This window comes from Pipistrellus kuhlii, unplaced genomic scaffold, assembly GCF_014108245.1.
Source record: "Pipistrellus kuhlii isolate mPipKuh1 unplaced genomic scaffold, mPipKuh1.p scaffold_m20_p_20, whole genome shotgun sequence".
Lineage (NCBI taxonomy): Eukaryota > Metazoa > Chordata > Mammalia > Chiroptera > Vespertilionidae > Pipistrellus > Pipistrellus kuhlii.
In genome coordinates, this window is record NW_023425516.1 from 7,501 (window position 1) to 210,000 (window position 202,500).

The window sequence follows — 202,500 nt, forward strand, 5'->3', positions numbered from 1 at the left end:
CACTCTCCGGAGGAACCCCGCCTTTCCTCTCCCCCACTCTCCGGAGGAACCCCCGCCTCTCCCTCTCCTCCCCCACTCTCCGGAGGACCACCCCGCCTCTCCCTCTCCCCCACTCTCCGGAGAAACCCCGCCTCTCCCTCCCCCACCCTCCGGAGGAACCCCGCCTTTCCTCTCCCCCCCCCCTCTCCGGAGGAACCCCGCCTTTCCCTCTCCCCCCACTCTCGGAGGAACCCCGCCTTTCCCTCTCCCCCACTCTCCGGAGGAACCCGCCTTTCCCTCCCCCCCACTCTCTCCGGAGGAACCCCGCCTTTCCCTCTCTCCCCCCCACTCTCCAGAGGAAACCCCGCCTTTCCCTCCCCCCACTCTCCGGAGGAACCCCGCCTTTCCCTCTCCCCCACTCTCCGGAGGAACCCCGCCTTTCCCTCCCCCCACTCTCCGGAGGAACCCCGCCTCCGGACTCAGGGTTCTGGGCTCAGGTGTGACCCACAGAACCTGGGCCGGGCCTGAGGCACCGAATCTCAGGATTCAGGCCGGGAGCTGGGCTCAGACGCCTCTGCCCTCAGCGCTGTGGTCACAGACCCACCTCCCAGGGCCTGGAGCCCGAACAGAGCGTCTGAGGGCCAGGACCCGAGCTCCCGGTCACCGGGCTCCGTGCACCTCAAATCCTGACTGTGAAATGCAGGACACCCGAGTCCACCCCTTCACTCCTCATTCACTCCCTCCCTCATTCACTCCCTCCCTCATTCACTCCCTCCCTCATTCACCCACTCCCTCATTCACTCACTCCCTCATTCACTCCCTCCCTCATTCACTCACTCACTCCCTCATTCACTCCCTCACTCATTCACTCCCTCATTCACTCCCTCACTCACTCCTCATTCACTCACTCCCTCATTCATTCACTCCCTCATTCACCCACTCATTCACTCCCTCACTCCCTCACTCATTCACTCACTCCTCATTCACTCACTCCCTCATTCACCCACTCCCTCATTCACCCATTCCCTCATTCACCCACTCATTCACTCCCTCACTCATTCACTCCCTCACTCACTCCTCATTCACTCACTCCCTCATTCATTCACTCCCTCATTCACTCACTCCCTCATTCATTCACTCCCTCACTCATTCACTCACTCCCTCCCTCACTCACTCCCTCATTCACTCACTCCCTCACTCACTCACTCCCTCATTCACTCACTCACTCATTCATTCACTCCCTCATTCACTCCCTCCCTCATTCACCCACTCATTCACTCCTTCATTCACTCACTCATTCACTCACTCATTCATTCACTCACTCATTCACTCCCTCACTCATTCATTCACTCACTCATTCACTCACTCATTCATTCACACACTCATTCCCTCACTCCCCCATTCACTCATTCATCTATTCCCTCATTCATTCACTCACTCACTCATTCATTCACTCACTCCCTCATTCACTCACTCCTCCCTCCCTTATTCATTCCCTCACTCATTCCCTCACTCCCTCATTCATTCCCTCACTCATTCACTCACTTATTCACTCATCATTCACTCACTCCCTCATTCACGCACTCCCTCCCTCCCTCATTCATTCCCTCACTCATTCACTCACTTATTCACTCATCATTCACTCACTCCCTCATTCATTCCCTCACTCATTCCCTCACTCCCTCATTCATTCCCTCACTCATTCACTCATTCACTCACCATTCCCTCATTCATTCACTCACTCCTCCCTCCCTCATTCATTCACTCACTCATTCATTCATTCAGCAATCAGCAGGTTTCTAGGTGCACACTGACACAGAGCCAGTGTGAAGCCCTCGGAGGTGGGAAGTGAAGGCGCCCCCTCCCTGCCCATCTCGGTAATAGATGTCCCGGCAGGGGGGTGGGAAGAGAGGGGCACCCCCCCCCCCCGCCCACCTCGGTAGTAGATGTCCCGGGAGGGGGGTGGGAAGTGGGGTCCCCCACCCACCTCGGTAGTAGATGTCCCGGGAGGGGGGTGGGAAGAGAGGGGCGCCCCCCGGGGTCCCCCCACTCGGTAGTAGATGTCCCGGGAGGGGGGTGGGAAGAGAGGGGCGCCCCCCGGGGTCTCCCCCACCTCGGTAGTAGATGTCCCGGGAGGGGGGTGGGAAGTGGGGTCCCCCACCCACCTCGGTAGTAGATGTGCCGGGAGGTGGGTGGGAAGAGAGGGGCGCCCCCCGGGGTCCCCCCACCTCGGGAGGGGGTGGGAAGTGGGGTGCCCCGCCCACCTCGGTAGTAGATGTCCCGGAAGGGCGAGTTGACGAACTCGCGCGTGTTGCCGGTGCGCGCGGCGATGTCCAGCAGCAGCGGGATGGTGTCGTTGCGGCCGTTGCTGAGGTTCAGCAGGGCCTTGGGCAGGCAGGTCTTCCCCGTGGAGGGCTCTGGGGGACGGGCAGGAATGAGGGGTCCCCCGGCCCGGCTGCTGGGCAGGAGGGGCCCGGGCCCGCCTCGCCTCCTCTCGGGGCCTGTTCCCTCCCCGCTCCCCGCCGAGCTGAGGGGCCTTAAAACGTGAGAAGCCGCCGCCTGTGGAGAGGCTGGTGTTTGGAAAGCAGGTCGGGAGGGAACTTTACAAGGCAAATAGGCGGGGGTGCGGGTTCAGGACTTCTCAGAGCCTTTCGCCTGCTGATGAGGCCGAAGCCTCCAAACCAGACCCAGCAGCCTCCGCCCGCCCGCTGGACACACGGGGTCCTCGCACCTGTGCCCCGGAGGGCGGAGGAGGGCAGGCTCCCAGCGCTGGGCTGCCCCGTGGGTGTGTGGGGCACGGAACTGGGCCCTGGATTTGGGCTTCCACGCCCCAGACCTGGGGCTGGGGGCTGCCAGCCAGGTCCTGGGGGAAGATGCCAAGAGCAGTGCCTTCCCAGAAACGCAGTTCCAGGATTGACCACCAGGTGGCGAAGTGACCGCCCGCCCGGCTGCTGGAGCGGGCCCTGCAGCGGGAGGCGCTGGTGGGAGGGGGCGGTCACAGTGACCTCCTGAGCCTCCGGCTGGAACAACACGCAGGGCGGCCCCGGGGGCTCGGTGGGGCCCGAGACTCAACAACCTGGGGGTCTTGTTGATGAAAACACACACAGCAGGTGGCTGCCTGGTGGCGGGGCTCACAGACCACCTGCCTGCATCCAGGGAAGGCCGGCAGCAGAGGCAGCTGGGCCCCGGGGTGTTTTGAGCCTGGACACGGCTGGAGGGCGAGCTCCCGGGCTGGGGGTTTGGGGTGGGGTGGGGGGGGGAGGCTGGGGCAGTGGAGACGGGAGGGACGCTGGGAAGCTGGGGGGTACGAGGCGGGGGGGGGGGGGAGGGGAGAGACAGTGTCTGGGAGCACAAGCGGACCAGACCTGGTGCCCTGCCCCAGCCCAGCAGGCAGGACTGCCAGAATCCCAGGGGCCTGAGCTGAGGCCGGGCCCTGCCTCCCCCTCCCAGCTCACGGGTGAGACACCGGGTCAGGAGGCCACACTCGGCTCCGCGGTGGAGGCGGTCTGCCCCGGAGGGTGGACTCTGCTGGCCTGCCCTTGCTCAGGGAAGGCTGGACGATGAGCAGACAGAGCCAGCGGAGGCCCAGAGAGGGTAAGCCACATAGCCAAAGACACCCAGGGCCGGACTCCCTGCCCAGGCTCCTTCAGCCAGTGCAGCCTCCGGACCAGGGAGGAGGCGGGGGCACAGGAGCCCCCGTGCCTCCCGCTCTGGCTGGCCTGCCCGCCACCCCAGCCCCCCGGAGGCTCACCCCGGAACTCCTCGTCCGTCAGGCGCTTCTTGTGGGTGAGCAGGTAGGGGAGCAGCCCGTCCAGGCCCGCCGTGGAGCCCCGGGACACGATGTCGAACAGGATGGGCCGGTTGAAGACCTTGAGGACGGGGGGCGGCTGGGGCGCCGGAGCCTTGGGGCTCTGCGGCTGCTTCCTGCGGGGGGGGGGGGGGGGCAGTGACCAGAGGGTTCGTCCCCTGCCCACCCCCAGCCCCGGGGTCAGCCAGAGCCCGGGGACAGGCCAGACGGAGGGGGCAGGGTCAGCTGTTTTATCCAACGCACTGCACCCAGGACTCCTGTGTTTGTGTGGAGAGACAGCCAGATGGAAACAAACACACAGCCCGCACCTCTGTCCGTCCGTCCGTCCCTCCCGTCTGTCGTTTACTGAACACGCACTAAGCAGAGGCTGAGGAGGCAGGCAGTGAGAGCACGGAGGAGGAACGCCGGGCTGAAAGGCGAAGAACTCATTCATTTATTCGACGCTCATCACGAGCCCTCGTTCACAAACGGCCAGTGAGGCCCCGCACAGTGAACGGGAGCAGAGACGGGTATTCAGCGCCTACTGTGTGCCGGGTGCACACTGAGGTCGGAAAGACAGGCAGGGGCGCGAGGGAGGGGAGGGGGGCGCGGGCTGTGCCATGCCAGCGGAGGTGGGCAGAGGGGGAGACGAGGCCGGGGCGGGCTGTGGCAGTGGCCAGGGGGCAGCAGAGCCCTGGCCAGGGACGGGGAAGAGGTGGAACACAGCCTGGAACTGCCCCTCCTGGCCCTGCACAGCCCGTTCTATCTATCTGCTCCTGGACTTTGACCTTTGAGCCAACATATGAAATGAAAAGAACACCCTCGACCCCAGACCTCACTGAGGCGGCCTTCGGGGTCTGAGGACAGCGGCCCAGCCACCCCCCAGCTCTCTAAGGGCTGGAAGGAGGGCCTGAGGGGGGAGACACGGGGCCCCCGCTTCCAGCAGGCCTCAGGGGAGGGGGCGCAGGCTCGCTGCCCTGGGTGCTCGCTCCTCTGAGCAGAGGCTGAGCAGACGCCTGGAGCCCAGCTCCCTAGACCGGCAGGGCGCCCAGCGCTGCCCTCGCCCCTGCGCTGCCCTCCACCTGGACACACCGTGCGGCTGCCCTTCCTCACCCCAGCTCTGGGCCTGAATGTCAGCTCCTCCAGGAAGCCCTCCCGGCGCCTTTCCTGTATCAGCTCTGGTCTCCGCCCTCAGCCCTCCGCCACCTCCATCCATGCGTTCACTGACGTGCTTACTGCCTGCCTCGCCCTCCACAGGGAAGGGCCACCTGAGTGGGGGTGCATCCGGTCTAGCTCAGCCCGGACCCCCGGGCCCGCCCCACGGCCTGGCCCATGGCCGGGCTTGAGAAACAGTAACTGAGTGAATCAGTGACCACAGGCCGCATCCAGGGTGTAAATGAGCCTGATCAGCGAGGAGGACAGAGGACACCTCCGCCTTCACCTGTCCTCCGGGACACACCGGCCGGAGAGGGGTGTCTAGGGGTTGTCATGGGGAGAAGCTGGACCAATAGATGACAGGACCAATAGACGTACAGATAGATATTCAAAGGAGTGATGATGGATGGGTGGGTGGACGGACAGACGGTGGATGGACAGGTGGACAGGTGGGTAGTTGGGGAATAGGTGAGTAGCTGATGAAGGGAAAGTCGAGGAAAGAAACGGCTGGTGTCCAAGTCTGGGCCATCGGGCATGTGAGGGGCACCGGGGTCGGGACCTGGACGGGGTCACAAACGGCGCTGGCTCTGCAGGCGCAGAGGCTGGGGGAGGGGACGGCAGGGAGGGGCTGCAGCAAGGGGCTGGAGCCAGGCCTGGCAGGGAATGCAGCATTGGGATGGCCGTGCGTTAACCCACCCAGGGCTTCTCTCCCCTCTCCTCTCCTTCAGCCAGGCTTCCTTCATGGAGAGAAAGGGTTAACACTTTAGCGTCTGACCTCTCCCCAGGAGGTGCCCAGGAATGAGGGTGGCACTTGGAGGAGACCCAGGAGGGGCTGCTGGGATTGTGTCAACAGAAGATGGGTGGATGAATGGATGAGAAAATGAACAAAAATATAAATGAGTCAGTGACTGAGCAAATGAATGAACAAGTGGATGGACAGATAGGTGGATGAATGAATTGGTGGAAGGAAGGAAGGAAGGGAGGGGTGGGTGGGAAGAGGGAGGGGGAGAAAATTAGAAATGGAATGAATGAATGATGAATATAGTTTAATGGGTAGCTGACTGGTTGGATGAATAGAAACAGTGGGTAAGTAAAGGAATGAATAGGTGGGTGAGTAAGTGGTGGATGAATGGAAGGTTGACATGAGTGGAGGGCTGGACAAGTAGATGACAGATAAATAGATGGGTTCATAGATATTTGAATGATGATGGACAGATGGATTGGACAAGTGGATTGACAGGTGGAAAGACAGATAGCTGGGTGAATGAATGAGTAGAGGATAGATGGATGAGTGGATGGATGGGTGGGTGAACAAACAAGTGTATGGAAGGATGGACAGGTGGGTGGATGAATGGAAGGATAAATGGATGGATGGATGGATGGATGGACGGACGGACAGGTGGGTGGATGGATGGAAGAATAGCTGAGTGGGTGGATGGATGGGTAGATGGATAAATGGAAGGATGGGCAGGTGGATGGATGGATGAACAGGTGGGTGGGTGGATGGGTGGACAGGTAGGTGGATGGATAAATGGAAGGATAGACAGGTAGGTGGATGGATGGATGGGTGGGTGGGTGGGTGGATGGGTGGATGGATGGACAGGTAGGTGGATGGATGGACAGTTGGGTAGATGGATAAATAGATGGATGGACAGGTGGGTGGACGGATGGGTGGATGGATAAATGGATGGACAGGTGGGGGGACAGATGGGTGGATGGATAAATGGAAGGATGGACAGGTGGATGAATGGATGGGTGGATGGATGGACAGGTAGATGGATGGATAAATGGAAGGATGGACAGGGGGATGGATTGGTGGATGGATTAATGGATGGATGGACAGGTGAGTGGATGGATGGATGGATGGACATGTGGGTGGACGGATGGGTGGATGGATAAATGGAAGGATAGACAGGTAGGTGGATGGATGGATGGGTGAGTGGGTGTATGGATGGATGGATGGATGGACAGGTAGGTGGATGGATGGACAGTTGGGTAGATGGATAAATAGATGGATGGACAGGTGGGTGGATGGATGGGTGGATGGATAAATGGACAGGTGGATGAATGGATGGGTGGATGGATGGACGTAGATGGATGGATAAATGGAAGGATGGATGGGGGGATGGATGGGTGGATGGATTAATGGATGGATGGACAGGTGAGTGGATGGATGGATGGATGGATGGACATGTGGGTGGGTGGATGAGTGGACAGGTAGGTGGATGGATAAATGGAAGGATAGACAGGTGGGTGGATGGATGGATGGATGGGTGAGTGGGTGTATGGATGGATGGATGGATGGACAGGTAGGTGGATGGATGGACAGTTGGGTAGATGGATAAATAAATGGATGGACAGGTGGATGAATGGATGGATGGATGGATGGACAGGTAGATGGATGGATAAATGGAAGGATGGACAGGGGGTGGATGGGTGGATGGATTAATGGGTGGATGGACAGGTGAGTGGATGGACGGATGGATGGATGGATGGACAGGTGGGTGGGTGGATGAGTGGAAGGAAGGACAGGTGGATGAATGGATGGGTGGATGGATGGACAGGCGGTGGGTGGATGGATGGATGGACATGTGGGTGGGTGGATGAGTGACAGGTAGGTGAGTGGATGGACAGATGGATGGATGGTTGGATGGATGGACAGGTGGGTGGGTGGGTGAGTACAGGTAGGTCAGTGGATGGACAGATGGATGGATGGATGGATGGGTGGATGGACAGGTGGGTGGGTGGGTGAGTACAGGTAGGCGGGTGGGCAAATGGAAGGAAGGGCAGGTGGATGAATGGATGGGTGGATGGATGGACAGGTAGATGGATGAATAAATGGAAGGAAGGGCAGGTGGTGGGTGGGCGGTACAGAGCTGAGACCACGCCCGGAGCCAGCAATACTCACTCGAGCGCCCTCCTCCTCCAGCGCTTGTTGTCGCTGGGGTGGTGGCGGTAGGTGCCGTAGTCGAAGAGCGAGTCCATGGGCGCCTTCTTGGGCCCGGGCGCCACCGCGGACTCGTACAGCGTGGACTCCAGCAGGTCGATGGGGTTGGGCACCCCCTTGCGGAAGGCGCCCTGGAACTTCATGCGCAGGTTTGGCCGCCCGTCCCCGGTGCCCGCCGGGCGCGCGGCCGCGGGCGGCGAGGGCGACGGCGAGCCCTCCTCGCCCTCGAACAGGTTGGCCAGCGAGGACAGCGGGAAGGCCTCGTCCCCGGGGGGCTCGGCCGCCTCCCCCGGCCCCGCCCGGGGGCCCTCGCCGGGCTCCGCCATGTGGCCCGGCGTCCTCGCCTCCGCGCCGGCCTGCAAGGGAGCGGGCGTGGGCTCAGGAAGGACCCTCCCACGTGGGCAAACAGCCGCCGCCGCGGCCTCAGAGCCTCCGCTGTAACGACAGGGTGCGGCTCCCCAGCCCCGGCCCAGCCGCCCGGAGCCTCCAGGGCCCGGGACCCACACGGCTGGCTCTGGCTCGGGGCCGCTCCCCGGCGGAGCCGCAGGAGGAAGGGCTCAGACGCCCCGGACCCCACACCTGGGGCCGAGGCTCCCTCCCCCCCAGCCCGCCAGCCGCGGAGCCGCAGGAGCAGGCTCAGAGCCGGCCGGCCGTGCTGACCGGGCAGGGCCACATGGCACTCCACGCCGGGCTGTCACCGGCCACCGGGGTGTCCCAGGGCAGGGCCCTGCCTCCCCGCGCCGGCACCAGGCCAGGAGCCCGCGGGAGCCGCGGGAGCCGCGGGAGCCGCGGGAGCCGTGGCCCGTTTCCTCCCAGCACCACCGCTCTGGCCCATTTTCCAGAATCAGAAAGAAATCGAGGTTCCCGGCTGTGGCTGGCCTCCCCAGGCACAAACTCTGCTCCTGTGCAGCATATCCCTCTTTGCCTGGTACCCCCACCCCCCTCCCCTCCCCCCTCCCCCTCCACTCCCCCTCCCCCCTCCATTCCCCCCATCCTCCTCCACTCCCCCCATCCCCTCCCCCCATCCCCCTCCACTCCCCCATCCCCCTCCACAACCCCCATCCCCCTCCACTCCCCCCATCCTCCACCCCCCCATCCTCCTCCACTTCCCCTCATCCCCCCCCGCTGTGCCCCAGCCCGACTGCCCCTTCCCCTGGGACGCCCTCCCTGCGAACAGACGGCCTGTGAGAAGGTGTCCTGGTCCCATGTCTCAGGTGAGGAGGGCTCCGAGGGGCAGGCACAGGCATCAGTGCAGAGAGCACGTCCGGCCCCCGTGGAGGCGGCGGGCGGGGGTGCAGAGGCGGGGGAGGGGGGTGAGGCGCACGGCGCAGGCGGTGATCAGGGCGGGTGGGGACAGGCTATCCCGGCCGCGTTGGGCGATGCCCAGGCAGTGCGCTGCGCTGCCGAACAGCACAGACTGTGCGGTGTCAGTGGCACTAGTTCCACCAGGCGGCCACGCCGTACGTTACATAAATGTCTGTCCCTGGGCTGTACAGTGGAAAGTAATATATTTGCCAACGGAAATCAAAACTAGCCCAGCCGGTCTGGCTCAGTGGAGAGTGTCCGCCTGCAGGCCAGAGCGCTTCAGTTCCGGTTGCAGGCACATCCCCAGTGGGGGGCGTGCAGGAGGCAGCGGATGGATGTTTCTCTCACTGATGTTTCTGACTCTCTATCCCTCTCCCTTCCTCTCTGTAAGAAATCAATAAAATATATATTTTTTAAAACAGCCCTAGCCCAGTGGTTGGCAAACTCATTAGTTGACAGAGTCAAATATCAACAGTACAACTGAAATTTATTTTGAAAGTTGAAAACTGTCTTCTGCGCATGGGCCATAACGTTTCAATCACACTGTGTGCGCACTCTGCACATGGTATTTTGTGGAAGAGCCACACTCCAGGGGCCAAAGAGCCGCGTGTGGCTCGCGAGCCGCAGTTTGCCGGCCACGGCCCTCGCCGGGTTGGCTCCGGGTCGGCCTGCAGACCAAAGGGTCCCGGCGTCTATTCCGGTCGAGGGCATGGACCTCGGCTGCAGGCTCTGCCCGGCCCAGGCCCTGGTCAGGGCACACGCAGGAGGCAACCAATCGATGAGTTTCTCTCACATGGATGTTTCTCTCTGTCTTTCCCTCTTTCTCTAAAAACCAATGGAAAAACATCCTGAGGATTAACAAAAAATAATAAATTAGTATTTTAATATTAAAAAAAATAAAAGTGAACAGCAGGGGCCGTCAGCGCCGGGAGGGAGATGAGCTGGACTTGCACCCGCGTCTCTGGCTCCCGCCCACGCTGCACGGGGGCCAGGCTGGCACCGAGGCCGGTTTCCTGGAACTCCCACGCCCGCCCAGCAACGGGGAGACGAACAGTCCTCCTCTGTCCGCCCGCCCAGCACCAGCAGAGGAGCAACGGACTGGTCCCCACCTTGTTTGCTCTGCGGCTGCGAGAGGTGGGGACGGCAAGAGGCCTCTCTTAAAAAAAAAAAAAAAAAAAAAAATTAATTTCAGAAAGGGAGAGAAACATCAACAATGAGAGAGAATCACTGATCGGCTGCCTCCTACACGCCCCACACTGGGGATCAACCCCGCAACCCAGCTATGTGCCCATGACCTAAATGAAACCCAGGACCCTTCAGTTCACAGGCAGACACTCTATCCACTGAGCCACACCAGCCAGGGCTCAAGAGAGCTCTCTTGGCAGGCGCAGGGGGCACAGATGCCAGCACTCCTGCCGGGACTGGCCCCGCTCCCCATCCTCCCCCAGCCCCAGGCTCCACGGCGGAAGGAGCCCGGACTGTAGAGTCACTCAGGCCTGGGCTGCAGCCGGCTCCGCGGCCCCTGCACCGAGCACCGCAGCCTCCCTCCTCGCCTGGGAAGTGGGTTCAGTGCAGGAGCTTTGCCGTGGGTTTGCAGGAAGAGCTCGGTGAGACCAGGCAGGTGCAGGGCCAGCTACAGTGAGAGGAGGGAGGGCGAGGAGCACGGTTCTGACAGCAGATACAGTGGCTCCTGGCCCGGCCCTGTGACTAGCGGCTGTGATCCTGGCAAATCCCTTCCTCTCGGTTTCCCCACCTGTGAAACGGCACCACTCCTCCTCGGCCAGTGACCTCAGGAATGTGAAGCGCCCACTCAGTGCTGGCACCTAGTAGGACCTCAGCAGACAGCAGTTCCCGTCCCACAGCCAGGGGGGCGCCGGAGACTTGGGTCCGTGTCCCCCAGCAGCTGCCACATGGCTTCCGGCTTCGCTCTGTGGGGACAGATGCCAATGCTGAGGCAGGAAGGAGTGTCTGCTGGGGGTACCCGCATTGAGGGGAGAAATTAAACACCCCAGAAGCATCCCTGTCCCCTCACTGGGGCCCCCAAAGTCAGGAAGAGAAGAGGCATTGGGTACATGACCACACTCCTTTCCAAGATTCCTTTCCCTCATGGACACCCCCTCAGGGAGCCCCCAGGGACAGAGGTGGCTGGGAGGGCCCCTTCAGACCCCCCGCCATGATGCCACCCTCCTCTCAGGAACCCGACCCCGACAGCACCAGGGTTCTCGGGCGCCACAGCTGTGTGTGGAGTCAGCAGCCCGGGGCCCAGCCCCTGCGGCCGCTCACTGGCCTTGGGCGAGGCACAGCGATCAGATGAGCGTTTAATGATGACGAGATCGTAATCATGAGCCAACCCTCCCTCACTCTCAGCGTTCTGCTGCTCTCACCCAGGCCCGGGTCGGCCTCTGCCTCCCCACGCGCACGCTCACCGGTCCTCACCGCACCCCGAGCCCAGCGGCTCCCCGTCTGTCCCCCGGGCCCCGGGCGAGATCGGGGACACAAGGTACGGCAGAGAGGCCACCGGCGGCTCAACAGCCCAAGGACAGTCCCGAACCAGGAGGTCTGCAGGGCCGAGGCTGCAGAGCCCTGTCCTGCAGGCAGGCGCCACCGTAGCTCCCATTTCACAGAGGAGGAAACTGAGGCTCAGAGAGGTTATGGGCCTGCAACCACAGAGCAGGTCCACAAGGGCCAGGAATCGCAGAGCCCGGGCCGCCCTGACCGTGTCTGTGCGAGCTGCAAGGCGCCCAGGAGGGTCCCTGCCACAGCCCAGCCGTCTGAGCCCGGTTTCCGGCCGGTACGACGTGGCTGTGACCGCAGCGTCTACCCAGGCAGCTGGGACCGGGGCTGGTCGGTGTCTCCGGCCCTTACTAATCATCTGAAACACGCTTTAGCTCTAGCTGGTTGGCTCAGTGGACAGAGCGTCGGCCGGGGACTGAAGGGTCCCGGGTTCAGTTCCCGTGAAGGGCACACACCTTGGTACAGGCACATCCCCCGCCCCATGTGTGCGGGAGGCAACCAGTGTCTCTCATCGATGTTTCTCTCTCCATCTCTCCTCTCCCTTCCACTCCCTCTAAAAACCAACGGGGAAATCTCCTTGGTGGGGATTAAGGAAGAAAACAGCCCCATCACCATTAGGACGGCCCCGTAGACTGTCCTCCCCTCCCCCGCCCCCAGCACACAGACTGGCATTCGCCGCCCTGTGAGTCCCGGAGCCGGCGCAGAGCGGCCGCTGCTCCGTTAGAGCTGAGGAAACTGAGGCTCCGAGAGGCCGGCAGCGAACCTAACCCTGAATCCTAACCCTGGATTCCCTCCACACCGCACCGCCCAGGCGTGTACACACCGACGCTCGCACACACACACACACACACACACACACGCACACACGCACGTACACAGACACACACGCACAAACACGCCTGCTCTGCTGCTCTGGCAGGGCCCTCCCCCAACACTAGCCTGTTCTCTGCGGTCAGGACAGGGCTCCCTCCCTGTTCTCATTTGCCCTGAAGCCTGTGATTACACATTCCAGGCCCGTGCCAGCCGCTGGGGGGTGGCGGGGGGCAGTCCTAGTGGGGTTCCTCCAGGAACAGCCTGGCTAACTCGTGGCACCAGGCAGGCATCTGGGGCTCCACCGAGGACCGAGTGAGGGCAAAGGGGTACGGCCAGCCCAGCACCCCGAGGGGATGGTACTGAGCGCACCCGGCCCCGCCACCGTCACTCACGGCCTGTCAGACGGCCAATGTGTTTGTTGTCGGCGTCCAAACCCTTTGTTTGAACATAAACACTAGCTTGTCGTCCACACACGGGGAGGGGGGGGCTGGCGGCGGGCGGGAGGAGCGGAAGCAGATCTGAACCGAGGAGCCGAGGAGCAGGCCTAGGAGCCATTGACCTGTTCCTTCCTTCATGGTTCACTCAGCAAACACTGACTGAGCGCCTACTGTGCGCCTACTGTGCGCCTACTGAGCGCCTACTGAGCGCCAGGTGCCAGGACACAGCTGTGAGGGAGACAGAGCCCTGCCCTCCGGGCTGCTGGCAGACGGGGCAGAGCTCCCGGGAGCGCAGAGCAGGCCCTGCCTGCCCTGGGGCTGTGCAGGCAGACGGGCAGAGCCTTCCTCTCCGCCCGGGCAGAGCCCAGGCTCGGCACAGAGCCACCGGGAAGGCCACCCAGCCTGCTCTGCCGGCCCCGAGGGCTCACCGGGCAGCCACATCCACCCCTCACCTGGGGGAGCCGTGGGGCATGGAAAGCGCGTGTGACGTCAGACCGAGGGGTGCTCCCGGCCCCCCCACCAGCTGGGCGAGCCTGCACACGCTCCCCTGAGCCTCCCCTTCACCCGCCGGGACCTCGCCCGCCGGGACCTCACCCGCCGGGCCCCAGCCGGCTGCCAGCAGAATGGCGCGAGCTGAGCCAAAGCCCCACAGAGAAAGCCCCCCTCCCCCCAGCAGCCACGTCCGTCTCCCTGGGAGCCCTGGGTGCGTGGGGAGGTGGGGGCCTGTTCGGCCCAGCCCCACGCGGCCCCTGGCTCTGCCCGGTCGCCGGCAGCCCTGGCACGCGCTCGCCAAATCCCGTCCTCCTGACGGCTGACGTGGGGGAAAGCCGCTTAGGTCCGAGGCGAGTTGGGACACGCGGCTGCCACACCCCGGGGAGTTCGGGAGCTGCTCCCGCCCCGCCCTCCTGGGCCAGGTGGCCGGCCGCCTGTGAGTGCCCCGTGTGCAGGCATCCCGGGGAGCACAACCCGAGAGTCTAGGAGGAGCCTAGCCGGTGTGGCTCAGTGGATAGAGCATCGGCCTGTGGACCGAAAGGCCCCGGGTGTGATTCTGGTCCAGGGCCCGTCCCTCAGCTGCAGGCTCCATCCGTGGCCCGTGTGCAGGAGGCAGCCCATTGACGTGTCTCTCACATGGATGTTTCTCTGTACGTGTCTCTCCCCGTCTCCTCCACTTTCTCAAAATCAACGGGAAATATCCTCAGGTGAGGACTAACAAAAAATAAAAGTTGATCTTTCCTTTAAAAATAAAAAGAATCGCCCTGACCAGTTTTGGCTCAGCGGATAGAGCGTCAGCCTGCGGACTGAAAGGTCCCAGGTTTGATTCCAGTCAAGGGCATGTACCTTGGTTGCAGGCACATCCCCAGTAGCGGGTGTGCAGGAGGCAGCTGATCGGTGTTTCTCTCTCATCGATGTTTCTAACTCTCTATCCCCCTCCCTTCCTCTCTGTAAAAAAATCAATAAAATATATTAAAAATTAAAAATAAATATTTTTTAAAGCATCGAGGAGGGAAGGCAGATAGTGTCCCCTCCAGACTGTCTGGCTGTCCCTGCCGTGGCTTCCTGCACCCGCCGGCTCTCTCCTCGGGTCTCGTGCTCAGCGGCACTGCCTCCCGGAGCCCTCCTGACCCGGCACTGCCTCCCGAAGCCCCATCACTGCCTCCCGGAGCCCCATCACTGCCTCCCGGAGCCCCCCTGGCCATCACTGCCTCCCGGAGCCCTCCCGGCCCATCACTGCCTCCCGGAGCCCCATCACTGCCTCCCGGAGCCCCATCACTGCCTCCCGGAGCCCTCCCGGCCCATCACTGCCTCCCGGAGCCCCATCACTGCCTCCCGGAGCCCTCCCGGCTCATCACTGCCTCCCGGAGCCCCATCACTGCCTCCCGGAGCCCCATCACTGCCTCCCGGAGCCCTCCTGACCATCACTGCCTCCCGGCCCATCACTGCCTCCCGGAGCCCCATCACTGCCTCCCGGAGCCCCCCTGGCCATCACTGCCTCCCGGAGCCCCATCACTGCCTCCCGGAGCCCCCCTGGCCATCACTGCCTCCCGGAGCCCCATCACTGCCTCCCGGAGCCCCATCACTGCCTCCCGGAGCCCCATCACTGCCTCCCGGAGCCCCATCACTGCCTCCCGGAGCCCTCCTGGCCCGTTGGAAGCTCATTCACAGCAGCCTGGGCCCTGCATGCACTTCCCTGGTTTCTCTGTAAATGCACATGTGCTGCTCTCCACCCATCTCCTCTTCCAGCTCTGCCCGGAAGCAGGGCTGTGTGCCCGCGGCCCCAGCATGGAGCTGTGCGGGGGCAGAGGCCTTCAGCACCCACTTTCCTCTGAGACCCGGGCCTGGGTCCGGCTGCGGGGAGGGGCGTGGGCCGGGCTCTGCAGCATGGACGGTGCAGGGCAGAGGTCAGGGAGCAGGAGAGCGCAGGGCTCCGAGGACGGGCGGTGAGGCCTGGGGTGAAGGCAGGGAGGAAAGGTGAGGGAGGGGGTAGGAGGCAGGCAGACCAGGGGGAGGTCTGGGGTCCCCACACAGACCCAGGGCGGCATACACCCTCCTGCCCCATCCTGGGCTCCTTGTCCCACTCCCCGTGGTGCCCGCGTCCCTTGGTGCCTGGAATGCGCAGACTGGGAGCACTGGGAGGCGGTGCGGATGGGGAAGGACCCGCACAGGACCCAGGTCTGAGCACCCAGGTCTGCTGGTTCTGGAGAGAAGACCCAGCCGCCCAGCCCCCAGCCTCCAGGCCAGGAGCGGAGGCTCAGAGGGCAGCCTGCCCAGCGCCCAGGGGGGCAGGGTTAGCCCGTGGCCCGGCCCGGTGCCTGTGGACACCAGCGAAGGCTGGGAGGAGGGGGAGGCGTGGGGGGCTGGGTGACCCGGGACAGGTCCGCTGGAGCTGTGTCCTGTGCTGTCTGTGAGGATGGATGACCCATGCCTGAGGACCACGGAGGCCTGGCCCCCAGGGCGGGCGGAGTGGCTGGCCCGGAGCCCGGAGCGGCGGCCGCCTCAGAGCAGCCGCCGCTGGGCCCTCGGCCCCTGGGCCAAACGAAACCTCCTGCTTGCCAGGCTGCCAGGCTGCCGGGCGGGGGGGGGGGGGGGGGGGGGCACCCCGCCTCGCTGGGCACCTTCCCGCCGCCTGTATTTACCCAGCGGCCCAGCCCGCTTCCTGCCTGCCGCACAGTGGCCGCCTGTCCCGCAGACAGAGCCCCAGTGTCCTCAGCCCCACCGGGCGGGCCCCTGGCCTCACACCCTGCGGGCAGCGCTGTGACTCACGGCCGCCGCGGGCCTGTGGGGTGGCCACGCACAGACCCGGTCCCTCCCCGGCCCTGCTTTCCTGGTCCCCGGCCGTCCCAGGGCCCCCGCGAGGGCGGCGGGAGGCAGGGGGCGGGGCTGAGGGCACCCACCTCGCAGCCGGCGCCACGTGTGCCAGGCCTGCACCGGGGAACGGGCGGGGTCCCGCCAGGGGCTGGGAGGGCAGTGACGCCGAGGGCGGGGGTCCCTCGGGGACGAGGCGCGCACAGACCAGGGCGCCACCCTCCGGCCTACGGGAACCAGCCCTCAGCCCGCCGAGGCCGTGAGCTTGGACAACGGGCTCCGTCCCCCCGGACATACAGGGCCTCCAGGCCCCGCTGCCCCTCCTCGGGCGCCCGCTCCGGGCAGGAGCCGCCCTCGCAGACCCGGCCCGCCTGCTCCGCGGTGCTGCCGGCTCAGCCCGAGGAGGGCGGTCAGGAGCCTGCACGCCCCTCGGCAGCCCCTCCCCCGAGAGGACTGTGTGGCCTCAGAGCCATGAGCCCGCCCGGTCCTCGTCTCCTCCTGGGCCTCCGTTTCCTCATCTGTGAAGTGGGGGACACGGCCACCGGGAGGGGGTCCGTGTCTGCTCCGGACTGCAGAGCTGTGCCCTTCGTTAAAGATGCAGGACAGCCCCTCCGTGCGGGCTGCTGTGGGCAGTGTGTGGTCACGGGAGCTCAGGATGGAGCCGGGGCGCAGGGAGGGCCCAGCACACGCAGCTGTTCTCACTGCTGTTAACGGTGCCCTGCTTCCAGCGGGGAGACCAGCCCGGAGACCAGCCCGGAGCCGGGAGACCAGCCCGGAGCCCGGAGCCGGGCCCAGAGCCGGGAGACCAGCCCGGAGCCCAGACACCAGCCCGGAGCCCGGACACCAGCCCGGAGCCCGGACACCAGCCCGGAGCCCGGACACCAGCCCGGAGCCCGGAGACCAGCCCGGAGCCGGGAGACCAGCCCGGAGCCCGGACACCAGCCCGGAGCCGGGAGACCAGCCCGGAGCCGGGAGACCAGCCCGGAGCCCGGAGCCCAGCCCGGAGCCCGGAGCCCAGCCCGGAGCCGGGAGCCCAGCCCGGAGCCGGGAGACCAGCCCGGAGCCCGGACACCAGCCCGGAGCCCAGCCCGGAGCGGGGAGTCCAGCCCGGAGCCGGCGGACAGCAGTGCTGGGAGGAGGTGCTCTCACCTTCTCGCCTCCACCTCACCGCCTGTGGGAAGCTCCCAGCACAGGCACTGGCCCTTTCCCACCTAAGACTGAGGCCAGAGGGGAGAGACGCCCACCCCAACACACACCCCCCTCCCCGCATCGCACCCCAACACACACCCCTCACCGCATCGCACCCCACACACCCCCCTCACCACATCGCACCCCAACACACCCCCCTCACCGCATCGCACCCCAACACACACCCCTCCCCGCATCGCACCCCAACACACACCCCCCTCCCCGCATCGCACCCCAACACACCCCCCTCCCCGCATCGCACCCCACACACACACCCCTCCCCGCATCGCACCCCAACACACACCCCCCTCACCGCATCGCACCCCACACACACACCCTCACCGCATGGCACCCCACACACACCCTCACCGCATCGCACCCCACACACACCCCCTCACCGCATGGCACACCCGAGGAGAGCAGGACTGCGGGGGCGCGGGGGAGGGAGCCGGGTGGGGTGCGCCCTCGCCAGCAGCGGGCCGCAGGGTGCACCGCACAGCACCTGTCCCCGTCCGTCCCCAGTAACTTGGGGAGCTGGACTTTCCCGTCTTCACTCCCGATGACAGGCGAAGCCCCAGAAGAGTGCGGTTGCGGCCGGCATTTGCCCAGCCGTGCCCTCTGAGGTAGGCATTGCTATTCCCCCGTTTCACAGATGAGCAAACTGAGGCCTGGCGAGACCAGGAGACCCAGCCGAGGTCACAACTCAGCAGGAAGGGGATGTGCCTGGGGTCCGACCACCTGCTTTTAAACCCAGTGGAGCCCCGGCTGGGCAGCTCAGTTGGCTAGTGTCACCCTGATAAGGCCAAGGTTGTGGGTTCGATTCCCAGTCAGGGCACATACAAGAAGCAGCCAAAGAATGCAACAAATCAATGTCTCCCTCCCCACCCCCACCCCCCGCCTCTCTCTCCCCCTTCTCTGTGTCTCTCTCTAGTAAACAAATATTTTTTAAAAAGAGCTAGGAATTAAATAAATAAACCCATCTGAGTTGGCGCTTCCGGCCCATGAAGGGCCGGGGCCACCTGCGAGGGGCCGCCCTGGGGATTCACGGATGGCGGGAGGAGCGAGGACACGGATCACGTGAGGAGGGAGGACACAGACGGACGGACGGGAGTCCCGTCTGCCGCTGCGCGGGGTGCGGCCCCTGGGGGTGTCGGCCGCCAGGAGCTCCGGGAGGACAGGCCCCTCTGCTCTGGTCACCGCCGAGGCCGGGCCCGGACAGGCCTGCTCACAGCGGCCCCGGCAGACAGCCCTGGGCGGAACCCGGACCGGCACCAGCTCCCCCACAGGCCCGGCTGAGCGCCCCGGAGCCAGCCCTGAGGGCGAGGGCTCTCAAGGCCCCCTGGCCGCTGGGAGAGCCGAGGCCCGGCAGCCGGGACACCCAGGCTCCCGGTCAGGAGCCCGGGCCTGGCGTGAGCGGGCGTGTTTCTGAGCCTGCGTGTGGGTCTGCCCGTTCCCTCCGCCCCTTCCTCCGTTCGTTCATCGCTCGTTTCACACCTCTCGTCTGCGCCGAGGAGGGCAGAGTGAGCCGCCACGGCCCCCTGAGGCCCCGGCCGTGCCCGGGGGTGCCCCTGGTCTCCTCTGCGGTGTATGTTGGAAGTGCAAGCACATGCGCACACGCACACGCATGTACACATATATACGCATACACACGCACACACTCACGCATACAAACGCATACACACATACACGCATACACACACACGTGCACACACACACGCACACGGAGCTGTCCCCGCAGTGGGCAGCCTCCTGGACAGCGGAGTGTGGCCCAGGCCGCTCCGCCCTCAGGAAAAGCAGGCGCCCGGGGAGACTGAGCGCCCTTTGTGCACGGCGGGCGGTGGCGGGCGGCCGTTACTCACCGGAGGAAAGGAGGAGCACCCTGCTGGCCCGCCCGTCGCCCGCTCCGGGCCCCACCTCTCTGTGGCTTTTCCTGTCCCCTGAGCTCATCGGGAGCAGACTGGGAGGCCCCCGGGCCCCAGCGTGTGCTCTGCGACCCGCCCTCACCCCGGGGAGACCTGCTCAGAGGTGGGCACCTTCCCGGGCCACGCCGAGGCCGGGCGGGCAGAGAAGCGGGACCAGGAAGGGCTCCGAGGCGGAAGGAAGTCGGAGTCGCAATGACCATGAGGCCTGGCCTCCCATCCTTGTGCCCACCCGTCTGGGTGCCAGCTCATGGGACCCAACACCAGGGCAGGGGGCGCCCTGGGCAGGGGGCGCCCTGGGCGGGGCAGGGTGGCGGCTGGAATACCCCGAATCCCCGCACTCTGGCAGGGCTCTGACTTCCAGCAACCCCCAGGCGGCAGCCCAAGAAACAGAGAGGTGAAGCCACTTCCTGAGGTCACACAGCAGTGAGTGGCGGAGCTGAGAGTGAGCCGAGGTGGCGCAGACCCCAAAGGGGTCCAGGTGGCTTTCCGGAAGGACGCTAGGCCGGTCCCTGGGCCTTCGGGGACCAGGGGACCGTCACTCGGTTCTGGCTTCCATTCCAGCTCTGCCAGCAGCCAGCAGGGCATCCTGGCCAACTGCTTCTGAGTCTGTCTTCTCGGCTGTAAAATGGAAGCCCACCTTCCTGCCCCCACCCCCACCCCTGCCTTCCTGTTCTCCCCCCCCTCACCCCTGCCTTCCTGTGCCCCTTCCCTACCTCCCCCCCCCCCCCCCCCGCCACCTCCAGGAGGCGGGGTACGACACCGCGAAGTTAACATCGCGCGCGAGGCATTGGTTATAGATTAAACAGTCACTGGTGTGTTGAGGACAGTCCACAACCGCCCCCCAAGCAGGCACTACCAACACCCCATTTTACCGATGAGGAAACCGAGGCCCCAGGAGGGGGGATTTGCTGAGAGCGGACCGGAACCCGGTGGCCGGGCTCCGGCCCCGGTTTACGCATTAAATCAGGAAAGCGGGGAGGGCAGCTTTGGCACGGAGCTGATGCTCGTAAATATTTCACGGGTGAGAGGCATCATCCTTTGTCCAAACACAAGTCTAGATTTGCCCCTGCTCCCTCCCCCCGCCCGGCTGGCTCCCAGGGGCTCCCAGGGGGGCACCCCGGAACGGCCGGGCAGGAGGAGGAAGGAGGTGGCATGGGAGAGCCCCGCTGTGTGCCCTGTCCGTCCTGGCGAAGGGGGAGCTGGGAGCCCATTTGACAGGAGAGGAAACTGAGGCTGGGAGGTCAGGTGACCGGCCTGAGCTCCCCTGGTGAGGGCGGAGCAGCCCAGGGCTGAGCCCACGTCTGTCTGAGCCGTTCCGGTGTCTCTATGCTACATCTCACCACCTGGACCCAGGCAGACGGACGGGCCTCCCTGGGGCCGGAGGGCGTGGATTTTGAAATCAGACGCATGGAGTTCCGATCCCAGCCTGCCCCTTCCCAGCCGAGAGATCCTGAGCACACAACACCGCTGCTCAGTCCTGTTCCTCCCCCTCAAAACCGGGTGCGATCCCCGTGCTGCGCTCAGAGGGCTAGCACCCTGGCCTCGCACCGCGCACAGTGAGTGCTCAGTGGATGCCTCTCTCATCGTCATGACGACAGCCAGCCAGGCAGAACCTGTACCCCGAGCTCAGAGCCGGTCAGAGGTATCTCAAGAGATCTGAATTAATCGTTAACAGGTGAATTCCTCTCCCAGCGAGCGATGCGGAGCGGTCCGGAGGCCCAGGTCCTGGGACAGGGCGCGGAGCTGGTCCCTGGGCCCCTGGGACTGGGGAGGCACCTGGAGCGTCTTTCCCAGAATCACACGGGGCGCCTGGAGGCAGCAGGCCAGGGGCCGGGGAGGGGAGAGATGCCCATGTCACATGGACCTCCCTCCAGGAACAGACAACGGAGCTTAAAAGACTCCCCGTCTCAGCCGAAACCAGTTTGGCTCGGATAGAGGACTGGGGACTGAAAGGTCCCGGGTTCGATTCCGGTCAAGGGTATGTACCTTGGTTGCGGGCACATCCCCAGTAGGGGGTGTGCAAGAGGCAGCCGATCAATGACTCTCTCATCGATGTTTCTAGCTCTCTATCTCTCTCCCTTCCTCTCTGTACAAAATCAATAAAGAACATATTTAAAAGAAAGACTCCCCGTCTCAGAGTGATGTGCTCAGTCGCTCAGCTAGGCCACAGAGCACCTACTGTGCACCAGGCCCAGGGCGGCAGCCTTGTGCACTTCTCCTCCTGCGTCTCCTTCCAGGCACCTCCCCGTTCCCACCGGCCTCACACCTCTCCCTGGACCATCTCCGGACCGGCCTCCCTGCCTGGCCCCCTTTCCAGACCACACACCCAGCATGCCCCCTCCGCACCCCCTCACCCCAGCCTGGACACCGGGGCTTGGGTGGGACCTGGGTGGGACCTGGGCCTGCCTCTCTGACCCCTCCCCCTTCCTGTTTACATCACACTCCACACAAACGGAACAATTTCCTGACTCTACAAGCCCAAAGTTTACTCACCTTACTCCATTTCTCTCTCTCTCTCTTTTAATATATAAATGTTTAGTGATTTTGTAGAGGAAGGGAGAGGGAGAGATAGAGACATCTATGACGAAAGAGAATCATAGCCGAAACCGGTTTAGCTCAGTGGATAGAGTGTCGGCCTGAGGACCAAAAGGTCCCGGGTTCGATTTCGGTCAAGGGCATGGACCTTGGTTGCGGGCACATCCCCAGTAGGGGGTGTGCAGGAGGCAGCTGATCGATGTTTCTCTCACATGGATGTTTCTAACTCTCTATCCGTCTCTCTTCCTCTCTGTAAAAAATCAATAAAATATATTAAAAAAAAGAAAGAAAGAGAGAAAGAAAGAAAGAAAGAGAAAGAGAGGATCATAGATCGGATGCCTCCTGCACGCCCCACACTGGGGATGGAGCCGAACCCGGGCCTGTGCCCTGACCGGACCGAACCGTGACCTCCTGGTTCACAGGTGGGCGCTGAGCCCGCTGGCCGGGCACTTACTCCGTCGCACGATGGCCACCTGGCTTTACACGTGAACTGGACGGCCATGGGTGCCACTTGGCACCTGTCTGGGAGCCCCCCCACCCCCAGTTCACCAGTGAAGGCGGGAAAGAGGGTCCCCCGCCTCTCTGGCTCCCACTGTTACTCCGACAGAAAGAACGGCAGGAACGCGGAACGGGTCCACCCTTCCTCACCCCTTTTCGTTCTGGCGTTTGTGGCAGCACCACCAGCAGACACCACGGCCAGCGCCGGGCTCTGAGCGCCAGGCTGCCCGGCCCGCACCGGCCGCCCGCCCTCACCCCGCCCTGGGTGGCCTCATGCCGCCCCCGTTTCACAGGGGACACGGGGGCCAAGCTCAAGGTCACCCAGCAGAGGGGAGCAGGGAGGCCACCTCCTCAGAGGCAGCCGCTGCGCTGGCGCCTGTCCGCCTGTCCGCCTGTCCGCCTGGCGCCTGTCCGCCGAGCTCCATGCAAACCTGAGGTCCCCGCAGCGCCCAGCCCAGGGCAGCCCTCAGGCCCGGGGCCAGGCTCAGGGTGCCAGGCTCAGGGTGCCAGGCTCAGGGTGGTGCCAGGGCTCAGGGTGCCAGGCTCAGGGTGCCAGGCTCAGGGCGGCAGGGATCAGGCGGCAGCCCCGAGGAGCCACGGCCCGCCCGCCCCTTCCAGGCCCCCCTGGGCGCGGGGCAGGAGGCTTGGGAGCCGGACGGTCCACTCAGCCACGTCCTGGCCTGACCCTCAGTTTCCCGGTCTCCAGAATGGGCCCCAGGGTGGGTGGCGGAGGTCCCCCCGGACCCGGACCCGGACCCGGACCCGGACCCGGGCGAGCTCCGCGGGGAGACCGGCTCTGCCCGCGAACAAAGTGGCTTTGCGGTTCCGGGCTCCGTCCCCCGCCCGCGCCTCCTCCGCGTCGCCCTGGGTGCTGGTGGGGGGGGCTTCCTCGGACCCGGGCTCCCCCAAGAGTGAAGGACGGACCCCGGGGAAGGTCCCGGACCCGGAGAACCGGGGCGCCCGCGCGACGCCCCAGCAGGAGGCGAGGGGCCCTGACGGCGCGACCCTCCCGGTCCTGCCCCGAGGGCGCCACTCACCTCCGGACCGCGCGGCGCCCGCAGCCGGGAGAGCCGCTTCCGAGTCCCCGGCGCCCGGCCCGGCCCGGCCCCTCCCCGCGCCCCTCCTCCCGGCACCGCCCCCCCCCCGGCGCCCCTCCTTTCTCCCCCTCCCCCCGCCCCTCCTCCCCGGCGCTCCTCCCAAACCCCTCCTCCGTGCGCCCCGTCTCCGTGCGCCCCTCCTCCGTGCGCCCCTCCTCCGTGCGCTCAGGTTACGGCCGCGCCGCCCCCCATCTCACCCCCCACCCCACGCGGGCCCGGCGGGTGGAGGGCGCCCCGCACCCGGGCCGTGGGCCCCCCTCTCTGCCGGGGCGGGGCGGAGCCTCAGTCTCCTCGCCCAGAGGATGGGCTGGGCCCGGGGCAGAAGGCAGCGGTCCTCGGAGCCGCCCTGGCACCGCCTCTCCTCTGTCCCAGAGCCCCGTCCGCCCTTCACCCGTCCACCGGCGAGGCCGGCGGGTCTGGGGGGTCCCCCGGCTGCCAAACCGGGCGCCTTGCCTCCGCCTTTCACAGCGCTGAGCACTGTGAAAGGGCTCCTCCGTGTCGGGTTGGCTGGTGTCGGGTTGGCTGGTGTGGGATTGGCGGCGGTGCAGCATCTTCACCCTGGCTGCTTGGTTACTCCCTAGCGCAGGCAGCTCACTCCCGCCCCGACCTCAGTCCATAGCCAGCCCTTTGTCTCCATTGGTTTTGTTGTTATTTTATTTTTATTGATTTCAAAGAGGGAGGGAGAGATAACAACAGTAATTATAAGAGAGAATCGTCCATCGGCCGCCTTGTATAAGCCCCACACTGGGATCAAGCCCACAACCCAGGTGCTCGCCCTGGCCAGGAATTGAACCGTGACCTCCTGGTTCATAGGTCGTCAACCACTGAACCACACCGGCCTGGCATCTCCATTGCTTGTATTCCATTGAGCTGACAGCCCCCTGGGTAAGACAGTGGACTTTCAAAACTGTTGGAAAGAGAGAACCAGAACGAAAGTGGTTTGTTCAAACCAGTCCCGAGGGGGAGACATTTACCTTGACAATGAAGTCACAGAGCGTGCGGGGAGAGGGGTCCAGTCAGCCGTCCTCCCACCCAGCTGGGAGGTGGGCTGCCGGGTCCCTCACAGATGGAGACGGGGCTGGAGAGGATGTGGGAAGAGAATCCTTTTCCCTCCCACCCAGGAGGGTAAACAGCAGCCCAGCTACCCAGCGTGAGGAATGTAAACAGAGGGCCCGCTGGCCTCCCTCCTGACCTCAGGGACGGCCCATGTGCCCGAGGCCTGCCGGGCCGGCCGGCCGGGCCGGGCTGGGCAGGCGGGTCAGGGTGGGAAGCAGAGGAGGAATGGGCAGGACTGGTCTGGAGCCCTTTCTAATATATTTTATTGATTTTGTACTGAGAGGAAGGGAGAGAGATGGAGAGTTAGAAACATCGATGAGAGAGTCATCCATCAGCCGCCTCTTGCATACCCCCTACTGGGGATGTGCCCGCAACCGGAATCAAACGGTACCTGCCCTTGACAGGAATCAAACCCGGGACCTTTCAGTCCCCAAGCCGACGCTCTATCCAGGAGCCCTTTCTGTCTCAAATGAAAAGACAATGACAATGTGATCCCCACCGGCAGGAGGCGATGGCGGACAGGGGGCCGATGGTGGGCAGGGGGCCGATGGCGGACAGGGGGCCGATGGCGGGCAGGAGGCCAACGACGGCGGGCAGGGGGCCGATGGCGGGCAGGAGGAGGTGGCTAGGTGATGCTCATTCTCCGAGGTCAGGGAGATGGGTGGGAGCCTCAGTCACCGCAGCTAACCCAGTCCTTCCCGACCCCCATTTCACAGACCGGCGGCTCAGACCCCGTGGAGGGTGTGCCTCCTCCCGGCCCAGGGCCTCGTTCCTGACGCCAGGTCAGGACTGCCCACCACTGAGGAGGCGGGAGCCCCTCCCTCTCAGAGCCTCAGTCTCCTCGTCTGGAAAACGGGTACAGTTTCCAAGAAGCAAGGACCATAACTGCCTAGTGTGCAGCTACAGGACCAGCGCCTGGCACTTAGTAGGTGTTTTAAAACCCCGGCTGGTTGAGGGAGACGGAGAGGGGAGTAGAAAGCTATTGCCTGGTGGGCACACAGTTTGTTTTGCCAAATGAGAGCATTAGGGAGGTGGGTGGTGATGTTTGCACAACATGAATGTACTTAATGCCGCTGAACTGTACACTTGAAAACGGTTCCCGATGGCCAATTCTGATATGTGTGTTTTCCCACAATTAAAAAAATGGGGGAAATACTGGTTGAAAGCGGGCAGAGGTGAGCCGGAGGAGGCTGTGAGGGGTCAGCCACCCAGCAGCCCCTCGCTGCTGCCGCTGAAGGCGAGCGAGGGCTGCGAGAGGGCTGCCTTCACTTCCCGCTCCTCACTGGTGACACTCTGCCACGCTGGGAGGGAGGGGAGCGGAGGGGAGGGGAGCGGAGGGGAGCGGAGGGGAGGGGAAGGGAGGGGAGGGGAGGGGAGCGGAGGGAGGAGGGGAGGGGAGGGAGGGGAGGGGAGGGGAGAGGAGGGGAGGGGAGGGGAGGAGAGGGGAGGCGAGGGGAGGGGAGGGGAGGGGAGGGGAGGGGAGGGAGGGGAAGGGAGGGGAGGGGAGGGGAGGGGAGTGGAGGGGAGAGGAGAGGAGGGGAGGGGAGAGGAGGGGAGGGAGGGGAGCGGAGGGGAGCGGAGAGGAGGGGAGGGGAGGGGAGGGGAGGGGAGAGGAGAGGAGAGGAGGGGAGGGGAGGGGAAGGGAGGGGAGGGGAGGGGAGCAGAGGGACTCCACGGAACCCTCCTCTGAGGGGAGGGGAGTTCAGTGCAGCCCACCGGTCCCAGAGCCAGGGGCGCAGCTATTCCACCCCAGGGGCTCCTGGCTGCCCCTGGAGCCTGCACTTAGCCAGCACCTACTGTATACCGGACAGCACCAGGCGCTGGGGAGAGACGTGAGCCAGAGGGTGAGCCTGTCAGGGACCTGACACCCATCACCCCGTGACACAAACAGGACATGGCACTTGGCACAGCCCTGATGCTGCCGGGGAGGGCGAGGGCTCTGGGGCTGGCTGGAGGAAGGACCTGCAGCAGGGCCACTGGAGCCGGGCCGCAGCCTCAGTGTGACCGCCAGGCGGAGTCTGAAGGCAGAGGGCAGCACGGAAGTGGAGAGCCGGAGAGCCGGCCCTCTGACGCTGCTGGCGGGACGGGGAGGGAACGATCTGGCAGCTCCTCCCCATGTTAAATACAGTCCCGCGGAGCCCACCCGTGCCCGGGACACAGCCAGAGGAGTGGAAACCGGCAGGTGAACGCTCCCAGCAGCCACTCACCGCGGCCGGACAGGAGCGGCTGCAGGGCGAATGGTCCGGGCACGGAGTGGGCCAGCTGTGAGGAGGATGGGGCTGGCTCACGCTATGACAGGGACGCGCCTGCAGACCATGCTGAGAGCCGCCGGCCGCGGCCACGCGCTGTGCGGTCCATGGACGTGACATCCGGGGAAAGCCAGGCCGTGGAGACAGCAGGCAGAGGACGGCTGCGGGGCGGGGGCGGGGCGGGAGGGCGGGAGGTGACAGTTAAAGGGCTTGGGCTCCTCTTTAAGGAGATGAAATGTCCTAAAACTCACAGTGGTGGTCACGGCACGTATCTGTGAGTATACGAAAATCCGCTGAATGGTACACTTTAAGTGGGTGAATTGTGTGTGTGAATTATCGGACATAATAAAAACCTAATATGCTAAGTGTCCAGTCAGCCATTCAGCCAATCAAAGTGTAATATGCTAATGATATGCTAAGGCCACTCAACCACTCACTGTGACATGCACTGACCACCAGGGGACAGATGCTCCTACTGGTAGTAGGTTAGTATGCTGCTGGGGTCCAGCTGATCTGGACAGAGCAAGGTGAACCGGACACGCCCTGGAGCCCTCTCCCGTCCCTCCCCAGCTGGCCAGCCTCCTGTATCCCTCCCCAGCCCCGATCATGCATCCTCTCACGATCTGGGACCCCCTCAGGGCATGTCAGAGAGCTGGTTTCGGCCGATCCCACAGGCCAGGCCGAGGGACCCCATTGGTGCATGAATTCATGCCCTGGGCCTCTAGTATTTCAATAAAGCTATTACCAAATACATACTTTTTATTTTTTATTTTTTTTAATATATTTTATTGATTTTGTACAGAGAGGAAGGGAGAGAGATAGAGAGTTAGAAACATTTCTGAGAGAGAGTCATTGATCAGCTGCCTCTTGCACACCCCCTACTGGGGATATGCCCGCAACCAAGGTACATGCCCTTGACCGGAATCGAACCCGGGACCCTTCAGTCCCCAAGCCAACGCTCTATCCATTGAGCCAAACCGGTTTCGGCCAAATACATACTTTTTAAAGGATAGTCTCAAATCAAAACGATACGGGTGTGGCCTTGGGCAGGTGACTGGGCTTCTCTGAGCCTCATTTTTCTTTTGTTGATCCTCACCTGAGGGTATTTCCCATTGATTTTAGACGGCGTGCGGGGGGGGGGGGGGGGGGGTGGAGAGAGAACCGGGATGTGAGAGAGACATTGACTGGTTGCATCCAGTAGGTGCTCAATCTGACCGGGCTGAGTCGAAGGTGCAAAGCAGATGCATGACCTTGACTGGGAATGGAGCCCAGGCCCTGCAGGGCCCAGGCCGACGTTCTCACCACGGAGCGTGCGGCCAGGGGGCTGAGCTCACCCCTGCGTCTCTGCAAGGGGCTACCCGCCGGCCTCGCTCGGTGCGGGGATCGCACACGCAGCGCCGCCGCCTGGTCCCTGTGCAGTCACCACCCCGCCCCGCCCCGCGCTCCCACCTGCGCCCACGTGACAGCGTCCCTGCCCAGGCATCTCAGGAGGCGGGCATTCCTGTCCCCTTCTCATCGTCCCCGTTTTACAGATGAGAACTGTGAGTCCCGAAGACAGCGCCCCCGCACCCCGGCAGCTTTCTGCCTCTGCTCTCAGCCCCTCTCTCTCCCCCAGGGGCACCCCGCAGTCCGGCTGGCGGCCTCACAGCCCCAGAACGTGGCTTAGGCCAAGAATGGGTGGCCAGGTCGCTGGGGCCTGGAGCGGGTCTTTGAGTTGTGGATGCAGCCAAGCTTCTCAGCCCGTCGCCTCCCGGTATGGCAGCCTCTCCTCCCACAGCCCTCAGGGGTGGTCTCCTCCAGCCCCTTTTGCAGATGGACAAACTGAGGTTCTGCAGGTGAAAGCCCTTTGCCAGAGGTACCTGCTGGTGGTGCAGGCAGGATTTGAACCCAGGGCCATCTGAGTTCAGTGAGGCCCTCCAGCCCCTAAAGCAGCCGCCTGGCACCGCCTCTGTGCCCTCGCCTCTGACTCAGGACGCCCTGCGGACACCCCGGGTGGCCTCGGGGTGGGGGGTTCTGGTCACCTTTGTTCTTGCTCGGGTGCTGCCACAGGTCCCGCTGCAAAGAACACACAGAGACCACACGGCGGAGACCACACGGCGGAGACCACACGGCGGAGACCACGGGGAGGCGGGGTGCCGGCAGCAGGTGTGCCAGGCGCGGCGGGCACCGTCCTCCACGTTCCTCCAGCCTCGGAGAGGAAGCCCCGGGAGGTGGGCACCTCCCTCGGGCACAGCGTCCAGCGGGCCGGGGCCTGACGGCCTTCCTCCAGGCCCTGCGCCGGGGACAGCGGCCCCTGAGCCACATCGCCCACCCTGACCAGGAAGCCACGGAGACAGGGCGCAGGGTGGAGCCCCCGCTGTGTCACACCTCGGTCCTTACACCGCCCCCTCGCCAGGGGCTGGGCCCGCCCTGCAGGGACCTTCCGTGAGGCTCCGGGATTCCGGGGCAGAACCTGAGGCCCTTCCCCACGGAGGCCTGCAGCCCGGGCACAGCCGCTCCCTCTGCTCGGCCGCTGGCTGGGGCTCCAGCCTTCTGGGCTGCAGGCCTGGTGGCCCCTGGGCGTGGCCGGGCCAGAGCCGGCCACGGGCATTTCAAAGCCAGCCTTCCTCTGAAGCTGTGGTATAGGGACGGGGCGGGGGGAATCTGGGCCTTGGGGCCAGCGGGTCCCAGGAATTCAGGGCTTCCTGGGTGGGCTGTGGGGTCCATGGAAGCCCCTAGAATGGTGAGTGGGACGTATAGGGGTCAGGATGGAGACAGCCCTTTTCTGAGTCCAAAACCCCAGCTGCCGGCTTACTGACCTGTGAACTGACCTTGTCCCTCGCCCCACTGAGGCTGGGACCCCTGATCTAACTCAGACTGCTCAGCCTCTCTGATCCTCGCTGTCCTCCCGGCCTGGTCTCCAGGCTCCATCCTCGTCGGCCTCTCTGCCCCAGGACCTGCTGCTTTCTTTGCTGCCTCAGGCCCGTGGCTCTGGCTGCAGCCAGCTTCCTTCTCTCCGCCCGGCCTCAGCTCCGATGTCACCTCCGCAGAGAGGCCCGCTGGCCTGTCCTCTCCCATGGTCCTAAGCCCTTGGAGACCGGACCTTCCCTGCCTTAGCCTGCAGGGACGTGGGTCTAGCCCACGGCCTGCACATAGCAGGTACCCGGAAAACAGGAGAGAGCTCCTCACCTTCCAGGTGGCCCTCTCTGGGTGAGAGCGAGGCGTGGGGAGCGTTAGTCTTCATAACTGCCCCGTCGGACACTGTCCGGCTCCAGGCCCTGCACTGGGCCTGTGCACACGTGACCCCGTCAAATGTCTCAAAGGGGATGGAGTGCTGACCTCGGTGGAATTCTGAAAGTCAGTCAGAGGCTGGTGGCAGTGACACGGGTGCCTCTTGTGGATTGTCAGAGCTGGGAGGGAGCTTCCAACTGGCCACGCCCCTGATTTAATGGATGAGAAAACGGAGGCCGAGGGGAGAGGGGGCTGGCCCAGTCACATGGCAGAGAGGACCTTTCCCAGCTGCTCCAGCTAACACGCTGACATGGCCCGCCATCTCTTTTTTAAAAATATATTTAATTGGCCGAAACCGGTTTGGCTCAGTGGATAGAGCATCGGACTACGGACTGAAAGGTCCCAGGTTCGATTCCGGTCAAGGGCATGTACCTTGGTTGCGGGCACATCCCCAGTAGGGGGTGTGCAAGAGGCAGCTGGTCGATGTTTCTCTCCCATCGATGTTTCTAACTCTCTATCCCTCTCCCTTCCTCTCTGAAATCAATGAAATATATATATATTTAAATATATATATATATATTATTGACTTTTTACAGAGAGGGAGAGGGAGAGAGAGAAAACCATCAGTGATGAGAGAGAATCATTGATCAGCTGCCTCTTGCATGCCCCACTGGGGATCAAGCCTGCAACCTGGACATGTGCCCTTGACCGGAATTAAATCCAGGACCTTTCTGTCCACAGACTGATGCTCTATCCACTGAGCCAAACCAGCTAGGCTAGGGCCCGTATCTTTAAGCACAGTGAGCATGCTGTGGCTTAACCACATTGGGGCTGGGTGGCCCCTTTAGGAGCCCCTGGCAGGCCATAACATCATAATAAGTAAAAATATTAATAAAAGCCAATTATCGAACATCTATATACCAGGCATTTTACACACATTATTTTATGGAACCCTGCAAAGTAGAGGTGGTCCTGGCCCATTTTACAGGTGTGGAAACTGAGGCTCAGAGTAGTCAATTGACCTGCCCTGGAACACACAGCTACAAAGTTCTAGAACCTGCACTTTAACCCAGAAATTGTTAAGAGATGCTGGTGATGGCAGCAGTGCTAGTGGTAGCAATAGTCACAGCCACAGCCACAGCCACAGCCATGGTCACAGCCACACAGTCACAGTCACAGCTACAGCCACAGCCACAGCCACAGCCATGGTCACAGCCACACAGTCACAGTCACAGCTACAGTCACAGCCACAACCACAGTCACAGCTACAGTCACAGCCACAGCTACAGTCACAGCCACAACCACAGTCACAGCTACAGTCACAGCCACAGTCAGTCACACAGCCACAGTCACAGTCACACAGCCACAGCCACAGCCACAGTCATAGTCACAGTCACAGCCACAGCTACAGTCACAGCCACAGTCAGTCACAGTCACACAGTCACAGCCACAGCTACAGTCACAGCCACAACCACAGTCACAGCTACAGTCACAGCCACAGCTACAGCCACAGCCACAGCTACAGTCACAGCCACAGTCACAGCCACAGTCAGTCACACAGCCACAGTCACAGTCACACAGCCACAGTCACAGCCACACAGCCAGTCATAGCCACAGCCACAGTCATAGTCACACAGTCACAGTCACAGTCACAGCTACAGTCACAGCCACAGCTACAGTCACAGCCACAGTCACAGCCACAGTCAGTCACACAGCCAGTCACAGTCACACAGCCACAGTCACAGCCACACAGCCACAGCCACAGTCACAGCCACAGTCACAGCCACACAGTCACAGTCACAGTCACAGCTACAGTCACAGCCACAACCACAGTCACAGTCACAGCTACAGTCACAGCCACAACCACAGTCACAGTCACAGCCACAGTCACACAGTCACAGCTATAGTCACAGCCACAACCACAGTCACAAAGTCACAGTCACAGCCACAACCACAGTCACCGCCACAGCCACAGCCACAGTCACAGTCATTAATGGTAAAACAGGACACACCTGTCCTCTCCACACAGCCTGCCTGAAGTCAGAACTGCGGACACCCTTTTGAGAAGCTCCCGGGGCTCCCAGCAGTGCTCAGTGGCCCTCCCTTTGCCCTGAGGGTGGGTAACCCCCTCCCCCAGCACACACACCCTTTAGGAGCCGCAGGAGGCTGGGAGGGGCTGCCTCCCCCAGCGCAGTGCCATCAGCGCCACCTACTGGGCCCTGCAGAAGCTGCAGGTGGTCAGCGAGCAGGCGGGGCAATGGAATTAGAAATGCTGAAACAGGGCTGAGTGAAGGCAGGGCCCTGGGAAAATCCTGCCATTCCCAGTCTCCTTCGTGTCACACATACAGAGAAAGGCTGTTTGTGAAAGGGAGATGCAGAATTCCCTTACCTATTTATTTTTATATACTTTAATTGACTCCAGAGAGGAAGGGGTGGAGAAACAAAATGAGAGAGAACCATCGATCAACTGCCTTCCACACACTCCCCACAGGAGATCGAGCCCACAATGCGGGCATGTGCCCTGACCCAGAATCGAACCGTGATCTCCTGGTTCGTGGGTCAACACTCAACTACTGAGCAACACTGGCCAGGCCCAAGTGCTTTTAATTGGTTGGCAGAATTTTATATTTCTAGGAAACCCTAAGGGGGGGGGGGAAAAAAACCCAAAAAACTAAAGAGCAGCCCTAGCCAGTTTGGCTCAGTGGATAGAGCGTCAGCCTGTGCACTGAAGGGTCCCAGGTTCAATTCCAGCCAAGGGCACATGCCCAGGTTGCAGGTTCGATCCCCAGTGGAGGACGTGCAGGAGGCAGCTGATCAATGATTCTCTCATTATTGATGTTTCTCTCCCTCTCCCCTCCTCTCTGAAATCAATAAAAACATATTAAAACACACACACACACCTAAAGAGCAGGTGAACTTAGAAAGATGAGAATTCCTACCACCAGCAATGTTAGAAGACATTACACCAGAGACAGTAGAAACAGTTCAAATGCCCATCCCCTGGCCATAACAGAGGGAGCCTTCCAAAATGGGTGTTCGCTTGAATTGTGCACAAGACCCTTGAAGGTGTTCCATAATTTTCAAGTTCAAGTTCAAATCCCTTGATAGCATATCAGACAGACAGACACACACACACACACACACACACACACACACACACCCTGCTCTAGGCCAGGCCACCAGGCCTTTACCTTTGCCCTTTCTCCTCCATCGCCAGCTCCCTAGCCCCTTCCATCAAGGCCAGCTCCCCAGGCTGCACTCCAGGGTGTGGCCTCAGCAGTGTCCCCAGGCCCCTCAGGCACTGGCTGCTCTATAGCGTCCCTGTTGATGCCCTGGGCCATCTTGCCACTAGACTACCAGCTCTGTGAGAGCGGGAATTCAGTAAAACGAACATGCCCCCTCCATTTAACCCCAGTATCAGTAAGAAGCACCGACCCATATAGAGTGCAATTACAACTGGTCATGGGATTGGGGACGCAACAGGGATTGGTGGGGACTGAGGGAAAGTGGAGAATACATCGCCCACTTATCCTGTCCAGGCAGAACAAACACTAGGAAAAGGTCCCTGGTTGGTCCCCCGTGGTAACCTGTAACCCAGGAAGAAAAAGACTCAGGAACTAACACAGCACATATTATAGATGTGATTCCAAAATAGAGATTTATTCATTAAGAATTATTTAATGTTTGCATAAAAATCACCAATTGTTCCTCATTGGGTTTTTAACACACATGAATTCTTTGGGGTCCCTCTATTCGCCCCAACAGCTCTTGTGAGTGCCAGGAGGGACGGTTAAGGCAGCGAGGTGTTTCCTGGTCTCGGCATCGGGGGCTCGTGGTCTCCCCCTGAGAGGGCACACATGATAAGCAGTTTCGTAGGCGGGCAGCTGTCCCTGAAGGAAATACTTATGCAGAAGAATGCAGATTCAGTCATCTGTGGTCAGTCACTCATGCCTCATAGCTTTAAAATAAAGTCCCCTTGGTCAAGGTCATCAAGGGCTTGCTGGTTGTTTTCAACTATAAAAAACTGTCTGGAAAAGGTCAGTGGGAAAGGGAGGGGTTTATGCTGACAGCGCTGTGAGGCTGGGCACAGGGCACACAGCGGTCTGCGCTAAAAAATCCCGTGATTTCCAATCAGACTCCTCATGGTCCTCACATGATCCGAAACATCACTGCACCAGATGCTCGTTTTTAAAATGAGGCGTATGACAGGGCTCCCCAGGGTCACGTACCACACGGGGGGAACGGGGATGGGAAACCCTAGGACTTGACGTATTAGCAACATTAACTGGTTTTTATCACACTGAAATGGAGGCAGCCGGTCTTGCTGCCTGGAATTAGAGGTGATTCAGAAGTAGGGTGGTTATTGCTCTGTTAGGATAGACCCCAAAAATGACTTTTCAGAAACCAGGGCCGTCCCCCGCAGCCCCAGCCGGACCGCGGGCCGCTGGGGGACGCAGCCAGGGCGGCCTCGGCCGTTCACAGTGGTCTGGCTCTGCTGGGAGCGCCGGCCGGGCCGCCTACACCTTGTAGTTGAGGTCGGCGTTCATCTTGGTGTACATCTCGTAGATGACGTCGATGGTGGCCGTGTAGTTGACCAGGAAGAGGCGCACCTTCTCCAGGCACTCCTCCTCCGTCACGTTCTGGCCCTTGGAGAGTGCCTTCAGGAAGTCGGACTTGTAGGGCGCGGCGTAGAGCGCAGCCTGGGCGAGAGGACAGGGCAGGTTAGGGGCGACCCCCAGGGCTCCCTGCTGGCGGGCTCCGTGCTGACTGTGGACTGAAAGGGACAGGTCTACCCCCGCGAGGGACGGCAGGACGGACTCCGGCTCTGGGGACAGACAGACCCGGGTTCAAACTCCAGCTTGTGCTGAGAGAACCTTGAGCAAGTTACTTAGCCGCTCTGGGCCTCCGGCTCATCATCTGTAAATGGGTGGCCGGGCCCCCATCCGACTGGGTGGCTTGGGGAGGATGAGGGAAGGGGTGCGAAGTGCTCAGCACGGCGCCGGCACACGGGAGCGCTCAGCTCAGGGGAGCCTGCTCCGGACAACGTGAGCTGCTTCTCTGGAAAACCCTCTTCCGGCGCCAATCAGCGGCCTCTTTTGTCCGTTAGGAGGCGACACTTGCCTCAATTTCAGGGCCTCCTGACCCTTGGAAAGATGTCAGAGAACCAGGAATTTACAGAATTTCCGAGCCAGGGGGGAAAGTATGCTACCAGACAGAAGGGCTACGAGTTTGATGGGGAGAGGAAATTACAAACAATAACGGTCATTATGAAAAGAAATAGTAACACCTGCGTGGCCACGGAGCATCTGGCGTGAGACCTGCGTGGCCACGGAGCATCTGGCGTGAGACCTGCGTGGCCACGGAGCATCTGGCGTGACACCTGCGTGGCCACGGAGCATCTGGCGTGAGACCTGCGTGGCCACGGAGCATCTGGCGTGACACCTGCGTGGCCACGGAGCATCTGGCGTGACATGTGCATGGCCACGGAGCATCTGGCATGACACCTGCGTGGCCACGGAGCATCTAGCGTGACACCTGCGTGGCCACGGAGCATCTGGCGTGACACCTGCATGGCCACGGAGCATCTGGCGTGACACCTGCGTGGCCACGGAGCATCTGGTGTGACACCTGCGTGGCCATGGAGGGGCTCTGAGGCGGAGCCGCTCACAGTGCCTGAGGGAGACCCTCAGCGCAGCGGCCCCCTAGGCAGGAGCCTGCCCTGAGTCCCGGGACGGACACAGGCTCCGAGGGCCACAGCGCAGGCAGGAAGGCGTGGCGTGGCGTGGCGAGGGTGGGCCCCCAGCCGGGAGCCTCCGGGGCGGACGAGGCGGGCTCCGGCTCACCTGGAAGATCTTCTGCACGATCCAGCCGTGGTACTTCTTGAGCGCCATCTCGTAGGCCTTGGTGGCGTTGACGCGGATGAGGTTGGGGTGGCTCTCGTCCCGCTCCCCGTCGCAGATGCTCTGCAGGAAGACCTGGATGAAGCGGAGGCCCCTGCGCCCAGGAAGGAGACACAGCCGTCAGGACGCCCGCTCCAGGCACGGCAGGCCGACTGCGCTGAGCGAAGCACCTGCTGTGAGCGGAGTGTGTGCACACGGAAGCATTTTATCTTTACACCGTCTCCCAAGCACCTTGTCCACACCAGGCCCGGCTGTGGCTGCCTGCTGGGAGGTGGGCTCTGGGCCTGCCTTGTCCGTTTCCTCGCGGAGCTGCAGACATGCCAGCCTCTCCCGCCTCGGCCTAGCCCGCTCTGCCTGGGACCTCCCATCACCCCAGGGAGCCTCCCTGACCTCCGCTCCAGCTCTGACACCCTGCGTCAGGATCACCCACCAGACCGCGACCCTAAGAGGCCCGTCCTCATTCCATCGGCCTCCTGCTCGCGGCACCGTGGGCAGCACACGCAGATGCCCCTCCGCAGCCCGGCTCTGCCCACGCCCGTGCACACGCCCCCTCCCGGCCTCAGCAGCACCCTCTGCTTCGTCCTGAGAAACCCGGGGCCTGCAGTGGAGGGTGGGCCGAGGGCATTCCTCCTCCAGGACTGACACCGACGGCGAGTGGCTCGATGGAGCAGCTCCTCACACAGCCGCCTGCCCCATGGCCACACGCCACCCCCTCCCGGAAGCAGACCCTCGTGCTCCATTTTACCAAAGCAGCGCATCCGCGGGGGAAGAGGAGCTGGCTGTGGGGTCTGGGCAGAGGCGGGGAGGCGCACCCCTGGCTCCAGGCCCAGAGAGAAGCAGCTCTGGGACCCCTGCAGGGCAGGGAGGGCCCCGCTTCACGGCGCTGCGGGCTCTGGTGCTGGCACAGCTCACCGGGAATTCTGTGGCCGGTGGAGAGCAGCACAAGCTGCCTGGCCTCTCTCAGCCTCAGTGGCCTCGTCTTAGAATAGGAACAACTAGCCGGGACCGGTTTGGCTCAGTGTATAGAGCACATGTGTCAAACACAAGGCCCGCGGGCCAAATCCGTCCCGCCAGGCCTTGCAATGTGGCCCGCACCGCGCTGTCATCACTGCACTCCGCTGCGTTTCCATCACAATGACAGTTTATGACTGTTCAGTAAACCATTCGGCCTGCGATTTAGGCTGGATTTTAGATTTTGGCCCCTTCTCTGATTGAGTTCGACACCCCTAGGATAGAGCATTGGCCTGCAGACTGAAAGGTCCCGGGTTCGATTCCGGGCAGGGGCATGTACCTTGGCTGCGGGCACATCCCCAGTAGGAAGTGTGCAAGAGGCAGCTGATCAATGATTCTCTCTCATCGATGTTTCTAGCTCTCTAACCCTCTCTCTTCCTCTCTGTGAAAAATCAATAAAATATAAAAAAACAAAACAAAACAAACTTCTCCATATCTATTAAAAAAAAAATAGGAACAACTATATATGGCTTCAAGTATTTGATAAGGGGACAAGATGTGTAGTGGCTGTGAGCACCGTCAACTCTGCGGTAAGATCATCTAAGTTCAGATGCCTCATCAGGATACCCTGTTCCCGAGACCAGTGGTCAGCAAACTCATTAGTCAACAGAGCCGCAGTTTCCCGACCACTGCCCCAGACCACAGGACGAATTTGTGCAAATTGGATAGTTCCTTCTCCCTGAGATGCTGTATTCCTGTCAAGAAGCTGTCATCGTCCACAATCTACCACGTGACCCGCCCTGAGAGGCCGTCTCCCACTCGGTCCCAGAAGCCCCCGTGGCCTCCTCGGTGAGCTGGGGTCACACCACTCCTGACGCTCAGCACCTGACGTGCGGCCTGGCCCAACGAGCTCAGCACCACGCCCGCCGGCGCGGCTCCGTGGTTGAGCATCAACCCAGGAACCAGGAGGTTCAGTTCTCGGTGAGGGCGCTTGCCCGGGTTGCAGGCTCGATCCCCAGCAGGGGGCGTGCAGGAGGCAGCCATCAATGATTCTCTCATCATTGATCTATCTCTCTCCCTCCCCCTTCCTCTCCGAAATCAATAAAAATATAAAAAAAAAAAAAAAAAAAAGGGGGGTTCAGCACAACGCCCAGCGGTGTGCGGCCTGCTCTGCCTCTAACCTAGGGGTGTCGAACTCAATCAGAGAAGGGGCCAAAATCTAAAGTCCAGCCTAAATCGCGGGCCGAATGGTTTACTGAACAGTCATAAACTGTCATTGTGATGGAAACGCAGCGGAGTGCAGTGATGACAGCGCGGTGCGGGCCACATTGCAAGGCCTGGCGGGACGGATTTGGCCCGCGGGCCTTGTGTTTGACACGTGTGCTCTAAGGTCTGGGACGGGAGCGATGCCCCAAGGCGCCCTCAGCCCGGGCGCTTGTTCTCAGCCACGAGCCAGCATGGGCACGGGTGAAGGAAACGAGTGACTCCTTCCGGCCAGGGCGGCCCACGGGCCGCGGCAGAGTGGTGGCTGTCCGGGGCAGGGTGGGCCCAGGACTCAGCCGCACAGCCCACCACCCCGGCTCCTCACCTTTTCAGCCACATCAGCGCCAGCGTAGCCCCCACTTTGGGCCACTCGGCTCCGTACATCTCCTTCTCCGCCTCCAGGATGTTCTGCAGGGTGCGGAACTTGGCCGGGTCGGTGTTGTACACAGCCTTGATTTTCTGAAAGGGAGCACACGGGGTTTCTCCTTGGAAAAGCTGTCCCCGCAGACGAGCGGCCGGCACGCTGTGGGGGGCGGGGGGGAGCACCCACGGGGCCTCGCTCTCCTTCCCACCAGGGCCAAGAACGGCGATGGGGCTTGTGCAACAGGAACCCCAGACTCCCCATTTCCTGAGCCTCCTCCCCATCCCCCCACCCCCAGCACTGCTTCTTTGATGCTCACAGCAAGCCTCATGTGGTGCTGTCATTACCCCACATTGCAGATGGGGAAACTGAGGCTCAGAGGTGCCCAAGGTGACACAGCGGGTTCCTGTCTGCCTGGCATTGCAGGGGGGCCTGCATAGGCTGGCACCAGAGGCCACATTCTCCAACCACAGTGGACAGCCCTCAGACACCAAGTGTGTGAAGTTTCACTGTGGACAAGCGGAATATGCTCTTAGGGTTCAGACATGTCCGGAAACAAGGCTCTGAGTGGGTCTGAATCACACCTCTGCCATGTCCTTGCTGTGTGACCTCAGCTGAGTCCCTCAACCTCTCTGAGCTTCCTCATTGGTAAAATGGGGATGACCACAGAGCCAGCCCCAAAGGCTGCTGGGATGAAGAGATGAGATAGTGCAGGCCCTGGAAGACCCTCAGTGCCCTGAACTCCTGGCACCACAGACTTCTGCGTTTGGTTATTTGGTGGAGCGGACATAGGGACCAGTAGGTCCCGCCTCAGGGGGTTCCGCCTGTGGTCCCATTCGGGCTGGGTCTAGGGGGCAGGACTGCACAAGAGCCTGAGTCCCACTCCGAGGAGCCAGGGCCACGCCAGGCCTGCAGGTCTCCTTCCCGCCTCAGGCTGGGAGCCTGCGGCAGGGAGCGGCCGAGACGGGCAGGTTTAGATTCCGGAGGGGGGACCATGGCTGCAGCTGCCCGCCCAACACCTACCGTGATGTTACCGCTGATGTCCGCCTTGATGGGCGTGAACACTGGGGACCCGAGGCAATCTGGGGAGAAAACGAGAAGAGAGGTTAGATTCCTAGGGGCGAGGAGGCCTGCGGACAGGAGGGGCGGCACAGGACGGGTGATGTGTGAAGGGAGAGGCAGAGCTGATTCAGGTGTTAAAAAGGCTCCTAGGCTCCTAGGCAGGTAATCTGGCGTGCTGGGCTCCAGGTGAGGCCACTTTCCTGCTGCAGGACTTGTCAGAGCCTTTAAAACGCAACCCCTTCTGTCCACAGCACCCTCCTCACCACAACGGCGTCTCCCACAGACCCTGCAACGGTGGGCCCACACGCGCGGCCACTGAGCGCCGGAAATGTGTACCTCTCACTCCTCTGAATGTAATAGCCACCTGTGGCCGTGACGATCGCGTTGGACAGCAACCATCTTGGCCAACAAGGCGGGTCACCACTAATTAACCAGGAGGCCAGGAGGCAGACCGGGGAATCATGAGGTGGGAGGAGCGGGACCAGGCTTGTCAAAGTCCTTCTCACTCGCCTGCTTATAAGGAAAAACGGGGCTCCACGTTATGAGACTCTGCATAAAAGCCCAGGAGAACGCGCCAGCAGCGGCACCAGTCACGTAACAGACCGTGAACGTGGCCTTGACCCTACGCTGCACGCTCTGGCGTGGGTGTGCATCCCGTTCCCTCCGAGCCTCAACTTTCCCATCTAGCAAACGGAGCCACAGAACCGAGGCGCTCCGTGGGTGACTTAAACCAGTCCACCTCCAAGACAGTTTGTTCCCTTTGGAGCCAGAAGATGCTCTTAACTGGAGGCATCTGTCATTCCTTGGCATCCTAAAACAGACGAGTTACTAAGATGAAGGCCTGGAAACCGGCCCTGCCTGGAACTCCAGCTCCCCGTGAAATGTGAGCAGCCTGTGGCCCGCCTGCTCCTTCCCTCCTTTGTGACCCACTTGGCAGGCTGGCCCGGGGATCAGAGACACCCCCCCATGCCCAGGTCAGAGCTACCTGCTGCAGGCTTGGCACGGAGGACCCAGACGGGGAATGGCCGGCTCTCCGCTGGGCAGCTCAGTGTGGACTCACCCGCAGAGCCTCCGCACACCGGCCCATGCGGAGCCCACAGCCCAGGGGACAGAGGTGCCGGGCAGGCCCCAGTGGGTACCAGACCCACAGGAGGAAAACACCGGTGCCCAGGTCCCCTCGCCCCGGGCCGGACAAGGCCTGGGTGGGCACACCAACTGACTGCATGGGAGCAGAGGGATGGCGGGGGGACGTCTGCAGGCCAAACTCCATCCAAGGTGAATGCACACCTGGCCGGCCATCTGGAACATTCTGGAACATCCACACCAAATGGAAGGAGGGTGGGTTAGGGGTCCAAACACACTAAGCTTGACTGCTGGCCCTACCACTCCCCACAGAGCCGTCTCCTCGCCTGCGAGCTCGGCTTCCTCACAGGGCGGACGGGGCAGTCATCGCACTCACTTCACAGGCTTGTGTTGGAAGTAAAAACCGTGCGGGGAATTGCTCAGCGGAGTGCCAGGGCGTGCACACCAATGAACGGACTTTGACCATTCGGTGACTTTGGGTTGTAACCAGGTCTGTCCCACGGGCCAGCAAATGCCACAGGCGTCACCCGCTCCCACCTCACACTCGGCCTCGCCCCGAACACCTCTCCTCTGCTCCCTCCTGAGCCCATCAGGCCGGGCTCTTGGCGCAGAGCCCTCAGGCTGAGGGTGAGCCCTCTCCCCTCAGCAGCCGGGCATCTCTGGGGCCTGTGGGAGCAGACACGCCGTCGCTGGCGCCTGCCCAGACGGCAGGAGGAGCTGCCCCGAGGTGCTGGGCTGCGGGGGGCTGAGCATCTCTCCCGGCACGCTGGCCCCCGAGCCCGGCCTGCCACATGCTGCCGTGAGGGAGCCAGCGACTCTGCCCTTGGATCTCGCCCGACGTGCCCCGGCCTCATCCCTCAGAGGCCACCCTGGGAGGGTGCGGCCCGCTGGGCCGGGAACGTGTCCTGACGCTCACTGCTGCTCCCACAGGACAGCGCGCCTGGCCGGAGGGCCTGAGGAGGCGCGTCGGCCTCTGAGCCAGGAGGTCACAGGGACGGTTCCATTCCCAGTCAGAGCACAGGCCCGGGGAGCAGGCGCGATCCCCGGAAGGGGCCGTGCAGGAGGCAGCCAGCCAATGATTCTCTCTCATCATCGATGTTTCTCTCCCTTCCTCTCTGGAGTCAATAAGAAACGTAAACAATCACGCAAGGGAGCCAGGACGGTGCAGCTGGGGACTGGGCCAACCCTCCAGAGGGCGCTGCTCTCCGCTCCAGCCGATGGCATCACATCTCCCCTCTGAAGCGCAGGGTCCTGACAGCAGGCGGGCAGGCGGATGGGGAGTAAGATAGTTATGGCAGAATCCAGGCAGCAGGTGTAGGAGTCTTCACTGTAAAACTCTTTCAACTTTGGTTGTATGTTAAAAAGGTTTATATGAAATATCAGAAAAGGTATCAGGGTTGTTTCCTGCTCATTCAAGTCATACTTCTTCCTTCTGCGTTTTCTCCGGGTCCACAGGGTGTCACGGCAATGGCAGTCACACGTGTAGCTGCTTGCGGGCCATGCGTCCCATGGACTTGTGCTGTGAGAGGGCGGGGACCGGGTCACCTTGGTGCCCGCTGCATCCCAGGTGCTGGCACCGAGCTGGACCCCAGTGGGTGCTTAGCTGGCATCTGTGGCAGGAATGGCGAGTAGATGGTGGAAAACAGGAATCTAGGGGCGTAGCTCTTGCCAGGCAGTTTCTGGCAGTTCAGGCTGACCCGAAGCACTGGTTCCCAGCACCCTTGCAATCAAGGCGGCCGAGGCAATGGCGGGGGGGGGGGGGGGGGGGGGGGGGTGGCGCTTGGCCCTCTGCCGCCCTGTCTGTGATGAGCACACAGTGGGGCTCCTCGGGGGCTGCTGCGAGGGGAGTGGGGGTGGGGGGCCGCCACCTGTACATGGTCAGTGCTCAGGCCCGGCCATGACCATGACTGCTACCTGCTGATTTGCTTTCTTTCTTTCTTTCACTATGTTTTTATTGATTTCAGAGAGGAAGGGAGAGGGAGAGAGAGAGAAACATCAATGATGAGAGTGAATTATGGATCAGTTGCCTCTTGCACACCCAGTACTGGGGATCGAGCCCACAAGCTGGGTACATATTGAACCCGGGACCATTCAGTCCGCAGGCTCTATCCACTGAGCCAAACCAAACTGGCTGGGCAAGGCGTTTGGTTTTGTTCTCCTGGCAGCGTGCTGCGAGGCCCAGGACGTACCGGGTCCGCAGGAGCCGCCGGCCAGTGGCTGCTACTGTGCCGCGGCCACACACAGGACACAGCTTCTGCTCCGGTGTGTGGGGGATGTGGGGACTGACTGTGTTTCCGGAGCTGGGAGGGGAGCAGGACGGGGTGGGTAGGGGGTAGGGGGAAGGGGAGGGCAGGGAAATACCCGGAATTCACCTCCATGTGGTGAAGTCGCCCACAGGGAGGCACCTCTCCGTCCACATACATGTGCACGTGACGTCAGCTGGGAGCATTGGCACATGAGCCATGTGACTGGGGGAAGTGGTGCAGAGCACCACAGTCGGCCGGTTCTGGGTTCGAATCTCAGCTCTGATGTGACTGGACAGGGTCGTAACCACGATGGGCTCAGCCCTCTCGCCACAGCCCAGAGGTGCTGTGCACACGGGAGGTGCTCCGAGCAGCTGGGCTCAGCCTGTCTCAGCACGGCCCGCCGAAGGTTCTGGTCCTGTGCTTGCCTTTGGCGCCACGAGGCTGCCGAGCCCGGGACGCATGGCCTGCCCGTCACCCCGCAGGGGCTGAGGCCAGCCCTGCTCCCTGGGCTCTCTTCCCAGTGCTCCCTCCGTGAGGTCAGCAAGGGGGGCGGGCGGCTCTGCCAGGAAGCCGGAGACGATGCTCATCCCAATAGTGTGACCGGCGGTGTGGACAGAGTGTGACCCCAGCGCAGCCCCAGCAAATTGCCCACTTCCCTCCCACAGAGCGGCCCGGCCCCAGTGGCCGTTCTTGTTTTACCAGTTCTACGGTTGGTTTCCCCAGACCTGTTTTTTTTATTGTCAGCAAAACAGGCCTTTAAAATGCCACCCAGAGCCGCCCAGAGCCGCCCAGAGCTGGCTGGAAGGAGGAGGGAGAGAGGGGAGGAGGGGGCTGGGCTTGGAGGGTTTCCTAATCCTCCTCTTACCCCCAGGAAGGAGGAAGATGTGTCAAAGAGAAACAGAGTAAAGACAGAAAACAAAAGAAAAACCAGATAGGATGCGTCATCTCCACAGAACCGCGCTCAGAGGCCGGGTTCTCCGGAGCGTGTCTGTGGGGCAGTTTCTCTGAGGCCGCCTCGCCACCAGAGGCAGAAAGAGACCAGGAATCTGGTTAGGAACCCAGACTGTCCTGTGGAGAAGCCCATCACCAGGCAAAGCCAAACGGCACCCCGATGGCCAGGGGCTGGCGGGTGACAAGCCTCGCAGGCCACGACCCATCCCTGGTGCCGTGAAGAGCTCGAACCCAGTAAGAACTCCAGGCATCGGACAGAAAGGCCATTCACAGAGCAAATGGAGACCCAGTCTCAATGCTAAATAAAACCAAAACCACTCTCTCCCACCTACCAATCTACGCCCCCATCGCCTTCTCTATGCAGCCCATCGGAATGGAACAGGAGTCCCTGCTTTGGTGCCGGAGGGCCTGTGGGTGTCTAACCGGGCCACGGCGAACGGCGAACACGCGGCCACGGCGAACGGCAAACACACGGCCACGGCGAACAGGCGGCCACGGCGAACGGAGAACACATGGCCACGGCGAACGGCGAACGCACGGCGAACGGCGAACACACGGCCACGGCGAACACAGAGCCCCCGATAAAGGCGTGGCCCGGCGATGTCACTGCATGGCTTCACATGGCACGGCTTCAGGTTCTTAGTAGAGCTTTGCATCATTTTTAAATTATATTTGTACTGATTTCAGAGAGGAAGGGGGAGAGAGAGAGAGAAACATCAATCATGAGAGAGAATGACTGATCGGCTGCCTGCCTCCTGCACGCCCGGGAAGCACTGGGGATGGAGCCCGCGGCCGGGCACGTGCCTGACTGGGATGGAGCCCGCGGCCCGGCATGTGCTGACTGGGAATCGAGCTGACTCCTGGTCCATAGGTCAGTGCTCAGCCCCTGAGTCACACCGGACAGGCTGCATCATTTTTAAAAACTCCTCCTTAGAAACGTACACTTGAAACCTACATGCTCCTATTAACCAACGTCACCCAGAAATTTAATAAAAAATAAAGTAAAGCCTCCTCTGACAGGTGGTGGGCCTGCCTCCTGCTTGGATTCTGCTAGAGACTGGTAAAACGAGTAACTGTCACCTGCCAATAAGGCAGCAGCGAGCATCTGGGACGACCTCTGACAGCTCCGACCTCTGCCAGCCCCGCTGGACAGGGGCCACCGGCTTCCTGCTCGGGTCTCTGCTGCCGTCCGGGTGGCGCGACTGCCCGGCGCGGAATTCCCCGTGAGCGGGCAGTCACCACCCGCCACACAGTCACTCGTTTCCTCTTTCTGGCTGCGCTGGCGCGGGAAGCACCGGCCATCACGCTCTGAGCCGGGCCGCACACATCTGGAAGCCCCCACGCCGGCCCCTCAGACGGCGTCTCCACAGCGGGAGGGTGGGCGGGCCTGACCCGGGCAGCCCTCCCCCTGCATCTCAGGACATTTCCACTTCCAAACACAGAGCGGCTGCTTTTAACGCACGCAGCTTCCCGGTCAGCCGGGGAAGCCCACCCCCGGGACTCGTGCACAAGGGCCCGGGTGCTGGGCACACAGACAGGGAGGCTCCATTTCAAATTCAACGTTTATTTCTCAACAGCTGCTCACAGGTTCCAGTGAGACATGGGGCCGGGGGCAGGTTATCTCCACAGGCCTGGGTTACAGGGATCACACTGGCAGGCACTCAGATTACAGCTGGTGGAGGTGAATCATTTATGACCTGCGGGTGTGGGGGTGCTGTGGGCGGGGTGCCACGTGTGCGTGTGCGTGTGCGTGCGGGCACGTGGCACCTCGTGGCTCCATTCGCAATAAGGCTTACTGCGAAGGACAAGAGCCCTGAGGATGCCCGCATTCCTTTAAATCCCACTGTCTAAGGAGGAAGGCGTGTTCACAAAACGGTCTGAAATGCTGCTTTCAAAAACTGCCTCCAGCCCTGGCCAATCTGGCTCAGTGGATAGAACGACGGCCTGTGGCCTGAAGGGTCCCGGGTTCCATTCCGGTCAAGGGCACATGCCTGGGCTGCGGGCTTGATCCCCAGTGGGAGGTGTGCAGGAGGCAGTCGATAGATGATTCTCTCTTATCATTGATGTTTCTCCCTCTCTCCCTCTCTCTCTCTCTCTCTCTCTCTCTCCCTCTCCCCCTCCCTCTCCCTCTCCCTCTCCCTCTCCCTTTCTCTCTGAAGTCAATAAAGATATATTGTTTTTTCTTTAAAATCGCCTCCATGACATGCCAACTCCCTTTGTCCAGTCGCCCCTTTTGGCAAACACCAGCCTTGAGTGGGGAGGGCGGTGGAAAATGCCTTCTCTGCCTGCTGTGGCCTGGGAGAAACCATCCTCCCGCGTCCTCTTTGCAGAAAGGTTAAACCGGGCCCACCGTGCAGGACGGTGTTACCAGAGCACAGATTAAGGGCCACGCAGTTTCTGGCCTCTAAGATGTCCAAGTAAAAAGAAGGGATTCGTTATGCTTGTTGTGGTTATTATTGTCGTAAGTTATATCATCGTTTTCATCTTTCTCAACAGTCTTTTCTTTAGAGCACATGTGTCAAACACAAGGCCCGCGGGCCAAATCCGTCCCGCCAGGCCTTGCAATGTGGCCCGCACCGCGCTGTCATCACTGCACTCCGCTGCGTTTCCATCACAATGACAGTTTATGACTGTTCAGTAAACCATTCGGCCCGCGATTTAGGCTGGATTTTAGATTTTGGCCCCTTCTCTGATTGAGTTCGACACCCCTACTTTAGAGGAAATCTAGAGAAGTATGATTCCAGGGATTAAGAAAAAGAGCGGGCGGGAGGGCAGAGCGAGAAAGAGGCGCTGGCTGATGGGTCGGTCTGAGTAGAATGAGCAGGAGGGGGAGTGGGGGAGAGTGGACCGGAAGCCTGGGGGCCGGAAGCAGGAAGTGATGCTTTCTCAGCGCAGGAGCCTGACCGGCTGCCTGACCGCAGAGCAGAGCGGGCTTATGGGCTGATCCGCTGTAACGACTTTTAAAAGCTCGGGTACAGTTAACACCGTAACAACTAAAAGGGAGTTAAAAAGGCTGATACAGCCGAAACCGGTTTGGCTCAGTGGTAGAGCGTCGGTCTGTGGACTGAAAGGTCCCAGGTTCGATTCCGGTCAAGGGCATGTACATTGGTTGCGGGCACATCCCCAGTAGGGGGTGTACAAGAGGCAGCTGGTTGATGTTTCTCTCTCATCGACGTTTCTAGCTCTCTATCTCTCTCCCTTCCTCTCTGTAAAAAATCAATAAAATATATTAAAAAAAAATAAAAAATAAAAAGGCCGATACAAGTAGCACTGGAAGAAGGTAACAAAAGGAGTTAACAGGCCCAGGCTGGTTTTAAACTGAAATAATGAAAGCCAAGGCCAGAGCCTTCCGTTCCACCCAGCTCACTGGTAAGCCCTGTCCCCCGGCGTGTGCGGCTCCCCGGCTGCAGGGCCGGCGGCTTCCAGGCCGGGCCACGTCCCAGCTGTGTGACCTGTGACCCCTCACCCCTCTGAACCTCAGCTCCTTCGTCTACAGGATGGTGCCAGTTCCTCCTAAGAGGCCAGTATCAGGGCTGGAAAGGCAGTGTCGGCCGGTTCCATGTTTGACACACGGAACTGCTCCAAACAGGGACTGCACGGCTAGGGCAGGAGTCACGCCCGTCTCTACAAGCCCCTGGCCGGCATTCTTCCCGTTCCATTCAGCGTGGCCCTGGCTCTCCCCTCTGCTCTGCCAGGCGCATGGCTGTGCCCAAGCCCCAGCCTCTGCCTCTGAGGGACCCACAGGGGAGGACAGAGGCAGGGGCTGAGGTCAGGGGCTGAGCTAGCAGGTGGCTTCTCTCCTGCTTCTCCATCCAGAAGCAGCGTGGACCTCAGCCCCTCACAGCCCCTGACCTCAGCCCCTCATAGCCCCTGACCTCAGCCCCGGACCTCAGCCCCTCACAGCCCCTGACCTCAGCCCCTCACAACCCCTGACCTTAGCCCTGGACCTCAGCCCCTCACAGCCCCTCACAGACCCTGACCTCAGCCCCGGACCTCAGCCCCTCACAGCCCCTGACCTCAGCCCCTCACAGCCCCTGACCTCAGCCCCTCACAGCCCCTGACCTCAGCCCCCTCACAGCCCCTGACCTTAGCCCTGGACCTTAGCCCCTCACAGCCCCTCACAGACCCTGACCTCAGCCCCGGACCTCAGCCCCTCACAGCCCCTGACCTCAGCCCTTCACAGCCCCTGACCTCAGCCCCGGACCTCAGCCCCTCACAGCCCCTGACCTCAGCCTCTGACCTCAGCCCCTCACAGCCCCTGACCTCAGCCTCTGACCTCAGCCCTCACAGCCCCAGACCTCAGCCCTCACAGCCCCTGACCTCAGCCCCTCACAGCCCCTGACCTCAGCCTCTGACCTCAGCCCCTCACAGCCCCTGACCTCAGCCCCGGACCTCAGCCCCTCACAGCCCCTGACCTCAGCCCCTCACAGCCCCTCACAGCCCCTCACAGCCCCGGACCTCAGCCCCTCACAGCCCCTGACCTCAGCCTCTGACCTCAGCCCCTCACAGCCCCGGACCTCAGCCCCTCACAGCCCCGGACCTCAGCCCCTCACAGCCCCGGACCTCAGCCCCTCACAGCCCCGGACCTCAGCCCCTCACAGCCCCTGACCTCAGCCTCTGACCTCAGCCCTGGCCTCAGCACCAGGCTCTCCCAGCCGAGGGTCACGGAGACGGTGCAGACGCTGCCACTGGCTGTGCCAGAGGAGAGCGGGCCCTCAGACTCCAGCAGCCGGCAGCTCAGCGGGCAGCTGGTCACAGACCCAGAGGCCGCCTCCTGCAAGCTGCTTCCCCGGGGCTGTGTGGCAAGGGGCTGTCTAACACGGAGGTCTGTCCCCCCCAAGCTCAAATGGAGCGGTCCTGGGCACCGAGCGCCAACATCACTCCGGAGGTCCCGTCCATCCCCTGGGGAGGCCCTGCTTCCGGAGGCTGGGAGCGGAGGAGGGCGTGGACACACAGCTCCGGCCCCACGGGACCAGGACCTGTTTGGCTCGGCTTCATGCCCACACCCACGTTTCTCTCCGTTCATCTCAGGTGCTGGAGCACGGACCGCACCGGACAACAGACCAGGTTCAAGCGACTTCTCCCACTGAGACTCAACCCAGCCCACCACGGCGGTTCCCCCACCGGCCAGGCGGGCAGGGGGGCCGGCCAGGCGAGCACAGGGGGCCGGCCAGGCAGGCACAGGGGGCCGGCCAGGAGAGCACAGGGGGCCGGCCAGGCGAGCACAGGGGGCCGGCCAGGCAGGCACAGGGGGCCGGCCAGGAGAGCACGGGGGGCCGGCCAGGCGAGCACCGGGGCCGCTGCAGCCGTCTCCTCTGCTGCCGCTCAGTCTGAGCGTGGAGCACCACGTGGCATTGGGCACACAGCAGGTGCTCCCAGCGGCCAGCGAACCTCACTCACTGCCAAGTGCACCTCCGGCTGATGGCAGCAAGCTGCCAGCTCCAGCATCACCAAAGCGCGCTTGGCGTCTTCACCCAGCACGACTCCACTGTTCTCCCACAGCCTCCATCCCAGGAGTGGTCTGTCCCCGCTCCCGGCCGTCTGTCCCCGCTCCCGGCCGTCTGTCCCCGCTCCCGGCGGTCTGTCCCCGCTCCCGGCGGTCTGTCCCCGCTCCCGGCCGTCTGTCCCCGCTCCCGGCCGTCCGTCCCCGCTCCCGGCCGTCTGTCCCCGCTCCCGGCCGTCTGTCCCCGCTCCCGGCCGTCTGTCCCCGCTCCCGGGGGTCCGTCCCCGCTCCCGGCCGTCCGTCCCCGCTCCCGGGGGTCTGTCCCCGCTCCCGGGGGTCTGTCCCCGCTCCCGGGGGTCTGTCCCCGCTCCCGGCCGTCTGTCCCCGCTCCCGGCCGGCCGTCCCCGCTCCCGGCCGTCTGTCCGCGCTCCCGGCCGTCTGTCCCCGCTCCCAGCCGTTTGTCCCCTCTCCCGGCCGTCCGTCCCCCCTCCCGGCCGTCCGTCCCCGCTCCCGGCCGTCCGTCCCCGCTCACGGCCGTCCGTCCCCGCTCACGGCCGTCCGTCCCCGCTCCCGGCCGTCCGTCCCCGCTCCCGGCCGTCCGTCCCCGCTCCCGGCCGTCCGTCCCCGCTCCCGGCCGTCTGTCCCCGCTCCCGGCCGTCTGTCCCCGCTCCCGGCGGTCCGTCCCCGCTCCCAGCCTCCAGCTCTCAACAAACACCAACCGAAATGACGACTGGCCTGCTCTAGAGAGAGGGCTAATGTCCTCTGGTTTCTCTTCCCCAGGATATTCTATATACAATGAGCAGACATTTGTATAAATTTAAAAACAAAGCATGGCACAGATGTCACTGGAAGGTGCTTGTTAAAATGGAGCTTGGGAATGTCTTCCTTTTCTTTTGTTAATCCTCACCCAGGGATATGTTCCCATTGATTATTTCAGAGGGAGTAGAAGGGAGGAGGAGAGGCAGAGAGAGAGAAGCATCGATGGGAGAGAGACACATCCATTGGTTGCGGCCCGCACGCACCCTGACCAGAGTTGGGATGGAGCCTGCAACCGAGGTATGTACTTGACTGGAATCGAACCTAGGACCCTTCAGGCCATGGGGCGGCGCTCTATCCATTAGCCAAACCGGCCAGGGCAGGCAGGGGGAACTTCTTACCCACAGACAAGGGGTGCGGCTGGGTGGTTCCCAGGGGCTAACGCAACGTGCCAATTAAAGGAAATGTGGTTTGTTCAGCCCACGCACTGATGACTCCACACCCAGGTACTGCCATCGGAATTCCAATCAGCAGGAGAGGGGCCAGCTCCCAGGCCAATTATGAAGCACACGCCTCAGGAAACCTGCATGTCTGGTCTGTGCTCCCAGCATGTTGGACAAGTCATAGTGGTGACAAGTGTTCAGTCACCAAGCTGGCTGGCTCCACGGGGTCTCCTCCTCTGCCAGACGGAAGCCAGGGCAGCAGGCAGGCACAGGGCACAGCACTCACAGGAGTCCAGAGGCCGGGGGTCTGGTCTGCCTCTGCGGTCACTCACAGCTGTGTGACCCTGGGCAAGTCCCCTAACCTCTCTGGCCTCTGTTTCTTGACTGTAAGGTAAGATGATGGTGTGCTTTTGGGCTGCCATTGGTCCCCCTAAACCACATGTGTCAAACACAAGGCCCGCGGGCCAAATCCGTCCCGCCAGGCCTTGCAATGTGGCCCGCACCACGCTGTCATCACTGCACTCCGCTGCGTTTCCATCACAATGACAGTTTATGACTGTTCAGTAAACCATTCGGCTCACGATTTAGGCTGGATTTTAGATTTTTGGCCCCTTCTCTGATTGAGTTCGACAACCCTACCCTAAACAAAGCAAGCACTGAACCAAAGGGATGGAAAACCATTCTTTTGGGGATTATTCTAGGACTAATTGGTTGCCAGATACCTGGACTGACCAATTCAATGGGAATCCATTTAATTAAGCCCAGAGGCCTGAATGAAGGAAAAACGCTCCTGCAATTCCGATCTCAAAAACTGAGAGGTCAAACACATCACCTTCAGCTCCTGCATCTCCGGTTTCTCCCTGAACAGTGGGAGCTAACAGGTGTCCTCGCATGCATCAACTCTAATGGCCTATGAACCAGGTCACGGTTTGATTCCTGGTCAGGGCACACGCCCAGGTCATGGGCGGGGGGGGGGGGGGGGGGCGTGCAGGAGGAAGCCGATCATTAATTCTCTTTCATCATTGATGTTTCTATCTCTCTCTCCCTCTCCCTTCCTCTCTGAAATCAATAAAAATATATTAAAAAAAAAAAAAAAAAAAAAAAGTAAGAAATCTGTATCTGGACTTGAAGGGGAAAACTGTACTGTGATTGATTAATAATGTCTGCCGTAGGTCTAGGCTATGGATGATGTATTATAATTTGGTCATGTATTAGCATTTAGAAAGGGAAAAGCAAAACACTTTTAGGAAGAACCCAGGAAAAAACGGCAGTGGAACGAAAGGCCTTTGCTCGGAAACCAGGCACTGAAATAGCTCCAACTCTCTGCACGTGTCAGCGCCTGGGAGGCTGGGCTTCGGGAGGACTCCCTGGGGGAGGGCCCCAGCTGAGGGCTGAGGATGAGGGGACCCAGCCAGGCAAACGCAGGCGGCGGGCTGGAGATGCGGTGCGCCAGGCTCCATCAACGGATGGCCTTGACCATTGGTGGGGAATGGCTGCAACAGGTTTCAAGTAGGGGCAATAGGGAGCCATTGAGGCTTCTAGCCAGAGGGTAGCAAGACTAAATGGCATCTAAGTCTCTCACTTCCTCTCTCCCCTTCCTCCGCCCGCCAATGGGCAGTGCCCTGGAACAGCTGGAAAACTGACCTAAAAGAGGAGCCTCACGGAAGTCAGGTGCAAGCTGATCGTCCGCGATGAGATTCAATTACGGGGTCAAGGAGGAGAAAGATGGACAAACTGGCGGGAGCGATTCAGCCTGGAGATAAGGAGGAAGGGCTGGCCTGAGACGCTCTAAGTCACTCTGACCTGTGCCCAGAGGACCGGCATCCGCCCACCAGCCCCATCACCGGCTGCACCCACGGAGCTTAAGAAATATGGCTGCTCTGGGGACTTCACTTCTGAAAATCAGAAATGATTCCAACAGCAGGGGGCTGGTGGAATGAACTGTGGCCACAGTCAGAGGAGGGAACGCTCGGCCGCCATGAAAAAGATGAATGACTGGAAAGATGGCCACGCTGCAGTGTTAGTGGAGAAGCAGCTGGTGCATTCTCCCCTGGAGATCGACAAACAATGGGACTGGGGGGAAACCAAACACTCTGAAATGTCGGCAGAGATTCTCTCCTTAAAAAGCCCTCCTCACAGGGCCGCACGAGGACTGAGGGAACCGCTCCGCCCGGAATGCTGAGCACATAGCAGGTGCTCAATAAAAGACAGGGCGCGTCCCGCTGACCATTTTTGCTGGCTCAGTTTTCCTTCGAGAAACAGATCTCCCTTGCAAAATTAGGTACTTTTTAGAAACACAGCTTTCAGCCCAAAGCTAGATCGATATCGAGAGCAATGGCTCTCACCCAGGGGCGGTTCTGGCTCCTCACAGGTATTTCTGGTTGTCACGACTCAGGTAGAGGTACTACCGGCATTGAGTAGCCGAGGTCAGGGCCCCAGCTGACACCTTACAAAGCCAGGAGCCACATCACAGCCCCGATCAGCAGCGCCGCACACAGACACCCCGGCTGGGAGGGAGCGGCCACAGCCTTCTGCCTTCCTGCCTTCTGGCGTCCATCCCCCAGACCACCTCCGTCCGGAGACACCCACCACCCAGACTGCCTGGGGACCAGACGCTGCCACGGTCCAGACAAAGCCCCTGAGTCAGAACCGACCGCGGTCTGCCTCGACCCCGGAGCCTAGAGAAAGGCCGCCGTGGGAGCACCTCTCCAACTTGAACCTCAGGAGAAGTCCTCCCCAGAAGAGGGAGGGCTCACAGCGGACCGGCACTCTTTGGATGCTGAGCATTCTCCGAGGCCGGCCCCCGGCGTCTGTGTAAATGGCGCTCTGTCCACAGACGGGATGCACGGCACGTGACTCGCAGCCAAGACAAGGGTCCTTTGAGACTGGGGGGTGGGGGGTGCTCTTCAGGCCTGGCAGCAGCTCCCTGCTGGCTCAGACTGCCACCACCCGCCCCTTCCCTCTGGAACCAGCCGGGAAATCGCACCCACGGCGGGGACCCCCGCGCAGACTGAGGGGCGGCCTCGCAGAGGGAAGGGGGGAGCGGCCTCAGGGGCTCCCCGGCACGGCCACCACGGGGGCCGGAGCAGGTGGGAACCATGAGCTTCAGCGGGTGCTGGGTCCTGTCCAGGCGGCTGCTGCCTGCGAATGGCCACAGAGCCAGGTGGGGGTCGTCCCAAGAACTAAGTCATCTCCTGAACCTCGGCCAGGAGACGCGGGGCTCCGGAAGCCGCGGGTGCTGACAGGAAGAGAGCGAGCTCCAGCGGAGCACCTGCCATGTGCCAGGCACGGTCCTGACACGGGGGAGGCAGCGATGGACACGGGTCTGGGGGCCACACAAACCGGGCCATTAGCCTGGTTCAAACATTGATTGATCACCTCCTTACTATATAAACTGGATCCAGGGACTTAAATAATAACACCCCACCCACCCAGCTAAGATCTCCTTGGCACCAAGGCCACACACCTTACATGTACCATTTCATCTACTGCCACTCCCCCTGGAGGTCAGCACCCCCATTTCACAGATGGGGACACTGAGGCCCCGGAGGTGAAGGACACAACTCCAGGCAACCACAACCACCCCAGAGCTCACGCCACTGTGGGAACTGCTGCCCCCAGTGAGCCCTGGTCCCCACCCAGAGCCAAATCTCCGCAGTCTCAGTGCTAAGGCTCTGTCGGTTGTCGGGTTCAGTGGACTCTGCCCTGGGCACTGGTGTCCTCCCAGGCCACCAAGTGACCTCCCAGGTCAGGGCCCAGGGCAGGTCCGGAGGGAGAGAAGAAAGCCGGGCTCGGGTTACACCCTGTGCCAGGACCTGACCGCAAAGGGCACTGTCTTCTGTTTCCCATTTTCCATCCAGGCCTGGGCTGGGCTGCGGGAGGAGGAAGGAGCCTGGCCCTGGCTTAGGGACTGCCTCCCAGCGCTGAGACCTTCCTGGGTGGACAGCTGGGGGAGGGGTCTCTCTTACAGCCCACCGAGCACCCAGTGTCTGACATCACCCCACAAGGCAGCCCTCACCCCCAGTCCCGACCTCTGTTCTGAATGAGAAAAAACTTCAGGCGGTTCCCCTGGAAAGGGGGCTTCCAGTTTTGTGACTCGTTTTCAAAATGCCCCTCCTCACCCTGCCCAGCCAGCCTCCTGCCTTGGAGTGTGTGTGTGTGTGTGTGTGTGTGTGTGTGTGTGTGTAGGGGGAGGAAGGGGGAGAGGGGAGAGGAGAAGGGGAAGAGGGGTGGGGGTCTTTGGTCTGGAATGGAGCAAGCTGAGGGATGAGGGTTCACAGGTCCCCGCGGGAGAGGCTGGGAGAAGTTAAGGAAAAGGGAGGGAATGACGGGGTGGGGGTAGAGGAATGGGAGGGAGAAGCGGTGGGAGGCTTCCGGGAGATGGAGGGCTGCGGAATCCGGGTCTGGAGGAGAGAAGGGTGTTCGGGGAAGTGGGGAGTGGAGCATGTGGTCCCCCGGTGGGTACGGCGGACTGTGAGGTGTCCGGGAGAGACAGGGGTGTGGGGGGGAGATGGAGGGTTGGGGACCCCCGGGGAGAGCGGGGAGGGTGCGGCATGAGGGAGAGAAGGTGAGCGGCCGGACAGGGCGCATGGGGCGCGTGGAGAAAGGGGTCCTGGCCCGGGATCAGGACCCGGCAGGGCGGTGGGGATCCTCGGAGGAGGAGGACTCACCGAAGAAGGGCGGCAGGTGGGACACCGCCTCCAGGAAGGGCCCGGTCTCGATCTGCTTGTCCGCGGGCAGCGGCTTCAGCAGGTGCTCGGCCAGCAGCGCCATTTCGGGGTCGAGGCCGGCGGTGATGCCCCAGCCGGCGCCGCGGGCGTCCACGCCGCCCCCCCGGCCGCCGCCGTCCGCGCCGGGGCCGTCACTGCCGCCGGCGCCGGGGCCGTCACTGCCGCCCGCCGCCGCCTCCTGGGACGCCAGCGTCGCCACTTCCGCCCGCCGCGCAGCCCGCGGAGCCGAGCGCCGAGCGCCGCCCGCCGGCCGGGGACTAAGGTGCCCGCCGCGCCGCCCCGCCCCGGCCGCCCGCGCCCAATCCGCGCCGGCCGCCGCTCCCGCCTGCCCAATGGGCGCCCGCCTCAGCGGGCCTCCGCGCCCCCATTGGCCGGGGGGCGGGACCGGCCAGCCCCCGCGCGGAAGCGCGCGAACCGGTGGGGCCAGGTACGCCAGGTGAGCTTGTGCTCCTCCAGGCGTGTCCCCGCCGCCCCCGGGGCTGGGTCCCCGCGGCTGGATCACTCTCCGCCCACAGCACCCAAGCTACCGCCGACCCAGCCGCACCCTGGGGTCCCGCACAGCCTGTCCTACAGCCGAGGGCCTGCAGGGCTCATGGGGTCACATCCTTTTTTAAGGTGACCAGGCGTCCCGCTTTGGGCGTGACACTCCCGATTTTTAAACAATTTGTCCCGCGTCCCGCGGCGTTTTAAAAAAGTCCCAAATTGTTAAAAATCGGGATGTCTGGACACTTTATATTAGCTACAACCCGCGGGGAAACGGAGCTTCTCCGAAAAGGATCCCCCCCCACCCCCCACCTCCCGGCTCCGGTCCCAGGCCACAGAGCCGTGCCCAACCACGACCCCTGAGTCCTGACTCTGGGTCCATCTGACCTCCACAGCCCAGTGCGTGATCCAGCACAACACCACCGGCAGGCACCGGTGTCCCCAAACCTACCCTGACACCAACCTCCCAGGATGCAAGGAGCACCAAGCACTCAGCCACACCCACCCAGGGGCTTGTGTCCTAACCCCATGCCCATCCCCTCCAGTAATCCAGCCCTAAACCCCACGCCCACCCCCTCCAGCAATCCACCGGGCACCTGGCTGCGAAGAGCTTCGCATGGCTCCCGGGTCAACAGCCACCACCTCAGCGGGGACGCAGCATCCCCGCTCACATGGAGCTGCCTGTCTAGGTGGGGAGACAATGGCGGACACCGACCAGTGTAAATGAAGAAGTAGACAGTGAAGTGACAGTGGATGAGCAGGGTACGGCTGAGACAGGATGTGGGGTTTGGGGCAGAAAGAGCCTTTGAGGAGGTGACTGCATTTCACTGAGACCTGAGTGGGAGGCAGCCAGTGGCTGGAGCCTGTGCAGAACTTAAGGTCGAGAAGGGCTTGGTGGTGCTCGCAGCCAGGGGCCCAGGGGGGAGACGTCAGTTGAGCCAGCCTGTGGAGCAGGGGCTGGGTGTGCTGGACTCAGCAGGGGGTAAGGCTTGGATTTATTCTGGGGGCGACGAGAAATGTTGGAAAACTCACGGCCAAACCTTATTAGATACTAGAGGCTCGGTGCACAAAATTCGTGCAGAAATAGGCCTGCCTTCCCCTGGGTGCTGCCCCAGCTTCCCTCTGGCACCTGGGACCCGGGCTTCTGTCTGGAAGGTCATCAGGAAGGACATCCGGTCTAATTAGCATATTACCCTTTTATTATTATAGATTTTCAATGCAATCTTTCAAGAGGCAGATGAGAGAAGTTTTCCAAATCGAGGACTGAGCCAGTCCAGTGAGGAGGGGAGGACTGGGGAGACAACGCTGTCACCTCCTCCTGCTCAAACCCAGTGCTGACTGACGCGCCTCATCAAGCAGCTTCCCACCGACAGGCCAGGTCATCACCAGCTCGTTCCCACCACACCCGCTCGCCCCCTCAGGCACCTGCGATACCATCTCAGCCTCCCCCACCCGACCGGGGCGGACGCCCCGCCTTTCAGACACCCCATCAGCCCCAGGATCCCGGCCCATACAGGCCTCCTGCACCAGGCAACACCCCGATTGCTCAACACCCGTCCCCACCACACAGGGGATGAAGAAACTCAGGCCTAGAAGAATTGCCGCGTCACAGAGCATAATTAGATATTCTGAGATAGGTCATTGCTCTGGGTTAATGAAGTGCCTTTGAAATGTGTCCATTATGGCTTTCCCATGGTTTAGGACAGGGATTGAACTGGGACCAGGGGTCAAGCTGGTAGAATGAATGGATGCTGTGAGCTGGGGTTACACCGTGAGGAGTGGTGGGAATCGCGGAGTACTCGGGATCACATGGCATATCTGAAGGGCACCGTGGCCTGGCCGGTGTGGCTCAGTGGTTGAGCACCAACGCATGAACTAGGAGGTCACAGTTCAATTCCCAGTCTGGGCACACGCCAGGTTTCGGACCATCGGGGGGCTTGCAGGAGGCAGCCAATCAATGATTCTCTGTTATCATTGATGTTTCTCTCTCTCCTTCTCCCTTCCTCTCTTTGAAATAAATAAAAACAGGAAAAAACAAACACAAATAAATACAGGGCACCGTAGCTGTTCACTTGGCCATTCCTGACTCAGAGTTGTGAGCATTTCAGATTTCTCGGGACACAGAAGAAACCTAGATTTGAGGGTAAAGTCGCATGATTTTTAGATGTTGACAATTAATTCAAATTTAAAAAAAAAAAAGAAGAAACAATACTAAGTAAGCCACACAAAGCATTTATTTCCTTTTCTTTTGATACAATTTACAGAGAAATTATGAGGACAATTCAAAGAACTTTTTCTTCCTGAACCATTCAGGCCTAAGTTGCTGACACAATGTGTATCTTATGTGCTTCTTGCCATTGGGGTCACTGCCTAGACCCTCTCAGTGGGCAGAATCACAAGTGTGTGTGCACACACAGTGCACACTTACACCTCCATGTGGAATCTGTTTCCATAGTCACCTACCTGCACGGAAACCAAGTTTACCCCACAGACCCAACTCCAGTCCAAGCACAGGGTTCATGCTAGCCTTTCTCCCTTTCCATAACAATAACCCCCTCCGCTGGCCTGGCCATGGGGAGCCTGGCATTCCCACTGATTAATCTGCTCATTCATTCATGATTAACCTCCCCCCACCCCCGTTTGTCATCCAACAAGACGCCCTCACACCCACTCGGGCTCTGCCCCACCCGGGCTGCCTGCCCCTGAGGTGCCGTCCTCACTCCGCGAGCCTGACACTCAGCCTAGGTCCCCTGCACGGTGCTCCGCCCCCATTGGGATACCATTTGGGCTCTGACTCCCTCTGTGGGCCAGCATGTATCTCCCCCACCACCTCCCACTGCTGGTGCTTACCTTGCTGGGGCCCCTCTAGGGGGTTTGGGGTTGAAACTTTGTTTTTGTTTGTTTGTTTTTTGGGTTTTTTTTTTTAATAAATCTTTATTGTTCATATTATTACAAATGTTCCTCATTTTTTCCCCCTCCATTGCTCCCCTCCACCAGGTTCCCACCCCTCCCTCTGCTCTTTCCCCACCCCCCACTGTCCTCATCCGTAGGTGCACAGTTTATGTTCAGTCTCTTCCCACACCCCCACTCCCCTTTTCCCTGAGAATCATCAGTCCACTCCCCTTCCATACCTCTGATTCTATCATATTCACCAGTTAATATTGTTCATCAGATTTTTTTTTAAATTCCCTTGGTTTTTAGATTCACTCGTTGATAGTTACATATTTGTTGTTCATAATTTTTATCTTTATTTTCTTCCTCTTCCTAAAGAACCCCCTTCAGCAATTCATATAATTCTGGTTTGGTGGTGATGAACTCCTTTAGCTTTTTTTTTTTTTATTAGTGAAGCTCTTTATCTGGCCTTCGATTCTGAGTGATAGCTTTGCTGGGTAGATTATCTTTGGCTGTAGGTTGTTGCTATTCATCACCTTAAATATTTCTTGCCATTCCCTTCTGGTCTGCATGGTTTCTGTTGAGAAATCAGCTGACAATCATATAGGTGCTCCTTTATAGGTAACTACCTGCTTTGCTCTTGCTGCTTTTAATATTCTCTCTCTGTCTTTTGCTCTTGGGATTTTAATTATGATATGTCTTGGTGTGGCCCTCTTTGGATTCCTTTTGTTTGGAGTTCTGTGAGCTTCCTGGACTTGTAAGTCTAATTCCTTCACCAAGTGGGGGAAGTTTTCTGTCACTATTTCTTTCAGTATGTTTTCGATATCTTGCTCTCTCTCTTCTTCTGGGACCCCCATAATGCTTTTTTTTGTTGTTAATCCTCGTCCAGGATATTTTTTGCATTATTTTTAGAGAGAGTGGAAGGGAGGGAGGGAAATAGAAGGGGGGGACATCAATGTGAGAAACATTGGCTGGCTGCTTGCTGACGTGTGGAACCTGCAACCCGAGCATGTGCCCTTGACCAGGCAGCCAACCTGACCCTTCAATGTGCAGGCGATGCTCTCACCACTAGACACATGGGCCAGGGCTGAATTTTCCAGTTGTTCAAGAGTAGAAAGGAAGGCAAGGGAAGGGAGGGAAGAGAGGGAAGAGGAGGGAAAATAGAAAAGGGAAGGGGAAGGAAGAGAAGGGAAGGGGAGACACAACCTTTGGCAAGCTGGCTTTAGCTAGGGGCCATCAGGTCCTACCTTTATCTACTGCAGTGAGGCAGACATTCACACATCCAACTAGTATCTTTTTTAATATATTTTTATTGATTTCAGAGAGGAAGGGAGAGGGGGAGAGAGATAGAAACATTTATGATGAGAGAGAATCATTGATCAGCTGCTTCCTGCACGCCCCACCCTGGGGATTGAACCCGTAACCCAGGCATGTGGCCTTGACTGGAATTGAACCTGAGATCCTTCAGTCTGCAGGCTGACGCTCTATCCACTGAGCCAAACTGGCTAGGGCTCAACTGACATCTATTGAGTGTTTACTCCGGACCGAAGAGGACAGGAGAAGTAAAATGTGGGGACCCTGCCCGGCCCAGCGGCCGCCTCCCTTTGGCTGCTGGGCGGGCAGCTCGCCCCACCGGGTTCGGCCCGGAAGCCGTGGGGACCAGCCTGGCCAGTCGGGCGAATTCTGGTGGAGCTGACTCACGGGAGGCGTTGGCCCACCAGATTGCGTCATCTCCCTGACCCGCCTCCATCCCCTTCACAGCTTCTTCACGAGCTGAGTCACAGGCCCTGGTTCCACAGCCTCTCCCGCAGTGCCTGCACCGGCAGAGGCCGCCTGACCCGGGCACTGACCCCCGCGAGCACGGGGCGGCGGCCCACGGCCCCCCACCGGCACTGACCCCCCGCGGGCACGGGGCGGCGGCCCACAGCCCCCCACGGGCACTGACCCCCGCGGGCACGGGGCGGCGGCCCACAGCCCCCCACGGGCACTGACCCCCGCGGGCACGGGGCGGCGGGGGGCACGGGGCAGGGGGCACGGGGCGGCGGGGGGCACGGGGCGGCGGGGGCTCGGGGCGGCGGGGGGCACGGTGAGGCGGGGGGCACGGGGCGGGGGCACGGGGCGGTGGGCACGGGGCGGGGGCAACGGGGCGGCGGGGGCACGGGGCGGCGGTGGGCTCCGGCGGCGGGGGGCACGGGGCGGGGGGCACGGGGCGGGGGGCACGGGGCGGCGGGGGGCACGGGGCGGGGGGCTCGGGGCGGCGGGGGGCTCGGGGCGGGGGGCACGGGGCGGCGGGGGGCACGGGGCGGCGGGGGGCACGGGGCGGCGGGGGGCACGGGGCGGCGGGGGGCTCGGGGCGGGGGGCACGGGGCGGCGGGGGGCACGGGGCGGCGGGGGCACGGGCGGCGGGGGCTCGGGGCGGGGGGCTCGGGGCGGCGGGGGCTCGGGGCGGTGGGCACGGGGCAGGGGGCTCCGGCGGGGGGGGCACGGGGCGGGGGGCTCCGGGCGGGGGGGGCACGGGGCGGGGGGCACGGGGCGGGCGGGGGGCTCGGGGCGGGGGGGCTCGGGGCGGGGGCGGGGGCTCGGGGCGGGGGCACGGGGCAGGGGGGCTCGGCGGGGTGGGGGGCACGGTGGGTGGGGTCAGGGCGGGGGGGGCAAGGGGCGGGGTGGCACGGGGCGGGGGGGGCACGGGCGGGGGGGGCACGGGGCGGGGGGCTCGGGGGCGGGGGGCAAGGGGCGGGGGGCACGGGGCGGGGGGGGCGGGACGGGGGCTCGGGGCGGCGGGGGGCTCCGGGCGGCGGGGGCACGGCGGCGGGGGGGGCTCCGGGCGGCGGGGGGCAGGGGGCGGGGGGCACGGGCGGCGGGGGGCTCCGGGCGGCGGGGGGCACGGGGCGGCGGCGGGGGGCTCCGGGCGGCGGGGGGCACGGGGCGGGGGGCACGGGGCGGCGGGGGCTCGGGGCGGCGGGGGGCACGGGGCGGCGGGGGGCACGGGGGCGGCGGGGGCACGGGGCGGCGGTGGGCTCCGGGCGGCGGGGGGCACGGGGTGGGGGGCTCGGGGCGGTGGGCACGGGGCGGTGGGCTCCGGGCGGCGGGGGCACGGGGCGGGGGGCAGGGGGCGGGGGGCTCGGGGCGGCGGGGCACGGGGCGGGGGGCTCGGGGCGGCGGGGCACGGGTGGGGGGCTCGGGGCGGTGGGCACGGGGCGGCGGTGGGCTCCGGGCGGGGGGGCACGGGGCGGGGGGGGGCACGGGGCGGGGGGCTCGGGGCGGCGGGAGGCACGGGCGGCGGGGGCACGGGGCGGGGGGCTCGGGGCGGCAGCTCCGGGCGGCGGGGGCACGGGGCGGCGGGGGGCACGGGGCGGGGGGCTCGGGGCGGCGGGGGGCAGGGGGCGGGGGGCTCGGGGCGGCGGGGGGCAGGGGGCGGGGGGCTCGGGGCGGCGGGGGCACGGGGCGGGGGGCTCGGGGCGGGGGGCTCGGGGCGGCGGGGGCAGGGGGCGGGGGGCTCGGGCGGCGGGGGCAGGGGGCGGGGGGCTCGGGGCGGCGGGGGCAGGGCGGGGGCTCGGGCGGCGGGGCAGGGGGCGGGGGGCTCGGGGCGGCGGGGGGCAGGGGGCGGGGGGCTCGGGGCGGCGGGGGCACGGGGCGGGGGGCTCGGGGCGGCGGCTCGGGGCGGCGGGCCACAGCAGGGCATTCCGGAGCGGACTGTGTGCCTCCACCGCCGGCTGCCCGCGGGCGCTCCGGCCGGGGACCCGGGCCTCGGCTGACGGTGGACACGGCGGACGGTGTCCCCGCCCTGGAGGCGGCCGGCCAGCCGTCCGGTCGGCCTCACAGGGGCGGACCCAGGTGCCCGCGGGGCCGCGCCCGCCGGGAAGCTCCGGGGAAACCCCGCGGCTCCTCTGCTGCGGCTGCAGGTGCTCCGGCGCCTGGCCGGTCACTCAGTCTCTGCACCGTCCGCACGGGCCTCCGTGTGTGTGTGTGTGTGTGTGTGTGTGTGTGTGTGTGTGATTGTGTATGTGTGTGTGTGATTGTGTGTGTGTGTGTGTGTGAGTGTGTATGTGTGTGTGTGATTGTGTATGTGTCTGTGAGTGTATGATTGTGTATGTGTGTGTGTGAGTGTGTGTGATTGTGTCTGTGTGTGTGTGTGAGTGTGATTGTGTGTGTGTGATTGTGTGTGTGTGTGTGATTGTGTCTGTGTGTGTGTGTGTGAGTGTGATTGTGTGTGTGTGTGATTGTGTGTGTGTGTGATTGTGTATGTGTGTGTGTGTGTGATTGTGTGTGTGTGTGAGTGTGTGTGAGTGTGTATGTGTGTGTGTGATTGTGTATGTGTCTGTGTGTCTGTGAGTGTATGATTGTGTATGTGTGTGTGTGAGTGTGTGTGATTGTGTCTGTGTGTGTGTGTGAGTGTGATTGTGTGTGTGTGATTGTGTGTGTGTGTGATTGTGTATGTGTGTGTGTGATTGTGTGTGTGTGTGTGTGAGTGTGAGTCCCATTGTGGCCCCTGGGACAGGACAGCCTCCCATCAGCCTCCTTGCTCCTCCACACCCGCAAAGACCCTTTTCCGAGCCGGGTCCCTGAGAGGCTCCGGGACGAGGACTGCCCTGGGGGCGCCCCCGGCCTGGGCTCCTCTGCGGGGAGGACGGTGATGCCCCGCTGCGGGCTCGGGGCTGTGAGCCAGGCCGTGGCGGGCGGGCGGGCGGGCAGCAGCCCTCGGGGTCGGTGTGGTGGTTGTGAGTCGGTTCCTGAGTCATTTCTGCCGGCAGCGGGGGGACTGGTTCCAACGCCGCCCTCTCCCCGAGGCCAGGCCGTCAGCGGAGGGCAGGCCCCAGTGGGCGCTGCGAGCCCACCCCTCTGGGGGGCAGCGCCTGCCAGCCGCTGGTCCTCCCCAGGCCACCGGTCCTCCCCAGGCCGCCGGCTCCTCCCCAGGCCGCCGGCTCCTCCCCAGGCCGCCGGCTCCTCCCCAGGCCGCCGGCTCCTCCCCAGGCGGCCGGGCTTCTCCCCAGGCCGCCGGCTCCTCCCCAGGCCGCTGGCTTCTCCTCCCCAGGCCGCCGGCTTCTCCCCAGGCCGCCAGCTTCTCCCCAGGCCGCTGGCTTCTCCTCCCCAGGCCGCCGGCTTCTCCCCAGGCCGCCAGCTTCTCCCCAGGCCGCTGGCTTCTCCCCAGGCGGCCGGGCTTCTCCCCAGGCCGCCAGCTTCTCCCCAGGCCGCCGGCTTCTCTCCAGGCCGCTGGTTTCTCTCCAGGCCACCGGCTTCTCCCCCCAAGGCTGCTGCAGGCCCCGGAAGCTGGAGCGGCCCACTGCCTCGGACTTGGGGCTTTCTCAGTCTCCGGGTGAAGCAGTGTTGGGCACGGAAGCAGGGCAGAGTGAGACGAGGGAGACACTCCCTCCACCGTGTGCCCAGGGCGGCCAGGGGCGCTCTGAGACCCAGCCGCCTGCCTGGGCCACAGCCAGCTCCCCTGAGCACATCCGGGACACAAAGCCCACAGGGCCCGGCTGCCCTGGCTCAGGGGGTGAGCGTCGGCCTATGAACCAGGAGGTCAGGGCCCAGGCCCAGGCTGTGGGCGCAGTCCCAGTGTGGGGCGTGCAGGAGGCAGCCGATCAATGATTCTCTCTCATCACTGATGCTTCTATCCCTCTCTCCCTCTCCCTTCCCCTCTGAAACCAATAAAAATGTTTTTAAAAACACTAAGAGTGGAAAGATGGCTTTCTTTATTCCGTTCGGGTCCACGGTCACTTCCTGAGACTTGGCGAGGCCGTGGGGCTCGCAGACTCCGCGTCATTCCTTCCCTTTTACTCCACTTCCTGAGAGAGGGGTGCTGTTCCACTGGCTGGTTCCTGACTGGAGACCGAACTGCAGCCTTGGCGATGGGGACGCGCTCTGGCCACTGAGCCACCGGCAGGCAGGCCTGGCCTTGGTAACAGGGATGAATCATATACAGAATCGGAGCACCCAAACCCAGGCTTTACCGAGCCACACCGGCCTCGCGAAGACTGGTGCGGATGCTCATTTTTAAAAGCCAGTGCTTTAGGGGGGATAAGGCACATAGGTAACACCTTAATCACAAAGGGGAAAAGCCATGGCTTTAGCTCAGCAATGAATCCTGTGGAGAAAAACCAGTGTGTCCTGAGGTCAGATCACGGAGGGCTTCTCGGAGGAAGGGGCGTTTACACCAAGGCCTGAAGGAGGGGAGCTAGCAGGGGACGGAGCCTCCGGCAGAGGGGACAGTATGGTGGAAACACTGGCCAGTGTGGTAGGCCTGCCGACCAGGCGCCGATGGCTCGCTCATCCAGTGGGCTTTGTGCGGAGGGAAATGGGGGCTGAGGAGGGCTCGGGGTTAAGCAGAGAAGGGAGCTGCTTTGACACCGTCTCCCAGTCACCTTGAACTTGGGAGCTTAGGAAGTGGAGGTGCTCTGCCATCCAGGGGTGTTCGTGTCCAGGAAGACATGGGAAATGGAGAGGGGGGGGGGGGGGGAGAGGGACATCGGTGTGAGCGGCTCTGTTCCTTATGAGAGAGAGAGAGAGAGAGAGAGAGAGAGAGAGAGAGAGAGAGAGAGGAACATCGATGTGAGCGGCTCCATGCCTTATCTGCAGACCGTACCCGTACGGGCACCTTCGTCTCACCAGGCTGCCTTGGAAATAACCTGAATCCCTGCAGAGTCAGGGCCATTCCCTCCGGTACAGGAGGCTGAGCCACCGGAGGCTCTGAGCCGAAGGTTCTAGAACAGAATTCCGTTTCCAGCTTCCTCTGCGGAGAGGAGCTGGGGGGAGGACAGGGCTGATGAGCCCCGGGGTTTCGGAGAGGGCTGACGGGGGGCAGTGTGGGTTGCCCAGGGGCGGCTCAGGGGCGGGTCTGTCCGGACAGCGGCCTGGAGCTGGGGGCGGAGGTGAGCGCCGCCCGCGGCCGGAGAGTTCGGAGGGAGCCGTGGCCTCCGGGTGGAAAAAGCTGAACCGAAGGACAACAGCGACCCTCCCTCCGTGCGTGACCACCTTCCGTCCGGGGCGGAGTCCCTGCCGCTGCCGCCTCCACTCACAGCGTGTGAGAAGCGGCTTTTCTGAAAGGGACCCCAGCACAGCTCCTTGGTTTTCCAATAACAATGTGAAAGAGAAAATAAATGACAATAAGGAACAGTTAACGGTGACGCAGGCATGCCCTCCCTCCGGTGGCAGGTGGATTGGATAGTGACACCGATGATGCCCGTGTCCAGTCCCAAACCCGTGAACAAAAACATGGCAAAAGGGACTTGGCAGATGTGGTTAAGGTCCAAAACCTGGAGATGGGGAGGTCACCCCGAAACCCCCAGCTGAACCTGAACTGTGGAGAAGCTGCCCAGCGGGGCCCGAAGGGGGCCGGGAGGCGCGGCAGCGGGAGCCAGGCTGCTGCTTGGCGGACGGGGAGGGGCCCGGAGCCAGGACTGTGGCAGATTCTAGAAGCCCCAAAGGCCAGGACCTCTCATCCCCCCCTGACTCCCCTGCAAAGGAGCGCAGCCCGCTGACACGGGACCTTCCCCCCGTGAGAGGAGGAGCAGGAGGCCAGTCACAGCGGACACGGCCGAAGCCGAGGGAGGCTCTGTGCCCCCTGGGCACTTTTCCTGTGAATCCAAACGCCATTCTGAAATGAAAGCTGCTTTACAAAGACCGAGGCCAGGCCCCGCCCTGGAATGTCCGTCAGGACTCTGTCCCAGGGGTAGGCACAGGGGTTCGGGTCTCTCCGGTGCCCCCGCCCCACCCAGGGCCGGCCGCCCCCGGGACCCGGGACGCACAGAGCGCGATGGGGAGGCAGAGCTTCCCCATCGGGACACAGGGACCCACGGCCTCCGTGCGATTGGGCATCCGGAGGAACTGGAACAAAACCGCCGTCCGCCGTCCCAGGGAGAACGGCTGTTCTGGTGAGCGGCCTCTCAGTTCCCCCACGAGACACCTGCACTTACGAGCACTCGCCGTTACTGCTATAAACCCACACCGGCTCTGAGGGCAGCCTGGCCGGGCCTCTGCCTCCCCCCTCCGGCCCCTCCCTCTGCCGGGAGGACCGAGCCCCTCCCGGGAGCAGCCCGAGGCTGGTGTTGAAATGCTGGACCCGGCAGACAGGTGTGCCTGGGCGATCCACCTGCTGATTGGGGGCCCGAGGCCTCCAGGTCAGCTAACGAGGAGCCACCTGTGTCACCCCCACCCAGCCACCTGTCACCCCACCCGTTTTTCTCTCCCATGCCAGGACCCCAGACCCCAGACCCCCCTCACAGCTGGCCCCGGCGGTGTGTGCAGCGTCCACCTGGGTTCCCTCTCAGCCCCTGAGCCACAGTCCTCCCCTGTCACTGAACATGGACTGTCATGACCTCTCTGTGACCCCGTGGGTTCGCACCTGGCGGCCTCTTTTATTTATTTGTTTGTTTTTTTAAAATAAATTTTATTGATTTTTTTACAGAGAGGAAGCAGGAGAGTTAGAAACATTAACGAGAGAAAAACATCGACCAGCTGCCTCCTGCACACCCCCACCAGGGATATGCCCGCAACCAAGACACATGCCCTTGACCCGAATGGAACCTGGGACCTTTCAGTCCACAGACCGACGCTCTATCCACTGAGCCACACCGGTTTCGGCGTTGGCCTCTTTAAGAGCTGCACCTGCGGGCTGCGCCCTGGAGCAGCAGGAGGAGGAGATTCCCGGGTTCGCAGTTGGGGGTAGACCCTGCTCTCCTGGTCCTCAGTGTGACCTCAAGAGCACTGCCTGGCCGCTCACAATCTCCTTTGCAAAACGGAGGGCAGGCAACTCACCGTTTGGAAGAAGGTTTATTTATTTTTTAATTTATTTAACTTTATTTTTTTTTAATATATTTTATTGATTTTGTACAGAGAGGAAGGGAGAGAGATAGTTAGAAACATCGATGAGAGATAGTCATCGATCAGCTGTCTCTTGCACACCCCCTACTGGGGATATGCTCGCAACCAAGGTACATGCCCTTGACTGGAATCGAACCCAGGACCCTTCAGTCCCCAAGCTGACGCTCTATCCGTTGAGCCAAACCAGTCTCGGCTAATTTATTTAACTTTAGAGAGAGAGAAAGGGAGAAGCAAAGAAACATCGATTTGTTGTTCCTTTTATGGATGCATCTGTTGTTGATTCTTGTGTGTGCCCTGACTGGGGATCCGCCCTGCAACCTTCTAACCCAATGAGCTACCTGCCAGGAGACCACTATGCGTCCAGGAAAAGAGATACATTGGTAGGGGGATGGGGAAGTTAAAGGGGAGAAACAATGGAGAGAATGGGGAAATGAAAGAGAGCGAATTTGTGGATATTTTTCATTACCTTTTAAGTGGAATAAATAATATGTATACACATGTGAGTCATAAAAAATATTAGTAGAGTGAACCTACAACCCGTCTAAGACAGTAGAAAGTTACCGTAACAGAGACATATGTAAAAATAACTCAAAATCAAAGGCCAGTTAAAGAGCTTCACAAATAAAAAAAGCTAAAGGAGTTCATCACTGCCAAACCAGAATTATATGAATTGCTGAAGGGGGTTCTTTAGGAAGAGGAAGAAAATAAAGATAAAAATTATGAACAACAAATACGTAACTATCAACAAGTGAATCTGAAAACCAAGGGAATTAAAAAATCTCTTGAACAGCCGAAACCAGTTTGGCTCAGTGGATAGAGCGTCGGTGTGTGGACTGAAGGTTCCCGGGTTCGATTCTGGTCAGGGGCATGTACCTTGGTTGTGGGCACACCCCTGGTGGTGGGGTGTGCAGGAGGCAGTTGGGCAATGTTTCTCTCTCATCGATGTTTCTAACTCTCTATCCCTCTCATTTCCTCTCTGTAAAAAAGTCAATAAAATATATATTTTTTAAAATCTCATGAACAAGGAGAGAAGCCAAGATGGCGGTGTGGGTGGGCAGCTGGTCTGCTGCTCCCACAACAATTTGGGAATTGAAACTGATATGAAGGACATCTACTATCCAGAGCCGCGGGAAGGAGGTACTTGTTACGCCCAGACTTCGTGATCCCCAAGGACCACCAAGGAGCCGAGTCGGATGCAATAAACAAAAGAGCCTTCTCCATGCTAGCATGGGCTCCTCCCACTCACGCCGGCAGTGTGGCGGAAGAGAGAGCGAATTTCGCCCAGTCCAGGGGTTTTACTCTGGTCGGTGGTGATGTCACTGCCTCGGCTAACCCTGATTGGTTGGGTGAGGGCTAGGGATAACTCCGCCTTGTGGGGCAGAGTTGGGAGCTCATCCTCGCCCCGCCCTGCCCTTTCAGTACTGGGTAGTTAATAGTCAACAATTAGCATGATAATGGGAGCAATGAGGGACCCATGGGGCTCTTAAAATGTGACCAGCTGGAGAGATGGAAGAATAGCAGGCCCTGAGCAGCAGCATCCAGACCCAGAGCATCCAGGCCGGGAGCGTTGTGGGGTCAAACCCTAAGTTCAAAATGAAAGGAAAGAAGGAGCAATGCAGCCAATTTGGGTACCAGAGTGTTATGTCCATCATCACAATGGACTCAGAGACACTCCTGTGTCCCTTCACCCAAAAGGACTGAGAGTTGCCCAGACGACAGCAAAGTGGGAGAAGAAAACTGAAGGCTACGCAAGGGACTGAGGTGCCAGCATGGAGTCATCTGAAGAAATTAGAGATTGAAGTGGAAGCTACTTCTTTAATCATGTTCCTGCTCATGCTAGCATCTGTTAGCTTCCAGTCTTCTGCAAAGTCTTGTGCAGCAAGTCCAAGGACTCTGAGTAAATCTACACCAGCAACAAAAGAGACTCATTTAGTAACTAAAAATATTAATATGTCCATAGTTCTGATTTCTCATTTTGTTGTTTTGCATTGGCATTGTTGTTATTATTTAATAGCCAGAGTTTTGCTCTTGACATTCAAGTTTTGAAAATAATATGTATGTAATTTAGTTTTTGCATTGGCATTGTTTGCAATTGTTTTTAATTTTAGAGCCCTATTATTGATGTTTAAATTTTATTTTAATTAGTAAAAATGGGTGAGATGTAGAGAGCCGCCTGAGAAGGCACATGGACATTCTTTTAATTCTGATCAGCTGAGCCCCAGGGCACTGGCAGAATCCTCTTATCAGTGCTGATTTCTTAATCCACGTGCTTGGAATGAGGAACATATAGGACCTTGACTCACCCAGGTCTCGATATGCTAAATCTTGTACAAAAAAATAAGGAGCTTACCCAGATTTTGATGAATAGGATCTGGGCACACCCGAAACTCCTTTTGACCTTAAACTCCCCTTTGAAAGCCAATAAAAAATTAATTAATTAATTAAAAAAATAAAATAAAAACCAAAGGAGTTAAAAAACCTGATGAACAATATTAACTGTTGACTATAATAGAATCAGAGGTACAGAAGGGGAGTGGACTGATGATTCTCGGGGAAAAGAGGAGTGGGGGGTGCGGGAAGAGACTGAACATAAACTGTGCACTTATGGATGAGGACAATGGAGGGTGGGGAAAGGGCAGAAGGAGGGTTGGGAACCTGGTGGAGGGGAGCAATGGAGGGGGAAAAAATGAGGAACATTTGTAATAATATGAACAATAAAGATTTATTTAAAAAAAAAAAAAGTTACTGCCGGGCCGGTTTGGCTCAGTGGTGGAGCGTCGGTCTGCGGGCTGAAGGGTCCCAGGTTCGATTCCGGTCAAGGGCATGTGCATTGGTTGCGGGCACATCCCCGGTGTGGGGTGTGCAGGAGGCAGCTGGTTGATGTTTCTCTCTCATCGACGTTTCTGGCTCTTTATCTCTCGCCCTTCCTCTCTGTAAAAAATCAATAAAATATATTTAAAAAAAAGAAAAAGAAAAAGAGAGAGTGGAAGAGAGAGGGAGAGATAGAAACATCAATGTGAGAGAGACACATGGATTGGTTGCCACCTGCACATGCCCGGACCAGGGGAAGGATGGAACCTGCAGCTGAGGTACAGAATCCAACTCGGGACCCTTCAGTCCGTGGGCTGACGCTCTATCTCCTGAGCAAACCAGCCAGGGCTGGGGCATCTGCATTTTTAAAATCTCCCTGATCAGGGAGAACCACTGATCAGGGAGGTGCAATCAGGCCTGAGAAGCACTAACTTACCTTCTCTTCCCTCCTTTACCTCAGATGTCCCCACCCTCCCCTTCGTCTCCGGGTAACCACCATCCTCCCTTCTTCCTTCCTGGTTCCCAGGACCAGCGCCGTTTGCGATGAACCGCCCGCCCACCACCAGGCGGCGCCAGAGAAAACACGGCCCTGGCGGCCGGATCGCGCTGGAAGCTGCTTGGCCCTCGCGGGCCCCCGTCGCCGGCGCGTCGCCCGAGCAACAAGCGGGGAAACGGCCGGCGGGGAGGCGCGGCCGGGACGCTGGCAGCCAGTTAGTCGGGGCCTGCGGGAGCTCGGACCCGGGACCCTTGGGGAACTGCGGGCGCGGAGAAACGTAAGTCGGGGCGTGGGCTCGGCCGGGGGCGGCGTAGGGGCAGGACTGCCGGGGCCGAGCGCGCGGCCCCGCGCCGGCGGGAACCCCGCGGGCATCCGACCGCGAGCGCGGGGCGCCCGCACCCGGCCGCCCTGCTCCCGCGCCCGCACCCGGCACCCCCGCTCCCGCGCCCGCCGCGCCCTCACCCGGCACCCCCGCTCCCGCCGCACTCGCACCCGCACCTGGCCTCCCTGCTCCCGCGCCCGCACCCGACACCCTCGCTCCCGCTCCCGCCGCGCCCGCACCCGGCCTCCCTGCTCCCGCCCCCGCCGCGCCCGCACCTGGCACCCCAGGACGGAGGAAGCTGGGGCTGCTGGTCTCAGACCCACAGGATTTAGTCCTTCCATGTCCTCTCTTGCTTGGTGATCTCTCTGAACTTAAGGTTCCTCCCCTGCTACATGATGGGGGACAGTAATGAAAGAGGCTATGTACCCAGGGCTGGGCACGGAGGCTGTTCCGGAAGTTACAGCTCCTTTATGCAGAGTGCCGGTGTGCCTGGCCCGGCACTGCCAGGACTGGCGCCCTGTGCGCGGTGCCCGGGGATGTCTGCACCGCGCTGGGTCAGTGCAGCTTATTTAAACCACGAGGACAGATGGTTAACACTGCTGAGGCCGGGCCCACACGGAGACTTGGGTTTAATTGGTTTGGAGGGGGCCTGGGCTCCATCTCATGATTCCTGTGTGCAGCCAAAGGGTGAGGACCCCTCACTGAGGATGAGGCCAAGCTGAGAGGGCTCCTGGGCTGGCAGTAAGCTCACTCCGCTGCCCTGCTGTTCCCAGATGGCACTGCCCACGCTGCCCTCCTCCTGGTGCAGCTGGAGGTTCCTGGACCAGCAGGTAGCCCGGCAGCAGCACCGAGAGCAGGAGGCCCGGCTGCGGCAGCAGTGGGATGAGAACAGCCGCTACTTCAGGATCTCCTCCGTCTGCAGCGCCAAGCTGGCCGAGTGGAGCTCCCAGGCCTCCTACCAGCGGAGGTAACTGCGATGGGATCCGAGGGAGGCGGCCACTTGCCGGCCAGGGATGGCGCCTTAACCTGGGAGAATATGGCCGGGTCGCATGTTTTCTCCATGGAGCTGCTGGACAGCACAGATTGCCTGCCTGGCGATTTTTCCCAATTGGAAAAAAGATAATCAGTGAGGCAATATATCTGCACTGAAAATAAATGACAGGTGTATGTAGAGCCTGGCTGGTGTGGCTCAGTGGTTGAGCATCGACCTTTGAACCAGGAGGTCACAGGCTCGATGCCCAGGAGAGGGTGTGCAGGAGGCAGCTCATTGATGATTCTGTCTCATCATTGATGTTTTTCTTTCTCTCCCTCTCCCTTTCTGAAATCAATAAGAAATGTATACAAAAAATTTAAAAAGGGAAAGAAATCTATGTAGAATCTGGAAGTCTCCTTTAACCCCATGTCCCCAGCCTGATTACATATCCTCCCATACTTTTTCCCATTAGTGTTTGTGTATAAATATATGCACACATGCACCTATTTTTGTAAAATACTAGAGACCGGTGCACGGATTCATGCACTGGTGGGGTCCCTTGGGCTGGCCTCTGGGTCCGGTGCAGGTGGAGCAGGTCCAGCAGCAACCTAACCCATGGCTGATTCTGCGCAGAATCAGGCTCCCTCCTCCACTGCAGGGTCTGCCCCCTGGAGGTCATTGTGCATCATAGCTACCAGCCAAACGGTCAGACAGTTGCTTAGGCTTTTTTGTATGTATTAATAGATGTGTAAAAATATGGAAGTTAAAAGCAGAGGCTTCGGAGTCCGACAGACCTAGATAGAAATCCTGTGTCTTGCTGCTTGAGTGAACCTCAGTTTTCCCGTCAGTGAAGTGGGGCTGAAATGCTGTAGGACGTATGTGATGAACCACCATGGTTTATCTGGTACGTGGTAACTGCTCAAGTAATATTGGCCAGTACCGTTACCATGTGCACATGTGAGCGTATCACATTTCCTCATTGCAAGCACGGGTGCCGTTAGGCCTGGTATGCTGTGACCTCTGTCAACTGGCAGGAGGGCCCCTCCCATGCCCCCCTGTTAGCGCCTCCTCACCAGCAGCAGTGACAGCGGCTGCTTACGGCTCCTCCTCCCCCAGCATGCACGCCTACCAGCGCGAGAAGATGAAGGAGGAGCAGCAGAGGCAGCTGGTGGCCAGGCGGGAGAGACTCCAGCAGCTCCTGCTGGAGGAGCAGGACCTGCTGGCCAGGGAACTGGAGGAGCTGAGGCTGAGCATGACCCTGAGGGAGCAGAGAATTCGGGAGCAGCACAGGACTCTGAAGTCAGCCCGGGAAGAGCAGAGGAAGCTGGTGAGTTTTCGTTGCCTCGGCGAGTGCCTGCGGTCACCCTGGGCGCTCGGGACAGACGCGATGGCCGGGAAAGGGCTTACTCCGCGCTGCTTTCACTCGTGTGTTTTGCGTGAGTCATCTTTGTCCTCCTGGCCCTTTAAATCATCCCCTCTTAGTTTTTTGTCTTTATTCCAGTTCCGTGGCCACGAGGCCTGGGACTGTCTGTGTTCTCTCCCGGAGTAGCTGAGGGAGGGTGAGCCGGCTGGGGGGTAAGCTGTGTGTGCTGTGAAGCGGACCTGCAGCATCCAGGACCCTCCCGTAACGTCAGGTCTGACACCCCCATCAGTGCCCTACGGGTGCACTCGGTGTCCGGCTCCGGAGGCAGTCTGAGGCGGTGCGGTGACAGCGCCCTCCAGGGCGTGTTATCGGAAACGTGTGGTCTGAAAGCCACACCGGCTTCCCTCTGTGTTTCCCTGACAGATTGCGGAGCGGCTTTTGTATGAACACTGGAGGAAGAATGACCCCAAACTCCGAGAGGTGAGACCACGGGAGCCTAAGCAGCTGACCCGCGGGTCTGGCTTGTTCTAGATGCGTCTGTGTGGGGTTGAGGCAGGAGGGAGCACTCAGCCGGGAGGAGCCAGCAGATCTGGTTCAGTTGCTGGCTGAACCCGTTGTTGCCCACCTGTTGTGATGTCACCTGTGCAGGCGAGAGGTGGCCCCCGCTCCCCGGGGAGCCCTGGGCAGCCCGCTCCAGTGCAGGGAGTGGGAGCTGGCGTCGGCAGTGCCCGCTCGGGGGGTCAGGCGGGCGTCCCAGCGGAGCCGCTGGTGGAGGCGCTAGAAGGACACGGTGTTAACTTGCTGGTGCAGAGAGGAAGAGAGGGTTCTGGATTGAGGCCACTGTGTGAATGAGGCCTGAGTGCCGAGAGCAGGGCGAGGCCAGTGCTGGGCTGGGGCAGGCGCGGGGGAGCCCCAAGAGCTGAGGCTGGTGAGGCAGGTGGCCAGACCTGGGCAGCCTTGTGTGCTTCCCCTGGAAGCATGGGGAGCCCTGGGTGGTGGTAAGCGGGGTGCAGTGCGATCAGCTGCATTTGGGGAGCAGTAGCTCAGGCAGCAGTGTCTGGGGTGGGAGGAGGTGATGCAGTTGGGGCCTAGGTGAGTGCTGTGAAGGCCTAGACCAGGGGGACAGAGGACAGATCTGGGCTCTGGAGGCGGAGGGGGCAGCCGTCCAGCAGAGATGGCTTCCGCTCTCGCTGGCAGCTGTGCGTGTGGTGTCATGTCTGGTCACAGCACACGGGGAAGCTGCCAGTCACCGGAGGGGAGCCTCAGGCTTTGGAATGTGCTGTTAGCGCCCCAGGGGAGTCACTGCTCCGCCGCTGTCGCCTTCCTGGCCTGCCAAAGCCATTTGCTCAGAAAAGCTTATTCAGGACATTTAGGTGTAAATGTCCATATTTGTAAGCTGAGAAAGAACATTTAAATTTTTAAAAACAGTTTCCCAAATAACGCTTTTGGACAGAGGGCTGTAATTCATTTTCTGATCCAAACGACTCTGTAAACCGAATCTCTGCCTAACCACGCAGACAGTGCATGTGCCGCCTGCATCCACAGCGGCGGCTCTCAGAGGCCCTCACCTGCTCCCGCTGCCTGGTCTGGGGCTTCAGACCAAACAAGTGGCCTCGAGAGGGTGTTTCCATTCCAGCAGGTGCTGGCCTGGCCTGCTGGCTCCAGAGACCTGGGAGAGAAGTTCTGTTATTTTGTTCCAATCTTGAAATTAGTTCAGAACCCTGGCCCTTTGGTTTTCTTTCTTTCTCTTTTTTTCTTTATATATATTTTTTTATTGATTTCAGAGAGAAAGGGAGAGGGCGTATAGATAGAAACATCAATGATGAGAGAGAATCATTGGTCAGCTGCCTCCTGCATGCCCCCCTCGGGGGTCAAGCCTGCAACCTGGGCCTGTGCTCCATCGACACCGAGCCACACCCGGCGGGCTGGTCTCCAATTGGCTGCGTTGGGGGCGTCCTGTGCTCCCTCACCAGACCCCGGGGCCGCCCACGTCCCCACCAAAGGCAGGCACGGGCACGTTTCGGGCTGGCCCCGGCTCCGGGAACGTCTGCTGGTGACCCGAGAGGAAGCTGACCATCTGCTCTTCTCCTCAGGTCGAGTCGGACCTTCACAAGCAGCACGTGATCGCCTCCTGGGAGACACAGAAAGAAGAGAGAAAGCAGGTGGGGTCTGGACTCCGGAACGTCCCCCGGGCGACAGTGGAGACGGTCTCTGTGTCTTAGAGTGTTTTGTGGAGGCCTCACCACCCCCATCCCCGCTGCGGTGCCCAGCACTGCACCACATGCTTCCCCAGCCTCGCCCCTCGGAAACAGGAGTCGGTCCGCGGCCCGGGAGCACGCGCGCAGGGCCACTCAGCTGAGGGGCGCCTCTCCGGTGGGGGCGCGTGGGGAGGGGGACCCCGGCCCGCTGCCGGCTGCACGCTGCCGGGGACTGATCCCGATTCGTTTGGCCCCATGCAGCAAGAAGCCGTGGAGGAGGAAGAGAACAAGCGGTATGAGAATGAATATGAGACGGCCCGCAGGGAGGCCCTGGGACGGATGAAAGCAGAGGAGGAGCGGAGGCAGCTGGAGGACAAGCTGCAGGCGGAGGCGCTGCTGCAGCAGATGGAGGAGCTGAAGGTGCAGGAGCAGGAGGTGAGGGCACCCATGGCCGCCCTCGGCTGCTGGACAGAGGTCACCTGGGGGATTCTCAGACATGCAGAGTGTTTACAGCTATCTGCGTTCTCACTCCTACGTCGGATTGTGTGCGCATCCTCGAAGGTTCGCCGTGTGGCGATGGCTGTTCTCCGCTGTGCTTCGGCCCGCTGTCTGAGCCTTAGAGCTCGGCGCTCCCGGCACCCAGTGAGCCTGGCTCAGTGGGACGCCCTGGCCCACGCTCCCTGGCTGGCAGGCTTTGGCTCTCCAGGCACAAATTGAGGGTCTGTGGTCCGAGAGGCTGTTTGAGAAAGGTGTGCACTTCCCTGAGGGGGTGGGACCGTCTCACCAGAGGAGGGGAGACCCCTTCCCCAGGCCTGAAAGGGGGGAGAACCGGATCTTAGCGCCCACGAATCACTCTGGTGCCGAACACTGGGCTGGTGCTGGAGACACAGCTGTGAGCGGCCCCAGACCTGGGCTCCTGGCGGGTCCGGGGAGGTGGCAGGTGGTGAGCTGCCTGAGGCGTGGGCAGTAGAGGGAGAGGGTCCCGTGGAGCTCAGAGCAGGGGCTGCCAACGGCTCCCATAAGAGTGGCTGCTCTGAGGGGTGCTGAGTGAGCTGAGCTGCAGCAGGGCTCGGGTGGGAGGGCTAGATCGCCAGGCGGCCGGCCGGCCCTCAGTGCAGAGTCTGCTGGGGACGCAGAGGAGGAAGCTGCGTCCCCTGACCTTCCCGGAGTGCTGTCATGTGACCACAGGCCGCCAAACTGAAGACGGAGCGGGAGAACCTGCTGAGGCAGCGGTGGGAGCTGGAGCGGCTGGCGGAGGAGCGGGAGCGGACAGCGGCCCTGCGGCAGAAGGCGGAGCTGGGGTGCGTGGGGAGGGTGCGCCCGCCGCCTCCCTCCCTCCCTCTCTCTCTCTCTCTCTCTCTCTCTCTCTCTATATCTCTCTATCTCTATCTCTATCTCTATCTCTTTTTCTTTCTCGCTTGGAAACGGGAAGGATGCACCCTTTGGCTAGTACCTGTCTAACTTCGTTTAATTCTTGTTAAGACACTGAAGGCAACCTGTATTTTGTTCTCTTTTAGACGTTTTTTGAGACATCAATATAACGTGCAGCTCAACAGACGAGCACAGCAGATCCAAGAGGAACTGGTGAGTCTGGAGAGACAGCCGGCGTTTCTCTCGCCTCTGAGAGCCGTTTCCGTGACTCAGTAAGAAGTAAAGGTAGTGAGAGCCCGGCCTGCCCCACAGGGCGCTGCCTGGCGTGTGCCCTCGGAGCTGTATCTACACTCGGGCACACGGAGGCGGTGGGTTAAAAGCTGCGCTCCTCGCTGTTCACTGACCACCTGACGGCAGCGCTCCCGCTCTCTGATCAGTGTGCTTGGGCGGAGCGTGTTCTGTGTCCCTGTCGCCCGGGTCCCAGCCGCCCCGGGTCCCTGCCGCCCGGGTCCCAGCCGCCCGGGTCCCTGTCTCCCCGGGTCCCTGTCGCCCGGGTCCCTGTCTCCCCGGGTCCCTGTCGCCCGGGTCCCTGTCTCCCCGGGTCCCTGTCTCCCCGGTTCCCAGCCGCCCGGGTCCCTGTCGCCCGGGTCCCTGTCTCCCCGGGTCCCTGTCTCCCCGGGTCCCTGTCTCCCCGGGTCCCTGTCTCCCGGGTCCCTGTCGCCCGGTCCCTGTCTCCCGGGTCCCTGTCTCCCCGGGTCCCTGTCCCCCGGTCCCTGTCGCCCGGGTCCCTGTCTCCCCGGGTCCCTGTCGCCCGGGTCCCTGTTGCCCGGGTCCCTGTCGAGGATTCTGATGGGCCGCCTCCCTATGAGGGACGGGCGCTGGCTCCCACCCGCCTGCCGTGTCCCTGGCAGCACCCTCCGGCTTCCCGCTGAGGGCTTTCCCGTCTCCGGGCCTCCAGTCCTCCTCCTCCACACCCTTCCACGTGTGGGTGACATAACAGCTCCCTCCTCCGGGGGCCGGCGTTTCCGGTTTTCCCTCCTCGTGAGGCTGCGTGAGCCTCCGCACGGGTGCGTCTGTGGTCTGTTGTTAGGACCGGGACAGCTGCCAGTGTGTGTCCTCAGGCTGAGTGTGTGCCCGAAGGGGGGCCTGCCGGTGGTGGCAGAGGCTCTCCCTGGAGGCCGAGAACAGCTCCTGGGCCTCTGGCGTCGGCTTCAGCCCTCCCAGCCTCTCCCACCCGCTGTGGACAGTGTGGCAGCATCTGCTTCCAGTGCCGGGCCAGACAGGAGAGGGGCTCCACCCGCGCCCACAGGCCTCCTCCCTCCTCCCCTCCAGGAGGCGGACAAGCGCATCCTGCAGGCGCTCCTGGAGGAGGAGGAGGAGACCCAGCGGGAGCACTCGGCGCGGCGGGAGCAGGCCCTGGCGGACGCGGCGTGGATGCAGCGGGTCCTGGAGCAGCAGCTGCAGCGGGAGCGGGAGCAGGAGGCGGAGCTGCAGACGCTGCTGAGGTGAGGCGGCGGCTGGGGGCGGACCCGCTCGGCCTGGTCCACGGGGGTCTGTCCTGGGTAAGGCCCTCGCTTGTGAGGGTGTTTCCTTCAGGTCAGGACAGTGGTCAGCAAACCGAAGCTCAAGAGCCACATGCAGCTCTTTGGCCCCTTGAGTGTGGCTCTTCCACAAAACACCACGGCCTGGGCGAGTCGATTTTGAAGAAGTGGCGTTAGGAGAAGTTTTAAGTTTAAGAAATTTGGTTCTCCAAAGAAATTTCAATTGTTGTAGTGTTGATATTTGGCTCTGTTGACAAATGAGTTTGCTGACCACTGAGTTAGGAGGAAAATCATTAGCATTTAAAGTAAGGATCTGCTCATCTGAAACTCGCATTTGGAAGGAAATTGTTCTCCTGAGGAGATGTTGCACGCCAAAAACGAGCCTAGTGGATTGAAACGAACAACCGGCAGCAGCTCTTGAGCATGTGGGTGCCAGGCCCCCGCCCAGCGGCAGGTCCTCGAGGCCGGAGACTGGAGGAAGCCCCTCATTGGCACCAGGCCCCGGCCCAGCTCAGGCTCAGCAGTTCCATGGGCATCAGCGAGGACGTGGCCAGGAGCCTTTAGAACGAGATGGCGTATTGAGAAGGCTACTGCGAGGTCTTGCTGCAGGGACACTGCCTGTGCACGGCCCTTACTGTTAAACGTGTGTGAGGAGAGGCTGATTTGTGCTGCCCGAGGCTTCGGAGCCCTGTTTGTCCGTCCGTCCGTCCGCCCGTCCGTCCGCCGCCTCGGTGGGTAAGGAGCTGCTGCCATGTCTTGTGTTTCCCCAGGGAGGAAGCCAAGGAGATGTGGGAGAAGAGAGAGGCCCAGTGGGCCCGAGAGAGGAGCGCCCGGGACAGGCTGATGGCCGAGGTAATCCGCTGAGGGTGTGGCTGGCGGGGGATTAGGGGCCGAGCCTGCCAGATACTCCGGGACAGTCCTCTCTGGCCATTGAAGAAGGTAACACACGCTTGTTAGAAAAAACATCAGCACAGAAAAATGGTCACCAGACCTGCCATCTCCAGAGCCACTGCTCCTGCTCCTCCCACACGCACACGGCACGCTTCCCTGCAGCCTCTGCTCACGCTGTGCGACCTGGCTTCGCGCGTCCTTGCCTGCTGTTCATCTTTGTATATACAATTGTTTTAATGTGGGTTTAAAAATATATATTTTTATTGGTTTCAGAGAGGAAGTAAGAGGGAGGGAGAGAGAGAGAAACATTGATGAGAGAGAATCATTGATTGGCTGCCTTCTGCACACCCCCAATTGGGGATCAAGCCCACAACTCAGGCATGTGCTCTCAACCGGAATTGAACCCGGGCCCTTCGGCCTGCAGGCTGACGCTCTAGCCACTGAGCCAACCGGCTGGGGCTGTAAACATCATTTTGATGGCTGCGTAGTATATCCTCACATGGCTATACCACAGTTTGCCTTTCCATTCTCCGGTAGTGGGTTTCCATTCTTTTCCCAATTTTGAGCCACTGTAGGAAGCACAGCAGTGAACATCAGTCTGTGGAGCTTGTCCGTACCTAGCATTGTTTTTCTTGGGTGCGGAATCAGAAGTGGACTAAAGAAAGGGTTTCACTTGCCAGTATTTAAATACTGTGTCTTAGACACACACCAGCTAAAAGGAATCCTTTGGGGAAAGGCTTCATGTCCCTGTGTTGTTACTTTAAAGTGGAACCTGGACCGGCTCTCGTCTGGGCTTGCCTTTGGCGAGTCAGGCTCAGCTGGGTCTTGGCACGGGCACCAGCTGCCCACAGCCTGCAGAACAGGTGTCTGCTCAGAGGCTCCCCAACCTCCCTCCCTTCCCGCGGGCCAGGTCCTGGCAGGGAGACAGCAGCAGATACAGGAAAAGATTGAACAGAACCGACGGGCGCAGGAGGAATCCCTCAGACACAGGGAGCAGCTTATTCAGAACCTGGAGGAGGCCAGAGAGTCAGCTCGGCGAGAGAAAGAGGAGAGTGAAGAACTGAAATCGGCCAGGAAGCAGGAGCTGGAAGCCCAGGTGGGGCCCTCACGCAGGAGCCCCTCAGCGAGGGTGGGAGCTGCGGCCACAGGGCCTGCGTGGGCCACAGGACTGGGGGCCTTGGCTTGTTTCCCCGCCCGGCACCGCTCCCCTCAGAAGCCCTAGTCATCCATCTCCTGCTGGTGCAGGGCGCGCTCCGCTGCAGGCTCCTCCCTGTGGAGCAGACGGCCCACGTCTCACTCCTGTCTGCATCCGCAGACACTCGGCCCTGGGCCACAGCCCTCCGTTCACTCGGTGACTAGTGGGTAACAAAATCATGGCCCAGCGTGCCGCCCCAGAGCTGCTTACAGGGGACACACCACCACGCACGTGGCCTCTGCACGCCCTGCCCACGCTGGCACTTCCCGTCCCTTACTCTGCCCTGGCTCTCCCGGGGCTGGGCCCACAGCTTCCGTCTGACCGGGGCAGGGCTCTCCGGCGCCGGCCTCGGTGACTTACCTGTGTGTCCAGGTGGCGGAGCGCCAGCTGCAGGCCCAGGAGGCGGGCCAGCGGGAGGCAGAGGAAGAGGAGGCGGCGAGGCGGGCAGAGCAGCTCACCAGCGCCCGGCTGCAGCAGGAGGCGAGGACGATGGCCGAGCAGGGGTACCGGCCCAAGGTAGGAGCCGCAGGCGACGGCACCGCTGCCAGCCCCGCGGCCGGGCCTGCTCCCAGGCTGCGCGCAGGCTGTGCGGCTCTGCTCCGGCCGCAGGGCCTGCCCTCTCTCCTCTGCGCTTCTCCTTCCTCTGCAGTGGTCACTGACAGGCCTGTTTCGGTCTCTGGCGGGCCTCACACAGCCCTTGGGTGATTTTGCTTTGGCTCCTCTCGCTGCAGCCCAAGGAGGGAGGTCCTGATGCTAAGCTGTCCTGTGGACACTTAGCCATCTTAGTGCTGGCCACAGCTCGAGAGAGGAGAAGGCAGTGGTTTAGGCCCTCACCAAGCAGACATCAGAACCCGCCCGTCTTCCCTGCCACTGCAGGGCGCCAGTGACCTGCTCTGAGGGCCCTCGCTGAGCCCGGCAGGCTGGCCGCTGCCCTCCCCCTTCCTCTGGGCCCCAGGTGCTGAGCTCCTTGGTGCCAAACGCTGGGAAGCCGGTGAGACCTTCAGCAGGCACTGCCCCCACTGCCCCCCATTACTGTCCTCACAGGCTGGCTCTGGAGGTGCAGGGGCCGTGGTCAGTGAGTGCCTCGGTCAGGGTGCCCCAGCGCCCTGACATGTTACTTAGAGCCGGCACTTTAAAACACGCCATCAGGGCTGCCCTGCGGGGAGGGCCGTAGCTGCTTTGGCTGTGTGTCCTGTGCTTTCAGCTTTTACTGAACGTGGATCGTTCCCATTGCTTCAGAGAACGCCCCTCTGATCTGGGTTTCCTTCCTGTCTCCAGCCTTACGGACATCGCAGGATTGCTTGGAACTGACGCCCTGGGCTCGGGGAGCTGAGCTGAGGCGTGAGGCCGTGACGTGCTGCCAGCCGACGGCGTGACCGGCCTGGCTGGTGCTGGGCCGCTGGCGGAGCTCCGCGCGGTGCGGTCAGGTTAAGAGGACGGAGGGCTGGACAGACGGACGCCGGCGGAGGCCTCCCCTGCCTGTCCTGGGAGGAAAGGCCACGGCCACGGCCCGTCCGCTCCGAGTGACGTAGGCTCCGAGTCCACGAGGGGTTACGAGCTGTGTCCACAGCGGGACCCAGCGTCTCCTGCCGTCTCGCCCTCGTGGTCAGCTCCAGGGACGCCTCCAGCCAGAGAGAGGAGGGAAGGTGCCTAATTTTTTAAATTGCAATTTAAATGTATCCTATTGAAGACAAGCGTGTGGCCCCAGAAGGATCGCATCTTGTTTTCTGAGAACTGTGAACCCTGAGACGGTCTGACGTGGTCCAGGGGTGCTTTCTGGAACGGGGCAAGAAGTGCGTCTTTCGGGGGCATTTTGGTGGGATTTCCAATGACACTGTGTGGGGAGGGGTGGGATCAGTCACTGAGCCTCAAAGGGCGCGCGCGCGGATGGCTGAGCTCTTGAAATGACACTTTGGACCTTTAGTGCCGTAGGAAGGTCTCGGCTCCGCACAGTCTCCGGAGATTTAAGCGCCAGAGGAAGGAGGGGGCACTGACCTGAGGAAATGAGGTCAGACTCACCATAGACTCCTCTTCCCACGGTACCTCAGTGGGACAGTTCTAGACTAACCTGCACTTAGCTACAAGAAGTTCCTTGCAGCACGTTTTATGACTTGCATTTTTTGTATCCTTCTATCAAGTTTGTTTTCATTATATTGTGTTCAAGAATCCATGTCAGTAAATTATAGCTGATTACTGTTCCGCGTTGTTAAACCAGAGTTTATTTAAAACCCTGAGTCAGAGGGCTGCCTCACCTTTCACTGCCGTGGTGCTACAGAAACAGTGAAGCTGCTCAATCTGTCATTTTCTTGTCTTGGCTTTCTTTGGATCTGTCCGACCCCTTCCCTGTGTGCTCACGTTTACCCCGTCCAGACGGCCATTCCCTGGCTGCCAGGCTTCGGGATTCCTGTTGCCTTTTTTTTATTTTTTTATTTTTTTTTATTGCTTTTAGAGAGGAAGGGGGAGGGAGAGTGTTCCTGTTGCTTTCATTGGGTGCTGCACAGCAGTTGTGTAGGAGGAGAGGTTTTACTCACCTCCTCCAGCTCCGCAGGTTTGGGCATTCTCGGTGACGGTTCGCCTTTCTGGGTGATGTTCATTTTCCTGGTCCAGCGGCGTCGCCTCCCCTCCCATATCCACTGGAGCCTCTTCTCCACGGGAATCGGCAATACTGTCCGAGCCCCGTCCAGTATAGAACTGATGTGGGTAGAATGCCTGGAAAACCGGCCCTCAAAAATTTCCTAAAAAGTCAGTTTCTTCAAATTTCTTGTTTTTGAAGCCTACTGGTAAGCTCCCTATTAGCATTAGAAGCTGTCACACTGCCTCTACCTGATATATTTAAATGCCCTCCCTCTAAAACATGCCTCCAGTCCTGGCCCGCGGGAATTGGCCTGGGGACTAAAGGTTCTGGTTCAGTTCTGGTCAAGGGCACATGCCCGGGCTGTGAGCTCTGACCCAGTCTGGGGCGTGCAGGAGGCAGCCAATGGTCCTCTCTCATCATTGATGTTTCTATCTCTCCCTCTTCCTCTCTGAAACCAACACAAATATATATTAAAAATGTTTCCAGATTCAGAGCATCTACTGTCTTACGTTATTACTCTTATCCAACAGCTCTCCACCTTTCTAATGCCGCGACCCTTTAATGCAGCTCCTCATGTTGTGGTGACCCCCAACCATAAAAGTATTTTCGTTACTACTTCATAACTAATTTTGCTACTGTTATGAATTGTAATGTAAATATCTGTGTTTTCCGATGGTCTTAGGCTCTACAGCAGCGGTTCTCAACCTGTGGGTGGTGACCCACCGATTGAAAGCCGCTGGCAGGGCCTCCTGGGAAACGGAGGTCTGACTGTGACGCACAGTCCTTGCTCCCGCTGGGGTGACGATGCCAATGGTTTGGGCACTTTTGCAGTGACTTCAGCCTTTGCCAGGGTCTGACCTCATGGGGCCTGGCGTCTAGCTTGGTGTCTGGCTGGTCAAGATGGGGACCACACAGCCTTCCCAGCCTGGAGTCTGGGCCACAGGGACTTGCTCCTGGAGAGCCTTGCACACCAGCCTGCTGGGCAGCGGGTCACCCTTAGATGGCCACTGAACCGTCCCTGTGGTGAGGTCACCCCCGCGCAGCCCCATGGATGGGGAAGTGCTGCTCCAGGTGCTTGGGCACTAACGCTGTAGGGCTCCCAGCGCCTGGGCTGAAGGATGGCACCACCTCCACTCCAGGCCACAAGCAGACTGCCCGTCTATCCAGTGAAGCCCTGTGCTCGTCACCCACCGCCCCTTCTGCTCTAGAGACACCCCCCCCAAAGGGCCATGTTCTCTGAGCCGCCTCGTCACAGGCTCCAAGGGTGAAGCTCACGTGGCCAGTCAAGACCAACGACTAACAGCGACTCACATGCTCCCCTCTTCCCCACGAGGGACGTCACTGGACGTGAGTGCCCTCAGCTGCGCTCCTGCCCACGGGGTTGTGGTGAGGATTAAAGGAGCTGATCCTGTGGTCGGCAAACTGTGGCTCGCGAGCCACATGCGGCTCTTTGGCCTCTTGAGTGTGGCTCTTCCACAAAATACCACGGCCTGGGCGAGTCTATTTTGAAGAAGTGGTGTTAGAAAAAGTTTAAAAAATTTGGCTCTCAAAAGAAATTTCAGGGAGAGGATCCAAGATGGCTGCTCGGGTAGACATCTAACCGCAGCAGCACACAACAATTTCAATGGAATACAACTAAAATGTAGAGTGGACATTGCCCAGAGCTACAGGTAGTCGACTGACTGAAAATTCTACAATAGGAAGGAGGGAGAAAACCAGAAGGAAAATCAGAGGAGCTGAAAAAAAGCCTAAGGTATGGAGACATGCTGTGCGCCCGCACACGCGCGCGGAGAAGACGCAGCCGGAGAGGAGGAGAGGGCTGGGTGCTGCCTGGCGTTCCCTAGCAGGAAAAAAATAGAACCCCCAGCTTGGGCTGAACCCCCGAACTGGCAGCGCTGAGCCCCAGTTATGGGCCAGACCCTGGGGACCCAAGCTCAAGCAGAGGGAGACGGGGCTGTGAGGTGGAGTCCAGGGAGAGCAGCGAAAGGCAGAGCCCCCGGAGTCGCGCACACTGCACGCAGAGGACAGTCTGTTGCCTCTGATCCTGGACTCCCCTAGCGGGAGGGAGAAAGAAAGCTCCAGACTGGAGGAACGCGACGAGGAGCAGGAGCCCCTGCTGGACACCGGCCAGCCGGGCACCAGCAAGGAGCCAGGCGATGGGGCCCCCAGGGGGTGGGGTGCCCCTGAGCCTTCGACCGCTGAGCTCGGGCAACGGAGCCAAGGACGGGGGCTGCTTCCTGCGTGGCGTCGACCCCGGCAACAGGCTGAAGCAGCGCAGGAGCCCGCGGAGAACAAAGGGGTGCCACAGGCCAACCTGCTGAGCTCCCAGGACAAGGAGGAAGAAACCAAAGAAGTTCTCAATGTGAAGAAATCAAGTGAGAGCAAAAGATAGTAAAATTACTTAAGAAAGAATACAAAGAAGATCTTGAAAAATCAAAGATTAAGTCAGAACTCAACTCACCAGCCAACACTGCAACATAAATGCGTTTTTTTAAAAAAAAGAAAAAAAAGATAAAGGGATAGAATGTTGGAACAGCGGCGACCAGGCCTAGAGTGGCCAGGCACAAGGCAGTGGCAGCCGGGCCCAGAGCAGCAGCGGCCAGAACCAGAGCAGCAGCAGCCAGAACCAGAGCATCAACGGCCAGCACTGGAGCAGCCAGACCTGGGGCAGTGGCAGCCAAGCCCAGGGTGGCCAGTCCAGGAACACCCAGAACCAGAGTGGCCGGGCCCAGAGAAGCCAGGCCCAGAGCAGCCGGGTTGGGAGCAGCCAGGCCCAGGACAGCAGTAGCCAAGCCCAGAGCAGCCAGGCCGGGAGCGGCCAGGCTCGGAGCGGCCGGGCCCAGAGCAGCCGGGTCGGGTGCGGCCAGGTCCGGAGCAGCGGCTGCCAGGCTGGGAGTGGGCAGGCCCGGAGCAGCGGCTGCCAGGCTGGGAGCGGCTAGGCCCGGAGCAGCGGCTGCCAGGCTGGGAGCGGCCAGGCCCGGAGCGGCCGGGCCCGGAGCAACCGGGCCCAGAACAGCTGGGTGCGGCCAGGCCCAGAGCAGCAACAGCCAAGTCCAGAGCAACTATAATAGGTCGGGAGCGGCAGTGACCAGACCCGGAGCAGCTGGTGTGGAACGAACCAGAGCAACAGAGGCCAGGCCCGGAGCAGCCAGGCCCAGAACAGCTTGCTCCTCACCTGCCCTTGCCCCACGGCTGCCTCTCAGACATGGCTAGAAACTTTTTCGGGAACTTGAGGGTCTGCTGAATCAAGTGTTGATGGCTCAGATCTGGATGTGTTGAGTTAGTATAGTGCTGGGGTGTTGATCTGTGAGTGCCTTGGGTGGGGCCTGGATGAGGCTGGTTGACCTATTTGGAAATGTCTTTTGTGTGAAGTGTATCATTGGGCATGTGGAGGTATTATTGATATGAGAAAATGCTAAGTAACTGATTTACTATCTGAAAAGAGATTTACTATCGGGGAAAGGGAGGGAGGAAGAGACTGAACATAAACTGTGCACCTATGGATGAGGACAATGGGGGATGGGGAGGGGGCAGAGGGTGGGGTGGGAACCTGGTGGAGGGGGGAAGAAATGAGGAACTTTTGTAATAATATGAACAATAAAGACTGATTAAAAAAATAAAATAAATAAATTTCAGTAGTGTTGATATTTGGCTCTGTTGACTAATGAGTTTGCTGACCACTGCCTAATCCACCTCAAGAACCCGGCACTGTGTCTGGCGCAAAGTAGTTGATAAATGTAATTAGAATTATTACAAAAACGTATTGAAAAGTAGAAATGCAAGGAGCTGCTGGTGGGGGGGCAGCCCTGAAGCGGGTGGACAGCAGTGCTGAGAGCGGGCCCTCCCCACCGCTCTGGGCCTGATGCTGGAGGGTGTCAGCGAGCCCTCCCGGGGCAGGGGCCTGGCTCGTTCCAAAAGCCTGCCCTCCGAGGAGTTCTGGGTGGGCGCTGCCGGCCTGACCAGCTGGCTCTGGGGCCTCAGACAAGCGGATCCCTGAGGACTCCATCTTCCGTGCAAGGCTCGCCCAGAAAGGCGCCTGTGTGAGTCCTGCCCACCCCTTCCATGCCTTCCATGTGGGAGAGGAGCCGAGTCACCTCTCCAGAGGACGACTGTTGGGACAGGGTGAACCGGGTGTAAATCTGCTCGTCCCCCCGGTGAGCCCGCACGGGGGCCTTGCTCTGAAAGTTAAAGACCAAACAAGCCCACGACCAGCTGGCCTGGGAGGAGGGGGGGAGGGAGCCGTGCCTGGCCAGCCCTGCCTGGGTTTAACAAACAGCTCGTCCTGAGAAGACGCTGGGGCTGATACCCCAGGCGGGCTTCCCAGCCAAGCGAGCTGCTAGGACAGAGCAGGAGAAAGGGCAGCAGCCCGTACACCGCGCCGGGCGAAGCACCCTCTCTCAGTGCTGCCTCGGGACGGGGGGTGGGCTGAGGTGAGTATTTGATGGGAAACACAGGATTACCACAGAGACAGTTACAGAGCCTGTTTATTGCGTAACTAGCAGGCACAACTTCCAAAACAATTTTACAATGCTTACAGGGTTGTACAATAATTACGGGAATAGAACGTACAATAAAAACGAGAAGTGCGGAAGGAAGGGTGACATCGGTAACACGTTTCCATAAAAGGCATCTCAGTATTCCTATGCAGCATTTTCTTTTGTAAAAACAGGGTGACCTTCACCCGGGACAGAAGGAAGATGCTGTGTGGGGAGCTCGCAGCTGCTGTGGGACCACAGGCAGCCTCACCCGGCTCCCAGCCCAGAGGCCTGTGGGCCCGACTGCTCTTTGGCAAATCAGAACCATTTGCATTGAGGCAGGGTGCCTTCAGTTCCAGAGCGCCGGTGGAGCTGCCGCCCCAGCCAAGTGCCCGCTGTGTGAGGGCACCTGACCTACGGGCTCTGGGGGAGGGGGACTGACAACAGGGAGAACACGACATTAGGACAGACATTAGTGCAAGGCTGTGGGACCCATGTGCAAAAAGCGGTGAGCGTCGTGCAGACACGGTGCCGTCCGCCCAGGACAGCCTGCTGGGCCTCCTGAGGCTGAGGCTGAGGAACGGGGTGCAGAGGAGGAAGCTGGTGGCCTCCTAGCACCGTGCGTCTCGCCACCTGGAACTTCTTCCCGGATCCTGGCATCGCTGCCCACGGCGAACCCCGCGGTGTTCTTACAACCGCGCTCGGATCTGCGCGTGCCGGCCTTCCTCGGGCCGAGCAGCCCTTCACCGCAGGTCGTGTCTTCGCCCACCGCAGATGACGGTCGGAAACGGTCCTCCGGGCCCGGTCACCAGCTCCAGATCGCTGCCGGCCCTTCCTGAGGACCACGCACCCGTGGAGGCGGGCGTTGGCGAGAAGAGGCCAGCTCGGCCTGCAGCAGGCAGAGGCGGCTTTCCCGCGGGGCGGGGGCTGGTCAGGAGCACCCCTGGGCATCGGCGAGCTGGCACTTAGGGTGGCGATCAGCACGTGGACGAGTCTTCTGGAGAACGGACCCTTTCCCCAACGACGGTGACGTGAGCCCGGCAGGAGCGTCCACACAGTGACTCCGTCCAGCAAACACCCTCAAGGCGCTCCTTTCGTGACAGTTTACGGACAGGCTACAAAGCCGATTGTGAGTCCAACAGCTCTGACAGGGCAGGCTTGTTCAGCATGCACTGAGGCCACTGGATAGCTGTGACCTCCTCACGTGTGAGGGAGCACTACGGGGCTGAATATTTGGGCAAAGGGAGGAAGGGGTGGCCCAGCACGGGCATGGCTCAGAGGCTAACCCAGGTGGGACCAGGGAAGCCCGCCTCGCACCAGTTTGCCGCGTGAGGCCAGCACTCGCCCACACGTGCTGTGAAATGTCTGAGTCGTCACCAGCATTATAAACAGAGATGGCACAAAAACACCCAGACTCCTGGAGTCCTTTGAGAAATAAATGCTCTGGCAGCCCGGACCCACTTTACACCTGGCAGCCCGAGTGGAGCTGGGGGCTGCTGTGCCCGCCGTGGGTGTGCCCGGGCCCCCGCTGCCCGTGTCCACGGCGCACCCGCTCACCCCGCTCACCTCACTACGGCCCGGGCTCCGGGCCGGGTAGGAGCTGAGCCCACAGCGGCGGTCAGCGGGCACGGGATGTGCTCAGCACGCAGGTCAAGGGAGGTCTCTAGCTGCGGAGGAAACACCTGACCGTGCCCCAGAGCTGACACCTGTGCTTCCGTAGCTTTGGGGCAGCTGCTAGTCAGCAGAACACTCTCTAAGGAATTCTTGAAAGCTAAGGTCGAACTTTTAAAAACCAGCAATGTAGTGAAAAAGAAATAAAACCAGACGACTGTATAAGCTTACCTCACAAGAAGTCCTTAAAGGGGACGAGCTATGCGAAGCAGGTCTCGAGAAGGCTTTCCGTGGTCAGAGGAGTAACCGAGTTCTGGATGAGAGAGAGGTGCCTACAAGGCCGGGAGCAGAGGGTCTCTCTCCCAGGGCAGGGCCGGGCGGGAAGGGTGCGAAGGAGGAGCAATGGCCGGGGGCGCTGCTCCTGCCGCTGCCCTGGGAAGGAAAGTCTGGTTCCTGTGATAAGGCAGAGCAGGAGGCCACGTGTGATAACATGGCCATGCCCCTACTAGCATGTGGCCAAGTGACACATACGTGGAGGATGAGTGCTTATCTGATGCCACAGAGACTTCAGGATGATAGTAAAATAGAAGATCAAGATAGAAAAAGAACATCTCATGATAGAACAGTGAAAAGAAATGGAGCAATTCATTGTTTCCTTCCAAGAGAAATCGTTATACTATTTTTAGAAAGTGGCAAAGTCCTCTTCATACATGCTTGGAGATACTCCAAACTTAAGAGATTTTTGCAACAAGTTAGAAAATTCACTTATATTGCACAATGCTTGGTAGGGAACAGATAATGTTGATTTGTGTTTTTTTTTTTTACCCAACTCTCTCAAGAAAATGTTTTACTAAAAAATCTCATTTAGAGTTTTAACACAGGCGGGGGTTTAAGGGCTGGATAAATGCTAATGAACTTGCAACAACAAAGCTATGCTTTTGGATGTCCATGATCATGAACTCAACAGTCACTGACCGCACAACAGAGTATCAGAAAAACTGGCGAACAGTCACAAAATAAGGCAAGTGGGTTAAATTAATAATTGAAAATTTGTTAGAAAACATGCAAAAATAATACTGAGGTTTTTTTCCAAAAAAGTTTTAAGCTTTCATTAAATGTTTGTTTCTGATAAAAATTGCGAGTTCCACATCTAAATTTGTAACGGGACTTTGAAAAGCCCAGAAAATAACTCAGTTGTTGTTCTCTTTGGTGGTGATGGTGACCAGCTGTTTGGCGGCCTTGGCGATGTCGTAGGCACACTGGATGACCTGCTGCGTGACCAGCTGGATGTCCGAGGGCGGGCTGCAGTCCCCCGGAAGGGCCTTCTTGCATTCTAACTGCAGGCGGTAGGCACTGGATGTCAGCAAGTGGAGGGAAGTCTTCACAGTGTCAGACTTGGGTTTCTAAACAGAAAACACAGCCCGTTGGCCATGAGGTGCAGGTGGACATCCAAGAGTGGAACAAACATCTGAAAACGTCAGCTGCTCCCGGGGAGAGCAGTTTTTCATGCACCTTTCCTCGGGGTGCTCAGAGCACTGCACGCTTTGCAACCCCCGGTGGCTGTGAGATGCCAAAGTGCTCTCACTCAAAGGTCAAAGTGCATGCAATATCATTTTAGTAGGATGTGCTATCCTGAGGTAGCATCTGAAAAATATTCCACTTGGGTAAAATATTCCAGATTTGATTTTATTAATTTTGTTCTATTAATGCTTTGTTTTTATTCTATTAATGCATTGCTTTTCAGCACTGGGTTCAGACATTCTTGTCTTATTAAAACCAGTGTTCATGTAGAACAAAAATATTTCAATACTGTATCTGTTTACAGATGTGACTCTTTGTGACACAAAAAGAATAATGTATTATTATCAAGATAATGAAGAAATTTCTTGCAGTTTTTTAAAAGGATCTGAACCAAGTAAGTAGGAAGTGACTTACTTTGGGAAATAACGCTGCCATTTCTGTAACAGCCAGGTGTATCCTCTCTGAGCAGGGACTATAACTGTAAGAATATTGAAAAGGTTATTCGAAGACAGGAGAATAATTCAGAGACAGAAGCACTCTGGGGCCGGCACAGTTCCATGGATGTTCCCTAAAGAAGGGGCGGAGGCCGAGGCCAGCCGCTGTGGGGCCCACACAGCAGAAGGCACCTGGTTACAGACAGTCCCCTCTCCTTTCCTGAAAGTCCATCCCATCTGACAAGACAGTCTCCGGGTGTGAAGCACAGGCAACTTGCACCACTGGCCAGGGGAGGCCACAAACAGTCTGCACAGATATTCACACCCCGCAAGCTGGCCATTTACTTCTCATCTTCCCAATTTCTTGGAAACAAAATAAGGATTTCCATGCAAAAGGCCACAGAAGTTAAAAATAAAGTATTAAAAAAATACTTTAGAATTGGAGCCTGCACCTCAACACTTAAAAACTAACAGACAGCTCAGCTGACTTGGCTCAGTTGTTGAGCATCGACCTATGAACCAGGAGGTCATGGTTCAATTCTCAGTCAGGGCACATACCCAGCGGGAGGTAGCCGATCAATGACGATCTCTCATCACTGATATTTCTATCTCTCCCTCTCCCATCCTCTTTGAAATTAATATATATATATATTTTAAATATATATTTTATTGATTTTACACAGAGAGGAAGAGAGAGGGATAGAGAGTTATAAACGTCGATGAGAGAGAAACATCGACCAGCTGCCTCTTGCACCCCCCCCCACTGGGGATGTGCCCGCAACCAAGGTACGTGCTCTTGACCTGAATCGAACCCGGGACCTTTCAGTCCGCAGGCCGACGCTCTATCCACTGAGCCAAACTGGTTTCGGCTATAAATATATTTTTAAAAAGCAAAAACCTACAGATATTTCTAAATTCGTTTCATTCAATGCATCTGAACTGTTGGGACGTCTAAAGCTTTACTTTGGACAAAGAGGAGGCACTGAGATCAGCATCATCTACTTGCTCAATGACTTATTCACTTCATCATAACGCTACCAGGACTTAGTAATAAAATGCTACGGCCCTAGCCAGTTTGGCTCAGCAGACAGAGCATCAGCCTGTGGACCAAAAGGTCCTGGGTTCGATTCCGGTCAGGAGCACATAGCTTGGTTGCAGGCTCCTCCCAGCCCAGGCCTTGGTCAGAGAAACACAACGAATTGATGCGTTTCTCTCACATCGATGTTTCTCTGTCTCTCCCTCTCTCTTCCGCTCTCCCAAAAAACCAATGGGGAAATATCCTCAGATGAGGATTAACAACAACAACAAAAGCTATGAGCACAGCCAGCTCTTTGTTTGTGGACAAGCTCAAAGACAACGAAGTGCATTAAATCTGCCATCCCCCGCCGTTCGTTCAAGGCTCCGTTCTCAGGGCTTTGCAAAGACTCATGCCATCCCTCCAATAGCCCTACGAGGTGCTGCTACCACACCCGTTGTTTAAAGTAGGGCGCAGAGTCCTGGAGAGGAGGAGACCTTGTCCAAGGTCCTCAGCCCGGCCCCCCAGCCTCCACGCCCAGGCCTCTCCTGCACGAGGCAATGAATTCACACTTTTTTTTTTCTCTAAACAGCAAGCCCCTTTTCACTGATGACTGGTGATTCTGACTTCTTAGGTGATGAGAATTGGAATATCTGAGACTGGTTTCATTTATGGTTCTTACTATTGGCATTATGACAAGCAACATATGGGGTTAGTTTCCTGCACCTTAAAAATGTTCTATTTCTGCCGAAACCGGTTTGGCTCAGTGGTAGAGCATCGGTCTGCGGACTGAAAGGTCCCAGGTTCGATACCGGTCAAGGGCATGTACCTTGGTTGTGGGCACATCCCCGGTAGGGGGTGTGCAAGAGGCAGCTGGTCGATGTTTCTCTCTCTTGAAATGTGATGGTTTCATTAAAATGTAAGCTGTCTAGCTCTCTATCTCTCTCCTTTCCTCTCTGTAAAAAATCAATAAAAATATGTTTAAAAAAGAAAGAGAAAAGAAATGAGATTATTTAAAAGAAAAACAAAATGTTCTATTTCTGCCCTGAGTACATGTCAAAAGGTGCAGAGACAGCCAGGACCGGTTTGGCTCAGTGGATAGAGCGTCGGCCTGCGGACTGAAAGGTCCCAGGTTCGATTCCGGGCAAGGGCATGTACCTTGGTTGCAGGCACGTCCCCGGTGGAGGGTGTGCGGGAGGCAGCTGATCGATGATTCTCTCTCATTGATGTTTCTGGCTCTCTATATCTCTCTCTTCCTCTCTGTGAAAAATCAATAAAATATATTTATTAAAAAAAATTCTTTAAAAAAAAAGGTGCAGAGACAGAGACAAACAGAACATGGTGTTACGTGACAGCTCTTTGGTACCTCACTGCCCCCACGTCTAGAAATGACTGCAGGCCCAGGAGGGAGATGGACATGGGGAAAGCACTTTAGGAGCCGTTTCCGGCATGCTGGGAAATAGGGTGTGAATACAAAGGTTTGGCCTTACACAAGAACCCACATGGCTGTGTTTTAAAATTTCCCTCCTAAGACACAAAGCCAAATGTCTTCAACATCCATCCTAGCACTCAACACCTTCAAGAAACATTCTTTCCCCATTTTTTAACTCATGAAGTTGGCTTCTGCTTACAAATTGTAATCAGCAACCTCTGTACTTCATCTTTGTAAGAAATCTAGTATCAAAGCTATTTTAATAAAGAATCCCTACATTTAAAATGGTGCCAGGTGGGGGATTACTTTGTAAATTATATAAATGTCTAACCACTAAGCTATAAACAGAAAACTAATATAAAATATTACTGAAAGTCAACTGTAATTGGGAAAAAAAAACTTATTAAAAAAAAAAAGACTGCTTACATTTTAATGAAACCATCACATTTCAAGAAAATGGTTTGTATTATTTCATAATGCCTTCGAATGGGAAATCCTCACTTTTAACTTTGTGAGCAGTTAGCACCACACAACCATGTAATAGCAAAATGCCAGCGCATAAGAAGTTACTTAACTTGCCAATTTCAAGGGGCAACAATCCATCTGGTCACACAGACACTCAGAGGAAAAGGCAATGTCCCCAGCAACCCCTGTGTCAGACATAACGTTTCTTGCACTAGTGTGCCCACTAATATCACATTTACTGAGAACACATCTATTTTGAGTTGTATGTTATCCATATGCGTTTTACTGGTTAGGGTTTTCATGTTGATCCAAAAATATAATTCACCCTTTTCCCTTACTACACAAAGAAGATATTTTTTCTAAGGTCATCTCTCAAAAATTCATTCATTATAAGACATTTGAGAAAAGTCCTGAATAAGCGGCAAAAGAAAGCACACACAGATCAATGAAGTCCTCCTCCATTATCAGAGGGTGTTCTTCAAATTATCTTTTCCCAAAAAGGCTTTTGTGCATAATATGTAGTAATCCTGAATTGTGTAATTTCCTGTGCATGTGAGTGCGGGAGAGAGATGCAGGCAGGGGATAGAACCAGGCTGAGGGACGGTCAGGGGCTTAGACCAGGGGACCAGGACCAAGCCTGAATGTGCCCACATAGGCTATTGGTCTACTTAAGATAACACAAGCAATGGGTCAACAGGAGGAAAAGGCGTGGGTTTAATGTGTACAATACAAAGTTGTGAATAAAAGCGTCTTGAATATGTAAGTAACCAGAAATTTTAATAGAACATCAAACAAGATGTACAATAAAATATAAATTCTCTATACCAGTTCTGGTTTAAAGCAAAAGAATGAGCTAATGATTAAAATCTTTCCATCATTCTCTCGTGGTTTTTTTTTTTTTTAAACCTCACCAGAGGATATTTTTTCCATTGATTTTTAGAGAGAGTGGAAGGGAGGGAGGATGGGGAGAGCGAGAGAAACACTGATGTGAGGAAGACACAGCAATTGGCTGCCTTTTCTACACACGGTTGAAGCAGGGGATCAAACCTGCAACCGAAAAAAAGAAAACACAAATAAGATGAAAAACAAACAAAAAAGAACCTGCAACAGAGGCAGGTGCCCTTAGCTGGGAATCAAACCCGAGACCCTTCATTCCACACCAGCCAGGGCTCTCATGGTCTTAAAAAAGAAATCAGATCATGACATTTATTGAATAAATCTGTACATTAAAAAGTAAAAAATTTCCAAATTGTACCAAGCACCATACTGCGATCTTTAAAGCAGAAATGGCCGTAGGGCAGGTAATTGTATTTTTTACAATTACCGAAGAGAACGATGCAATGTAAGCAACATGAAACTAGGATGCCACCCAGACAGTTAGCTGAAAGGAAGTTCTCAGAGAAAAGAATGCATCAGAACAAGAGCCAGTCCCTTCCTATGCTAAGAACTGGCTCTGCTCAATATGGTTCTGCTCAGAGCGAGAACAGTTATGTGAATGGTGATTCGAGCAATTTTATTGGTAAACCACGTGTCTTAGACGTTTCATACACACATAAGCACAGGCACATGCGGGAGACATGAGAAGTCAGGGTCATGGCAGGATATCTTTACGTCACAAACTGGCTAGCGAAGGCAATCCCAGGGAGCAGTGGTGCCGGGAAGAATCAAGGGCAAGTTCTCAGGAGCTTCCCTCCCTTCTCTTCCTAGAACAGATATCACTGTCCCAACTTCACCGCGATTCTATTCCTAGAGACATTTATATTCATACTTCCTAAGAAGAATGAAAAACTGAAAACATGTAAAAAAACAAACCTAAATTTACAAATTTGTTCTTAAACCTGTTATGTGAACCTGAAATTTTAAAAACCCTTTGATATTAGGACATTGACGAAACCCCATTCCTGACTTGAGTGCACCTGAGCATGGGCAGCCCTCCCAGGAGGGAAGCCCTACCTGTCATGTTTGTTTTCCTGGGCTGCTCGCAGGAGTTCCTGGATGTTTTTGGTGATCTGCTCAGTTTTCCGGATGACGTCTTCGGTGCTGGGGAGGCTGGGGCTTGGGGCCATGGAGGGCTCTGCCATGTCCGGTATTGAGCCATCGCCTTGCCACACCATACTCCTCTGCCTCCCCTTCCTGCTTGACCTGGGACATCACAGAAGAGGCTAAATGCAGCAGGTGCTTATCTGTGTCTGCACTAGGAGCCCCGTGTGCATTTGCTGGACACAGAGTAGGCTGCTTTTGCGGTTTCCTCTATCCTGTCTGGCAGGAGACTCATGGTAAGGCTGTTCACCCACAGGCACATGGAGGCTCTTCCATTCACTAGGGGACTGGGAATGATGACTCTTGCAGAAAGGGGGAAGATGAGGAAAGGCAGGAATAACGAACAGGGAGGGAGTGTGATTAGAAAGCCATCCCTAACTGAGCCAGTCCCATGGGGTAAAAATGCAGAATATAACCTAACAGTGACTTAAAGGGAAGGACTGATTTGAAGCACATTTCAGAGACATGGAGACATAAAATGTGCTGGTAAAGGAAAATAAGACCTTGTGGCAATGATGTGTGATGAAAAGAGGTGTTGACCTATGAACTATTGCCTCAATATTTGAAGACTTTTGGGAACAGAGAAAAGGGGTGCAGGTGATGAACTACGGCTCCTGGCACGGCTGGCTAGTGTATCTGGTTTCTGAGCCCAAGCCCGGCACGCCCCCTGCAGTGTACCCCATGTCATCTGCATCCGTGTCGTTGGGAGTGTTGTCATAGTCACTTTCAGGTGTGCTGTTCTGCTTCTCCAGCCTGGACGCCTGCAAGAGAGAAAAGGGGCCCATTAGTTCCGAGCATCAGACACCACTGAGGAGCCCCTTCTCCAGGAATCACCACTGCATGGCCCGCCCCTCACCTGGGACGGAGCCAACCCTCTACTGAAAACCTAGTGAAAGAGGAGCAGTGGGTACAGAAATACTCTTTTCTCTGTGCGCCATTCTCAGCTCAGTGGCTACTCCATAAGCAGATCCTTGGTACAAACTAATGCACATACACAAGGCAACACACCCACGTCTCATTCTCTAAGGGGCATGAGTTTAACTACGATACAGTGAGTCCCACTGAACAGCAAAACGCCTGCACTCAGACACCACTGACCTTCAGCACTGGAAGCTGCCTGCACATTATCTATCTAACACCAGGTGAGAAGTGACACACCCAAGGCCGCAGACTCGGCAGAAAACAGGACCTAGAGCCCGGGCCCCTGCCACCTCCAGCATCCCAGGCCTGGGCGCTGAGGCTCTCGGATCTCCTCCGAGGGGGTTATCGGAGCAGAAAACTAGTACTGATTGATTGCCACATGTTGTTTGTGAATCAAAATAGATTAAACTGGTGTATACTTGATTTCCAACCATTTTTATCTGTTTCCCAAAGCACCTAACCCTCAAAATATAAAGATTTGATGCAACTGTGGAAATTAAAAAACAGGAGGCAGATTTAAAAGAGGAATATAAAAACGTGTTGAGCAAATGGCAGCACTGCTAAGTACAGGGCCTTTCAAGGTGACAAACTTGAAGGAGACCACATCCCTTGAATCATTTAGTCAACATGGGTTTCCCTCAGTATGTATTTCATCCATAATGCTTTAGAACGTCTTCATCTAGAATAGAAATCAGTGGAAACTGATTTAAAACCTAAACTGATTACTTAGCAAAATACAAATCTAAGCTATTTCCAGCTCTCACCTTGAATTTAATCCAAGTTAATAAAAACATGTGACTTAAGGAATGATACTAATGCTGCAATAAAATGTGGCTAAAAATAGTTATACAGGTGTTCCTTAAAGAATACAGGAATGGCCCGGCAGGAGTGGCTCAGTGGTTGAGCACTGACTCATGCACCAAGAAGTCAGTGTGGTGGATTCCTGGTTAGGCACACACCTGGACTGCTGGCTTGATCCCCAGTAGAGGGTATGCAGGAGGCAGCAGATCGATGTTTCTATTTAACTCTGTCCCTTCCTCTTTCTCTAAAACCAATTTAAAAATACATATTTTAAAAAAAAATACAGGATTGATTTTTCTGAGAAATAGAAACACTGATTAGTTGTTCCATTTACTATGCGTTCATTGGTTGATTCTTGCATGTGCCCTGACCGGGGATCAAACTCGCAATCTTGGCCTATCAGAAGGATGTAACTGAGCTACTTGGCCAAGGCTAAAACATTTTTTCAATTGACCTGCACAGTTCAATTGACACACGCAGTTCAAACCCACATTGTTCAAGGTTCAACTGGTGGCTGGACATCTGCATGTACAAAGGACCAACTTAAGTTATAATCAGATTTTTGACTGCAGGGGCTGTTGGTGTCCCCAACCCCCATGTTGTTTGAGGGTCAACTGTAAATTAAGAGCCTTATTTAAACATCTGGAGACCCAACAGTGTCATCCAAAAGAGTGGCTACTGTAGAGTAAGTCAATTTAAGAAAAATCTACATAAAATTTAATTATTTGCTCCTTATTTGTAATGCTGCCTGGTCCTCTGAAGGCCCTTATGTAGACAGGCAGGCAGCCAGCCCCCAGGGGAAGGCTCCTAATGCACATCACAGTTTGCTTACTATCCTCATGGCTTCTCTTTCCTCTCCCAGAGAAAACGCCCTTTCTCTGTCCGCTGAGGTCTTTCACGGTCCCCCAAATGCTCTATTTGGTCTTAGCCACTTCAATAGAAGACACTTGTGCTGGCTCCTAAAATTCATACTTTATCCACTCAAATTCATCTGCCAAATGATTAGAAGTGTAAGCTTAGAGCAGTGGTCGGTAAACTGTGGCTCGCGAGCCACATGCGGCCCTTTCACAAAATACCACAATCTGGGCAAGTCTATTTTGAAGAAGTGGCGTTAGAAGAAGTTTAAGTTTAAAAAATTTGGCTCTCAAAAGAAATTTCAATTGTTGTGCTGTTGATATTTGACTGATGTGTGGCTTGAGAGGCGCAGTTTGCCGACCATGGGCTTAGAGGGTTTAAGTTCTGTAAATTGACTTTTAAGATCCCTTCGTTTGTATCTCCTACAAGAAAGCCACTTCTGCTTCACTTGCTGCCCATTTTGATCTGGCGTCTCGATCACCCCGTGAGTCACTGGCTGCTGGAAGTCTAGATGGCAGACCAAAGGCAGGCCCATGTCCAGTGCAGGGCACAGCGAAAGCAGCTCTTAACAGGTGACCTCAAAACAGAACAAACACCCATCTTACCTTTCACAGGAATGTTTGACCGATCTTTACATTTCTTTTCCTTCAGTTTACACACACACACACACACACACACACACACACAAATGTAATAGAAAGACTTGCATTTAAATAATTATTCTGGAAAATTCATCCAGAGCTGCTCCAGTGGACAATTCTAGAAAATAGAATTATACCCAGAAAATCTCACTTTTATAATGGACCTTTTTGCCTTCCTTAATATAAATTTGATAATTACAAATAGAATGAACTACCACCACAATGATCAAAAGTATCAAGTTTCATTTAGACATTTTAGAAGAGTAATAACTGATATATCTAATAAAAGTACTCAGGAAATATTTCTCCAGTACTGAAAATAATGTTTGGCAGGAAATCAGTTACTTACGAATTAAGTTCTTCATTATTGTCAACAAAAACATATATATGATTTCAAGTTAGCCAGCATTTAATTTTGTGAAAAATTATTGTGAACATGCAGAGGTAAGAACCATTAGTTAAAAGTGCTGCTCTTTCAAAGCTGTTAATAGAAAAGTTACTGAGTAGCTGGTGCTGGTTCAGTTTATTCTATAGATTTGCAATTTTTAAAAAATATAGACATCCCATATGAACCTAAACTCATGATAAAGCTTCCAGGAATATTCAGGATTACCAGTTTAAATGACTTAATTGTTAATCTTGTATAAAACTCCATTTCAAAAAGCAGTCCTTGCCAAAGCTGGTTTTGCTCAGTGGATAGTGTTGGCCTGCGGACTGAGGAGTCCCAGGTTCGATCCGGTCACGGGCATGTACCTTGGATACGGGCATATCCCCAGTGGGGGGTGTGCAGGAGGCAGCTGATCGATGTTTCTCCTTCATTGATGTTTCTAGCTCTCTATCTCTCTCCCTTCCTCTCTGTAAAAAAATCAATAAAACATATTAAAAAAAAAAAAAAAAAGCGGTCCTTGCAATTATTCTCAAAACTACTGGGGGGAGGGGGAAGTTTTTGGTTTTTGTGTGTGTGTGTTTTTTTTAAAATATATTTTATTGATTTTTTACAGAGAGGAAGGGAGAGAAATAGAGAGCTAGAAACGTCGATGAGAGAGAAACATCGACCAGCTGCCTCTTGCACACCCCCTACCGGGGACGTGCCCGCAACCAATGTACATGCCCTTGGCCGGAATCGAACCCGGGACCCTTCAGTCTGCAGACCGACACTCTACCGCTGAGCCAAACCAGTTTCAGCAAAAGTTTTGTTTTTTTAATTTCAAAGTGGACAAAAGTTCACTTAAAAGTTCATGAGATATTTCATTTCTATTAACTGTCCCTTAGTTTAACTGAAATATTGTAATAAAAAACATTGCAGTTCCTTATACAACTGCTCAGAAGGCTTGGAGATTCCCTCAAGTGTCTAGTATTCTTTTCAGTAGACTGCTTCAAAGCTGTGGGAAAGAACCCCTGAAGGGCCCGCCGTGCCAAGCGGGCACTGGCAGTGGGAGAGAACAACTCACCATCCCTCTGTGTGTGCAGGGCATGAAAAAGGCCAGGTGCAGATCCCACTGTGTCCGAAAAGGTGGCCCCGCCCCCACAGCTCCCGCTCCTCCTCTCACAGCTCCACTCCCCTGGGATAGAAAGAGTGAGCGGGGACCTGACTGCAGGTCTTCAAGACTTTCGTTCTTTCCAGGGTGTCTCAGCTTGCCATGTGCTCTTCATGCATGAGACTATTTTGTAAATGGCAGTGCCTTTGGGAGCCGGGATGATATCTCAATCCCTAGGACCTTTTCACTGACAAACCAAAAAGCCAGGTATGACCCTGGTTGGTGTGACCCAGTTGGTTAGAGCATTGTCTTGTGCACCAAAAGGTGGTGGTTCGATCCCCACCACCACTCTCTTCCTCACTTCCTGTCTCTGAAATCAACTAAAAAAAAAAAGGCTGCAAATGAAGGAGTTGGACTCAACTTAAAAAATACTAGGTATAGCTATTCTAAATGGAGTTTGCCTGAATTGTATACTGTTTCTGGGAATGCAAGTTATACATCAGAAAGTGAACTTGCTCTGGCCTCAGTGGTTAAGTGGTTGAATGTTGGCCCGTCCCTCAAAGGGTCCAGATTCTATCCCTAGCCCTGGTTGGGGAGCGAGCAAGAAGCAACCAATTGATTTGTCTCTCTCACACTGATTTAAAAAAAAAATTCTCTCTAAAAACATTAATGGAATCCGGCCAGTGTGGCTCAGTGGTTGTGTCAAGCTATGAACCAGGAGGTCATGGTTCGATTCTCGACCAGGGCACATGCCTGAGTTGCAGGCTCAGGAGGCATGCAGGAGGTACCAATCAATGATTCTCTCTCCTCATTGATATTTCTATTTCTTCCTCTCCCTTCCTCTCTGAAATCAATAATTTTTTAAAAAATTAATTGAGCCCTACCCAGTTTGGATCAGTGGATAGAGCATCAGCTTGTGGACCAAAGGGTCCCGGTTCTATTCCAGTCAAGGGCACGTACCTCAGTTGCAGGTTCCTTCCTGGCCTGAGCCCTGATGGGGCTCACGCAGGAGGTAACCAATAGATGTATTTCTCTCACATCAATGTTTCTTTCTGTCTTTCCCTCTCTCTTCTATTTTCCCTAAAAATCAATGGAAAAATATCCTCAAGTGAAGATTAAAACAACAACAAAAAAGGAAGTTGGACTCAACTAATAAAGTGAACAGTTTCATACCAACAGCTGCCGAGATCTCTAATTCTGCTATGTATTGCAATGCTTACATGAGACGCATGGACGGCAAAACCTTGGTTTGTCAAGTATGGTGCTGACAAATTATGTGAAGAGGTTAAAAGAAATAAAAAAGCATGATGTCTTGGTGTTTCAGTTAGTCCAAATATACTAGTTTTAATGTGATAACTGAAGCTCTGAACTAATCTGACAGATGTGCCCTACTACAATATTTCACCAGCAGCCAGCTAATATTCTGATTGTTTAAAATGACAGTAAGCTCAGAATAAATGTTATAGGGTAAATTGTGAACTTGATTAAATAGTACGTGAAACAGAGCAATGTGGAGTTAGACAAATGGGTGGCTGTCTCCCACAGACATGTGCGTGTGTCCATGCATGCTGCTAAGAGCTGCCTCATGCAGGACAGAGGGCAATCAGCAGAAGGACAGGAGGGCCAGAAACACACAGTGCCCAGGAGTTGCCCCTCCTCCAGAGCGCCAGCCATTCAGAGTGTACTTAACCCTTCGGGTGCTTTCGTCCCTGGACCAGGAAAGTGTGGAGGGGAAGGAAGGCAGAGATGAAGAGGAGGTCACAAGTGCACTCCTCCCGATCTAAAAGGGGAAAAAGAAACACACTCGGGAAAATACATACAACAAAAGCCCTACCACCTACCCAGTTTCCCAGGAAGAGTCCTAAAAAGCTACTCAATCCTCGAGATCAGTGCTGAAGTTTCTGTGACCAGCAGCTGACAGCCACACTAGCCGATGACAAATGCCCAGACATGTTCAATCCCTTAGTGAAATACCTTCCAGAAATTACTAGGAATTTTCTTCAATATAAAGGAGAAGATAATATCTAGCATAATTTATCAAATTTGCCGATAATTAAAAAAAAATAGCCTTACACAAATATTTTTAATTAAGACAGATAATATGAAATGAGAAAACTATATGAATGATTAAAAGTTGGTATGTTATCAATCTATTTTTTAGTAGATATAAATCTTTTACAATAATAAAGTAATGACATTCTTACATTCCAAGTGTTTCTAAAATAAAAATATATACTATGAAAACTAACAAAGTTTGCTTTTCTTAAATTTTGTTTTCAGTTATACAAAAACGAGTTTTTTAATTTAGTTCAATGACATTCCTTTACACCAAAAGTATCAAATCAACTACTTTAGAATGTTTAGCCCAAACAACTTAAAAAGTTGAATATACTCCCATACAATATAACACAGTAATTTTTACCACACTAAAGCTGGACAAAATTAAACTAGGGATCAATTTACCAGACCATACACATTCTTTACTTTGAATTTTCTCTAAGAATTTTTTGGAAACTCTTACAAAATTGACTGAAAAAAATAACAACTGACATTCAAAAAGATAAAAATTATTCTCTAAAATTATCACATAAGTTCACAACATCTGTGACATTTGGTCAAAACAGATTTTTAAAATAAATCAATCTGGAAGAAATATATTATTTCACAACACAATTATTATCCCATTGTAAAATAAGATGTTAGCAGCCTGTTACAAAACACAATCTTTGGAATACAACACTTGTAAAATCGATGTAGAGTGTTTACACCTCATTCTTGTGAAAGGACAAAGCAGTGCATTCTCCAGAGTGGGGCGGCAGGGGATGCAGAGGCAAAGCAGGCGCGCTGACCACACGTGCAGAAGCTGTGGAGCCCAGGAGCTGTGTGTGTCCCCACCACAGATGCCACCTGCTCAGCATTCTAGGGCTCTAGCTCATAAAGGGGCATGCACCCGTCTTAACCACCTCAAAGAAGATGGCACTTACTTCTAGTGGCGACCTTAACAATTTGTTTTTGTTTTTGGAAATGGGGGAGAAAGTTGGTTATAAGAAAATACAATTCCCACAGGGAGAGAAAGGGGAGGGGAGAACTTTTGGCCAAAGACTCTGTTGCTTGTGGTGCTCCCACAGCATCTGTCAACATGTTAAAACACAAACACAACTCGCATAGCCCAATGTGGCGAAGTAGAGACACGGGCATCTCCAGGTTCAGAGGAGGGAATGCAGGAGGCAGGCTGCAGAGAGGGGCCGGGGAAGCGCCAGTGGTGGTACTTACGTGTGCAGGGAACGGCTGCAGCCTCGTCCTGCTCTCTTCGGGGTGGTTCGCTTCCCCCACTGGGAGATACGCCTTCTGACCTGATCCCGTCTCGTACATGGACATGGGTCTACTGCCCCGGGCAGACGGACGCCGCTTTAAGGAAGAGTGGCTGGAAGTATCTGGGTACTCAGAACCCGTTTGCACCTGATATATTTTGGTTGAGGCCTGTTTCCTGAGGTTCGAATTTTCACTCTGCAGTGTTTGAAGCTGAAAGAAATGTTTGGCAGTGGGACTGTGTTTTTCTACAGCAAGCAGAAAAAGCAAACACCAAATAAATGCATACAACTACCAGCTTTAAACAATAAAAACAATAGCAGCTAGCTGGGTCGAAAGTAAAAGGCAACTGTAAATGAGAACTCTATCTTCTAGAATGAATAAAACGCAATCAACTCACTTCATCACTGAAGCACGATAAACAGCTTAATTTCTAAATATAGAAAAGTTGCAGATTAGATTTTTTAAAACAAATGTCTAACAACTTAAAATTTGGTCATGGCAGACCTGAGAAATGTTTGCAGGCAAGCACTCTGGATTTTCCTAAGGCTGTTGCTAGCAGGAGCTTGAGGTCATTAAGACATCGCATAGGTAACTTGCTTTTCAAATGAGCCCTGAGCAATTTGCCAAAATGCCAGCGGACACCATGGAAGCAGCACAAAAGTTACTGGAGTTGCAGTGCAAAGCAAGAAAGACAGTGAAGTTCAGCTCATGAAAAATCAGGTCAGCTACTTCCCAGAAAGCCAACAGGAAAAATTATAATCAACAAGCTTTTATTACATAATATTCTTGATGTTCCAAACAATGTAGCACATGTTAAAAAAGAGAGGGAACGAATCATGGTACGCTTGCTATATTAACATGTTACACAGAAAACTGAAGACCTGTTCTGTTAGCATCTTCATCTGAATGCTCCACGTAGCACGCTCGCTTCCCTTTGGCGACTGGTTAGCTTTCAGCCAGAGCTGGAATATGTGGACTCTCTCTCCTTTGGTTTTGTCACCCAAAATCACAACCATGATGGTGTCAGCTTTAAACACTCTAATCTGCCTGGCACCACCCTGTTTTAGTTAGAGGCTGTCACTTGGAGACCCTGAATGCTCTTTCCATTCCTCACATGCAGGCTGCTTCATGGTGTCTGATGAATTCGAGTTAAGGGATCAGCAAGGAATCATGTTACTCGTTGGCGTCTGGCATTTTAAACACAATTAACTGAGTCCAGTCTGCAATGTCCTTCCCCTCTGGTGCTCCTTCATCTTCCGTGACACTGTCTAAGCTGGGTGTGGTGTGAGTTCAGCTGTCTACTCTTTGACAGTGATTGTAAAATCTGACCAAACTGCCCACCAGGGCCAAGGCTCAGGTCCGCAAGCAACTGTATCTGCACCAGAAGATCATTACTTTTTCGATAGCAAACCATTCAGTGTTAGGAGTTACTTTCAATTTTTATTTATAAAGCACCGATCTGTGAAAATGCACCAATAGTGGCTGCTCCTCTTCATTAATTAGCATCTTTTCCAAGCAACTGTTAAAATGTGAAAGATCAAATAGAAATCACGCTACTTTGTCAACTCAATATATTTATATATTAAAAAACTTTACCTAACTTTGAAATAAAATCAATACATCTTTGTTAAATAAACATATCTCACATACTTTATATTAATAGTGCCAAACTTCTGGAAAAGCCTGGCGTACTGCCTCTGTCAGAGAAATACCCTCATCTTCCGTTTTCTCGAAGAGTGACCCACTAAGGACTGCTCCTACACCACACAGGCTTTCAGGACCTCACATATCTGCAACTCCCTTCCCAAAGAAGGAACCACAGCTGCAAAGTGACAAGCAGCCATGGAAAATCCCGGCATTCCAGGACACAGACAGGCGTAAGGTGCCTGTCAAAACTATGTACCAGGGGCCGGGACCGGTTTAGCTCAATGGATAGAGCGTCGGCTTGGGGAATGAAGGGACCCGGGTTCGATTCCGGTCAGGGGCATGTACCTTGGTTGCGGGCATATCCCCGGTGGGGGGTGTGCAGGAGGCGACTGATCGATGACTCTCTCTCATCGATGTTTCTAGCTCTCTGTCTCTCTCCCTTCCTCTCTGTACAAAAATCAATAAAATATATTAGTAAAAAAAAAACAAACAAAAAAAAAACAAAAAAAAACTCAATGCTTTATATTTAAAAAAAAAAAAAAAAAAAAAAAAAAAACTATGTACCAGGGAACCCATATCCTAAAGTGAAATGGTCAAGGTCCAAAGAGTGAGGAGCTTAACTGACACATGCCTGCCAGGGAAGGAGTGGGTGTCTGGTCACATGTCTGTCTATGTAAAAGCCTTCTCTTAAGAGTGTTTAAGACAAGGATGTTTCATGTCTCTGAAACATCCAGGCTGGATTTTGCTTGCAAGTGTTTTGATGAGCACAAGTTCCTGGTCTCAATTTTTAAGAACTTTAGTATTCTTTATTTAGAGGGACGTCTTGGAGGAATCAGAATACTTATCTAAATGAGAACTAGACCATTTTTTTTTTATTTGGAAGGAGTATAACAGGAAATAAAAACTTACAGCTAGTCCAATAGTTTCAGAAATCAAAAGCTTTTCCAAGAATTGAGGAAATAATCCATGAGCAACAGTAAATAATTTCATTCTATATTTCTTAAAGAAGCCTAAGACATTTGCTTTCAGAGATAGGTTATCTCTGGCAATTTCTACACGTACTAAAAGGAGCATTAAAGAATCAAAAAGCTGATGCTTAACAGGTTGATTTACAGTGGCAACGTCAGCATGTTTCAGAAAAAGGCACCTCAATGAAATTATTAATTCAATTAATGGGTCAAACTGTAATTTATTAAACAGGTATTTCAGAAAAGACAGAGGAAGTGCAAGCCTTGTGTTACGGCTGCATACCAGGGCCAGCGAGGCAGAGTACAAGTGTTAGGTTAAAATCTGACTGATCTTCGTGTCCCCTCCTATGATAGCTATCTCTATCTCAAAAAGGTCTCCACAAATGATCTAGAACTCAGCACCAGAAGAACCCTTGACTACGCCCAGGCCAAGGCGCACTGCAGGGTACTTCCCTGACAAGCAGAGGGCACAGCCCCTTAGTTCTGTGGCCTTCCTTTAGGAAGCATCACTGAAAAGGGCCCAGCCACAGATGACCTGCACCACGTCCTCTGTTCTTGATCATGATTCTGAAGCATGACTCTGCGAATGCCTTTGTTTTGTTTCTGTATAAGGGAAGTGTACAAAATCCATATTGTGGAGAATTGAAGGACGAAATTTTCAACTTTCTTAGAATTCTCATAAAAAATTACATATGTAATCCACATCTTAAGCAAATTCCATGCTACTGTTAGCCACACTTCTTTTAAGGATTAATATATTCATATATTTCTGACTCTCTTAAAAGGTAGTGAACGAGAAAATGCTAAGCCTATGGGGTTATTAGTGAACATCTCTCACTACTGTAAACAGAATGTTTGCTTATATTCACAGAGAACCTGCTCTGTGCAGGCCCTGCTCTAAGCTCTGAGGAATCATAAACTAGCAGTGAAGCACTGGTGAAAAGGAAAGTGGGGGTGCAGGACGGGGCTGCCAGGGCGGGGGTGGATAATGACTCAGAATAAGAGTGAAGAGGGACAGCACCCCTGGCATGGTGCGGGGTGGGGTATGATGCGTAATGCTGATAAACAGGGGTTTCATCTGCTCTGTCTTCCGGTATGGTTATTCTTGTATTGTAGAATGAGCAATAGGAAGAATCATATCCACGGAGTGACATCCAGGATCCCAGGAGGCACAGAATGGTGCAAGGTTTACTACAACTGATAGAAGCACCCAACAGGCTGTGGCTTTCTTCTATTGGGACACTTACTCTGTGTTTACTTATCAAAGCTACCTGCAATATCCAAATACTACTTCCAAAAAGACAGCTTGGCCCAAAGATTTTTAGGTTACAATAACTGTTTTTTCTTCCCTCTAACCACAAGTGTCATGCCTGGGATTCTTCCTTATACTAAGGGGTTAAAGCGTCAATCATCCTGGCATTTATTAACATGTTACCTTTTTCTGCATAATTCTCAGCTCGTCACTCAAGTTGTTATTCACCTTCATTAGCTGTTGTATCTTGGCCTCAGAAGCCACTAGAGCGTTTTTGACCTCCATAAATTCCTGCACAGTGACTGGTCCATCTGATAAATCTGAATCTAGGCTCTAAAAATAAATTGGGGAAAATGTTCACAATCTGAGACGATGATAACATTCAAGACTAACAGCTAAAGAATTTCAAATTCTGACCATGCCAGCTGGACTGCAAAGTTAATCAAACTAAATCAAGGCTTCTGAGGGTAATGCAAAAATAAAACATAAAGGTGGGGTTACTATAATATTTTAAAAAATTTAAAGTCAATATTTTCTAACAAAATAGGCAGTAGGGCTATAAACCTACTCTGACAATGACTCTCTAAATGCACTTGTCTTGTCTGCCTTTCCTTGCTCATTCATTTTTTCTTTTTATTCATTCTTTAATCCATTCATTCAAACAAAAGTTTATTGAGCACCAGGCAGTGTTCTGGGGATATATAAGAAAAGAAAATAGACTACGATTCCTACTCCATGGCATTTATATCCAACAGAGTGAGGGCGGGGGGAGGAATAAAAACAAGTGACTATACAGTCTGACTGAAGGTGGTAAGTGTAGTAGGAAATGGATAACATGGAGAAGGGTAAGGGGCTAGGGAGCTCAGGTAGGGATGAAGATGGGCATTTTACTTAGACAGACGGGGAAAGCCTTTGGGGAGGTGAGATGTGAGCGGCAGCCTGAAGAAGGTGAGGACATTAGTCAGATGGCTGTCTAGAAGAAAAACATTCAGCCAGTGGCAGAGCTCAGCTAGAGGGAGTGGGTGTGCAGCGCAGAGAGGAGTGGGAGGCCCGTCAGTCCACAGAGGACCCTTTCCCGTAGGGTCCTGCCATGACCTTCACTTTCACCGAGAAAAGCAGTGCTGCTAGGAAAACCTGGCAGGGATGTTTCAGACACGTGACTCTCGCTGTCCTCTCCGCATTCCCTGCATCTGCCAATGGCACCACCATTCTCACAGTCATGTGAGCTACAAACCTGACAAATGTTCTGTAAGTTTATCTCCCCCGTTCAAACATCCAACTTAATGCCAAGGCTAGTCTATTCCATCTTCCTGCCCACACATTCTCAAAAGTTTTCGGAGCCCCTCTGTGGACTAGGTCAGGGCCAAGGTCCTGGGGATTCAGCAGAGGGTGGACCAGCCAACCCCTGCTGCTCCTCGGTGCGCTCACACTCTGCCACAGTGATCTCTCTCCATCTGGACCTCCCAGCCAAGCCTTCACGTGGTCTGGCCAGCCGTTGGGTAGTATCCTGATTGGGTTCCTTTCCTCTCCTCTCTGAACTTCCAAAATACTCCTCCCAAAATACGGAACCCAAAATGGCTCGCCACTGCCTCCTGCTCTCCCTAAAAGCTTCCTGGGCTCGGCTCCGCCTGCCATGTGCTCTTCAGTCTGGCACATGGTGTGACCTCCGCCTGCTGCTGCAGCCTTAGTTCCCACTCCTTTTAGGCTCTCTACACATCACCAGTCCACCCCCTTCGCCCCCAACCAGATGCCCTTATTTCATTTTCTCTCTGCCTAGACCACTCCTCCCTGCCTTTCACATGACCAATCCAATGCACCCTTTAAGACATGTGAAGAGCCATCCTATTTACAAAGCCTACGCTATACCCCTCAGCAACAAGTTGTGTCTCCTCTCGGCTCCTGTCTATGACATGCATCAGTGTGGGCCTCGTACTGCAGCTGCCTCTCCGCTTAGGCAGTGACAGCCTCACAGGAAAGGGACCAGACTCGGTCAGGGGAGTATTACTCAGAGCAGTCCTTGGTAAACATTTGTTGAAAGAATAAAACACACAGTCCCTCCTCACAAGTTTTATAAAGTCACAACTGCAGCAGGGCTATGTGACTCAGCAATGACTCAGGGACAAAGGACTCCCACTTACCTCGCCTGACCTCTGCTGGGCCCAAGCTCGTTAGTGAACTCAACTCTACCTCCCAGCACTTCCACGGGGCAGGAGAAGAGATGTTTAAAAGAATCACAGCCTCCCTTCCTGTGAGTCCTCTCACCTTCTGCCTGTTGGCCTTGCTGGCAGTGGCTTCCAGATCTGTGTCTTCATCTGACGCCACACTGTCATAGTCCGGCTGGTCATTGTCTTGACTCTCAATACTGTGCTGGTTATTGATGGTTTTCAGTATGAGCTCCACATTGTCTATCAATAGAAGCAAATAACTTTATTCAGGCCTAAAAAAAAAAAACTTTTAAAAAAGTTATTGGGACAATGTTCTAACCAACTAAGCAACATGGCCAGGGCCTTAAAAAAAAGTTTTCCCCAAAAAGACTATTGGGAGGATTTTTGGGTTGCTATTTAAAAGACTGAAAAAAAATGACAGCAATAGCAACCAGACAGATAGCCTACTACAAACTGCAAAGAGAGATTTAAGCATCCCCCTGAGCTACTCACCAAATGTGGGCAAATAATGAGATTGCTTATGAAAGAGCTGATCAAAGGAGGCTGGTTCCCAAGTTTCTAATCATTTAGTGAGATAGAGTATAGCTCCAAATCATGAAGATAAAGCTGTGCTAATGCAAGCTTAATTGTGATTAACCAGGTAACATCAAGTCAAGATAGAAAGATTGTTAAAGTGGAGCCTAAAAAGTAGGTGCTCAAAGAGCAGGCACAGGTATTTAGTCAGCTGGATGCCAGTGAGAGAGGAAAAAACAGAATGACCCAGTAGCCAAACACATGTGCATATTAGAAAGGAATGGTCTATAAGGGAGCAGGGATGATTCAATGGGCTCTAACACATCTATCTTATCTAATAAAAGAGTAATATGCAAATAAACCACCACTGTGCTACACCCACAAGCCACACCCACCAGCCAAACAGTAGTGAGTATGCAAATTAACCCAACCAAGATGGCGACCAGCCACAGAGGGAGCAGGAGGCTTGGGTTTCCTTGGTGAAGGAGGAAGCCAAGCTTTCCGCCTACTCTGGTCAGCCCTGGCCTTCGCTCAAGGCTAAAACGTTTTAATGATAGAAGATAAATAAATCCCAATAAAAATGGCTGCAGCCACAGAGTGAGCAGGAGGCTTGGGTTTCCCTGGCGACAAGAGGAAGCCAAACTTCCTGGCCTGCTTTAGCCTCCATTCAAGGCTACAAAGTTTCAATTATAGAAGATAAATAAATCCCAGATCCCAGGACCTCCTCTTGGGTCACGGGGGAGCGAGGCCAGCCTGCAAACCACCACAGGGCCCTCGCCCAGGCCACCCCACACTTCAAGGAAACCCCCACCCTGATCCAGGACACCCATCAGGGCAAACCAGTTGGCCCCAACCTGTGCACCAGGCCTCTATCCTATCTAATCCTATCTAATAAAAGAGTAATATGCAAACTGATTATCACTCCAACACACAAGATGCCTGCTCCTATGTGGTCAAAGATCCTGCCCCCATGTGGACACAAGATGGCTGCCACAAGATGGCCAGCAGGGGAGGGCAGTTGGGGGTGATCAAGCCTGCAGGGGAGGGCAGTTAGGGGTGACTAGGCCAGCAGAGGAGGGAAGTTGGGGGCAACTAGGCCTGCAGGGCAGGGCAGTTGGGGGGGGGGGGGGCCCAGGCCTTCAGGGGAGAGCAGTTGGGGGGTGACCAGGCCTGCAGGGGAGGGAAGTTGGGGACAATCAAGCTTACAGGCGAGGGCAGTTAGAGGCAACCAGGCCAGCAGAAGAGGGAAGTTGGGGGCGACCAGGCCTGCAGAGGAGGGCAGTTAGGGGCAATCAGGCTGGCAGGGGAGCAGTTAGGCACCAATCAGGCTATCAAGGGGGTGGATAGGGGGTGATCAGGCGAACAAGAAGTGGTCAAGGGCAATCAGGAAGGCAGGCAAGCAAGCAATTGGGAGCCAGCAGTCCTGGAATGTGCAAGAGGCAGCTGATGGATGATTCTCTCTCATTGATGTTTCTAACTCTCTATCCCTCTCTCTTCCTCTCTGTAAAAAATCAACAAAACATATATATTTTTAAAAATTATTATTTGCCCAGCCAGTGTGGCTCCGTGGTTGAGTGTAGACCTATGAATCAGGAGGTCCCGGTTTGATTCCCAGGTAAGAGCATATGGCCAGGTTGTGGGCTGTGTGTAGGAGGCAGCCAATCAATGATTCTCTCTCATCATTGATGTTTCTATCTCTCTCTTTCCTCTCCTCTCTGAAATCAATAAAAATATATTAAATATGTATAGTTTTAAAAAATATTATTTTATACTGTCATTACATATTCTCTGAAAAAGAAAGTCTGTGCAATACTATTCAAATACGTGACTAAATGTTATGTTTCTAATGTTTTCAATATTATATAATATATGATACACATATTTGAACAGAGTTAATAATGTTGAAATATTTGTAAATATTTGAAATATATGACACCTCTGATTATTTCTCAATTAACATCTAGAAATAGAACCTCCAAATCAAAAGTGTACATTTTGATACTCCATATTTATTAAAGGACCCTTATCATTGCATCTTCACCAAAGTTTAATAAGCTTTCTTAGAACTTGATTACTCCTGGTCAAACCAGTAAAATCAAGAACAAATTGTTGTCAGTTAGTGAGTACTTACTGTCTTTGGGAATATAATATTGACTGAAAACTTATTTTTTATGGTATGTACTTCTGTTTAAATGTTTTACAATAAAATGTATTATAATTAGAAAAAAGCTATGAAGACAGTTTTGTGGCACAAGGCAGCATTTCTTATGCACAGAGACAGGTCCCTGAGTTATGGAACAAACCTCTACAGGGCACGGAAACAGGCACTCGTGCTGTCTACAACTTAACCCACAGTAATTCTCACGGTTGGCATCTCAAGCTCATAGTAACAAACTTTAAACATCTGGAACCCAGTTTTGTTTTGTTTGTTTTAAATATATTTTTATTCAGAGAGGAAGGGAGAGGGAGAGAGAGATAGAAACATTAATGATGAGAGAAACATTGATGGACTGCCTCCTGCACACCCTCATTGGTGATAGAGCCTGCAATCCGGGCATGTGCCCTTGACCAGAATTGAACCTGGGACCCTGCAACCTGCAGGCCAGCGCCCTATCCACTGAGCCACACCAGCTGGGGCTAGAACTCAGTTTTGTAGGTAAGCAACAGCAGATGAGCTGTAATTTCAATAAAGAGGGCTTATTTTCTTATGTACTTTAACAAGATCTAAGTCAGTTAATTTCAGGATGCAACTTTATAGGTATAAAGATAGGTGACACAAGAGGGAAAAGTCACATATATGATACACATATTTGAACAGAGTTAATAATGTTGAAATATTTGTAAATCACCAGGGCTCACAGAGGTAAACTTTTTCCCCCAACATGATACCAATAAAACTTCTAGGGTTTTTTAAGCTATTCTGCTGATGACTGCTCTAATCATTTTATAACTTTAAATCTAGCACTTGTGTGAAATTTAGAAGACCAAAGAAGCAAAACTGGTTTGAAACAGTTACCTTTTGAACCAGAGAGAGGACTGCCTTGCTGTCTCCTCTTGGCATCACTGAGAATGTCAATAACCAGCGTGGCAAACTCATGTGCATTAAACCGAGCTAATTTCTGTCTGCCCTGAAGATGAAAAAATAATTGAAAATATTCCCAAATGTCAAAATACACACATAAATATTCACATAAAAATAGTCAGGCTATTGTTAGACTTTGGCAAAGACCTTCCAGCATGATTAACGCATCATCAACCATAGCCAAACTGAACCAACATTAACATTTTCCTTGCCATCAGTTTAAAAACATTTACATAGGATAACTATATAACATTTAAATTCTCACAATGCATATATATTTTGGGGAACAAAACTAAATTAATTCTACTTACAGCTCCCCCGTCCTATTATCAAGCCATTTTTAAATAGATGTAGTAATAAAAAATTAATTTGGAGGAAAATTTTAAAATTGCAAGATAAATTTATAGTCTATATGCCAGGATTCCATCATTATATATATCCATTAATCAATAAAAATTAAAAAGACCTTCCTAATTTTATCAACTTCTTTCTTTCTGATGGTGCTTAGGCCGTTTTTAATGCTCTACTGCTACATACAGAGCTTCAATGAACATCGTTCATTGTACACGAATCTCTGTATTTTTATTTTATTAGAACATATCCCCAAATAAAGAATTCCCATCAGAAAGGACAGGCACTTAATTTTGAGGCTTCTGAAATAAGTTAGCAAATTGTTTTTCTAAAGTCTGGAACAACTGAAGCGCTTATCTGCAGCATGAGAAAGCCCATCTAGCCAGATCCTTAACAGTTTTGAGTACCTCTTATTGTACACTTTATTATTTTATTGATGAAACTTTCATTAATGCCTTTAGGTTGCTTTGTTTATTTTTTTCCACATGAAAGGCCATTTATATTTCTTCTGTGAATTGTGTTCTTGCCCAGGCATGTACTGCTACCTACCGCTTTTCTTACCAATTTGTTAAGTTTGTGTGTGTGTATAAAGGCCATTAATATTTGAATAAAAAATATTAAAATACCTGTCTTAGAAAAATACCAAGGTATCAACTGTTCTCAAAATATCACCCTGGTCACTTTTCACACTCAGCCACTTGCCTGGTTCCGTGTGGATGAGTACTCGGGGTTGACCGGAAGGAAGGGAACGACGGTGGTCTCGGTCACCAGGGTGCTGTGGTTTTGCGTGGCAAGCCAGACTAGCCAGGGGAGAAAGCCAGAGACAGAATCTCATCACCATGGGTGCGCCACTGCTCCTCTGAGAACCGCAGCCCCACCTTCCTAGGGAGACTCAAGGAAGCACACTCCGAAGCCAACATACACAGGAGGAAATGTGCACACACGTGTTATCAGGACAGGAACAATTGGGCAAGTAAACACTGAGGCTGGCAGCTTGTCACTGCCCACCGATAACAAGCATATTAGATAAAGCCCCACGTTAAGTCACCTGCATCAGTCTCTCGCCTGTCAACTTCATCGTACACATCCATGGCAAGTTCTTCAAACAAGTGATTACTTAGCTGAAAGTAAAAAAAATCAGGAACACAAGGGACAAGGATTAGCACTAGCAGAATGAGTGGGGACTGTGACTTATTCACCCTTTTACCTCCAATGTTTTATGCAGAGCCAGTGCTTAGGAAATACCCACTGTAACACAGACAGTAACATTTCCAAAAGAGCGCAGATCCTGATTGACCTGCCTCCCAGAGCAGCCTCACTCTCTGGTGTGCAGACAGGGCTGTGCTACAGAGGAGGTAAGAGACATCTAAAGCGCCTCTCTCAAACACAAGTTTTAGTGCTCTACTCTTCATGTGATATCAACTTGAAGTCTTCTCTTTTGCTCTTGAGAATGTTTGCCAATGTCCCCAAATATAAGGGGTCATAAACCCTTGGCAGGATAAAGATGCCAAAACATGCAATTTTGAGAGGAGAGAAGTTGCCATCGCATAAAAATATCACTGCCCTGGCCAGGGTGCTCAGGGTTTAGAGTGCTGGCTCTCAATCTGAAGGATCGTAGATTCAATTCCTGGTCAAGGGCACATACCTGGGTTTCAGGTTTGATCCCCAACCCATCGGGGTAGATGCAGGAAGCAACCAATCAATGTGTCTCTCTCACATCAGTGTTTCTCTCTCTCTTCCCCCCCTTCTCTAAAAAAATCAATGGAAAAAAATATCCTTAGTCCGGCCAGCATGGCTCAGTGGTTGAACGTTGACCTGTGAACCAGGAGTTCACAGGTTTGATTCTGGTCAGGGCACATGCTCAGGTTGCAGGCTCAATCCCATGTGGGGCATGTAGGGGGTAGCCAATCAATGATTCTCTCTCATCATTAAGATATATATGTATCTCAATATACATATATCTAAAATATACATATATCTGAAATCAATAAAAATGTGTTTTAAAAAATCGCTTCTCGACCTTTTAGCTAAGATCAAGTGTAAAAATGTATTTTAAAAAATATCCTCATATTAACAAAAATAAGTAAAATAATAAAAAATATCACCAGAGCCGAAACCGGTTTGGCTCAGTGGATAGAGCATCGGTCTGCAGACTGAAGAGTCCCAGGTTTGGTTCCGGTCAAGGGCATGTACATGGATTGCGGGCACATCCCCAGAGGGGGGTGTACAGGAGGCAGCTGGTCGATGCTTCTCTCTCATCGATGCTTCTAACTCTCTATTCCTCTCTCTTCCTCTTAATAAAAAATCAATAAAATATTAAATATATATATATATATATATATATATATAAAATCACCAGACCTTGGTTAAGCCTCTTTACTATCTTCCTCAGTAGTAGCCCCATTCCCCAGAACTGAGCAGCCCCAACAAGGGACAGGCTGTCTGATCCGTATGCTGTGCAGGGTCAGCCAACAAAATACTCCCCACAGACTAGGTGCCTGCCTGGCAGCAGCCAGGATGGTCAAAGGCAGGGTCTTCCCTAACCCAGATGAGGCTAAGCCCCTGCCAGGGTGTCTCCGGCTCTCTCTATGCTTTTTCCTCACAAATGCACCCTGACAACAGGTGGCTGTTAGTTTTTAGTTGACCTCTCCCCATTCTGTGAGCGTAAACTGAATTTGCTCTGTTCTCTATTGTGTTCTTCACATCCCCACACAGTACCTGGCACTGAGATGGGGCTCAGTACACAGCCAATCACACATTGACACAAGGCATTTTATTCAGCTATTTTAAATGCTGGCTGCACAGACCTCATGGGAACTCACTAAAATGGATACAATACATTGTTGGGTGAAAAAAGCAGGATATAGCCAAAACCGGTTTAGCTCAATGGATAGAGCGTCGGCTTGGGGACTAACGGGTCCCGGGTTCGATTCCGGTCAAGGGCATGTACCTTGGTTGCGGGCATATCCCCAGTAGGGGGTGTGCAAGAGGCAACTGATCGATGACTCTCTCTCATCGATGTTTCTAACTCTCTATCTCTCTCCCTTCCTCTCTGTACAAAATTAATAAAATATATTTTAAAAAAAGAAAAAGAAAAAGAAAAAAGCAGGATATAAAATTCTAAAATTATGATCGAGCCTCATTTTAAAAAGATACCTGAAACAATAATTAGAAGAAGTATTCCAAAATATTGAGGCTGAATCCATTCCCCTTTTCTATTTTCCAAATTTTCTCTAGTGTGGTTACATTACATTTATAACAAAATAAACTCTGAGTCTTTTGCTGGATAAGTTGATGAAGGACTGAAAACTTGAACTTTAATCATGAGTATCTTTTCTCTTTCCTTTTAGGAGGTACAAGCTAATGTTAGTACTAACAATAACTACAACAGCAATACTGATTAAGGGTTTACATCCAAGGCACTGCGCTAATATCATATTTAATATTCACAATACCTCTATGAAATAGTAACTTTTATTATTCCACATAACAAATAAGGAAATTGAGGCACAGAAGTTAGTAGCTTACCTAAATTAACAAAGTCAATAAATGATAATAGATCTGAGATCCAAGTTTAAGTCTCTCACAATGTTAACATTTGCTAATTCAAGGAATACATTATTAGTCTTACTATATTTCTCTTAGCTTTTTGGAAGGGAGGGAGGAAGGAAGGAATAAGATAGAGATGGAGGGAGGAATAGAGATAGGATAAACTTTGAATTGGCAATTATAATATAATTGGCTGCGAGAATATTCTTCTCACCAATTAGGAGACCACAGGTGGGGTCAACAGCAGCAGCAGCTCACTCTCCCTGAGCAGTTCTGAGCTGCAACCCCTGCTACATATAATCTCTTTTCTAGGAGAGGACACCAAGGCACAGAGAGGCTAAGGAGCCTGTCAGAGCTGAGATCTGCACCTGAGCAGTCTGATGCAGAATCCGAGTTCTTGAGAGCTGCTCTCAACTTGGTTCCAGACATTCCCTAGTGCTAGAGATATTACAGACATAGCCCCAGCTTTCATGCAGCTGTCAGCCTAGCGAATGTAAAATAGTCAAAAGGAACTTGGGCTTTATCTTTAATGTTAGAATTATTTAAAATAAAAATTGGTTTACATAATTAAAAGGAAATCACAGAATATTTATTGCTGACTCCAAAGCTTATCATCTTAACTATATGACCTCCTTAATTTAAAAAAGGCGATAAAGCCGAAACCGGTTTGGCTCAATGGATAGAGCGTCGGCTTGGGGACTGAAGGGTCCCGGATTCGATTCCGGTCAAGGGCATGTACCTTGGTTGCAGGCATATCCCCAATAGGGGGTGTGCAAGAGGCAGCTGATCGATGACTCTCTCTCATCGATGTTTCTAACTATCTCTCTGCCTTCCTCTCTGTACAAAATCAATAAATATATATATATTAAAAAAGGCGATAAAACATAGACTCACAAAACCATACAGAACACAGAGACACCAAACAAATTGCATAAAATACATTTATTTCATATTACAGTTAAGTAGTAAGGATAAATTCATTTTATGTAATATTTGGTACTTAATATTATATGATGTTCTAGTAAAGAGTTTTCTGAGAAAAGGGGAATGAAGAGAAAGCCATAAATTAGAGGAGTTGCAATTTCCGTTGGGCTTTGGGAAAACCACTACCTACGTTGTGAAGGTGGTCATTTTCAGCTGCTGACTGATGAAAGGGATGGAGTGGGGAAAGGGGAACGCTGCAGGAAAGGGGGAAAGAGGACTCTGAAAGAGTACCTGAAGGTGGCAGCGAATGGCACACACGGGAACAAGATGGGAGGCAGGGCAGGTAATGACGGTGAGAGAGTTAGATGATGTCCTTAGGGCTACAAAAAAGAACCACCTTGGTTCTGAGCCAGAGAGCAATGGGAACACCTTTTAATCTGGTGGTTAAAAGGGAGGAAGCGCTTTAGTGAAGCTTCATTTGTGGGGACTAAACACAGAGAATTCGTCCCAGAGAGGTAGATTCCTAACCCTAAGGTGGGCAGGCTGGGAAGAAACACTCAGATTAAAGTGAGGCTTGAGCGGCAGACCAAGACAAACTCTGAACACACACCGGGGCAGGCCCCTGCTTTTCAAGCATACATTTATAAAGCTCTGGGAATGGCATGGGATAGGCCAGAGAGTTACAGCCGAGACTGGATCCCAATGGCAGCAAGTGAATCTCTGGTACTCACCGTTCCAGCATCTGCTTTTATCCATCTAAGCAGCCTATGAGGCTACAGGAAGCGATCCCAAGAACTGTGTTCCACTTATACTTATTTACATTTGAAGAAACAGGGTCTCTTTTTATTTTTTTTAACAAGGAACTCTTATAAGGCGAAACAACTTCCTAATAGCAAAAGCACAGTCTTAGCATTTAAAATAACTAAGAAAAATGGCATTATTTGAAGCAGAGCCAATACGCTGGGTATACTGAACATACAGTACTTCCAGTCCTCATGGCTATATACTGAATGGTCTGCTTCTGTTTAACAGCAGCTAAGGGTATGAAATAGTCATGTGATGCAATAGTAAAGAACAGGTTAATGCAGGATACAGTTCCCATACTGGAGTTCACTAGGAAATAGAGATACTCACAGATTGAAGTTTCTTCTTAGCAGCTTTTGCCAATTCAGACAAATCCAGGCTGCTAAGAAAATGTACAAAACTAATAAGCAAATAAATAAAATCTTTTGTGTGTGTGTGTGTGAACTCTGTAGAAGATAAAGTTGGCCAAGGGAGCAAGACATTAGAGTTCATGGTCAGAGCCAAAAATTCTATAGCCTAAAAGAGTCCGTGAGGAAACTTTGAACAGAATAACTTGGTGAAAATAACTCCTTCTAGAAATACTATCATCACCCTGGCCGGTTTGGCTCAGTGGGTAGAGCATCAGTCTGCAGACCAAAGGGGTCCTGGGTTCAATTCCAGTCACGGGCACGTACCTTGGTTGCTAGCTCCCAGCCCTGGTCGGGTGCATGCAGGAGGCAACCAATCGATGTGTCTCTCTCACATCGATGTTTCTCTCTCTTTATTTTTCCCTCTCCGTCTCTCTCTAAAAATCAATGGGAAAATATCCTCAAGTGAGGATTAAAAATAATTAAAAACTGAAATATCATAATCATGTAATATGTTAAAAGAAAAATAATCACCTATTAAATTAAAAGACAAATAAGAGCCGAAACTAGTTTGGTTCAATGGATAGAGTGTCTGTTTGTGGACTGAAAGGTCCCAGGTTTGATTCCGGTCAAGGGAATGTACCTTGGTTGCGGGCACATCCCCGGTAGGGGGTGTGCAGGAGGCAGCTGGTCGATGTTTCTCTCTCATAGACGTTTCTAGCTCTCTATCTCTCTCCCCTTCTCTCTGTTAAAAATCAATAAAATATATTTAAATAAATAAATAAAAGACAAATGAGAAAAGTCACCAGTTTTGAAGTATTAAAAAAAAGCATGGTAGAAGAAAATATCAAAAGGGCAGAATGTGAAAAACCAGAATGGCAAGATTACATCTAGAATAGCAATTAATCATTTCATAAACTCTTGACAGTATTTGTGCAAAGATAACTGGCTAAATTAAGGGTTCATTCCTGCATCTTCAAAATCATCTGACCTTACAGTAACAGCCCACCTTTTGTTTAGCAATGAGCTAAAATGTTTACATTTTTAAATGGTTGGGGTGGGGGCAAGGAAGAATAGTATTTCATAATTTGTGAAAATTACATATAAAATTCAAATTTCAGTATCTGAAAATAACATTTTATTGGAACAGGCATGCCCTTCATTTACATAGTGTCATGGATGCTTCATCTACATCAGCAGAGTTGAGTAGTTGTGACAGAGGCTGTATGGCCCCAAAAGTCTGAAATGTTTACTATCTAGCCTTTAACAACAACATAAAAACTTGCCAATCCCAGTTATAGACAAAGAATATACTCTCTTATAATAAAGAAATATTCTTTGAACATAATCTACAGACATACTGTCACAACTAATACATGGACTCCAATTTTCATATTAGTAAATTTGTTACTTGTGCTCTTTCAAACTTAAGTTTTATATGGTGGTTTACTTACAGCCGTCTTATTTCCAAATTGTATAGCCGTAAAAAAGAAAAATGTATGGGCTTGTTAAACACAAAATATTATACACTTAAACACTATACAACCAAGGAAATATTTGAGACAGATAAAATTAATTGGTATTTAAATGAACTTACCTGTCTGCCATTTGAGGTATTATAAAGTGCTGTCCATTTTTGTGATCTGAAACAGAAACCAAAGCAGAGTTTGTTCATATAAATATTGGTAAGATCTGTAAAGGAGCACCGCCATTCTTTTCTCAGTTTGTTTTGTAATTAGTATCTTCCCATAATTATGAATTATGTGGGAGAACTTAAGTTGCCAAACTGGCTACAAGTTCCCGAAGACTTGGTTAGTAGCAAGGATTGTATTCTCCTTTTCCTTTTGGTACAGAAGTCTAGACATCATTGAGCAGAAAGCCCTCTCTCACTCTAATCCTTATGCTTTGTTCATCCCCAGTGTAAGTGATGACCTTCAGCCTTTGAAAGAAAGCTTAGAGAGCTGAATTAGGTCACAGCAGGCTTCCATTAGCTCTCCAGGTGGCATGGGTGGGGTTCTTTGAGCTTTGGTGGCTCACCTTCAAATTAATCTATACTAATAAAAGGATAATATGCTAATTAGACCGGGCTGCCGGACATCTTCCTGACGTCCAACTTCCTTCCAGACAAAGCAATGGTGGTGGTGGGGTGGGGAGGGGGATGGTGGGGGCGGGGGGGGGGGGGTGCGAGGCAGACAGGGATAATCAGGCTGTCAGGGGAGCAAGCAGTTAGGGGCACAATCAGGCTGGTATGGAGGTGCAAGCAGTTAGGGGCGATATCAGGCCAGCAGGGGAGGCCAGTTGAGAGCAATCAGGCCAGCAGGGGAAGGGAGTTGGGGGCGATCAGGCCGGCAGGGGAGCAGTTAGGGGTTTAGGCAGGGAGGTGAGCAGTTAGGAGCCAGCGGTCCCAGATTGAGGAGGGTGCAGGCTGGGCTGAAGGACAACCCCCCCATGCACGAATTTCATGCACCGGGCCTCTAGTCTATAATAAAAGTGTAATATGCAAATTGACCAAATGGCGGAACACTGTAACAACCATCGAGACAACATTCCAGAAGAAGCCAGGGTAGCAAGGGCTGTGGCAGCCAGGGTCTCAGCCCTTGCACAAATTTCGTGCATTGGGCCTCTAGTCAATTAGTATAAAAGTCTAGACTGGGACAGGTGGTCTTGGCAGATCCAGGCAGGGGCTGTTTTCTACAGTGTTAGCTAACTCCGTTCTAATACAGCTTCTGGAAAAACACTGATCATGTGTCAGTGAATAAAGCCACTATAAGCCTTCATATATAGGTTTTTGTGTAAATATAAGTTTCTCTTGGGTATATCGGATACCTAGGAGTAGGATTGCTACAACAGATTATAAATAAATATATGTTTAACTTGGCAAGAAACTTTTCCAGAGTAGTGTATCATTTTGCTTTCTGTCCAGCAATGTATGGGAGTTAAAGTTGTTTCTCGCTGAAACCGGTTTGGCTCAGTGGATAGAGCGAAGGCCTGCGGACTGAAAGGTCCCATGTTCGATTCCGGTCAAGGCATGTACCTTGGTTGCGGGCACATCCCCTGTGGGGGGTGTGCAGGAGGCGTCTGATTGATGTTTCTCTCTCACCGATATTTCTCTCTCTATATATACCTCTCCCTTCCTCTCTGAAAAAAAAAATCAATAATATATACATATATATATATATATATATTTTTTTAAGTTGTTTTCCATCTTCACCTGAACTTGAATTGTCAGGTTTTTAAATTTTTACTTGTATTTTAGTAATTATAATATGTAGTGGCATTTCACTGCAGTTTTAATTTGCAATTCCTTAATGACTAATGATATTAAGCTTCTTTCTTCATGTAATTATTATTTTTTAAATTTATCTTTATTGTTCAAAGTTATACAGATGTACCCTTCCCTCCCCACTCTCCCCCCCCCCATTGACCCCTTCTAGCCCACCTCCTTCCCCTGCCCCGGGCCTTCACCACATTATAGTCTATGTCCATGGGTTATGCATACATGCACATAAATTATTTGGTTAATCTCTTCTCATCCACCCACCCACCCACCCACCCCTGCCTTCCCTTTGAGATTCCATGTCAATAGATCTATTTTGTTCATCAGTTTATTTTGTTCTTTAGATTCCACATATGAGTGAGATCATGTGATATTTGTCTTTCTCTGAGTGGTTGATTTACTTGTCTTCTGTATATTGTCTCTGCCCTGTATTTATTTCTTACTGTTGAGTTTTAAGTATTCTGGATCCAAGAAAGTTGTATAAATATTCTGGATCCTTTGTTGGATATGTTATTTCCACATACTCTCTCCTAGTCTGTGGCTTGTTTTTTCATTATCTTTTTTGTTGTTGTTAATATATTTTTATTGATTTAAGAGAGGAGGGAAAGGGAGAGAGAGAGGTAGAAACATCAATGATGAGAGAGAATCATTGATCGGCTGCCTCCTGCACATCCCCTACAACCTGGTCATGTGCCCTTGACTGGAATCAACCCTGGGACCTTTCAGTTTTCAGGCTGACTCTCTATCCACTGAGCAAAATGGCTAGGACTCTTTTCATTATCTTAACTAGTTGTTACAGGGCAAAATTTTTAAATTTTGACTAAGTCCAATTTATCAACATTTTATTTTATGGCTTATCCTGTCGATATTACAACCAAGTTCTTTACCTAGTCAAAGATCACAGTTTCTCCTGTGTTTTCTTCTAGTTTCTAGTTTTATGTTTTTATTTAGATATATGATCCATTCTGAAGCCTATAACCCTAATCTCTACTCACTCTAAAAAGGCCAACTTTTTTAAATTTTTTTATTATTTTTTTTTTAATCCTCACCCGAGGATATTTTTCCATTGATTTTTAGAGAGAGTGGAAGACAGAGGGAAAGACAGAAATATTGATGTGAGAGAAACACATCAACTGGTTGCCTCCTGCACGAGCCCAGGTACGTACGTACCCTTGACTGAAATTGAACCCGTGACCGTTTGGTCCACAGGCCAACTACCTACTGAGCAAAACTGGCAGGGGCAAGAGTTTTAGACTTTCTTATTTAAAAAAAAAAACACATTTGTATTGATCAGAAACATCGATCGACTGCCTCCTGCACACCCACTTCTGGGGATTGAACTGGCAACCTTGTCGTATCAGGATAATGCTCTTACCAGCTGAGCTACCTGGACAGGGCCTTATAAGATCATATTTAAGGTGGGTATCTTGTAGACAGCATACAGTTAGGGCTTGTTTTCTGTTTTAAATTTTCTGATAATGTCTGCTTTTAATTGGTGTGTTTAGCTCAGGAACATTTAGTGTCATTATTGCAATGTCTGGATATAAGTCTATGATTGTACTAGTTTCTGCTTGGGCCTCAGTTTTTTGTTCCTCTCTCCTTTCTTCTTCTTTTTTTGAATATTTTTCAATCAAAATATCTTTTGTTTATTTGATTAACTTTTAATATTCTATTTTATTTCTAGAATTTTTGAGCATATATCATTGTATGTAGTCTTTTTTTGGTGGTTGTGCTAGGGATTATAATACACAAAGTTTTACATTGTACTTAGAAATACCATTTTACCATTTTAAAAAGGCAATTTTACCTCCATATTTCTCTCCCTTTTTATGTTGTAGCTGTCAAATTTATTACATTGACATATGTTGAAAGCCAAACCAGATGTTATAATTTTAACTTTAAACTATCATACATGTCTTAAAGAATTTAAGGGGAAAACAGCTGTTATTTTTATCCAGATACTTATCATTTCTGATGCTTTTCTTTCATTCCTTAAAGCTCCAAGATTCCTCCCAGTATCATTTCCCTTCTACTCAAAGAACTTGCTTTATTTAGCATTTCAGCTAGAGCAACCAATTCTCTTCTTTTCCTTCACCTTAAAATGTCTTTTTTTTTTTTTTTTTTTTTTTTTTTGCTTCATTCTCGAGTTATTTTCACTGAAAATTGGAGTCCTGGATTGACAACTCTTTTTTGTTTCAGCACTTCAAAAATATTGTTCTACTTTTTTTTCATATCATTGGTTTCTGATGAGAAATCTAGTCATTTAAGAAATTGTTCTTCTAGGTGTCATTTATTTTCTTGCAGTATCAGAATGTTTTGTTGTCTTTGGTTTTCAGCAGTTTGATTTTAATATATCTGAGTGACAATTTATTTGAGTTTATTCTTTTTGGAATTCTTTGAGCTTCTTGAATCTATAAGCATATTTCTTTTGCCAAATTTAGTTTTTAGCCAGTATTTCGTTAAGCATTTTTTCTGTATCACACTCTGACCTCCTCCTGGGAATCTGCTGATACAGATGTGACCTTTTCCTATTGTTCCACAGGTCCCTGAGGCTGTCTAGTTTCATTTTTCTCTCACTCTTTTTCTCTCTATTTTTCAAAACAAGATAATTTCTAGTGATCTATTTTCAATTAGTTACTCTTTTATCATCTCCAATCTGATATTAAGCCTATCCAGTGAATTATATTTTTTCAGTTGTAATATTTCTATTTGGTTCATTTCTTTATCTTCTATTCCCTATGCTGAGATTTTCTACATTTCTATTTGTTTCAAGATGTTCACACTTTTTAGAGCATGGTGTTCCTGTTTGCTTAAAATTTTTTGTCTGATAATTCCAACAACTGGGTCATCTGAGGTTGGTGTCTATTGACTACTTTTTCCTTAACAAGTATTTGGGATTTCCCTAGTGTAAAGTCATTATGAATGGTATCTTGGACATTTTATTTATTTATTTTTTTAATTTTTTAAAAATATATTTTATTGATTTTTTACAGAGAGGAAGGGAGAGAGATAGAGAGCTAGAAACATCGATGAGAGAGAAACATCGACAGCTGCCTCCTGCACACCCCCCACCGGGGATGTGCCCGCAACCAATGTACATGCCCCTGCCCGGAATCGAACCTGGGACCTTTCAGCCTGCAGACCGACGCTCTACCACTGAGCCAAACCGGTTTCGGCTAATTTTTAAAAAAAATATATTTTATTGATTTTTCACAGAAAGGAAGGGAAAGGGACAGAAAGCTAGAAACATTGATGAGAAAGAAACATCGACAAGCTGCCTCCTGCACACCCCCCACTGGGGATGTGCTGGCAACCAATGTACATGTCCTTGACTGGAATCGAACCTGGGACCTTTCAGTCCGCAGACCGATGCTCTATCCACTGAAGCCAAATCAGTTTGGGCTATCTTGGACATTTTAAATATTATGTTGTGAAACTGAGTCTTCCTTACATTTTTTGGACAGTATTAATTTTTTTTTTTGTTTTTTAAATATGTTCTTATTGACTTCAGAGAGAGAAAGAGAAACAGAAACATCAATGATGAGAGAGAATCATCAATTGGCTGCCTCCTGCATGTCCTACATTAAGGAGTCGAGCCCCCAACCCAGGCATGTATCAAACCATGACCTCCTAGTTCATGGGTCGATGCTCAACCACTGAACCACACTGGCTGGGCAGTATTTTTTTTTTTAGTAGGTTAGGTTCTACCTCCTGGGCCAAATGGTGAGAGAATACAGAGAAAAATAAAAGCCATCAGGATTCCCCTCATGCTTTTGGCCAGAGATTTAGGCTGATTTAGCCACAGGACTGCCTTGGGGCTAGGGCAGTGGTTGGCAAACTGCAGCTCACGAGCCACATGCAGCTCTTTGGCTCCTTGAGTGTGGTTCTTCCACAAAATACCATGTGTGGGCGCGCACATACAGTGTGACTGAAATTTCATGGCCTGTGTGCAGAAGTCGGTTTTCGGCCTGGGCGAGTCTATTTTGAAGAAGTGGCATTAGAACAAAGAAGGAGCCAAAGAGCCACATGTAGCTCACGAGCCACAGTTTCCCGACCACTGGCTAGGGTAAGGGAGGAAAAAAATAAAAAAGGGAATCCTCCAAGTCTGTCCTGCAGGAGTCCTACTTCAACCAGACGGAGAAGGCTTCTTTGCATCTGTTATATAGTTCCAGTTTCAGGCTGCCGTAGAGGCCTTATCAGGAGTACACGGCACTCACCACCAGCTTGATGGTACCTTGAATTCCCTAATCCAGAGCTAGAGTCCTTAAATAGCTATTCCATGCATCTGGTCCAGGGTTTTTAATTATATTCTAGAGAGACAGGGTGGGTGTGCTCACTCCAGCTCACCAGGAACTGGCCCCACAATCAGGGGCTCCTAACTCTATGTTGGTTCTCATAGTGGAGAACCACTATGCTCATGTATGTGGATATTCTACATCAGGGGTTGGCAAACTTTTTCTGTAAAATGCCAGATAAATATTTTAGGCTCTGGCTATATGGTTTCTGTCACAACTACTCAATCTACTCAGCTCTGCTTCTATAGTGCAAAAGCAGCCACAGACAATATGGAATTGGCCTGGCTATCTTGCAATAAAACTTTATTTTAAAAACCGGTCATTGAGGGAGAATCCAAGATGGCTGCTCGAGTAGGCAACTAGCCGCAGCCGCACACAACAATTTCAACAAAATACAACTAAAATATAAAATGGACATTACCCAGAACTACAGGAAAGTCGACAACAATAAGCAAGGAGAAAACCAGAAGGAAGCGCGGAGGAGCTGTAAAAGCCCAAGGTACGGAGACACGCGGCACGTGGAGAGGACGGAGCCAGAGAGGAGGGGCGGCTGAGTGCCTGGCTGGCGGTCCCAAGCGGGAAGGAGAGAAAAGCTCCTACTGTGCTGGGCCCAGCTCCAACTGCTCTGAACCCCAATTCTAGGCCAGACCCTGGGGACCCAGGCTCATCCATAGGGAGCCGGGCTGTAAGGCGGGACTCCGGGGAAGCGGCGAAAGGAGGTCCCGGAGGCGCGCACACTGCGCGCAGAGAAGGGCCGGCCGGCTGTGCCGCGGGATTGCCCTGACGGGAAGGTGACAGGGGCTCCAGACTGCTCTGAACGCCACCTCCAACTCCACTTCCAACTGAACTGAACCCCAATACCAGACTCATTGGGGGAGAGCATAGATAGTTTGGCAGGAGGCGAAAATCGAGGGCACCTTTCTCTCAGAGGCGCTGGCAACAAGTACTGAAGGACCCTGAGTCTCAGGAGTCGCATAGGGCGGGGCTGACGGAAGCCAAGGCTGTAGGCTCCACCCTGAAACCCCGCCCCATCAGGAAAGCTGCCTGCGAAAATGCCTAAACCAAATAGATCACAAACAAAAGAAATGGAGGACAAAAAGCGACTGGATATAGAGTTCAAAACCACACTTATAAGGTTGTTCAAGAATCTCCTAGAAAAGGCCGATAAAATAAACAAGACCTATGAGGATATGAAAAGGGATCAACTAGAAATAATAAGGGATCAACAAGAAATAAAGAATACATTGTCTGAAATAAAATATATTTTATGGAGTCCTAAAAACAGAATGGAAGATCGCAAGAATCAAGTCAAAGATTTGGAACATAAAGAGCCAGAAGACACTCCTCCGCAGACGCAAGAAGGCCAGAGAATCCAGAAAGTTGAAGATAATGTAAGAAACCTCTGGGACAACTTCAAGCGAACCAACATCAGAATTATGGGGGGTCCCAGTAGATGAGAGAGAGCAAGATATCGAAAACATACTGAAAGAAATAGTGACAGAAAACTTTCCCCACCTGGTGAAAGAATTAGACTTACAAGTCCAGGAAGCGCACAGAACTCCAAACAAAAGGAATCCAAAGAGGACCACACCAAGACATATCATAATTAAAATTCCAAGAGCAAAAGACAGAGAATATTAAAAGAAGCAAGAGCAAAGAAGGTAGTTACCTATAAAGGAGCACCTATACGATTGTCAGCTGATTTCTCAACAGAAACCATGCAGGCCAGACGGGAATGGCAAGAAATATTCAAGGTGATGAATAGCAAGAACCTACAGCCAAAGATAATCTATCCAGCAAAGCTATCACTCAGATTCGAAGGTCAGATAAAGAGCTTCTAATAAAAAAAAGCTAAAGGAGTTCATCACCACCAAACCAGAATTATATGAATTGCTGAAGGGGGTTCTTTCAGAAGAGAAAGTAAATAAAGATAAAAATTATGAACAACAAATACGTAACTATCAACAAGTGAATCTAAAAACCAAGGAAACTAAAAAAAAAAAATCTGATGAACAATATTAACTGTTGAATATAATAGAATCAGAGGTATGGAAGGGGAGTGAACTGTTTACTCTTGGGGAAAAGGAGAGAGGGGGGATGTGGGAAGAGACTGAACATAAACTGTGCACCTATGGATGAGGACAATGGGGGGTGGGGAAAGGGCAGAGGGTGGGGTGAGAAGGGGGGGGAAAGGAACATTTGTAATAATATGAACAATAAAAATTTATTTTAAAAAATAAATAAATAAACAAACAAATAAATAAATAAATAAAAACAGGTCATTGAGCCGGGACCGGTTCAGCTCAATGGATAGAGCGTCGGCTTGGGGACTGAAGGGACCCGGTCAAGGGCATGTACCTTGGTTGCGGGCATATCCCCAGTAGGGGGTGTGCAAGAGGCAACTGATCGATGACTCTCTCTCATCGATGTTTCTAACTCTCTATCTCTATCCCTTCCTCTCTGTACAAAATCAATAAAATATATTTAAAAAAAAAAGAAGAAAAGAAATTAAAAAAATAATAAATAAATAAAAATAAAAACAGGTCATTGAAAAACAAACAAACAGGTCATTGACTAGATTTGACCAACTGAACCATGGTTTAATGACCCCAGTTCCACCTCAACAATAAAGGTGCTTAAAGGCAAAATTCACTTTTGGACTTTTTTACATTCCTTAGACAGAATTCTTCAAATAACTACAAAAGTGAATTCTTTCCTCTTGCATTCCTAGTCCCATTGCATGCCAAGAACTGTGATGCACATTCAGTTTTGGTTTAATTATGCACTTTGATGTGTGAAACAGTCACTATCTAGAGCTAAAATAAAGTTATAAAAGCTAAAATTCAAGGAGATTTGACTAACATCTTTTATATAAAACTGAAAATGCTGTAGTTATCATTTCCAATAGAAATCCTTATTCACAGGGTTCTGGAGGATATGTTAAAGCAGAGGTCATAAATAATAGTGCCCCAACTTGTTTTTCCAGAGACTGACTAATTGGAGGTGTGGAGAGGCTGAGGTCCTTTCACTCACCTGGTTTCCTGCCACAGAGATAAAAGGCTAGTCTGTCCGTCAGCTCATACTGTATTTCTACAAGGCGATCTGCCAGCTCGTGGTGCCCTCCTTGCCTACCAAGAGAAAACAAAGTACCATTTATATTGCTCACCAGCCAATGGCTCTAGAATAAAAAAGGACAGAGATGTCTCCTGAGCCAACTGAGCAATTATCAAACATGACTATTTAGAATAATCAACCTTTTTGTGTGAGGTAAACTGTCAAGTTCTACTTTGATTCCCATATTTATAAACTGTTCTCATAATCTGAAATACTCCCTCTTCTTTTATGTAAAAGGCAGAATACTTAATAAAGAATTCAAGGACTTATCAGGTAAATAAAACTTCATCTAATGAGGCAGAAGATAAAATTAATAAATGGTCTAAGATAGAGATTCTCAAAAATTAACAAGTGTTTTAAAATTTATAAAATTTATACAGCTATCCCAGCCCCACCCCTGGAAATTCTGAATCCGTGAAGATGGATGAGTACGGACATCAATATGTTAAAGATGGTCTTTCCACTAGATGTGCCAATGGAGCCCGTCTGACCGGGATGAGAGTTTAGTAACATGTGGTCCTCAATTCAGAGACACAGACCAACCTAACACACACCTGTAGCTTTAGCCTCCTTATCTTCAATTTCCATAACAGAAAATATTAAGTTTGCCTTTCTTCATTCATGAAATAAATATATAAGCTGCTTGAAATCCTTTTAGTAACAAGGCACATATGCTTGGTACCCATGAAAAAATCCTACTGTAAATGACAATATCATATACTGAGGGCTCTCTTATTCTTAAAAGATGAAGTTAGTTTCTGTCAGTTTCTCTTTCTACCATTCAAGGCACTACAAAATATTCTCCCTATCGCACAACTTTGATTCTGTGATACACATCTTCCCCCCACCCCTCATTTTGTAAACATCTATGAAATCAGGAAGTATCTTACAATTAATGATACTCATCATTTACCGTATTTTTCGGACCATAAGACGCACCGGACCATAAGACGCACCAGTTTTTAGAGAAGGAAAATGAAGAAAAAAAGATTCTGAAACAAATAGTGTCCTAAAATATTTTATGTGCATTAAAACCCAACATCACAGTCATAAACACATGTAATCAACCCTGTAAAGTAAACAGCAGCATTTAGAACCATTTTAGAGCCGGGCAAGCACACAGAGACCACACAGAGCCGGGCAAGTAAAAAAACTTTTTTTTTAAAGTATATGTGTAGGCTATATTTGGACCATAAGACGCAGGGACTTTTCCCCCCCACTTCTGGGGGGGGGGAAAGTGCGTCTTATGGTCCGAAAAATACGGTAATTGGCCACATTTTTTAGTGGCATATGAAATAATGAATGACCGTACAAACAGTGGAGTCTTAGATCTGATCAAACACTGTAGCTCTTTATTCCCAGACAATTCTGTACCATCCAGTCAGGTCCCCTGCTGTGATGAGCATGCCCTGCCTATGCCTGCTTCCCGAACTTGACTCATGTCGTTCTTCTCCCCTGGAATGCCTGAGCTCTTCCTTCATAACCCAAATCTAACCCATTCTTCAAAGACCAAGTAAAAGAAATTTCTTAATGATTTGGCTGCAATGAAGAAACCTATATATGACTTTTAAGACTAGTTATCCATTTTGGCAAACAAATTCCACACTATCTTGCCCCATTTAGCTCTTTTATGCATTTATGAATAATCTATTCCATGGAACAGTAAATTCTAGGAGGGCAGAATTTTGTCATTTCACCCATTTTATCCTCTGTAGAAAAATGCTTTGCAATTAGTTTAGAAATAGAAGAAAAGATGAGCTCCATGAACTCTAGAATTGACATTTTACTATAATTGTTTAATCACATATCTACCTACTTATACACATTTGTTTTTAAGTTTAAGCAATGGTTAAAAATATATAAAAATTGAGGAGTGGGTTCTGCCATTCTTAGTATCGGGTCTAGTAATAATTAATGTCGTTTTTAAACATTCGTTTAAAATCTTGCTTGGCGTTGACTTGTATTGACATAACCTTCAAACACGTGGTATCTACAGAACGTGTGAAGTGCAATTAACAAGTTTTGCTTGAAAAAGTTTGTGTTTGGTTTGGTTTTTGTTGCAAAACTAGGGCTAAGAAGATGGCGGATGAAGAGCATATTCGGCACTGCATGCTTTACGAGTTCCAATTAGGAAGAAAAGCAAGTGAGGCTGCAAAAAACATCTGTAGTGCTCTTGGTCAAGATGCAGTTAGCGCCAGAAAATGCCAGCGTTGGTTTGAGAAATTTCGCGAGGGAAATTTTTCGTTAGATGACAAGAGTGGTCGAGGCCGTGTGTCCAATTTTGATCAAGAAGCTCTTCAAGCTCTTTTGGTGCAAAATCCTCAAATTACCCAACAAGAGCTTGCGACAACTTTAAATTGTTCACAAAAAACAATTTCCAATCAATTGCGTGCACTTGGCAAAGTCCAAAAGTTTGGAAAATGGGTTCCTCATGAGTTGACCGACAACAACCGTAATCAAAGTGTCACAATTTGCAGTTCGCTCCTCTCTCGTCAAAACCGTTTGCCGTTTTTAGAGCAAATTGTTACTGGAGATGAAAAATGGGTGCTGTATATTAATTTGAAAAGGCGGCCTCAATGGTTGGACAAAAATGAGGCTCCGCAGCCCACGCCAAAACCTGACTTGCATGCGAAAAAAGTGATGTTGTGTGTTTGGTGGAATTTTAAAGGAATTCTTCATTATGAACTTTTACCATCTAACCAAACCATTACAAGTGCAGTGTATAGTGCCCAATTGGAAAGGTTAGCCCAAGCTTTAAGAGAAAAAGAACCCGCACTGATTAATCGGAAGGGCGTAATTCTTCACGACGATAACGCACGACCGCATACTGCAAGAATCACTGCTGAAAAACTGCGCCAGTTGGAATGGGAAGTTCTCCCTCAACCTGCATATTCTCCTGATATTGCCCCTTCCGATTACCATTTGTTTCGTTCTTTGCAAAACTTTCTTCTTGGAAAAAGATTTAATAATGAAGAATGCCTCAAAAATGCATTGACCGAATTTTTCGCATCAAAATCACAAGAATTTTACAACAGAGGGATTAAAATGCTTCCTGAGCGTTGGGCACAAGTAGTAGAAAACAACGGCAACTATATTGTTGATTAAATTTTGTTGTATTGTTTAAATAAATTCGATTTTAAAAAGTATTAGAAAACGACATTAATTATTACTAGACCTAAATACTTGATTTGGAGTTTAACTATGGCTTAAACACCACATCATTATAAAGAATCACATGAAAATTGGAAGCTAAGCAGACTGTTACGGTTCTACTTTCCCAGGTTATAAGCTGATATTCATTTGAAAAGTCATCTAAAAATAGCTGCATGTAAATCTTTAGAAGGGGTTAAATGTTAACCATATGCAATTTAGCAACTTAACAATGAATCATACAAAACACAAAGAAGCCCAAACAGAGAGAAGCGACAAGAATCTAGGTCTCTAACCTTGCATAATCAACAGGAGTTTTCCCACTGGAATCCTGTGTGCCTGGGTCTGCTCCATATACCGCCAATAACTCCGCCTGTAAAATCTGTCCTGCTTTGGAGGCAACATGGAGTGGGGTGTTTCCTTTTTCCTAAGAATCATTAAGAAAATGGAGGGGGAAAAAGCAAATTTAATAAAGAAAAGGTTACACAAACACAACCCACTTAGTTTCAATTTAATATGTAGATCAATTCCTGCTGACTTACAGGGTGAAAGAAGTTGGCTTGTGCTCCTAAAGATAACAGCCTCAAACAGGTTTCAAGATTCCCTGTTCTCACGCTTGAATGGAGTTGCTGAAAAACACACAAACAAAAAAGGAATGCTGTTAAAGTGTGAAGAGTGATATACTAGAGCAGCTGGCAGACCATGTTAGTCATTCTTAGCTCAGTAAGGGGATGAAACAGTCTCTCCCTTGCTGGTGACAACCATCCCTGGACACTAAGGCGGAGTCAGGCCCATTTTATTGATAAGGAAACTAGGGCTGGGAAGGCTGACCTGCTCAAGACCTCTCCAAGTGGCACAATTATACCTTGAGCGAGAGGTAGTATGGAGAGGTGGCTGAGCATGGCTCTGAAGTCTGATAGATCTGAATTTCAAACTATATAAACCTTTAAGCTATGTGACTTTGAGGAGGTTCATTAAGCAATCTGAGCCCCAGTTTCCTCATCTCTAAAATGCCAATAATAATGCCACCTATTGCAATGGAAGCTAACGAAAAAATAAACAAATGGGACTACATCAAAATAAAAAGCTTTTTTACAGCAAAGGAAACCATCAACAAAACAACAAGAAAGCCCTCTGTATGGGAGAACATATGTGCAAATGTTATCACTGATAAAGGTTTAATCTCCAACATCTACAGACAGCTTATACAACTTAATAAAAGGAAGATAAATGACCCAATTAAAAAATGGGCAATGGGTCTAAATAGAATCTTCTCAAAAGAAGACAGAAGGAAGGCCAAGAGGCACATGAAAACATGCTCAAAGTCACTAATTATCCGAGAAATGCAAATCAAAACAACAATGCGGTACCATCTCACACCTGTCAGAATGGCCAACATCAACAAATCAATAAACGACAAGTGTTGGCGAGGTTGCAGAGAAAAAGGAACTCACATGCACTGCTGGTGGGAATGCAGACTGGTGCAATCACTGTGGAGAACAGTGTGGAGTTTCCTCAAAAAACTGAAAATGGAACTCCCATTTGACCCAGTAAGCCCACTCCTCGGAATATATCCCAAGAAGCTAGAAACATCAATCAGAAAGAATATATGCACCCCTATGTTCATAGCAGCACAATTTACAATAGCTAGGATTTGGAAACAGCCTAGATGCCCATCAGATGATTGGCACCAAAAACTATGGTACATTTACACAATGGAATATTATGCAGCCATAAAAAAGAAAAAATTCTCATCATTTGCAGCAACCTGGATGGAATTGGAGAACATCATGCTGAGTGAAACAAGCCACTCAATAAAAGAGAGACACCACATGACCTCACTTATTTATGGGTGATAAAGAACATTATAAACTGAAGAACCAAAAGATAGATATAGAGACAGTAAAGCAATAAGCAGACTGTCAAATTACAGCGGGGAGGTTGGGGAGATCTGGGGGAGATAAGAGATCAACTGAAGGACTTGTAACATGCATATAAGTACAACCAATGGACACAAAACTCTGGAGAGGGAGGGTATGTACAGGAGGGGGGGGGCATTGGTATATGTACAAAAATAATAATTTAATTAAAAAATTTTTTTTTAAAATAATGCCACCTATTCACAGGGTTACTGTAAGGAGTTAATGGCACAGTAAAGTACCTAGCACAGAACCTGGTACATAGGAAATATTAAAAAAAAAAAAGAAAAAAAAAAGAAACACCTGTTAAAGTATTATCGTTATTGTATTATCATTATTTATTTTTTTAGAGTGTGTGGAAGGGAAGGGAGAGGAGAAACATCAATTGGTTGCCTCCCACATGCACTCCAACTGGGGATTGAACCCGCTACCTGGGCATGTATCCTGACCAGAAGTCGAACCCACAACCTTTCAGTACACGGGACAACACTCAACCAACTGAGCCATAAGAGTAGGACAGCTATTAATACTGCAGGGTTCTGCCTTATATTGCGTCCTTCCCACACCACTATTTTTGGCCTTGTATACAATGCTCTAATGAAGTCTTTCAGGTGGGAAATGGGCCCGTAGCATACCAAATTCTGCACTACTGAAGAAAAGTATATATTCAGAAGATGAGCTGCCTTCAATTCTGAACAAATTGTTGAAATGCAATAACTCTTATCATAGGAATAAAGATATGTACTCTAACATCTTTATCTAAGCCTTATTTTTAAAATTTATTTTACTTTTAAAACCTGTGATGAAAAAACACATCTTACTAATAATCAGAAGTAACAAGAAATGGAAGTAGCAAGAAACAAAAAGCCAAAACTGGTTTGGCTCAGTGGATAGAGCGTCGGCCTGCAGACTCAAGGGTCCCAGGTTCGATTCCGTTCAAGGGCATGTACCTTGGTTGCGGGCACATCCCCAGTAGGGTGTGTGCAAGAGGCAGCTGATTGATGTCTCTCTCTCATCGATGTTCCTAACTCTCTATCCCTCTCTCCTTCCTCTCTGTAAAAAATCAATAAAATATATATATTTTTAAAAAGAAATAAATAAAAATTTTAGGCAAAGTTTAAAATTCTGAACTGTGAGCTGAAGCCGATTTGGCTCAGTGGATAGAGCATCGGCCTGTGGACTGAAAGGTCCCAGGCTCGAGGTTGGGGAGATCTGGGGGAGATAAGAGATCAACCGAAGGACTTGTATACATGCATATAAGTACAACCAATGGACACAAAACTCTGGGGAGGGAGGGTATATACGGGAGGGTGGGGGCAATGGTATATGTACAAAAATAATAATTTAATAAAAATATATATTAATAAAATTAAAAAAAAAAAAAAAAAAAGGAAAGAAAGGTCCCAGGTTCGATTCCGGTCAAGGGCATGTTCGTTGGTCGTGGGTACATCCCCAAGAGGGGGTGTATAGGAGGTGGCTGATCAATGGTTCTCTCTCATCGATGTTTCTAACTCTCTATCCCTCTTCTCTTCCTCTCTGTAAAAAATCAATAAAAAAATATTTAAAAAAAAAATTCTGAACTGTGAATGCTCGTGCTATTTGTGAACATTTGCCAAAAGAGTGCTTTAAAAGCAGAGAAGCACGTTTCTTGTAGCATCTCTCAAAAACAAGCAAAGGCCCACATAAAGAAAACAAGCTACTCATTTTATAAGTATAATAAACCATCCCATGTACTACAGCTTTGAGTCATACCCTGCTTCCTGAAGATCTTCTTTTAAGTATGCAACCTAGAGACCTGAAGAAATCCCACAAAATTTCTAGTCCCTTCTAGAAACTGTGAGGGTTTCTACTTCAAAGTTAAACAAAAAACTTATCCTATCCTGTATAATAAAAGGCAAATATGCAAATCTACGGCAAAAAAAACAATGGATCGCAATGACGTGCACTGACCACCAGGTGGCAGACATTCCACAGGGGGAGGGCCACTCAGCCAGAAGCCTCTGTAGCAGGACTAAGGATGTCCAACTGTCAGACATCCCCTGAGGGTTCCCTGACTGTGAGAGGGCACAGGCCGGGCTGAGGGACCCCCCTGAGTGCAAGAATTTCATGCACAGGGCCTCTAGTCCTATATAATAAAAGGCCAGCAACCAAAACAGCATAACAATCGGAACAACGGATCAACCAGTTGCTATGAGGTGCACTGACGAACTCTTGGTCCCGAGCTCAAGCCCGCAGGCTTCAATTGGTCAACGAGGAATTACTGGGGAACCAGGGTGGCGGCGGGGTGGGACTGGGGACTGGTAAGTGGGCGGAAGGCAGACCTATTGGTCCCTTCCCCTGGCCCGCAGATTCCAATCATGGCAAACAGGGAACCAAGGTGGGAGGTGTTGGAGTGGGACTAGGGACTGACAAGCAGGTGGAAGGCAGGCTTCTTGGTCCTTCCCCCTGGCCCATAGGCTCCAATCGCTGGATGGTAAATGAGGAACCACAGGGAACTGGGGTGAGCGGCTGTAGGGACTGGTGAGCAGGCAGAAGATGGCCCTGATTGCAGGCTAGGCCTAGGGACCCTACTTGCACATGATTTCATATGCTGGGCCTCTAGGAGAAACATAATTTTCAAACCATATCTGAATAACACAAATAAATTTCTAGATACTTATTTTTCCTCTATGCCTTTACCTATACTAACATGAATGGCTGCCATTTGAATTAAGAATAAAGACAAAACCAACTGCAATGAAAAGCTGTTATTAGTTATTTAGTGACTAGATAACAGTTTTTGTTTTGTTTTTCTTGCTTTTAAAGTTTGTTTTTTCCCCCCCAAACAAAACAACACACTGCTTCATTCAGTAATTTTAGAGATTTTAAAAGGTGTGACCCACCTTACTGAGATCTTTGGCAGTCACACTATCATCATCCCGGCAGGGCAAACGATGAACAAATGCTAACATCTGATACTTGGCTCTGATGAATTCCGCTTTATTAGGACTGGTTGGAAAACAGAAAAAAGAAAACATTTCACTTGCAGTTCAGATACGACATTCCCCATTCTCTAGGCTGTAAAAAGAAGAGGAAGTGACCTACATTCCCTAATAAAATATTAGGGAATAAAATGAGCAGCACTGAAATAAGTTTACAGCAGTGGGTCTGAAAACATATTATTAGTAATTATAATGGCCAGGACTGAATATCTGCTTTCTATAGCATCTCTTTTCTCTGTGTAATGTTGTAATTGACCTAACAACCAGCATTTCATCCCATCTTATAGGCAAGGCATCAGGCTGACTGGAGCGCAGAACCTAGATGTCTGGTCTGACAGACCTCTTGTTTGAGTACCTAAGCCAAAATCTCATTACACCAACAACCTTTAAGCCTTAGTCTCAAACTGGAGAAACCACTGATTTGTGCTGTGTAACCCTCAAAAGAGATGGTCCTGTGCTTGGCCTGATTCTGCATTTCTTTTCCCTTCTTTATTGATTTTTAGAGAGATAGAGGAAGAAAAGGAGAAAGAGAGAAACATCTACCTATTGTACCACTTATTCATGTATTCACTGGTTGATTGTTGTATATGCCTTGACTGGGCCTATATAACCTTGATGTATCCATGCTCGAACCCAGTGGTCGGCAAACCACGGCTCGCGAACCACATGCGGCTCTTTGGCCACTTGAGTGTGGCTCTTCCACAAAATACCACGGCCTGGGCGAGTCTATTTTGAAGAAGTTTAGGTTTAAAAAATTTGGCTCCCAAAAGAAATTTCAATCGTTGTACTGTTGATATTTGGCTCTGTTAACTAATGAGTTTGCCGACCACTGCTCTAACCAACTGAGCTACCTGGCCAGGTCCCCTTGTTCTGCATTTCTAATAGCAAAGAGTTCAATGAACAATTGGGGGAACCACCTCCTGTGCTGCCCTTGTGGAGGCTGGTCAAAAATAGCTGCACTCCTTTCAGTGGGCCCATGTGCCCCAAAGAAATAAAAGTATTTATAAACATTCCACTCACTGTACTTTATCCTGTGGATTAGCTTTACGTCTTCCACTCATAATAGAGGCAGGATCCAGCAAAGAATGCTCCCATATTGAGTTAGCACCATTATTATATAAGGTTTCAACCATCTAAAAGCAAACAATATAACATCATATTTTAATTTCTTTCCACAAATATTCAGTGGTAATCAATGACTGAACAAGAAAAACAAAGCCCCATTACAAAAACTAGCATGCCTGGCATCACACACATCATCTTTTTCTCATTTTAGAGCATGAAAGGTGAACCATTACACAGAATTCAGATTTGACAAGTAGGATATCTAAATATCTAAATGGGTTTGATTATGTTGTTCTTATAGATTAATAGAGGCAGGATTCACAAAATTCATGCAAGGAGGCCTTCCTTTCCCCGGCTGCCGGCACCAGCTTTTCCCTCCGGCACCCGGGACTCTGGCCGCAGGCAGGCACCGGACGGGCTTCCCTCTCAGCACCGGCTGTCTCCGGAAGGTCGTCCAGTCTAATTAGCATGTTATGCTTTTATTATTATAGATGAAGAAAAAGTACTTTGACACTTTAAGGCAGTGTTTTCCACGACTGGTTATCCAAATACTATTTAAAAGATTCCTAACAATCTATGTACTGTAGTCTATCCACTTGGTATTTTTCTTTAAATCCACTCATTTTTAAAACTTTTTCTAGCAATAATGGCTTAATGTGTTACTTATAGCTTTCATATACACATTAATATAATGCAACCTCCGAAATAAAGATTACAGTATTATCTACATCTGTCTTGAGTACCACTGGGGGTTCATGTATCATATTTTGGTAAAAGTTTTAGGGTCAACCCTGGCATTTTAAACTACTCATCTCTAGCCTTTATTCAGACCCTCTAACAAAAATCTGTAAACACAGACCTGAGAACAGTAAATACCCACTTACTTGCGCAAAGAATGAGCTGTTAGAAACTTGTGAGTAAAAGTTATTAATAAACCATATCTTCCAATTTCATCTCAAAGCATGGCGGCTAACATGGCCCCATCTGTTTTTTTACATTAGTGGAGATATCAGAGACCCAAACCCACTTGTTCTGGTCCCTTAGTGTGTACAGGCACTGTTAAAGGACATGTTATGCAGCTGCCACAGACTTAGTAAAATATGTACTCAAGACAAAGGAAGGGGAAACACATGCTTAATTCTCTGCTCCAACAGAACTTGGAGAATGTGTATCCAAAAATAGAAATACAGGTGACGTGACACTGAATCACAAGTAAAACAACACACAACACTTAGCAGAGTGTTAGGTGATCCATCAAAACATGTTAATTGAATTTGTTCTCTAACTAGTACAACTTTAAATTAGATGTTTCAGAAATTTCTGAGGAATCCCATTCTGTGCTTCTATCAAAGGAGGAAAAGAAGTGCTAAAAATATCAGCAAGTACTGAGGGATAAGTACATTAACAAAAGTTTCTAAAGCAGTAGCTTTCACCACGATATGTGGAAATGATGAGGTGTTTAAAAACAATTTCTGGAGACATTCTAGAAAGTTAGCAGTGAAGCAGTACCAAGAAATTTGAATGACTACTTAGCTATCTGTCTGTGATGGATTTAAGATAAGCACAGCACTCTATTCCGTTACCATCCAAACATTTTTGTATGATTTAAGGAGTAGGGGAAACTTCAGTTGCTAAAACAATGAGCCCTAAAAACTTAAATCACAAACCACGAGAAAAAGTCTTCCTTTACCTGCAGCAACGTTGGAGGCCACGGCGTGTGCTTAAGATGCCTTACTTGAGAGATGTGGCGCCCTAGACTCCGGTGGACACTGCAGCACTCATCGCATATAAAAGTTCCCCTATTTACTGATGCCCAGGAAGGATCTGGAAAGAAAATGAAATACCAGTTGGTTGCTTTACTGCCAGATGGCAAAAGAGACTGAGGTAAGGTTTTTCAGAAAAAGGCATTTTTGTTGCTTTAGTATACTAATCAATCCAGCTGGTGATGAAACCTATCTTGCCTGGTTGGGTACAATGTTAATTGAGACTAAAAACTTGAGTTGAAATCCTCTATAAGCAGTTATCTCCTTTCTGGTGCAGGGCCACAGTCTGAAGCCCTAATGGGATCTACCACCTCAGATACATGCTCTTTCATTCAATATGAGAAGCAAATTGAGAGGATATAGATGAATCATTTTATCCATCTCCACAAATGGCAAAATAATGTAACTGTGACAGTGAATAATCCACATAGCATCATCCAAAGAAAATGGTGAAAAGATTGCTGCAAATCTATATGCCTATCTGCGTAGCAAAAAGCTGCAAGTGATAAAACTATAAGACTGCTCAGCTGTTGTAGTTCTCATGACTGACTGGGAAATCTGGTCTCCTCCACTAGAGAGATGTTCCAGGACCGACCGTGGTAGGCAAACTATGGCTCGAGAGCCACATATGGCTCTTTGGCCCCTTGAGTGTGGCTCTTCCACAAAATACCACAGCCTGGGCAAGTCTATTTTAAAGAAGTTTAAGTTTAAAAAATATGGCTCTCAAAAGAAATTTCAATCGTTGTACTGTTGATATTTGGCTCTGTTGACTAATGAGTTTGCCGACCAGTGTTCTAGAATATCCATTAGTTGTTTTAAATAAACTACTGGGGTTTGACTGGTGTGGCTAAGTGGTTGAGCATCGATCTATGAACCCAGAGTTCATAGTTCGGTTCCCAGCAAAGCACATGCCGAGTCGTGGGCTCCATCCTTAATAGGAAGCAACCAATCAATGATTCTCTCTCATCATTGGTGTTTCTATCTCTTTCCCTTCCTCTCTGAAATCAATAAAAAATATATTAAAATAAATAAACTACTGAGTCCAATCTTGCAACTGCTCTGAAAGAACAGATCTGTAATAGCAGTGGCTTCAAAGAAGCAAAGATGTCTAATAAAAATGAGTGGTATTTTTGGTGTACGTAATACTTTTTTCCTATGAAGTTTTAGAGACAGCTATTGAAACAGAAATAATCCACATTGGAAAAGTACACTGGATACCTAGAAACCAGGGGGGAAAAAAGAAAAAAGAAAGAAAGAGAAAAAGAAAAAAGACCTACATTTCATCAAACTCACAATGGAGTGACAATAGGTGCCACACAAGCTCCCTGGTCTAAGGGTTATATTTAAAAGTTCTCCAATGTCCACAAAAATCTCTAAAATGCATGTACACCATCTTTACCATTTTTAACAGTTTATTCAAATCCTTTCCAACCATATAATGAAAAGTTATGGGATTTCAATCAAAGACAAATCCTAGGAGTCAGAGAGTGTGGTGGTTAAGAGAACTGTCTCTGGAGACAAGCAGTCCAGGGTTTGAACCCCAACTCTCCCACTTCTCACACAATGAGCTAAGCAAGTTATTTATTTATTTATTTATTTATTTATTTATTTTTTTTTTTTTTGAGCATCCTCACCATGAATCAAATGGGAATATAACACATCTCAGGAGAGTGAGGATATAAAAAGTCAGTAAAGTTGCTTGCATCTAGTAAGTTCTCAGTAATGTTAACTGTTATAACTTTTCTAAATTATTTTCTAAGTACCACTCAGATATTTTCAAGAATCCACTGAAATTCATGACCCACTGGAAAAGTTTTTAAAATTATTTTTTTAGAGAGAGAGGAAGGGAGAGAAATAGAGAGACAAAAACATCAATGAGAGAGAAAATAATTTGGCTGCCTCCTGCATAATCCCTACTGGGGATCAGACCCCCAACCTGGGCATGTGTCCTGATGGGGAATTGAACCAGTGACTCACTGGCCGATGCTCAACTACTGAGCTACACCAGCCAGGCTGGAAAAAGTTTTGATTGGTAATACAATGTAGATTGTTTCATGTTAACATTGCATTACTATTGTAAAAGTCTCAGTAAAACTCAAAGTAGAATATATTTTAAATGAACTAGATTCTTTTTTTTAAGATAAAATATTTACTAAGATGTAAATATTTACAAGATGATGAAATGTTTGCCATGAAATAGAACAGAAAATAATTCAGTACTATTATGCCATTCTAAAAAGCAAAGACTGACAACATCAAGATGAAGGATCCCTACAAACACACACAACATTGCTTTTTTGCAATATGGTGCCACTACTGGTGATAAAAAAGAGATTGTTTTGAATCACAGCTTTGGTTTTCACATATCTATTCAGTAGACTCACAATGTTCTTGGAGGAAATTAGACAAGAACAAGACAACTAGAACTTAACACACACTAAGCAAGGTTCTCAATTAATCACTTTAACATCATAGATCAGAATCCCATGGAAAGAACATCAGAATGTTATATAACTTGAGTTTATATAAATGATATTGGGTGAACCCCCTTCCAGATTACCTGTTTTGGTTTTTTTATTAATCCTCACCCAAGGATATTTTTCCATTAATTTTTAGAGAGAGTGGAGCTGGGGAGGGGTGAGAGAGACAGACATCAATTGATTGCCTCCCGTAACCACCCCGACCAGGGCTAGAGATCAGCCTGCAAACGAAGTATGTGCCCTTGATCGGAACTGAGCTCAGGACCCTTCAGTCTGCAGGCCACCGCACTGTCTACTGACCCAAACTGGCAAGGGCCCTTGCAGTTTATCTGAAGCATAACACCAGAGGTACTTAACCTGGACTCCAGGAACACAACAATGGGGCTTTGGAAATGTCTGTGACCCTACTGAGAAATCTTAAAAGAAATTCTGTATGAAAGATTAAGTATGCATGCATTTTGGGGGGAGAAGGCCTTAGTATTCATCAAAATCTGAAAGGGATTCCGAACCATAAGGTAACGATCCCGAGGGCTTAGCAAAAAAGCAGCACAAATTCCTGGCTGCTCAAGTTCACAGAATACTTCAAGGTAGCCTACTTACATTCAAAACGGGAAGGAAGTGACTCAAGTCTCATAGATTAGGCATATGAGACAAGTAAAATGACACAATAGGAGAGAAAATGTTCTGAAATGCACAAAACACGGAAGACGTGCAAGGTAGTATGTAGGGCGGCAACGGAGCCCAAGTTTCCCTTCGCCCCATATCATCCCCTCAGAACTAAAAAATATGCATTCCAAGAGGAAGTTTGAATCTAGCCTCAAGTGAATCAAACACATCAGACAGTTCGTTCAACTGAAAACACAAGAAATAAGGAAGTGGAACAAGTAACATTTTTAGAGCCTACAATGGAGTTTGTGTAACTTACGTAGTTGGTAAAACACCTCTTTAACCTCTTCCACCCGGCTCCCTACCTTCAAAAGCAGCTGGTAACAGCACTGGCACTCCCAGGCGAGGGAAGCACCGCGGAAGGCTGGAGTGATCACGGAACTATTTAAAATCGATCCCCACTGCCATGCACCGAGATGAAGTCCAGAGCAGTTGCAAAAGCACCGCTGCTCAATGATTTCATTAAGATTGTTTATTGGACGCTTTTGTGCCAAGGAAGCCATCTTACCTTTGAATTACTTCCAATTCAAAGCAGATAAACCCAAGCACCGAAAACAGCAGAGACCTGTCAACTCGGCTCCAATCCCTAAAATGGATCTGAACTCTAAGTCTGAAAATTACACACGGGAGGAATGGTTCTGCCTTTCCCATGCCCCCAAATGCCTGGCTGCCCGGTTTGTTTTGTAAACAGTAATCAGTGTACAATCCAGAAGTTCAACTCTAGCTTTCAGGGGCTGACAGGTTCTGTTCTAAAGAACACAAATCAGAGAGAGAGAAAACGCCACCGCCAAGTGATGTGACCTAAGAGTGTTCGCTGAACCCTCGGAACCAGGGGCTGGGGCTCGGGGCTCCGGCGATGCCCACTGGAAAAAATGAGGACAGCAAGGCTCAGCCGAACGCAGCCACCGGCCCAAGGTCACCCAGAAGCAACATCCAGTTTGAACTGGGGCGCTCAGACGCCAAAACTTGAGACAGGCATCGACTCCTGGGTGCCGGTGGCGGGTGCAAGCCCCGGACCTCCCGGAGCCTCTCCCCGGGGGAGCGGAGCCCGCACGCCAGGAGCGGGGAGTCGTCCCCGGGTCGGGGGCCGGTCCCGGCGGAGGGGAGCGGCGACGGTCGCCCACTCGGGCCGGGAGGGCTCCGGCGAGCGGCGGGCGGCGGGCGGCGGGCCGGGGGTGACACCTGCGCCCCGGGGCCGCGGCGGGGAGGACGGCCGCGCTGACTTCTGTAACTGGCCTTCCTGCGCGTTGCCCAAGCCCCTTCCTGTGGGAGACGCTGCCGGCCTCGAGCCCGCCCCTCTCCGCTAGGCCTGGGGCGGGAGGCCGGGAGGGACCGGAGGGCGGCGGCCCCCCGCCCGCCCGGCTGACAGGCCCGGGACGGCTCGCGCCCCAAGGCTGCCTCAGCGGCTCCGAGCCGCGGCCCCGGGCACACGGGGTGCAGGACTCGGCCGCCGGGAGCTGCCTGCCCCGTGGGGGCGGCGCGGGGCAGGGGTCCCGGGCAGGAGAGCTGAGGGGAGCGGGCCCGGCCGGCGGCACTCACCCGGCCCGCTGCAGTCGGCGCACATCTCGCTGCTCCGGAGCCGCTTCGACATGGCTCCCGCCTCCTGCCTGCCGGGTGCCTGAAGCCCCGAGACAGCGACGGCGGCGGCGACGGCAGCGCTTCCGCTCTAACGGGTCCCACCGCGGCGCTGGCGGCGGCGCCTCTCCCCTCAACGCTTCGCAGCCGCGGCGCAAGGCGCAAGCGCGGGGAGGCGCCCGCTGGCGTCGAGGGTCACGTGACCCGAACGGGCACGCTGCGTCGTCGCCATCTTGAGTGAGGGCAGATAGGTACCCGGGGTCTTCTGTCCGCTTATCAAAGCTGAGTTTGGGTCTCCCTCCCGGGAAGAGAGTCCGAAGAGGGTCGCTTCATCCTATCGCTGAATAATACTGGAGAGAGCAGCAAAACACCTACTGACTGGAACTGTAGCCACACTTTACTGAGGCAATCAATAGTCACTAGCATAACTTTGGCCAAGTTCATTTATTCATTACTTTATGCAACAAATATTTATTGAGCACCTACTATGTTCTATACACTGCTCTAGGCACTGAAGAAACAGAAGTGAGCCAAGAAGACAAACTATCCCGTCCTGATGGAGCTGACATTTGATGGCAGTAGACTTACAGTAAAATGAGTAAAATAAGAATGCTAGCTGTTCCTTAAGCTGCAGTTTTAGTCTCATCAGCAAATTGGAGATAAATGTGTTATCTAACAATAAACTTAGACTCGCTTTTGTATGGCCTGTTATCTAAGAATGGTTGATAATTTTAAGGGGTGGTAAAGAGGAAGAGGAATAACCAACAAAACTCATAGGTGACCTGGAAAACTAAATATATACTATCTGGCTAAGGAGAAATGTAATAATTCACAGAAAAGTGTGGTGTGCCTGTCCCATAGCAAGCTGTCAATAATAGTAGCTTCTATTATTGTTGGTATTTGGTTTTACTATTATCTTCTTGTCACAATTTGTTTTTAGAATAAGGATAGCATAAGAATAGATAACCTAAAGTAATTTACAGGATGCTATAAGATAAACGCAACGAGGTGAGTTTAATCAGTGTGAAGGAGAGAAGAGACGTGGCCCTGATGCTAAGGAATATTTATTGTATGTGCTATCTGTGTCAACCACACAAAAGAAGTCAAGAGGCTTTGACTACAAATAAATGACAGAGACTTATTCAAGGGTCTTAAGACTTGCAAATAATAAACACCACCAGAATGTTACAAAGAAAAGAGAAACCAGGAGGTCATGGTTTTGGATGGCAGAGCACATGCCAGGGCGGCAGGCTCAGTGGTCATCGATCTTATGCTCTCTCATTGGTGTTTCTCTTTGGAAGGTGTCAGTTGTCTCTCTAGAAAAATCAATAAAAAATATATTTTTAAAAAGTTTATGTCCTCAAGCGCAAGCTTGTCAAAGTAAAATAAATTATATTCCTCATGGTTCGGCCCATTTGGTGTGAACCTGTTTTGTCAGCATGACTGTACTGAGTTGATCTTGTTTGATTCATAGATTTCTCATATGTAAACACAATTGTGAGCTCCGTTCAGCAGATATTAGATGCCTCTTATGGGTCTGGTACTGTTTGACTTTGGGTACTCTGGTAAGCAGCCGTTGTGGAGTTTTTCAATTAATGAATAAGAGGTGTTCAATAAACCTGGAACAAGAGACAAGATTAAGTTGCACAAGGTTTCTGAAAGGATAGGAAGTCCTGGAAGAAATCGATGTGTCTTTCTCATGTCTGTTTCTCTCGGCCTCTCCCCTTCCAATAGTTCTCAGAAGCTCTGGGTTTTGGTCCACCTCTCCATTTTGATAAATGTGTGGTAATCTCCACACATTCCACAGTTAGAGCCTCTGGGTACCATCCCGGTGCTCCTGCATCCCATTTTGGATGGGAGACTCACAAATCTTCTGGACTCAACTCACGCAGAAAATGGATTAGGCCAGCAATCTTAAACAGCTGTTGTTGCAGGCATCTGAAAAGCTGAGAAGGCAGAGGGTAAGCTTTCTGGGTTCATCAAATAATTTCACCCAGCTATGTAGTCTAGTTGTGGACAGCTCAGATCGGTGAGTAGATGTAAATTGACTTGGTTCTTTATTGAATCAAGGAGCTACATTCAGTGTCTTATGTTGGAACTCAAAGAATGAACTTTGTTGAAACTGGTTTGGCTCAGTGGCCTGCAGACTGAAAGGTCCCAGGTTCGATTCCGGTCAAGGGCACATACCTTGGTTGGGGGCACATCCTCAGTAGGGAGTGTGCAAGAGGCAGCTGATCCATGATTCTCTCTCATTGAAGTTTCTCTCTATTCCTCTTTCTTCCTCTCTGTAAAAAAATAAATAAATAAATAAATAAAAAAAATATATATATATATATATATATTTTTTTTTTTTTTAAAGAATTAACTTTATACTTGCAGACTGTGGTCAACTCTGTGTATTCAAAACCCAAAATTCAAATGGCTAGCTTCAAAAAACATGACACTCATGTGTGGAATAAGCCATAGGTAACATAACCTAGTTTGGAGTTCAGATATAATGGTGGTTTTCGACTGGGGGTGATGTGCCTCCTCCATGGAACAACTGGCAATGCCTGGAGGGTTTGTGTGTGTGTGTGTGTGTGTGTGTTTTGTGTGTGTGTGTGTGTGTGTGTGTGTGTGTGTGTGTTTTGGGGGGGTGTGAGTGCTACTGGCAACCAGTGGGTAGAAAGGCTAGTGTGGACGAAAGGAGCCACATGCCAACCTGACAAGCTCAGGGGAGGCCTGTGTGGCAGTCTTGCAAACTCAGAGACCTAAAATAACCACAAAAGATGGTTTGAAAATTAAATATTTAACTACAAACAGGTTATAGTGGGTAGTCATGTCCTAGGCCGATATTTTCCCTGACAAAGATCTTCTTTACTGAGCTCATTTGCCTTTTTTCCTATAAGATAACATATCTGTGAGATGTCTGGGTAACTTGTAACTTCCCTTTTTCTGGAGCTCCTGGGGCACAAACTAATGTGTTGAGTGCCAGGATGATGCCTCAAATTCCTTCATCATCATGTTAATTGTTCCTGTACCCACATAAGTATGTGTCCATCATTTTACTTTTTATCCAATCCCAGGGATTTCCCTCTGCTTTGCTTTCTCCTGCCTCCTTAATCCATCACCAATGAATTTCATGTAACCCACTTATGTCCCTCCTTTGATTGCAATGTATAAGTAGAAATGTAACCCGCCATTCTTCAAAGCATTATCTCGATTCATTGAGGTTTTGCTTCCCGGAATAGGTCGACAGTTTGGCTCAAATAAAATCACAAAAATTCTTTACAGTTTTCAATGTTTTTTTGTTTTTGTTTTTTTTTTCGTTAACACTATGGATGCTGCTCAATCTTACAAAGCACAGAACAACCCCCACAGAAAGAATGATCTCCTTCAAAAACGCCCTTCCTTGAGAAACCATGAGATAGAACAATCTGCTAGGCCATGCAACTCTTTAATGCCACTTCTCTAAGGTTTGTAGTTCCCCCTTCAAAGCAGTTTGGAGGTGCCCACTTCCAAAATGGCTTCTGACCAATCACAGGAGCCTCTGCGCGGGTCCCGGAAGGCGGACAGGGGAGTCAGTAAACGGAATGGTCCTGCCCACGGGCTGTTGCCACCCCCCGGGCGCGGAGTCGTTGGAAGGAGCCGGTTGTGGGCAGAACCATTTGCGGTTGCTGGAGCGGGGGGGTTACGGGCAGGCTGAGTTTTTTATTTCCAGATCCTGAGCCAAGAGGGAGGGTTTGAAATCTCCTGCGGAATGTCGCTGTGTCTGCCAGCGCGGAGCTGGACGTGGGGGGGAGCGGGTGGGCCCCGGGCCGGGGGCCTGGCCTCTCTCCCTGGCCTCGCCCCCCCCTCCGCGGTGAGCGGTGGTCCGCTCCCGGCACTTCCCGGTTCGGGGCAGTTCAGCCCGCAGAAGTCGGTTCGGAGCTGTCAGCGCGGCGGCGGCGGCGCGGTGGGGCGCGGGGTGGGCGCGGCTGAGCGGGTCCTCGACCCGACCCCCGACCTCCCGCGCTCCCCGCCCCTGGCCCGCGGGCCCTCCGCCGCGCCCCGCGCCCTCACTCGCGCGCCTTCTCTCGAGCTCGCCGGCCGCCGGGCGAGCGGGCGGCGCCGGAGACCCCGCGGGGGCTGAGGCTGGGCGGCGGGCGGCGCGGCCCGGCGGCGGCCTCCTCGCCATGTCGGCGGCCCGCGACGCCAGCGGCCACTTCCCCCTGCACCTCCTCGTGTGGAACAACGACTACCGGCAGCTGGAGCGGGAGCTGCGGGACCAGGTGAGGGCGGGGCGGGGCGGGCCGGCGGGGGAGGCGGAGGGGGAGCTCCGGGGTCGTTTAGCCTGCGGAGCCGTCTCCGTCCTCCGCGTCCGGGCCCCGCAGGCCCGTCAGTCCTCCGGGCGTGGGGCGGGAACCGTCGCAGGACGTGCCTTGAGCGCCTACTGTGTGCCAGGCCCGGTGCCGAGGGCTTGGTGACATGAACTCTTTTTGACTTTGCAACAGTCCAAGGAGGTAGGTGCTATTATTGTTACGTTGGAAAGAAAGGGAAACTGAGGCGCTCAGAGGTGATGCGCTTTGCTCAAGGTCGCCCACCTATTACCTATCAGTCGGGGTTCTCTGTGTGAGCACCGCGCCGTCCCAACCAGGTAGGCTCTTCCCCAAGCAATACCCGCTCCGCACCCCGCCCGCCCTTTTCGTAAGGAAGGGCTCGGTGGGGTTTGGAGTCCAGGTGGCAACCCGCCCTGTGACCTTGGGCAAGGCGTTTTCCCTCCCTGGCCCAGGGAGACTGATGCCTACCCAAGTCTGAGAATCACTGGTGCCCGGGATCCTTAAAATCCCTTCGTGTTCCAAAGTACATCGATTCCTGGTCTTGTATGTATCACCTTCTCTTTAAAGCAGTGCTTCTCAGCACCTCCGGCATGGCTCAGTGGTGGAGCATGGACCTATGAACCAGGAGGTCACTGGTTCGATTCCCGGTCAGGGCACATGCCCGGGTTGCGGGCTCAGTCTCTGATCCCTAGTGTTGGGGCGTTTAGGAGGCAGCTGATCAATGACTTTCTCATCACTGATATTTCTATCTCTTCCTCTTCCTTCCTCTCTGAAATAAAAAATATCTATTAAAAAGTAAGTAAAGCAGTGGTTCTCAGTTGGAAGTGGTTTTGGCCCCCACCGCTCCAGATGCATTCAGACAGTTTTGGTTGTTACACGTGGGGAGTGGGTGCTCCTGGGATCTAGTGGGAGAGGCCAGGGATGCAGCTCAGCATCCTGCAGTGCACAAGATAGCGCACCCCTCCCCCCCCAATCAAGAATTATCAGGCCCCAAATGTCAGTAGTGTTTTGCTTGAGAAGCCCTGCTTAGGCATCTCTCCAATTCTGGGATTCGTGGGTGCCTTCAGGTTACGAGCTAATAAACTTAGCCGTTAGAATAAGAATTTGTAGTTGTTTGGTGTAATTGTTCTTGTTGATTCATTTTATCCAGTGTACTAACATCCTGGTTTTCGAATTGGCACTGTAATTGTCCAGGAGTTTTAGGTTGAAGGAGCATTGAGCAGTCAGAGTTACCTCGTTTGGTAAATGGTGACTGCTAAGCTGTGCTTGCACCTGCCATATTTCTTTCAAAAGTGTTGCGCACCCACTGGAAGTCAAAGTGGCTTTTTTTTTTTTTTTTTTTTTTTTTTGTAAATCCTCCATCCAATGAAAATAAACCTCTATTGTAAGTCCTTGGTGTTAATTAGATCATGCCCCCAGAGTAAATGACTCACCATAAGGCATCCTCGTGTACCTGATGACTTAACCCTTTCTGTACAGAGGGAGGCCTCCATCACTTTGCTCTTAACTCTAAGTCTCACCATGGACACTTTAAAAACCACCGGGCAGTTATGGTTTTAGGTCAGCTGCATTTGGCATCCTCAGTATCGGGCTGTCCAACTCCTTGTGAAATATCAAGATAAAGTACAAAGTCACAGAACTAACAACCCCTTTGATAGAGAGATTCATCACACACTTTCAATACCGATTTCTGAAAACAGCCCACTTTCTAGCCTTTGGAGAGGAAGAAAAGAGTTTAAATAAACTGGGGGTTTTCTTGATAGAAAAACTTCTTTGATAAGAGCAGTCTTGGTTTATAATCTGTAATGTGACATAGTTGAATTATTTCTTTTTCCAGAAAGCTGTGACAAAGGTGTTCACTGAAAGTTCTCTGTGACTTGAAAAACCTAAGGACGCTTGTGATTAGAAAATTATAATTTTGCAGCAGATTTTCCTTGAATAACTTGGTCCTTAATGCCTTCAGCAGTCAAGGAGGTCTCAGGAAACTGTTCATACTTGCTAGTTATTTGGTTTTGACTTTGTTATTGGTTATCACTGTAGATCATTTCACAGTATACCTGTTCCCTTTGGGGAGGAGAAAGGTCAAATGTAATCATAAAGAACATCTTGAACCCATCCAGTGTGACTCCAGGGATTGAGCATCTGTGCACCAAGAGGTTGCTGGTTCGATTCCTGCTCAGGGTTTAGAGCTTGATCCCCTGTAGGAGTATCGATATTTTTCTCTCTCCCTCTCCCTTCCCTCTCTGAACTCAATAAAAACATTTTTAAAAAATATTTTTTATTGATTTTTTTACAGAGAGGAAGGGAGAGGGATAGAGAGCTAGAAACAGATGAGAAACATCGATCAGCCGCCTCCTGCACACCCCCTACTGGGGATGTGCCAGCAACCAAGGTACATGCCCCTGACCAGAATCAAACCTGGGACTCTTGAGTCCGCAGGCCGATGCTTTATCCACTGAGCCAAACCGGTTTTGGCAATAAAAACTTTTTTTTTTTTTTTTTTTAAAAGAACATCTTGATCATGGAAACTTCACTGTGATGACCACAAAACCCAATTTCAATTCTGAAAGTTGGCCATTGAAAGTGTTGAGTTGACCTAGCTTCAAAGGCTACCTTGTGCTCAGAAGAGGCTCAGGATTGGTTTTACCATCCTGAAGTTCATAATTATTTTTTTAATAAAGTTTCTTGCATTTTGATTTTTCACTGGTCCCTGCAAATTATGTAACTGGTTCAGGTGATCATTGATATTAAAATTCAAGGCAGGAAATATTTTATTGCTTTCATAGTTATTGAGATCCTCTGTTAATTATGAACCAGCTACCTACTTCTGACTCGGAGGCAGCTGAATTAATGGCCAGTTCTAATGCTGATTTCAGTTGTGAGAATGGGTAAGTTATTTACCCTTGCTGAATTGTTTTATCGCCTGTAAAACTGCACATAAAACATTTCAGCACAGCCCAGAGGTTTGATTACTGCCAGGGCACATGCCTGGGTTGCAGGCTCAATCCCTAGTAGGTGCTGCGCAGTTTTACATTTATTTCTAGACACCAGTCTTTTGGGGTGGGTGCTGTTATGATTCCCATTTTACAGATTAGGAAACTGAGGAGGAGAGGCACTGGTGTATGCTTAGCCAGTGGCCGAACCAGGATATAAACCCAGAAAGTCAGACTCTGCCCTAATCCTGTATTCTTAACCTTTATGCTATACTTATTTGATTAAAAGTACCTTCATATCAGGATTATGGAAATAAGGCAGAGAACCCATCTGAAAATGCAGGCAGATAGTGAATGGGTATAATACCATTTGCCATAGTTGCTGCTGCTGTTATGATGATCATCCTGGGTATTCTACTTTTTTGTGTATATTCCAGTTTTTCTAAAGGAACACATACTGGTTGCATAATTTAAAACAAAAAATTCCTACTACCCCAGCAATAAAACCAGCTGTTTCACTTAATGTTTTATTTGCCAGTAAGTTTCTGCTATCCATTTCTTCATTCCTTCCATTCCATGAGTGAGACTTGAAGCAGGCACACTGGTAAGAATTTAATTTTGTCCTGTGAACAGCAGAACAGGAAGAATCAAGTTTATCCAGATGAAGCTGATAAGTATATGCTTCTGCGTGGGTGTTAGCCCCCGACCCGATAACTTGCTACTAGCTGGAGTTGGCTGTTTAGTAACTAACTTTGTCAACTGTGAGATTGTTTCAGGCTTTTTTTTTTTTTTTAATTTTTTTTATTGATTTTCCACAGAGAGGAAGGGAGAGGGATAGAGAGTTAGAAACATCGATGAGAGAGAAACATCAACCAGCTGCCTCCTGCACACCCCTATTGGGGATGTGCCCGCAACCAACATACATGCCCTTGACCGGAATCGAACCTGGGACCTTTCAGTCCGCAGACCGGCGCTCTATCCACTGAGCCAAACCGGTTTCGGCTGTTTCAGGCTTTTAACATTAGCTCAGCAAAGACACAGTATTAAGTGCCTTCCTTTCAGGCACTTTATTAAGTGCCTCTTAACCCATCAGCTTTGCTGTCTTTAATATTCAGTGGGGCCTTCAAGTTGGTTGGTGCAGTGGAAATGATTTGTGTTATGGTTATGCCATTTATCATTTAGCAAGAGAGGTCTGTTACATATCCTTGGCCTTACGGATGCTGGGAGAATGAATAAAAACTTACACAGGGAGAGTGAGTGAATGGAAGGGGACAAATACAAAGGCCAGTGAGTGCACCTTAGACGGGGAAGGGGAGACCCTGGGACTGGGTGGATAGATGGTAGCAGATGAGGCTGACTAGGGCCAGCCCAGTTCAGGCAGCAGGTGAAAGCACAAAATTCGGGCAAGAGGAAGAGCGCTGTCTAGGCAGCAGAGCCTGACCAGGAACCACCCTGAGGTGTCCACCCCCGCCTGTGGCAAGGCTGGGTGAGGCCACTGGGCACACACTCAAGTCAGTGCCTGCTGGCCGGAAGCCTTCTGAGAGCCGGGGCCAGACACCCCAAGATAAAGGGCCTAGAGCTTACTCAGTGCTCCCCCTGGGCCCTCAGGAACTCGGGCTCACCTTAGAGAACCAGGCCAGTGGGTACCTTTCCCCCCTTGACTTGGCATGAGGAACCAGCTCAGGCCACAGAGGACCAGGCAGCCTGAGACTGCCCACGAGTGAAGGTGGTTGCCCGAGGGAGGTGCCCCGCAAGAGGGAACAGTGAGCGTTTGTAAAGCACGGACTTCTTGCTGAGACCAAGGCACGGAAGGTTGAGTAATTCACCTGAGGCTGGGAGGGGATCAGGAAGTGAGACTTGATGTCTAGTTCTGCAGCTGCACTCAAAGCTCGGCCTTTTGCTGCCTCTGGAGGACAGCAGGATGACAGGGAGGCTTTGAGCAAGAGAAGTTGGTGGGTCGAAACCGGTTTGGCTCAGTGGATAGAGCGTCAGCCTGCGGACTGAAGGGTCCCAGGTTCGATTCCGGTCAAGGGCGTGTACCTTGGTTGTGGGCACATCCCCAGTAGGAAGTGTGCAAGAGTCAGCTGGTCAATGTTTCTCTCTCGTCGATGTTTTTAACTCTCTATCCCTCTCTCTTCCTCTCTGTAAAAAAATCAATAAAATATATTAAAAAAAGAAAGAAAGAAAAGTTGGTGGGCTTAAATTAACAGGTAGGAAGGAGACATGCAGACATCTCATACTTTTCTTTTAGAGGCACTATTATACTTAAAAGGGGTATTTTTAAAATATATTTTTATTGATTTCAGAGAGGAAGGGAGAGGGAGAAAAAGATAGAAACATCAATGATGAGAGAGAATCTGCAGGCCCTTACTGGGGATTGAGCCTGCACCCCCGGCCTGTGCCCTGGCTGGGAATTGAACCATTACCTCCTGGTTCATAGGTCAGTGCTCTGGGCTGGGGTGGGCATTTTTAATTTGGTACAGCTCAGGACTGAAGGAACTTAAAGAAAAAAACAATCAGCTTTGAAAGTGAATTTCAGTGAAATTCTGAAAGCTCTTGCTCACTAAACTAATGTCATTATCTGAGGACCCTAAGACTCACTCTCAACTAGAATGAAATTTGAACAAATCTCTTTAAGGAAGAAAGTGACGGCTTATATAAAATGACAGTGTGGCCGAAACTGGTTTGGCTCAGTGGATAGAGCATTGGCCTGCAGACTGAAAAGTCTCAGGTTTGATTCCGGTCAAGGGCATGTACCTTGGTTGCGGGCACATCCCCAGTAGGGAGTGTGCATGAGGCAGCTGGTCGATGTTTCTCATTGATGTTTCTAACTCTCTATCCCTCTTTCTCTTCCTTTCTGTAAAAAAAATCAATAAAATAGCCGAAACTGGTTTGGCTCAGTGGTAGAGCGTCGGTCTGTGGACTGAAAGGTCCCAGGTTCGATTCTGGTCAAGGGCATGTACATTGGTTGCGGGCACATCCCCAGTAGGGGGTGTGCAAGAGGCAGCTGGTCGATGTTTCTCTCTCATCGACGTTTCTGGCTCTCTATCTCTCTCCCTTCCTCTCTGTAAAATATCAATAAAATATATATTTTTAAAAAATCAATAAAATATATTTAAAAATAAAATGACAGTGTGGGCATATGAGAAGAGCTGACTCTTCTCAGTGCTTACTCTGGGGTTAGGCATTGTGCCTTGTAAGAACTCAGTAAGGTAGGTATTTTTTATTGATCTCATTTTATAAGGGAGCAAACTGAAACCAAGAGAAATTAAGCAACTCATCAAACAGTATATCGGTACATTAGTTTTATGTATTACATAGAGCACATACATACATTGATTTTTAAATATCTTTATTGGGATGTAATTCACTTATGCAATTCACCTATTAAGGTGTATTATTCAGTGTTTTTTAGTATATTAATTGAGTTGTGCAATCATTACCACTGTCAAATTCCAGAACATTTTCATTACCCCAAAAGAAACCCTATACCCCTTAGTTACTCCCCATTTCTTCCAATCCCTTCAGCCGCAGGCAACCGCTATAGATTGTTATCTCTATAGATTTGCCTATTTATTGAACCCACAATCTAGGTGTGTGCCCTGAATGGGAATCGAGCCACGGCTTTTTGGTGCACAAGATGACACTTCAACCAACGGAGTCACCCAGCCAGGCACAAATGGTATTTGTGTAATGCTCTTGTGTCCTGCAACCTTATTGAGCTCATTTATTGTGGTCCTACTAGTTTTTAAAGGGATTCTTTAGAATTTTCTATAAATGAAATTATGTCATCTATGAACAGAGATAGTTTTACTTTTCCCTTTTATTTCTTTTTCTGCCTTATTGCCCTCGTTAGAACCCCCAGTACCATATTGGATAGACGTGGTGAAAGAGACCATCTTTGTCTTGTTCCTTATCTTGAGGGGAGAGCATTTAGTCCTAAACCATTGAGTATGATGTTGGCTGTGGGTTTTCATAGACAGAGGCTCTTTGAGGAAGCTCCCTTTATTCCTGGTTGGTTTATCATAAAGGGGTATTGGATTTTGGTTGGTTGTTTTTATCAGAAAGGGGTATTGGATTTTGCCAAATGTTTTTTCTGCATTGTCTTAGTCTGTTTGGGCTGCTGTAACAAAATACTGAGCAGTTTATAAACAATAGGAATTTATTCGTCACAGTTCTAGAGGCTGTCAGTCTGAGATCATGGTGCCAGCAGATCCTGTGTGATAGCTGGTGAGGGCTCTCTTCCTGGTTCATTGTAGGAGCCTTCTCACTGTGTCCTCACTGAGGCCTCTTTTGTAAAGCCACTGATTCCCAACTCCATTCCGGAGGGCTCCTCCTCATGACCCAAGTACCTCTCACCGGCCCCACTTCTAATACCATCATCTTTGGAGGTTAGGACTTCAACATAGGAATTTTGGGGGTAGACCACAGCGTGCATTTATTGAGATGATTGTGTTTGTTTGTTTGTTTTTAATTTCATTCTATTGATATGATGTATTATATTAATTATCAGATGTTAAACCATCTTTGCATATATGAGATATCATTTGGATATCCCCTTTCATATGTTACTGAATTTGCATTGCTACTATATTATTTTTGCATCTGTTTTCATAAGAGCTAGTGGTCTGTTGGTTTTCTTTTTTTATGATGTGCTTTTTATCACGATAATACTGGGCTTATAGCCTGGCTCAGTGGTTGAGTGTTGACCTATGATTTAGGAGGTTACTGTTCGATTCCTGGTCAGGGCACATTCCCAGGTTATGGACTCAATCCCCAGTAGGAGGCAGTCAATCGATAATTCCCTCACATCATTGATGTTTCTATCTCTCCCTTTCCCTTCCTCTCTGAAATCAATAAGAATGTTTTGTTTTTTTTAATAATTAATACCATTTCTTTATAAAATCTTCCTCCAAAAAAGAAGAAAAACTTCCCAATCGGATCATGAGCCCAATATTTTTTAAAAATATGTTTTTATTGATTTCAGAGAGGAATGGAGAGATAGAAATATTAATGATGACAGAGAAACACTGATCGGCTGCCTCCTCCACACCCCTACCTGCAAGCCCCCCACGGGATCAAGCCCGAATCCGGGCATGTACCCTGACAGAGAATTGAACCATGACTTCCGGGTTCATAGATTGATGCTCAACCACTGAGCCATACTGGCCCAGCTTTATAATATTTTTTATTTCTGTAGAGTTGGTAGTAATAACCTGGTTTTGTTTACTTGAGTCTTCTCTCTTTTCTCTCAGTCAATCTAGCTGAAAGTTTGTTAGCTTTGTTGAAATATTCCAAGAACCAACTTTTGGTTTTGCTGAATTTTCTCTATTGATTTTTCTATCTTCTGTTTCAATAATTCCAACTGTAATCTTTATTCATCCATTGTTTTTAATTACATTGTCAGCATAAAATAACATTCTTACTCCTTTTTCTCCTTTCAAATGAGCAAGAGAGGCACAGGAGGCTCCGAAGAGTTGTAATTAGCCACGCAAGTGTGCTGCTGTGTAAGCGTCATACATGCAGTTTTCCCTGTGTCCAAAATAGGAAAAGTCAACAACTTAATGTATTTGGCTTTGATTTCATATATTGTATCCAATGCTTGTCTAGGAGCTCCAGTGCTTAGTTAGTTTTGCTGTGGGGAGTGAACAGCAGTAAGTAGTTCCCCTAATTGGGTGATAAATATTGTTAAGCATCTCTTATATATCAGGCAGCAGCTAAACCTAGCACTTTTCATATAAATTGAACTTGTTAAGTAAGAAAAGGTTATATAACAGATGTGTAAGAAGATAAACTTGTTAATTATTTCTTTATTGTTAAACTTCAACTAAGTTCTTAGTTTTTAGCATATTACTTAAAAAAAGAATAAGGATTTAATGCAAATTAGAGACTAGGGTGACAAAGCTAGGAAATAAGAGATGTGGATCCTACGCTTTGGCATTCTTGATCTCTTTGACGAGATGGAGAAGCCAGACTTGGGAAAAGTCAGCGAATCCTGGGAGGTGGGTGGAAGGTTCAAGGAGACACGTTGGTACTACAGTGCCTGAGAGGAATCTGAGGCCTGAGATTGGTCCAGGCGGATGTGTGTTCCCTTAGCAGGATGTCTTCAAACACTTCTATTTTCCTCAACAACAGTTCCTGTCTTCACTGCACAATAGCCATTCACACTTAGCAAAACAGGGAGGCTCTGTAGCTGTTGGATAGTGGTTTGCCCATAGTGCTGCTTACCTTCCTTCCTTGTGGCCAGTGGTGGAACGTTCTGGGTATCTTTGGAGGCTGCAGTTAATCATGCACAAGTGGCATCTCAAATCAAGACAAAGCACATTTTCTACGGAGTGTTATGGCACTTAGCATTTCACATTCCCAAGTCCCGTGGCAGCGTGTTGTGTCCTGGGACAGGGTTCAGAGCTGTCTTTGGAGGGCAGGGCCAGCTCCTCAGAAGGAGCTCCTGCCAGAGAGCAGGCACCGGAGGAGGGTATGTCTGTACCTGGGAGAAAACCCTCAAGGGGAAATGGACTGACGTGTGTGTCTGTGTGTGTGTGCGCGCACGCGTGCTTACATTTGTCTATAAATCTGTGCACATACACGCCTGACAGATCACGCACATTGTCTGCAGGACCCAAAGGTGTGACTACTTAGGCCAGATGGAAGTCAATACACAATAATGAGAATGGTGTGTTGGTGAGAATCCAACTGGAGAATGTCATTTTATTCTGACCTAAATTCTCTTCTGCACTTTCCGTTTTGCATAAATGCCTGTGCTTCCTGTTTTACACCTGAATGCTGATGTGTGCTTGAGAAATCCCCTATGTTTCTTAGGGGAAAGCCTTATTTAGACTTGAGTGTGGTTCGGAGCTTGAGGTGGTGCTCAGTGATCTGAGGCTGGTAGCTAGCATTTATTTATTAGGCATTTAACTCTATAGAAAGAGGAACTCAGTAGTTATCATCTTTATTTATAGCCCCCAAATTCCTATTTCAACTGTGCCCATCTGCAAGCCTTCATTTTTCCATACATTGCCTTAATTAACATGTAAATATTGTTTTCTGTTTTTATACTTAGGATCTCTCAAAAACATTGCCACATTTTTGTGTAATAAATGCCCGTGTTTACTTCACAGAACGTGGAGGCTGTGGATCCACGAGGTCGAACCTTACTGCACCTTGCTGTTTCTTTGGGACATTTGGAATCTGCTAGAGTCTTGCTCCGACATAAAGCAGATGTTACAAAAGAAAATCGCGAGGGATGGACAGGCAAGTATGCTTTTAAAATCTTTAAAGCCTTTCATTTCAGTGTCTCTTTGGGAATAAAGGCCAGTGTCAGGCATTGTCTTCAGAGCCATCTTTATCTGAAGACTCTTTCTCTCCTGGCCTAGGCACTGGGCGAGGAGACAGGAGCCCCGGATGCTGCTGGCTGATGTACAGCGCGGCGGCCCGGATTACGTCCTGGCCCACAGCCCTGAGTAGAGGGTGACGCCTCATCTAGAAAGCAGCTCTCAGTGCAAGCCCTCCCCACCAAGCACACGTGTGGAGGCCAGATTTCCCCGAGGAATGTGATGGGAACTGCAAGGGATCCATCAGGATGAGCAAAATCAAAAAGAAATTATGACCTTCTAGAAATGGCCTTTTCCAGTGAAGTCCTGGCACTTTTCTGTGCTCGTGCCAATTCTCTTATTATTGGTTAGGGTAATCTAATGGTGACAGAGCAGAAAATACACAAGCAGAGCCCTGCTTGCCTGATCTACATGTAACCATAGCTGTGTGATCACATAGTTACAGCCAGCTTTCTGAAGACGTTGTCAGGATTCCATGACCAGCGGTAACAAAGGGGGAGAAGGAGGGGATGGATTTGACCAAGGAGGATGAGGGTTTGAGCAAGAGGCTAAACGTGCTCTGTTTTCGCTTTTTACCTGTGTACGAGCTAGCAGTAAGAAGCCGTGGCCACATGATAACGTGGGGTTACTGCCTCTCTCCTCTCCAGGAAGAACGTGCCGGTCTTTGATCTACGTAGACATTTTTCGGACTGGCTGTGGAATGTGTCAGAAAGCGTAAGAATGCTGGGCCATTAGGTTTTACCTTGTTGTTTTCCAGTTTTGCACGAGGCTGTGAGCACTGGTGACCCTGAGATGGTGTACACGGTTCTTCAACATCGAGACTACCACAACACGTCCATGGCCCTGGAAGGCGTTCCTGAGCTGCTCCAAAAGATCCTCGAGGTACTCAATGTGGCACTGCCGTCATTGGGTTACTGCTGGCTGGCAGCACCCTGTGGAGCGCCTTCCTGAAGAGCTTTATTTTTTTTTTATTTTTTTATTTTTTACAGAGAGGAAGGGAGAGGGATAGAGAGCTAGAAACATCAATGAGAGAGAATCATTGATCAGGTGCCTCCTGCACAATCCCTACCAGGGATGTGCCCGCAACCAAGGTACATGCCCTTGACCGGAATTCGAACCTGGGACCTTTGAGTCCGCAGGCCGGCGCTCTATCCACTGAGCCAAACTGGTTTTGGCCTGAAGAGCTTCATGAGTTGGGAATACATGTACTGAATACTGGAGAGCATGATTTCCTGCCTGTCCAGCTGTTAAATGTGTGGATCTTCCACAAGTTATGTTTCTACGTTACTAGACTTACCCTTTTAAGTCATATTTAAAAAGTAGAACTAAAACAAATAGGCATCAAACAAAGTAGCATCCTGAGCATAGGTCACCTTGGAGATGGTTGGGCCTTGGTGGCTGGAGAGGGATTGTCGGGGTCTCTTGAGGTTCCCAGGTCTGCGTGTTTCTTCTCCTTGTCACTCCTGTTACTTCTAGCCATTAGTATTCTGCGGCTTCTAATTCATTGCCATATTTGATGTACAGTTTTTGGGAAGTTTACCTGTCTTTGTGAATTAAAGTGCAGGACTGTTTGACACCTAGAGAAGTTTCTTAAACAGTTTTACTTCTAGGGCCCTGGATTGTTTTGGATGATGGTTGCCATTCTACAAATAACCTTTGTTACCTGCAAAAACTATTTTATCAGTCAACCATGTGGAATATTCCCAGGGCAGCAAGAGACGAGAAAGTGCCATGGCTCAATTTTCATGCCATTTATTCTCAAATTAAGCACAGACGTGAGCTCCTCAAAACATCTCCAAAGATATTTGTTGATAACTTGGCTTTACGATGTTAGTCAAAACACATTTCTGGAGAAAAATGAGCAGTTCTGTGGAGAAAAGGAACAACTTTGCTAGAAGTTAGACAATCACTGCTCATTATCTGAGCCCCCTTTCAAGAAATATTTCTATGACATGTAAAGTAAATGCTGCCTAAGATGTTAATTTCCATGTACTGCAAAGAAACCTTCCATGGCATATGAAACAGTTATATGCATTGTTTTTAAAATAGGTGTGCGTTTGTACAATGATCACATGGATTTACCGTTCTCTGATCTAACTGACTGCAGGAAGAACTAAAAACATTTCTCCATTTGACAAAACAGAAAGTGACTTAACATGGCGTCACCCCCATTTTAAAAATTCAAAGTAAAGGATTTTTCTTTTTAACCTGTTATTGATCCATAATAGTGGACTGCATTGCACTGTACTCCCTGATGGAAGGTATGGACAGCCCATAGCTGACCTTGTGCTTATTGGCACCAGAGGCCGTGGCTAATGTTTTGTCTCATAACACGTTCGCCTTTCTTTTTGGCTGCCCAGGAGAGGGTCGCTGTCCAGCACTGGAATCCTGGCCGATCTTAAACCAGGGTAGACTCTTGGTCTTCCTGCCCTGAGCTTCTGGCAAAACCTGGTGGTGGGAGGGACAGGAAAACACCTGGACTTGCTAGTATTTCTCTTCTTGGGCGGTAACTGGAAGTTAGTAGGTGGCACTTAAGAAATTAAGTAGCTCGCCACGAACCTTGTAGGTCAGAAATCATCTTAGACGGGGCTGCTGTGGTGGTGTGAAACGTCAGAAAGCCACATTCTGAGAGTTAAGAGGAAGGTGGAGGGGAGTATAAATTTCTTGGGGAAGTGATGTCTAGCTGCCTCTCATTGGTTTCAGAGCGGTCCAGTTAATGAGAAGCCATTTTCCAGAACTCAGAGCCTTTCAGCCAGGTTCCCAGCCTGCTGGATGGAACGAACATTCCTCTCTCTGCTTGGAACGGCCTGTTCTGCACGCTGCCTGGTGGTCCTTACCCATCCTCCCAGGCTCTCCTTATGTGCCTGTTAGGAACCAGATTGAGCCCCTAAATCAGACTTGACTTTTATCCCCCTCCAATGTTATTGCTTTCAGTTAACTTTATTAACTGTCTAGACATTTTATATCAAGAACAAATCACAGCCTGAATGTAAAATAAGCATTTATTTTGATGGGTTTGCGCTTTGTGTTTCTTATTTTCTCTGTTCTCTCCCCCTCCCCCACTTTAAAAAGCCCTATTAACCCTTACTGTGCTTGTGTTTAGTTAATAGCACAAGGGTAATTTTTTTTTTTAAACCTTTGTCCTTCAGACGCCAGATTTCTATGTGCAGATGAAATGGGAGTTCACCAGCTGGGGTGAGTGGCTGTGAGATTGTAATTTATTTCTGTTCCCAACTTTATTTAGCCTAAATATTGGTTTATTTTTCCTTTATAAAAGTTACATGTATTTTTTTTTTATCTAGAAATTGCATAGATAAGAATTATGAAAAATAGTCACCTATAATCCCACTTAAGCGCCACTAGTGTTAGTGTTCTGGGCATTTCCCTTCAAGGCTTTTCCCCACATGTAGGACTTTTTCTCCCAAGCATCCATAAATATGACATACAGACAATTTTGTCTCTTGTCATTTCCAGTTGACATTGATCTATATTATTAGTTCTTTAAAAGGTTGATATTTTAGTAGGACTTACCGTAATTTGCTTACTTCCTTATGTGGTTTAGCTTGATTCTTTTAGACTCGTTATTCTGAGGAAGAAGATGAGATGAATATCGGAGTAGCTTGATTTTTACAAAATGGACGTATTTCTCTCCAAAATCTTATGTGAGGCAAATTGACTGACAGTAATTTTCATAGTTGTTCTATTTTTATTTCAAGTTGATCAGTTAATGACAGCTCCTAATTCCCAGTGTTCAGCCATTTTCACTTCCAGCCTTCCCTTTAAGGCAAGACATCATATTTATAATGAAACATTGAAATGGAGTAAAAGTATACAAAGAAGAGAACTTCAGATTCTTTTGTGAAACGAATGAGTTTTTTCTAATGCAGATATTCACTGATTTCAGGTTTTGTTAAAAAGCAGCACATTTTATTTTATTTTTGAAATATATTTTATTGATTTTTTTTACAGAGAGGAAGAGAGAGGGATAAAGAGTTAGAAACATCCATGAGAGAGAAACATTGATCAGCTGCCTCCTGCACACCCACTGGGGACGTGCCCACAACCAACGTACATGCCCTTGGTCGGAATCGAACCTGGGACCCCTCAGTCCGCAGGCCGACACTTTATCTACTGAGCCAAACTGGTTTCGGCAGCAGCACATTTTAGACATTTGATCATATGAATGGTGGATCTGACAATATGGCAGCCGCAGCCATATGGCAAAAGTAGCATATGTGAACGAGAAAGGCCAGATGGACCCACCCGAGCTCTGATGGCAGTCAAGGAGAGGAGCTCGTTTTGACATTGAGCATACTCTAGCCCCGTGGTTCTCAACCTTTCTAATGCCGCGACCCTTTAATACAGTTCCTCACGTTGTGGTGACCCTCAACCATAAAATTATTTTCATTGCTACCTCATAACTGTAATTTTGCTACTGTTATGAGTCATAATGTAAATATCTGTGTTTTCCAATGGTCTTGGGCTCTACAGCAGCAGCTCTCAACCTGTAGGTCGTGACCCACAGGTTGAGAACCACTAGCAGGGTCACCTGAGACCATTGGAAAACAGAAGGTCCTTTTTTATTTTTTATTATTATTATTTTTTAAATATATTTTTAGTGATTTCAGAGAGGAAGGGAGAAGGAGAGAGAAATGGAAACATGAATGATGAGAAAGAATCATTGATAGGCTGCCTTCTGCATACCCCACACTGGGGATCAAGCTCACTGCTTAGACATATGCCCTGGCTGGGAATTGAACCCATGACCTCCTGGTTCATAGGTCAACACTTAACCACTGAGCCTTGCCAGCTGGGCCATTTTTATTTTTTAAAAGTGACTTCTTGTTTCAAGTTCAGCCAGGTTCAGCTCTATGTGACAGTCACCATCTTTTTATTCCTTTCCTTTCATTAAAGCCAGAATCCTGATTTCTGGGTGTTTCGCTTGGCCATCAGGTTTTTCTCAGTAATACACTTCTCTTCTTCAGTGCCCTTGGTTTCCAGAATATGCCCCAATGATGTCTGTCGCATTTGGAAAAGTGGTGCCAAACTGCGTGTTGATATCACATTGCTGGGATTTGAGAACATGAGCTGGATAAGAGGGAGGCGTAGTTTCATATTTAAGGGAGAAGGTGAGTAATTTTGTTGTAGTAACCACTGCTCATGCTAAGTCATAGAGTGATTTTTAACCATAAAACACATCCACATTCATGTGCCTTATCTGATCCTTTCTGGGCATTTTTTTGTTATTCTTTCTTTAATTATGTTTTTATTTATTTTTAGAGAGAGAGGTAGAAACATCAATGAGAGAGAAGCATTGATTGACTGTCTCCTGCATGCCCTCTGATCTCCTAGGGATTGAGCCCGCAACTCGAGCATGTGCCCTAACCCGGAATTGAACCCAGCCCTCTTGGTTCATGGGTCAATGCTCATTCACTCAGCCACATTGGCGTGCTTGTCATTCCTTTCGTTATTCACCTCAGTTCCTGTACCTCACTTGTTATCTATATAATTCTCTTGTGTGTATTATTTACCACCCAACATTGTTACTCTCTTATGTCCCTGAGCTTTGGCTACAAGCCTCTGTCTTATATCTCATTCATTATATTCCCTCCATGCAAGGCATTGCTTATCCAGTGTTGTGCATAAATAATGTATATTTTGTAATCATATATTTTAAAAAGTACACAGATAAATGTGTTGCTAACAAAAAGTGAAAATTATTTTAAAAGCCTGCATCTCTGGGGAAGATGGCTCAAAGATGCAGACTTGGAAAGAGGATGCATTTTATTTATTTATTTATTTATTTATTTATTTATTTATTTATAAAAATTATTTTATTGATTTTTCTTACAGAGAGGAAAGGAGAGAGGTATAGAGCTAGAAACATTGATGAGAGAGAAACATCGACCAGCTGCCTCCTGCATACCCCCTACCAGGGATGTGCCCGCAACCAACATACATGCCCTTGACCGGAATCGAACCTGGGACCTTTCAGTTCGCAGACCAACGCTCTACCACTGAGCCAAACCGGTTTTGGCGAGGATGCATTTTAACATGAGGTTTTCTGGGTTTTGCCTCTGACTTGCACTGTGCTTAGTTATGCCCTTGTTTCTATTAACAGACAACTGGGCGGAGTTGATGGAAGTCAACCATGATGACAAAGTGGTCACCACCGAACACTTTGATCTTTCCCAGGAAATGGAGCGCCTCACTCTGGACTTGATGAAGCCAACAGGCAGGGAGGTTGAAAGGCGGCTCACGAGCCCAGTCATTAACACCAACCTCGATACTAAAAATATTGCCTTCGAAAGGTATGAATTTAGGCTCTGCATTTTAATTTCTCATCCCTTTACTGCCATCTGTAGTGGCGTGTATGTATTGGTTGGAAATTATGGGTGGATTGGGATTTTTTTTCTACTGTGGCAGTTTAAGCACTAGCATTTTAAAGTTAATCTCTGCTCTCACCAAATGTAAACCATTACTGACATCCTTCATCATACATCATTTTTATAGCACATTGCTTAAGTTTTGAATAAATGTCTTCATATTCTTTCATGGGCCCTTTCTAATGGATTTTACTTGAATTTTATTTTTGTTTTGGTGTTTGGGGATCCACAGGACTCCTTAGTCCCCGACCATGGGACTTTGAGTTTCTGGAAGCTGTTGAATGTGGTTACACTGATGTTAGTCAGATTCACAGCTTTCATAGAGGCAAATGTGATTCTCTCTCCCCAGTTTCCCTACAGAAGGCCTACCAGTTTAGAGCAAGAGTCTGGAGGGTTTCAGTTCTATTGCAGACTCTCCCTGAAGAACCTCAGAGCGGACTGTGTCTGTTAGCCCAGATGGGAACCTCTGTCTGGTGCGGAGGGCCTTTGTGAGGGAAGGGGCCTGTCCCTGCTGTGCCCCGGGGCTGGCAGAGCCCTGAGTGTTTGCCTAGGATGTCACATCCAGCTCTGTAACCAGAGCAGCGTAACATGACATACTGTGAACGCTGTCCTGGAGTTAGTCCTCCTTTTCTCTTCACAAATATACTAACGATCCTAGCCTTTTCTTTTCTTCATTTCCAATATAGTATATGTGCTGCCGAAGCAAGCACTTCATTTCCAATATAAAACTTAATAATGAAACAGCTTCCTGTTGAGTCATATAGAAGACTTGTTCAGTGCCCTTTTCCTTTAGTTTAGATTGAGCTGTAGAATTAGGGTATTTGCTTATAGCATAAGAGAAAACCAAAGCTCCGGGTATGCTGCTGCTTGGGCGAGGTGCCCCCTGAGGCAGGGTCAGTGCCACACAATCAGCCTCCCCGGTGACAGCCATTGTCTTCCAGGACAGCAGTTGGCCATGGCTTTACCAGAAAGGATATGGGAAGACATGTCCAGTCTTGGGCACATGCCCCTGCAGACAGTTAGCCTAGAGCTCTGTCCCTAAGCTGGAAGACAGAGGAGTAGTGACAGGAGCTGGGAGAACAGCCTCATCAACAGGGCTGCTAGCTTACTGTGCAGCTTCGGGCAGGTGGCTTCCCCCTCCAGGATGCTGTCTCCTCGGCTGCTTTGTTGTGTAGTACTCAGGAGTGAGGTGTGATCAGTGAGCATCTTGTGCATCAAGTAAGGATCCAGGCACTCTGAGTGAGAGGCTTGCTGCTGGAGGTCTGAGCATTCATATGATTGAAGTTGGAAGATGTGGAGCTCTAATATGACAGTCGTTTTTATTCAGTTCTTTTTCTAATCTGTTCCTTGGGGCTTGATGCTTGTAAATCAGTGCCCTTCTTGCATAAATTTTTGACCTAATATATGCCCTCTGATCGCATTTTGGGTTTTTCTCTTCTCTGAGAGATTATGCTCAACTCATCCTAAACAAAACATTTCCCGCCCCCATCACAGCTCTTTTCCGAATTGTGTAGTGGCCTCCGAGCCAGTGCTTGCTCCAAGCCAGTTTTGGGTGGTGGTCTCAGTGGAGACAGGCAGAGGTGAACATGGCAAAAGAGGGAGCTGAGAACCCTCATGCCATCTTCAGAGGCCTCTGCGTGTAAAGTTAAGTGCCAGGGAGTTTTTAGGGTCTTGGTTTTAAACTAGGATGTAGACATTGAAGTCCTCTGAGAGTTTAGTTCTTAAATTCAATGTCTACATAAGAACTAAACTCTCAGAGGACTTCAGTCAAGAGGGCAGATTAGTGGTGGATTTTGTGAAGGAATTGGTGCTGGGTTAGTGGATGTTGCTATCTGCAGATTACCCCAAAGGAGATGCCTCTACTGAAGAAATACCAAAATAAGTTCTTTAATTTATAGTTATTTTTATTGATTTTAGAGAGGAAGGGAGAGGGAGAGAAGGACAGACACATCAACGATAACAGAGAATCATCGATCAGCTGCCTCCCACCTGCCCCCTATTGGGGACTGAGCCCACAACCCGGGCATGTGCCCCAACTGAGAATCAAACCGTGACATCCTGGTTCATCAGTCAACACTCAACCCCTGAGCCACACTGGCTGGGCAATAAGTTCTTTAATTAAAAAAAAAAAAAAAAGAAAGAAACCATCAGAGAGTGAGGATGAAAAGGAAATGGAATAGTGGGGGTTGTGGATGAGGGAGGTGAGTGAGGAGCGTGGTTCCTGGGAGAACCGTACAGCTGTTGGCTCAGAACGCGTGCAGGAGGAAGTGGAATGACCTGGTCATCCTTCAGTCCTTCAGACGACTCTGTGCCCGAAAAGGAATATTTCCTGTGCTGAACTGTCAAGTGACGTAGTGACAGACAGGAACTGAGGATTGAATTTGTTAACCAAAAGGAATATCTCGATTTTCAATTATCAATGACTGAGAGGGGCCTCTGGTTTGTTAATCAGTTAGGTGAGGTCTCTCGCCCGCTGCACCCCGGAATCATTTGTTTCTGAAATGTCACTCGGACATAGCTAACAGTTTGTGCAATCCCTTTAGGATTTCTTTCCCTCCCTCCAAGGGTCACGGCGTACTGATTGAGGACAATTAATAGGGCATTTAAAGCTTTGGTCCCTCCTTTCTCTGATGGGCTGTAATGCATACATAAAACTCCTATACCCCATCTGGCCTAATTCCATTTACTAAATCCCATTAGAAGAAAAGCAAAGTGTTTGGAAACACAATATGCAAATGACCGCAGACCTTCTCTGTGACTTGGCTAACATGCCACCTGATGTCCCCCTTCACGCCAGGTCAGAGCAGAAGGCAGGCAGCTGCCCTGCACAGGGCCAAGCGCAGTCACAGCAGAGCTAGGATGTGATGTCCTAGACCACGGGCAGTCTGGCCGGGGCTCCCCTGTGAGCGGTCACATTTCGCAGGGTGTGAGGCTCTGAAAGAGAACCAGAGCCTCTTGGCTGCTGTTGGTTCCTAAATGCATTTTTTCCAGGACTGTGTTGAGTGGAATAATTGGGTTTGGGGCACTTTACCAATGCTGCAGCTGCTGCTGGAATGCTGGGCTGCTTTAGAAGCAGCTCACAGAGCCGGGACCCACGGCCTGGCTGAAATCCTGCTTTTAACACCTTTCCCCCTGCTGCACCCGATCACATGCGTGGCTGACTCCCACGCCATTCTGGGGGCACTGGTGGGTTTTCCACGCAGCTTGCCACAGTGATGAGTTCCTCTCCCACCTCCACTCTCCCAAGGAGCAAGATGGTCTATGCCTCCTTGTGCCACTAATTCCCCCATGATTGTGGCTGCTTATGGGACAGAGCCCCTGACATCTGTGCCCATAGTTAAGATGACCCAGATAAATGCTCTGACCCACATACTACTTTGTGGCGAGCTTGGATGCCGGTCATGTCACTCACTCCTTTAGGACAGCTGTCTAATAAATGTCACCACCTTTGTTGTCCGTGCTGGCACTTTTTGTAAAGAAGCCAAGGACGGAGGCTCTCTGTGCCGGGGGTGAGGCAAACTGATGAATAGCTGGGAGGGGGCGGGAGACACTGCAGCCATCTGTCACTGTAACATCCTTTATGGACACTTGGACCATGGTTTCCAGATGTCCTTCACTAACTTAAGCTGGGGGAAGAAACGATAAAGGCTGCAGGGATGAATCTGAATGGCATGTTGTACATGTAGAAATTTGTGGTGTTCACTTTTTATCAGAACTAAATCCGGATTCTGGGGCTGGAGGACAGATAAAGCAGAAGTTGTTAATGGTTACGAAGCAAAGGTAAAAGGAAACTCTTAAAATAAGATTTAATATAGCAATTTAGCTTCTATGCAAATGAGTCTGTTCAGATTGTCATGCATCTGTGCCATGGAGATGCTCTGGGGACTAAATACTATCTAGCGTGTCTCTCACTTGGATTTTTATCTTATTTGACTCTCAGAAAATGGGATAGCATGTCCCAAGGAGGTCTCTAGTTATGCCAAAGAGAAACACTACTGTAGAGAAATGAGGACAGTTGTCCTGGTAAGAATGAAAAAGACACACACACACACACACACATACACAGAAAGGATTAGACTTAACATGACTGTTCTTTTTTTATAACCTGAGTGTGTTTTTAAAAAAATATAGTAGTTTTATCAGTCTCCATTTTTTGTAGTTAGCCTCTGTGTAAGCAATTGACTCATAGCCCACTTACATGACATCAGTGAGTTTGGAGCATAGTTGTCATAGTGGAGACGACAGCTGGCATTTTGTCCGCTGCACAGCCCTGTTTCCTGGCCCTCCCTGGGCCTGCAGTACAGCAGGGACTGATGGCTCCAGAGGCCGGAGCCAGGCACTGCAGTATCCTCTGGTGACCTCTGAGCAGCAGAGAAAGCTTACGTCATGCTCAGCGAGATACATTCAGTAACAGTCATTCCAGTGCTGAGTGTGCTTCCTGGACCGCTGAACGTATGGCAGATACAGTTCTCTGTTAATCGAGACATTTGATTTTCCAAACCCCCATAATTCCCAGTCAACCTTGCTAACAGAGCATTGACTGGCAGCTACAGTGATTTTTGTCACTCTCTGGCATGCCTTCAATAGTGGCTCTGGTTGTAAAGCTTATCAGTGAAGAGAACCTTTTGTTCACTCCCCTTCCTCCTGCCTCTGATGGCTGTCTTAGTCAGTTCTGTTACAGGATGGCCAGAAATCAGCAGAAGTCCGCAGTGCAGGTTCAGATGCCTTAGCACAGTGGTCGGCAAACTCATTAGTCAGCAGAGCCAAATATCAACAGTACAATGATTGACATTTCTTTTGAGAGCCAAATTTTTTAAACTTAAACTTCTTCTAATGCCACTTCTTCAAAATAGACTCGCCCAGGCCGTGGTATTTTGTGGAAGAGCCACATTCAAGGGGCCAAAGAGCCGCATGTGGCTTGTGAGCCACAGTTTGCCGACTACGGCCTAGAAATGCAGGGGGGGCCTAAAGTGCAGGACCTTCTTTGAGAGCACTTAGCAACCAGAAAATGAAGCCTGTCTCTGTTAACTCCTCAGTATTTAACGCTCTGAGATGCACAGTGACTGCTCAGGCCTTTCTAAGCTGATGGCCTGTGTATTTTCTCTGAAGGATCTAATGATTGTTAACCGTTTCTCATTTTTATTTTGCTGCATTTCTTTTTTTCTTTTCTTTTTTTTTTTTTTCCTTCTTTTTTTTGGCTTCAGCATTCTTGCTCTTGCTGTGCTTATTTTTTGAGTTTCGATTCCCGATGTCACTGTTTTCTCTTGCACATGTCTCTCAAGGTTTATACCGTAAATAATGTGAGTGTGATAACCAAAATACGGACAGAACATCTGACCGAGGAAGAGAAAAAGAGATATAAAGGTAATTCTCCACCCCTTTTTAAAAAATAAGTTGTTGTGTGTCTTTCAACTGATTTCAGAAAGAGTGGGATGGAAACATTAGTGATGAGTGAGAATCATTGATTGGCTGCCTCTTGCAAGTAGGAGGGGACCAAACCCACAGCCTGGGCATGAATCCTGACTGGGAATCAAACTGTGCTCCTGGCTCATGAGTCAGTGGTCAGCCACTGGCCACACAGCTGGGCCTCCCCCACTTCTTTAATCCTAGAGAGAACCTTTGTTGGCTCTGTCAAGTTTTGGGGTTAATGCGATCAGTTGTACTAATCCTCATACTGACTTCCTTTTTATAAAAATTTCCTTAGTCTGACTTATTCTTGGAGATATTTCTCCTTACTTGGCTTCAGCTATAATTAAAGCCTTTCACGAGGACTTGTTTATGTGTTATGAAGAACAATTGTTGGATGAAAAAGTAGATAAGGCTATTGGAGAATATTTTCACTGGAATAAGTGATTTGGTTCAAACTATCACAATGAAAAATTTAGACAGAACTTGGGCTCTGAGCCAAAACATCGCCAATACATCCTTGCCATTGCCCAGCTCTGCCAGTGGCTGGTTCTGTGGCTTTGTGAAGTTATTGACCATCAGTGCCTCAACTTCCTCAAAAATTAAATAAAGGTGCTTCTAGATCTTAAGAGTTACTGGGGGGATTAGGTGAGTTACTACAAACATTTAGAGCAGTGCCTGCAGTATGTGGCTAGCACAAGTAATTGTTCACCACCACCACCACCACCGCCATTGTTAACGATGTCACCACAATGCTGTGGCTGCAGTTTGGCAAATGAGGACACAGACCCAGGGCACAGACACATGGGCAGGGACCATTCAGGAGGAGATTGGAATCAGATCTGGCTCACTTACAAATGCAACCTCCTTTCCACAATGTACTGCTTTAATTCTTGTAATTGTTGTTCATCTAGAGACCCTACAAAAGATAAATTAGCTGATGGTTCTTGTGGATGATTTTATGAATCTGTCCATAAATGATACCCTGATGCAGGTAGCTTGGATCAGAAACTTTAAAATATGATGAGAATCTTTTTCTATAGTCACAAGTATGATATTAAACATTGAACTTTCGCCCCTGTACAGCGGATAGGAACCCACTGGAATCCTTGTTGGGAACTGTGGAACACCAGTTTGGTGCGCAAGGGGTAAGTTGAAGCAGCGAGCTCTCGGCGCCCTTTAAAGGAGATGACTTCCCTGTGGTTGGTGGCGTTTACGGAATCTCTAATAGGCCACTCCGACTGAGAAGGCCACAGGGTACTCCCAGCTGGAATTGGAGACACTCTGCTGGAAGAGAATTAGATGAGTGAGTCTTTAAAAATAAAGATTTTAGGGGAAGCGTAGTGATTATAAAAATCAGGTGCTTTCTCTCTTATGTGTTATAAACTAAGATCTCTGTAAAATTTTAAATTAAAAAGGATTCAGGACTTCACATTTTAACAAAGCCCCTTAGCAGTCGTTTCCTCACTTGATCCTTACAAGTAACTCTATGAAATCGCTACAGTCGATGTCCCTGAGGGTCAGAAATATGAACTGCCTTTCCAGCAGCACAAGCTAGAGAATGCAGAGCTGGGACTCACACCCCAAGCCTCCTGTGCTTTCCTCTCTCTCTCTATAATCAGGAGATAAAAATGCAAAGGAAAGTGGAGAAGTATTTTGAAATGGAGAAATGCTTTTGACTTGCCATGTAGCTTGGTAACACCTTTATAGATTTTCTTGTTCTGTGCAGTAACTTAATTTTAAAAAGTTAATGACTAGAACTTCCTGATCTGTAGCTGATTAACATGTCTGCCTCAGAGACTGAGTGCCATAGGCCTCCACTTGTGAGCACCACTTGGCATTTCTGATTCCCCTGAGTTCTGGCCCAGCAGGACCTCACCACAGAATTTGCCACTGCAAACAACCCCACAGCCATCACACCTGACGAGTACTTCAATGAAGAGTTTGATCTGAGAGACAGGGACATCGGAAGGCCGAAAGAGCTGACGATCAGAACACAGAAGTAAGAGGAATTTACTGGCCATTTTCTTTCTTTTTTAGTTGATTTCAAAGAGGAAGGAAGAGGGAGAGAATCCAGCCACAACCTGGGCATGTACCCTTTCCCGGAACGGAACAGTGACTCCTGGTTCATAGGTCTCATAGGTTGATGCTCAACTACTGAGCCATGCTGGCCAAGGCTCAATGGCCATTTTTCAACTTACGGATATTTGTTTCAGAACTATGCTGTTTTATGGTGTCATGGTCAGCCATTTCTCTGCCCCCTGCCTTTAAAAATAATTTTAAATTACTTTACAAAGGCCCATCTTTTATTTTATTTTAAAAATATATTTCTATTGATTTCAGAGAGGAAGGGAGAAGGAGAGAGAGATAGAAACATCATTGAGGAGTCATTGATCGGCTGCCTCCTGCATGCCCCCTACTGGGGATCAAGCCCGCAACTGAGGCATGTGCCCTTGGCTGGAATCTAATCTGGGATCCTTCAGTCCATAGGCCAACATTCTACCCACTGAGCCAAACTGGCTACGACAAAAGCCCATCTTATTAGCCCTCGTAGAGAATGAATTGGATATTTATTTTACTGCCAACAGCATCCATTGATTAAATGAAACTGTTTCCACCAGCTAGCAGTTTCTTCATGCTTGCTATCAGTTAAAGCTCTGATTTCAGAGTGACCTGAATTCCCCATTGGGAGTAGTCCCCGCCTAGCTCAGAATTGAGATGTAAGATAACTGGGAAGGCAGCAGGGTGAGCAAGCTGCTGTTGTCTAGCCTACTGCATAGAATTCCTTTCCCTGTCTGATGATCATGTCCCCTGCCTTTCCTCCGTCAAACCCTGCAGGTTCAAAGCCACGCTGTGGATGTGTGAGGACTTTCCTCTCTCCCTCGTGGAGCAGGTCATTCCCATCATTGACCTGATGGCCAGAACAAGCGCTCATTTTGCAAGACTCAGAGATTTCATCAAATTGGACTTCCCACCTGGATTTCCTGTCAAAATAGGTACCGTTAACTGAATGAACACAGGAGTGCGTGCAGGTTGTGCCCTTGCGGTGACAGAATGTGCTGTAGGGAATGGGAGCACTTGCATCACAAGTAGCAGACAGGAGATAAAATGGAGGAGGGCACAGCCTCTGGTTTAATTTGGCTTGAAGAAGTGTCATGATACTCGGTCACTTTGCATAGCAAAATTAGGAGAGTCCCCAATCACCAGTTCAATTTATTGACGTGAAAAGGCATAAAAATGTGAAACATTCATTGTTTCAATATCAGACCTTAAGTGAAACTTCAAATTAGATAGTTAATTGAGGAAGACAATTGATACCAAGATCCTTTGACACATAAATAGGCTTAGGGCCTGAAGTAGTATGCATAATACCATATACAATACATGTTACTTGGGACGAATTTATATTTTGGATAGTTGTACATTCATGACACTTGAAACCCGGCTCAATCATTTGTTTACAGTGATCTAGGAAAAGTTGCTTAATCTCTCTGAATCTGTTTTCATATCTATATATTGGGAAGGGTTGTTATGAGGATTAATGAAATCATAAAGAGTACTTGGCATGGTACCAGCATAGTAAGCACTCATAGCTAAGTATTAAATGATGGTTGTTATTATAAAGTTATTTATAAAAGCTTTTATTTTGTTAGAAATTCCCTTGTTTCATGTATTAAATGCACGGATTACCTTTGGAAATGTTAATGGCTGTAGCACTGCTGAAGAAACTCAAACTGTGGAAGGGACCCAGGCAGATTCAGGTAAAAGAAAATGGGGTTTTGTGATTTTTAGAAGAGAAAATTCATACATTTAGTCATTATACTAATTATTCTCTTTGAATTGGAGTATCTTATAAAGTAGTTCTCTGTACTAAATCAGGAAATTTTCGGATTTAGTTTAAATTCAATAAAAAAATGAGAATGTTTATTAAAAACAGCATATTCTTTAAAAATGATTTTATTCAGGTGTAATGTAGATACAATAAAACGCCCTCATTTTTAAGTGTGATAGGTCAGTGCATCTTGGCAAATGTAACCACCTCCACAGTCATGAGAGAGCATTTCTATCATTTCCCCAAATTTCCTCGGCCTCCTTTGCCTTCAAGTCAATTCATATTTTGGATGCTATTGTAAATGGATTTATTTTCTTAATTATTATTTTCCAGTTACTCATTGCTAGTACATAGAAATATAATTGAATATTTTTCAGTTTTTAAAAATTATGCTAAAATAGTGTTCTGTGTCTTAGGCTAGTTGAAAGAAAGATACACAGATGTTTGTTTTATATTATTTTTATTTTGTTTACATATATACACACTATTTTATATGTTCACTCTATTTCATAATAAAAGAAAAAAGAAAAAGACACATTGCACACAATCCTCAAAGGACGGTTGAGTAAAATCCTGGTTACCTCTGGAATTTGGACTTAGGAGAAAGGGTACAAGGAGAAAGATCTTCACTTTTCATTTTATAGTCTTCTATTTTTTTTTTATATAACTCTGCATTAATTTTATTACTAAAAAATGATCAAGGCAAAAAGAAAAAGAAAAGCAGTATCCTAATACTTAAAAAAAAATCTTTATTGACTTCAGAGAGGAAGGGAGAGGGAAAGAGAGAGAGAAATATTAATGAGAATCATTGATAGGCTGCCTCTTGCATGTTCCCCACTGGGGATCAAGCCCGCAACAGGGGCCATGTGCCCTTGACCCAGGACCCACTGAGCCAAACCAGTCAGAGCAGTATTCTAATACTTTTATCTGTCAAGATTATTCCTCAAAATCTCTCTCACAGCCCTAGCCGGTTTGGCTCAGTGAATAAGGCGTTGGCCTGAGGACTGAAGAGTCCTGGGTTTGACTCCAATCAGGGGCACTTGCCTGGGCTCTTGACTTGACCCCCAGCGGGGGTTTTTAAGAGGTAGCCAATCAATGATTCTTTCTCATCATTGATGTTTCTGTTTCTCTCTTCCTCTCCCTTCCTCTCTGAAATTAATTAAAATATATATATATTTTTAAATCTCACATCTAGCAAACTTTTATTTTAATCATATTTTTAAATTTTAAAAATGTGTATAAAAGTTGAAGTGGAAATTCATAGGCTAACTCAGATACACTCTTTGCGTTCCAGCTTCCCCGGTCACAAACTTTGAGGTTGATCAGTCTGTGTTTGAAATTCCTGAATCTTACCATGTTCAAGACAACGGCAAGAACATGCACCTGCAGGACGAGGACTACGAGATCATGCAGTTTGCCATCCAGCAGAGCTTACTGGAATCCAACAGGAGTCAGGTGCATTTCTCAGAATAAAGGGCGGGCCATAGGAGGTCTCTCTCTCTCTCTCTCTCTCTCTCTCTCAATATATATATATATATATATATATATATATATATGTGTGTGTGTGTGTGTGTGTGTGTGTGTGTGTATATTAGAGAAATATGCTAATTAACAGGGATGCCATAACTGGTCGAGACTGGACAGAAGGGTTGCACACACAGCTTCGGGGTGGGGCGGCAGGGGCCTCTGCGTGCCTGCACCGGCGGAGGGCCTGATCTGCAGCAGCCAGGACTGCTTCAAGGGTTAGAGAGGGAGGCAGGGCCGGACTGGCAGTGCCTCGGCTGCTGTGGGGCCCAGAGAGAGAGGCAGGCCCCCTTTGGGGGCCGGGGAGAGCGAGGGCTCCTAATCTCATATAATCTGCATAATCTTATTAGCATCGTCTCCTGACAGATTTCCCTTTCCTCTTGTTCACCCGTATAGCTAATGGTAACCTATCTCTTGGGGTTGCTATGTAATTTCCTAGTGTTGAAACAGTAAATTCCTAATAGTTTATACCATATTTTCCCTAGAATATTATCGATGTCAGTAGTGTCATAGAAGGTATATGGATTTTAATTTCACTTCCTCCCCAGGAAGACAAATCATTGTCTTAGTAGGGGTATGATGAAAGTGTTGGTTGATGCTTTGTGAGCATTTTTTTTACTCAGGTATTTTATTTCTGTTTTAAGGGGTTTAAACCCAAGCTCTCTGAGCCTCTAACTACAAGAACTAGTAGAGCTAAGGACAGGACAGACCAGCATTAAGAACAGTTGCCTTTTGTTTTCTGACATGATTCTTCCTCCGGGCCTCCCCATCCTGGGACAGTCCCGGGGCCTGTGGTACGCCCCGTCAGCAACTTCTCCTGTCCCCTCCCTCTTCCCAGGGCTCAGGTTTTTGACACTCTGCTTTTATTTCTGAGTCTCAGAGCTTGAGTAATGTGAGCCCCACTATTCCCCTTCATGGACCCCATTCATAGAGCCATTCCGTTTTCTGAGGCTGCCGGGCCAAGGGCCAGACCTCAGGGCAGGCGTGTTCCCGAGGAGAGCCCTCCTGGGAGAGGATCCGGCCCTGGGCATCGCCGTCAGTCCACTGCCTCTTTTCCTTCCCTCTCTAAGCGAACTGCTTCTCTCCTCCAGGGCCTACACAGACCTACGTGACCCTAGTTTTACAAACAGGAGCGGCCAGTCACAGACAACAGACTCAGCTAGGCACTGCTTCACGATGGGCAATGGGGATGCACTGAGAAATCAACGTTAGACGTTAGATTTCCTCGTGTGCGAACATCATAAAATGCACTTACAGAAACCTAAGCTAATGGTATACCACCATCACGTACACGGTCCAATAGTGACTAAAACCTTGTCATGTTGTGCATGACTGGATTGAATGATGTATTCTAACCTTGCTCTAAAAGAATTGCCGGCTTTGTTCATTTAAACTTTGCCCAAGGTTAGCTACTTCTTAATAGACTGGTTTTTTTGTCAAGTATGAGAAGCTGTTAGGAAGGGCAGTGTACCATATTCTACCTGGCACTTAGGTGTCATTTTAGAGATAACTTAAGTCCCTGTTAGTTTTTCACACAGTACTCTCAATAATGCAAATATTTTTAGTTTTGTTCTTGCTGCTTTATTTTCTTATCAGTGACACCTATTCCTTCTAAGAGATATTCATGTCCATCATGTTTGTTTTTCCTAGGACCTTTCAGGACCAGCTTCTAATGGAGGGATCAGCCAGGCACATGTCTACGATGTCCAATATGAGAGGTAACTGACATAATTCCTGGCACAGGCACTTTGTACACACAACACTGTGCCTGGCGGGAGAGACTGATAAAGTGTTAATTCTCCTGCTGCTTCCTGTGGCAGTTACTCATTAAAATAGCTGTAATCTCTTGGTGGCTGAGTTTCCAGGAGTGGGTGATAGCACTGCTGACCTGTTCACAGGCCAGTGCCATTGGCAGCCAGGCCCCGAGGAAATGTTTTCCGATTTGCCTGATCTGCCAAGAATGTGTGATCACACAGAGTCTAAATGCTCTCAGTGGGACCTTTATGTAATTTTAAAGATAATGGCATTTTGGGGAAGAGCTACAAAGATTATTAGATTTTCTTCTTTTATTTTTAAACTAGTGGCCCAATGCATGGAGGGGGGGGTTCCCTCATCCCAGCCTGCACTCTCTCCAATCAGGGATCCCTTGGTGGATGTCCAACTAACGGGCAGTTGGATATCCCTCTCATAATCTGGGACCACTGGCTCCTAACTGCTCACCTGCCTGCCTGCCTGATCACCCCTAATCCCCCTGCCTGCCTGATCACCCCTAACCCCCCTGCCTGCCTGCCTGCCTGCCCACCCACTGCCCTCCCCTGCCAACCTGATCTCGCCCCCCACTGCTCTTCCCTGCTGGCCTGATCTTGCCCCCAACTGCCCTACCATGCTGGTCAATTTGGTTCCGATTTGTCAGTTTCTGTGCCAGTCAGCATCAAAAGCTTCGCCTCCTAGGCAGCCATTGGCTCCTCACAGCTCACCCAGATTTGGTTCTGATTGGTTGGTTTCTATGCCAATCGGCATCTCCAGGCCTCATCAGAGAGGTAGGGCTGATCAGCAGCCCCCGGAGGCCCGAAGAGAAACAGACATGACTTCTGGTGAAGCCCAGAGAAAGAAAGAGAGGCAATGGCTGACCAACAGCTGCCACGAAGGCCCTGCCTCTCTCTTCAGTTCTCTCTCCGGGTCTGATCCACAGCCCCCTCAGCAGTCAGTGCTGGGTCACCACAGCAACCTTGCACTGACTGTAGGACTTGACTTCTGGTGTTCGGTGGAGCCTTCGGTTGTTTTGGACGTTACGGACTCTGGCTCTTTATACATATAGATGGAGGAAACCAGAAAGATTCCTTTTACAAAGCATTTCCCTAAACTTTGGGCATATGAAAAACTTGGGGTTTGCTTCAAGTAGATCCAAATTTAATTCCTAGCCCCTTCACTTAGTAGTTGGGTGATCCTTAACAGGTGTCTTAACCTCCCTGAGCCTCAGACTTCTCACCTGGATACAGCCTCTGTGCTCCCAGAGTCATGGGGGACCGAATGGCATTATGCACGCACATAGTGTGCACTTGGTGAACAGTTAAGAATGTAGTTGCTACCATTGCCATGATGATGATGATAATCCCTGTTTCTTTCCCCCCTCTTTTTCCAACCCAGGGCCATCCAAGAGAGCCTCCTCACCAACTCGGAAGGCCTGTTCTCTGGTGCCTCGAATGAGACAAGCCATTTTGATAGTGATCTGCAGCTGGCCATGGAGCTCTCTGCCAAAGAGCTGGAGGAGCAGGAGCTGCGGCTCCGGGAGGAGGAGGCGGAGCTCCAGCAGGTCTTACAGCTGTCCCTCACCGAGCAATAGACCTCTGCCCACGGCTGCGCCAGGCAGCGCTCTGGGCTGCAGGCAGGTGCTACGTTACCCGGGCCTGGGGCTGAGGAACTGGCTGCACCTCGCATGTGCACAGCGGACGGCAGCCGCCCCTTCTTTACGCAGAGGTGCAGGACCAGGGACCCCAGGCCCACCCAAACACTCCCCGGTGAAGGGCTGGGGACTGGCAGGCCACATCTCCAGACCAACGGCAGGAGAGCATCGTCACTTTCCATTAGCTGTGTTGGCTTGCAGGTCACATTTTTACTACCAGCTTTAGACAAACCCAACCCCCGCAGACCTGTAGGTTCATTTTTACCAAGGAGTGATAACAAAACAAGTTATTGCAGTCAGGGTGCTTTTATATATGAGAGCAGCAGCCTTTGTAGAGTGTGGTTTATGAAAATTTATGATACTTTACAGTTCACCAAAGAAATGGATAATCTGTGCCGATCTACTCTTTTATTTTTACCTTTATACAGGGTTTCTAGGCCACCATCACTGTTCCTCCTCCATCTCCACCTCATTCCATTCTTTCCATCCCTAGCTACAGGTAAAGAGGAGATGTGTACAGGATCTATTTTAGATTAGGCTTAACTATTTGCATCAAATTAAGATATACTACCATGGATGTTGCCTTAGCCTTAAGAATTACTAATAATTTCAGACCACCTCACTTCATTCATTGAGGGATCTGATTTGAACTTGTAAAGGCAGTTCCTTTGAGAATAGGGTCCTCCAGGCTAAATCCAAGGCAGCTAATCCTGGCCCTGAAGGAGCAGCTGGAATGAGCTTTGTTCTTGCAGTGGGCAGGCTGGCCAAACAGCAGACAGCACAGAACCAAAACGCACGTGCGTGTGCCACACTCCCTCGTGCAGGATTCCACGAGGAGGCCCGAGAAGACCCGCCCCTGCAGTCCTCGGCTCGCTGGAGGAGAAGGGGTGGAGTTAGACAGGGGGCTACAGGTGGAACCCAGTGGCTTTGTATTCAGAAGGGAAAGTGATGATTCCACATTGCTTTTTAGAGTTCAAATCAACATCTTTCTCGATAAATATATTTTTTAACAGAATCTTTTTATTATTTTTAAAAGATATAAAAACTATTCCCATCAGTAGCAATACAAGGTTATACATTTTAACCAGATTTTCTCAGGCCTTTTTTGGATACCTTTAGTAGTTAACTATTTTGTCTAACCCTTCTGTAAATAGCCATCACAGAATATACAGCAGAAGGTACACTCACTCTGGCCTGCTCTGTGTACTCATGCTCACAGCTGCACTGAAATGACCTGGTCGATAATATCCTCCTGTTTGACATCAGTTTCCTGTGTGCTGGGCTTCTTTTGGGATGGGAAGAGAAACAAGAATTACGTTCCAGTTAGAGTCTGTAATACAGTTAGCATTGCCAGTAAAATGTTCCTAGCCACAAAGAAATGTGCTTCTGATTCAGTATAACCACCTGTCTGTCTTGTCATGGTCTGACCAAAATTCCTTCCCTGCACACCAGGCCAGTATATGCAGCAGCACCTTTGTTCCAAGTGCATACCGTGGCATTTTGTTTACCGAATGTTTGCCTTGAGTGAGGACACAGCTTGGGAACGGCTGCAGTTAGGCAACAGTTTACTCACTGAGGTGAACCATAAGTAATCTCTTATGTTTGCATTCCATTGTCCTGCTTCCCCGTGTCTCTGACTTTATCCCAGGAAGTCAATTAAAAAGGGACTGAGCTTTTTGTCAACCTGCCTGCAGTGTCTTTCATTTGTGTTCACGCTCTTAAAATGCAAAGACCGCTTCCTTAGCAGTGCTCATACAGCATCCAAACAGCCTGGGAGTCCCTCTCCTCAGGTTCTTAGTCACTGAATGAACCCGCACTTCGTTTTGTGTGAAACTGGAACGTCAGGATGCCTGCCCGCCCGCCCGCCCCATGCTCAGTTGTATATTACAAGGTGACATGCTCCTCCTGCCTTCCTGACCAATCCTAGTCCACATGCCCAGTGCTCCTGGTCTCCAATGGAAACGAGAAGCAAGCCAGTGTGGGCTGCTCTCCGGCTTCCGCAGCTGGAGCTGGGCTGGCTCTGGTGGAGGAAGGAAAACCAACCCAGCATCTGCTCTCTACGGTGAATTAAGCAGCCTTTGAAGATGAAGAGCTTTTTGTCTTTTTGTTTGTTTGTTTTTTTAATATACTTTATTGGTTTTTTACAGAGAGGAAGAGAGATGGAGAGTTAGAAACATCGATGAGAGAAAATCATCTATCAGCTGCCTCTTGCACACCCCCTATTAGGGATGTGCCCGCAAGCAAGGTACATGCCCTTGACCGGAATCGAACCCAGGACCTTTCAGTCCACAGGCCGACGCTCTATCCACTGAGCCAAACCGGTTTTGGCTGTCTTTGTGCTTTTCATTGCTTTAGAGCAGTGTTTCCCAAACTTTTGACATATGTGTACCCCTTCTATAATTTTCGTAACGCTGAGTACCCCTTGTACGCATGAGAACGTAGAATTAGGCGCAGTGCATATCCCCACCAAACTCTTCCCGTGCCCCTGGGGGTACGTACCCCACTTCGGGAAACACTGCTTTAAAGAGAGAAGTCGTTGGGCCCTCTACCATACACGCCCCAAATGGAGGTCGAAGCTGAGACCTGGGTATTTGCCCTAACCCAGAATCGAACCCACCTTTCGGTGTAGGGTAGGGCATTCCAACAGCCGCACCTGCCAGGTTGAAGCCGTGCATTTTGAGGCTGCTCTTAGCAGTTCAGTTGATAATTAGGGCTTTAGGACTTATCCTACACCAAGTATGTTGGTATTAAAACGAGGCAATGACTAGTAAAAGATGGTTTCTGAAACAAGGCCCTGGAAAAATGAAAGTGCGGCTTTGCTTTTGGGGAAGTAAATAGCCAGGTGGAGCGCTAGGGAGAAAACTGTTCTGGTAGAAACACAATACCTGTGGATTATTTAATTTAAAAACCAACAGTTTCCTGCTGGACACAGCTGACATCAAAGGCAAGCTGAACTATGGCAACTTCAAATGCCTGCAGCTCAGTAAGTGATGGAGTTCAAAACCCGACAGGCCCATGTGTGATCTAAAACAGCCAGCTGGAAAGACCTCCTAAGACCGGAACCCCTCACCTCCAGCAGCACTGGCACGTCTTCATCTCAGCTTTAAGATCAGTGTTGGCTAAAGTAACTCATTTTTATGACTGGTGTAGTTATGTGTGTGCATTTGGGTACTCGGGTATTCTGAGTACAGTTCACTTTGTGAGGTCTAGCTCCTCCGTGCTCCCTAAAATGGTCAGGAAAAGAAACTACCTGAAGGTACTAGCTGGTCAGCCTCTGCTCTCAAAAGCTTTTCACTATAATTCCCTCCCTCCCCCAGACCTGAAGTCTCTCTGTAATAAGCCTCTTCTACAAAAATGATTTTCTTCCTTTAGCTTGAAGTCATCCTGCATGGATGGAACATGGAATGAGGGTAGAGGCTGGGTTTTGGATTGTATGTGAACTACTGCCATGTTTTTTCAGAAAATGAACACGGCCCTACTACCTGCCTGGTGATTACTGAACAGACTGCAGGCTGGCAAGTTCTTACTGTTTCCTTTTAAAAGTGGCCCTAGCCAGTTTGGCTCAGAAGATGGAGTGTTGGCCTGTGGACCAAAGGGTCCCCGGTTTGATTCCAGGTCAAGGGCATGTACCTTGGTTGCAGGCTCCTCCCGGCCTGGGCCCTGGTCTGGGCTCATGTAGGAGGCAGCCAATTGATGTGTTTCTCTCACATCGATGTTTCCCTTTCTCTCCTCCTCTCCCTAAAAATCAATGGAAAAATATTCTTGGGTGAGGATTAACAAAAAATAAAATCCTAAAAGTGGCAATAAGTTTTTTGGCAGCATATCAAAATGTGTTGCAGATGAGGTGGAATTTAACCTTGTCAATGCCAGTCTTGGCATCCCACCCACACCTTCCAGCCAGTAACAGATTTCTACAGGACAGGCTAACTAGTAATCCCACCTTCATTTGAGTTAGCTTTCAAATCATTTCATCTATACAATATTTAAGAACAAGTGTATGTCACCATTTCAAAGAAGAGAAACAGGCTCTGAGGAAGTTCAGGCTGTTTGTGCCTGGAGCTGGGACAAGAGTCCAGGTCTCCAGACTCTGGCCAGCCTGAGGGATTAATCCTGGCTCAGTTTTCAGAAATGATGCCTTGCCTTGGGGAAACAGTATTATTTCACATGAATTTAAAAATCCACTTCACAGTGCTTCCTTAAGAGATTTGATTCAAACGTACCTGCATTTTAAATGCTTGGAACATAACTAGGAGTAAAACAGGATGTAAGATTTTACTTTAATTTTAATTGACATTTGCTGAAAAGCACAGAACAGTTAACATTTGAAGGTTACAAACAAAATACGTCAAAGAGTTACAGGATCCCACATCAGTTATTTCACATTAAGTGCGAGTTTAAAAAAAAAAATTAGGAGCACAAGATATGCATTTCAGTTTAACAACGTAATTAAACTTAGCACCTTTAAAGTAAAATAAATACCGATGGCCACGTTGTAAGTACAAAAGTATCACTGCAATAGGGGGAGATCCAGTTCACCAACAGTGCAAACCAGCAGCAGCATTTCCAAAGCTGAAATAAAATTTGTAAACATACCCACTCCCACTCTGCCTAGTACAGGAAGGGAGTCCTTCCCACCCGGGGCCGAAGAGTCCCTTAGCTTCCAAATCTGAAAAGCTGCCACATGCTTCGGGCCGCGGGCTGGGAAGGCTGAAGTGCAGACCAGGGAGGTCCGCACGTTGGCAGGAAGTTCTTTTTCAGACGGGTCACCGAGAAGCTTCCAGTCCAACCCCAGCGCCTGCCAGCCAAGGGGACACATGAGAGAGCCTACCTGATATGACCCTGACTTCAGTGGGGGCAGAGCTGATGCTGCATGAGGCATGACAGCCCAAGCTCCCCACAGAGGACACTGCTTGCAACCAGAGTACTCTAGGCCAACCCTAATTACAAACATTGGTGATTCTTAACCTATAGTCACAAGTGGTTCTTAAGTGCTGAATGTCTAAGTCGTCTTACTCTTTTCAGACATTAACGATTAGTCCTTCCCAATCACTCACAAGGTTACCGTGTTCCTTTCTCAGGAGCACTCCATTTTTACACAGAACTTTACGCTGAGCTTTAGGTCTGACTTTTGACAAGTGTAGCCACATATGAAAGAAAATACTAGAAGTAGACTCAGTGGCCAATTATTTGCATTACAGTGTTACAGAAAATCTGCTAGATGTTCTAAGTCAGCATTTACCAATTGTCCTGACCAGAGGTCATTTCCAAGCATGAAAGTTCGGATTCCAACTTCTCCACTGACCCGTGTGCAACACAACTTATTCTGTTCCCGCACTCCGGGACGGCTTGCTCGGCTGTCAGCGACGCCGAATGGGTTTGTAGACACAAAATGCCATAAGGATCATGGTCACCAGCAGGATGCTGAAAACGGTTCCCATCAGCACTGCAAAAGGAACACAAGTTACCTCCTCATGGCGGCCCTGGTTCCGCAAGTCCTCATTCACCGGCGGCGACGGACCGAATGCCACTCAGTACCGGGCGCTGTGCAGGGGACACACACACACACACACACACACACACACACACACACACACGACGGCCTTGAACAGACCCTCTCTCCGGAAGTCTCCAAGTGTTGGGGAGAATGTAAACAAGAGCGTTCACAGCCTGAAGGGCTGCAGTGAGGAAACTACTGTGACAGTTGGGGGGAGGGGGGGGGGGGGCGCGGAGACATCTGAGTGGGGACACATAAGCTGAGACTTTAATGAAAGGAAGGTTCTGGCCGTATGAAGATTTGCAGGGAGAGCACTGTCGGCCCCATGATCAGCAAATGAAGGCCGCTGAGGCCGGAGCAAGCCAAAAAGCAAATGAATGAACAGGCCATCGTGGCAGAGGTGGGAACAGTGAAGGGAGGAAGGCAGGAAATGGAGCTGGAGAGGAAGACTGAAGCCATTGCATGTTTAAGGAAACATGGATTTTATTCTGAGTTTAAAGAAAGGGTTGTAGGCAATGAATAACGATCTGAATAAAAGCAGGGAGCCCAACTATGTTGTTGAAGCCATTTATAAAAACTAGAAATTCAATAAAGTATTTCAGTCTATGTGAGTTTTGAGAAGGGCCTTTCTGATCAAAGAAGCAATTTACTAACTTCACAAACCTACTCTGTTTTTGAAAGGAAACTTCCCAACTAAAATTTACAATGTGCTCAGGTAAGAATTGGGACCTGCAGTTGGTAACTCAGGTTGATCTGTGGTACAGGACTAGGCAGAAGGCCTGGCTTTAAATCACATGTGTCAAACACAAGGCCCGAGGGCCAAATCCGTCCCGCCAGGTCTTGCAATGTGGCCCGCACCGCGCTGTCATCACTGCACTCCACTGCGTTTCCATCACAATGACAGTTTATGACTGTTCAGTAAACCATTCGGCCCGCGATTTAGGCTGGATTTTAGATTTTGGCCCCTTCTCTGATTGAGTTCGACACCCCTACTTTAAATCAATGTAACCAGCAACCTGTCAGAAGTCACAGGCACTCCCAACTGTGTGACTCTCAGAATTGTGGGAGGTGTTCAAAATGCTGTTCCTTTTTTTATTTTATTGATTTTTTACAGAGAGGAAGGGAGAGAGAGAGCTAGAAACCTCGATGAGAGAGAAACATCGACCAGCTGCCTCTTGCACACCCCCCACCGGGGATGTGCCCGCAACCGTGCCCTTGACAGGAATCGAACCTGGGACCTTTCAGTCCGCAGACTGACGCTCTACCACTGAGCCAAACCGGTTTCAGCAAAAAATGCTGTTACTTTTAACAAGGGCATGTACGTTGGTGTTGGAAAGTATGTCTGGAGATATTCTGATTGATTGTGTGGGCTGGGATCTAGTGGGTAAAGGCCGGGGAGGCCGCTAAACATCTCACGGTGTGCAGGGCAGCATGTCTCCACGCCTCCCTCCTGACAATGAATGATCCCATCAGCGTGATGGATCTAAAGCACATGTGTCAAACACAAGGCCCGCGGGCCAAATCCGTCCCGCCAGGCCTTGCAATGTGGCCCGCACCGCGCTGTCATCACTGCACTCCGCTGCGTTTCCATCACAATGACAGTTTATGACTGTTCAGTAAACCATTCGGCCCGCGATTTAGGCTGGATTTTAGATTTTGGCCCCTTCTCTGATTGAGTTCGACACCCCTAATCTAAAGCATAAAGCAGGATCATGTGTGGAAACCACGGAGCACAGCACTAGCTAGCTAGGCACACAACACAGTACATGGGAAATACATGACAATGAACCCTAATGGTTTGGCTCAGTGGATAGAGCTGTGGACTGAACCTGGACCCAGGTTCAATTCTGGTCCAGGGCACATGCCCAGGTTTCAGACTCAATCCCCAATAGGGGGAGCGCAGGAGGCAGCCAATCAATAGCTCTCTCTCACTGATGTTTCTAGATCCCTCTCCCTTCCTCTCTGAAATCAATAAAAATATTAAAAGAAACAAGTCACATAACCTCAAGCTTCAGATGCTGGGGATGGGTACAAAGAAGAGATGGGGCCTGAGGCTTCTAACTCCTTCCTGGAGGCGGCCTCCCCGGAGGGAGCACTAGGTCACTGGGCTGGAAAGCAGAATCCGGGGCGGGGGTGGGGGATGACACCAGCTTCCTGTGTGACCTTGGGACATCTCTCACCCTCTCTGGGCCTCGGTTTCCTTAAAGTTTAAATGAAGGACAGAGACTGCCAGATGCTCCATGGCCTTTCTAGCTCTGGCCCTCTTGAATTATTAAAATATATATATTTAAAAATACATGCCAATGAGTTCATGTAAAGATAATCCAGAAATGATACTATGTGGCAGCTCTGTTGATGTCCAGATGTAAAGTGAGGCACAGCGGGAAGGAAGGGCTTTGACCAAACAAGAGGAAGTTATTCTGAAGCTCGAGAGTCGGCCCCTCCGTAGCCGAGGCCCCTGGACGATGTATTTGAGGAAGAGATGCTCTCACACAAAGCCGCGGTTCTATCCCGGCCGCCACCACTTTCCAGCTGTGTGACCTTGGGCAAATCTTCCTGAGCTTCCTTTTTTCTTATCTGTAAAATATGCTGAAAACTACCGCTTCGTTTCAGTGAGGCCGGAATGAAATCACGTGTACGAAGTGCTGAGCACAACACACGGCACCCCGGAAATGGGCCGGCCACCGCTGTGACCGTGGTTCCCGTGAGGAAAGAAGCGGGAGCGGGGTGCACCCTATCACACTCCTTGCTGCCTAGCCTGGCGCACCCGGCCCGGGAGGAGGAGGGGACCCGGATGGAGACCCAGGACCCCGGACTCGCCATGCCGAGGGCCTGTGCACCAGGCTGGCGCCGAGCTGCACAGCTCAGGCCCTTTCCCCGGCCGCGGCGAGGTCGCACCCGCACCCCTAACCCGCGTCCGTCCCCGCCGTCCGCCCCGCCGGGCCCGGCTCCCGGCGCCCCAGAGGCGGAAGCGGAGCCCGATCCCGCCGCCGGCCCGCCCGCGCCGCTCACCCAGGTTCTGCCCGCGCAGCACCGCGTACGGCCGGCTCTGCTCCAGCGGCTCCCCCGGGCTCGGGGCCTCCGCCCGCCCCGCGAGGAGGCCACACAGGCCGAGGCACCGCCACCACCACCCAGCGCGCAGCATCCTCCCGAGCTTGCAGCGGCAGAGCCCGCTTCCGCCGGAAGCCCCGCCTCTGTCTCCACTCACTGCTTCCGCTGGTGAGACGCGCGCCGTTGCCAGGGTAACTGCAGCGCCGTCCCCCACCGGGAAGGGAACCGGCAGCCGATGCCCAACCGACTGATCCACACCGGCCAGGGCTTTTTAAATTTTACTTTATTTTAATTTTCCACGATAAAACAAATAATAATAAACAATCCTGCTTCTCCTTCCCTTCACGCCTGCCAGCTTTCTCCAAGCGGCCACATCTGTCTGGATTGTTGCGGAAGCTCCTTTACTGAGCTCCTGCTTCCCTTTTTCCCTGCGCCACACCCCCTGCTTTTACTCTGATCCTCCGCCAGGAGGCAGTGTCATCCTGTTAAAATGAAAGGCAGACCGCGTCTGCCTCGTTGGAAACTCCCCAGTGGCTCTCCATTTCGCTCAGAGTAGAAGTAGAGTCTTGCCCTTATTGGTTTGGCTCAGTGGACAGAGTCCGTCTGTGGACTAAAAGGCCCCCCTCCCCCCTACCTCCGTTGCAGAAAAACCAAGCAGCACTTGGAAAAATGGAGTCACACTTTATTATTATTATTATTACGTACAGGCCCAGAGAAAAATGCCTTTCAAATTCTGGGCAAAAAAACATGGAGGAAGCTACGCTGTTTATACTTTTTCTAGCTCAAGTAAGGGTGTTTTTGTTTCCCTTTGCACACTCTTAAAGAGCCCTATGCACTGGGGCTTTGAGGGTTGGCCTGGTGCCAGCACTGATAACTTCATCTGGGGAAGGTTTATGGCCTCTCTGGAATGGGAGTAGTCTTATTTTCCTTATTATTTAATCAGTCAAGCATTTACAGGAGCCAAAAAAGCAGGGTTAAAATTTCAAACAGCAGTTTTTATATAAGATGCTTCACCCCCACCCCGGGTTTGATCCCAGTCAAGGGCACATGCCCAGGATGTGGGCTTGTCCCCTGTGCAGGAGGCAGCTGGTTGGTGAATCGGTGCTCTTTTCATTGATGTTTCTCTCTCCCCCTTTCCCTCTGAAATATATATATATTTTTTAAAGTCAAAGTCTTAGTAGTTTTCAAGATCCTACACCCTTAGTCCCCCCTACACATACACCCTCTACTACTCAAACCTTATCCCCTCCCACCCTCCTCCCCCTATCATTTCCCTCCCGTCACAGTGATATGCCTTAAACCCACCGCCCACTGTCGCATGGCCCTCTGCATTTGCTGTTCCTTCTGCATTGAAGGATCCTCTTCCCTCTGACATACACATGGCTCACTCTTCACCTAAATCATGTCTTTGTCAAATGCCTCCTTTTAGGGCCTTCCCTAACCACATTATTTAAGACTGAACACACACACACACACACACACACACACACACACACACAGTACCTCTTAACCTCTTTCTCTGCTGTATTTTTTCTGCTTAGCACTTATCACCATCTCGTTTACTATAATTTTATTTATCTTGTTTTTGTCTGTCTTCACCACCGGAAAGTAAGCACTCTGCAAGCAGGGAATTTTGCCCATTCACTGCTTTATGCCCAACTCCTGACTGGCACATAGTAGATGCTCAAAAAAAATGTTTGTTGAATTAATGAATGAATGGCACTCTAAGATTAAGCTCCTGCCCTCCTGCCTGCCTTGCTTAAATAATAAGGAAAATAAGACTATTCCCATTCCAGAGAGGCCATAAACCTTCCCTAGACAAAGTTATCGGTGCTGCCACAGGCCAAGCCTTTGGTTGAGGTCTCCCCTCTGAACTCTCCATGCCAAGGCAAATTTAGCATCTGAGTCCTTGCACACCCCTGGATAGTTCACCTCTGTCTGCACTTGCGTTGTGCCCTCTTTTCCTGGCCACATCCCCATTCTTTTAAGACTCTTCTCAGGTAGGTGCCGACTGACACCATAGGTGACTCCAAAGAAACTCTTCTGCCAGCTTCCCACTAGGCTTCCATGCCCTTTTCCTACCTGCACACGTCACTCTCAGGCTCTAGTTTGTGTCCTCCACTGCCCAGGGTGCCTCTTGGGGCAGGATCCAGTCCATTTAGTCTTCTTAGCACAATGTCTGGCACCTAGAAGACACTCATGAGATAATTAGAAAATGAAGAATACTTGCATTTAGCGAGTGTTTTATCTGCTCAATATTCCCGTGTTTAATTTGCATGACAACGTATGGAGCAAGGGGTCAAAGGGGCTTAGAGTCTGTGGAGTTAACTGGAATTTAAAGTCTGTTCTGTACCTAAAGAACCCTAAAGATTCCACCAACATCAATCTGGAAAATTGGACAGATACAAACAGAAGCTCCACCACTTTGTTACATGGTATACCAGAATACACTCAAAATGGAGTGAAAACTTAGATGTAAGACTTCAAACCGTAAAACCCCTAAGGAAAAGAGGCAGTAAACTCTCAGACATCTATCTCTCTCTTTAAAAAAAAAAAAAAATATATATATATATATATATATATATATATATATATATATATATTATTGATTTTTTACAGAGAGCAAGAGAGAGAGAGAGAGAGAGCTAGAAACGTAGATGAGAGAGAAACATCGACCAGCTGCCACTTGCACACCTCCTACCGGGATGTGCCCGCTACCAAGGTACATGCCCTTGACCGGAATCGAACCTGGGACCTTTCAGTCCACAGGCCGATGCTCTACCACTGAGCCAAACCGGCTTCGGCCATCTATCTCTCTTAGTAATATTTTTTTCTGATGCATCTCCTTGGGCAAGGGAAACAAAAAAATGCATAGCAAAGGAAGCCACCAATAAAATGAAAAGACAATCCACTTAATAGGAGATAATTCACCAATGATACATCTGTTAAAGGGTTAATATTCAAAATTTATGAAGAACGCATACAACTCAACACCAGAAAAACAAACTACCCAATTTAAAAACGGGCAGAGGTCTCGCCTCAGGAGCACACAGGCGCCTTTCTGTGCCTGCCCCTCCTCCTCCCCTCCCCCCCCCCCCCCCCCCCCCCCCCCCCCCCCCCCCCCCCCCCCGCCCAGGCCCGTGGCCATGGGCCCCTTCACTCCCATGCTCCAAGGGCCCTTCCTTTAGCTCTACAACTGGTTTCCTGAGTCCATTTCCTCTAGGAATTACTTTTTTTTTTTTAAGTTCTTTATTGTTTAAAGTATTACATAAGTCTCCATTTTTGCCCGTTGACTTCTCCCAGGTCACCCCCCCACCCAACCCTCATCTCTCCCCTATCTGTGCCCATTGGTTATGCTAATATGCATGCATACAAGCCCTTTGGTTGACCTCTTATCCTCCCCCTCCCCTGCCTTCCCTCATAGATTGGATAATCTATTCCATGCTTCTATGTCTCTGGTTCTGTTTTTGTTCATCAGTTTATGTTGTTCATTATATTCCACAAAGAGTGAGATCATGTGATATTTATCTTTCTCTGACTGGCTAATCTTCCTCTTTTTTAAAAAAATAAATATTTATTGTTCATATTATTATAATTGATTCTCCTTTCCCCCCACTCATAGCTCCCTCCCACCTGATCCCCACTCCACCCTCTGCCCTTACCTCCTCCTCCTCCACCCCCCCCCCGTCCTCATCCAGAGGTATGATTTTTGTCCAGTCTCTTTCCGTACCCCCCACACAGACACCCCTTTCCCCCTGAGAATTATCAATCCCCTCCCATTCTATGCCCCTGATTCTATTATATTCACCTGTTTATTCCATTCCTCAGATTTTTAATTCACTTGACTTTTAGATTCACTTATTGATAGATATGTATTTGTTGTTCATAATTTTTATCTTTACTTTTTTCTTCTTTTTCCTCTTTTTAAAGAATACCTTTTAGCATTTTAAATAACACTGGTTTGGTGGTGATGTACTCCTTTAGCTTTTTTTGATCTGTGAAGCTTTTTATCTGCCCTTCAATTCTGAATGATAACTTTGCTGGGTAGAGTAATCTTGGTTGTAGGTTCTTGCTATTTGTCACTTTGAATATTTCTTGCCACTCCCGTCTGGCCTGCTTAGTTTCTGTTGAGAAATCAGCTGATAATTATATGGGTGCTCCTTTGTAGGTAACTGTTTTTCTCTTGCTGCTTGTAAGATTCTCTCTTTGTCTTTTGCTCTTGGCATTTTAATTATGATGTGTCTTGGTGTGGTCCTCTTTGGATTCCTTTTGTTTGGGGTTCTGTGTGATTCCTGTACTTGTAAGTCTATTTCTTTCACCAGGTGGGGGAAGTTTTTGGTCATTATTTCTTCAAATAGGTTTTCAGTGTCTTGCTCTCTCTCTTCTTCTGGCACTCTATAATTTTGATGTTGGTTTGCTTGAAGTTGCCCCAGAGGCTTCTTGCACTATCTTCAACTTTCTGGATTCTCTTCTCTTCTTGCTTCTCCAGAAGAATGTCCTTTGTCTCTTTATGTTCCAAATCTTTGTCTTGATTCTTGCGTTCCTCTAGTCTGCTGTTGGGTCTCTGTGTAATATTTTTTATTTCAGTCAGTGCATGTTTAATTTCTAGTTAGTTTAAAAAATTTCTTTTTCATATCCTCGAGGGTCTTGTTAAGTTTATCAGCCTTTTCTAGGAAATTCTTGAAGAACCTTATAATCGTGGTTTTGAACTCTATATCCAGTCTTTTGTTTGTTCTCCTCCATTTCTTTTGTTTGAGATCTCCTTCCTTTTCTTGGCATTTCCGCTGCTTATGCAAAAGCAGCTGTGTGGCCGAAACTGGTTTGGCTCAGTGGATAGAGCGTCGGTCTGTGGACTGAAAGGTCCGGGTTCGCCAGTCAAGGGCATGTAAATTGGTTGCGGGCACATCCCCAGAAGGGGGTGTGCAAGAGGCAGCTGGTCGATGTTTCTCTCTCATCGATGTTTCTAGCTCTCTATCCATCTCCCTTCCTCTCTGTAAAAAAAATCAATAAAATATATTTAATTAAAAAAAAAAAAAAGCAGCTGTGTGGAGCCTGGGCAGGTTTGTAGAATGTGTGGGGCGGGGCCTCAGGGCGGGGCGGGGCCTTAGGGCGGGGCGGGGTCTCAGGACCTCTCTAGGCTGGAGCATGGCAAGCAGCGATGGCTGCCGTCAGCTGTCTCTGCCTGTCAGCTTTTCCAAGTGTCCCTCCCCCACCCCCTCCAGTGCAGTAAACAATGACTGCCACGTGCACCTCTAGGCTTTTCAGCTTTTCAGCTTTTCAGCCCTTGTGCTCCTTTCTCTGTCAGCCAGCTTTCCCGTGGTTCTGGGTGATAGATGTTTTGTCTTTTAGCTGTAGTTTTGAAATTGTTGTGTGAGGGGGCAGATTAGTTGCTCACCTATGCTGTCATCTTGGTTTTTCCTTTATGAATTACTTTTTCTACCTCTATAATTTACCCAATAAATATTCTCTTACAAAAATAAATAAATAAATAAATAAATAAATAAATAAATAAATAGCAAAGGACTTGAATAGACATTTTTCCAAAGAGGTCATACAGATGGACAACAGACTTACGAAAAGATGCTCAGTCACACTAATCATCTGAGAAATGTAAGTGAAAACCACAATGAGACATCACCTGACACCTGTCAGAATGGCCACCATCCATAAATCAACAAACAGCCAGTCCTGGCGAGGGTGTGGAGAGAAAGGAACCCTCACGCTGCTGGTGGGAATGCAGGCTGGTGCAGCCCCTGTGGGGAACAGTATGGAGTTTCCTCAAAAACATTAAAACGGAACTGCTTTACGACCCAGTGACCCCACTTCTTGGAATACATCTGAAGGAACTCAAAACACTTATCTGGAAGGATGAATGCATACTGGTGTTCTCTGCAGTGTTGTTTACGATAGCCAGGCTCCGGAAGCAGCAATGCAGCCGTCCACAGGAGCGGGTGTTTTTTTTTATTTTTTTATTTTTTAAATATATATTTTATTGATTTTGTACAGAGAGGAAGGGAGAGAGATAGAGAGCTAGAAACGTCGACGAGAGAGAAACATTAACCAGCTGCCTCTTGCACATCCCCCACTAGGGATATGCCCGCAACCAAGGTACATGCCCTTGACGGAATCGAACTTGGGACCCTTCAGTCCCCAGGCTGATGCTCTATCCATTGAGCCAAACGGTTTTGGTGGAGTGGGTGTTTTCTTGTGTGTATGTGTTTTTTTAAATATATTTTATTGATTTTTTTACAGAGAGGAAGGGAGAGAGATAGAGAGCTAGAAACATCGATGAGAGAGAAACATCGACCAGCTGCCTCTTGCACACCCCCCACCGGGGATGTGCCCGCAACCAAGGTACATGCCCCTACCCGGAACCAAACCTGGGACCTTTCAGTCCGCAGGCCAACGCTCTACCACTGAGCCAAACCGGCTTCGGCCGGAGTGGGTGTTTTTAAAGCTGTGGTGCCTGTGTACACTGGAATATTACTCAGCCATTTAATGTGACTGCGTGGACCGTGTTATACCCAGAGGGTAATATGCTAAGTGAGCTAAGTCAGAGAAAGACAAATACCATATCATTTCTTTTTAAAATATATATATATATATATATATATATATTATTGATTTTTTATAAAGAGGAAGGGAGAGGGATAGAGAGCTAGAAACATCGATGAGATAGAAACATCGACGAGCTGCCTCCTGCACACCCTCTACTGGGAATGTGCCCACAACCAATGTACATGCCCTTGACCAGAATCGAACCTGGGACCTTTCAGTCCACAGGCCGACGCTCTACCACTGAGCCAAACCGGTTTTGGCATATGATTTCATTTATATGTGGAATCCAAAGGACAACGTAAATGAACCAACAAAACAGAAAAGCCTCATAGATACGGAGAGTGGGCTGATGGCCGCCAGCGGGAGGAGGGGGTTGAGAGGTGCAGCCTGGCAGTTACAGCGCAGGGAGCACAGCCGATCGTGCGGTGGTGACTGCGTCCGGGGCCACGGGGGCTGGAAATGCCAGTCACCCTTTGTCAAGCGTATGATTGTCTAACCACCATGCTGTACACCTGGCTCTGACACAAAATGATACGGAACATAAACTGCAAATGGAAAAAGAAAAAATATCCAAATTAAAAAGTGTAAATAGTCTGTTCCACCTGACGTGAGTCCCAACTGCTCATCCCCACCACGAACAAACCCCTGATCTGCCTGAACCTCGGACAAGGGTGGCAGGTACCATCCAGCTCAGACCTTGCTGGCAGATGGCCTCCTCTAAGGACCAGCCCAAGCCAATTTCACTTTCCAAACGTCATTAAAAGGAAACTTAAAGAGTTGGGAATCGAAACCAAAGCAGAAAGGTGGGCCAGAAGCCAAGCCTGTTAAGGTGGCCCCAGTCCTCCCAAGCTCTGCGGAGTCAGTCCCTCTGCGCCTCCGCCACAGCCAGGGGTCCCCAAGGAGGAGGGCCCAGGCCAGCCCCCTCGCTCCGGGCTTCCTCTCTGTTATCTGTATCCCAGCAGGCCGCTGGAGGGGAGCGGAGGAGGAGCTCCCTTAAAAAAAAAAAAAAGGGGCGTGCACGCCAGGAGCTGGGCGTGTGACTACATATCTGCCTGGCAGGGGTCCTGTCACACGTCCTGTCACAGCGATGGCACTGCCCGAGGAGCTGTACGACACCCCCGCCTCCAGGCTGGACGCCTTCCTGGCTCAGCGGCTGCAGCCCAGCCGGGAGTGGAAGGAGGAGGTGCTGGAGGCCGTGAAGGCGGTGGAGCAGTTCCTGAGGGAAGAGCCCCTGGAGGGAGCGTGTTGGCCGGACCAGGAGGTGCGGGTGCTGAAGCTGGTGAAGGTGAGACTGGGCCAGGGCTGGGCACACGCAGCCCGAGGGGCCTGACCCCTGAGGCGCTGGGGATCTCTGCCTCGCTATCCCCACCCCATGCTGCCGACCCTCAGCACTTAGCTGCCTGCACCCCACCCCACGCTGCCCTGAGCACAACAACCTGGTAAGGAAGCTAATAACAGTTCACTTTTTGGGGTGCACCAGCATAACCGCTCAACAGGTCTGATCTCTATGCTGTTCTCTTTCCTCTTCTCAGATGAGAGCAAAATGGAGGCTCAGAGACTTGAGATTGACAGCAACCAAGTGCAAAGCCAAGTCTTTGCTCCTGGTGTGAATAGATAGATCATCAGAGAGAGAGAGAGAGAGAGAGAGAGAGAGAGAGAGAGAGAGAGAGAGAGAAAGAGGTTTCTCGTTCCACTTATTTATGCCTTTGTTGGCTGATTCTTGTATGTGCCCTGACCTGCGATCGAACCAGCAACCTTGGCCTACTAGGAAGACACTAGCCACCTGAGCTGCAGGGCTGAGGACATAGCCTGGCCTGGATGTTAAGTAATATAAGTGAATCATTGCTGGCTGTGTTAGGTGTGACAGTTCTGTGGTTAAGGGAGATATGTTCTCTTACCTTGTACACAAATGCTAACTTATTTAGGGACAGTTTCTTGGTGTCTATCGTTTACTTTAATGTGGGTTAGATGAAGCAAATGTGGCGAGAAGTTAAGATTGTTAATCTAACTGGATATATGAGCTCACTTTATTCTCTATGTTTTACTTTAAATATATATTTGATTTCAAAGAGGAAAAGAGACGGGGAGAGAGAGAGAAACATCAGTGATGAGAGAGAATCATTGACCAGCTGTCTCCTGTGTGCCCCACACTGGGGATCAAGCCCGCAACCCTGGCCTGTGCCCTGACCGGGAACTGAATCGTGACCTGGTTCATAGGTCAGTGCTCAACCCCTGAGCCATGCCGGCCGGGCTGACCGTGACCATGACTACAGGCTAGGAGCCAGGGCAAGTAGCTTTACCCCCACTGCCTCAGTTTCCTCATCTGCACCTCAGAGATAATGTTACTAGTGGCTCCTCAGTCGCCGGGCGAGAGGACACAAAGGTCTTGTCTGTGCAAAGGGCCAGACCCAGCCTGTGCTCACCCCACGGGGAAAGAGGCTGATCTGAGGCCTGTTCACGCCCAGCAATCCTACCTCCCGAAGAGAGAGAGAGGAGAGAGAGAGAGGAGAGAGAGGGGGGTGATTTGTAGGGCTCCGAATGATCACATAGCTGGAGAAGCCAGGCAGGAGTCAGGCCAGGTCAGGCTGCCAGGCTCTCATCCACAGGCAGTCCTGCCCCTCTCCCCCCCCGCCATGTCATAAACCTCTCAGACCTCCCGCTGCCCGTCCAGCTGCCTGTGGAGGGCATCCATGTCCGGGCACACACATGGCTGCAGGCAGGGCGGCCTCAGAGTGGAGCCCGGGGAACTCGGGCCTGGGCTCCGGCCTCAGGCTGTGCACCTGCGGCCGGGCAGGTGGCTTCTCCCGAGCTCCCGCTTTCTCACCTGAGAGGGGGATGGGTCCCCCTGTCCGGGCTGTGGCTCTGACCCCTGGGGCTGTGACCCTGACCCCCGGGCTGTGACCCTGACCCCTGGGCTGTGGCTCTGACCCCCGGGCTGTGGCTCTGACCCCGGGGCTGGGGCTCTGACCCCGGGGCTGTGACCCTGACCCCGGGGCTGTGACCCTGACCCCGGGGCTGTGACCCTGACCCCGGGGCTGTGACCCTGACCCCGGGGCTGTGGCTCTGACCCCGGGGCTGTGGCTCTGACCCCGGGGCTGGAGCTCTGACCCCGGGGCTGGAGCTCTGACCCCCGGGGCTGTGACCCTGACCCCGGGGCTGTGGCTCTGACCCCCGGGGCTGTGACCCTGACCCCGGGGCTGTGACCCTGACCCCCGGGGCTGTGACCCTGACCCCGGGGCTGTGGCTCTGACCCCCGGGGCTGTGGCTCGGACCCCGGGGCTGTGGCTCGGACCCCGGGCTGAGCCTGAGCCGGGCGGTGACGGTGCCCTGTGCCCGCAGGTGGGCTCCTTCGGCACGGGCACGGCGCTGCGGGGCGTGGCGGAGGTGCGGCTGGTGGCCTTCCTGAGCGGCCTCCGCAGCTTCCAGGAGGCGGCCCGGTGCCACCAGGCGGCGCTGCGGCTCCTGCGGGGGGCGCTGTGGACCTGCCGGGACCTGCTGGACCTCGGGCTCGAGGGCCTGGAGGTGGCCCCGGGCGTCCCCGACGCTCTCGCCTTCACCATCTGGACCCGCTGGACCGCGGAGCCGGTCACCGTCACCATCGTGCCCGCCTACCGGGCCCTGGGTAAGGAGGGGCCCGCCCCGCGCCTCCCCCCATCCCCGGGCCCCCGTCCGTCCGCCCTCCACCCGCCCCGGGGGCTGCGGCCGCCGTGCCCCGGGCTCCCCTGGAGACCACGCTGGTGCGTGTTGATGGCAAAGCAAGCAAGACCCCGAGGGCCGGAGTGGAGGGTGCTGGGCGCGCACCGGGGACCGCACAGGCTTTGGGGCGCCTGGCGCGGGCCGGAGGCGGGACAGAGCGGGAAGGCGCCCGAGCCCCGCTCTCTGCCCTGGAACTGGGGTCCCCGCGGCGCTGGGGCCCAAAGGAACTGAGGGCGGGGGGGGGGGGGGGCCTGAAGGGAACGAGCTGAGCGCAGCGGGGAGGGCGCCTGGGAGCGCGAACCCGCTGGTGGCGGCAGGAAGGACCCCCGGCCCCGGGCAGCCCCCGCGGACACCGGCCCGGAGCAGCCCCTGCAGCCCCCGTGGCCCCAGCCCCTGCCCCGGGCAGCCCCTGAGCCCTGGCCCGGGCAGCCCCCGCGGGCACCGGCCCGGAGCAGCCCCTGCAGCCCCCGCGGCCCCAGGCCCCGCCCCGGGCAGCCCCTGAACCCCGGCCCCCCAGGCCCCGCCCCGGGCAGCCCCTGAGCCCTGGCCCCCCAGGCCCCGCCCCGGGCAGCCCCTGAGCCCTGGCCCGGGCAGCCCCCGCGCACCGGCCCCGGGTATCCCCCGCGAACACCGACCCCTGCAGCCCCCGCGCACCGGCCCCGGGTATCCCCCGCGAACACCGACCCCTGCAGCCCCCGCGCACCGGCCCGGGCAGCCGGGTCCTGACCGGTCCCCCTGCGCCCCCCTCGCCCCAGGGCCCTCGGCTCCCAGCTCGCCGCCGCCCCCCCAGGTCTACGAGCGCCTGGCCGCAGCCTGCCCGGACCCCGGCCGCCTCTCGCCCTCCTTCTGCGAGCTGCAGCGGGACTTCGTGAAGCACCGGCCCACCAAGCTCAAGGGGCTGCTGCGGCTGGTGAAGCACTGGTTCCTGCGGGTGAGCCTGCGGGGGGAGGGGGGGAGGCCCCGGAGAGAGGGAGCCGGCCAGGGAGAGTGCCCTCTTTTAAATATTAATACAAAGTGGAATAAAGAGGCTGGAGAGAGCCGGGTCGAACCAGAAAGTCACGGCTCCATTCCCAGAAGGGGGCGCGCAGGAGGCAGCCCATCCATGGTTCTCTCTCATTGATGTTTCTCTCTCACTCTCCCTTCCTCTCTGAGATCAATAAAAATAAATAAATAAGGAGCTAGAGAAAGAGGGGAAAGAGAAGGAGGAGGGGAGGGGAAGAGAAAGAAAAGCTGGAGGGAGGAGAAAAATAAGGAAGTTACAGGATTTCGGTAAGCAGGTACACAGTCTTGTACCGTTAATGCCAATTGCAATGGGATATCCGCACGTTAATCGCTGCCCATGAAGGCCGCTAACAAGGGGAAAGATTCACCGCCTTCCGCCCACATCAGTTCCCCTCCCATGGCCGGTTCCTGGGATCATGACTAACTGAGTGAACATTTTCCTAGCAGTTGCCTTTCAGATTTCACATGCGATGTCTGCATGGAATCATGTATATTTCAAAATATCCATACGACACCTGGAACTAATATAATATTGAATGTCAACTGCACTTGAAAAAAAGAATGATTATTAAGATGATAGATCCTCCCTTCCTCCAACTGATGGACAGACGTAAACTCCACCTGCAGCCAGACATTCCTGAGCATTGAACCACCAACCAGCACCTGCCAAATACCCTAAGCCCCCGGTTCCTAAGTCCCTAGGTCCCTAATCCTAGGCCTTGCATGAAGCCATCAATCAGCATGTGCTGAGTGCCCCAAGCCCCGCCCCCTATCCTTAGAGGTGCTTGTACCCCGGCCCTCGCTCTCTTCCGCGCTCTCTCTGGGAGCAGCCGGCAGTGGTGCTCTTCTCTCCAATACAGCCTGCGTCCTGCCATCCCCGTCTCCGCCCCACTCTGTTTCATCTTTCATACTGGTGCCTCAGACCCGGGTGACCGTGGACGATCCTCTGGCCCTGCTGGGTGGCGTGGTCCTGAGGTGATTGGTGGTTCAGTGCTCCAACTAAGAGGCAGAGTTTAGTCGTCCATCAGTTGGAGGAAGGGAGGATCTATCACTCCCCGTTGGTCAAGCCTCTGCCCCTGAGGCAAGGATTCGGCCACACAGGGTTTTATGAAGCTGCTGTTTGATTCAGTTCTATTACTTTGGTGTTTTCTCTTATTTGACGAGTTTTATCCAGCTAGGTGTCACAAGCTATTGACGGACACGTAAGGACATAAAGAGCTTGTGTTTATGGTAAACAAAGGAGAGTCCCATGAGGCTAAGGGGTTCACAGTTCCTGTCCGGAAGTTTGGTGAAGTCCCTGGTGTCAGCATTGACTTTTATGGCTCAGTCGTATTTTAGTGTTCACATCAGTTCCTGGACTGGGGTCAAGGACCAACGAACTGAGCGGAGAAGCCGGAACTGGGGTGTGGAAATTATGAAAATGCAGAGCAGGCCCCGTGAGTGAGGGGTCAGCGGGTCGTTCCTTCAATATCTGAGCTCCCACCTGGGGAAGGGAAAGCCTCAGGGTCATGTCGATTGAAGCTGCCCTTTCACTTACCTACACGAAGGCACAGTCACAGGACCTGTTACCTGCAGATCCCAGA

General features: G+C 51.7%; 7 protein-coding genes across 31 annotated transcripts in view; 3 read left to right on the forward strand and 4 right to left on the reverse strand.

Annotated features, from left to right (window-relative positions):
• The window catches only part of LOC118725629 (transient receptor potential cation channel subfamily V member 4), a gene marked incomplete at its 3' end in the record, with an annotated part of 28,927 nt that extends 5,465 nt beyond the window's left edge, over positions 1–23,462 (reverse strand). Inside the window, exons 1-4 of the mRNA XM_036449618.2 lie at positions 23,421–23,462; positions 7,830–8,224; positions 3,731–3,903; positions 2,244–2,396 (exon numbers count right to left, since the gene is read on the reverse strand). Coding sequence (XP_036305511.2) covers positions 2,244–2,396; positions 3,731–3,903; positions 7,830–8,194 — 691 coding nt within the window. The remainder of the gene's footprint in view (positions 1–2,243; positions 2,397–3,730; positions 3,904–7,829; positions 8,225–23,420) is intronic.
• Positions 23,463–33,634: 10,172 nt separating this feature from the next.
• Positions 33,635–55,402, reverse strand: LOC118725507 (glycolipid transfer protein). Its single transcript, XM_036449405.2, has 5 exons — positions 55,125–55,402; positions 39,494–39,552; positions 38,435–38,568; positions 35,839–35,989; positions 33,635–34,695 (listed from the first exon to the last, which is right to left on the reverse strand). Exons 1-5 carry the CDS (start codon positions 55,225–55,227, stop codon positions 34,513–34,515), a joined length of 630 nt encoding a protein of 209 aa, XP_036305298.1. The 5' UTR covers positions 55,228–55,402; the 3' UTR covers positions 33,635–34,512.
• A 15,428-nt stretch (positions 55,403–70,830) lies between these two features.
• Positions 70,831–82,739, forward strand: LOC118725502 (trichoplein keratin filament binding). 3 transcript variants are annotated; one of them, XM_036449397.2, is made up of 13 exons: positions 70,831–70,963; positions 71,782–71,975; positions 73,098–73,308; positions 73,768–73,824; positions 75,438–75,506; positions 75,804–75,977; positions 76,731–76,843; positions 77,060–77,126; positions 78,246–78,418; positions 79,225–79,306; positions 80,256–80,441; positions 80,913–81,056; positions 81,819–82,739. In XM_036449397.2, the coding sequence occupies exons 2-13, from the start codon at positions 71,782–71,784 to the stop codon at positions 81,849–81,851; spliced, it is 1,503 nt and encodes a 500-aa protein (XP_036305290.1). In that variant the 5' UTR covers positions 70,831–70,963; the 3' UTR covers positions 81,852–82,739. The 3 variants fall into 3 exon arrangements, with proteins under 3 accessions (XP_036305290.1, XP_036305291.1, XP_036305289.1); XM_036449396.2 differs by lacking the exon at positions 70,831–70,963 and adding an exon at positions 71,572–71,695; XM_036449398.2 differs by lacking the exons at positions 70,831–70,963; positions 79,225–79,306; positions 81,819–82,739 and adding an exon at positions 71,571–71,695 and having other exon boundaries at positions 80,913–81,050.
• A 4,842-nt stretch (positions 82,740–87,581) lies between these two features.
• GIT2 (GIT ArfGAP 2) lies at positions 87,582–146,167 on the reverse strand. 19 transcript variants are annotated; one of them, XM_036448958.2, is made up of 21 exons: positions 145,968–146,166; positions 141,210–141,343; positions 139,475–139,587; positions 138,356–138,461; positions 134,097–134,183; positions 133,851–133,981; positions 130,324–130,418; positions 121,316–121,361; positions 121,173–121,178; positions 119,702–119,753; positions 115,143–115,215; positions 114,797–114,894; positions 113,678–113,789; positions 110,246–110,388; positions 108,212–108,316; positions 104,078–104,326; positions 102,495–102,584; positions 96,787–96,869; positions 96,022–96,210; positions 91,137–91,200; positions 87,582–90,604 (listed from the first exon to the last, which is right to left on the reverse strand). In XM_036448958.2, exons 1-21 carry the CDS (start codon positions 146,017–146,019, stop codon positions 90,392–90,394), a joined length of 2,241 nt encoding a protein of 746 aa, XP_036304851.1. In that variant the 5' UTR covers positions 146,020–146,166; the 3' UTR covers positions 87,582–90,391. The 19 variants fall into 19 exon arrangements, 18 of the variants coding, with proteins under 18 accessions (XP_036304851.1, XP_036304847.1, XP_036304850.1 ...); XM_036448954.2 differs by having other exon boundaries at positions 108,167–108,316; XM_036448957.2 differs by lacking the exon at positions 121,173–121,178 and having other exon boundaries at positions 108,167–108,316; positions 119,702–119,750.
• A 3,722-nt stretch (positions 146,168–149,889) lies between these two features.
• Positions 149,890–182,799, forward strand: ANKRD13A (ankyrin repeat domain 13A). Of its 2 annotated transcripts, XM_036448755.1 has the most exons (15): positions 149,891–150,253; positions 160,353–160,485; positions 161,323–161,447; positions 163,715–163,760; positions 165,551–165,694; positions 166,687–166,876; positions 170,665–170,731; positions 172,234–172,315; positions 173,444–173,505; positions 174,229–174,359; positions 175,196–175,353; positions 176,011–176,118; positions 177,484–177,644; positions 179,364–179,431; positions 180,861–182,799. In XM_036448755.1, the coding sequence occupies exons 1-15, from the start codon at positions 150,158–150,160 to the stop codon at positions 181,054–181,056; spliced, it is 1,767 nt and encodes a 588-aa protein (XP_036304648.1). In that variant the 5' UTR covers positions 149,891–150,157; the 3' UTR covers positions 181,057–182,799. The 2 variants fall into 2 exon arrangements, with proteins under 2 accessions (XP_036304649.1, XP_036304648.1); XM_036448756.2 differs by lacking the exon at positions 176,011–176,118 and having other exon boundaries at positions 149,890–150,253.
• A 2,582-nt stretch (positions 182,800–185,381) lies between these two features.
• CUNH12orf76 (chromosome unknown C12orf76 homolog) lies at positions 185,382–189,809 on the reverse strand. Its single transcript, XM_045585369.1, has 2 exons — positions 189,623–189,809; positions 185,382–186,559 (listed from the first exon to the last, which is right to left on the reverse strand). The coding sequence occupies exons 1-2, from the start codon at positions 189,753–189,755 to the stop codon at positions 186,474–186,476; spliced, it is 219 nt and encodes a 72-aa protein (XP_045441325.1). The 5' UTR covers positions 189,756–189,809; the 3' UTR covers positions 185,382–186,473.
• A 7,472-nt stretch (positions 189,810–197,281) lies between these two features.
• Positions 197,282–202,500, forward strand: part of OASL (2'-5'-oligoadenylate synthetase like) — a 20,081-nt gene continuing 14,862 nt past the window's right edge. For 2 of the 4 annotated variants that reach the window (XM_045585366.1, XM_045585368.1), the window contains exons 1-3: positions 197,282–197,504; positions 199,559–199,841; positions 200,671–200,846. In XM_045585366.1, the coding sequence (XP_045441322.1) occupies positions 197,307–197,504; positions 199,559–199,841; positions 200,671–200,846 (657 nt within the window). In that variant the 5' untranslated portion in view covers positions 197,282–197,306. The remainder of the gene's footprint in view (positions 197,505–199,558; positions 199,842–200,670; positions 200,847–202,500) is intronic. The other 2 variants (XM_045585367.1, XM_036448757.2) reach the window with 2 other exon arrangements.

Bases quoted from the DNA above. Each gene is read 5' to 3' on its own strand.
- LOC118725502 (XM_036449396.2), top strand. From the start codon at position 71,672: ATGATTCCTGTGTGCAGCCAAAGG. The intron at 71,696-71,781 runs GTGAGGACCCCT...TGCTGTTCCCAG, and splicing joins TTCCTGTGTGCAGCCAAAGG to ATGGCACTGCCCACGCTGCC. The intron at 75,978-76,730 runs GTGAGGGCACCC...ATGTGACCACAG, and splicing joins TGAAGGTGCAGGAGCAGGAG to GCCGCCAAACTGAAGACGGA.
- ANKRD13A (XM_036448755.1), top strand. From the start codon at position 150,158: ATGTCGGCGGCCCGCGACGCCAGCGGCCACTTCCCCCTGCACCTCCTC. The intron at 170,732-172,233 runs GTAAAAGGAAAC...ATGTCTCTCAAG, and splicing joins TTAATGGTTACGAAGCAAAG to GTTTATACCGTAAATAATGT. The intron at 179,432-180,860 runs GTAACTGACATA...TTTCCAACCCAG, and splicing joins TACGATGTCCAATATGAGAG to GGCCATCCAAGAGAGCCTCC.
- LOC118725507 (XM_036449405.2), bottom strand. From the start codon at position 55,227: ATGGCGCTGCTGGCCGAGCACCTGCTGAAGCCGCTGCCCGCGGACAAG. The intron at 35,990-38,434 runs GTGAGGAGCCGG...TCCTGGGCGCAG, and splicing joins GCGCTGATGTGGCTGAAAAG to GGGCCTCCGCTTCATCCAGG. The intron at 34,696-35,838 runs GTGAGCCGGAGC...CCTCTCGCCCAG, and splicing joins TCGTGCAGAAGATCTTCCAG to GCTGCGCTCTACGCCGCGCC.
- CUNH12orf76 (XM_045585369.1), bottom strand. From the start codon at position 189,755: ATGCTGCGCGCTGGGTGGTGGTGGCGGTGCCTCGGCCTGTGTGGCCTC. The intron at 186,560-189,622 runs GTGAGCGGCGCG...TTCCTTTTGCAG, and splicing joins GCTGCGCGGGCAGAACCTGG to TGCTGATGGGAACCGTTTTC.
- GIT2 (XM_036448954.2), bottom strand. From the start codon at position 146,019: ATGTCGAAGCGGCTCCGGAGCAGCGAGATGTGCGCCGACTGCAGCGGG. The intron at 114,895-115,142 runs GTGACTTAACGT...TCCCCTGGCTAG, and splicing joins CAGGCGAGAGACTGATGCAG to TCTGGCTTGCCACGCAAAAC. The intron at 110,389-113,677 runs GTAACTGTTTCA...TTCTATTGATAG, and splicing joins TCCTCTCTCTGGTTCAAAAG to ACAATGTGGAGCTCATACTG.